General features: G+C 46.0%; 12 protein-coding genes and 6 pseudogenes across 25 annotated transcripts; 9 read left to right on the top strand and 9 right to left on the bottom strand.

The window, feature by feature from the left end:
- Positions 1–28280: 28280 nt before the first annotated feature.
- On the top strand, positions 28281–30603 carry LOC136508036 (cell division cycle protein 48 homolog pseudogene; annotated as a pseudogene).
- A 3789-nt stretch (positions 30604–34392) lies between these two features.
- Positions 34393–35295, top strand: LOC136469519 (carboxylesterase 15-like). Its single transcript, XM_066467685.1, has 3 exons — positions 34393–34436; positions 34592–34790; positions 34888–35295. Exons 1-3 carry the CDS (start codon positions 34393–34395, stop codon positions 35293–35295), a joined length of 651 nt encoding a protein of 216 aa, XP_066323782.1.
- A 1626-nt stretch (positions 35296–36921) lies between these two features.
- LOC136508027 (subtilisin-like protease SBT1.2) lies at positions 36922–39747 on the top strand. The gene has a single exon (XM_066502634.1). The coding sequence runs from the start codon at positions 36935–36937 to the stop codon at positions 39593–39595; it is 2661 nt and encodes an 886-aa protein (XP_066358731.1). The 5' UTR covers positions 36922–36934; the 3' UTR covers positions 39596–39747.
- Positions 39748–111198: 71451 nt separating this feature from the next.
- Positions 111199–112639, bottom strand: LOC136508019 (protein synthesis inhibitor II-like). The gene has a single exon (XM_066502625.1). It carries the CDS (start codon positions 112177–112179, stop codon positions 111361–111363), a length of 819 nt encoding a protein of 272 aa, XP_066358722.1. The 5' UTR covers positions 112180–112639; the 3' UTR covers positions 111199–111360.
- An 826-nt stretch (positions 112640–113465) lies between these two features.
- Positions 113466–117441, bottom strand: LOC136508014 (cysteine--tRNA ligase CPS1, chloroplastic/mitochondrial-like). Its single transcript, XM_066502611.1, has 9 exons — positions 117124–117441; positions 116578–116641; positions 116016–116177; positions 115542–115712; positions 115014–115295; positions 114793–114918; positions 114471–114683; positions 114176–114352; positions 113466–114078 (listed from the first exon to the last, which is right to left on the bottom strand). Exons 1-9 carry the CDS (start codon positions 117315–117317, stop codon positions 113800–113802), a joined length of 1668 nt encoding a protein of 555 aa, XP_066358708.1. The 5' UTR covers positions 117318–117441; the 3' UTR covers positions 113466–113799.
- A 1824-nt stretch (positions 117442–119265) lies between these two features.
- Positions 119266–135391, bottom strand: LOC136469508 (uncharacterized; annotated as a pseudogene).
- A 21808-nt stretch (positions 135392–157199) lies between these two features.
- On the bottom strand, positions 157200–183898 carry LOC136469500 (chaperonin CPN60-1, mitochondrial-like; annotated as a pseudogene).
- A 1918-nt stretch (positions 183899–185816) lies between these two features.
- Positions 185817–186776, bottom strand: LOC136508005 (L10-interacting MYB domain-containing protein-like; annotated as a pseudogene).
- A 1008-nt stretch (positions 186777–187784) lies between these two features.
- LOC136507999 (PHD finger protein ING1-like) lies at positions 187785–191471 on the top strand. Its single transcript, XM_066502590.1, has 7 exons — positions 187785–187994; positions 189041–189112; positions 189684–189871; positions 190375–190435; positions 190577–190718; positions 190803–190932; positions 191038–191471. The coding sequence occupies exons 1-7, from the start codon at positions 187967–187969 to the stop codon at positions 191146–191148; spliced, it is 732 nt and encodes a 243-aa protein (XP_066358687.1). The 5' UTR covers positions 187785–187966; the 3' UTR covers positions 191149–191471.
- Positions 191472–194795: 3324 nt separating this feature from the next.
- LOC136553246 (uncharacterized) lies at positions 194796–198975 on the top strand. 2 transcript variants are annotated; one of them, XM_066544635.1, is made up of 6 exons: positions 194796–194951; positions 195452–195584; positions 195725–195780; positions 195896–197641; positions 197729–197879; positions 198076–198975. In XM_066544635.1, exons 2-6 carry the CDS (start codon positions 195527–195529, stop codon positions 198729–198731), a joined length of 2667 nt encoding a protein of 888 aa, XP_066400732.1. In that variant the 5' UTR covers positions 194796–194951; positions 195452–195526; the 3' UTR covers positions 198732–198975. The 2 variants fall into 2 exon arrangements, with proteins under 2 accessions (XP_066400732.1, XP_066400726.1); XM_066544629.1 differs by having other exon boundaries at positions 195878–197641.
- A 3890-nt stretch (positions 198976–202865) lies between these two features.
- On the bottom strand, positions 202866–215019 carry LOC136469489 (probable inactive linolenate hydroperoxide lyase; annotated as a pseudogene).
- On the top strand, positions 214815–221822 carry LOC136553149 (uncharacterized). 13 transcript variants are annotated; one of them, XM_066544592.1, is made up of 11 exons: positions 214815–215324; positions 215436–215484; positions 216644–216657; positions 216761–216823; positions 216903–217013; positions 217095–217331; positions 217416–217511; positions 217592–217663; positions 217790–219175; positions 219321–221365; positions 221449–221822. In XM_066544592.1, exons 10-11 carry the CDS (start codon positions 220211–220213, stop codon positions 221533–221535), a joined length of 1242 nt encoding a protein of 413 aa, XP_066400689.1. In that variant the 5' UTR covers positions 214815–215324; positions 215436–215484; positions 216644–216657; positions 216761–216823; positions 216903–217013; positions 217095–217331; positions 217416–217511; positions 217592–217663; positions 217790–219175; positions 219321–220210; the 3' UTR covers positions 221536–221822. The 13 variants fall into 13 exon arrangements, with proteins under 13 accessions (XP_066400689.1, XP_066400686.1, XP_066400685.1 ...); XM_066544589.1 differs by having other exon boundaries at positions 216609–216657; XM_066544588.1 differs by having other exon boundaries at positions 215809–216657.
- Positions 221823–245118: 23296 nt separating this feature from the next.
- LOC136553133 (protein PIR) lies at positions 245119–266746 on the top strand. The gene is made up of 30 exons (XM_066544584.1): positions 245119–245284; positions 246033–246105; positions 246333–246397; positions 247318–247395; positions 247807–247926; positions 248050–248120; positions 248435–248527; positions 249592–249661; positions 250485–250549; positions 251076–251271; positions 251404–251555; positions 251780–251873; positions 252175–252375; positions 253430–253641; positions 253867–254014; positions 254622–254790; positions 255009–255085; positions 255234–255404; positions 255790–255866; positions 256012–256114; positions 257161–257280; positions 257373–257516; positions 258631–258780; positions 258997–259140; positions 259311–259398; positions 259955–260082; positions 264233–264437; positions 264813–264985; positions 265412–265633; positions 266359–266746. The coding sequence occupies exons 1-30, from the start codon at positions 245231–245233 to the stop codon at positions 266551–266553; spliced, it is 3858 nt and encodes a 1285-aa protein (XP_066400681.1). The 5' UTR covers positions 245119–245230; the 3' UTR covers positions 266554–266746.
- Positions 266747–266967: 221 nt separating this feature from the next.
- LOC136553117 (dirigent protein 16-like) lies at positions 266968–268686 on the top strand. The gene has a single exon (XM_066544583.1). It carries the CDS (start codon positions 267769–267771, stop codon positions 268603–268605), a length of 837 nt encoding a protein of 278 aa, XP_066400680.1. The 5' UTR covers positions 266968–267768; the 3' UTR covers positions 268606–268686.
- Positions 268687–270123: 1437 nt separating this feature from the next.
- LOC136469480 (uncharacterized) lies at positions 270124–272975 on the bottom strand (annotated as a pseudogene).
- Positions 272976–273027: 52 nt separating this feature from the next.
- Positions 273028–275420, bottom strand: LOC136507991 (uncharacterized). The gene is made up of 5 exons (XM_066502582.1): positions 274851–275420; positions 274679–274766; positions 274065–274266; positions 273660–273722; positions 273028–273547 (listed from the first exon to the last, which is right to left on the bottom strand). Exons 1-5 carry the CDS (start codon positions 275297–275299, stop codon positions 273348–273350), a joined length of 1002 nt encoding a protein of 333 aa, XP_066358679.1. The 5' UTR covers positions 275300–275420; the 3' UTR covers positions 273028–273347.
- Positions 275421–276443: 1023 nt separating this feature from the next.
- LOC136469472 (xyloglucan galactosyltransferase KATAMARI1 homolog) lies at positions 276444–277790 on the top strand. The gene is made up of 2 exons (XM_066467659.1): positions 276444–276500; positions 276588–277790. Exons 1-2 carry the CDS (start codon positions 276444–276446, stop codon positions 277506–277508), a joined length of 978 nt encoding a protein of 325 aa, XP_066323756.1. The 3' UTR covers positions 277509–277790.
- A 2872-nt stretch (positions 277791–280662) lies between these two features.
- LOC136469463 (xyloglucan galactosyltransferase MUR3-like) lies at positions 280663–281187 on the bottom strand. Its single transcript, XM_066467652.1, has one exon. It carries the CDS (start codon positions 281185–281187, stop codon positions 280663–280665), a length of 525 nt encoding a protein of 174 aa, XP_066323749.1.
- Between the last annotated feature and the right edge of the window lie 7171 nt (positions 281188–288358).

Raw genomic sequence — 288358 nt, 5'->3', positions numbered from 1 at the left:
GAGGTGTTACACACCCCCATTCCCACCATTGCCTTCGGGGCCTCCACGGGCGAGACCCGCGACGGCCTATGCCATAATCTCCAAAGCACGAGCAGTCTCCTATCGAGCAGTGGCTGACTCATGACGAGCAGCCAACAACTCCACCATGACCTCCGCGGCGGACAGCGGCGGAGGAGGTGGTGGCGGTGGGACAGGATGAGGAACCAAAGGTGGAACCTCCCGAGCTCCCTCGTTGCCATGCTCAAAGGCCCAAGCACTATCACCATGGCCCTCATTGGCCGCTCCCAAACTGGTGCTCCCATGTTCGGACCTCAGATTCATCTATAAGAGAGATGAACCATCCATTAGGACACCCTTCCGATTAGAATCTAGGGATTAGAGAGATGGCAGCACATTTTATTAAAGTATTCATTAAGTTAGTCCAACCCATTTACTACTTTCATTATACGTGAAGGGGAATTCCTAGTGCAAGTAAGATGCTATTATATGATGCATGCTTCGACCTATATGTTCACTCAAGCCGGAATATAGCGGCGTTCGTAACATGTTCGGCACATCGCACACTCACTTTCCGTCTACTAAGCGATTTCTTACGCAACGTAAGTCAGTGTACCTGCAGAAAACTGATTAGGTAAAACCAGTGCCGCTATCCTAGATACACCATATAGCTAGGGCTTATACTTATATAACTTAACTTAATCGCATCCTACTTTTCGCAAAACTTTTGTTGGTCAAACTTTTAGTTTTGTAAAAGAGGAACTCGTGACCATTATTGGCTCTGGTACCAACTGTGGCAGAACCACCTGAAATAGCGTACTTACGGAGGTGCTCGTCTTCCACCAGACACTAAGCACCCTAAAAGCCACTACCGCGAGCGGTATCCGTCGGACACACCTCGAGGGAGAGCCCGAAAGATCCACATTTTTCCCCAAGGATCCAATAATGAAAACGAGTTACAACACAAGTCCATCTCATACATTAGAGTTTCTGAAAAGTACAGTATTATAATACCAAATACAGAGTTCGGAATGACAAACAGCGGAATATTAAAAGATAACATCTAGCGATAAGATAACGAGGATTTTGTCTGAGCCCACCAGAAGAATCCTCCACACAAGGTACTCCTCAAGCATCACCTGCAACAGGGGTAAATAACCCTGAGTACACAATGTACTCGCAAGACTTATTCGATAGTGGGAATACTCTCTCGACTCCAAGGAATATGCTAGGCTTTTTGGTTGCTGGTTTTCTTTTAGCCAAAAGCAGTACTAATAGTGAGTCCTTATTGATATATTATTATTATCAGACGTATTAAGTTTTTATCTAGTCAATCTATATAAGCACCTGTGCTACTTTCAAGCAAGAGTTGAGCAATCGATACTGTTTTTTCTCCTTTTCCACTTCCAGTTCTTACTACGGTGCTAAACCACAGACAAGCCGTACCGGGTAACCCGGCGATTCATGAATCAATGTGCCCAGCTGGGTGCCCCGAAGACACACGCCTTGCTTGTACCCTCGGCACAAGCAGGACTAACCCACCACTCTCCTGTCCCGGGTGTCCAGGTCCCCGTCCAAACTTGGACTCCAAGCCCCCGCCTCTAAGTCCCGGACTTAGTGCGGTGCAAGGACCTCCACCACCTCCTCTTCCCATCAGTCGGTCCGGAAAGAGCCGGATCCGCGACAAGAGAGCAGCAAGCCTTCCCTGTGCCCATACCCAAGTATGTGCTCGGGACAATAATCTGTGACTTGCCTAGAGTCATAAGCAACGACCGGTCCTTAATCGACACAGATAGGGAAAAAAGTGTAACCGGGCTATGCCCTGTTGGCCGCAGGACACAGCCCCTCACACCCACCAGTACCAAATCCATATCCCTGTCCAGTCACCATTTTCCTTCCCATTATTTCATCATGATATCATAGTTTAATCACCTATTTGCGAGTAACGACAGGTTACTCACGCTACCGACATCCTGAGCATAGCAGCTACTCGACCTGTACTAGTAGGACTCATGGTGGATATATTTATGCATGTAGCTTCCATAAAATGCCTGTAACGTAAATGCATATCATATAAATATATTCAGTGATCATTTAAAAATAGGGGTTATGCACCGAGGCTTGCCTTGGGCAGGTGCCGAGTCAGCAAAGTCAGTACCAATAGGCTCCTGGTCTCCTTCCTGTGTGAAAAGCTCCTCCTCATACTCCTCGATCACCTCATCGTACTCTGGATCACCGACGGGCACGAAGTCTACCTGTTTGTGATCTACATGAAATGACAATGCAATGATTACACTATGGCAACAGCAATTCTCAATGCAAAAGTACCTCTATTACATTACTAAGTGAGGTCTACCTACTAAAGTCTAAGCCACATACCAGTACTACTAACAAGTATGACCGTGTCCTACATTCTTACAATGACTATGGATATTCATACTCCTAATGTCAGTTTATGATAAAGCAAGGATAACAACTACGTCATCCAACGACTCGTTCTATGATTATCATCAGTACAACAAGTATATAAATGCCTAAGGAACCTACAGTAACGATTTCAAAGCTAAAGTTATCGTCGGTTTACCACAACAAATCTTGCAATTAAAGATCGATATATCGCTAAGCCCTCTACTTCAAGCTTATGGGCCTACCATCCTAACCACTAATGGGGAACCAACTGTACTAACAGGTAGTCGATATTTTTGTGAACCTAACAAACTTTGTTTCACTATTTTTGGACAATCATGCAATTTACTACTAATTATTGAAGTTTAGTTCATAACCTAAATAGATAAACAATTTCTAATACAATGAAATGGAGAAAACGAAACCTCCCTGACCGGCCCACGACGCGTGGCCCGACCCAACTCGCCATCCCGCCCGCGCGCGACAGTAGCCAGGCACGCGGCCCACGTGGAGGCGTGGCCCAGATGGCCAACGGCCTGCGAAGGGGAAAGCCTACGCGTGCGGTAAAAATTGCACGAACACCCCCGACGAACTCAGCATTTACTATGAGCTCTACGGTACTGTTTCTCTACTCTACCGTTTTACACCAGCACCCTCCCACTTCCTCTTCTTCACAGCGAGGAGGTCCCTGGCCCCCCAGGGCGCGCACCAGTGCGAAGGCACGGCACCGGGTGACCACGCCGGCCTCACCTGAACCCCTATAGCCTACCTAAGGGGTCGATAGGTACCTGGATAGCATGTAGAAGCTACTGGAGGCGACACGACGAGCAGAGATGTAGGCACAACCTCCCTCCCCAGCGGTGGCTCCTGACCTGCAAGAGCGAGCGCGTTCCCGTGAGCAACATCAAAGGTGAGGCCAGCGCACGAGCTAGCGAGCACCAGGGAGCACTCACCGACACCCCTGCGTTGACGGTTAGGTTGGAGGCGGTCTGAGCAAGGCTGGCCACGTGAGCTCACGGCGATGCGATGATGACCGACGGGGGCACTACCATGGCGGTGGGGTTGGCCTACTACGATGCTAGGACTGAGGTGCGCGGGGTGCTCAGGAGGACATGGCGAGTCTGTGGGTGCACTGAATCGCCACGAGGTGCACTACGGGACTGGCTCGCCGCTGGAGGGCGTCGGCACGGCCTTATGGACCCGGTGGCGCGGTAGTCCAAAATTGAAGCACAGTGAGTCAAGAATGGCAGCGCGGTGGGGTAGGCTAGATGACCGACTGTCTAACGGAGCTGCAAGCAAAGCCAATTGGAAAGCGGTGCACCCACTATGGTGAATTGGAAGAAAAGGTCGCGACGGCAAGGGGACAACGGAGACAGAGGAGGTCCCGTCGCGGTATGGCTCACCAGCGACGTCAACGCTCGGTACTGACTTGCCTAGCCATGGGGAACCTTAGGGCGTGCTCCTGATAGCCGTTCGCATGGCCGCAGCAGCAAACGACGAAATGAGGCATGGCTCGCCTGCGGGTAGTACCAGCCCACGGACACCGCAACGTGACGTCGAGGAGATGGCGAAGCAGGCCGTAGACCAACACGCAAATAGCCAAGGGAGTCCAGGCGTGGTACCAACGTAGCCACTGGCGACGCGAACGCAAGACCCAGTGGCAACACGGCCACGGTGGCGCAGAGCAAGGCGTGGGCAGAGCACAACCACGGTCCAGGCGCCACGCGTCGGTTGGCGAGGTGAGCAGCAGTGAGGCAGAGCATCAAGACACGTGGGGCGTGCGAGTGAACGGCGTCGTCAGCACAGCCGAGCACGGCAGTGGCTCAGGCCTGTGCGACACAGCGTGCTGGCAAGCCGACCGTGGTGGTGACCACGCCCAGCGCTCAGCCAGGTGGTGTGCATGATTTTTAAAGCAGCTAGAAATTGCGTACGCCATGTCCCAAACGCTAAGCTAATTGCTCGATGCGACAAGGGGTACACCGAGCCATCACCCACAGTTGCGACATTTCGCTACTCCTTAAGACAATTGTTCCACAACTAATGCCAAAGGTGGCTTCGTCGACCACTTCAAAAACCGCCGCGGAGGGCGTCGTTTTGAAAGGTTTCACGTCGAAACTCCAAACCCGACCCCCGGGACGTACGCGCTAGCCATCCATGTCATCGACCGCAACTTTTTATCATCATTCCCAAAACGTTTATAACATTTTGTGTTAACAAAATTTTGATTCAGGTAATAAACGCGTTATGTGACACGAAACATAACCTTTTTCTTTACGTTTCGTAAAAATGTTTCCAAGCCAAACATGGATTATAAAGCCTATCATACACCAATGCACATAAATCAGATGCTTACGAATTATTTCAGCAAAATGTTACAATGTAACACCAGGGTGTTACAACATAGGTAGCACATTCCAAGTGGTGAAGCTAATAAAGATCATGACATGATGATGATGATGCCATGGTGATGATCAAGTGCTTGGACTTGAAAAGAAAGAGAAAAACAAAAGGCTCAAGGCAAAGGTATAAATGGTAGGAGCTATTTTGTTTTGGTGATGAAGACACTTAGAGAGTGTGATCACATTTAGGTTTGATAGCCGTACTATTAAGAGGGGTGAAACTCGTATCAAAATGCGGTTATCAAAGTGCCACTAGATGCTCTAACTCATTGCATATGCATTTAGGATCTAGTGGAGTGCTAACACCCTTGAAAATGTTTGTGAAAATATGCTAACACATGTGCACAAGGTGATACACTTGGTGGTTGGCACATTTGAGTAAGGGTGAAGAAGTTAGAGGTGAAAAGGAGTTAGTCTTGCTGGTCACTAAGTGACCGAACGCTGGTCTCAAAGGGACCGATGCGTCTGGTCAAGTGTGGCAGCAAAGATGCTGGCGTCGGTCATACGACCGAACGCTGGGTCTTGGACTTAACTGGACGCTGAGGTCTAGGGTCTGGTCCTATTGTCGGGCAGCGTAGAGAAATATCACTAAGTGACTGGAAGCTAGAAGGGTCCGGTCAAGCATGACCGGACGCGTCCGATCAAAGAAAGTTGTTTCTAGAACCTTACTAGAAATGACCGAACGCTGGTGGCTTAGCGTACAGTCAGTTATAACGCAGCGTCCGATCAACTCATGTGACCGTTGTGATCGGGACATGTGGCTGTCGTCGGGCGACTGGACGCTGAGGTCCAACGTCCTGTCAACATGACCAGAGCATCTGGTCAGCCCACGTTGTGCCTAGTGAAGGGGTACAACGGCTCTATTTCATGGGGGCTTCTATTTAAGCCCCATGACCGGTTGAAGCTCACACCTTTAGCCATTTGCATTGATATAGCAACCTTGTGAGCTTAGCCAAAGCCCTTCCACTCATCTCCATCATTGATTCATCATCTTTGTGAGATTGGAAGAGAATCCAAGTGCATTGCTTGAGTGATTGCATCTAGAGGCACTTGGTGTTTGTGTTTCGCTGCAGGATTCGCTTGTTACTCTTGGTGGTTGCCGCCACCTAGATGGCTTGGAGTAGCGAGGATCATCGAGTGGAGGTTGGTGATTATCTCCGGCTCCGATCATAGTGATTGTGAGGGGTTCTTGACCTTTCTCCGGTGGAGAGCCAAAAGGTACTCTAGTGGATTGCTCGTGGCTTGTGTGATCCTCATCTTGTGTTGGTTGTGCGGCACCCTATTGAGGGGTTGGCGTGTGAAGCCAATTAGCGCATGAACCTCCAAGTGAGTGAATCACCACAACGAGGACTAGCTTGCTGGCAAGCAAGTGAACCTCGGTAAAAAATTATTGTGTTCATCATTGATTCCGATTGGTCTTCATTGTTATTCATCCTTATGATTGATTGGTTCCTTCATCTACATAGCGGTATAATCTTCTTGATCACTCTCTTTACGTTACCGCAAACTAGTTGACAAGCTCTTTAGTGTAGCTAGTTGTGAGAGCTTGCTTGCTTGGTTGGTGTGGCTCTTTAGTTAGCCTTTGAGAGCACACTAACATAGAGTAGTATCATAGCTATTGTGTGAATAGACACTATCTAAACTAGAATTGTGGTAGGTGGCTTGCATTTTGAGTAGGCTAGCGCAACACTTGCTTTGCCTCATAATTGTCTAACCATTTTGTTAAGTGTTGTTGTAGAAATTTTTATTAGGCTATTCACCCCCCTCTAGCCATTAGGACCTTTTAAGTGGTATCAGAGCCAAGGTCACCGAGATTTGAGGCTAAACAACCTTTGGTGTAAAAATGGCTCAAATCAACAACACAAAGAAGCCACCCCAATTTGATGGCTCCAACTATCCCTATTGGAAGGCTAAGATGACAACTTATATCAAGTCAATCAATAGGAAGGTTTAGAAGGTAGTAGAGACAAAGATTGAGATTGAAGATAATGAGGCTCCCACCACCGCCGAAGAAATACTACTCCAAAATAATGGCATTGCTCTTAGTGCCATTCATAATGCAATTGATGAGAGAACATTTGAGCAAATCAAGAATATTGAGATGGCTCATGAGGCTTGGAAGAAGTTGGAAGAATCATTTGAGGGCACTCAAGCCATGAAGGGTGCAAAGGCATACATCCTCAAAGAGAAGTTTGCAAGCTTCAAGATAAAGGAGGATGAGAGTGTGCTGAAGATGTTCCATAGGCTTCAAGTGTTTGTCAATGATCTAAAAGCACTTGGTGAAGAGGTGAAGGACAAGGACTTCTCACATAAGTTCTTGAGATGTTTGCCTTCAAGATTTGGTACATTGGTCACCATTCTAGTGAGGAGTGGTTTGGACACCATGACACCAAACCATGTGTTGGGAGACATCATGACCAATGATACATATAGAGATGAAGATGAGAAGAAAGAAAAGAAGGAGAAGAAAGATGAGAAGAAGGATGAGAAGAAGAAGAGCGTGGCATTCAAGGCCACATCATCCAAGGGCAAAGCTAAGCTAGAAACATCAAGTGAAGAAGATGAATCATGGAATGATGATGATGATGAGAAGATGGCTCTCTTTGTCAAGAGATTTGGTAAGTTCATGGTGAAGAAAGGCTATCGTGCTAGGAGAAAGAAGTCTTCATCCAAGAACAAAGAAGAGTCAAGAAGATGCTTCAAGTGTGGAAGCAAAGATCATCTTGTTGCTCAATGTCCATATAATAGCGACAATGATAATGACAATAAAAAGAACTAGAAGAAGGACAAGAAGGAAAAGAAAGTGATGGACAAGATGGCCTTTAAGAAGAAGAAGATGGGTGGTTCATATGTAGTCACTTGGGATAGCAATGCTTCATCAAGTGATGATGATGATGATAGTGATGATGTCAAGACCACCAAGAAGAAGGTTCTTGCAAGCATTGCTATCAATGAGAAGCCTTCTCTCTTCGAATCTTCATCATGCTTCATGGCTAAGGCCACTAAGGTACAATCTTGTGATGATAAAAGTGATGAAGAACATAATGATGAAAATGAACATGAAAATGAAAATGATAGTGATAGTGATGATGATGAGCCTACCAAAGATGAATTGTTTGACATGATATAAGATGCTAAAGAACATTTTGACATTAAGAGAAGAGAATGCAAGAGCTTGAATAAGGAGGTAAAAGCCCTTAAGCAAGCACTTGATGAGCTCAAAGCAACTCATGAGAGGCTAGAGGAAGCCCATGAGAAACTAGGCAAGGCTCACAAGAAGCTTGAAAAAGCTCATTCTTCTTTGCTTAATGAGCAAAATAAAAAGAAGCATGTTGAAACTTGCAATATAGGCTTAACTTGTGATATAATTGATGAATCATTATCTATGCCTATCATTGTTGCTCCCACTAACCCTTCTTATAGTACCTCCACCTCCACCTCATCTAGTAGTGACGGTCTCACTTGTGATGCCTCACTAGTGGTTGAGAATGAGAACCTCAAGAAAGAGGTCAACAAGCTCACTCACACCCTAGCTAAGGCATATGGTGGTGAGGACCGCTTGCTTATGTGCTTGGGTAGCCAAAGAGCTTCTCTCTACAAAGAGAGATTGGGCTACACCCCCAAGAAAGACAAGGTGACCCTTGCTCCTCACAAGACTAGTTTTGTGAAGAACAATGGTCGGTTTTGCACAAGTTGCAAGCAAGTGGGTCATGTAGAGCAAAAATGCAACAACAAGAGCAAAAATGCTAATGTATCCTCCATAAAGCTTAATTCATGCTATATACTTACTAAGGGTACAGATGGTGTGAAGGCTAAGTTCATTGGTAAACCATGGATGGGCTCAAAGAAGAAAGTCATTTGGGTACCAAAGAGCTTAGTGACTAACCTTCAAGGACCCAAGCAAGTTTGGGTACCTAAAAAGAATTGATCTTCTTTTGTAGGTAAATTACAAAGCCGGAGGAAGGCATTGGGTTCTTGATAGTGGGTGCACTTAACACATGACCGGTGATGCAAGAATGTTCAACTCAATCAACACCAATGGCAATGATGGTTATGATAGTATCACATTTGGTGACAATGACAAAGGCAAGGTCAAAGGGCTAGGTAAGATTGCAATATCTAATGACATGAGCATATCCAATATATTGCTAGTAGAGAGCTTGAACTTCAACTTGCTATCCGTGGCTTAATTGTGTGATCTTGGATTCAAATGCACATTTAGGATAGATGATGTAGAGATCATAAGTGTAGATGGCTCTAACTTGATCTTCAAAGGTTTTTGATATGAGAATTTATACTTGGTTGATTTCAATGCTAGTGAAGCTAGATTATCTACATGCTTGTTCACTAAGTCTAGCATGGGTTGGTTTTGGCATAGAAGGCTTGGTCATGTTGGAATAAAACAATTGAAAAGATTGGTTAAGCATGACTTAGTTAAAGGCTTGAAAGATATTGTGTTTGAAAAGGATAAGCTTTGTAGCTTTGTCGAGCTGACAAACAAGTTGGAAACACCCATCCTAAGAAAAGTATGATGAGCACTAGTAAAGCATTTGAGTTATTGCATATGGATTTGTTTGGGCCAACACAATACACTAGTATCGGTGGAAACAAATATGGTTTTGTGATAGTGGATGACTACACTAGATACACATGGGTATTCTTTCTAGTGGACAAAAGTGATGTATTTGCAACATTCAAATTATTTGTCAAAGGCATTCACAATGAGTTTAAAACAACCATCAAGAGAGTTAGAAGTGACAATGGTAGTGAGTTCAAGAACACTAGAATTGATGAGTTGTGTGATGAATTTGGAATTAGACATCAATTCTCGGCCAAGTACACTCCACAATCAAATGGCCTTGTTGAGAGGAAGAATAGAACACTCATTGATATGGTAAGGTCTATGCTTAGTGGGTACAATGTGAGTCAATCCTTTTGGGCCAAAGCTATCAACACGGCTTGCTATTGTAGCAAACACCTCTATTGTCACCGATTGAAAGAGAAGACACCATATGAGCTCTTGAATGGTAGAAAGCCTAACATTGCATATTTTTGGGTCTTTGGTTGCAAATGCTATATCTTAAAGAAAGGCACTAGATTGGGCAAGTTTGATAAGAAATGTGATGAAGGATTCTTACTTGGTTATTCCACTACAAGCAAAGCATATAGAGTTTGGAATTTGGATAGTGATACTCTTGAGGAAGTTCATGATGTTGAATTTGATGAAACCAAGGGTTCACAAGTAGAGAATGAGGACTTAGAAGATGTTAGAGGCATTCAACTTTCAAATACTATGAAGAACATGGATATTGGTGAATTGAGGCCTAGGTAAGTGAATGATGATGAAGATGATCAAGTGCAAGTGCTCTCTAACTCAAATGTGCAAGATGATACAAATCAAGCTAGTACAAGTGGCTCTCATGACAATGAACAAGATCAAGTGGCTAGTACATCATCTCAACCCAATGATCAAGCAAGTGCAAGCAATCAAGTTCCAATGCTCCAACCAACAAATATTGAAAGGGATCAACCATTGGACACTATCATTGGTGATATTTCAAGAGGTGTGCAAACTAGATCAAGATTGGCTTCATTTTGTGAGCATTTCTCATTTGTGTCATTCATTGAATGAAAGAAGATAGATGAAGCATTGAAGGATGTTGATTGGGTAAATGCTATGCATGAAGAATTGAATAACTTCACAAGAAGTCAAGTATGGGAGTTGGTAGAAAGACCAAAGGGACACAATGTGATTAGAACCAAATGGGTTTTTAGAAACAAGTAAGATCAAGATGGGATAGTAGTAAGGAACAAAGCAAGATTGGTAGCACAAGGCTATACACAAGTTGAAGGTCTTGACTTTGGAGAAACATATGCCCCGGTTGCAAGATTAGAAGCAATTAGAATCTTGCTAGCCTATGCTTGTGCCCACAACATCAAGCTCTATTAAATGGATGTTAAGAGTGCATTTCTCAATGGCTACATCAATGAAGAAGTATATGTTGAGCAACCTCCTGGTTTTGAAGATGATAAGAAGCCCAACCATGTGTACAAGTTGAAGAAGGCTTTGTATGGATTGAAATAAGCACCTAGAGCATGGTATGAGAGATTAAGGGACTTCCTACTTTCTAAAGGATTCACAATGGGCAAGGTTGACACCACTCTTTTCATCAAGAAGATTGGAAAAGATCTATTTGTATTGCAAATCTATATTGATGATATCATATTTGGATCAACCAATCAAGATTTTTGTGATGAGTTTGAAAAGATGATGGCTAATAAGTTTGAGATGTCCATGATTGGAGAGTTGAGTTACTTCCTTGGTCTTCAAATCAAGCAATTGAAGAATGATACCTTATAAGTCAAGGCAAGTACATCAAGGATATGATCAAGAAGTTTGGAATGATTGATAGTAAAGCCATTAGCACACTAATGGGAACCAATGGCAACTTGGATAGTGATGCAAGTGGAAACATGGTGGATCAAAAGTTGTATCAGTCTATGATTAGAAGCCTACTCTATGTGACCACATCAAAGTTAGATGTCATGTTTAGTGTATACATGTGTGCAAGATTTCAAGCCTCACCAAGAGAAAGTCATTTGAAGGCTACAAAGAGAATATTGAGGTACTTAAAGCATATACCAAATGTTGGTTTGTGGTATCTCAAAGGAGCAAAGTTTGAGCTAGTTGGTTACTCCAACTCGGATTATGTAGGATGCAAGGTTGAAAGGAAGAGCACCTTGGGCACATGTCAATTGTTGGGAAGATCACTTGTTTCATGGTCATCAAAGAAGCAAAATAGTGTTGCATTATCAACCGCCAAAGCCAAATATATATCTGCCGGTAGTTGTTGTGCACAAGTACTTTGGATGAAGGCCACTTTGAGTGATTTTGGAATCAAGTTCAAAAAGGTGCCATTGCTATGTGACAATGAGAGTGCAATCAAGTTGACCAACAATCCGGTTCAACATGCAAGAACAAAGCACATTGATGTCCACCACCATTTCATAAGAGATCGCCAATAAAAAGGGGACATTTGCATTGAGAGTGTAGGCATCGAAGATCAACTTGCTGATATATTCACCAAGCCATTGGATGAGAAAAGGTTTTGCAAGCAAAGGAATGAGTTGAACATATTGGATTTCTCAAATATGTGTTGATGCACCCCACACTCATATGACATGCCTCTCCTTCAAGCAATCCAAGGTAAAAGTTGATTGGCATGACATACGACCTTGCTAAGGAGATGGTTAGTGCATCTAGTCACATTTTCAATTTTTGTTAGGACCTTTCAAGTGATTCCATTTTATTAGGCTCATTCATGAAAATCAAATGATTTTGATGTTTATATGGTATCACTATTGCTTCTATGCTTGACTTTATCTAGTGGTAGCATATGACATGTTTATGGGCTTGTAAACCTAGTGTTTGATCTAGAAAATGAACTCTAAGTATTTAACTCAGCATGGTACAAGATAACCCTTATTTGGAGGTGTGAAGAAACTTGTCCTTGGATCAAACCGAGTTAAATATCTTTGGCAAATGATCTAGATTGGACCAAATTTGGGAATATGATCCTCACCCCATTGATTGACATTGATAATCTCACCTATCTATAATTTAAGTCTTTGTGGTCATTGATGACAAAGGGGGAGAGAAACAAAGATATAGGTAATAGGGGGAGAATTTGATATAGGTGGAGAGATATGACAAAGGAAAGGGATCAATTAAAATTTTAAGCACACAAGTAGGGGGAGCAAGCTCATGAACTTGTATGGTGCATTTGAATGTGTATTTCATATGTTTGCTTGCATGGCACAAGTTTTAAATTTCAATATCCATGCTTGTGTGGTGTATGCTAGTTGTAGGTTTGAATGATAAAATGAAAAACTAGCATGCATAGGATATCTAATGATTTCATTTCCAAGTATTTCCATGTGGTATCAAGCTAACCATGGTGCTAAGGATGGTATAATGGTGCACTCCGATTGGTATCACGCTTCAAAGGTTCATCTTTTATACCTTAGCATCATTTGGTAGACATTGTCTCCTATATTTCCTATCTAAGCATATGTGCAAGCTACAATCCAAATTCTTAGCACATATGTAGGGGGAGCAATTGCTACCATATGGGGTTCATGAAACTTATCCATATCCTTTTACAAATGGTAAAAATGCTTGGGCAAGCAACATGGATTCAATTGAATTTTAATTTATATCTTTGTGTAAGGATTGTCATCAATTACCAAAAAGGGGGAGATTGAAAGCTCTAGTTTGGTTTTGGTGAATTGATGAAACCCTAAATGCTAACCTAGTTTATCAAGTGATCATGACATAGGTAGCACATTCCAAGTGGTGAAGCAAATAAAGATCATGACATGATGATGGTGATGCCATGGTGATGATCAAGTGCTTGGACTTAAAAAAAAGAAAGAGAAAAACAAAAGGCTCAAGGCAAATGTATAAATGGTAGGAGCTATTTTGTTTTGGTGATCAAGACACTTAGAGAGTGTGATCACATTTAGGTTTGATAGCCGTACTATTAAGAGGGGTGAAACTCGTATCGAAATGCGGTTATCAAAGTGCCACTAGATACTCTAACTCATTGCATATGCATTTAGGACCTAGTGGAGTGCTAACACCCTTGAAAATGTTTGTGAAAATATGCTAACACATGTGCACAAGGTGATACACTTGATGGTTGACACATTTGAGCAAGGGTGAAGAAGTTAGAGGTGAAAAGGAGTTAGTCTTGCTGGTCACTAAGTGACCGGACGCTGGTCTCAGAGGGATCGGTGCGTCCAGTCAAGTGTGGTAGCAAAGACGCTGGCATCAGTCATATGACCGGACACTGGGTCTTAGACTGATCGGACGCTGAGGTCCAGGGTCCGGTCCTATTGTCGGGCAGCGTAGAGAAATGTCACTGAGTGACCGGACGCTGGAAGGGTCCGATCAAGCATGACTGGACGCGTCCGGTCAAAGAAAGTCATTTTTGGAACCTTACTAGAAATGACCGAACGCTAGTGGCTCAGCGTCCGGTCGGTTATAACACAGTGTCCGGTCAACTCAAGTGACCGTTGTGATCGGGACACGTGGCTATCATCGGGCGACCGGACGCTGAGGTCCAGCGTCCAGTCAACATGACCGAAGCGTCCGATCAGCCCACGTGGTGCCCAGTGAAGAGGTACAATGGCTCTATTTTGTGGGGGCTTCTATTTAAGCCCCATGGCCGGTTGAAGCTCGCACCTTTGGCCATTTGCATTGACATAGCAACCTTGTGAGCTTAGCCAAAGCCCTCCCACTCATCTCTATCATTGATTCATCATCTTTGTGAGATTGGAAGAGAATCCAAGTGCATTGCTTGAGTGATTACATCTAGAGGCACTTGGTATTTGTGTTTCGCTGTGGGATTCGCTTGTTACTCTTGGTGGTTGCCACCACCTAGATGGCTTGGAGCAGCGAAGATCATCGAGCTGAGGTTGGTGATTGTCTCTGGCTCCGATCGTGGTGATTGTGAGGGGTTCTTGACCTTTCCCGGTGGAGAGCCAAAAGGTACTCTAGTGGATTGCTCATGGCTTGTGTGTTTCTCATCTTGTGTTGGTTGTGCGGCACACTATTGAGGGTTTGGCGTGTGAAGCCAATTAGCGCGTGAACCTCCAAGTGAGTGAATTGCCACAATGAGGACTAGCTTGCCAGCAAGTAAGTGAACCTTAGTAAAAAATCATTGTGTTCATCATTGATTTTGAGGTGATTGGTCTTTATTGTTATTCATCCTTGTGATTAATTGGTTCCTTCATCTACATGGCGGTATAATCTTCTTGATCACTCTCTTTATGTTACCGCAAATTAGTTGACAAGCTCTTTAGTGTAGCTAGTTGTGAGAGCTTGGTTGGTTGGTTGGTGTGGCTCTTTAGTTAGCCTTTGAGAGCACACTAACATAGAGTAGTATCATAGCTATTGTGTGAATAGATACTATCTAAACTAGAATTGTGGTATGTGGCTTGCATTTTGAGTAGGCTAGCGCAACACTTGCTTCGCCTCATAATTGTCTAACCATTTTGTTAAGTGTTGTTGTAGAAATTTTTATTAGGCTATTCACCCATCCTCTAGCCATTAGGACCTTTCAAAGGTGCTAGTTCATTCATGCAGGTCAAGGAATTAATGGAGGAGACCGTAGGTCAAGGATATAATAGAGAATGAGGGAATTCTTGCAGTCTAGCTACCTCAGTCGATTGCAGCTTAGGAAGAGAGATCGACAGAGCATAGCCTTCTCGAGCAAGACAGAGAAACTTGATTTGGGGAGGAAGAAGGTGAGCAGCGAAGCGGAACGGCTCGGCGTGTCCTTTTATAGGCAGGAGAAGCGAAGGCACGACAGCAACATGTCGTAAGGTTAGTGGCTAACTAGCTTGCTTAAAGGTAATAAAGCGTTGCTTGTGCACGACGTGCTGCTCGGATGAACAGTGTTTTTCCATAGTGAACAGTATTTCTGTGGTGAACGATGGAGTTCTGATATGACCATGCAATGCATTGTGCTAGATAGACACAGGAAATCAGATGCTTCTGTTGCACACACCGTACCATTCCCTTTTGGTTTTAGTCAATCGACGATGTCAGTGTCAACAGACAGAACATGAGTTTATCGATTACTTTTGAGGAGAAGGTACTAATTAATTTGTATGTTGTGCGATTAGGACGGTGCCTCGATGGATCTAGTCTGCGGCGGGTCCCATGCATGGTATGGTATATATATACACATCGTACTACGTGGGTCACTACCTCTGCTGCCACGAGTGGTCGGTTGGCGCACGACGAGTGTGTCTGTGTGTGCCGTAGGAGCAGAGTACTCCCGTCCCGTGTGAAGAACCGCGTAGGCGTAGGGAACGGGAGGGCCACGATTTTCATCCATTTTTGTTTTCAAACTAGTACGAGGTCACTATCAAATCTACCAGGTCTACATTATATCTACTAGTGGTCACTGGTCAGTGAAGTGGGGTCTGAAATAGTAATAATGTACTGGTACTGCAGTACTGGTATGGTGTGTCATGGCTGAGCAACGTACGTGCGACTAGCATGCAGATGCAACTGGTTCATGCTCTCCGATGATGCGGTTAGATGAGATGGACCACCGGTCGTAGAGTCCACGAGTCCTCCACGACATAGACAACTAGAGACGAGCTTGAGTCAGGGGTGCTTTCTTCGAGCTATAGTAATTCTAAGTTGCTGCAGTGCTGACACATAGAAAGGTGTCTGAGCTATGTTTACAAAGCAACTGAGCAATGAGCAAGCGGTGTGCGCAGTGGGCAGAGCTTGGGATTGAGATGACTTGCGCAGAGAGGAGCATCATGGTCAGCTAGCACAAGGTAAGAACATGTAGCCCTATAGCAAGGCATTAATGGATGGCACATGAATTTCTACGAGCTGTTGTGGTTGGTCATCTTCGTTTACTGAAGAGCGTGTGCAACATGTTAGAGGCTGCTGCCTAACTCACCATTCATGACACGGTGAAGTAAAAGCACTACGTCTTGCCAAAGAATGTACTGAAGCGTGCTTCACGGGCTTGCGAGTGCTGAATGCGAGCATGGGAAATTAAGGAGGAGGAGAATAATAAGAGCTGGAGTTGGATCAGGATGAATGAAAGTGATTTGGGCTGTGGGAGAATACTTGGACAAGGAATAAATTAGAGCTCAATTTGAGAATTCATGCAACAAAATTTAATTTCTCATTTTACCACATGCAATAATACATAAACATGATGCTCATGACATGATTTTAGCAAAAACTGTACAATGTAATACCGAGGGTGTTACAAATCTACCCCCCTAAAACAAAATTTCAACCCAAGATTTCATGTGCCTAGTGTGAGAAGAAGGTATGAAATATATTTCGACGCAGCAACTAACTATCAGAACCAGAGAAGAGGTGGGGGTAATGCTTCAATAGGTAACTCTCTTGTTCCCATGTGGCCTCATCCTCTAAGTGGTTTTGCCATTGCACTTTGTAGAACTTTGCCACACTATTCCTCGTCACTCTTTCTTTCTCGTCCAGGATTTTGACTGGATGTTCAACATAAGACAAATCAGGTTGGAGTGGAAGCCCTTCAATTTCTATGGCTTCTTCAAGAACCCATAGACATTTCTTCAATTATGAGACATGAAACACATTATGTACTGTAGATAAAATATCAGGCAGCTGGAGACGATAAGCAACCAGACCACACTGCTCCAGAACCTTGTACGGACCCACATATCGAGGGGCTAGCTTGCCATGGATACCAAACCAATGCACCCCTCTCATAGGAGATACTTTAAGATACACATAATCTCCAACTGCAAATTCCAAAGGCCTTCTTTGCTTGTCTATATAAGCCTTTTGTCGGCTCTGAGCTGCCTTTAAGTGGCTTCAAATAATGCTTACTTTCTCTTGAGCCTCTTTTATGAATTAAGGCCCAAAGTACCCACGGTCTCCCACTTCAACCCAGTTTAGTGACGTTCTACACTTCTGCCCGTATAGAGCTTCAAATGGTGCCATGTGGACGCTCTCTTGGTAACTGTTATTATATGAAAATTTAGCTAACTTCGAGCACTTATAACCTAGGGCATTTCATTTCACCGGTCATAGGTGTAAAGAGAAGTTTATGACTAGGTTTAGAATAGATGGTCGTACTATCAAGAGGGGCAAACTTGTTTGCATATTGGTCATCTAGTGCCACTCGAGTGATCTAACTTTGCATCATTGCTTGGATTGAGTGGCGTGGCAAGTTGAGTGGCTAATCCTTTGAAAAATAATTATGAAAATGCTAACACACATACACATAGTGGTGTACACTTGGTGGTGTTGGCACATTTATAAAGGAGATGAAGTTGGAGTTGATGTGGATCAACTCGGCGATGGAACGAAGGTGAGAAGGGTTTGAAACTCCATCGGTGGAGTGTCCGCCCGTAGAGTGCAGACAGTTCGACGGTGCCACCGGTGCCCTATATAGAAAAGACAGGGTCTCACAGAGTGGACCAAACGCTGGTCACGTGGTGACCGGACGCTGGGGTCCTACGTCCGGTCAGTGGCAGTAGAGAGCGTGCAGGCGTCGGTCTTCGACCGGATGCTGGCGCTAAAAGTGATCGGACGCCAGCGGGGTGCATCCGGTCAGGCTGACGTACGGTGACGTAGGCGACACAAAAAAGTTGGAGAAGGACCGGACGCTGACGCTGTGTCCGATCGTGACTGACCGGATGCATCCGGTCGTGACTGGTACCTTACTGGAAATGGCCGGACGTTGTGGTTGCTGCGTCCGGTCAGTTTGAGCAGCTGTGTCCGATCATCACTTGACCGTTGAGATTAAGTGACTTAGGTTGAACGGAGGCAACACGTGGCGAGCATCCATTGACCGGACGCTGAGGTCCAGCGTCCGGTCGATATGACCGGCGCGTCCGGTCAATCCGAAAAACGCCTAGTGAAGGGGTAACGACTGGTTTGGCCTATAGGGCTATAAATAGAAGAGGGTCTCAGCCATGGCTAGGGCTGAGCACCTTGGGGGACTTTGTGTCCATGCTTGAGAGTGCTTGAGAGCCCTCCATCTCACATATGCTTGATAGTGATCATCCAATTATGTGAGAGAGCGATTCTAGTACGATTGCATCGTGTGGTTGCATCGAGTGGCACTAGGTGATCGAGTTGTAAGCCAGTGATGTTTGTTACTCTTGGAGGTTGCTACCTCCTAGATGGCTTGGTGGTGGTCTCCGTCAAAGCCCGCAAGAAGCTTGTGCAGTGCTACAGAGAAGAGCTTTGTGAGGGGCATTGTGCTCGCCCCACGAGAGCCGCGAAGAGCAACTCTAGTTGAGCGTGTCATTGAGCTACCCTCACTTTTGAGGTAGGTTCTTGCGGTGCCCGATGTGTAGGCTTGGCGGGTGATGCCAATTAGCCACCAAACCACCAAGTGAGCGGTCGACACAACGGAGACTAGCGTGTTGGCGAGCACATGAACCTCGGGAGAAAAATCACCATGTCAACCTTGTTATTCCTGTTGTTTTGGAATGCCTTTACACAAGCTTGTGATTACTTTTATATACATTGTGCTTGTGTAGTTGCTCTTGTAATTAGTTAGCTTATGTAGCTCATTAGTTACCTTCTTGCTTGTGTAGCATAGAAATAGCTCCCTTGCGTCGCTAAATTGGTTTGTGTAACCTTGTTAGTCACATTGCTTAGTTTGTGTAGCTAAGTATTTGCACTCTCTAATTTGGCTTTGGTTGCCTTGTTATTGAGCATTGCTAGTGAGCTTAGTTGGCTTTGTGCTTTTGCTTACTAGCATGTGTAGGAGCTCCCTTGTTGCTTAAAGTACTAGTAGCATAGGTTTGTGTGACCTTGCTTCTAGAATTGGTTAGATGAGCTCTAGCTAGTCTAGCACCTTTGTTGCTTAATTAGTATCTTTGAAAGGTGCTAGAGAACATAAATAGAAGGGTGTAGTCTTGGCTAGACCGATAGTTTTAATTCCGCACTTATTTTGGTTAGCCGACGTGATTAATTTTAGAAATGACTATTCACCCTCCCTCTAGTCCGCCATCTCGACCTCACAAATCTACATGACCCTATCATACTAGTACGACTCATAGGATTATATATATATATATATATATATATATATATATATATATATATATATATATATATATATATATATATATATGCAAGTGGGTCTCATTCACCTTCTTAAAACTTAATGCACAAATATAATTTAAACTGTAAAAAAGTAGGGGTTATGCACTGGGGCTTGCCTGGGTAAGATATATATTAAAAAGTTAGTATCTGCATCTTCGGATCATCCACATCATCTGAATAGAAAGCCTGTCGCATCATCTCCTAGAGAGAATACCATCACACCATCTACAGATTCCCACTCATCCTTCACTTGATCTGTTGATCCATCATCGTACCTATATGATATGCAATGTGATGTAATGCAAAGACGTAATTAATCGACTATAATCGTGACTCGTAAAATACGATTTACGCCTCTCAAGTTAATAGGCTAGTTCTAACGACGACCGTACTTAGGCTACATATACACGTTGTCGGATAAGGCATTATTTCCCAACAACCATTTTAGTTATATAAACCAAGGTTGTTTCTTTATTCTATTCTATCAATTTAATCTTTAATCGCAATGGGACATCATTATCTATTTAGCAAACTAAGTATTCCGGAGCTACAAAAATTACGATGAGTACCTAATATTGCTAGGAGCCTACTGTAAAAATTTTAGATGCAACACTATTATTAATTTATCACAATAATTCCTACAAATTTGTATTTTAACAATATTAAACACTTTAAAATAATTAGAGCAACCCTAAAAACATACCGAACCTATACGAACAAAATACACTATTAGATATATCATGATTTTAAAAACTTAACAAAACTGGTTTGGCATTTTTATGATTTTTCTATGATTTACTATGAATTTTACAAGTCTATTTCCGAGACAAAATTAACAAATACTTTAGAAAACTAAAAGGGCCAGCAACTTGGTTCGGCCCGTAGACACACGCGTGGCCCAGGCGAGACTGGCACTCGGCTGGCCTAGGCGTGGCGTGCGGTCAGCGGCCCAACCGAGCGGCACAAACTGGCCCAGCAGGGCACGCGGCAACGGCGCGGGCGACCCAGGCGCGCAACCAGCGGTAGGCCGGCCCAGACAGGTGAGCATCGCCCAAGCGGCGCGATGGCCCAGGCGCGGCACGGTCGGGCAAGGTGCGTAGACCATGGCCCAATAGCCAGCCCACGTGGCCAGGATCCCGAGAGGACACGTAAATATGCAAAAAGGACCCTGCGCTTTCTCAAAACTAACCATCAACCCAGCGTATACTATTTGTATGAGTCACGTATTTGACAATCAGAACCCTGTATAAAATTTTACTTGGACTCTTACCCTTCTCCTGCCAAGGGAGAAGAGGGGAGCAGAGGAGACACGGAATGGGCGGACGACAGCGGGGATGGCCACGGGGTGGTGTGGCATGCTCACGCGTGGTGGTCGGGCGACGACCGAAGGCGCAGCAACGTCGGATGTGGAGCGGCGTGGGTCCATGTCGCCCGAGCACAAGACGCAGAGGGGGCGCTGCGGTGCGCGGCGATGGAGGTGAAGCAGCACGGAACTCGGGCGCTCTCGGCGGCAGGCGATGGGGCGGGTCATGGAGGTGGAGCTCGGCGTGAGGCAAGCGCGAGCCTAGGCGCATGGCGTGGCCGGGGCGCGGGAAATAGGCCAAGGTGGCGCAGACACCAGCAGCAGGGCGGCCTCGGCCGCGGTGATGGCTGTGGAGCAGCGCTGGCCTGGGCAACCGGCGGTTCGACGCAGGGCAAGCAGAGGGAGGGGCAGCGCTGAGAGCTTGCGCGCGCTCGCGCGAGGTGGGGGAGAAACCGACTATGGGCGGGCGGTGGCACGGCGCTGCGTCGGTGGCTTGACGTAGTAGGCAGATAGAGCGAGAGGGACCGAGAGAGTGAGCGGGGAGGGCGAGCTGAGCTGGGCTCCTCGGCTACAGAAAAAGAAAGGAAGAGTACATGACAACAGCGGCAGCTTGACCTCGGCACAGAGACAGACAACAGCGACAGGCAGCAAGGACAAGCAGAGGCAGATGGCAGCGCGGTCTCGGCGTGCACAAGAAGGAGCGATGGAAGAGGAAAAAAGGATGCAGACACACGCAAAGGCGGACAGAGGCATTCCTAGCTACAGAGGTGATACGACGAAGCGGGCAGCGACCACTAGCACGTGGCCCGGTTGGGGAACCGAAAAAGACTTGGCGCAAGGCATTCAATCGTAGCGGCATGTTCGAGCGGGGTCGCGCCACCGTCGTCAAGCGGTCAGGACGGCAGCTGTCACGGGTACGTTACTAATTTATTCTAGGGACTAAAACGAATCTATACATAAACGTAAATGTCACTAGACCAAAGCTATATATTTATCGTTCTATTTATTAATTGATTTTATTTTATTTAGAAAAGTTGCTTTTCTCGCTTAATCTAATAGAATAAATCGTTCGATATTTATTTGCTAGAATCGTTATCGGACATTCCTAAATATTTTTACGTACTGAGCAATTTAACTTGACGTTGATCCGAGTCCACAAAACTAAGTCACACATGATTCTCTTACCACGGTAAGTACGTTTTAAATCAAAAAAAAAATCCGAGAAACTCGTTTCGGGAATTTTTCTTAGGTCTAATCACGATGCTAAACAAGATCGTAACACCAGGGCTCTTACACACAGCTAGTCACATCGCCCCACTCACCTCATGTCATCCTCATCCATTCCTCCAATGGCAGTAGAACTGTAGCACTTTCGTTTGTATTTGGTAATTAGTGTCTAATTATGGACTAATTATGTTCAAAAGTTTCGTCTCGCGATTTCTCACCCAACTGTGCAATTAGTTTTGTTTTTAGTCTACATTTAGTACTCCATACATGTGACACAAGATTCGATGTGACACTTTGGTACGAAAATTTTTAGGAACTAAACAGGGTCTTAATGTTTTTTTTTTTGGCCTCGCCTTAACGTTCTCTGTTGGTAGATGTAGGGACATACAGGCCACTGTGCTCCTTCCCGGGTACTTGCTCCCTATCTTAAAACGACTCTCTCGACGGGACAGAGGGAGTACTGGCTACCATCTACTGCCGCGTGTCCACAAAAAAGGGTACCGATGTCTCTCCTCAACTCCTCATCCGATCGGTCAACAAAAAAAGAAACTCCTCCATCCGCGGCTCGCCCGTGCAGTGTTTCGGTTCGGCTCCCATGCGGTGAACGCTTGCCGTTAGATTCAGATGGTGCCCACGTGGCAGCCATCAGGCGTATGTACGCACGACTATGTTGATTCAATAGTGTTCTGTCTCCACCAAATTTTTTTCACAGACAGCGGACGTGGCTGGCGCCGACTTCCGACGTGTGTCTGACGTGGATGCGTGCTTATATACGAACAAAGGAAACCGTAGTACTCCGTATGTGTCAGCGTGGGACCGTAATCATGCGCTAATAATTTCGTTGGTGACGTGACTTTTTCGTCAGTACTCTGGTGAGACGCTCGTCCTGGAACCCAGAAAATGTGTGCGTGGGGTTCGGATGCTTGACCCAAATAAACCGTACTTCCTCGATTCCTCCTTTTATTTGGGCCTTGTTTAGATACCTTCGAAATTCCAAGTTTTTTCACTCTCTCTCCATCACATCAATTTTTAGCCGTTTGCATGGAGCATTAAATGTAGGTAAAAAAAATAACTAATTGCACAGTTTAGTTGGAAATCACGAGATGAATCTTTTGAGCTTAGTTGGTCCATAATTGGACAATATTTACCAAATAAGATAAAAGTGTTACTATTTATCGGGTTGAAATTTTTTTCAATCTAAACAAGGCCTTGGTTGCTGAAATGGGCAGCGAAATTGGATTTGCTTTAAATTTGCGCAGCACGACCAGTTCGTAAGTAAAAGTTTTACTGCGCATGAATCGATGCAAAATGTTATATGAGTACTGCTGTACGAGTACGAAGCAGACGGTTTCCCTTTTTACCCGCAAAAAAAAAAAAAAAAAAAAAAAAGAAACTCCCGGCAACGACAGTTCACGCTTTTATAATCCGGTGAACACGGGTCACTAACCACGTCGCAATTCACAAGTAGGAGTTCTCTACTCTGTATCGTTTGACATACAACGCACCGTACTCCGATGTCTCTCTGTATCCTATCCCATCCTAGGATTTGATTTGTTAGTAGCTCTATATCTAGCTGGACCTCCTGGGCGCTTGCGTTGCGTAATAAGAGTTCGTGTGCAAATTCGGCTTTGTTTTTGACCGTGTGACGATGATCGACTGACGATGATCGACCCATGAGAATTTTGTCACCACCCCCAGCGGCGGAGCTAGGATTTGAGCATAGGGGGCCGTGCAAACCGGCAACAACCATGCATGTCAAAATGTATACACACGACAAAGATGTATATAACACACAAATAATCGTTTATATTGCGATACAAAAGAAAGCAGAAAAAACTAAAAAATGAAGAGAGTTTAATTAGCCTTAGGCCTCTAACTTTTACCCGATCAATCTAATTCTTTGACCGAAAAAAGAATTACGGTAATAACAAGTAATTAAATAGGGCCAAAACTAATTAGCACTAGATCCTAAATGTTAAATGGCAAACAATCAATCACTTGTCGTTTAGCCTCGGACAAAACGGTCACTTAAACGGTAGACCATTAAACGGAAACATCATACCACTATGTAGCATTTAAATTTTAAATATTGACCAAACTTGCTAATGCCAATTGAAGATCAATTTTGAAGGATTAAACAAGAAAAGGCACTGATTTCAATTAACTAGCTAATTAGAGTGTGTGGTATATGGACAAATTAATGTTTGATAAGCAATAACGAAAACAAAAAAGATATGAAGAAAATATTAGAAAGACCTATTTTTATTTATCTAAAATACTATTAGATATTAATATGGAGTAAGAACAAAAAAACTATAGTACTAATAGTATCATTAACTAGCTAATTAGATAATTAAGTACCTAATTTTAGGGGTGTATTATGGGAGTTATGGGAAGGTTTGGGGGTGCCAGGCCCCCCTCAGCCCCCTCTTCCCTCCGCCACTAACCACCCCACGGCCCCTGCACTGCCCATCTCCGTCAACGCTCGTCATTCCGCCAAGACGTACACCCATTATTGGCTCTGTTTGGATCCATGAGTTAGAGCTAGTTTGGGTTAGTTGGAGCTCAACTAGCCCTAAAATAGCCAAATAGGAGGGCTAGAGTGGGTTATTTGCAACTAGCCCACCCTAAAAAACTATCCCCCTAAAGAGGTGATTATTTGGGCTAGTTGGGGCTATTTGAGGTGGGGTCCACTGTTTTCTCTCTACTTTCACCCGCACCAATGATTTGGAAAGCACATTTATTATCATTTTAACTCTTGTATCCAAACATCTCTTAGGCTAGAGTTAGTTCAGGGCTAGTCCTGAGCTAGAAACTAACTCTAACCTCTAGCTATGCTAGAGTATCCAAACAGGGCCATTATCGTGACGACGTCAGTACGTAGCAGCCAAACTTGGTCTACCGTTTTCAACGATTTCTTACGCTGCTTACCCTTCAGTTCTCATCAGCACTTTTGATTTTTAGCACCTTTTTATTTCCTTTTATTTTACGCACAAGACGGCGGCTGTTTTGATCTGGTCATCTTGCATGCCGTAAGCAGCAGGTACGCATGCATGCTGTTGGACCCGTGCGCCCGGTGCGTTCTGTTATTTTACTGTTATATATTAGGGGGAATTGGCCGTTGGACATGCAAAGTGACGATCCTTTGCTGGCAGACATCTCGTTTTGAACAGTTTGCCAGAAGACACTCTGGTTCGTTGAAATTAGGTCACAGGACACCGCGGACCAGTTGCAGCTGATTGAGGAGTGTCGATGTTTTCGGACCACCGACGAGGAAGATGAGGAAGAAGAAGATGACAAGTGGGGCCCGTGCGTCAATGAGAGGGAGAGGGGTGGACCCAACTGTGGCTCAGGTGTCTAAAATGAAAATTTTTCTCTCCTCAACCGGCTGCAACCGGTCCGCGGTGTCCTGTAGCCTAATTTCAACGAACTAGAATATCTTCTGACAAACTACTCAAAACGAGGTATCCATTAATAAATGGCCATCATTTTACATGTCCAACAGCCAATTCTCCCTATATATTATTACGACGTCTGGATGGACTGCGCCGCCTACTTGGCAGCATGTGGCAGCGACGGTCTCGCTGGCACAGGAGGAGGAGATGCACCGCGCTAGATTCTCTGCCTAACCTACGGCCGAGCGGATGGTGACGCCGTGGCGAAGTAACGAAAATGTCCATCAGGAATGGCCGAATGGGCCTTCGTTTCTCTGAATACACTGACCGACGACGCCCATCCCATGTGCACACGGTGCGCATCATGAGATCTTCAGCTGCCATGCAGCATCTAATGACTGGCTAATAATACTCGTCTTTTAAGCCTGAGACAGCTGAGTGATCGTGATCGGCAGGTGTCTACTCCCAGAGAGAAATTAGGCTCGGTCTCTGTGGAAGCACAGGTAACACAGCATCTAGAACTCGATCAGCTGGATGCCTGGATGCACGCAGCTCCAGAACCCCGACGAGGTGGCCTTGTTCTCTGTTCCTGATCTAGGACAGTTCTGGACCTACGGAGCACTAGATGAGACCAAAGGGAAGATGCCAATGCCACACCCCACAATAATTTAATGAGCAAGTTTAACGCGGGGCTCGATCGATCTGCAGGCAACACCAGTCGTTTTCCTCCTTTCTGAAGCATCATCAATCATCATCATTGCACTTGCACCGAGTCTAGCCTAGCTCCAAATCAAGCCCGTGTTTAGTTGCCTGGTCAAAATCCAAAAAAAATGCTACAGTATCCATCACATCGAATCTTACGATACGTGCATGGAGCATTAAATGTAGGCGAAAAAAAAACTAATTGTACAGTTTTGTTGGAAATCGCAAGACGAACGTTTTGAGCCTAATTAAACCATGATTGAACACTAATTGCCAAATAAAAACGAAAATACTACAATAACCCAAAATCCAAAATTCACCCAACTAAACACCCTCCAAATCGGAAATCTCCCACTCAGCGAGTGGCCCAGCTGGGGGTGCTCTGCTACTTAAGATGCCCAGGCGAAGCGGTGGGAAATGATGGTCGATGGGTGCCCGTGTTCCGGGAAAGCCTAGCATTCTGTGCCCAGCGGCTGCTTCTGTCCGCACTCTGCAATGCAGGGCCCCTTCTTGGTACTCTGCAGTTGGCAGGCGCAACTAGCCAGTCTTGTCATTTGTACGAGGATGCTACTAGCGGCTGTGAGCGTCACATCCCAACCCATGTGTGATGTGTGGTTTCAGTTTCCTGTTTCATTTCACTGTCTGTCGGGTCCCCATCACCATCAGCTGCGAGGGGCAGAGAGAAGAGAATCCAGGGCAATATGCATAGTAGGCCACAGCCCACAAGCCCACAGGGCCTAAAACGAAAGCGGCCCTTTGCGGGGTAAGTGTTCACGAGGGCTTGTCCAAAGTTTCATCTGCCTGAGCGCTTGTGAATGGTTGCATCTTGATCCTGCTGCAGTGTATCTCCGCGTCACATTTGTTGGTTTGCCTCACTCTTATATTTATATTTATATTTAAGTTAATATAATTTATATATTTTTATACAGGATCAACAAAAAACGGTCCACTCTGGTTTGGGAAACCGGCCTAGACCGGTTTACACAGGCCATTTGGATTCCAGGAAGGTTTTGGCACAGCGTTAACATTCGTGCTGTTTTAAATAGCTAATTGGTTTGAGATTTTTTTGTAGAGCCTATTCATCCCCTGTGGGCATCAACTCAGTCCTTTCACAAACTAGCTTGGATGTTGACATAGCATATGCTGCTAAAGTTGTAGTTGTCATTGTAGTTAAGTTCTTTTTATCTGAGATTGTTTAGAGGCCTAAATATTCGTTTGAAGTTGTCATATTTTGAAATTCAAATTTTCAATTTTTTCAAGTAACCTCAGATGTTGATATTATCTATGCGAAAGTTATAAATCTCAAAAACAATCTATAACTTTGTAGTTGATGACATTGGGACTGTTCGGTAGGTATGAAGGAGTGGTTGTGGCTATAGCTTTTGCTATTTTTCTTCTCAGCGAAGCACTGTGCCAACAGCTGCTGTGGCTTAAATCCATATGCAGAAAACATGCCCATTTTTATTTGACACCGTTTAAAGCGAAATATTGATTTTAAGTTGTCATATTATGAAATTAAAAATTTTGAACGGCCTCAGATGGAGACTATACAAAATTTGTGAGCTCGACGAGATCTAAAACATATTAGCTGGTTTTTTCCAGATCGCTTAGGAGTCCAAATATTTTAATAATAGATGATGTGGCAAAAATCAGCGGCAGTAGCATAGTTCTGTAATTTTTATTTAGACAAATATTTTTTGCAAAAAAACGAATTAAAAATGTAATAATATAATAAAAGTAAAAGCTCCAGAAACTCCGGGAGTCCAAATTGGGCTGCCAGTAGGAAGGAGACGGAATCGGACTCCATCGGGCTCAGCTGCAACGCAAGCCCCAGCGAACGTCTCCAGCATCGGACTCGACTACCGTGCGAGGAGGAACCACGCCCGCCCGCTCCCTATATATATCTGGACCGAGCCTGCGGCCTTTCTCCCCCACGATTCCATCGAAACGCAAACGCAAACTGCTTTCCCGCCGCCGCGAGACGCGAGAGGCCAGAGGCGAAGCCGAAGCGAACCAAGACACCACCAGACACACCACACCACCACCCGTTCTCGAGAAAGATTGAACCCGGCACGATGTCGGACGACGGCGCAGCGGGGTGCTGTCCTCCCGCCGCCACGAAGAAGAAGGCGGTGAACAAGCTAGTGGTGGAGGAGCCGACCGACGACGATGTCTCCATCTGCAACCTCCACCCGACGACCATGGAGAAGCTCTCCATCTTCCGCGGCGACGTGGTCCTGCTCAAGGGGAAGCGGCGTCGCGACACGGTCTGCATCGCCATGGCCGACGAGGGGTGCGGGGAGCACGCGCTCGGCATCAACCGGTCCGTCCGCTCCAACCTCCGGGTGCGCCTCGGCGACGTCGTGTCCGTGCACCCGTGCCGCGACGCCGCGTTCGGGCCAAAGTGCACGTCCTGCCCCTCGACGACACCGTGGAGGGCCTCACGGGGGACCTCTTCGAGGCGTACCTGAGGCCGCACTTCCTCAACGCCTACCGCCCCGTCCGCAAGGGCGACCTCTTCCTCGTGCGCGGCGGCATGCGCAGCGTGGAATTCAAGGCGGTGGACATCCACCCGCCCGCCGAGTACTGCATTGTCGCCGACGACACGGAGGTCTTCTGCGACGGCGAGCCCGTGAAGCGGGAAGACGAGGAGAGGCTCGATGGCGTGGGCTACGATGACGTCGGTGGCATGCGGAAGCAGCTCGCTCAGATCAGGGAGCTGGTCGAGCTGCCACTTAGGCACCCGCAGCTGTTCAAGTCGATCGGAGTGAAGCCGCCCAAGGGTATCCTATTGTACGGACCTCCAGGCTCCGGCAAAAACTCTGATCGCGCGGGCGGTGGCAAACGAAACCGGCGCCTTCTTCTTCTGCATAAACGGCCCGAGATTATGTCGAAGCTGGCCGGGGGAGAGCGAGAGCAATCTGCGAAAAGCATTCCAGGAGGCGGAGAAGAACGCGCCGTCCATCGTCTTCATCGATGAGATCGACTCCATTGCGCCCAAGAGGGAAAAGACGCACGGCGAGGTGGAGAGGCGCATCGTGTCCCAGCTGCTCACGCTAATGGACGGGCTGAAAACACGCTCGCACGTCATCGTCATGGGCGCCACCAACCGCCCCAACAGTATCGACCCTGCACTGCGACGGTTTGGTCGGTTCGACCGCGAGATTGATATCGGCGTGCCAGACGAGGTCGGCCGCCTCGAGGTGCTGCGCGTGCACACTAAAAATATGAAGCTCGCCGAGGACGTCGACCTGGAGGCCGTGGCCAAGGATACGCACGGCTACGTCGGCGCCGACCTGGCCGCGCTCTGCACCGAGGCCGCCCTTCAATGTATCAGGGAGAAGATGGACGTTATCGACCTCGAGGACGAGACGATCGACGCGGAGATCCTCAGTTCGATGGCCATCACGAACGACCACCTCAAGACCGCCCTCGCCGGCACCAACCCGTCGGCGTTGCGCGAGACCGTGGTTGAGGTGCCCAACGTCAGCTGGGCGGACATCGGAGGCCTCGAGGGCGTCAAGCGGGAGCTGCAGGAGACCGTGCAGTACCCCGTGGAGCACCCGGACAAGTTCGAGAAGTTCGGCATGTCTCCGTCCAGGGGCGTGCTGTTCTACGGGCCGCCGGGCTGCGGCAAGACGCTGCTCGCCAAGGCGATCGCCAACGAGTGCCAGGCCAACTTCATCAGCGTCAAGGGGCCGGAGCTGCTGACCATGTGGTTCGGCGAGAGCGAGGCCAACGTCCGAGACATATTCGACAAGGCGCGGCAGTCGGCGCCGTGCGTCCTCTTCTTCGACGAGCTGGATTCCATCGCCACGCAGAGGGGCAGCCACGTGGGCGACGCCGGCGGCGCGGTGGACAGGGTCCTCAACCAGCTGCTCACCGAGATGGACGGCATGAGCGCCAAGAAGACGGTGTTCATCATCGGCGCCACCAACCGGCCGGACATCATCGACCCGGCGCTGCTCCGGCCTGGCCGCCTCGACCAGCTCATCTACATTCCCCTGCCAGACGAGCCCTCGCGGCACCAGATCTTCAAGGCCTGCCTCAGGAAGTCCCCCGTGGCCAAGAACGTCGACCTCGGCGTGCTGGCCAGGTTCACGGCGGGGTTCAGCGGCGCGGACATCACGGAGATCTGCCAGAGGGCGTGCAAGTACGCCATCCGGGAGGACATTGAGAAGGACATCGAGCGAGAGAGGAAGGCCAAGGAGAAGCCAGGGGATATGGAGGTGGACTGCGCCGACGAGCCGGCGCAGATCGGGGCCGCGCACTTCGAGGAGTCCATGAGGCACGCGCGGAGGAGCGTCAGCGACGCTGACATCCGAAAGTACCAGGCGTTCGCGCAGACGCTGCAGCAGTCGAGGGGATTCGGCAGCGAGTTCCGCTTCCCCAAGCGGACCCAGCAGGCGGCAGAAGCAGAGGCGGCGGCCAATGCCGACGCCGAGGAGGATGATCTTTACAGCTGATCCTTGTATAGTGGAGGTTCAGCTTAGTATTTTCGTTTTTCTGATCTGACGCTGAAGCTTCAAGGACCCATTTCCGTTGAGTTAATTAACAATATTATAAAATGTAAAACTGCCATGCAGATGTAGGCGAGTTATCAGGATCCCTCGTTATTTTTGAAACGCAGAGAGGTTTCTGTGCAGGCGACGTTTTCTCATTGTAGTAAAAAGAAAGAAAACCACGCGGCAATTAAGGAAGTCATGATTGCAATTAGGCGACGTTTTCTTTTTTTGAGCACTATGTACCGTCTGTATATAAACTCACCCAATACAAGCCGGCCATCACTTAGTGCTAGCTCCCCTTGCAGGTTGACTCTGTACCATTCACGAATGACAGGTGTGGGGGTTCGGGGTGCATGATGATCATCTTGTTCCTCGCTGCATGGCCGACGGTACTGTGTATGTTACATCCGACCATCTCTTATGTTTATCTTTATATAATTGTCTGTGTGTGTATAATACACACTACGTGCTGATGAACAAATCTTCCCGATGCAGCCGGTCGTCCTCACCTGCTCGAGGTCAGAACTGCAACGACAGATGAGAGCAAGGTCACGCTGGTATTTTGTGAAAAGAGGTACCGTTATACGGAGCCACGTGACTGCTTGCGCTGTTCGCTTTGCTGATAAGTCATAGCTGAAAGTACTGTTGGCTGATTTATTGTGAGAGAAAAATATTATTCGTTAGCTGAAGAAAAAGTACGGCTTATAAACCCAGCGAACATGACAGCTACTGTTACCTGCCGAAATGGTTGTGCTACAACACGTGGAGTGAGTGTAGGGCAGCGTGCCCACGTTGCAATCCCAAGTGCCCGGCACAGTCTCCCTCTCCCCTCGAATCAACCATTGCATATGCATCGGTATTGTGATCAAAATGTGAATGATTACAGTAGAATAATAAGCAAGCAAGCTCTGTAATATATGTGCCGCTCGTTCTCCCATCCTTATTTGATTTGTGTTACTTTTGGATTCTCAAGTGTCATGGACTTGTTTAGTTTATATTTCGCAAAGTCTAATAAGCGAGCGTGCGACCCATCTTCATCGCGCTCGCCTCCTCACCGCGCCCTTCTTCTTCCTCCGTCGCACCCTCCCCCACCCTCCACCATCGGGCTGCGCGCCCGAGCCCTCTCTCCCTCTCTTCTTCCCCAACTCTGACGGGCTTAGAAGAGATGGGGCTCGGGGGAGACAGGCCGTTTAGGCAGTGGGGACGGCGAGAGGGTTGCGTTAGGGTTCTTGCGGCGGCGGAAGCAGCTGGGCCAGGCCGGGGAGAGGGCGACGATGGCCATGGTGTGGGCCGCCTGCGGGATGGGAGAGGGGAAGAAAGAGGCCGCCACGAGCGTGGTAGGGTCTTGTTGAAGCTCCGCGACCGCGGACATCCGCAAGTACCAGGCGTTCGCGCAGATGCTGCAGCAATCGAGGGGATTCGACAGCGAATTCCAGTTCCCCAAGCAGCCCTAGCAGGCGGCAGAAGCAGGTGCGGCGCCCAATGCCAACGATGAGGACGATGATCTTTACAGCTCATTTTCTTCTGTTCTTTGTAGTGTTATTTTCTGCTTATTTTTGTTTTTTCTGTAACACATTGATGTTAGCGGTGTCGTTTTTCATTACAATGTGGAGCATTTATTTCATGTAATTAAATAATTTCCATTACGTAAAATTCAGAGTTTGCACGTGTGTTTCTGATCTGACGTTGAAGCTTCAAGAACCCATTTAGTGTGTTTAGAGGACAAGGATGGATGGGATGGGGTCATCCATGGATTTCTGGATATGGTTATCCATACTTGCTGTTTGGTTGAATAGAAGGGACAAGCCATTTTTTGTTTGATTGGATAGATATTTGTCGGATGGGACGAGACGGGATGCGCCATCTTTCTGTTTGGTTGGATAGATGAGGATTGATAAGTTGATGATGTCATGCAGGACCCGCTTTTCATTTATTTAATTTTAACCAAAATATAATCCTGTGAGATCTTGTTTTGTAGATTTAATCGCAACAAATACAACTATGCAATCATATCATAAATCAGATAAATGTTTTAGTAAATAATTTTTTTGAAGGTTGTTTGCATTTGTTAATTACTGTTGCCATGTCAGCAACAGCCACGCGATCCAAGTTGGATGAGCAAATCCGGTTTTGGTGCCTCGTTTGCTCCAGCATCTTATGAGAATATTCTCTCTTTTTTATATCCCTATCCAACTCGGTCCATGCAATCAAACACTGCATATACATTATTCATTACAATGTAGAGCATTTATTTCATTGTAAATAAATCATTTCCGTTACATAAAATTCAGAGCATTTATTTCATTGTAAATAAATTCAGAGCATTTATTTCATTTTAAATAAACAATTTCCGTTTCGTAAAATTCAGAGCTCGAAACGGCAACCCACGTGTACGTGTATAAGCCCACCCAGCGGGCGACGTTTTCATTTGTAAATAAATAATGATTTCCTTGTGTGCGGCCATCTCCTCCCCTTGCAGCCTGACTACGTACGATTCGCAATCCAATATGAACGACAGATGTGGAGGTTTGGGGTGCACGATGATCATCTTGTTCCTCGCTGCATCGTCGACGACGGTACTGTGTAAGTAACATCTAACCATCTCTTATTTTTATATATATTTATAATAATACACTACATGCTGGATGAACAAATCTTGCTGGTGCAGCTGGTCGTCCTCACCTGCTCGAGGTCAAAACTGCAAGGACAAGGAGTGACGCTACAACACTAGATGAGAGCAAGGTGACGCTGGTATTTTGCGAAAAGAGGTACGGCTGTGGTTCGGAGGTCCCTAAATGCTACTGTTGCCTAACGACAAACAAGTGCTACTTGGAGCAGAGTAAGTGCAGGGCGGCGTGCCTTAGATGCAATCCCAAGTGCCCGGCATAGTCTCCCTCTCCCCTCGAATCGACATGCACTGTTGCCGCGTGCAGTTGGTATTGCGATTAACGTGAATGATTACAGTAATAAGCAAGCTCTGTAGTATGTGCCGCCTGTTCTTCCATCTTTATTTACTAGGATCGTACCAGTGCATTGCGACCGGAAAAAATATTTGGAATTTGAATATGTTGTGTACCACCACCAAAAGATAGTTGAAATTTAAATGTGTTGAGTACAACTACCAAAAATGATATTGAGTGACAGATGCTCAACATGTTAAATGGCAATGGGGAAACAGGTCATCGACCCTGTGATAGGCGTCTTTCAAAAAAAGGTGGCGCATCCCACACCATCATCGCCCCGTTCGGCTCGTTGAAACTTGGTTGAAAATAGCTGAAAAACACTGTTCTGGTTGAAATGTTGTGAGAGGAAAACACTGTTTCGACTGAAAAAAAGAAGCCGAACAAGCCGGATATAAGATAAGCCAAACGGGGCCATCATATCAAATCATACATATCTTTAGTTTTTGACACCACTTCTCACTGTTCTACTGTTTCTCACTGTTCAGCACCGCATCACAGCCTTCCGTCCCTTTACTTCGGCCACATCAGCCGTGCACACGTCTTCCTTCCTCCAGAAACCTCTCCTTCACTTTCCCTGCCTCGCATCCTTATCCTCAACCGCCTGCTCATCCGACGCGAGGGTTCGCCCGCTCGCCCCGCCGCCACACCCTCTAGCGGCCCTCTTCTTCTCCTCCATCCCATGGCTTGGCTAGCGCCGCCGAATCGACAACGTCCCTCGTCCTGTCCCCCATTGTGGTTCGCTCCGTGACCGGCTCGGGTGGCAGCCGCCATAGACGCACGCGCGCACACAGGTCAGTACCGGCGGCGACGTGGCTCCCTGGTTGTGGCCACCGGCCACCTCGCACATGGACAGTACGACCAAGGTCGAGTTCATCGTCGTCTTAATAAGGTAAGTAAATGGCCTTATTTCTTTGGTTATTTGAATTCATGCCATTATATTTTTTGATGTTTGGAAAAACGCCATTACTATTCGTTTATTTTAAAGCATGCCATTACAATTCTTCGTTTTCCCATAAAAATGCCACTGAATACGTATGGACACAGCCTAGGCCCAGCTGTAGGCGTATACGAAGACGTATACTTCATCACCCTTGTCACTGACACGCGGGCTCCACATGCCATCTTCTTCTTCCTCCTCTCTCCCCATCCCGACGCGGCCACGGCCACGGCGAGTAGCAGCACGGGGCCGAGCAACAGCAGCAGCACGCCGTGGGCGGGCAAGCAGGCGAGCAGCATCACGTCGGTTAGGCCATGAGCTCCACGCCGGCCGCGTCCTCGGCGGCCAATAATAAGCTGCTGGTGCTCGTCTACTTCCACGACGGTGGCTTCTACTTGTGCAGCTTCGAGCTGCCCCACTTCCATGCCCGCGCACCGCGGCGCACCGCGACGCAGAGGCCGTCTTGTCGTGGCTCCGCGCCCAATACAAGGCTGACCCGTGGCTCGCCGACAGCAGGGTGTTCGTCTGCGGCGACTCGGCCGGCGGCAACATTGTGCACCACGTTGCCGTTCGGTACGGCAGCGGGCAGCTCGCCCTCGACCCCGTCGTCCGGACCGCCGGGTGCGTCCTGCTCTGGCCCTTCTTCGTCGTCGAGGAGAGGACGGCGTCCGAGGCGGCCGGCCTTGTTGACGAACACCAGTTCATTGGCATGGCGCTGTCCGACCAGGCGTGGCGCCTGGCGCTGCCCGTCGGCGCGACCAGGGACCACCCGCAAGCCCGCCGCCGGCAGCGCCCGCCGTGGCCGCGTTAGGATGGAGAGAGAGAACCGGAGAGAGATGAGGAGAGGAAGAAGATGATGACATAGGGGCCCGTGTGTCAGTGACAGGGGAGATGAAGTATATGTCTTCGTATACGCCTGCAGCTGGACCCAGGCTGTGTTCATACGTATTTAGTGATATTTTTGTGGGAAACAAAGAATTATAATGGTATGCTTCAAAATAGGTAAATAGTAATGGCGTTTATTCAAACATCAAAAAAATATAATGTCATGAATCCAAATAACCCTATTTCTTGCCTTAGGGCACAGTCATACACCGCACGACCTTTCCATCCAACGGTTCCGATCGGTACTGTTTTACTGTTCCAGCGCCGCTGCCTTATCCTTCCGCCGGCCGCAGCCTCCTTCCTCGGCTTCCTCTTCCGGGTGCCGCAGCCTCGGCCCCGACGCGAGGCCTCCGCGACGACGCACAAGCCTGCTGCTGCTGGTGGACCGGAAATTGGAGGAGAACGAGAACGGGACATCCAGCCGTCAGGCTAATCGTCAGTGTGATTTTGGCCCAACTGCTAGGCCCCAGGAACCAACGGCGTCAAATTAGATGGGCTAAGAGTAGCTCGTACTCAGGGCCAGTTTGGATGCTAAAATTTTTGACAAAACGCTAATGCAGTGTTTTCGTTGTTATTTAGCAATTAGTGTTCAATCATAGTCTAATTAGGCTTAAAAGATTCGTCTCGTGAATTTCGTCTAAACTGTGTAATTAGTTTTATTTTTTATTTATATTTAATACTTCATGTATACGTTCAAAGATTCGATGTGACGAAAAATCTTAAAAAATTTGATGTTTTGGATGAGAACTAAACAGGCCCTTGTGCCCTCAAAGCTAACAGCCCTAAAAAATTACTACCGTTTTTACGCGAGTCACCTTGTACGACGCCATAGTGGAGTCAGAGAACATCTTCACGAATTGACATACACCACGAGCTCTACAGTCCATGAGGCGCGGAAACACGAACCCATGACCGGCGGACGAGTCGCGCTCGAGCAACTGGAGCTGCACTGCAGTCTGCAGAGCCGCAGCAACGCGAGTACGCGACAAGCGGTCGGCGAGGAGCGCGCGCGCGTCAGGTCAGGTGTTGACTGAATGCAGGGAGCCTGTCGCCGCGGGCCGCCCATGGGATCGGGATGGGAGAGGTGTCGGCTCCCGGCGCTCGCCACCCCTGCCGCGCCCGCGCGCGCGCGCGCCATGGGAGGCATGGGACTGGGAGCCGTGGCCCGTGGCCGTAGGTGTAAATAGTTAGTGGTGTGGCTGTGCCCCGCCGGCGTGCCGCGCCGCGCACGCGCACCATTCATTGAGGCCGTGGGCGTTGCACTTGCACACCGCCCGCCTGCTCGTGCATCCCCGCAGCTGGACTGGCTGCATGCTGGCGCAGTGAGGCGTCTAACCTCCGTCGTAGCAGAAGGAAATTTAAGGAACACGTCATAGATGGCATGATCCGATAGTGCCAGAGACAGGAAGAACGAGACAGAGAAGGATTCGCCGAGTAGCGGATTCAGAACGAGGGAGTCAGTAGCAGTACAGTGTCCATCCGTTTTGCGCGCTGATTCATCCATTACTGTGGTCTGCGGCGGATACGCGCTGCCCCATCCGTCTCTCTCTACCCGTGCCTGCGTAATGGTGGATGGATTGGAACTCAGACGAGGAGGAGATCAGACGGTGGAGGAACGGAGCGCAGTCACCGAGCGCGAGGCCTGCCAATTTACTCCCCTTCACTTCATCTCGTGTGACCGCGAGCCCACCTCGCCTGGTCCTCACGAGACCTCCCTCCCCGTCTCAAATTCTCGCCACGGCTCCCGCGCTCGGCGCTCCCACTGCACGCCGCTTCAAATACGACACCAAACGAACCCAGCTGCCTCGTCTTCGTCTCCCAACCATCGCAAACCAGATCAGTTGGCAGCAGCAATGGATGTCACCAGGGTGTTACTAGTCTGCCACTCGTTGTTCTGGCTGCTGCTCCTTCCGGCGGTCGTCCTCGGTGCCGCCGCGGAGACGATGCAGACCTACATCGTGCAGCTGCACCCGCACGACGAGGGCGACAGCGGCGAAGCCATGCTCTCCGCCTCCAAGTCCAAGGTCGACTGGCACCTCTCCTTCCTCGAGAGGTCCGTGGCGTGGGAGCAGGAGAAGCGCCCCTCCTCGCGCCTCCTCTACTCCTACCACACCGTGTTCGACGGCTTCGCGGCGCAGCTCGCGGACGGCGAGGCCGCGGCGCTGCGTGCGCTCCCGGGCGTCGCGTCGGTGCGCGCCGACCGGCGGGTGGAGCTCCACACCACCTACTCGTACCGCTTCCTGGGGCTCAGCTTCTGCCCCACCGGCGCGTGGGCGCGGTCCGGGTACGGCCGCGGCACCATCATCGGGGTGCTCGACACCGGCGTGTGGCCCGAGAACCCCAGCTTCGACGACCGCGGGATGCCGCCGGCGCCGGTGCGGTGGGCCGGCATGTGCCAGGGCGGGGAGCACTTCAACGCCTCCAACTGCAACCGGAAGCTCATCGGGGCGCGGTTCTACTCCAAGGGCCACCGCGCCAACTACCCGACCAACCCTTCGGAGGCGGCGTCGCTGCTGGAGTACGTGTCGCCGCGGGACGCGCACGGGCACGGCACGCACACGGCGTCCACGGCGGCGGGCGCGGCCGTCGCCGGGGCCAGCGTCCTGGGCGCCGGGCTCGGGGAGGCGCGCGGCGTCGCCCCCGGCGCGCACGTCGCCGCATACAAGGTGTGCTGGTTCAACGGCTGCTACAGCTCCGACATCGTCGCCGGGATGGACGACGCGGTGCGCGACGGCGTCGACGTGCTGTCCCTCTCTCTCGGTGGGTTCCCCATCCCGCTCTTCGAGGACAGCATCGCCATCGGCAGCTTCCGCGCCACGGCGCGCGGCGTCTCCGTCGTGTGCGCCGCCGGGAACAACGGGCCGGCGCGGAGCTCCGTCGCCAACGAGGCGCCGTGGGTGCTGACCGTCGGCGCCGCCACCCTGGACCGCCGGTTCCCGGCGTACGTCCGGCTCGGTGACGGCCGGGTCCTGTACGGCGAGTCCATGTACCCCGGGGATATTGGTTTGAAAAAAGGCGGAAAGGAGCTCGAGCTGGTGTACGCCGTTGGTGGGACCCGGGAATCCGAGTACTGCCTCAAGGGGTCCCTGGATAAAGCCGTCGTCGCCGGAAAGATGGTGGTCTGCGACCGCGGCATCACGGGCCGCGCCGATAAAGGCGAGGCAGTAAAAGAAGCAGGCGGCGCAGCCATGGTGCTCGCCAACTCCGAGATAAACCGGCAGGAGGACTCCATCGACGTCCACGTCCTGCCAGCGACGCTCATCGGGTACTGGGAGGCCGTGGAGCTGAAGAAATACATCAGATCGACGCCGCGGCCAGTGGCGAAGATAGTCTTCGGCGGCACGCGGATCGGGCGCGCGCGCGCTCCGGCGGTGGCCGTGTTCTCCGCGCGTGGGCCGAGCCTGACGAACCCGTCGGTGCTGAAGCCCGACGTGGTCGCCCCCGGGGTGAACATCATCGCGGCGTGGCCCGGGAACCTGGGCCCGTCGGGGCTGGAGAGCGACGCCCGCCGGTCCAACTTCACCGTGCTCTCGGGGACGTCGATGGCGGCGCCTCACGTGAGCGGCATCGCGGCGCTGATCCGGTCCGCGCACCCGTCCTGGAGCCCGGCGATGGTCCGGTCCGCGATCATGACCACGGCCGAGATAACCGACCGGCAGGGGAAGGCGATCATGGACGGTGGAGGCGACGGCGGGCGCGCCGGCGTGTTCGCCATGGGCACGGGGCACGTGAGCCCGGCGCGCGCCGTCGACCCGGGCCTCGTATACGACATCCAGCCCGCCGACTACGTGACGCACCTGTGCACGCTCGGATACACCCACCTGGAGATCTTCGAGATCACCCACACCGGGGTCAACTGCAGCGCGGCGCTCCGCGGGGACAGGAACAGGGGCTTGTTCAGCCTCAACTACCCGTCGATCGCGGTGGCGCTCAGGAACGGCGCCAGGTCGGCGGTGCTGCGTCGGACGGTGACCAACGTCGGCACGCCCAACTCGACGTACGCCGTGCAGGTGTCCTCGCCGCCTGGAGTGAAGGTCACGGTGGCGCCCACGACGCTGTCGTTTGTGGAGTTCGGCGAGCAGCGGAGCTTCCGAGTGACCGTGGACGCGCCGTCGCCGCCCGCGGCGAAGGACAGCGCCGAGGGGTACCTGGTGTGGAAGCAGAGCGGGGGCCAGGGGAGGCACGTCGTGAGGAGCCCCATCGCCGTGACCTGGGTGATGGAGTAGCGGTCGCAGCTGCTCGTCCCTAGCTAGCTGGTGTAGACGTGTAGTGTAGTGCCCTCTGTATCAAGCTTGGTTGGTTCCTGCGGCGAGCGGCAAACCTGACTGTTTTACCGCATCAGAGGCAGCGAGTTTACAGTAGCTGAATTTGCGAGTCGAGGTGTATAAACACAGGATTCCTAGTTCAGTTGGGTGAAAGTGTGATTTCAATGCTCGAAAACGAGATCATTTTAAAATAAAATACGATCTTGATCGGAAGAAATGGAGCATCTCAAACCGAAAGTGTTTGATGGTGGTCAAGTCCACTATCTCAGATGCTATAAGAGGATCAAGTCTAGATTGTGATACCGTCACCGAGTATCTTAAGAAAGTGGAGAGTTAGTTTACTGGCTCTTTAAAGGCTTATGCAAACACCTTGATAAAGAAAATATTCAATAAGAAATACTCTCGTGAAGGTATAAGAGAACACATATTGAAGATGAGCAATACGGCTTCGAAGCTGAAGCCAATGAATTTGGGACTAAAGGATGAGTTCCTGATTCATTTGATTTTTGCTTTCTTGCCAAAAGAATATGAAACTTTTGTTGTTAACTACAACATGCAGCCCGATAAGTGGGACATAGAGAAGCTTATCGCAATGTGTGTTCAAGAAGATGAGAGGCTGAAATCCTTACAGGATGATTCTGCTAACCTTGTGAAGGACAAGAAAAAAAAACTTCAATAAGAATGTCAAACCTCAAGGGAAAGCCCTTCAGACTGAGCATCATCAGAAGAACAACAATGCTCAAGTTGAAAATGATCAGTGCAAATGGTGCAAGAAGCATGGACACTACCAGAGGGACTGTCCAGACTTCCTGAAGAACCTTATTAAGAGATGTGAGGATTTCATTATATTCATAGATGAATCCTTGTATTTAAGTTATGTAAAATCTACTTTGTGGATTGATTTAGGTGTAACTATTCATGTTACAAATTCATTACAGGGATTCCATACAAGGAGGACCCTACAAAGAGAAGAAAGAAGAATTAAAGTAGCAAATAGAGTTGAAACTGAAGTTGAAGCCATTGGAAATCTTTCTCTTGAATTAGTTGATGATTTTCTACTTAAGCTTTCAGATGTTCTATTTGTACCCTCTTTACGAAGAAACTTAATAAGTGTTTCACGTTTAGATGGCGATGGATATGATTGCCATTTTGGTAACGACAAATGTCAGATTGTTTATAATAATAAATGTATTGGTCTTGCCTTCCGATAAGACAAGCTTTATTTATTATCACTTTCTAAGAATGTGAATGATGTAAGTATTAAGAATAAGAATGCTTCCTCGTCTATGAATTCAATAAATAAGCGGAAGAGAGTGCATGATGTATCTTCAAAATTATGACACTATCTGTCGGGTACCGTAGAACGGGATACCCCGAACGAACATCAAAAGGGTCACTTAAGTCCCATAAAAAACAAAGCTAGAAGGTAAGCCGTGGGCCCCTCACTAGCCACGTCCGAGCCCACCAGGCTCTCCGCCTCGCCTCGAGTCTCGCACAGGAGGTCTCGGCGTCCTGACGCAATCTCCGTCTCGCGCGAGGCTTTTCACGGAAGGCCTCGGCAGGGAGTGCAATCTCCGCCTCGCGCGAGGCCTCTCACGGAAGGCCTCGGTAGGGAGTGCAATCTCCGTCTCGCGCGAGGCCTCATTCTCCGTATCACGCGAGACCAGCTTATTCATAGCCTGTCGCCCCCGCCTCGGCCGGTCTTCCCGACAGCACGTCATGTCCCATTAATATATCAACCACTCCCGTAATCTCAGCCGGACGATGGCTCGACACCACAGAATGGCCGATGAGACATGAGGTCGCATCAGCACCATACCGGTTGAGACAGGGCACGGCGGCGATTACCGGTCACTGTATCCTGACGCTGTGCCCACGATCGGCGCCCACACTACACTGTGCCCCGCGATCCCCGCCTCGAAAACAACACGACATGGACGACCTGGCCCGGGTCATCACCGTCTCCAAGCTAGCACACCGGATCAACCGCTCTCTCCGGGCCTCAGCACTATGCACCAGGGTCTCGGCTACCTCAGGATTCGTGTCTGCCGAGACCTCCCACTGTGGTGCAGCCTCGGCACCGACCGAGCCTTGGCCTCGCGCGTCGTCAATCCACAGCGATCCGCACCCTGACCGCCGCACCTGCTCTGAGGCAGCCCAGGAGCTCCCATGACACACAGGGACGGATGTGACCAGCACGTCGCCCCAATGCTCCAAGGACGGACCACTCCGACGACCGCGCCGCCACAGGAACAGGCTACAGGGCCCAGACACGCCGCCTCTATTCACACGACACCGTGTAGTTAGCACATGTACCATCCTTGTCCTCCCTTCAGCCTATAAAAGGAGAGGACTTGGGCCATTTTAGGGGGACGGAGAAGAAGGCCCGGTAACACACATTTCCCAGCCGCCTGAAAGCAGCGTCTCAAGCAACCCACACCTCGCCGAGACCTGGGATTAACTCCCTCTCTCACCTGGCTTGTAACCCCCTACTACAAGCACTTCGGTGCAAGGAATACAAGATCGATCTTTCAGACTGGACGTAGGGCTCGAGTAGCCCGAACCAGTATAAGCCTTGTGTCTCGTTGCATCACCATCTGGAATTGGGAACACGCAGGATAAATTCACTAGTTGGTTGAGGACCCCCGGTCCGAAACACCGATAGTTGGCGCGCCAGGTAGGGGCCTCTGCGTGTCAGTTTCGTCATCCCAGCAAGTTCCGGATGACAGACCCCGTACGACTATTGCGTCTCAGCACGGTGGTTTGGTTTGGGAGCCTAGAGTTCATGTCTCTAGGGCATGAGTACGACATGGTACTCCTCACTCCTCGAGCCCCACCAACTAATGATGAAGTCATGCACCGGTAGCCCAGGCGCAGGCGGCGTCCGGGCGGCCGCTCTCGCCGCGCTCGCCAGGCACGACGCGAGCAAGACCACCCCGACGCTATGCGAATCCAGGGCGGCACATCGCTCCCCGCCGATATCCTATGACCAGCTATTGGCATAGGGTCCCTAGCTGGGGACTTGTCTAGCCTAAGCTTGGACAAAGGAAAATCGCCGATGGCACACGGCGATGCCCAGTCATCAAGCTTCGCTCCACCACTCCCTGAGGAGCCAATTCCGGCGGAGCAAGGTTCGGCGACAGCACCATCCCCATACCCCTTTGGGTTGAGAAATGTCATCGCCTCTTATGCTTACGCTTATGCTGCTGCTCACGCGGATCCCTCGGCACGCCACCAACGCTTCGCCCTCGACTTCGACACCACCGTGTCAACCCACGCCTACGCCAATTCCTTGGAGGAGGACGAGGCATGGGCTGGAGCGGATTTCTCCGGACTCCGTGACCCTGAAACCATGTGCCGCTTCTTGACCGCAAGCGACTACTGCTTCGGCTACTCCGACTCCGACGATGAAGGTGCTTACGACCCCACTCGCGAGTGTTTCCACGTCAGGCTCGGGATGCCGAGGGTGGGCGAGGAGGACGAGGGGGTAGGTAGCCATTCCCTGCTTCGCCTGGGTACAGGCGCCGCCACACCTCCGTGCATTGTCCTACCGGCAGCATGGAACGAGAACCTCGCTCCTACGCGGCCTTAATGCCCGGACCTAGAACAGCTCCGTGAGCTCCAGGCCAAGGTCAAACAAGACCGACTTCTTCTACAGCAGCTTCGAGACTCTCTCGAACAGGAACAGCGAGGTCACAGCAAAGGCGGAGGAGCCCGATGGAGGGCCCGCGACGTGCATCACCGCATCCACGACGACGAAGGGAGTGAGCAACCCCCAGTCTTCAATCGCGCTAGCCAGAACATCATGGCTATGGCAATGCTGGTCCACGCAATGCCCGAGCCTTCTACCACAAAGGGGTGGCGGGTCCATGGCGAGCTTCGAGATCTCCTAGAGACCGTCGTGGTACAGCAGCCCAAAAGTTCTGCCTCCCGATGGCACGGGGGCGCCTCGAACTTGCCCGCGGCACCGCCTCGGCGAGATAGGGAAGCCTCGGTTCGTCCTGAGCCTGCTCGAGCGCCAGTAGCCCATAGGGTGCCCCTGCTGCTTGACCGCCTTGGCAATCGACGCGAGGCGTAGGGAGACCATGAGGTAGTCAGCAGGCAACGACGCCACGACAATGAGGGGCCTGCCCGAGGCTACCACCCACACCAAGGCAGCCGCTATGATAGCGAGGAGGACCGCAGTCCTTCTCCTGAACCGCTAAGCCCTCAGGTCTTCAGCAGGGCCATCCGCGCTACTCTTTTCTCGGCCCGGTTTCGGCAACCAGGTAATCTCGTGAAGTATAGCGGCGAGACCAACCCCGAACTCTGGCTTGCCGATTACCACCTGGCCTACCAGCTAGGTGGCGCGGATGATGACCTGCTCATCATCCGCAACCTCCCCTTGCTCTTGTCAGACTCGACGCGAGCCTGGCTCGAGCACCTTCCTCCCTCACAAATCCACGACTGGCGCGACTTGGTTAGGATCTTTGTCGGGAACTTCTAGGGCTCATATGTGTGCCCTAGGAACTCCTAGGATCTTAAGAGCTATCGCCAAAAACCAGACGAGTCTCTCTAAGACTTCATCCGATGTTTCTCCAAGCAGTGCACCGAGTTGCCCAGCGTCGGTGACTCGGAGATCGTCCAGGCTTTCCTCTCTGGTACCACTTGTTGAGACTTGGTTCGAGAGTTAGGTCGGAACATGCTGTGCTTAGCTGTCGCGCTCCTTGACATCGCCACCAACTTTGCCTCGAGTGAAGAGGCTGTTGGAGCCATCTTCCCCGACAGCGACACCAAGGGTAAGCGGAGGGACGAGGCCCCCGAGGCCTTAGCCTCCCACCTCCCCAAGAGAAAGAAAAGGGACGCCTAGGGAAGCAGGAGGTCCTAGAGGCCGATCTGGTCGTGGCCGTAGAACGCAAGAATCTCCGAGGCTTCAAAGGCCCTAGGCCTTTCGAGACATGCTTAAGAAACCCTGCCCTTACCACCAAGGCCCGGTCAAGCATGCTCTCGAGGATTGCTCCATGCTGCGATGTTACTACGCTAGGCTCGGGCTCCCCGACGACGACGCCAAGCAGAAGGGCGCCAGTGACCAGGACAAGGACAAGGATGACGGGTTTCCCGAGGTACACAACGCCTTCATGATCTTTGGTGGACTCTCGACGTGCCTTACAGCGTGGCAGCGCAAGAGGGAACGCTGAGAGGTCTTCTCGATCAAGGTGGCCACCCCCTAGTACCTCGACTGGTCTCGAGAGGCGATCACCTTTGATCGAGACGACCACCCTGACCATGTTCCGAATCCCGAGCAGTACCCACTGGTTGTCGACCCGATCATCGGCAACACCCGACTCTCCATGGTGTTGATGGACGGAGGCAGCGGCCTCAATATCCTCTATGTCAACACCCTAGAGCTCTTGGAGATCGATCGATCGAGGCTCTGAGGTGACGTCGCACCCTTCCACGGCATTGTGCCAGGGAAGCGCACATGACCCCTCGGGCGCATCGACCTTCCTGTCTGCTTCGGCACCCCCTCCAACTACCGCAAGGAAGTCCTAACCTTCGAGGTAGTCGGGTTCAGGGGGGCCTACCACGCCATCCTAGGGTGACCATGCTACGCCAAGTTCATGGCAGTCCCCAACTATACCTACCTCAAGCTCAAGATGCCAGGCCCCAGCGGTATCATCATGATTGAGTCCACGTACGAACATGCATACGACTGCGACGTCGAGTGCATCGAGTACGCCGAGGCTCTCGTGGAGGCCGAGACCCTCATCGCCCACCTCGACCAACTCAGTGGCGAGGCACTTGACTCCAAGCGTCGCGCAGGGGCGTTCGAGCCCACAGAGGCCATCAAACTTGTTCCGGTCGACCCCGCCTGCCCCAATGACCGAGCGCTGAGGATCAGCGCCACCCTCGATATCAAATAGGAAGCCGTGCTCATCGATTTCCTCCGTGCGAATGTCGACATATTTGCATGGAGTCCCTCGGACATGCCAGGCATACCGAGGGAGGTTGCCGAGCATGCCCTAGACATCTGGGCCGGATCTAGACCGGCGAGGCAATGTCTGCGCCGCTTCGACGAGGAAAAGCGTAGGGCCATCGGTGAGGAGATACAGAAACTCTTGGCGGCCGGGTTCATCAAGGAAGTGTCCCACCTAGAGTGGTTGGCTAACCCCATGTTAGTCAAGAAGAAAAATGGGAAATGGAGAATGTGTGTAGACTACACCGGTTTGAACAAAGCTTGCCCAAAAGTCCCCTTCCCACTACCCTAAATCGATTAGATCGTTGACTCCACTACGGGGTGCGAGACCCTATCTTTCCTTGATGCGTATTCTGGTTACCATCAAATCAAAATGAAAAAGTCCGACCAGCTTGCAACTTCTTTCATCACCCCATTCGGCATGTACTGCTACGTGACTATGCCTTTCGGCCTAAAAATGCAGGGGCCACATACCAGCGGTGCATGACCCAGGTCTTTGGCGACCACATTGGGTGGACCGTCGAGGCCTATGTGGACGACATCGTGGTCAAGACCAGAAAGGCTGGGGATCTCGTCGACGACTTGAGGATTGCCTTCAAATGCCTTAGAGAGAAGGGCATCAATCTCAATCCCGAGAAATGTGTATTCGGGGTCCCCCGAGGCATGCTCTTGGGATTCATAGTCTCAGAACGCGGCATCGAAGCCAACCTAGAGAAGGTCTCGGCCATATCCAGCATGGGACCAATCAGAGACCTCAAGGGAGTACAGAGGGTCATGGGATGCCTTGCGGCCCTGAGCCGCTTCATCTCCCGCCTCGGCGAAAAAGGCTTGCCTCTATACCAACTCCTGAGAAAATCCAAGCGTTTCTCTTGGACCCTCGAGGCCAAAGAAGCCCTCGACAGACTCAAAGCGCTGCTCACGAATCCTCTCGTCCTGGTACCCCTGGCCAAGGATGAAGCCCTCTTACTCTACGTCACTGCAATGACCCAAGTGGTCAGTGCTGCCGTAGTAGTAGAGAGGCGGGAAGAGGGGCATGCTCTGCCCACCCAATGACCTATTTACTTCATCAGCGAGGTGCTCTCCGAGACCAAAACATGCTACCCCCACATCCAAAAGCTGGTCTACGCCGTAGTCCTAGCCTAGTGACTATGGCTGTGGTATCATCTTTCCCCTTGGGGGTGATAGTTCATAACCGGGAGGCCTCAGGCAGGATAGCCAAGTGGGCCGTCGAGCTTATGGGGGAAACCTTGACTTTTGCACCTCGGAAAGCGATCAAGTCTTAGGTCTTGGCTAATTTTGTGGCTGAGTGGACCAACACCCAATTGCCACCTGCTCAAATTCAGATGGAGTGCTGGACCATGTACTTCGATGGATCCCTGATGAAGACCGGGGTAGGCATGGGTCTGCTCTTCATCTCGCCCCTCGGAGTACACATGCGCTACATGGTGCGGCTCCACTTTGCCGCCTCCAACAACGTGGCTGAGTACGAGGCCCTCATCAACGGCTTGCAAGTCGCCATCGAACTTGGGCATGATGTCTTGACGTCTAGGGCGACTCGCAGCTCGTCGTCGATCAAGTCATGAAGGAGTCAAATTGCCTCGACCCCAAAATGGAGGCTTACTGCAAGTTGGTACGTCGCCTAGAAGACAAGTTCGATGGTTTTGAGCTAAACCATGTCGCGTGGAAGTACAACGAGGCCACCGATGAACTGGCAAAGATGGCCTCGGCACGGGCCCTGGTCCCCCCGAACAACTTTGCCAGAGACCTCCACAAACCTTCCATTGACTACACCTTGGTAACAGAGGAGGGCCCACCTATGGAAACCACGGCGAGGCTCGACGCCCCCTCTACTGCCGAGACCCCCTCGACCAAGCCCGAAGTCATGGAAGTCAACACCGAGCCTCCACAGACCGACCAGGACGCAGATTGGCGAATCCTGTTCCTCGATTGGCTTGATCGGGGGGAGCTTCCTAGCGACAGGACCAAAGCCTGATGGCTTGCGCGCTGAGCCAAGACTTACGTCCTCTACAATGATGAATTGTACAGACAAAGTCCCTCAGGTGTCCTCCAACGATGTATCACCGCCGAGGTGGGCCGATCCTTGCTTTGGGACTTGTACGCAGGCGCCTACGGGCACCATGTGGCGCCTCGGACGCTCGTAGGAAATGCTTTCCGCCAAGGGTTTTACTGGCCGATGGCGATCGCCGACGCCACCAAGCTAGTACGCTCCTGCGAAGGATGTTAGTACTATGCTTGACAAACACATCTCCTGACCCTGGCCCTCCAAACCATCCCCATCACGTGGCCGTTTGCCATATGGGGGCTCAACATGGTCAGGCCTCTGCAAAAGGCCCCCAGAGGCTACACCCATCTGCTAGTATCGATCGACAAGTTCTCCAAATGGATCAAGGCTTGTCCGATCAATCGAATCAAATTCGAGCAGGCAGTGCTGTTCTTCACTGACATTATCCACAGGTTTGGGGTTCCCAACACCATCATCACCGACAATGGGACCATGTTCATCGGCAAAAAGTTCCTGACATTTTACGATGACCACCATATCCGTGTGGCCTGGTCAGCCATAGGACACCCAAGGACCAATGGCCAAGTAGAATGTGCCAACAGCATGATCCTACAAGGCCTCAAGCCAAGAATTTACAACCGGTTGAAAAAGTTTGGCAAGAAATGGCTCGCCGAACTCCCATCGGTCGTCTGGAGTCTGAGGAACACTCCAAGCCAAGCCATAGGGTTCACGCCTTTCTTCCTGGTCTATGGGGCTGAGGCCATCCTCCCCACTGACTTAGAATATGGTTCCCCAAGGCTACAGGCCTATAACGAACAAAGTAACCGCACCACCCGAGAAGACACCATCGATCAACTGGAGGAAGCCCGAGACGTCGCGCTACTACACTCAGCCAAGTGCCAGCAGACCCTACGGCGCTATCAGGCCCGACGTGTCCGAGGCCGAGACTTGAAGGTAGACGACCTGGTGTTGAGGCTAGCATAGAGCCACAAGGGCCGCCACAAGCTGACCCCACCATAGGAAGGACCGTACATCATCGCCCAAGTACTGAAGCCCGAGACCTACAAGCTAGCCAACGAGAAGGGCGAAATCTTCACCAACGCTTGGAACATAGAACAGCTACGTCGCTTTTATCCTTAAATTTCCAAGCATTGTATATATTGTTTCTCGGAATACAATTAAAAAAGTATTCTTTAGTTGGTCTAACTTTTCGAGATACCCCCCCCCGAGCCCATCATGGGTCTCGGCAATATGGTAACACGGTAAGGGAGACTCGGCTCTGCCTCGGTAGAACTAAGCCTCCCTCGGGGGCTAGATGGGGAACTCCCCCTAAGTCCCATGCACCATTCTTCAATCATTTTTTTGAAAAAATTCCTATGCCAAGTCTCCAGCACGCTCTGACGAATCGGCTGTAAAAACCCCTCGGATCAAAATCCGTCTCCTAAGCAAGAGGCCGGTAGGGTCACGAGACGGCCTACGCCTCCGGGCTACAGCACTCCCTTACTACCTCTCGCCCAAGGGATGGCTTGGGCTCCAAGGTGGTGTTTTGCAAAAGAAATCTGATCAGAGGCAACAGAGGGCAGAGGCTCGGAAACACGAAAAACAACTAAGAAACACAAATACTTCAAAAAGAAAGGCCTCGATGGCCACAGGCGTTACGATACAAAGATAATTCCTACTCTATTTTACATGGCCCCTTAGGCCCAGGTCAAGGCTCAGGGCCTCCAGCACCGACAGATGGTAGGGGAGGGACCACCTCCTCTTCGAAGAGTGTCGCCAGCGCCGTGCCAGGGCCTTTTGCCACCTCCAACAGCTTCGTGACCGCCGCGTCGGCCTCTTCATCATCATCAGGCAGGACATAGCCATCACTGATGGCCGGGAGGTCGATGCCAAGGTAGTGAGAGGAGATGACGGCCAACACCCGCTTGACACCCATGTGCAGCGCTCCTCGGAGCCGCTCGCGCATCTGGCTGCTTAGTGCAATCAAATGGCTCCCAAGGGAGCTACCTGACTGAACCCCTTTGACCTCCAAGGCCTCGTAGGCAGAAAGGGTGGCATGTTTCAGCACCTCGTGCTCCCTAATCTCGGTCTCGAGCACCGTCTGCACCGCGCTAGAAGCCTTGGCTGCCCGAGTAACCTCCGCCTCTGACTCTGCACCATGGAAAATGGAATGAGGTTGAGCAAGAAAAAAAACAACCTAAGTTAGGGGCAGAAGCCCACGGAACTCACCCTTGGCCTTCTGCTCCCAGCATCGGGTCTTAACCTGACAGGCCTCGGCTTTCTCCTTCCAGTACAGGGCCTCGGCCTAGGAGGCCTCGACCTTCTCCTTCAACCGCTGGGCCTTGACCCGAGATGCCTTGGCCACCCTAGAAGCTTCACTCCCCAGCTCTATGTCACACAAGGAAGTTAGGGAGCGAACATAAAGAAAGCTAAACAAGGGGACCGAAACTCACCCTCGACCGTCCCCCTCCAAACCATAGCCTCGCTTTGCGAGGCCTCAACCACCGCAAGGGCCTCATCCAAGGCACCTTTCGTCAGCTGGTGCGCACTCTCCTCTACCCCCAGCTACCCAGCGAGGGCCTCGCCCGAGGCCATCGCTTCTTTAGCCCGAGACCTGAAGGCATCCCGATCACCGGCGACACGGGTAAGCTCCTCCTCCAACTCCTTGACCCGTGCCGTCAAAGGGGCGACCTGCCCCTAGGACATGACCACCTCGACCCTCGTGTCAGCACAACGAAGCTGAAGGTCCTCCACCTCCGTGCTCCACGCCGCCAGAAGCTCGTTGGCTCTCGCAAGTAGGCCCCTTTGCCGCTCGAGCTAGTCCCAGATGTCCCTCTCCCGCTAGAGAAAGACTGACTTCCCAAGGGAACGGGTCTTGAGCTCCTGGGGAAGCAGAATAGGGGTCATTGATTGCAACAAAACTCAGAAAAGCACAACGTCGCACAAGAAAAGAAAACACTAACCTGGGCAACTCCGGGCAGTTCATCGGCCACCACAGACATCGCCGTCCGAAGCGACCATTCCACCAGCTCACGGTATTGCTCAAAGGTGTCCCAGCGCCCGCCCTCGGCTGCATCCTCGAGAGCAAATAGGGGCTCCCCCTCAGGGTTGTCCTGGCTCCGCCACAGTACACGCGAGTGCTCCCACCCGCGAGGCTCGGGTCGCACCCGCACGAGGGCCGAGCTTCCCTCGCCCAAGGTCGGAGCCGGCTGTTCCACGGCACCAGTCTCCTCAGCGTCAACCACCCCCCGCGCCCAGGAAGTATCGTCGGAGGAGATCGGATAGACCTCCGCCTCCTGAGCGCTCTCTCATAACAGCAGCTGGCCCTGATCCAAGGGTGTCACCAAGGCCTCCGCCGCCTTCATCTCTGCCTCCTGGGCAGACGGCCTCGCCGCCATCACATCGGCCTCGGCAATCATGGGGGCTCCAGCCTCCGTAGTCATGGCCTCGACGGTCTCGGGCGCTCCAGCCTCCACCATCATGGCCTCGGTGGTCGCAGAGACACTGACCCCCGCCGCTGTGGCCTCAGCGGTCTTGGGTGCCCCAGCCTCCTTCGCCTTAGCCTCGGAGACCCCGGGGGCCTTGGCAACCAAGGGCACGCCGGCCCCATCTGACTCATGAGCCTCATCCTCGTGGGACGGAAACACTCCCTCCCCCGTCTGTGTCGGGGTCGCCTCGGTAGCCCCTCCCTAGGCGGTCGGCTCCTTCGGGTCAGCCCTCGCCGATGCCGCGTCGCGTTGTATAGCGGCTTGTGCCTCCGCCACCCAGTGGGCGAAGGAGCCGGGGCCCACCTTGAGTGCCTTAAGGGGCGCCAAGGGAAGCTCGTCCGCAGGCCGCTTCTGACTAAGGAAAAATCACCTACAGGGTCAGTACGAGACCAAAGAGCGAACGAAAGTCACTATGACCCCACAAAAAATACACCTACTTTGAACGTGGCGGCAACCGCTTCGCCACGGCGACCCTTGTCCGCAAAGGCGGCGGCGGCGGCAGAGGCATCGCCTCCGTGTCCATCGGCACCGGCCGGTCCTCAAAGGACCCCGGTGCCCCGTCGGTCCTCTACGGGGGTGGTTGTGTCGCCTCCACTGCCACATGTACCACCACCGCCATCGAGTCCACTAGGCTGACGGCGCATTTGCCCAACGCCCGCGCCCTGGGCGTGTTGGCCTTGGCCCCGGGGTGGGTAAACGCCGACCCTGGGTCCGCTTCTCCTCCTCCTCCTGGGAGTGCCGGGCTGCTTGCCAACGCCCCGGGCACCACCTCCACCACGTCAGGGAGATGGTCTAGGGGACCTCGCCCCACCTCGCCCTCATCATCCCCGTCTGAGGCCTCTGTCGACGGTGACGGCGACAGGGATTCCTCCATCGGAAGACCATCCTTCCTTTGTTGACGGCGGCGCTTATCTAGCTCCTCGCGCGCGAGGATTTGCTTTGTGCGCTTCGCCGCCTTGGCGTCTTTCCATTTTTTCTACACGTCGGCGTGCGCCCGGTTGATCGCCCGCCGCCTCGCGTCCTCAGGAATGGGCGGCGGAGAGGAACACACGTCCCTCATCCCCTGTAGGAACGACAAACGCACATAAGGGAACAAGGGGTAAGGAGAGACTGAGGAGGCTCGGAGGCTCAGCGGCACATGACTTACCAGCAAGAGGAACCCCCGCGACAGTCGCATCGTGATAGGGGTCAAGTTGCCGCCCCTCAGCTTCGCCTCTACCGTCTCCCCCACCCGACGAAGAATTTCCTCGTCGAAAAGGGCAGCGGAGGACATTCGGATGCCCTCAATGGGCTCACTCGACTTCATCTCGAACAGCCGCTGCCGCCGAGCCATCAGCGGCAGCACCCTCCAGCGGTGGAAGGTGGCCACGACCACAGCCATGGTAAGACCATGGCCCCATAGCCTCACCAGCCCCTCTAGAAGCGGCTGTAGCTTGGGTTGGTCGTCCTTCGGGACGCCGTACTTCCATCTCTCCAGGTAGCTCCCCACAATCCACCTAGTGTAGGGGGGAAGTCCTCCCTCATTGTTATGAAGGTAGAACCAACTTGTGTACCACCGGCGATTGGATGACGCGAGTTGGGCTGGGATGTAGAGGTGCAGGTGGTCCTAGCGCACTTGGAGATTGTAGCCGCGGGCCCTCATCGCTTTCCTCGTACCCGACGTGCCCGTCGGCTTGGTGGTGTGCCCCGCCCGGAATAGGTGGAGCCATAACTCCCATTGGGGAGTAATCCCCAAGTACCCCTTGTAGACGGCAATAAAGATAGCCGCCTAAGCGATGGAGTTGGGATTGAAGTAGTGGAGCTCCATGCCATAGTAGTATGGGAGCGCCCGCATGAACTGATCCACCGGGATGCCAAGGCCATGCTCGTGAAAGGAGACGAAGCTCATGATGTAGCCATCGCGAGGCCTCGGCTCTAGCTCACCGTACGGAGCAATCCACTCCGGCCTAGTGGGGTCCATCACTGGGCAAAGGAGTCCACCCTTGACAAGCAACTGAAGCATCTCCTCGGTAACATCCGATAGATCCTAGGGGTCCACCTCGACAACGACGATGTCACCGGCCATGAGAGCAACGGAGGGATCAGATGCGGCTGTGAGTTTTTCTCTCTCTCCCACGCTCTCGCTTTTTCTCGCTCACTCCCTGGCTCGCTCTTCTCCCTTCTTCTTCCCGGCACCTGCTGCTCTAGCGACGGCTCGATGGAGGCGAGGTAAGGTGAGGGGGGCAAGACCCTTTGAGTATTTATGCAGGGGGAAGGCGAAGCGAATGGGCGACAAAATCGGGGAAGTTTCCTCCCGATCCGGCGTGGTTAACCATGAGCCGATTCTACCGCCCACGCGCCCACTTCTTTCTCATTAATTGCGAGAACAGTTACATCCCATCCACCACATCATGCTTGGCCACTACGGCAGCAGGCGTCATTTCGCCTCCCTAGGAAACCACCTCAAAAGGTGTGCCACCCATTGCCGAGCCAATGGGGTATTTATTCCCCCCGGCCTATTCCTTTTAGATGAAGGAACCAGGCTCTGAGCGTATTACGGTCCAGGGGTTCGAAGGCTAGGCCCCAAGGGGTTTCGACAGTCGCCCCAGGGCAATAGAGTCAGGGACGACCATGGGCAAGCCTATATGGGGCTAAGGCCCAAGCAAGCGAAATGCTTGGGATGCCCTAAGTCATGTCCAAGACTAGCAAGGGGTCTCCGAATGGGATCCCACCATAGGGAGGCACCGAGCCACCGAGGCCCAGTGAACGGCCTCGGCACCCACTAGAGAAACCCTCTGGTACTCTTGGAGTGCGTCTCCGGACCGCTAGTCGACCCTTAGCGAATGGGGTTTGGGCCTCCACTCGGACTACCCAATAACAGCTCACCGGAAGTGCCACCGCTCGTGCCCACTGAGGTTAGCGAGGCACATTCCACCCCTCCTTCCGAGTGAAAAGGAAGCATGAGGGTCGTACAAAAAGTCAGGGGAACCCCTGATGGCCTTCTCGCTCTATGCAGAGGCTAAGGGGCTCTTCCTGCAACCTTGCCGAGACCCAGCGACCCCGGCTCGCACTCGAAGGGGCTCGGCAAAACAAACCCTCCTTCTGAGCGAAAAGGAAGCATGAGGGTCCTACAAAAAGATAGGGGAGCTCCTGATGGCCCTCTCGCTCCGTGTAGAGGCTAGGGGGCTCTTCCTGCAGATATGCCGAGACCCTATGACCCGGGCTCGCGCCCAAAGGGGCCTCAGCAAACAAACCCTCACGCGCGAGGGGCATATAAAAAGCCAGGGGAACTCTCGACGGCCCTCTCGCTCCGCGTAGAAGCTAGGGGCTCTTCTTGCAGCCTTGCCGAGACCAGCGGCTCCGGCTCACACCAGAATGGGCTCGGCAAACAAACCCTCCGTCCGAATGAAAAGGATATGTGAGGGTCGTATGAAAAAGCCAGGGGACCCCTGACCGCCCTCTTGCTCCAAGTGGAGGCTCGGGGGCTCCTCCTGCACCCAAGACAAAGACAAACGGTCTAAGTCCATGCTAGAAGTTTTGTTACAAATACGATAAAGGGCACCGAGCCCGTTATGGTCCAGGGGTTCGAAGGCTGGGCTTCCAGAGGTTTTGATAGCTGCCCCAGGGCAATAGAGTCAGGGATGACCTTGGGGCGAGCCTACGAATGGCTGAGGCCTGAGCGAACAATCGCTTAGGGCGCCCTAAGTTGTGTCCGAGACCGGCAGGGAAGTCTCCGAATGGGATCCCACCATAGGGAGGCACTGAGCCACCGAGGCCCAGCGAACGGCCTCAGGACCCACTAGAGAAACCCTCTGGTACTCTTGGAGTATGTCTCTAGACCGCTAGCCGTCCCCTAGCGAATGGGGTACGGGCCTCCACTCGGACTCACCCGATAACAGCTCACCGGAAGTGCCCACGCTCGTGCCCATCGAGGGTAGCATGACACATTCCATCCCTCCTTCTGAGCAAAAAGGAAGCATGAGGGTTGTACCCAAAGCCAGGGGGACCCCTGATGAACCTCTCGTTCCGTGCGGAGGCTAGAGGGCTTTTCCCGCAACCTCGTCGAGACCCCCGCGACTCAAACTTGCACTTGTGGGCTCAGCAAATACGATAAAAACTCCTCACTCAAATGTGAAAACGAAAAAACCCCTGGAGGAGTAACTCCACTCCTCTAGGGCCTCAAGGGCTACACCCAGCGGGTGCGCTCACGCGCACCCACCAAAACCTCAAGAAACAAAACCTAATTCCTACGGGAGCGGCTATAAACCAAGCCTCAGCAAACCCTCAGGGAGAGTGCACGCACTCCCCTAGAGGCTCGGGGGCTACTATCGGGTACCGTAGAACGGGGTACCCCGAGCGAACATCAAAAGGGTCACTTAAGTCCCATAAAAAAATAAAGCTAGAAGGTAAGCCGTGGGCCCCTCACCAGCCACGTCCGAGCCCACCAGGCTCTTCGCCTTGCCTCGAATCTCGCACAGGAGGTCTTGGTGTCCTGACACAATCTCTGCCTTGTGTGAGGCTTTTCACGAAAGGCCTCGGCAGGGAGTGCAATCTCTGCCTCGTGCGAGGCCTCTCACGGAAGGCCTCGGTAGGGAGTGCAATCTCCGTCTCGCACGAGGACTCATTCTCCGTATCGCGTGAGGCCAGCTTATTCATAGCCCATCGTCCTAGCCTCGATCGGTCTTCCCGACAGCATGTCATGTCCCATTAATATATCAACCACTTCCGCAATCTTAGCCGAATGATGGCTCGACACCACAGAATGGCCGATGAGACATGAGGTCGCATCAGCACCATACCGGCTAAGACAGGACACGGTAGGGATTACCGGTCACTGTATCCTGTCGCTGTGCCCACGATCGGCGCCCATACTACACTGTGCCCCGTGATCCCTGCCTCAAAAACAACACGACATGGACGGCCTGGCCCGGGTCATCACCGTCTCCAAGCTAGCACACCGGATCAACCGCTCTCTCCGGGCCTCAGCACTATGCACCAGGGTCTAAGCTACCTCGGGATTTGTGTCTACCGAGACCTCCCACTGTGGTGCAGCCTCAGCCTCACGCGCCGTCAATCCACAGCGATCCACACCCTGACCGCCACACCTGCTCTAAGGCAGCCCAAGAGCTCCCATGATGCACAGGGACGGATGTGACTAGCACGTCACCCTAGCGCTCCAAGGACGGACCACTCCGATGACCGCGTCGCCATAGGAACAGGCTACATGGCCCGAACACACTGCCTCTGTTCACATGACACCGTGTAGTTAGCACATGTACCATCCTTGTCCTCCCTTCAGCCTATAAAAGGAGAGGACTTGGGCCATTTTAGGGGGACGGAGAAGAAGGCCCAGTAACACACATTTCCCAGCCGCCTAAAAGCAGCGTCTCAAGCAACCCACACCTCGTTGAGACCTGGGACTAACTCCCTCTCTCACCTGGCTTGTAACCCCCTACTACAAGCACTTCGATGCAAGGAATACAAGATCAATCTTTCAGACTGAACATAGGGCTCGAGTAGCCTAAACCAGTATAAGCCTTGTGTCTCATTGCATCACCATCTGGAATTGGGAACACGCAGGATAAATTCACTAGTTGGTTGAGGACCCCCTGGTCCAAAACACCGACACTATCGTTTAGGCCATATTTCGAGGGAAAGAATAGAGCGATTGATTAAGAAATCAATTCTTCCACCTTTAGAATTTTTAGATTTAGAGCAATACATAAATTGCATAAAAAGAAAGTACATTAAGAAAATAAAGAAAGATGCTAAACGAAGCACAAGAATTTTAAAAATAGTTCACACAGACATCTGTGGTCCTTTTCCTGTGAAGAGTGTGGATGGTTATAATTCATTCGTAACATTCACAGATTACTATTCTCGTTTTGACTATATTTATCTAAGGGGAAATTGGCTGGCGGACACCGATAGTGGTGGTCGTTTGCTGGCGGACTCCCAAAGTGGAGCTATATGCTAGAAGACACTCTGGTTTATTGTAGTTATGCCAAAGGACGCCGCGGGCTAGTTTCCATCGGTTGAGGAGAGAGAAAAATTCAGTTTGGACATCCGGTGCCCCTGAGCCACGTTTAGTTCTAGTTGGACCAGCTAATAACCGACCCGAGCCTGGTCTGGTTAACCGGCCCGACCCATGCCACCATTGGTCATGTGATGTGGCCGGGCTTATCCCCTCCCCTGCCTCACGGTCATGGCTTATAGTTCCGTCTGCGAGAGAGAGAAAGAGAGAGAGAGAGAGAGTAATAGAACAAGGCGGAGAGAGAGAGAGAGAGCGACTGAGCAGGGGCGCAGGGGGCGACGATGCTCTTGGGCGCCAGCGGCACCGGCGGCGGTGCCAGGCTGGCTGGGCGGCGGAGGCCGGGCAACTTCTTTCCCATACGACACCGAGGGACGTAGTAGAAGAGGGAAAAGAAGAAAGAGCAGAGCAGCGGCCAGCGGCATTGATCTTCGGTGAGAGGGCTCGGGCGGTGGGCCAACTTCAGCAATGGCAACCATAGGCTAGGACGGATCCTGGCGCGGAGACGCCGACATTCGGCGTGGCTGCGGCGACCTAGGGCGTGAGCGTCTGCGGCTGGTGTGGCACATCTTTGTCGGTGCTCAGGGCGGCTTCGATGAGCGCAGCTCCAGCATCCTATGGCACGGTGGTTCTCACCCATGCCGTGCATACGTGAATTCGAGCGGGCGGCGTTCTCCATTCTAATTGAGAGGGAGGAGGTAGAACACTGAAGTAGAGAGGCGACGGGCGACCTGGGTGTCGCAGTGCCGACAACGTGGGCTATAGCGCGGCATGAGGTGACGGCGCTCAGGCAGTCCTGGGGGCGCTCGGCTCCATCATGGCGGTGCTTGCCTTCGGCAGTGACTCAGGCATCATCGACATCTCCATCACGTGCTCGGGCTCGGCTTCGTAGGTGCGGCCTTGGCGAGTGCATCCTCGGCCTTCGACGACGACAGCGGCTTCGGCGACAGAGGCGAGCGCGGCGGCGGTCACGGTGAGCTCCTTGGCTTCCGTTCTTTTGGCACAGCGGCTCAGGGCTGGCCACGGCTATGTCCCAGCGACAGTGCTCGGCCTTGGGCCGAGGTGCAGCGACTCGGCAGAACTCCACGGGGCTGTTCCTGTTTGGGGTCGACCTGAGCGACCGGAGCACGGCTATCAGGCCAGGGGAGTGGCGCGTCAGGTGGATGGCGGTGCGGACGACGGTACGCTGTGGGGGACCAGGAACCCGCACGCGGTGGTCCTGATGATGGACGCCAAGGTGCCGGAGGCAAGGGCGGCGGGCACCATCGCCTTCGATGGTAGAGGTGAGGTGGGGGTCATGGCGAAGACACTGCCACACATCGTCCTCTCTCCTCTCCCTCTCGCCGCTCGCTGACCGCACAGGGAAGGATGAGGAGCCACGGACGCGCTCGCACCACCTCGCTTGGTCCGCGGGTGCCAAGACCGCTGCCGGTGCTGAGGTCTTCACCGACGCCCTATGCCCCTGCCCCGTCCATGTCGCTCTGCTCTGTTTCTTCCCTGTCCCTTGCTTCCCCCTTGCCTGCCATCCACACCGCCACTATCAGAGCTGCCACCACTCTGAGATGACGCCGCGCCACTCCTCCCGCCCTCACCTATCGAGCCGCCGTCGCGCCGAGCCTCACCACCTGCGCAACCCTCCTCTAACCCCATGGCCGCCCGGCTACCCCGGCCGGCCCATGCCAGAGCCGAGCACCACCTGGACCTACCCAAGCCACTAGAGCCGCTCCGCTCCCTCTCTCTCTCCTTCCGTCCGCCCTGTGCCACACGAAAATGGATGAGGGCTGCCGCGGCATCCAAAGCCGTTCACCGGCCACATCGTCCTAGCTAGTGAGCATGAGACACATCGCCGAACGACAGGCTCAGGTCGGTTAGGCTTGGGTCAGTTATTAGCTGGTTCAACCAGACCCAAACGTGGCTCAGGGGCACCGGATGTCCAAACTAAAATTTTCTCTCTCCTCAACGGGTAGAAACTGGCCTACGGTGTTCTCTGGCATAATTATAACAAACCAGAGTGTCTTCTAGCATACAAGTCCACTTTGGGTGTCCGCCAGCAAACGACCACCACTGTGGGTGTCCACCAGCCAATTACCCCTTTATCTAATTAAGGAAAGATCAGAAGCATTGGATAAATTTAAAATATTCAAGGCTAAAGTTGAAAATCAACATAATTTAAAGATTAAGATAGTAAGGTCCGACCATGGGGGAGAGTACTATGACTGACACACCCCATATGGCCAAGTTCCTAGACCCTTTGCAAGGTTCTTACAGGAAAATGGCATAGTAGCCCAGTATTTTACACCAGGCGAGCCTCAGTAGAATGAAGTAGCTGAAAGATACAATCGTACCTTAATCGATATGGTGAGAAGCATGATAAGTTACTCTACCCTACCAATAAGTTTATGGATGGAGGTTTTTAAAACCGCAATTCATATACTTAATCGAGTGCTAAGCAAGTTAGTGCCCAAAACACCGTATGAGTTGTGGACAGTATAAGAAAAATGGACCCTATGCCCATTTACTTTGGATTTTAGTGTTTGATGACCAACACAATCAAATTGGACTAATGAATTTGCAAGTAATTGTTTTGTAGTTCAATAGGGTGCAAGACAAGACTTGGAAGAAGGTGATGTGATGATCCAATGATTAACACCATAAACAAGACCTTAGAAGCACAAGAGAAGACCCAACATATCAAGCAAAGTCCAAGCACGAAGATAGAAACCAATCTGGATGCAAGATCATGAAGAAACATGCTCACAGAGGTGACCCGATGTTGGACCGGACGCTGGCGGAAAGTGACCGGACGCTCCGATGAAGTCACTCGGCTACAACAGGCGTCACATCAGTGACCGGACACTAAATAGTAAAGCAACCAGACACACTGATGGTACTGTTCATCATCACCTGTAACACATCTAGTACTGACCAGACGCTGGCGACAAATCGACCGGACACAGGACTGTAGTGTCCGATTGAGTACAGAGAGGTTTCAGAGCGGTGAAATTGCGACTAGACGCGTCTGGTGGAATGTGACTAGACGCTGGCAATGTCCAATCAGTTGATCGTGGCTCTAACAGTCAGGACTACCGGACGCGTCTGATCAGAACGACCTAAGAGTCCAAACAGTAGCAGAAAAGCGGGATTTCGTTCGCAACGGCTACTTTCTGAGTGGGGCTTATAAATAGACCCCCAACCGGTCATTTGAAAAGAGTGGAGCCAAGGAAACATACCAAGGGTGTTGATACACCATTTTAGTGATCTCTACTTGCATAGTGCTTAGTGTTTTATTAGGTGATTAGCGTAAGTGTTTTGCGAAGTGCTTAAGTTGATTAGACCATCGTTTATGCGCTTGCTCTAGGTTTAGGCCTAGTGTTTAGTGAGGTTTACCACTCGGTGCTTGTGCACACCATTGTTGTACATCGGAGGGGCTTGTAGTCTTGCGAGATCACACCGACCGCGTTTGTGGTGTGGCCACCACCGTGTATCAGAGGGAACAAGGCCCGTGGTGTTTTAGCCGGAAGCTTGATAGTGAAGACGGCGGGGAGCATCTGGTAGAGGCTTGCTAGAAGGCATGTCGAAGACCCACTTGCGTATGGGGAAGGCCTGAGGATATCCACGGGGTTACCCGACTAGGAGCTTGGCCCTTGTGAGGGATTCCTTTTGAGGGACTCCAACGAGGACTAGGGGAAAGCTTGCACGCTTCTCGATATCTTGGTAAAAATATCAAAGTCGTCGGTGAGAGTTTGCATATCTCTACCTGCTTTTTAGCTTTTACATTTACATTATTTATAGTACTCCTTTTGAGGTAGAGATAGCGACATACTAGCAAAACTATAGTTGCACATTTAGATAGTTTATCTTTTGCATACGTTTTGCTAAGGTTACAAAAAGAGGCCATAATTTAGAAGTTGAATTTTAAGTTGCCTAATTCACCCTCCTCTTAGGCGTCATGGTCCTCTTCAGACTAGAAAGGAACCCTCACTTAACTATTTATGTGTGTGGGGTTGTCCAGCTGAGGTAAAAGTTTTTAACCCAAACATAGGGAAGCTAGACTCCAAGATAGTCAGTTGCCATTTCATTGGCTATCTAAAAAAGTCAAAAGGTTATCGCTTCTATTGTCCTGATAGACAAACGGAGTTTGTAGAAACAAGACATGCTATCTTCTTGGAGGATGATATGATCAGGGAGAGCATGGTAGCACAAGAAATTATTTTTGAAGAGAAGCAGGTATACGTGCCCACTCCTATGGTTCAGGAGCCATTCTTCACGCTACCGGTTGTTGCTATACCAATAGTGCAAGACACTATAGTAACAATACCTGTTGTTAGTTCTCATGTGGCAACAATGAATGAACGTGAGGAACCTGTCCTTCAGGATCCCCAAGAACTCATTGTCACACATGAGGGAGAGCAACAACAACCTCATATAGAACAAGCATCATCTAACGAGGCCCCTAGAAGGTCTCAAAGAGTCAGGAGATCACCATTCCTGATAACTACAAAGTTTATGAATATGAGGAATTTCAAATGAAGGGTGATCCCACCTCATTTGAAGAAGCCATGAGAAGCGCTCACTCATCCAAGTGGCTTGAAGCCATGGAAGATGAAATGAAATCAATGAAAACCAACAGTGTTTGCAACTTAGAAACAATTCCTAAAGAAGCCAAGACAGTAGGCTGTAAATGGGTCTACAAAACTAAACATGACTCTAAAGGGAATATAGAAAGGTTTAAAGCATGACTTATGGCGAAACATTTCACACAAAGAGAAGACATAGATTATAATGAGGCATTTTCTCTAGTCTCATGTAAGGATTCTTTTAGATTCATAATGGCGCTTGTAGCATATTATGATTTAGAATTAGATCATATGGATGTAAAGATGACGTTCCTAAATGGGGATCTAGATAAAAAATGTTTATATGGCACAACCAAAAGGTTTTGTTGTGAAAAGAAAAGAACGTATGGGATGTCGCCTGAAGAAATCTATTTATGGATTAAAATAAGCTTCAAAACAGTGGTATTTGAAGTTTGATAGTACAATAAGAAAGTTTGGGTTTCAAGAAAATGTAGAGGACAATTGCATTTATGTAAAGTTCAAGAATAGGAAATACATTTTCCTAGTCTTGTATGTGGATGACATCTTGCTCGCTAGAAGTGATGTTAATCTACTACTAGAAACAAAGAAGTTCTTATCCTCAAAGTTTGATATGAAAGATCTCGGTGAAGCTTCGTTCATCCTAAGAATAGAGATTCACCGAGTCAGTAAAAAGGGTGTTTTAGGATTGTCACAAAAGGCATACTTAGAAAAAGTTCTGAAGAAATACAATATGCAAAATTGTAAGTCTTCACCTGCTCCCATAGTCAAGGGCGACAAATATGGGGAATTTCAATGTCCCAGGAACCAATATGAGATCGATCAAATGAAAGCGGTTCCATATAGTTCAACTGTCAGAAGTTTACAGTATGCTCAAGTGTGTACTCGCCCTGACTTAGCATTTATTACCGGATTGCTTGGCAGATATCAGAGTAATCCAGGAATAGAACACTAGAAATTAGTAAAGAAAGTTTTGCGTTACCTACAAGGTATGAAGGGTCTCATGCTATCGTATAGAAGATCTGATTCCCTGCACATAGTGGGGTATATAGATTCTGATTATATGGGAGATGAAAGAAAGTCTACGTTAGGATACATATCCACTCTCGCAGGAGGAGCTATATCATGGAAAAGCTCAAAGCAAACCATATGTCGGGTTCATAAACCCAAGGTCCCTCATGGACCTACTTCCCAGCAAAAGCTCAGTCCAGCAAATGATGTTGCGAACAACGTGCAACTCTTGGGCCAGCCCAAAAACCTAACGACGGGCTAGAAGGGCGATTCAATCTCCGACCGGAAGGCCCAGCCAACGAGGAACAGCGCTCGCTTCCAACTCTAGCCCGCCTCTCTTACTAGAAGGCCTGGCCAAGGAAAGGACAACGCTCACTTCCGACTTCAGCCCACCTCTCCCACTGGAAGGCCTAGCCAAGGAAAGGACAATGCTCACTTCTGACTCTGGCCTGCCTCTCTAACCAGAAGGCCTGGCCAAGGACGAACGACACTCGCTTCTAACCCCAGCCCACCTCTCTGACCAAAAGGCTTTATGGCAGAATCGCTAGAAATAACATACTTGTGGAGGTGCTCGTCTTCCATCAGACACTAAGCACCCGAAAGCAAGCTATAGAGAGCGGTTCCATCGGGCACACCCCAAGGAAGAGCCTAAAAGATCCACATTTTCCCCAAGGATCCAACAATGAGAACGAGTTACAATACTTAATCCATTTTATACATCTAGAGTACTTAAAAATTATATTATTATATTTCCAAAGTCAAAGTGCGGAATATTAAACAACGGAATAAAAATAAACATCTAGCGATAAAGAACAAGGATCCATCTGTGCCCCCTAGAAGAATCCTTCACACAATGGTACTCCTCAAGCATTACCTGCAACAGGGGTAAATAAACCCTAAGTACATAATGTACTCGCAAGACTTATCTGACTAGTGGGAATAGTTTCTCGACTCCAAGGGATATGAAAAGCTTTAGGGTTGCTAGTTTCCTTTTCATAGAAAGCAATACTAATAGTGAGTCCTTATTTATGTTTTTATTATCAGCCATGATTAATTTATTATCTAGCCATTCTATGTAAGCACATGTTCTACTTTCAAGCAAGAGTTGACCAATTAGTTCTATTTTATCACCTTCCATCTTTTAGTTCTTACTATGATGCTAAACTGTAGACAAGCCATACCGGAACATTGGTGATTCGTGAATCAATGCCCCTAGCTGGGTACCCTGAAAACACATACCCTGCTTGTACCCTAGTGTTGATGCAAAAGTGGATCTGCAAACACAAAGGGCTAATACCCGAATCGATATCCAAAGCGTGCCAGTCGATTTGACCTGCTAATCGACAAGGATGAAGATACGAACACTTTGGTCCTGACAACAGCGATACGCCCGGAAGTCACGGCCAAGAGGTGCTCACGCGAAACTCGAGAATCGCCGAAGGTCGCACTGAAGCGATGCAGCTCGCCGAATCAATGAGAACTCGTAAAAAAAGGAAAAATATGCAAATTGACGAAGTCGCCGAAAAGTAAGTAGATGCAAATAGGAGTAAAAATTGGTTTTGATATTGATTGATATATCTATTACATTGCCCCTTACTCCATATTTATACCCTGATCTAAAGAGACACAACCAAACACAACTAGGACACCAATCCCATATCTAAGGAAACACGTGACTCTTACATGAATCATACCCTAACAAATATAGAAAAGGAAATCAACTCCTATCTATTTCCCTGTCCGCCTCAATTACGATGGAAATCTCACCGTCCTCCTTCCCATCGGCATACTCCCTATTTCATCGGCAGTAGTCTTCAAGTCTTCCTTCATCGGCATACTCCCTGTTTCGTCGGCAGTAGTCTTCAAGCCTCCCTTCATCGGCATACTCCATGTTTCATCGGCAGTAGTCCTCAAGCCTCCCTTCATCGGCATCGACAATAATACCTCCAACCTCATCGGCAACGCCCGAGTCCAAATCAACCTTTCTATCGACCATCACCAGCTATCGGCAACCATCTTTACAAACTGGCTTTCATCAGCTATCAAAGTATTCAATAACTTTCCCCTTGCCGATTAGTCCACTCCGATTATTTTGACACGTGCAAAAAACGGTGTCAACACATGCCCCCCAATTTCGGAGTATAAAACCATTAATGCTCCGAAATTTACTCCAGATAACGCTTGCCTTTGCCCGATTACCGTAACTCATTCTCCAAGCCAAAACTTGATTTGTTATCAAATCCAATCAAATCTAATCTTGATTCACACACTTCAGTAAATATCGCACAATCGCCAACCACTCTTGCCTTGATTATGGTTAAGATACCGAAACAATAACCCATCGGCAAAGATCTTAATATGATAATGCTGCCATTTTCAGAATTAAAATATCATAAATCGATATCCCCTCCAAGTCATGATTACTTGTCATCAACTCATCTATACAATCCCCTGATTATCGCGCGAACAGTTACCATATCCCTCTGAACCGCCTTGACCTATATGCGCGCGACATAGAGATAAGTCCAAAATACCCTTATTCTGGGCGGCTTATAAATAGATTTCTCCGGAACCCTCATTTTCTACCTTCAGCCTCCAATCCTTGGCATTCTCTCTCTCCGACGGCAACTCCGACGAACAACCGCGCGACCTCAACCAACAAGAACCCTTCTCCGGCGCTAACTTCAAGTTTCCGGCTCATACCTCCACCTTCCTCAAGACAATGGCCATCAACTTCGATGTCCCCGCGGTTCGCTCCACTTCCATTACCTTTTACTTTGATCTTTTTGCAAATTCATTCAGTTGGTGATTTTTCCTTTCTTCTGTCTTCTGGATTTCATAACCTTAGGAACTGTGCAACAAATTAGTTATCCCAACCGATCAGCCGCACGTCCAATGCCTTGGACCAATGGGCAACCCAGATCCAACTGATCTGATCAATGCAGAGGTTAACAGAATCCCCTTTAGAGCCCAAAATTTCTCTTTGAATTTGTGGAAAGACACATTCCGATCTTGGCCCAAAACCACCAAAGGGTGGAAAGATTGGTACTTGAGGGTTAATAGATCGATGCAAGTATACTGGGCAGAACGAAGGTTAGACCAATGCATCAGGCTCTCTATTGCCGATATGCAGAAAAATGAATCAATGATAATTGCAGCTGCTTATTTCTGGTCAGACACGACCAATACTTTTATGTTTGGACATGGCCCAGCTACTCCTACCCTTGCCGATGTCCACATGCTTACTGGCTTGGACATCTCAACTGCCGATGAAGGCTCCATCTATGGTAGAAAGTCTGAATATAGGGTGAATACCCGCAACATCGGCGGTTGGACAGGATATATTCAAGAATACTAGAAAACCGGGACACTTAGCCAGAGGGAACATGCCACATTCCTGAATATGTGGTTAGAAAAATTTATCTTCTGTGGTCGATCAGTAGGACCAACCAACGCCTTCCTCCCTGCAGCTGAACTTTTGGCTAATGGCGTAAGGTTTCCTCTTGGCCGATACCTTCTGAGCTCCACTTATCATCTTCTTCATCAAGTGTCTCAGAAACTTTTGCTTGGCGAACCCATCGGCAACCTGGGAGGCCCGTGGTGGTTTATCAACATGTGGCTGAATGCCCATATGCACAAACGTTTGCAATGGGACTTTTTTGCTCAACAATTCCCACGAGAAATTGCTGAAGACTATGTGCTTGGGGATGATGAATCGGCAACACGCTCACCCCTCAATTTTGGTGAAGCCATAATTGTCCTTCCTGGAATAGAAGCCAACGAAGACCAAATCGGTAGATTCTTTCAAAGCTTCTACAATGGTCTTTCTCGTGATCATAGGGCCTGGGTGCCTTATATTGACGAAGAAAACAGATTCCCCCTTCTTTTCAACTTTGCCGATGACACTCTGAATCAAGATAATGAGCTCATGATGGCTATCATCACTCCCAGGGCGATTCTAGTAAACACATTCGGCAGCGGGAAAAACACCAACATTACATATGAATTTTACAACCCATCGGCAGTATCCCGCCAATTGGCTTTTGGGCAACTGCCAATCAAACTCTGCTTTGCCGATGTGATCAAACCCAGGGAAACAATCACCTGCGGAACAGACTGGAACAAGGTAGTACAACTCTCCCCCGATGCCGATACTACAGATGTCGATATATCCACCTGGACACCAATATCTTTCATCACCGAGTCATATAAGCAATGGTGGTGAGAGTGGAAAGAACAACTGTTCGCAACTTCTGTTCACACATATCGGCACATGATCGACCCTAAATATGCCATCCCTGACGACGCGGTAAGTTTCCTTTAACTCCCTTCTGCTTTTCCCTTCATATATCAGTAACTGATTCTCTTGTAACAGGTTAACAACCCAGCACCATCGGTGAGTAAAAGTGGGAAACCCTTCAATCTCCGGCCTGTTTCCCCAACATCGCCGATCGGCTACAACGCTCCCACCTTAGCCGCTTTGACCCACCAGAAGATTCGTACCAAGACCATCACTTCTAAATCCAAATTGGCTACATCCAGGGCTACTCCATCGGCCGCTGCTACAACCTTGGTCAAAGCATTTAAGGTAACAACCTTGTTTATTTTCACTTATGCCGATCACAAACTGTATTAACCTTAATCATCAGGGGGTAAGAGCTGCTACTGGATCGTCATCGGCAATTCCGCCGATATCAAGCACCACTTCTTTCGATGAACCTTCAGAGGTAGCTTCTTGACTTTACATTTTATCTGTTAAATATCATATCTTACACTTGTTTTGCAGCAACAATTGGGTACATCGGCAAACGTACCAGATGTCCAAGCTTCACAACCAACAAATGTCGATGCCCCCCAGCCAATCATTGCCGATGCCCAAGCAAAGCGCAAAGCTTTAACAGATACTGAAGCACAGCCAAAACGACAAAGGTCTATGCCGATCCCTACATCTGCCCCAATGTCATCGGTCATCATACCTCAAGAGCCCACCACCGATGAAGTCACAGAGGATATCCCATCGGCAAGCTCAGCCGATCCCCCACACGACATACTCCAGGTTGCTTCCTCCAGTCAAGCACAGGAAATTGCCTTGAAACAGGTAAACCAATCAACCTATCTGATTTTACAATACTCATACTTACCCCTAACTGATCTCCTTTTCTCTCTCTCAGGAACAAGATTCCCCGAACAGCCTATTTTCCTTTGCCATTGACATTTCTGACGACGATGGAGAGGAGACAAGTTCTTCCCTTGCACTGGGAACAATATCGGCAGAGACTAAATCCAAGTTGGAAACCCTTCTGAACTTGCTACAGCAAGGTACCGCCCAACTGGTAGATGACTCGGACCCCGCAAAGGCAATTTTCAAAACAATTCGTGGCCAGGTCCCTGCCGATGTTGAAGAAATACTCTTCCCAGCAGCTCACTTAGAAAGCCGCCAACTGCAATATCAACGGGCTGCTCAGCGCATTGCCGATAGAGCAGCTCAAGCTCAACTTAAAGAAGAGATGCTACAACTGAAACAAATCGCTGATGAGAAGCACAAGGGCATCGTCAACTTGCAGACTTCGGGTGCTGCACTTAAGCAGAAAATCTTGGATCTATCAGCAAGGAAGGTAGCTCTATTGGCTGAATTGAAAGAAATTGACGCAGCCTTAACTCATGCTCAACAAGAAGAAAGCCAGCTACCCAATGCCGTCAAAGCCCTTCAGCAAGAAAGAGATATCCAAGCTCGCAAAGCTTTAGCCATGAAGAAAAAACTCAAGCCTGTGGAGGGTGCTGCCGATGACGATATCAAAGAAATGGAGGAAGCCGACCAGATTCGCCTGCGTGCGATATTAGCTATCCAATCCTTGTTGAACGTGTAATCTTATTTATTGTATCGGCACTTTATGAGACATTGACACCCTTGTATAATTCTAGCCGATAGTACTGTTATCGGCACTTATACTTTTATGCATCTGTCCAGATACTAGGGTAATATTTCTTTAAATATTTTCCATTTAACGCTCTGGGAAACACAACCCCTTCGAGGGTTTCTAAAATATATGCATTACCAGGAACAGACTGATTTATCCGATATGGACCTTCCCAATTAGGAGACCACTTTCCAAACTTTGAACTTTTAGTCCCAATCGGTAAAATCAATTTCCAGACCAGATCTCCATCGGTAAACTCTTTTACTTTCACCTTCTTGTCATACCATCTAGCTACTCTTTTCTTATTTTCTTTGATACTAACTAAAGCCCTTAACCGATGACCCACCATATCTTCCAACTCATCCTTCATAAGAGTATTATAATCATCGGCTGTCAGCTAATTTTGAGAACGTATTCGTCTAGAGCCAACCTTAATCTCCCAAGGCAATACTGCATCGTGTCCATATACTAACTGATAAGGCATTACTTTGGTTGCACCATGACATGACATCCGATATGACCACAAGGCTTCATTTAATACTGTATGCCACCTCCTAGGATTTTCTTCAATTTTGCGCTTAATGAGTTTGATGATCCCTTTGTTAGAAGCCTCAGCTTGACCATTAGCTTGAGCATAATATGGAGAAGAATTTAAAATTTTAATTCCCATACCTACAGCAAACTCATCAAATTCTCCTGATGTAAACATAGTACCCTGATCGGTAGTGATAGTCTGAGGAATACCAAATCGGTAAACAATATGCTCTTTCACAAAATCAATCATATTGACCGATGTCACCTTTTTTAAAGGAATTGCCTCAACCCACTTTGTGAAATAATCGGTAGCAACCAGAATAAATTTATGTCCTTTACTCGATGGCGGATAAATCTGACCAATGAGATCAATAACCCATCCCCGGAACGGCCATGGTTTGATTATAGGATTCATAGCCGATGCAGGCGCTCTTTGAATATTACCAAACTTTTGACACCCCTGGCATCCCTTAAAATATTTAAAACAATCTTCAAGAATAGTCGGCCAATAGTACCCATTCCTTCTGATCATCCATTTCATCTTGAAAGCCGATTGATGTGCCCCACATACTCCTTCATGAATTTCACCCATCAAGCTTTTCGATTCATCATTGCTAACACATCTGAGTAAAACTCCATCTATAGTTCGATAATATAATTCATCATCGAGGAGCACATATTTGGTAGCTTGGAACCTTATACGTCTCTCAACCTTTCTATATGGATCCTTTAAATAATCGACAATCTCCTTCCTCCAGTCATCGGTATCAACTGCCGATGTTAGCACTTCCTGAATAGGCTGATACCCTGAAGCATGCTGAGCTAGTCGATTAGCTTCCTCATTATGCAATCGAGAGATATGTTCAAGACGAAAATCTCTAAATCCTTTCAATAATTGCAAACACCTTTCATAATATGAAATCAAAGCTTCACTTCGGCATTCATAAATTCCAGCCAATTGATTTATAACTAGCATAGAATCACCAAAGATTTCAACAACATCGGCACGTATCTCCTTCAGCAATTCTAACCCTTTTATCAAGGCTTGGTATTCAGCTTGATTGTTTGTCGCTGTAGCAACAATCGGCAATGAAAACTCATACTTTCTTCCTTGAGGTGAAATTAACACAATGCCGATACCTGCTCCTTCACCACATGTGGACCCATCGAAGAAAAGTGTCCAGGGAGCAATCCCCAGAGAGTCCACTGTATTACAATGCTGAGTGACAAAATCAGCCATCACTTGCCCTTTAACCGCCTTAGTTGATTTGTAGCGTAGTTCAAATTCTGATAATGCTAAAATCCATTTGCTGATTCTACCACTTAATATCGGCATCGACAGCATATACTTGACCACATCGTCTTTGCATATGACCGTACATTCGGCAGATAACAAATAATGCCTTAATTTGACACAAGAAAAGTATAAGCACAGACACAATTTTTCGATAGCCGAATACCTCGTCTCAGCATCCACTAATCTTCTGCTCAAATAATAAATAACACGTTCTTTCCCTTCAAATTCTTGAATAAGAGCTGAACCGATAACTGTATCATCAGCTGACAAATATAACCTAAAAGGCTTCCCATGTTGAGGTGGAACTAGCACTGGAGGATTTGATAAATATTTCTTAATTTCATCAAGGGCTAATTGCTGTTCAACTCCCCATACAAATTCCTGATCAGCTTTCAATTTAAGTAGTGGGCTGAAAGCCTTGATCTTACCCGACAGATTAGATATGAATCTTCTAATGAAATTAATCTTACCGATCAAAGATTGCAATTCAGTCTTATTGGCAGGAGCAATCACCTTGTTAATTGCATCAATAGACTTCCTACTGATTTCAATGCCCCGCTGATGCACCATAAAACCCAAGAATTGTCCTGCCGATACACCGAATGCACATTTATTAGGATTCATCTTCAATCCATGCTTCCTTGTGCACTCCAGTATTTTTCGCAGATCGGCTAAATGTGCTGTGATATCTCCAGACTTAATCACTACATCATCAATGTAGATCTCCACTAATGTGCCGATGTACTCATGAAAAATAAAGTTCATAGCCCTTTGATAAGTAGCACCGGCATTTTTCAAACCAAACGTCATGACTATCCACTCGAACAACCCCACATGTCCTGGACATCTGAAAGCAGTCTTGGGAATATCTTCCTCAGCCATGAATATTTGATTGTAACCTGCATTACCATCCATGAAGCTGATAATTTGATGTCCAGCCGCAGCATCAATCAACAAATCAGCAATCGGCATTGGATAGCCATCCATCGGTGTGGCTTTGTTGAGATTCCTGAAATCAATACAGACACGAAGTTTTCCATTTTTCTTATAAATAGGAACCACATTAGAGATCCACTCTGCGTATCGACATTGCCGAATAAACTTTGCTTCAATTAATTTAGTTATTTCGGCCTTAATGTCAGGAAGTACATTAGGGTTGCATCGGCGCGCTGGCTGCTGATGTGGCCGAAATCCAGATTTGATAGGTAACCGATGTTCAACTATCGATCGGTCTAATCCAGGCATCTCAGTATAATCCCAAGCAAAACAATCTTTATACTCTTTTAACAAATCTGTTATTCGCTGCTTACACTTGGAATCTAACTTAGCACTAATAAAAGTAGGTCTTGACCTATCACCATCACCGATATCTACTTCTACTAAATCATCTGCCGATGTGAACCCTTGACCTAATTTTCCATCATCGGCAAACCTATCCATTAAAACTCCTCTTCAGAACCGACTGCTTGGATTGGTGGAATTTCATAATCAGCAACTCTAAGGAACTCTTTTTCCCAAGCTTCTCCTAATATGCATTTAGTTCGCTCATAAGTATCTGATTCTGCCGATGCGATGATATAAGAAGAATCACCAGGGACGACCTCAATCTTATCCCCAATCCACTGTACGAGGCATTGATGCATTGTAGAAGGAACACAACAATTAGCATGAATCCAATCCCTCCCTAGAAGCAGATTATATGCACCCTTGCCGTTGATAACAAAGAACGTCGTTGGCAAGGTTTTGCTGCCGATGGTCAATTCAACGCACACTGCCCCTTTAGCCGGTGACACATTGCCTTCAAAATCTTTCAACATCATATCGGTTTTGGTCAAGTCTTGATCTCCCTTACCAAGTTTCCGATACATCACGTAAGGCATAATATTAATCGCAGCCCCTCCATCAATAAGTACCTTAGACATAGGCTGCCCATCAACTCTGCCCTTCACAAATAAAGCCTTAAGATGCTGTCTCTCGTCATCGGTAGGTTTCTCAAAAACAGCCATCATTGGATCTAGTGTTAGCTGAGCTACTTGATCAGAGAGAACAACTTCTTCCTCATTATCAGATAGTGCCAGAAACTCCATCGGCAACATGAATACCATATTAACATCTGCCGATGGACCCTTATTTTTGTGTTTTACCTGCCACTGCTGATGACCAGGCCTTTCATTGGAGGAATTTTCCTCTTGGTATAAATCCTCCTGACGCTCACGTTGCATCCTCCTTCTCTGCGTCTTTGTCAGACCCTCTGGGCACCATCGAGGAAACTTGGTTTTCCAAACCGGCTGATAACAAGTCCTAGTTGGTTCTACATGACGTATATTAGGGTCCCTATAGAATATTTCCTCATCGGGAACTCTTGCGTTTGCCATCTCCTCAAGCTCCTCTTGATTCCTTGGAAAATATCCAGCGCGTTTACCAAGCCTCTCATGTACACTAAGTCTGCCCCCCAGCCGATCATGCACTGATGCTCTGCCTCTGATCGGCTCATTAATAGACAAACCCTGATTATCAAGTTGAAACCTCCTTTCTGAACGATTAACTCCGTAATAACCATTACACTCAGGGCAATTTTCAACAGTTGGCAATTTAATACCTTCTTCCCAGCAATGGATGAAAAACGGACATCTCCAATGATCTTTATGTCGATTCCATTCGTCCTGACGTCTCATTTCTTGCTGTTGTCGATATCGGTCATTACGTTGACGCCAACCCTCCTGCTGCCTTCGATGAGTAATCACAATGCCAGGTCGAGGAGGATTTTTGGAACTACTGCTTTCTCCTAGCAAACCCTTACTCTTTGCATCATCGGTAGTTATCCGATGTTGGGGGTCCACTGACGCGTTTTTCTCAGCAGCCTCTGACGTCAATACCTTGGTCTTTCCTTTGGCATCCAACATATTTACTGGAAAAGGGTGTTGATCAATTTTCATCGGCTTCTGGGCCTTGGAAGTACCAAACTTAATTCTCCCAGATTCAATAGCCGATTGTAACTGTTGCCTGAATACCTTGCACTCATTTGTACTGTGTGAAGTTGCATTGTGCCATTTGCAGTACAAAATCTTCTTCAACTCTTCTGCCGATGGGATCACATGATTAGGTGACAGCTTAATTTGGCCCTCTTGAAGCAGAAGATCAAATATTTTATCGGCCTTGGTGATATCAAAGGTAAACTTTTCTGGCTCTTTTTGACCAAAGGGACATGATATCGGCTTTTTATTCTTAACCCACTCAGCTAAGCCGATAACTGGTTCTTCATCAGAGTCAGAATCTCCTACTTCTTCAACAAATGATACCTTTTTACTCCAGTTCTTTTTAGGTTCAAAAACCCTAGTATCTTGATCAGAGATCCTTTGCACAAGATGACTGAGGCTTTCAAACTCCTGAGAAGCATATCTGTCTTTAAGATGTGGCAATAACCCTTGGAAAGCCAGATCGGCAAGCTGCCGATCATCCAGCACCAGGCTGTAGCACTTATTTTTTACATCTCATAGCCTTTGTACAAAGCTCTCTACCGATTCATCATTACGCTGTCTCAATTTTACTAAATCGGTAAGCTTCTTTTCATGGATTCCAGCAAAGAAATACTTATGGAATTGTTTTTCTAGATCAACTCAAGTAATAATAGAATTTGGTGGTAATGAAATGAACCATGTAAATGCTGATCCAAACAAAGATGATGAAAATAATCGAACTCTTAATTCATCTCTGTTAGCTGCCTCTCCACATTGAATAATGAAGCGATTGACATGTTCCATTGTTGATGTATCATCTTGGCCAGAGAATTTAGTGAAATCCGGTACCTTGTACCGATTTGGGAGAGGAATTAAATCGTATGCAGGAGGGTATGGAGTCCGATAAGAATAAGTATTGACCTTGGGCTTTATCCCAAACTGGTCCTTCACAATTTCTGCTATCTTATCGGCCCAAAAAGCATCAGCCTCCTGCTGACGAACTGGTTGAATTTCTACAGGAGGTGCCTGCTGACATCCCTCCACATATCTTTGTAGCCCACGATCTCCAGCAATCGGCATATTTGCCGTTACTTGTGGCCCATTAGCCTGTTGGAAAGGATTCATCGGCTGGGCTGCCGATGCTTGATTCTGGAAACCAGCTTGCATATGACCTTGTTGAATCCCTGCAACCTGCTGATTTCGCTGAACTGTATGTTGAACAGGTAACTGTCCTGACCAATCATTATTAGAACTCATCGGTACAAAACTTACCGATGGCTGGTAATTTGCTGATATTGTTGGATAATTATAACTGGTTTGAGGCATGAACTGAACCCCAGTTTGACTCATAGCAGGGGCTTTCTGCTGCATCGGCAGTAAGCTCGCCGATGGACTTGAATTGAATGTTTGAACCATAGGCATCTGGAAACCTCCTGGAGTTGGTTGCACAGAAGTAGTTGCGGCATATTGAGGCACTTGAGCCATTGGCGAAACGGCCGATGGTATAGGCGCTCTTCCTACTGCATCAAACACTTGAGGTAATCTAGGATTGAAAGCAGATGACTCTGGAGGCATGCCATATCCCCACCAATTAGTAGGAATCTGGCTATTCTGAGACACAGGGCCTGACATAGCTGATGCCGATAGATCTGTATTAAGCTGAACTCGCCCTCCTGATAGTACCTGATCTGATTGTATCGGTGTAGATTGAATATTAGGTGAGCCTGCCAATACTGGAGGGGAAGTAACTTCTGTACCCACAACGGCCGAAGGAGCCGATGGAGTTTTGACAGATGCCGGCTCTGGTTGATGATAGGCAGGCCCAACGTAATGTGGTGCCGCTTGTCCTTCTTTGAGAGTTCGAACCACAGCATTATGAACAGTATTGGACAGCACATTGGAATGATTAATCAAAGCATGATTTACTGCAGAATTAACCATCTCTTGAAGTTTACCAGGATTGGAGTCAAAGGTAACCTGCCGAGGCAATGGCAAATCTTGCTTCTGGATGACTTGTCCACTCTTGTTCAAGCTAAACGATCTCAGACAAAGCTGCTTGTATTCTTCTACAGCCTTTTCCATAGCCTGCCTCTGTTCTTCCTTGAGATCTTCTTCTGATACTGCGATAATGTTCCCTGAATCGATCTCGGGATTGAACATATTGATTGATTGGTCCCACCGGGCGTGCCAAAAGATGTGTTGATGCAAAAATAGATCTGCAAACACAAAGGGCTAATACCCGAATCGATATCCAAAGCGTGCCAGTCGATTTGACCTGCTAATCGACAAGGATGAAGATACGAACACTTTGGTCCTGACAACAGCAATACGCCCGGAAGTCACGGCCAAGAGGTGCTCACGCGGAACTCGAGAATCGCCGAAGGTCGCACTAAAGCGATGCAGCTCGCCGAATCAATGAGAACTCGTAAAAAAAGGAAAAATATGCAAATTGACGAAGTCGCCGAAAAGTAAGTAGATGCAAATAGGAGTAAAAATTGGTTTTGATATTGATTGATATATCTATTACATTGCCCCTTACTCCATATTTATACCCTGATCTAAAGAGACACAACCAAACACAACTAGGACACCAATCCCATATCTAAGGAAACACGTGACTCTTACATGAATCATACCCTAACAAATATAGAAAAGGAAATCAACTCCTATCTATTTCCCTGTCCGCCTCAATTACGATGGAAATCTCACCGTCCTCCTTCCCATCGGCATACTCCCTATTTCATCGGCAGTAGTCTTCAAGTCTTCCTTCATCGGCATACTCCCTGTTTCGTCGGCAGTAGTCTTCAAGCCTCCCTTCATCGGCATACTCCATGTTTCATCGGCAGTAGTCCTCAAGCCTCCCTTCATCGGCATCGACAATAATACCTCCAACCTCATCGGCAACGCCCGAGTCCAAATCAACCTTTCTATCGACCATCACCAGCTATCGGCAACCATCTTTACAAACTGGCTTTCATCAGCTATCAAAGTATTCAATAACTTTCCCCTTGCCGATTAGTCCACTCCGATTATTTTGACACGTGCAAAAAACGGTGTCAACACCTAGACATAAGCAGGACCAACCTATCAGCCTTCTATCGTGGGGTCCAGGTCCCTGTCCAAACTTAGACTCCAAGCCCCCGCTCCTAAGTCTCGGACTTAGTGCGGTGCAAGGACCTCCACCATCCCCGCCTCCAATCAGTCGGTCCGAAAAGAGCCAAAACCCACGATAAGAGAGCAACAAGTCTTCCTTGTGCCCATACCGAAGTATGTGCTCGGGATAATAAATATGTGACTTGCCTAGAGCTCAATGCAATGGCCGGTCCTTAACCGACACAGACAGGGAAAAGGTGTCACCAAGCTATGCCCTATTGGCCGCAGGACACAACATCTTACACCCACCAATACCCAAACCATATCCCTGCTCGGTCATCATTTTCCTTTCCACCATTTTATCATGAGCGATCATAATTATCACCTATTACGAGCAACGGTAGGTTACTCATGCTACCGAAATCCTAAGCATAGTAGCTACTCGGCCTATACTAGTAGGACTCATACGTAGATATATTTATGCATGTAGTTTCCATAAAATGCCTGTAACATAAATACACATCATATATATATTCAGTGATCATTAAAATATAGGTTATGCACCGGGGCTTGCCTTGGGTAGGCGGTGGGTCAACAAAGTTAGCACCAAAAGGCTCCGGGGCTCCCTCCTACATGAGGATCTCCTCCTCATACTCCTCAATGACCTCCTCATAGTCCTGTTTGTCCACGGGCACAAACTCTACCAACTCGTGATCTACATGCATGAAATGATGAAGCAACACTTAGTAATACGGCAACAACAACTCTTAAAATAAAAATACATCTATCAAGCTACTAAGCGAGTTCTACCAACTAAGGTGCTAAGTTACCTACTGGTAACAGTAACAAGTATGCCGCAAGACATATATTATCTTCGCAACTAAAGGTATTCTTACTCTTAATACCTATTTACTCTATATATGATAAAACAAGGAATACTAGCTCCTCTATTGATCCACCTACTCTAGGGCTACAAAAATTACAGTGAGTACATAATAATCTAATGAACCTACTGTAAAATTTTCATGGCTAAAGCTATCATCAATTTGCCACAAAAATTCCTACAAATATTAAGCTACATAATACTAAGCTTTCTAACTTGAATTTATGAACCTATCATTATCATAGCTAACTGTAAACTAACAATACCAACAGATAGATAACATTTTTATGAACTTAACAAATTTTGTTTCACTATTTTTGGATACATACAACATTTACTATCATTTTTCAAAGTTTAGCTCAAAACTAAATTGGATAAATATTTGTCAAGTCACTGGAAAATGAAAAACTGATTTCCTCAGCATGGCCCACGAGTGAGCGGCTTGGCCCACTCCAGTGCCCACACGCACGCATGCGCAGCATACCGGCGGAGCCCATGCGGCTTGGCCCACTCGCGATAGCGGCCCAACACAGGGAGACCCACAGTCCTTACCACTATTTCACTCTCTCTCTGACGCTGCACTTAACCCCCCGGTTCACTATGAATTCTCGTTTCAAGGTCCCTGGCCGAAACTTAACAGAAGCCGCAGCATCTCCAGCCAAACGCCGGCGAGCACGGACCTCCTTGGTAGCAATACTCACCACCGCGACACTCCTCATCACAAGCATGTTCGGTAGAGGTAATAAACACCATGTGCCTCACATAGGTGTGGCCACGCACCACGGTGGGGTTTGGCCACGGTGACGCCAACGCTAATGAATTAACCTAGCCCAATGCCTCTACCACTACTCTAGGAGCGAAGGTGCCTCACTAGATGCGCAAAGGACGACCTAGATGAAGTTGTGGGACTCGATAGAGTGGTTGGCCATGAGTGCGAGGTCATTTTGGTTCACAGCAAGCACGACAACAGCATCCCCGGTGACCTGCTACTCCATCGACAAAACTATTACACGAGCGAGGCAACCAAGTCAACACGACGCAAAGGCACCACTCAATTTAAATAACGAAGCATGAAGCGCCGCACTAGCCGAGCACCTGCCTCGACGGCCATGGCGGACCGTCGCGAGGAGAATGCCCTGCATTACCTCACTGGAGGATGAAAGCTCACCGGGATGACTCCAATTGTCGGCTAACTAACTAGGCTAGTTGGGCGCACGGTTAATTCAAATGCAATTTCCAAGCTATTAAGTAAGCTACCTAGAGAACCCCATTCTCGACCGCAAGTATTTCACCGCCACCTACGAAGCTTACACTACAAACTTTATCAAAGTTTTGTATATGCATTCTCGTTCAATAAAAATTCATTTAGAACCCTAAGTGACATAACATGACATGAAATATAACATTCGTTTCATGTTTCCGAAGAACGCTTTGAGCCACAGAAATTGATTTACACTCTATAATTCATACACTATCATATAAACATGATGCACATGCAGTGTTTTAGCAAATGACTATACAATGTAACACCGAGGGTGTTATAGGCTTGGCCAAGAAAAGGACAACGCTCGCTTCCAACTCTAGCCCACCTCTTTGACCAAAAGGCTCAGCCAATGCCGCTTCCGACTCCGATCGGAAGGCCTGGCCAATGCTGCTTCTGGCTTTGACCCATGTCTCCGACTAGGGATGCACCGAACCTCTGCTTATAGCTCTTCTCTGACTGGTGTAGTCAGAGCTGACTAGGACCAACCAACCGGGGATGCCTGCTCGGTGAGGACCCAGGAAACGAGCAGAGCAAGTAAGGCAGGACGCTCAAGTCAACCGCAATACAAAGGACTGTACCCTATACACCTATAGGACAGTACCAATAGGGCATGTCAGAAGGGTGCCCTGCCACCTTCCAGGCATGTCCAAACCCAAGCAGTGTTGTGGGCGCCGATGTTTTCCCTACAGTGTTGTGGGCACCATCAATTCCCATACTAGGCGAACGCGGTAAAACCCCCCCATATGCCTCTAGGCATCAACAGTGTTGTGGGTGCCATCATTTGCCATACATGGTGAACATGGTAAAACCTCCCACATGCGTCTAACATAAACAATGTTGTGGGCGCCTACAATCATCTTGTACCCGACGATGTGGGCAACAAGTAGTAGCATACATACACTCTCTCTCACCTATAAGGCCATCCCCTTTATCTATAAAAGGGGATGCGCTCTCTCCCAATAAGGATGACTCTCAAACGATGATTCAAACACATAGGATCAATTTGGACAACTAATGATCGATTCACCCTCTACTAGCTTTAGACACTCTAAAGCTACACAGATCACACGCTTGAATACTTGGTGCATGTAGGAGCTCCCATCACTCTCCGCCCTTTAGTCCAGAGTCCTACTGGACCTCTTGCACCCCATCTTACTCCCTTTTGTTTGTAACCCCACAACAAACTTCGAGCACCTAGGCTGAGGAATAAAGTCACCGACCGACTCAAACTAGATGTAGGGCACGTTGCCTAAACCAGTATAAACCCTATGTCATTGAGTGCTAGGCCACATCCGATTACAACGTACATTCACACTTTTTGGTCCTCGGATGGCCCACCTTTCCGCCATCTTCTGCATGGCGGGCTCAAGCGATACGACTCGCTTTGGCTCACTGGAGTTTCCCACACTCCCACCTACTGGGATGTGGGTTCCACTCATCTTCGAGCCATCCTAGACCTTCCTCTTTTGAAGTCTGGACTTTGTCACTGATTGCCTCGGCGTGCTGCACCTCTGTTAGGAGGCACTTGTTTCGACGCCCGTCGAAGGAGGCGCATCCTTCGTCGGCTCTGGGATTCCCGGCGACTTCAATGATGAGGCACCTACGCTTCGCTCCAAGCCCACACTAGGCTCAAACCCAACTATGGGTAATGTATGCTTTGTTATTTACTCGCTATCTACTATTTTCCATTGATTCTCTAGAGGGACCCCATTGTCCCTACCATGATCGCCATGCAACCAGTTCCCCTATGGCCCTCATGCCCCGCATGGATGCACATGCCTAGGGGCTCCAAAGGATGCTGGTGCTGCCCCCTCTCGCATCTGAATTCATGGAGATGGCAAGCTATGCTCCCGCATCTTTTCATGACCTCATGGATGATGATGTTGAGAGCGACGGCTCTAGCATCGGCGATGTTGTGGCTCCTAGCCACCCTCTGTCCTAGGAGTGTGCTATGGTGGACACTCTGGGATAGCCATTGGTGATAGCAGAGTCTCTACAGACCCACACCCCTCTAGACCCTCGTGTAGAGGCCCTTGCATGTGCATAGGAGCACGACAAGGAGCTACGACGAAGGTGACAAAACCAATCGCCACCAGCATCGGTGTGCTCGATGCAGCAAGCTACGCCCCATGCGTGGAACCCAGTGAGCGGCACCCAAGGTCACGCCCGCTAGGTTCAACGCAACATCATCAATGGGGGAATGATCGACCATAGTTTGCTCGAGCTGGCCAGAACATCGCAGCAACAGCGATGCTTCTATGTAGCCTTCTCGAGCCTATCGACCCACAGGAGCAGGCGGTCCATTAGAACCTCTAGGCGCTGATGGAGACCGCTGCTATTCAACTGGCATAGAGCACATCATGACACTAACTCACGACCTCTCTCCCCACTAGGGGGGTGGGGACGCACCAAATGAATCACTCTATTTGCTCACCACTACAGCCACCAGGCGTGGAATAGGAGGGCATAGCTACACCATGGCCTAACCTAGCACCCGCTCTACACCGGCCGCCTGTGCATGAATGCCTCAGGCCAAACCAAGATGCTCATAGCATCATCAGCTATCGACATCGTGCCTAGCATGATGATGATGTCTATTAGGCGGCAGTGAGAGCAGGAGACACGGGCTCTAGCCGGACCATCGAGGGTACCGAGGAAACACACCCTAGGCGTGTTCACTGACCCAACAACTAGAGTCCTAGCCTAGATGGCCTAGGACCATGAGCCTTTGGCGGCCGCATCTAGATTGCGCCGTTCCCATAATGCTTTCAACCACCTATCAACATCACCAAGTATACTGGGGAGACAAACCCTGAAATATGGCTTGAAGACTTTTGGCTCGCCTACCGATCTAGAGGAGTGGATGATGACCACTTCATCATTCAGTACCTCCCCATCTGCATGGGGGAACACATTTGAGCGTGGCTCGAATTCATCCCGCATGATAGCATCCATGACTGGGCGAACCTTAAGAGGACCTTCATCAGGAATTTCTAGGGGGCGTATGTGCACCCTAGGAACTCCTGGGACCTCAAGAGCTGCCAGCAGGAGCCCAATGAGTCCCTATAGGACTACATCCATAGGTTCTTAAAGCGGTGCAACTCCCTTCCTGATGTCGTTGATGTGGACATTATCAGCGCCTTCCTCTTTGAGACAACCCGTGAGTCCCTAATCATAAGCTTGGCTGCCTGAAGCCCCATACCACCTAGGACCTGCTTGACATCGCCATGAACCATGCCTCCAGCGAGGAGGTGGTCGGAGCAGTCTTCAACGGAGGTTGGGACAAAGGCAAGGCCAAGCACGAGGACCAAAATGAGGGCCCCTCCATGTAGAGGGGCAAGAAGAACAATAAGGATCGGCGCTGATTGGCCAACTCCACAAGGGTCGCCCTAGCTAATCACGTGGGCAAGCAGACCCAGTTGGGCCTGCCTGACCACTTTGACAAGCTCATGGATAGCCGATGCACCAACCATGCTTACCCCATCAAACACCTCTACAAGGACTGCAAGCTCCTCAAGCGCTTCCTGCGATAGGCCAGCGGGCCAAAAGAAGGAAAGGGCAAGGAGGCAAAAACCAAGAAAGGAGGCATGGCGGGCAAGGATGCAGATGGCTTTCCCGACCCTAAGGAATGCATCATGATCTTCGGGGGATCTGATGCCATTTACTCCAAGTGCCAGCACAAAGTGCGCTACAGAGAGGCGTGCGTCGCTGAGACAACTATCCCCTCCTTCCTTTGCTGGTCAGAATCTGTGATCACTTTTGATCAGAGACCACCCTTCCCACGTCGCTAGACCAAGTCGCTACCCACTCATCATTGACCCCATTGTCCGCAAGAAGCACCTCACCAAGGTGCTGATGGACGGAGGCAACTACCTCAACATCCTCTACGTCGACACCCTCATTGCTTCTGAATGGGGAGAACCCCTCCTCCTCTACATCGTGGCAAGCAACCATGTGGTAAGTGTCAATCTAGTCGTCGAAAGGGAGGAGATGGGACACCTCCTTAAGGTCCAATGACCCATATACTTCATCAGGGAGGTAGTCATCGACCCCAAGGTCTAGTACCCCTAGGTGCAAAAACTCCTATACACCATGCTGATGGTGACTCGAAAGCTCCTGCACTACTTCACCGACCATGAAGTCACGGTCATCACTTCATACCTGCTCAAAGACATCATCCGCAACCACAACGCCACAAGGTGAATCTCTAAGTGGGCACTCGAACTAATGGGCCATGACATTAGGTACATTCCCCGTACTACCATTAAATCTCAGGCTCTTGTGGACTTTATCACCGAATGGATGAAGGTCTAGCTTCTGACCTCGGACGTCACCCATGAGTACTGGATGATGTACTTCAATGGGTCCGTAATGGCACCCAGCTCAGGGGCTGGAGTGGTTCTAATCTCCCTGAACGGGAGTAGGCTCTGCTATGCAATCTGCCTCCACTTTTTGGCCTCAAACAACATCATGGAATATGAGGCCCTCGTCAACGGACTGCGCATCGCCATCGAGCTCGGCGCTACATGACTCTACGTTCGTGGTGACTCAGAGCTGGTCGTTGACCAGGTCATGAAGGAGTCCTCCTACAAAAGCCCCCTCATGGCAGCATACTGCCAAGAGGTGCGCAAGCTCAAGGACAAATTCTAGGGGATCGAGCTACACCATGTCCACTGAAAGGACAATGATGCTGCCGTTTTCTCACAAAATTGGCTACCAGGTGGGTTCCATCTCTGAATGGGGTCTTCATCAATGACCTTTGGGAACCATCTACCTATATCCTAGAAGGTTCGATCCAGACACACTCCGATGCCAACCCGGTGCTCGGGGGCTCTGACCCTAGTGGTGACGTCGCCCGCCAACATTGCCGTGCTAGCACTTGATCAAGCTAACTAGCAAGCACCACTACTCACCTACCTCCTCGAGGAGGTTCTCCCACCCAAAAGGACCAAAGCGCAATGGATCACTTGACATGCCAAGACATTCGTCGTGATCGGTAACAAACTCTACAAACGATGTTCATCGGGAGTACTCATGAAGGGCGTCCCCGGTGACCATGGGAAATAGCTCCTCCTCGAGGTCCATGCTAGAATCTACGGACATCACACGACCCCAAGGTCGCTGGTCAGAAAAACCTTTTGCCAAGGTTTTTACTAGCCCACCATGCTATGAGATGCAGAGGAGGTCATCCGTAGGTGTGAAGGATGCCAGTTCTATGCTCAGCAAACACATTTGCTAGCATAGGAGCTTCAAACCATCCCCATCACCTAGGCATTCGTGGTCTAGGGCCTCAACATGGTAGGACCCCTCATAAAGGGCCTGAGTAGCTTCACTCACCTACTCATAGCGGTCGACAAATTCACCAGGTGGATAGAGGCGAAGCCCATCACCAACATCCGCTCCGAAGAGGTAGTCAAGTTCTTCCTCGACATCATCTACCGATTCGGCATTCCTAACTGTATCATCACTAACCATGAGACTAACTTCATTGGGAAGAAGTTCCTAGACTTTAGTGATGGATATGGCATCAAGATTGACTGGGCCTCGATCAGACATCCATGTACTAACGGTCAGATCGAACGAGCCAATGGCATGGTTCTCCAAGGTCTCAAGCCATGAATCTTCGACCAACTCAATAAGTACGTCGGGCTATGGGTTGTAGAGGTCCCAACAATCCTCTGGAGCCTGAGAACAACCCTGAACCAATCCATAGGGTTCACACCCTTCTTCCTGGCCTATGGAGCTAAAGTAGTGCTGCCCTTCGACCTTAACCACGGTGCCCCAAGAGTGAAGGCCTTCGACCACGACCGAGCCATGGAGGCATAGCAAGCAAGATGCAGTCAACCTGCTTGAGGAGGCCTACAAGGTGACCGTCATCCGCTCTGCTCGCTATTAGTAGACTCTCCGTAGCTACCATGAGAGGAAAATCAGAGGAAGGATCCTCGAGGTCGGTGATCTTATGCTTCGAAGGACCCAATCAACCAAGGAGAAGCACAAACTCTCTCTGCCTTGGGAAGGACCCTATATGGTGACCAAAGTTATCCGACCGGGCACCTACCGACTGAAGGACGACAATGATAACGTTCTCACCAACACTTGGAACATCGAACAGTTAGGTCGTTTCTTCCCTTAAAAAATTGGTCTGACCATTTTCTTTCATTCAATGTTCGCTCCTACAAAGCACCCTAGCCCAAACACTTTCAGCCTAGGTTCCTCGGGGGCTCCACAAGGGTGTGATACCACCTCTCTTTTTTTACTATCACATGATGAATACATTTTTACCGGAACGAAAGGGTAGTCCATTCCTTTAATTACCTTACTTGACTTTGCTTTAAACATTGTGACCGATCGCACCCCACCACTACCTTCGGTTATGAGTAGCTGAGCCTCGCAGGCCATGCTTGGGCTCTTAAGGTTGTAGCCTATGGGATGAATGGGTAGGTGCAAAAAAGAAAAAAAAATAGATATATGCTAGGGTAAAAACAAGGAATGGATGGGACAAGCTTCCCCAAACGAAGTGATTCATCACAAAAACAAAGTTGTTGTATTCATGGATACACAAAAACATTTACATGGGGACTCCCCCATGAACTTATCCCTTACACAAATTGCTTGTTTCTACTTTTACATGCTATTGTGGCTGCCCAGCAGCATCGGCTGTCGGTGCGACCGACGAAGGTAGGGGCTGCTCATCCTCCGACTGGACAGTGTTTGGCTCGGTCGGAGGTGGGGCAACGTCCACTTTTGAACCAGGCTCCACTCCATCTATAGGTTGGGTGACATCCTCCTATCACACGCCGTCAGCCACGTTCGCACGGTGAGCCTCCATCACCCATTGCATGGAGACTTGCTCTGCCAGCATCTATGTGCATGGTAGCAAGCTCTCCCTGAGCACATGGATGGCATCCAGGCTCCAGCCATCGGTGTACCCACTATAGATGGTGGTGAAGTCTAGGTCCGGGTGGTGCATTGCATCCGAAGTCAACACCCCCGACATCCCATAGAACATCCCATTGGAGATGAGGGCCCAAACCTCATCTAGAACCTCCGCTAGCCAGATGGCAGGCGTGCTGGTACTTGGCGCCAACCCAAAGACCTCCAAGATGATGACCTGGGTGATGTTGCGCATCTGGTTGAGCTCCCCCTCGAGAGTACATCGCTCCTCAAGGGACTTGGCCAGCACCTCCACACTCCGATCGATCGTCGCCTTGGCCATCTCTAGGTCTAGCTCTAGAGAACCAACCTTTCCGCCTAGCTCTAGAAGATGGATGACAAGCTCAGAAGCAGGCTCAAGGAAAGAACCAAGACATCAAAAGCAGAATAGGTACATACCAAGGTGGGTGTTCTCAAGGATGGAGAGTCCCTCCTCCTACGAGTCACCTGCTTGTGTAGCCGAGCGTTGGCCTCCTCCGTCCCCAGCACTCGGCCCTAGAGCACAAGCACTTCTTGGTCGACCTCCGACCGGCCCTTCTGCTTTGACTCCACGGCCTCTAGGAAACTCTAGAGTGCTGCCTTAGTCTCCACCTAGGACTTCTATAGTGCTGCCTCAATCTCCGCCTGGCGGACGTTCGCCACATCAAGCCCCCGCTCAGTAGCGGTTACCCGCTCCACCACGAGTAGTTCCGCTGCTAGCGCCTCTGTCGTCTTCACCGCCCAGTCTTGGGACTCATGGTGGGTGGACTCTAGCTGGCGCTCGAGCTTGACGACCCACCATGACATCGTAACCTCCTGGAAAAAATGGGACTTGTGGCTCGACATCTCCTCCAAGCCCTACAAAGCAAGAGGGAGGCATGCTGAGACAACCGGTGGAAGACCAAGGAGCTAAGGATGATCATAGAAAAAACTTACCTCTATGACCTAGGGTAGGTCAACTGTGACCGCATGTTGGATGACCATGACCTGGTCTAGGGCCTCCTCCAGCTTCACCCTGGTTTGGGTGAGATTGGACTCCATAGCAAGTCCTCTCCCCCAAGCATGTCCCAGAGTTGATCCTCCTGCTCATCTTGAAGGATGAAACAAAGCTTCCTTGGGTCCTCAAGGTAGGGCCACACTAGGTCGGTGGTCACCCCCAGCTTGTTGGAAGGCCCATCTAACGATCGGACCACCACCAGCTCCTACAAAGGCACCGACGGCTCCACCCTGTCACCTGCTTCATCGTTAGAGGAGACCTCCACTATCTTGATTTCATGGCCCATCAGTGGATGTTCTACCTCCGGCCTAGCCATGTCTCCCCCTGACACCTCTAGCTTCGACTAGGAGGGTGAGCCATGCGGCCCTCCAACCAATGAGGCAGAGAGCTTGGTCTCCCTCCCATCTTTCGCCATAGCTAGTGTGGGAGGGATCATGAGGGTCACCTTTGACCCAGCCTCCACCGCTATCGGGATCGCCACCATCACCTCCGTCACTGCCGCCATACTTGCGACCAGCTGGGAAGGCACCACCCTCGGAGGGGAAGGACGTGTCACCATTGACCTGCTCTCCCTGCCACTCACCGTGGCTCGATGCAAGCTGGGTGTCCACTCCACCCACATGGGAGCTAGGGCGATGCTCGGTCCCATCAGCCTTTGGCCACTGTCGAAAAGAATAGGCCAGTCACACTCCAAAAACTCGAACTATGAGATCAAAAAGAAACAAAGAATACATATCAGGACGCAAGTGGTAGGGCTCTGAAGCCCTGACCCACCGGCAAAAGGCCCATCGGATGAGGGCCGCTCATGGGTTGTGACCTGCACCCCCTCACTTTGACCGAGGGGGAAGTCGACCTGGTCGGCTCTCGATCGGCCTGCAAGTCATCGCGACCACCGGCTCGAGGCACGCCGACCAAAGCAGCTGGCGGGGCATCCCCCTATTGTGGGTCACGCGCCGATGGTGGCCCCGATGATGCATGGGTGTGAGCCCGCTCCTCCTAAGGGCATGATGATCATGTCTACTTCACCTCCTGCTCGACGACGGTGTTAGAGCTCGTGACGCGCTTCCTTGGCGTGGGAATGTCGTCATGCCTCTCTGCGTCTCGCCCACTGCTGGTAGACATAGCCATAGGCTCGTAATGCTCCACTAAGGTCATGACAGCATCCCAGCCTCCACCATCCTTAGAAGAGCTTGCACCATCCCCCACCTCCGTGGGCTCCTCCGACTCGGTGGCCCACACGTGCCGAGTGATATCCTACTCGTTCTGGTGCTTCCTCTGAGCCTTCTTACCTCTCTTCTTCTGCTTGGCATCCGTCGCCTCCTTCAGGGTGACTTGCCGAGCCACACCCTCTGGCCCCTTTGAAATATGTGGCCAGAACTTGTATTGTTTGAGTCCCTACAAAATGGACAAACTTGAAATCAAGATTATAGGAGAGCAGGATCAAAAGGGACACGAAATAAGGAGAGGAGAATGTACCAGGTTGGATAGCTTCGAAGCATAAAGAGCTCTAGGCTTTCCATCGAGGGACTCTTTGGGCCTCAGTCACAGCACCCGGTCGAGTCGGCTCCAAACTTTGTCCTTCGCCAACTCCTTCGGCGACACACGGTCAGGGTCTATTGGGCTAGTGTACATCCACATCAGCCGCATCCTTTCCACCAGTGGGGTGACCCAATGGTGGAAGAAGGTGTGGAACACCCGCACCCCAATGATCTCTAGCTTATTCTACTGGCTAGAAGGGCCCCATGGTCAGCTATCCCACCTCTCCGGCCTTCTACGGTGAACGATGGGAATGGCACCTCCACTGGGTTCCTAATGTAGAAGCACTCCCCGTACAACCCCCGGTTGGAGTCGCATGGGGAGTATGCGGGATAGGCGCTCGATGAACTCAGATTCTTCTACAACGCGAAGCCCCCCACCGACATGGTCCTAGGCGGGTGCCCCTCCAACAAGGCTCACCCAAAGAAGAGCCATCAGAAGAAGTCCATGTGTAGCTCCATCCCAAGGAAGGCCTTGTAGACAGTGACAAAGCCGGCGATATGTAGCACCCCAGTTAGATTGAGGTGCTACAGCTCTAGGCCCCACTCATTGAGGAGCCTGCCCAAGAACTAGTGCACAGGGTATCCTAGCCCGTGCTCATGGAAGGTGAGGAAGGAGATGACCTCACCGACCCGAGGTCGTAGAAAAGCCTCCCCCATGGGAGCCCTCTAGTGCGCCACCTCCTTCGGTGGTGGCACCCCCTTCTCGGCAAAGGCGGCCAACCCTGACTTGCTCACACAAGATGACCTCTAGCTCGACATTGTGCTCTAGATTCACAAATGGATCTATGAGTTTCTCCTCTCCCTTGCTCTACCCCTTTTTTCTCCTAGGAACCACCACGACACACGAACGCTCTTGGCGAGAAGGAGGAAGAAGGAGAGGCGGCAGATGGGGAATAGGTGAAGGAATGAGACAAAAGCCCTCTCCCTTCCCCTATTTAAGGAGGAGGCATAGGTGTTGGGGAAAAGTGAGGGATTGGGGCAAAAAAGCCTCTCCCTTCCCCCATTCAATGCGGATGTGATGCGATGGGACGCGTCCTAACCGATGGGATGCACCCTACCTAACAAGATGGTGCCTGGTTAGATGAGATGTGGCCTAGGCATATCCCACCACTACCACACGCCGGGCATGGGAAACAAGGCACAACTACACATAGGCGGCCTTCCTCCTTCCCAGGCAAGACTTAGAAGGGCCCAACAATGGGATCTCCGCCCAGGAGAGACCAATGGGCCTCCTGAGTCAATCAATTGGCTTAGATGAATACTGAGAGATGGGTAAGGAGCAGAGGGATACCCCATGTGGGCCATGATGACTCTATCATGAATGACGAGCATGGATCCCATTCGAACATATCCGATAAAAAAACTCCTCAAGCCTATCAGTCGAGTCGTTAAGGTAACTATACCAATCCCCCTTGCTTTATTTGATTTTCTAAATGCATAAACATTCATTCATCCATTCTCATACATGTATTCACACATTCATCCATGCACGCATTCATTCATCTTATACATCCGAAGCATCACATATGTAGTTAAAAGCATCATAGCGCTCCATGTTACGTCATGAAGCGGCAGTTGCCTCATTCAACATGAGCAATGATCGACTAGGGTTCGAAGGCTGGCCCACAAAGGGCTTGAGGCCACCTCATGTCAAATAGATCCATAGGAGAAAACATAGATGAGCCCCAGTGGCCCTCACCTAGTCTACTCCAAAGCAGACAGGGTCATCTCAACCTTCTCGTTCGATCTTAACCTCGAGCCATGCCCACAGAATCTCCATCGATCGGAGGCTAGCGAGCCACCTAGGTCAGTCTTTGGAATGACCTAGGCATCTGCCGGGTTGTGGGTTAAGGAGCAGTGGAATGCCACATGAGGGCTATGCCAACCCCATCATGAACGACAAACCCAGATTTCACTCGAACGTGCCCGTTAGCGAGCTCACCGAGCACGTCACTCGAGCCATCGAGGCAAGTGACGTTAGCTCAGCCCCTCCGTTTGCAGAAACCATAGATAGGGTAACGCATGAAACTCAACCAACCCCTTCCAAGCCCAACGGGCCTCAGAGGCTTGGGACACCCAACACCTTGGCACGACCTCGGCTACGCCTAGATCCACGACTCTGATTCGCTAGATCCCTCGACATGCCCGACACCTGGATCCATGACTCCAATTCACTCGATCCCTCAGCACGCCCGATGCCTGGATCTATGACTCTGAGTCGCCTAATCCCTTGGTGCACCCGACGCCTGGATCCATGACTCTGACTCTCCCGATCCCTCGGTGCCCTTGATGCTTGGCTCCATGACTCTGACTTGCTCGATCCCTTGGCATGCCTGATACCTAGATCCACAACTCTAACTCGCTCGATCCCTCGGCACGCTAGATAAGACTCCAACTCGCTAGAACCCTCAGCACGCCCGACGCCTTGGTTGATGACTCTGTCTCGCCCAAATCCCTCGGCCACGACCAAACACTTGGGACCGCACTCCTAGAAATGATGGGTTAGAAATAGGAAAGAGGAGGCTACACCCACCAAGGTGCACACACTCACGCCCGCTGACAAAACCCCCTAGGCAATTCTACCTGAATTGCCTAGCGGCTCGGGGCTACACCTGTGGGTGCGCTCGAGCGCACCCACTATCAAAACAAAAATTTCCTCCGCTGGCAACATGAAAAACCATCTAGACAATTCTACCCAAATCGCCTAGGGGCTCAGGGGCTACACCCACGGGTGCGCTCGCGCGCACCCGCTGTCAAGACAAAAATCCCCCGGACGATTCTACCTGAATCGCCTGGGGGCTCATGGGCTCCTATCGAGTTCATAAACCTGGAGTCCCTCATGGACCTGCTTCCCAACAAAAGCTCAGCCCAACAGAGGACATTGCGAATGATGCACAACTCCTGGGCTAGCCCAAAAACCTAACAACAGGCCAGAAGGGCTATTCAATCTTCGACCGGAAGGCTTGGCCAATGAAGAACGTTGCTCGCTTCCGACTCTGGCCCACCTCTCTAACCAAAAGGCCTGGCCAAGGAAAGGACAACGCTTGCTTCTGACTCTGGCCCACCTCTCCGACTGGAAGGCCTGGCCAAGGAAAGGACAACGTTCGCTTCCAAGTTTGGCCCGCCTCTCTGATCGAAAGGCCTATCCAAGGAGGAACGACGCTCGCTTCCAACCCCAAACTCCCTCTTTGACTAGAAGGCCTAGCCAAGAAAAGGACATCGCTCACTTCCGACTCTGGCCCGCCTCTCCGACCAAAAGGCCCACCCAATGCCCCTTCTGACTCTGACCCACGTCTCTGACCGAGGATGCACTGAACCTCTGCTTATAGCTCTTCTCCAACTAGCGCAGTCGGAGCCAACTGAGACCAACCAACTAGGGACGCCCACTCAGTGAGGACCTAGGAAATGAGTAGAGCAAGTAAGGCAGGATGCTCAAGTCAACCACAATACCAAGGACCATACCCTATACACCTGCAGGACAGTACCGATAGGACATGTCAGAAGGGTACCCTGCCACATTCCAGGCATGTCCAAACTCAAGCAGTGTTGTGGGCACCGATGTTTGCCCTATAGTGTTGTGGACGCCATCAATTCCCATACCAGGCGAACGCAATAAAACCCCCACATGCCTCTAGGCATCAACAGTGTTGTGGGTGCCATCATTTGCCATACATGGTGAACACGGTAAAACCTCCCACATGCGTCTAACATAAACAGTATTGTGGGCGTCTACAATCATCTTATACCCAACGGCATGGGCAACAAGACTTAGTAGCATACATACACTCTCTCTCTCACCTATAAGGCCACCCCCTTCATCTATAAAAGGGGATGCGCTCTCTCCCAATAAGGATGACTCTCAGACGATGATTCAAACACACAGGATCAATTTGGACAACCAATGATTGATTCACCCTCTGCTAGCTTTAGACACTCTAAAGCTACATAGAGCACATGCTCGAATACTTGGCACACATAGGAGCTCCTATCACTCTTGGCCCTTCAGTCCAGAGTCTGACCAGACCTCTTGCACCCCCCATCTTACTCTCTTCTATTTGTAACCCCATAGCAAACTTCGAGCACCTAGGCTCAGGAATAAAGTCACCGACTGACTCAAACTAGATGTAGGGCATGTTGCCTGAACTAGTATAAATCCTGTGTCATTGAGTGCTAGGCCACATCTCATCACAATGTACGGCAAAACTATAAATATTTACGTGTTTGTAACTTTCTGCACCGACACCGTCACTACATCATCCACAATGTATGCCCAGTTTGTTGCATGTTTTGAGGCCATAGGGTAGGTGAATTGGCTAAAGAAATTCATGCCTAGGTTGAAAATGGTAGACGACATACATAAGCCACTTAAGTTATACTGCAATAATAATCCAGCAGTATGTTATGCTCACAACAATAAGTTAAGTGGTGCTACCAAACACATTGACATAAAGTATTATGTTGTGAAAGATAAAGTCTGGGATCATATAATTAGTCTTGAGCATATAAGAACAAAAAAGATGCTCACAGATCCGCTTACAAAAGGCTTACCACAAAGTGTGTTTAGAGAACACTTAGCCAGCATGGGTTTATGTGAAAGCCTATGATTCCTAGACAATAAGGGCCTAATTAAGAATCTATTTCAAAACAGAGATGTGCATTGTAGCTATTTAATCTAATAGCAACTAGCCATGACTATGAGGCATGCTCTATGCACTGATCTATGATGGAATAGGAACAAGATAAAGTAAGTAAGTTGAATTGATGTAATAAGGTGAGATCAAGGGAGAGAATGTTAGATGATCTCCACCAATTGGCCCAACGACCAATTGGGCCCTTAGATCCGCGCCCTGATCAGGGGCTCTCAACCCTACATGGTTGGTGGGCCCCCATCACACTGTGCTATAAAAATAGAGGTGGGGGGGCTGGTGGCTCTCTTCATGAGGTTCACCGTGAGCAGCCATAGTCGCCCCACCAACAGACCCTAATCCGATCTAGAGGGTGCATAGCCAGTGATGGCAAGCTCCATTGCCTCGCTGCCACCGGACTTCACTGCTACATCATCACCGCCTTCACCAACTCGAACCACACCACTACCATCGCCATGGATGGCTCCAGCTCCTCCACCAAACCCTCCAACGGTCAATGATGTCACACCTCCCACCCTCTCCTCTCTGTTACTCTATTTCTTCATGTACTAGGATGATCTACATTTTTTTATTATGAATAGAAAGGTTGTACCTACTAGATCTATGCCTAGTTGATCTTACAGTTCTATCAGCACTCTCTACCACTACGGTGCTGTTCCTATTGTCGCCGACTGATGAAAAGCGAGGGAGGTGGTTGTTGTCACTCAACCAATGTTTCTTGTTGGGCTATTGGGGCATGGGCACCTGTAGACTAACGAGGCAAGGTCACCAGGTCATCATGAGTGTGAGGTGAGCTCCTCATGAATCATTTCTACCATCGTTTTTTAGGATCACTACCCTTGTCATTTACAGAAGGTCCATGTCATGATCCTTGATATCAAGAGGGTTTTGCTGGCGTCGCGCACAGCAACAGAGCACGACGATGCTGTCTCAAGCAGAGATGTGAGGAGGAAGACTAGTAGAGATAGGGGATGATTGTTTTATTCATGTTCGATATCCCTGCCAATCAATCCACAAGTGCACATATAGGTTCACTACATGAGCCAAGCCCAATATAAAATAGGCTCACAGACCTTAACACTCACCTACCAACTACTCATATTACTAGCCATGGCCAGGGCCATGACAGTCCAAAGACTTACTGGGCCAAGATGGGGGTGAACGCCTACTAGTTGGGCACTTGGGCTTAAGTGGCTACGAATGGCGAGGCCTCTCTAGCCATGTAAATGTGAGCTTATGTGGGGTCTCTACTCCAATAGTAGCTGAGGCTCCCATGGCGGAGGCCATAGCTGCTCCACCACCACCACCAAGGTATACGACCACACCGGGTGGCACTGATAGCATGCCATAGACCCATCCTCCAATGTCGAACAATGGTGCCCTCGCCGCACTGTAGACCTCATCTGTAGGGCAGGACCTAGCTAGCAGACCTCCATTAATAAGTAGTAACCGAGACAGGCAAAGCAACCACCTCCATAGGTTCAGATTAACCATGACATTTGATTGGAGGCGGTTGCGTTGCCCGCCTCCATTAAACAAAAAGGCCTGCCTCCATTAAAGTTACTGTAGTAGTGAGCAGGGCACACCACCGCGTCATATTGGCTCATTTGTCTAGTGGGATGAGTTATCCTTGTCATCAACGTACAATCCATGTTGTTGCATGTTCTACAAGAGGCGACATTGTAGCTTCAAGGATAAGCGGGGCTATTGTAACACCCTAGGTGTTACGAACTTAATAGAACCTTGACCATGATCATCATCATGCATAAGCATTGTGGCATAAATGCATTCCATGTTTCATTCATAGCATATATATGTTGCATATGTAGTGTTTTATACGTTATATGAAATGTTATCAATGTTAACAATAATCTCAATTAAGGTTCTTTGGGAATTTATATATGTGAATTTGCTTAAACAATTAAAATTTTGCTAAAACAAACTTCATAGTATAAAGTGTGTGCTTTCATGTGGAATGAAAGTTTGATGATGTTTCTAAGTCAAACATGTTGAAGTTGAGTTTCAAAAATAGAATTTAATATTGTCTTGCTCAAATAGCATTTTTGCCAATCCCTGAAATCCAGTTAATAAGATTAATCTTTGGAGAATTGTTAAATAAATTTTCATAGATAAAAGTTGTACAACTTTGGTACCATTTCAAAGCATGATGTTTGTACTTTGAAACTGTGTTATTGGTTGAAGAGTTTAGTTATCATTAATTAACTACCTAAACATGCTTAATCAAAAACTATTTTTAGTTTCTGAACTGAACCTAGGGTTTTTAGTTTGGCTTACATATTTTCAAAATTCAACATCTTTCAAACTAATGATTTCTTGATGTTGGTCCCTTAATAGAAGATGGAGATCACAGTTCATGGAACAACTTTGTTTAAAGGAGTTAATCAAGTTACTATTTATAATCGAGCGATAATGGGGGAAGAAGTTTGGTTGTCAGGCTGCAATAGTGCATCATCGGCAATAGCTACCTGCCTACCCCTCGCTGTCGCCATGAGCCGTTTGGCTGCCTCTATGGTGCTTCTAGCGCTTGACGTGTGGCCGTCCATGTGGCCATGCTCGAGAAGGCGCTGGCGAAGCCATAGTTTGCAACCTCGCCATTAAAAACTGAGCACTGGTGGTTGTCTCACTCTTTTTCCTTTCTATGCTCCATCACCATCCGTCTTGCCACCGGCGAAATTCATCATCGTCGTAAAAGTCCTGCCCAATTCACCTCATAGCCAAGTTCTCTGTCTCCTTGCGCATCCCCCTGTCTTGCTCGCATCACTTGTAGCCACCAGAGTTGCTCTCAGCGTCGGTCACCACTGCCGCCATCCACCGAGCACCGCCGTGGGACGCTCGCCGTGGCCAGCCATCTCCAGCTGCTCTCACGTCCTCTCTTTTATCGTTTTAGCTTTGCCTTAACTCCTTGATGCACATTGGCCTTGTTGTTTTGTCAGAAGCGCACCGAAGTCACCAGAACGCGATCTTGCTATCGGTCTGCGCCACCATCACCGCCGGCAAGCCTATCCACGCCACCTCCGCTTCAAACTTTGGGTCATGCAAGTCGCGGTGAGCTTCTTGGTTGTCCGTAGAGATTTAGCTGAGCTAGACAGGGCCGGTAGCGGTCGGACCACCATCGCGCCATCGTACCGTGTGCCATCGAGCTGCCATCACTGTGGCTACGCACGAGTCGTGCCTTAACGCATTCAACCAATAGCGTAGATGTGTGCGCGAGGTCTTCCCTAGCTCGTCGGTAGTAGTCTTATCGCCGAAGACCTCACCGGTGGTGAGCTACGCGGCTTACCCGTCGACAAGTCATGGTCAAGGCCGGGCAGGGTCGGGTTTGACCCTGGCCCCATGCGTCAGTGGCAGTGGGTAGATGAGGGATGGGTGAGAAAAGAATTTTGGTGCAGAAATTGATTTATCCCTTTTTCAAAAAATGTTTAAATGTGCTGATTCTTGTTAAATTCATAGAAAAATATAGTACTATGATAAAATCATGAAAATATTTGTGTTGCCTCTTAATGATGTGCTCTATCTATGAAAAATATGAAATGGTGAAAATCAATAGTTTTTGCATGCTTTAAAATTACCTCTTTTAATTAAAAAATACACTTTCCTTGATTTTTATAGGCTAAAATAATTAACCTTTAATCATGAAACGTTTTGTGTATGCTTTACATGCTTATACCTATCTTCATCAAAATTATGGTACTATTTTGATAATTTTAATTTATCCACTTAAATACATGCTTTAATTATTAATTAATAATTACTAAAATAATTAGGATAAATCATAAAATGACTTTGGTGTGTTTCATACTTTGATTGTGGACCTTGGAACACCAAAACCCCTGCTATTCCATGGTATCTTAATTATTTCCATGATATGCTCATAATCAACTGGTTTAAATAATAATTAAAATGCCTTATTTGAATGTTTAGTTTTATAAGTTTCTTTATAATGATTATGAGTTAGGCAATATGTTAATCTTTTGTTGATCCATGTTAAGTTATGTCTTTCATGATAAACAACTAATTAACTTGATGATTAAATAACTAAAATGCCTTTTATAATAAATAACCCTAGTTCTTAGTGAAGGAAAGTTGTACTCAAGATAATTAACTTTGATTGACTTCTGTTATGCACTTGTGTGTCTTCCATCATACATCATGGCATGTAGTCTATCATGTTAAAGCAAGCATCATTTGTTATGTGTAGTGTATACGAGAGTGAGAAGACTCATGTTGATCAAGTTTTGGAGGAGGTCCATCCACCCATGGTGTTGGTGCCAATTCTGACTACTGGATCTTTCTGTGGGATCTAACCTTCTCTGCGACGCAGGTAAGCCCTAGTGCATACCACCCTTCTCTAGTATTTACAAATCTTTATTACACTTTAAGTCTTGTGAGATGTGCATTAAGTAATTAGAAATTGGCCGAATACTGTTGCTGCATGATTACCTTGATAATCAGTTATCCTTAGTTATACCCTGCTAGTATGAATAGGTCAGTACCTCTTATGCTTAGTAATGCTTAGACTTCATTAGAAGTCGAATGATGGTTTCATCGTTCAAGAGAAATAGGCTTACCTTGCTCTTCTCAGCTCTGTCAATGGATCATGAGAATACAATGATAATGTTAATGTTTAAATTGAGACCAGGCGGGTAGCTTGCATCGTGAAATGATTCAGTGTAGTCCTCCGCCTATGTCAATTGATGACCGTTCATTGTAGACCTATCGTGTTCAAGACCTTGCAATACTAGCCACATACTCTGGTAAGCCTAAGACCTCTGCTATTCCATTATGTGAAAAGCTAACTGTGCACTAGGAGTGAGAGATGGTGAGAGTAGCGTGTACCCACCTTATGGAAACATCACGGATGATGTAGGACGGTGGAGTACTGTATTCTCGGGCAGTGTAGACTGGTTCATGTTTTGGAGGATCCGAGTGAAGGTTGATATATGTAGGTCTAGGACCTACATATGTCGTGTGGTAAGAAAACCCTAGCTGGGCCAAATCGATTCGAATCGCCGTGCTTCTCGGAGAAGAAGACTCGATCCCCCAATCTACATCGCAGTTAATCAATGAAACATGGTTACTTCGATATGAGAAGAAATGAGTTGAGATGCTTAAAGAAGTGATTGATTTAGATTAGGTGCAAACTGGATACTATGGATACACTTAATACAAAGCTAAATATTGAAAGTAAAGATCCACTGGTGGTAATCTTTTCTGCAAAAGTTACTCCTTGCTTCTATCTTTCCTTTAAGCCAGCATGTCCTTGGAGTTTTTTTCTTTTGGTCAGGTACGACTTGTTGAGTATCCTCAAGTACTTAGGGTTTGTTAACCCTATTGTAGGTTTTGACTAGTGCTACTGATTGAGGTCATGTTGGTGGGCTTGACATGATCTGGTCATCTCTTCTACCCTAGATGCTTCATCTAAGTTGTTTCCATAGTTCCACTCATCTTTTGGAACTTAAGTTAAGTTGTTACTTGAACATGTTTTGTAAAGTAATGTTATAAGTCTTCCACACTCCAATGTAAGATATTTTTTGTAACAAATATTGTAATGTTGTGATAACTCATGTTGATCATGTATGAGTTGTAAAATGTGGATGATTCAGGGTTCCCCGAGGACACCCGACAAACTACCAGAGTTATCTGGCTCTCGTGTGGAGTAGTCAGAGGTCTTTAGGACAATCACAGGTGCATGTGGGCCATATAATTTGGGTGGTTCTACCACAGCTATCGATGATGATGACCGGCACAACTGCCAGGTGAGTGAGATCAGGAGTGAGATGGTAATACAAGCATCAAGACATGAGATTTAGATAGGTTCGGCCGTCAGTATGACGTAATACCTACATCTTGTGTTCTGATGTATTACATTGAGATGTATGGATCATGTCCACTAGGGGACTCCTACCTCTCCTTATATACTCTAGAGGGGTAGGGTTATAAGGAAAGTAGCCTATTTGGTACTATACAATATCCTGTGGTGCACGCCGAGCAGCATCGTGCATGCCTTGATCTTGTGGGCTGGGCCACCTCTGATGGTGCGGCCCATGTCTTGTCTTGTGGATAATGGGGGCCATACCCCCATAGTCGGTGCGGAGCACTTTGGTGTTGGAGCGGAGGGCCCTAGAGGTTGCGTGGAGGGCCCTGTAGTCAGAGCAAAAGGCCCGATCGGAGGCGAACCAGGAGGTGCTTGCACTTCAGGGCTGGGTGATAGGGACAGAGGAGGCGAACGCCCGGCTATGCGCGTAGGTGACTCAATAGGTGGAGGAATTCTCCATCCTTGAGAACTTCCACGTTGGTACGTACCTTTTCTATTTTCCGTCGTGTTGGTTTTTTCCTTTAGCCTGTTTCTGAGCTTGCCGCCCTTCTTTCAGAGCTGGGCAGAAGGGTGAAGACGCTGGAGCAGGACCTAGAGACGATCAAGGCGACCTTCAGCCATAATGCAGAGGAGTTGGCCAAGTCCCATGAAGAGCATCGTGCTCTCAAGGGGGAACTTTACCAGATCCGCAACGTTGCCTAGCTCATCGTCTCGGAAGTCTTCAGGTTGGTGCCAAGCACTAGCGCGCCCACCGTCCAACTGGCGGAGGTCCCGGATGTGGTTCGGGACCTTATCATGAGTGGACTATTCTATGGGGCGTCGAGGGTGCTGACTTCGGTGGCGACGCACCACCTGAACCTAGACTTCACTACTATCTATAGTGGGTATGCTGAAGGCTTGAGCACGGAGGATATCCAATCGATCGGGGAGAGCTTGCTGCCGCATGCAAGGTCAGTGGCAGAGCAAGTCTCTGCTCAATGGGTGATGGATGTCCATTGTGAAGACATGGCCAGAAGCATATGTGGGGAGGACATTGCCCAGCCTACGGATGGCACGGAGCCTAGGTCGGAGGTGGATGTCACCCTGGCTTTGACCGAGCCGAACATTGTGCCACTGAGGAGTGAGCAGCCCACGCCTTCGCCGGTCGCACCGACAGCAGATGCCGTCGAGCTAGTCCAATAACTTGTAAAATATAAGTAGTTTAGTGAATGTAAAAAGTTTTAGTTTATGGGGGAGCCCCCATGTAAATGTTCCTATAAGCTTAATGACTATAGTTGGTTTTGTTTTCTGTGATGGAGTCACTCTGTTCGGGAAAGCTTGTTCCCTTTTGTTCCTTAGTTTTCCCTTATCATCATTTTGGTTTTTATTCTTTCTCTCTCATACCTGCTCGTTTGTCGTGTAGGCTGCAACCTTGGGAGCTCGAGGCGTGGCCCGTGAGGCTCAGCTGCTCGTAACCATAGGGAAAGGCGGGGTGCAATCGGTCGAAATGTTTTAAAGCAAAGCTACGTAAGGGAAATTAAAGGAACGAACTCCCCTTTTGGTTGGGTAGGAAGGAATTTCACCATATGATAGTAAACAAAATAGAGAGGTAGTAGTGCACCCTAATGGAGCCCCCGAGCGCCCCGGGCCAAAAAGTGTTTGGGTCGGGGTGCTTTTCTAGGAGCATACGCTAAGTAAATAATAGTAAGACTGAAACTTAGGGAAAGAAAAACAACATAGCTGTTCCAAGCATTTGGAGAAAATGTCATCGTTGTTGTCCTTCAGTCGGTAGGTGTCCAGTCGGATCACTTCAACCTTCAGTCATCTAGATCCTCGCTCGCTACGCCCCCTTTCTCAGTCGCTGCTTCTTCGCTTTTTTCTTCCTTTGGCCTGCCAGCCTGCCGCAGAAGACACTCGAGGAGCTGGCAGTCCTTGTAGAGGTGTTTGACGGGGTAGTCGTGGTTGGTGCACGGGCTCTCCATGAGCTCATGGAAGTGGCCTGGAGGGTCCTACTGGGGCCGTATGCCCGCGTGATCAGTCGTGGCATCCAACGTGGAGTTGGCCGGTTGGCAGTGATCATTTATGTTCTTTTTCCCCCTCTACGTGGAGGGGCCCTCGTCCTGATCCTGGTGCTTGGCCTTATCTTTCCCCCGGCCTCCATTGGAGCGCGGCGGGAGCGGCGCTTGCTGGAGGTTTTGGACATAGGTTCGTGGTCCCAGGCCATCAGGGCTAGGACTCCGGTTGTTGTTGCGTGTGTCTTGGTTTGGCTCGAGCCGCGCGTAGACAGGCGGTCGATACGGAGCGGTCATCATGTCAAGGCGAGGTGCGAATGCGGCCTCCTATGCCGCGCTCGACGGCCGTCGTGGTGATCGGGTGGAGCGACCCATCCGCTGAGTCCCTATTCCCCTGGTGTGCATTGAGGTCGTGAGTTGGTGTCGTGATACGAAGCTCTCCACCTGTTGCACAGCGATGGTCTCCACTAGTGCTCGAAGGTTCCAGTGGATCGCCTATTCATGAGGGTCGTTTGGCTCGGACAGGCCGCACAGAAGCATTACTGCGGCGGCGATGTTCTGACTGGCCCGAGCGAACTGTGGGGGATCATTCCCCCTATCCATGGTGTTGCGCTGGACCTGACGGGCGCGACCCTGGGCGCCGCTCATCGGTCTATATGCATGGGGCATAGTGTGGTGCGCCGAGCGCGCTAGCGCAGTCGGTGGCTGATGCAACCACTGTTGTCGTATGGCCTCACCGTGCTTCCATGTGAGCTCAGGGGTCTCCGCATGAGAGTCCGGTGAGGTGTGAGTCTATTAGGACTCTGCTTCCACCGTTGGGTGTCTCAGAGCGTCCGCCATAGCGCACTCCCAGGACAGACAGTGGCTAGGCATTTCCATGAATTTGGATGCGAGAGGGGGCGGCGTTGGCATCCTTCGGAGCCCCTGGGCGTATGTGTCCACGGAAGATGTGAGGCCGTAGGGGAACCGGTCGTATGGCGGTCGCGTCGGGGACAACGGGGTTCCTCTAGGTAATTGGCGGAATATAGAGAATAGTAAGTAAATAACAGCATATACGTTACTCACAGCGGGGCTTGAGTAGAGAGTTTGCTCAGAATGAAGTGCAGATGTCGTGTCGTCGAAGTCGTGCGTCGCAGAGTCGATGGAGGGCACCCCTCCAACGGGTGCCGGGACGTGAGCCTCCTCGCGGAGGTGTAGTACGCCGAGCCGGTTGGCGACGAAGTCCAGACTTCCAAAGAGGAAGGCCTAGGATGGCTCGAAGATGGGTGGAACCTTCATCCCAACCGGTGGGGGAGCGGGAAACTTGAGCGAGCCAAAACGAACCATATCGCCTGAGCCCGCCATGGCGAGGGTGGCGTAAAAGTAGGCCATCCGATGACCAAAAAGTGTTGAATGTACAGTGTGTCCCCACGGATGGCACCAACTGTCGGTACAGAAAGTGATCAACAAGTAAATATTTGTAGTTTTATCGCACATTGTGATCGGAGGTGGCCTAGCACTCAATGATATAGGGTTTATACTGGTTTAGACAACATGCCGTACATCCAGTTTGAGTCGGTCGGTGACTTTATTCCTGAGCCTAGGTGCTCGAAGTTTGCAGTGGAGTTACAAACGAGAATGAGAAAGATGGAGTGCGCGAGTGGTCCGGTCGGATCCGGTCGGAATGGTCGAGAGCGACAGGAGCCCCTCTATGAGCAAAGTGTTCAAGCGTGTGCTTGAGGTCCAAACCTGGCGGTTCTATGGTTGTGAGCTATTGAAGTTGATTGATCTGGATTAGCTTGTATGAACTTGAATCAACTGAGTCTCTTGGGAGAGAGCGCATCCCCTTTTATAGATGAAGGGGATGGCCTTACAAGTGAGAGGGAGAGAGTTCGTATGCTTCTAAGTCTTGTTGCCCACGCCGACGGGTACAGGAGGATGGTAGGCGTCCACAACACTGTTGGATGTTGGTTGTTGTGGGAGGTTATGTCGTCTTGTTTTGGGTATGACAGATGTCGGCACCTGCATATACTGTTGATGCCTAGAGGCATGTGAGGCGTTTCACCATGTTCACTCAATGTGGTAAATCCCAGCGCCCACAACACTGTCCATGCCTAGAGGCATGTGGGGGGCCTTACCGTATGGGAGTTAACGGCGCCCACAATACTATAGAGGAAAATGTTGGCGCCTACAATACTGTTTGTGTTAGGGTGATTGCATAGTACTATTCGTGTAGGTGATAGGGTACGGTCCCTGGTATCATGGTTTGACTTGAGTGCCTTGCCTTGCTTTCTCTGTTCGTTCCCTGGTCCTTTCCGGGCAGGCATCCCCGGTCGGTTGGTCCCAGTCGGCTCTGGTTGCGCCAGTCGGAGAAGAGCAGTGAGCAGGGTCTTTGCATACCCCGGTCGGAGACGTGGGGTCGGAGTCAGAGGTAGTGCTTTGCCAGGCCTTTCGGTCAGAGAGACCATCCGGAGGCGGCTGGAGACCGAAGTGAGCACTCTGGTCGGAGAGGTGGGTCGGAGTCGACAAGCGGGCGCTGTTCCTCCTCGGCCAGACCTTCCGATCGGTGACTGGACCGCCCTTCTAGCCTGTTATTTTAGACTCTTGGGCCGGTCCATGAGTTGCGCGCTGTCTGCTTGGGCTGAGCCTTTGCGGGAAAGCCGGTCTATGAGGGACCTCGGGTTTATAAACCCAACACCAGCCATCACTGGTTCATTTTGCAATATTTCCTCAGTCGCCATGAAATTAACCTGTCCAGATCGGCTGACTAGCACCTTCTTCTTGATAACGGTCCGCTTGATTAGCCTGGAGTTAGCTGATGGCTGAGAAGACTGGGCTGGCTGGTTTTGTGGACACTCTCGGGCATAGTGACCTTCCTTGCCACACTTGAAACAAGCACCAGGCTTGTTCCTCTGTCCTAGATGAGGTGGGACCTACTGTCCCTAGGGCTGCTGGTGTTGCACCTGCTGGGTAGGTGCACGATACTGAGTGGAAGGAGCCTGAAAGGTCTGCTGAGGCTGTCGAAATGAATGCCCACCCGAGGACTGGTAGGGCACCCGCCTGACAACCTATACCTTCTATGCCTGGGGATGACTAGAAGACCCAGTAGCCACCCGCTTGTGAAATCTCCTGGCCTTTAAATGTTGCAAAGCTGTGCAAATTTCTAACCGATGCTTAAAGTATTTATTCAATTACACTTGACTGCTGAGCTCAAATTCACATGTTTTTTCCTAAACGAATTGCTCTAAACACATTGCTCGCATGCGTCTGGGTCCTTTGCCTATAGCCATTCCCTTATATTTTGTTATTCTTTTCTCAGTGTACTTTCAGAAATTTATAGAGCCAGAACAAAGATTTTTTTTTGTAAGGGTAATTTATTGAAGCACTTAGCCTGCAGGATGTAACCTCCAATTTAAATTGTCATGCCAGTTTGTAAAGGGGATACTTCTATCTTGTAGCGTTGCTGCTCTCAAGAGCTGATTAAAGGTGAAATCGATTTAGTTTGACTCCCAACACTTTGATTTAGCAATTGGTCTCAGCCACTCTGCACATCTGCTAACTTTGATTCAACTATTTTCTTGCCATCATATATGAGAGCACTATCCTCCATTTGTTTATTGTTGTGACTGTGCTTTGTTATAACTATAATTCAAAAGGAGAACTCTTTCGTACATATGTCTGCTGGTTACTCAGTAGCCGTCCAGTGGTGCACAAGTGCTGCTTCTGGCAAAGGAAAATTGTGATTCAAAAAATGGTTTGGTTTTGTAAGGTCAATTCTTACTCTTTATTATCACTGTACATTTTGATAGATTCACTAGACTGCTCATCAGCTATGCCCACCTCCACTACATCAATTCTTACATTTTCACTATTTTGCTCAAGTCCTATGGAATCTGTTCGTTTTGCCTGTTAGCTCAGTTTACTTCTTTTCTTTTATAGTTCAGTTCACCAGGTAGCAGGTAGGAACATTTGTTTTCTTTGCATTCTGCTTACAAAGTATCACTCCTTCAGAGATTGTGCAATGGATAGAAGGTAAAAGTAGTGGTAATTTCCTTCTATTTGCACGTGTTAGCATCAATTTTATACTAGATAGATTCCTCCAAGTACTTGTTATTTACTGCACCTGAAAAAATGGCAATCGGTCTTTTCTATCCACGTCCATATTTCCAGTTGTTCTCAAAATAGGAGGAACTCCTAATGTAATACAGAAATTAGGCAAGCTGAATAAAAGCTACAGGCTATATTGATTTCTAAATGCAAAACTGAAATGTAGGCATCAAAGTTCCTGCATTTCATTGTTTTCAACCTGTAAGTCTATTTAGTTTGCTGCTGTGTGTGTGTGTTCTTGTAAATGTTTTTGTGTCCTTCGCCAATAGCCATTCCCTTATAGTCTATTATCCTTTTCTCAGTTTACTTTCAGAAATTTGCAGAGCTAGAACAAAAAAAACTTTTTTGTAACTATGATGCAAATGCACCATCCAATTTCTAACTATCCAAGCATTGTGGTTGTGTGATAATCCAATGATACTCCATATGCATGCAGCTTGTGGCATGGTTTGACGAAATTAATAATTAGCTGAGCCAGAACAAATAAAGTAACTTTTTGATTAACTGATGCAAAAATTCAGTCCAAATTCCATCTTACCCAACATTGTGGTTTTGTGATAATCCAATGATACTACAGATGCTGGTGATACTCTGATGGAATATTGCCTAGATATTGGAATCCTATGTTTTTCTATTATCTTTGATAGTGCTGGGTTTTTTTTTTTTTTTTTGAAAAAAGTGTTGTTCAGAGAAACTGAAGTGTTTTTATTAATCCTATGTCTGATGAAATATTTACTAGAAATTGGTATCTGGTTAGATTTGTTTGACCTATTGGTGTTCATATAACAGGTTTGTGATGTAAAATGATGCTGCTACTACCCCTGGGATGCCTTTCGTCCATTTAGATCAAGCTCATTTCCAAGTTCATTCATTGAAATGGTTTCACGAGCAGTGCATTGATGTACATATCAAAGCCATCAGTAGATCTGTATATATGTTTCTCAGATTTGGTATGACCACCTAGCAGTGGTACTAGCTCTCGGAGATGCAACTCTAGATAACCAGTTCAGGACACGTTGTTTGCCAATTTATGGCAGGTAACTTCCTGTTATTCTTTGGGTGCACAAATTTTAGTTGCCTCAAGTATTAAACTAAGGTAAACAGAAGTTTATGAACCATTATTATTATTTTCATTCTCTGCAGCAAGTTGACACCACAGTACTAGGCTTATCAAAGGACCAAGCAGAAAAGAAACCTCACATAGCTTCAATGGGGGTCTATATTTTTAAGAAAGACATAAACCTAAACCTTTTAAGGCATGTCAATTCAACTCACTGGAGCTCACAGAGTTTCATTAATTTATTTATCTGATTATCGGACAAAGGGGATTTGGGATCCTCCTTTTTATGTTCAAATATTATGTTCAGTTAATTGCTTAATTGCTCGTCGATCTTAAGATAAACTGTATCATCGTTAGGTCAGATGGCGTTTTCCCACTTCTTTTTATGTTCGAATATTCTATTCAGATAACAATATAGAAAACATAATGAAAGAACTTAGTTGACCAATCACTCTGACATGTCTTCCATTGCTTGGTTCTCAACTTTCATGTGCTGATTTTCTTTATTTTTCGTGTTGTGAAGTTTTTTTTTTTTTTTCCTTTTCTAGGCAGAGAGGACAGTGAGGAAATGTTCTTCGACCGTCCGTTTCCGTAACATCTCTGGCCCCTTACTTCAAGCAGATCCTGGTATCAGTCTCTTGCTTTTTTTTTCTCTTCATGTTCGGGTTGTTGAAAATATCACAAATGCATGCAAAGGTACACATACCCTGCATTCCTTGATTCGATGGCATACTTGTGGAGGAGATAGTCCCTGATGTGCATGGAATGTTAATTTGATCTCCATTCAGATTAGCAAGGAACCATCATATTTTTCTCTTGCACTCAATTCCATTGTCAAACACACCCTTCTTACAGAGGAGGTGAACTACAGTCCCTGAAAAGTAGTAACCATCTTGTTTGTTATCGCAAAATTAGATTTGATAGCTAGGTTTATATATCGCTCATGACGGCGACTTCCAGCTGATGAAAATAAAGCTGCCCACATTCTCTTCTCTGATCCCTTGTGGCTTCAGAGTGCAATCTTTATCATTTTCTTTTCATTTACATGGGGATTGTTTTTTCCATGGGATTTCAGAGTGCAACCTTTATCAGTTTCGTATGGGGTTTCAGAGTGCAGTCTCTATACAGTACCTATCTCTGATGCAACAGAAGAGCTTGGAGAATACTCCTATCCTATGTGACATGCATATACCAAGCCAAAGCGGTCAACATCCACTCTCGTTTCTGTGAAGTAGAAGAAGCCAACCAGGGTTCAGAAGAAGCTGGCTCTTGGTGCAGCCAAAGGCAAAAGGAGAGCAGGGAGCGGTCTGAACTTTCAAGCCCATAAAACGCGGGGCACTTTGCCTTGACGATCCTTGCTTGTCCCAGTGATCCAAAGTGGCCATGCTTTAGCCCTCGTTGTTTTGTGCACTAAACAAAAGCCAGCTCCTTGAAGATGAAAAGGTTACACTCACACATGGCATTGTTTTCCTTCAGCTGGCGCCACATTGTTCAGAGAGACAGAGATGACCCACATAGAATCCGAAGGAAATCAGCAACTGACCCTACTTTGGCTAAGCTATGTGATTAGCAGCATGGATTGTTCAGTTTGTTCTTGCCTGATGCAGTAACCCAGCAGCTTTCGTCGCACCTGGTATCTCTACAGAATTACAAACTTTTTTGGCTTTAATATTTCTGATATGAAGTGGGAATGAAATGATAACCTACATATGCTGAAGGGCAGAAGGGTATCGAGTTCTCTGTTTTTGTTGCTGATAAATTCAACCCAAGATTCTAGGTTCTCTCTGCGAGTACGGGATCCCTTGCCATTTCAGCCATTCTTTTTGTGAACGCTTATGCCTTCCCAAAGGCTATGGAATCCTTTTTCAGTGACTAATGCTCAGCATTAGGCCACTATGCCCACCATGTTTATTAAATTTACATCATGTGAAAAACCATGCTACAATATGATGAGGTTTCATGCGAAAAGACCGTGCCAAATGCCCTAAAAACCATGCCAAAAGTAACAAGTCCCTTTAAACCATGATTCTGCGGTGCCGTCATGCAAGTAGAGCCAAATAAAGGCCATCCTTTGTCTAGAATCTTCCTAAGAGTTGTGTCGACCTGATGCTAATATAACCGTTTTTTCATTTCTTTTTGAAACTAATTTGCAGATGCAAGGCTGCCCCCACAAGCAACTCTCATGAGAGCCATTTCTTCTTTTGCCATATTGAAAACCTGCATCGACGAGTTTAGTTTGCCTTAGAAGATTCTTCTGTTTCTCTTCTTTCCGGATGTTCCAAGCTGTATACGGTATATATGAGCAGCGCTACAATTGTTTACTTTTGTCTTGTGTTATGGCCTTGCAAAGAAGACGACCACCAGTCTTCTATTGTTGCACCGGGGCTGAGGCAGTCGAATCTCCTGAGATGCATCCAAACCTCCATCGTGGAAAGGGTACTGAATGCAAAGGTGCATCCGTATTTTCATTCTTGAGTCTCAAATACTATGCCAATGCTGTGGCCACGGTAGGCTGCCGGGCGGCCGTGGAGGCTGAGAGGTGACCGAAACTTATCCAACAACGGGCCCAGAAGCATGCGGCCACCGAGCGAGGCGTCCGGGCAGGCAGCAAACAGCATCCAGCCGAAGTTGGCCACGGTAGGCTGCCGGCCGGCCATGGAGGCCGTGAGGGTCGCCGAGGACTGGTGGAGCAGTCCCGGTGGAAATGCTCGAAAAACCAGTGGTTTCACACTAGTTTACCCAAGTCTCGCGCGAGAAGAGGTGCTGCTGTGCAAGAAGAGACAGGAGAGAGAGAGAGAGAGAGAGAGAGGAATACAAGCTTTCTTTTTTAAGTCATGTACGGAATTCTATCTAGTCCTGTATGCAATTTTGGTTTGAACAATCTGTCCCAAGGATTTAGTCCCAAAGTTATTTGGTCAGGCCCTGTTTGGTTCCATGGGAGGGACTACTTTTTAGTCCCTTTTAGTCCATTTGAACCAAATAGGAGGGATTACAGAGACTTTTAGTCTCTAGTCCACTAATCCCTTAGGAGAGGTTTATTGGGACTAATGGACCAACTTTACAGTCCATACCCCTCCCTCTCTCTCTCTCTCTCCTCTCACGCCACGCCCCGCCCCGACGGATCCGCCCGCCTCAGGCTCGCCCGGCAATGGCGGCCCTCCCCTCCCCTCTCCGATGGTTGCGGCGACGGGCTCCCCTCCCCCTCCGATGGCTGCCCGGTGGCGGCAGCCCTCCCCTCCCCTCCCCTCTCCAATGGCTGCGGTGAAGGGCAGCAGAGAAGCTAAAGTCAGGGGTGTTTTGGTCTTTGTTCAGCCTTTTAGTCTCCAGAACCAAACAGGTTATTTAGTCTCTCTTTTAGTCTCTAGTCCCTGGAACCAAACAGACCCTTATTATTGTCTTTCTCCTATAACATGTTTTTTTCTTCATCATTTGCAAATAAACTTCATCAACTTGGTTATTATTGACAGACGAAATAAACTTCATCAAGTATAGGGTTGAGTTGAAGAGCAGTTGCTTTGGCAACTCCGAAAGCATGAGCTAGTGGCGAAGTTTAGTGCTAAACAAGATTATTGCACGCATGTTGTTTATGTGCTCAATACCTTTTTTTTAGGGGATGATGTGCTCAATACCTGAATACCTGATTCAGGTACAATAGATGATGTGATGTGTCGCCGGCCCTTAAATTGAGCTAGTGATGTGTAACCTTCACTTGCTCCCACTCCCTCCTCTGGTTTTTGCCTCTGAACCAATGATGAGAAGTGGATGCCGCCATCACCTCTGACTTCTGGGAGAGGACAAACTTGAAGAGATCAAGAAAGAGGTCACCTCCTCCTGGTCTCTACCATGCTGTCTGCCTGTCTCTGAAGACTCCATCCATCCGAATCAATGGCATCGGTTGTGGCAGCTCCAGCGTCGTTGGCTAGGCGCCAAGATCATCCCTGCCGCCGAGTGTGTCAGCTTGAATGGAGCTGGAGGCTGCCGCTGCAGAATCAGAGGATGGTGCAGCGAGTAACAAGAAAGTAGGAGCTAGCTGATGTATTATTGGCTGTTGGAGGAGCTGTAGGCAAGTTAATTCTTGGCTATCCCGAAAAGTTCTCTGTAACGCTTTCGAACGAAACTCTGTCTTCCTAGCTCTCTTCTTGTCACGAGTTTATCGATCTGTGATTGGTGTAAGATCGAATTGTGATTGGTGCAAGAGCTCTGTGACTGCATGTGTGTGTAAAGGTTGCACCACCGATCGAGCGTGATTGGTGAGTTGACGAGCAAGAGCGTCGACGTGCTCGAGTTGTTTAGCAGCGGCGACGACCTTTCCGCTACAAGCAAGCAGGCCAGCACACCTTCCGCACAACGAAGATTCAGCCTATGGGCGAGAGCCGAGAGGCAGGCAACGAGGAGAGGGCGATGGTTGATGGCTTGATGCTATGGTCGTTTCCATCCCACCAAGATTTTTGTTTCCCTCCGGAGCCTAAGTCCATTGGCGACGACGAGGCGGCTGTCGGCTTGTCGCCGTCGCCGGAGGGCAGGAAGGCCATGATTGATAGGGGCAGAAAGCAGGGAGAAATTTCTATATCTGACACTTAGGCCTTGATCCCGTTCACCCTGGAGCCGGCCGCCAACAACTTCAGCAAATGGTGCGGCCTGTTCCTCGTGGTGCTCGGCAAAAGTACGCCCTGACTCCCCATGTTCTATCCGATGAAGCTCTGTCGGACCGTCGTGTCTGGGTCCATATGGACTGCACGGTGTTGACGTGGTGGATCTACGACACCGTCTCCAACGACCTGCTCCAATCCTTGATGCTGCCTTAGTTCAACGCTCGTGGAGTCGTGGCTCCTGGAGGTTCCTTGAGGACGAGTTCCTCAACCACAGCGAGTCCCGTGCGCTGCTGCGTAAGGCTCTTTACTGATGATGGTACGTGTAGGACAAGTGTTCATCACCAAGGTGTTTGCTCCACTCTCGGTATGCACATATACACCACTTCTTTTTTCATCGATCCTACCAGCTTAGCTTAGTGTTGCTCCAATGTTTTCTGAACTAATTTTTGACATTCTAGTCTTGTTTAGAAAACGTGGAAGGTTTACAAATATGCTAGTCCATGGTAGTACTCCATTTACTGCATGGCCTTTTATACCGAGCTTTGTTATTGTTACTACGAAGCTAGTGTGTTTGGTTTGTAAAGTCACTTCGTACTTCATAGCTTAGTGTTGCTTCAATTTTTTCTGTCCTAATTTTTGACATTCTAGTCTTGTATAGAAAGCGTGGAAGGTTTACAAATATACTAGTCCACGGTAGTACTCCATTTACTGCATGGCCTTTTACGCCGAGCTTTGTTACTGTTATTACTGAGCGAGTGTGCTTGGCTGGTGGACCTGCTTTATGAGATGATGCATCATGAATCCATTCTATAAATTTTAGTGGAATCGATGAATCAACTTATTCTATTTCATAAATTAAATAAAAAAATGAGGAGTGAGAAGAAAATAAATCATCTCATTTTTCAAACCAAACGTACCCTTACCAACTTATTTTTAGGATAAGTTTACTACAAGCTGGACAGGAGTAGATTTTTATAAAAAATAAAGTCAAAATAGGAAGTTTTTTTTTTAAAAAAAAAACGAAGATCTGGAGTTGCTCTTAGTTCCCACGGAACAACCGCAATGCCGTCTCCGCCGTCATCCCGCCGCGCACCTCAACGAACAGCAGTATCCCCACCGTCGCGGCGGCCTCCTCCACCGTCCTTACACCCATGCATTGGAACGGCGTGAACTGCCCCGGTGTCACCGCGTCCGCCCGCAGCAGCGCGGTGGACAGGTCCTGCCACCCGTTCACCTGCGCCTTCATCTCCATGGTGATGGTGCCGTTCTTCATCGCCGCCCTGGGGTGCATCAGGCCGGCCACGAGCCCCGACACGGTCGCGAACCGCGTGGCCTCGTGCACCATGAGCAGCAGCACCGGCAGCGCGTCCCTCGCCCGCTGCTGCGCCGCGCCGGAGGCGAGGTCGGCCGGGACGCGCGCGGCGAGCGCGTTGACGGCCTCCGTCATCTGCTGCGGGCCGAGGGCGACGCTGGCGAGGCGGTCCGAGTCGCCGAGCAGGTCGCGGTAGGAGCCGCCGAAGCCCAGGTAGGTGGCGCCCGGGATGAGGCCGCGGGTGAGCCCCCACCACGTGCCGTCGCGGCTCCGGAAGCCCTCCAGGTAGAGGTTGTCGGCGCGCGTGGCCAGCGTGAGCGCGCCGGCCTGGGTCATGAGCACGACGTGGAACCAGCGGCGTGGCGGGTGCTGGCCAGCCTCCACCGGCGGGAGGACGGGGCGGTTGCGGGAGAAGTGCCTCGGGTTGCCTAGCCTGTGCCGCAGGCCGGCGATGAAGTCGCCGTAGTTGTCGTTGTTCGTCACGTCGAATATGACGGTGAAGAGCGGGTTCGTCGCCGATTGTGTTTCGTTCGCGTTGGTAGCCATGGAGGAAACAATGAGATTATCAGGACGCTAGGAGAGAAAGAGAGAGACAAATCGAAGTGTAGAAGTGTAGATTATGAAGCTTCGAACTATAGTTTATACTTGCATTTTGGCGTGATTCATACGCTAACATAAAAGTCTACTTTGCCCCAGACATTATTGAGGAAAGCGAACTTTGCTAAGCCAACAGATCAGAGGCGGCTTTGTGCAATGTTTTTTTTTAACCTGGGTATGCTCAATTCACATTTGCTGACAAATCGTCAGCAATGTTCTCCGACACGTCGCACGTAATGTGCTCTTCTCCCTCAACACAACACAAACCCAGAACGACCAGCTCATGAGCGGCTCGATTGCAATTACGCGATTTATGAAAGCTCAACAAGTTTGAGTCCACTAGTGACTTCACTTCTAGCAGCCCTGCGGAAGCCGGGTGAGAAAATTGGTCCGTCACAATTACTTGTTGCAATGTTTTGATTAAGCTGACAGAACCAATAGTACAGAGGCGGCTTTGTGCAATGTTTTGATTAAGCTGACAGAACATGGTAGATAAAAGACCCAGTCCCAGTTCCCTCAAAAAAAAAAAAAAGACCCAGTCCCAGTTGACTTGATCAGCCAATAAATATCTCACGCACAATCTAGAATGGATAATGGTCGCAGCTCCCAACAATGACTCCAAAAAAAAAAGACACTGACAAAAAGAAATTGAGCCCCATGCATTATTACAAGAGAAACTCATTGCCGACAGATTTGAGTCGGATAAGGATAGAAGCAGGCCTATCCGTAAACACGCAATTGTCATTTTCAGGGGGTGTTTGTTTCTTTAGTCGCTCCTAAAATTTATGTCACATCGAATGTTGAGATACTAATAAAAAGCATTAAATATAGATTAATTACAAAACCAATTACATAAATGGAGGCTAATTTGCGAGACGATTTTTAAGCCTAATTAATCTATCATTAGCACATGTTTACTGTAGCAACACGTTGCCAAATCATAGACTAATTAGGCTTAAAAGATTCGTCTCGCAAATTATTCACAAGTTATGTAATTAGTTTCATAGTCTATATTTAATACTCCATGTCTAAATATTCGACGCCCCTGTAGAAATCAAACAGGGCCTTAAGCTGGTTGCATGTTTGGACCTTCAAACACCAAATCCTCGCCGACAAATTTGAGCGCACAATTGCGTATTCAAGAAAGAAAAAATTTGAGCGCACAAGCTGTGCTGTCGCATCTGTTGCGGCCGGATGGCCAGCTGCTTGATCAGCACAGAATCACCATTCCATACTGGAGCATCAACAAACATATCCATTAGACACTTATCAACAGTATCAGGACAACCAGAGAAGATCACAAGGGCCAAGTACAACTAATCCCTCTGTTGGCACAAATGGTTTTTACCGGATTTTTATATCTATAAATGGAGAACACAACTTGTCCAAATGTGTCCTGTATACGGGGAGCCCTTCTTACACAACCCTAAACACAGGTTTTAACAGGTCAGTGAACCTCTACAGAATATCACATCAAAATGTGACACGCTAAGCTGATCAGCCTAAGGTGGCACCTGAGCATCGGCTAATGTTTCAGTTACCGCGTCAGTAGTTATAGATCCTGACTCTTCAGGCCGGGTCTGAGCTTTTGTTAATTTTTCCAGGAACACGATCACTAGTTACAGATCCTGACTCTTCAGGCCGCTCTGGTTCGCATGGTCTCCATGATGTACAAGTGGGTTCATCCATAAGGGAAATGCCTAGAGTAGCAAGATGTTTCCTGATTCCGTCAGACACCTCAAACTGCTTGTTCTTCCTCGCAACAGTTCTCTGCTGAATCTGCTCTTGCAATTGCTCTTCAGTCAAATTTGCTCGCTTTAATGCTTTGTCCTTCAATTGATTCAGTACCTGTTGGATCAAAGTTTGATCATGAAACATGTAGTAATCATAATTGGACAGCATAGTTGGATTATATTTAGTTATAGACAGACAGTGGCTTTAGTACCTCTGACAAAGATGAAGGTGGCATCAGACCAAGTACTGATAGTTTATCTTTAATTTCTGTCTCCAGAGCAATAAGACCTTGAATGTAATCTTCAGGTTGTTTCTGTGTTTGCTGTTGCTTCTGTTGTTGCTTTTTCTGATGCTTCTTCTGCTCTTGCTCTAGTTTTTGTTGCAGCTTCTGAAAGTAGAAAAGGTGTCATATCAACCACGAAATCCAAAGAAAAAGGGTAATGCCACATACAATTCCTAAAAATTCAAACCTTGGAACATGGTAGCAAGAAACAGTACCAACATACCTTCAAATCATTCATATTGCTGTTAATGGCCTTCAGCAGATCCGTGAGGCCATCCTCACCATCCAGAACATCTGTGGTTTTAAGATCATCCGACATATTGTCCAAGAAAGCTTTATGGTGTCTGTTGACCAGATTTTGCTCCTCGGCTGGGACTGGAACAGAGATGGCCTCTTCACGATATTTAGATAACATTTCATCACAGTCATACAACGTCTACATGGAATTCACATTGAGCAAATTTAGACAAAAAAGATGATTAATTCCCATATCCAACAAATTGGTTGGATACTGACAAACCAATATTTGAACTTTACTTAAGCACCTTATAAATGTAGTATACACGATCTGATGCATTCTCAATTGCTTTATCAGAATGATTCACGTCAGATCTATAATGTGTCCGTATCAGGAAATAGCGTAAGGCCATCGGGTGGTATAGAGAAATAATCTGAAAGAAAATAACTGTTAGAGGTCTGAAGAGTAACCAAACAGTAAAACTCAGCCAGAGAAAATGCTAAAAATAGCCATGTGTTCACCCCATACATCTCTGATAGTGAAGAAGTTATTCTCTGATTTTGACATTTTCTGGTCATCCTTGTTCACAAAGCCATTATGCATCCAGCATATCACCTCACTCTCTGGATAAGCCGCTCGGCTCTGTGCAAGTTCATTTTCATGGTGAGGAAAAATCAAATCTCTCCCTCCACCATGAATATCAAACACATGTCCTAAATAGTGAGCACTCATTGCACTGCATTCAATATGCCATCCTGGTCTTCCATGCCCCCAAGGACTTTCCCAGGAGGGCTCACCCTCCTTGGCAGACTGCACACAGTGATCCACTAAGAATGAGAAGAAAGTGGACAGACACAAAAGCTAAAGTGTAAATTTCATCCATGCCACCGTTTCAGTGCACCTTTCACTATACCACCAGGCCATGTAACAATAACATGTGGCCTAAGGTCCTACATGTCATTGTCACATACTGTTAGTATAGATGGAAGGTGCACTTCAAATGGTGGTTTCTATGAAATCATTCCTAAGATAGAAATACCATTGCATCAAAATTACCTTCCACAGGGCAAAATCTGCAGGATTACGCTTTCTTGTATCGACAGCGACACGTTCACCAGCACGATTTTGATCCAACTTTCTTCCAGATAGAAGGAGATATTCAGGGAAACCATCAACAGAAAAGTAAACATCCCCTTCTATAGCATAGCCATGCCCATTCTGCATTATCTGTTCAGAAACAGATACAGAGCAGAAATAATTGTAATTGCTGAGTAAATAATTTCTTACGATACAAGAGATAAAAGGGATCACAATTCACAGTGCAATTTTGTAGGACCAGTGTAATATAGAGCAAGTTAAGCATAACTTTTCACTATGCTGGAAGCAGAGGATATGGTTTTAGTTCTGCACTAAATTTTAAGGCGATGAGTTAGTGTAATCATCAGTGTTTCTTCTGTTCACAACAGATGCACAGTAGCACAAACATTTAGACTACCGATTGGTACTGTTTACCGCAATACTTGAACATACCTTGGTTATCAACTCTATAATATGCTCAATGTGTTCTGTTACACGTGGCTCACGTGTAGGAGGCAAGCACTGGAGCGCAGCCATATCAAGAAGGAATTCATTGATAAACCGGCTACTCAAACTTGTATGCGTTTCACCAGCTTCATTGGCACGCCTAATAATCTGCACAATGAAAACAAGATCTGGAGTCACTATATAGCATTAAAATATATGACAATATACAGCAAATATACACACACTAGAGAGCATCTGAATAGAAAGGGTAAATTTATAGCGCAATGCAATTCCTACACACTACTTCTTAGCTTGGAGAAAGATAAAAACCACACCATAATAAACCTAAGGTTCCTCTTTGAAAGATGCACACATGCAGAGGGCAACTTTGACACGGGTGATAATAGTCAATTTATTTTTTATCTTTTCGTTGCAAAAAATAGGTAATGCCCTCCTTTGTTAAAAGGGAAGCTGTTGAACACAAAACAAATAAGTATAAAACGAAAATTTCTCCTTTTGTTTATCAATTATTAAAGAGTACTACTAAAATGATCTGGGCATTTATTACCTTATCATCGATGTCCGTAAAATTACGCACATATTCAACTTCATACCCCAAGAATTTAAGATACCTGCATAGAATATACAACCAATTATTTTATCAAAGCATAAGAAGAAAAATTAGAAGCACTAAAAGCTTCATAACACAATTTCAATTCAAACTTAATACATGAAAAATTATCTGGTGCATTGAAACAGTTTGATTTGAACAATAATAGAACTGCTGTATCACTACCATGCCATTAGCTGATCTCAACATGTTCCGAGTTAGGCAGATCGCGTATTGAATACATTGGAGTAATTTATGCTGATGACAAAAACGAAAATTCACTGGATAATTTCGCCAGAGCATACAGAACAATTCCACGTACAAGCAGCGAGAGCAGTAGAAGTCGACTCAATCACTAAACTAGAGGTACTCACAACTTAAAGCACCGGTTTCGGCATGCTTTAGCTGAATTACACCAAGTAAAAGCGTCCCGTTACATAAACCGATCCCACCAATTGCGCATCTAGGAAGCCAGAGGGGCGCCAGATCCAAGGGGTCTGGTACCTGTACAGCACGTCGAAGGCGACGTAGGCGCGGGCGTGGCCGACGTGGCTGAAGTCGTAGGGCGTAACGCCGCAGACGTACATGCCGACCTTGCCCTCCACCCGCGGCTGGAAGGGCTCCTTCGCCTTAGTCATCGAGTTGAATAGCTTCAATTGCGGCTGCGATGGAGGCGGCGGAGGCGGTGGCTCCGCCATGGGTGGGACCGTGGTTGCCTGGAGAAAGGTGGAGGCGCAAAGCCAAGTGTATTCGCGGCGACGGTCGACGGGGCTGGAGGGGAGGAGAAAGGATTTTGCGGCCGGGCCCCTGTCTTTTTGGTTGTGCCTGGTGCCCGTTGAGCAGAGTGGGCTATGGCCCTAGCTATGGCGCTAGCGCTATGCTGCGAATCTTGCAAATACGACCCCGTTTTCGTTTTGGTAAATATTAAAAGATTCCTTCTAAACCTTCTAGCGTCTTAAATTGTAGTAACTGAAGTTTTACTTTGCTTTCACAATACATCTTCAATACCATCCAAATTTCCCTTCTTTAGGTTTTTTATCCCAGCCATTACAATTCTTCTACTTTAAAGTTCTACCATTACAATTCACTTATTCTGAAACTTACCATTACCAGAAGTGCTCATCACATCTCAAAATAAATTTAGACCCAAGTTTATAACAAAGCTACAAGTTGCATGATTTTAGCGAGTAAATTTAAAATCAAACTTTTAATAGATTCGGTGGTAAAATATGATGTACATTTTTTCTGTGTTTCACTTGTTCCTTTTTTTAAACTTATTTCACTTGTTCCCTGCACTACTATAGATTTGAACATCACTACCGGCTTCATCACTGCTGGATTTGTGAGAACCGGCAGTAAAATGAGAAAATGATCAGAGTTGGGCTAAAACTGACAGTGAAGGACCACATCACTGTCGGTTGTGGCTTACACCGGCAGTGAGTTGGCGGCCACTTATCACTGCTGATTCTAACCAAGAACCGACAGTGATTTGGTGCTATCACTGTCGGTTCGAGTCAAGAACCGACAGTGATAAAATAGCAGTACAAAAAGCCGACGTCGTCCTTTCCTTCCTTCTCTCTTCCATCCCGAGCACAGAGGCGCGCGTTTGGGCCACTCCCTCCATTATTGCGGCTGCTCTTCACCGTAAATCTAGCTCTTGGATTTGGAAGAATGGATTGATCTTTTTTGCTTTAAGGTTAGTAACGAGCATCCACTCCTTTGATTTTATAGCTTAATTAGCGTTATTTTGATGGCTACATTGTTTGATTCTCATTCTAGTAGAGAGCACTTTTTCAATTGGACTTTGTGCAAGGCTTCCAAGTAAATTATGGTGAATCCATCATCCAAAAGGTTGGTGTCTTTGAACACATTTAAAATCCTAGCTAATTACATGGTGGTTAAGATCATTGTTAGCATGTGATGATATAATTAGTTCTTGATAAGAGTAGAGTAGATTCTTTTATAATTTTGGTGAGTAAATTGATTCATGTGTCACCTACCAACACATTGTTCGGAGCTACATTGTTGTTCATGGTCATGTCTCCAATTTTAGTCTTTTTTAAAAACTAGGTAGCGTGCCCGTGTTTTGCTACGGGATAGCTAACATTTTGTACTAAAAACACACAGATCACACGATAAAATAACAATACTGTAAAAATTAAATACCAACGTTAAAAGTGACATTTAATCTAAAAAGCAAAGTTTATAAATTTAACACAGTCACGGAGAGCGCGACGTCGTAGGCTCTACTCTATAGATCTTTCTGTGGTACGGCTAAGATAATGTTTTATATCGGCAGGAATAAATATCTGATATTCATTTTTTTTTGTGCGCTAATAAATCCATGAATAAGTTCCGCCGCATCTCCATACCATCCTGTACATAGGTTCGAGTATATATGTAAATATAGGTAAATGCTCGTGCATTGCAACGAGAAAAAACAATGTTACGATAACATATGTATGAACATGTGTTATACTATTACCTATAAGTATGATGTACGAAACACCAATATTACATAAGTCTTCATGTTGTATAGACCATTATAAAGTTCAAGAAATAATTAGTATTTTACCTTCTAACTTGACTATAAACCATCAGTTTAAGGGCCCTAGCATGTATGAAAAAAGACAAAGGTAATATCTTTCAGAACAAGATAATTAGATTTGGACAGGTAAGTATAAACATATCAGACAACCATCTAGACCAATTCCCAACCTACAAAAGTATATATCATGTGTTAACAATTAATAGTGCAAGGAAGGTGTCATGCATAGTCCCTATTCTAGGTTGTTTGTTTGTTCATCATGCAATTGCAAGTATTTCATAATTTAAGCACATACATAGTTCTTAAGCTGTGTGTTTGATCCAAAGCTTAAGTCGCCAGCTAGAATCGGTAGAACTCTTGAGTCCATAATTGGGTCAGATATAGTATTCATGGGTATCTCATTCTCTGATTCACGAAGGATGGCATTAAACATAGCAATATCTAAATGAGCTACACAATGCTCCATCACCTAATAGAAACATAAAAAATTTTATGACTTCACATAAAAGATACCATTACCAAAGAAACAAAAATCAGCATCTAAAAGCATACCAATTTTGCCAACACTGGTAAACATCCACACTCATGTCCACCAGCACCGAGAGGACAACTTCTGCTGAATGCATCATCAAATGTAGTTTTTCAGAGATCAATAGAAAAACTCCTATGTTGCTGATCACCTAGAAAGCCCTAACAACCTCCCAATCTTTAGAGTTGACAAATCTTCTACAGGGGTTTGCATGTGGGGTGTCATTGCATGTGAAATGAAAATCCTTCAAAAAACTAAAAAAAATGAATTAGTTTGCAGTAAGTTTTACTCATCACTATTTTACAGGAGTCATACTTGGCTTTTTGGAAAGTGCCAAGACAGTAATAGGGTTAACCTTTATATGCCACCACATCTTCTCCAATGCATCTACAATGTGCTAGTTTCGCGCCAATCATCTAACAGCTTCATGATATTGGGTATACTTGCCATTGTAGTTACTTTTCCATCATGTTGTAGCGAAACTCCTGATGATGTTTTACCACCGATAGCCTGCCATGGGGGTACCCGGGACAGTTGTTCGGGCTTCGGCGAATAGCAGAATTCGGCGGTTACGCAAAGAGACTCACGATTTATACTGGTTCAGGCCCTCGACTTGGTTGAGTAATAACCTTACGTCCAGTTTTGGCGTTAGCCTGTTTGCATTGTATTGCTTTGAGTATCGGGTATGCGTTCTCCTCTTACAATGGGTACCCTCACCAGCCCTTTATAGTCCAGGCGCTGAGAGGCGTTGTTTGTGTCCTATTCGGATACAAGGTCAGAGTCCTAAGCTATGCTTCGGGCGCCTTTCCTTATATAGTTTGAGTTGGAGTTTCGGTTTTGCACGTTGCTTTGCTCCGCGTTCTTCTTGGCGATTGGGCTGTAGGCCTTGTTACCAAGGCCTACCTCCTTGCAGTATGGTCTATGGGGGCCCGTTGGGTTCCCCATCGATAAGCCCCCGAGCATTTCATGATTGAGCTTCAAGGGCCGAGTTGTTGTAGTCTTGATCCGGGTTCTTCTTGAAGTGAAATCTTGAGATGGTCTTCTTTGATTCTTCTTTTGGCTGATGTGCACTTTTGCTTGATGTCCTTCGGGTTCTTTTCCTTTGAGTGCAGCGAGTGCAGTTTTTCAAAAATTGCACTCATTGAGTGTAGCCCCCGAGCCTTCTATTTTTTGGTACAAAAAGCTAGAGGGTCAAAAAATTTGAAAATATGTTTTTTGGTAGTAGGTACTTGCAGCCCCCGAGCCTTCTTCGGGTTCTTTTCTGTTGAAAAGAAGCCGAAAGAAGGGTCTTGATTTGTACTCCTTTGATCTTTGTCTTTTGCTGGTCACAGATGGGTCTTGTATAGCCATGAGTGAGCGTCTTCTTTTACTTTTTGTCAGGAATCTTGCTTTTGGGTACTATTTGCCTTTGTTGCTTTGCTCTTTTGTTCTTTTCCTCTCTCTTTCTTATGATCTTTAGCCTTGTTTACCTCTAGTTTGCTATAAATACCTTCTTTGTTGGTTGTGGTTCTACCTTGAGTAGGAAAATTCTTCTTCAATTCTTTCTTCATTCGTAGATATGCTGGTGTGTGAGGTTGAGCAGCCCCTGGGCTTATACTTGGTTGGTAATGATCATGCTGCTCTATCTGTTCTTCTACGTCCGAGCTGCCGCTGCTACCCGCCACTAGGTTCCTTGTTGCAATATTTAAGAATCTTGTCTCTATCTTATGTCTGAGTTTATCCGGTCCTGTTTGGCCGTCTGTAACCTTTGTATTTATCTTCGATCAATGAGATTTATAATTTTTCTCTGTCCGAGTTCTTTTTCAACTGTAATCCTTTGACACTGTAATTTTGTATGTGATCCTTCACACATCTTCGAGTTGTTTGTTCGGCTGCTTATTGCTGCTGTCATTCTGGTTGTTGGAGAATTCAATGTGTCTTCATGGGTTGTATTGTTGCTGTGGAATATTCTTTTGGATATGCTTTATTTTGTACTGTGGTTGTTCTGGGTATGTACTATTCTTTTGTGATGGTCTAGTCACATTTGATTTTTTACTAAAGTCCTAGCTCTGTAGTGGTTCACATGGTTGTCCTTTTGGAGTTCTTTTTCTTCCATGAGTCTAGCATATGTGCATCTGAGTTGTGCTATAAATATGGCCTATTGCTGATACCCTGCTGTGCAGTTTCTTCTTCTTCTTTTTGTAGTCATGGATATTATAGTTTGGGAGCTCGATGAGCCCCTGGGCCTGTTCTCTTTCTTCTGTTTTCTTCTGCTAGTAAATGGTGTAGGTCTTGTGATAGAGACTAGTAGCAGGCTAGTCTCGAGGTGGTATTTAGCTGTAAGGGATATTGAGGCAAATGGTGTAGGACTTGTGATGTGAGTGATGCATGTTGCGTTTTCTCATCTTCCAGTGCCTGCCCTTTCTTTTTTGTTCTTCTTACGTGATGATTGGCGCATGTTTTGGCTTGTTCTTCGATAGTCCATTGTAGATCAGCTATTATTCAGTCTTCTGCTGTGCCATTTAGGTTCAGTCCAATATAGATCAGCACGTGTTGAGAGATGGTGCCAGGTTCTTCCATATTGACGTGGTTGTCGTTGTCAATCTTGGATGACTTGTGGGTGCCTTCTCTGTCACCTATAGCAATCTTGGATGTGCGCCCTTCCTTTGGAGAAAAGTACGTTCGAGTTGTTTTATCCTGCCTAGTAATATCGAATCTTGGTTTGAGGGTTGCAACCTCGTGCTGAATGATTTCCTTTGCTTTCTTCATTGAATTCATCAGATCTTGTATTCTGTTGTAATCTCAATGTACCTTTGATGAAATGAAAAAAAAATATTCCTTTCTGCTCTGTGACCGAGTTGTTTATTGATGTGGCCGAGCTCTTTTGTATGTTTGTACTATGGTGTATTGTCATGACTGACTTGTTGCATCCTTCTTTCCTGGTTGCCTCCTTATGAATGTGTTAATTCGTCATGTATCCGTTATAGTCTGAATGGACCGTTGCCTTTTCATTTTGTGTGCACGGTAATTGTGGAACAGTAACTTTAAAGGGCCTCTTTGGGCAATCCGTGTGATTTTGGGCCTCGTGGGCCGCATATTTTTCTTGTATAAAGATAACTGCTCTGTTACTGTTGGCTTAACTTGCCTTTGTAGTAAAAAATTCCCCAATCTTAGCCAAAACCCTAGCCCTGTTGTGCCTTCGATCTCCTACTATTTCTGTCCAAATCTTGTCTTTGTTTTTCTGAGATGGTGGCGAAGAACAAGAGCAAGAATAAGGGCAAATCTATCGACGAGGAGGCGTCGCTCAAGGTGATCGAGAACACCGAATTTGTTGCGATGCAGAAAATACAGAGGCAACTCCCCAAACCGTCGACTTCGGAGGCGGAGTTGGATCTGCTTGTTGCTCATGGCCTTCTTCAGGAGAAATGTCTCTCTAATTTCTCTAGTCCTGGTGAGCATGATGTCCCTTCCCCCACTCTGAATCAATCTGTTCTTTTTGTTCCTTTTGTGCGGGCAGGGCTCTGTTATCCCCCGTCCAATTTCTTGCTTGAGTTTCTTGGATCCTATGAGATTCAAATCCATCATCTTACCCCTAATAGGGTTCTTTTTCTTTCTACCTTCGTGCATTTTGCGAAGTTTTTGTTGGAATTCCTCCAAATCTTCTTCTTTTTCGTCATTTTTTCCATGTGCATTTGTCAGACAGAAATAATACTCATTTTCTTGGTTGCTGCCTTATCCAATCTTGTTAGGGAGTTTCTTTCCCTTCTCTTACCCTTTCTGATTCTATTAAGAATTGGGCAAAGAAGTGGTTTTATATTTCAAAACCTGCTCTTTCCTTTTCTCATGATCTTTCTGTTCTTCCTGTTTCCCTCTCTATTTGGAAAGATAAAATCTCTTCTGCTGAGCGTGCTGCTCTAAAGCCTGTACTCGCTCGAGTCGCAGTGCTTAAATAGGCAAGCTTAAGTGGCAATTGTATAGTTGCCAGTTTCTTGCGTCGCCGGGTGTAACCTCTTATGCAGAGGGTGCATTATGGCTTTGAATATATTGGGCCCTCAGATCCTTCCTGACTTGTTCCTGATGTCGAGTTGCCAGAGGAGGTCATTCTTGAATGCCTGGGGCGTATTCTGGGTGGGGTCTCTGTGATGCCTGCTCATGTTGAAGAGTATGATGCTGCTCATCCTCCTCCTGAGGTAAGTGGTAATCTCCTCTGAGTTCTTTTGGGTTTTTGTAATTCGTATTCTATTTTTGACTTCTTTCTTCTTCTCTTGCAGGGTTTTGGTCGGGCTTTTAAGCTTGAGATAGCTATTGCTGGTGGTGGCGGGGCTGTTGTTGAAGAGCCTGCCGAAGAAGGAGATGAAGATGATGATGTTGTTGCCGGTCCTATGGTAGTTGCTGCTACCGGGCTAGGTTCTTCTTCTGCTAGGTTGATTACTGGCTTGTTTGAAGGTCACCACTCCTACGTTGAGTATGTTCTTGATCCTCGAATTGCTCAATATATCTTGTCATCCAGGAAGCGGAAGTCAGAGGTTGCTGCTAAGCATATTTTACCCAAGAGGCAACGTTCAATTCGTCAGATTGCCTCAATAGGTAATGTTCTCGTAGGTGAGCTTGTGCTTTCTCCTGTGTTGTTTTTGCCTCTATCTTTTGGTTTGCTTTGTTTTACTTATCCTAGCTTTTGTTGTCTTGATAGAAGGTCGGTCTGTTGTCTTGAGCGAGGTGGAGACTGAGGATGAGGTCCCCTTGATCACTCGACCGTAAGTTTTCCGCTGTAAATTTTCTTGTGCTTGTCTTTTTGCTCTTTTCCTAAATAACTGAATTGCTTTTTTCATTATAGTCGGAAATCAGCACCTTGTGCCCCTTCTATGACAGTTGTATCTGCTTCTGTCCTGGAGGCCCTCCTAATCCCCTCCTTTGAGGTGGTTGAGGATGATTTGTTTGATGTGCCTCTCCCGAATCTTGGCTTCTCAGGGGTGGCTGGAAACTTTAAGAAGGTTATCAAGTAAGTATATTTATCTTGTCTTCTGATTTGTCATTTTTGCTTTTGTCTCTAACTGGCCCGAGCTCTCTTTTCGAATGTAGGCCTTCGGAGGATACTTCTTCTTCCCTGACTCTTGATGCTGGTGGACCTCTACAAGATTTTACTGCTGGTAAGTTATTTTCCCGTTTATGCTTGCTTTCTTGGTTTTTCTTTTCTATGTGACAGGTTGTTTTCTTTGTAGCTTCTCTTCCACGTATTGCCTCTCCTGCTCCACGTGTTGAGGAGGAGGCTATTGGAACTCTGGTGTTTCCTCCAATGGAGCACCGAGTTGAAGTGAACTTAGGCAACCCTTTTGCTGCTCCTATTCTGCCGACTGGGTTGTCCCTATTGGACAACCTCGAAGCAGCTGCTCAGGAGGATGCAGTGAATGGGGAGCTGGCTGATAATAATCCTTCGTCTGTTGCTGCTGTGGATGTTGCTGGTACTTCTAGTGTTGGCCAGCCTTTGACTTCTACTCCAAGTACTCTGCTGTTAACTTAGGGTGGGGAGGAGTTGGTCCAACTCGGTCGTGTTGAGCGGCTGTCTGAGTTGGTTTCTTTGTGGGAGAATTTCTTAGGCGCGTATGGCGCCAAACTCAAGGTATTCGAGTTCTTTTTAACTTTTGATATTGGTTTTTTTTACTGATGTCTCACATATTTTTGCTTTGTAGTCTTTATTTCATGATTAGGATGTCTTGTTCGGTCCTCATGTGGCACAATTTACTGCCATTGCTGAAGCCAATTTGAAAAGAAAGGAAGATGAGCTATCTCGGACTGAAGTTGTCCTGACTTATGAGAAGGCACAGCATGCTCTGATGGAGTCTGCCCTCAATGCTAAGGTGCTTGAGGCTGAGAAGGTGCGTGACTCATCTTTGCAGGCTATTACTGCTGCTCAGAATGAGGTCTCCGCATTGAAGAAAGAAAAAACTAGTGGGTTCTCCTTTCTTTGCATACTTGCTTTTTCTTTCTTTTTTTTTTGAGTTCTTTGTCTGCTTCCTTTTTAGCTCTTATTAAGGATAAGGAGAGTTGGCAGAAAGAACAAGAGGAGATGGTCAATACCCTCCGTACTTCTCAAAATCAAGCTGAGTCTGTAAGTTCTTCTTCTGATATCAAATTGAAAGAGGCTCAAGATTTATTTGCTCAGGCCAAGCTGATTAGATCTAGAGCTGACCGTGACCTCGTTCAGGCTTTGAAGTTAGTGCAAGATTTGCAGGAGAAGTTAGCAGCTGCCCATGATCAATTCTGGGCTCTCCAAACTAAGCTGACAGGTGCCCAAGATCAATTCTAGGCTCTTTATGAAGCTGTGAAGCCTATTATTGCTGCTGCTTGTCGCCAGGAGGACTTTGCTCAAGGGTTGAGAGGCATTATCCCGGTGTTGTCAACTCAATTTTTTGAGTTTGTCAAGGGTGGTTTTTACCGTTGTGTAAACAATGTTATATGCTTCATCCGGGTTGCCACTCCTGATGCTCCGCTTTAGTAGATTGTAGATCCTTCCGTGACTATAGAGTTTGCACAGTGATGGGATGAGGCGAAGGTGGAGCTTGGTGGTCTTATAGACCAAATCTTGGAACAAATGGATGTGCTTCCTGCTGTGCCTCCAGCTCCTTAGATGTTTTGTGTAATGAACTTGTGGTTTCTTGTAATATATACTTGTCTCTGAAAATATGATCAGACTTTGCCCTACTTTTGAATTTGTCTTTGACTGAAATGAGCAGGCTTTGACCTGTCTTTCTTTTTCTTCTGAGATGTCTTTGAATAATATGGAAAAGTTTCGCCCTGTCTTTCCTTGTGGCTTTTTCTGCTTTGCCATAGCTTGTTTCTTCTTGTGATGTAGTAGAGTTGATGGAGTTGATTATACTTTTCTTGGGGTAATCAACCGATTTGTACTGTAGATCGCTCCTTGGGCAAAGTAGTTGATCATACCACTCTTTGGGTCAGCGACCGAGTTGTTTGGAGTGTTTGTGCTGCTCTTTGGGTGAAGTAGTCGATTGTACCACTCTTGGGGTAGACGATCGAGTTGTTGGAGTGTTTGTGCCCCTCCTTGGGCAACGTAGTCGATCGTGCCACTCTTGGGGTAGGCGACCGAGTTGTTGGAGTGCTTGTGTCCCTCTCTAGGTGAAGTAGTTGATCGTACCACTCTTGTGGTAGGCGACCGAGCTGTTGGAGTGCTTGTGCCGCTTTTTGGGTGAAGTAGTTGATCGTACCACTCTTGGGGTAGGCGACCGAGTTGTTGGAGTGCTTGTGCCGCTTTTTGGGTGAAGTAGCCGATCATACCACTCTTGGGGTAGGCGATCGAGCTGTTGGAGTGCTTGTGCCACTTCTTGGGTGAAGTAGTCGATCGTACCACTCTTGGGGTAGGCGATTGAGTTGTTGGAGTGCTTGTGCCACTTCTTGGGTGAAGTAGTCGATCCTACCACTCTTGGGGTAGGCGACCGAGCTATTGGAGTGCTTATGCTGCTTCTTGGGCGAAGTAGTCGATCGTACCACTCTTGGGGTAGGCGACCAAGTTATTGGAGTGTTTGTGCCGCTTCTTGGGCGAAGTAGTCGATCGTACCACTCTTGGGGTAGGCAACCGAGTTGTTGGAGTGCTTATGCCACTTCTTGGGCGAAGTATTCGATCGTACCACTCTTAGGGTAGGCGACCGGACCCATATAGCACAACTGTTTCTGGGTTGGCTGTTTGCAGGGTAAATAAGCAATCGTACCAGCTCTTGGGGTAAGCGATTGCCCCCGTATAGCAACAACCATTTCTAGGTTGAGCTGTTTGTAGGGCTGCCCCTTTTCCCCCAACCTAATTACGGGTTGGTTCTGTTCATTGGACAGGGCTGTCAGTCGTACCATCTCTTTATGGTAGAGTGACAAATGCTAGCTTGGGTCTCCTTACCCAAGAAGCTATTTGGCCGTTGGCCGTCAGTCAGCCATATGGTTGAGTGACAAGATTGCCCATGTAGCGCAACCGTTTCCGGGTTGGCTGTTAATAGGGAAGCCCCTTTTTCCCCAACCTGATTATGGGTTGGTTCTATCCGTTGGACAGGGCTCATATTTGAAGCTGTTCTTCTTGAATAATCTCTATTTTATTTCTCTTGAAACTTGAGTACAATCTGTTGTACTTAATTGTAGAATCTTTTGAGCTGGTTGATATGCCAAGTGTTCTTTACAGGTATTTCATCTAGAGTCATCAACTCGTATGTGCCAGGTCCTGTTACTGTCTTCACGATGAAGGGTCCTTCCCATGGACTGAGTAGTTTGTGTCATCCATCTTTCTTCTGGATTAGTCATAGTACTAAGTCCCCTGGCTTTAGTGATCGGTGTTGAGTACTTTTGTCATAATGTCTTCGTAACCCTTGCTAATATCTTGCATTATGTATGATTACACTGTCTCTTATTTCTTCTATTGAATCAATTTCTAACCGCCTTGTTTCTTCTGCTTCGCCTTCTTCATATTGTTCTATTCTTGGAGATAGCCATATTAAGTCGGCTGTTAGTACTACCTCTGATCTATAGACCAGAAAGAACGGTGAGTATCCAGTTGCTCTGATGATCTGAGTTCTTAGACCCCATACTACTTTTGGTAATTCGTCGATCCATTTTCCACCATAATCTTTCAAATCTTCATATAATCTTGGTTTTAAACCTTGTAATATGAGTCCATTTGCTCTTTCACCTTGTCCATTGGCCTGCGGGTGTGCTACTGATGCAAAGTTGATTTCTATCCCACAATCTCTTGCCCAGTATTGGAATTCTCTTGCTGTAAATGGTGAACCAAGATCTATGATTATTCTGCTGGGCATGCCGAACCTATGCATGATGTCTTGTATGAACTCCACTACCTTTTCTACACTGTATTTGACCAAAGGTTTGTATTCAATCCACTTTGCAAATTTGTCGATTGCCACAAATATGTATTCGAAGCCTCCTTTTGCTTTTTTGAGTGGTCCGACTTGATCCAGCCCCCAGCATGAGAACAGCCAAGTTGGCGGTATGCATATTAAGTTGTGAGCCAGCACATGTGATTGCCTAGCAAACATTTGGCAATTCTTGCATGTTCTAACGAGCTCTTCTGCATCTTTGAGTGCTGTTGGCCAATAGAAACCGGTTCTGAATGCTTTGCCGACTAGTGTCCTAGAGGCTGCATGATTTCCACAGCATCCTAAGTGGATTTCGTCCAAGATTTCCTTTCCTTTATCTGTCAGAACACATTTAAGCAGTACTCCTGATGATGCTGCTCTTTTGTATAGTTTATCCCCCACCAGAACGTAGTTTTTGCTTCTTCGTACAACCCGAGTTGCTTCTGCTTTGTCTTCGGGTAGTTTCTTCTCTTTGATAAAATTAATGTATGTTTGTCTCCAATCACTTTGTATGACCATGATTTGTCTTGACTGGTCTGGTTCTTCTGCTTGATCTATTTCATTAGATCTGTTGTCTCCTTCTCTTTTTCTGTGTTTCCAAGTTGTTTGATGGATGGGGCTGTGAGTTCTTTCACAACTATACCGGGTGGTGCTTTTGCTCTATCTGATCCTAATTTGGCTAGCACATCTGCTGCAACTTTGGAATCTCTTAGTACATGATGGATTTCGAGCCCTTGGAAATTTTTCTCCAATTTTCTGACTTCTGCATAGTATGCATCCATATTATCTTTTGTACAATCCTAATCCTTGTTGACTTGATTGATTACTACAGCTGAATCATCGTAGATAAGTAGACTTTTGATCCCAAGCGAGCTTGCAACTCTTAGACCGTGTATTAATGCTTCGTATTCTGCCTCATTGTTAGTTGCCTGCTAAAGTATTTATAGCACATATTTTAATTGTCTCTCTTCTGGTGATATGAATAGTACTCCTGCTCCAGCTCCTCCTAACTTTTGGGAACCATCAAAATACATTTTCTAATGATCAAGTATTGGTTCGGGTTCTTTTTGACTAATTTCTGTCCATTCAACAATGAAGTCGGATAATGCTTGAGATTTGATTATTGTTCTTGGTTTGAAGTCTAGGTTGAGAGCACCGAGTTCTACTGCCCATTTTGATATCGACCTATTGCATCTTTGTTGTGTAGAATGTCTTGAAGTGGAAAATTAGTTACCACTGTAATCTTGTGTTCATGGAAATAATGTCTCAGCTTTCTTGATGATATCAACACTGCATAAAGTAGTTTTTGCATGTGTGGGTATCTCACTTTTGATTCTGTTAGTACTTCACTTATGTAATAGACTGGTCTTTGCATTTTGTATGCGTGTCCGGGTTCTTCTCTCTCAACCACAATTGATGTGCTGACAACATTCTTGGTTGCTGTAATGTATAGCATCATGTCCTCTTTGTCTTTTGGTGGTGTCATTACTAGTGATGATGCCAAGTATTCTTTTAACTTTTGGAATGCTTCTTCTGCCTCTTGTCTATTCAAAATTTCCTGCCTTTTTTAATAATTTGAAGAAAGGTAGTCCTTTTTCTCCTAGTTGGGAGATGAATCTATTGAGTGCTGCCATGCATCCTATAAGCTTCTGTATGCTTTAACTTTCTTTGGAGGTTTCATATCCATGATGGCTTTAACCTGCTTTGTACTTGCTTCAATTCCTCGGTTACTGACTAGAAACCCGAGTAGTTGTCCTGATGGTACCCCAAAAACACACTTTGTGGGGTTTAGCTTCCATACCATGCTTTTAGATTCTTGAAAGTCTCCTCGAGGTCTTCTATCAATGATCTAGGTTCTTTTGTCTTGATTACTACATCATCAATGTATGCTTCTGCATTTCTTCCGACTTGACTCCCCAAGCAAGTTTGAATTGCTCTTTGATATGTTGCCCCTCATTTTTAGCCCAAAATGCATTGATTTATAGCAATATGCCCCAAAGGGTGTAATGAACGAAGTCTTGCTTTGGTCTTCTTCTCTTAAGGATATTTGATGATAGCCTGAATAGCAATCTAGAAAGGATAACAGAGCTGATCCTGCTGTCGAGTCGATGATTTGATCAATCCTTGGTGGGACATATGGATCTTTTGGGCAATGTTTATTGAGGTCTGTGTAGTCGATGCACATGCGCCATTCTTTTGAATTCTTCTTCTCTACTAGGACCAGGTTGGCAAGCCAATCCGGGTTGATTATTTCTCTAATGAATCCTACTGCCATGAGCTTGGTGATCTCTTTTTTTATTGTTGCTTTTCTATCTGGAGCGAATCTTCATAACTTCTGCTTAACGGGTTTTGACCCTTTGTTTACATCAATTATGTGCTCAGCCAACTCCCTTGGGACCCCTAGCATGTCTGCTGGCTTCCAAGTGAAAATATCTTTGTTGTCCCGAAGAAAGTTGGTGAGTGCAAGTTCCTATTTGGGGTGGAGATTTGCACTGATGATTGCCGTCTTCTCCAGATCACCAGTCAATAGGTCAATAGTCTTGGTAGCGGCTTCTTTTGGTGGTGCAAAGTTGCTTGGCTTCTTAGCTGGTATCTTAATCTCATCTGGGTTCATTTCATTAGCCAGCATTGCAATCTCCTTTCCTTCCTTTATATCTTGTAATCTTTCGGATATTTATACTGCTTGTATGTCGTAATCATGTGCTTTCTTTAGATCTCCTTTCAATGATAATATGCCCTTTGTTGTTGGCATCTTGAGTAGTAGGTATGGATAATGTGGTACTGCCATATATTTTGTTAAAGCTGGTCTCCCAAGTATTATGTGGTAGCATGATTCAAAGTCTGTAACTTCGAATTTGATGAATTCCATCCAGTATTTGTCTGGTGTGCCAAAGGTGACAGGTAGGGTTATCTGTTCGAGGGGCATAGCTGCTCTGCCGGGTACTATTCTGTAGAATGGTGTGCTTGTGGGTGTTATTAGACCTTCACAATCCAGATTCATCCTTTTGAGAGTATCTGTGAAAATTATGTTAAGCCCGGCTCCTCCATCGATGAGTACTTTAGTTACTGCTACTCCTATGATAGTCGGACCTAGTACCAGCAAGTAGCATCATGCGTTTGCTGCACTGGTCCATTGGTCTTCTCTTGTGAAGTGGATGGGGTACTCTGACCAATCTAGATATCTTAGGGTGGCTGATTCAGCTACCATGATGGCTCTGTGAGCTAGTTTCTCTTGTCTTTTGCTTCGTGTGTTAGGAACACCTAAAAATATCACCGCTAATTGGTGTTGGGGTTCTTGATAATCTCCTTCAGCTCTCTTTTCCTTCTTCTTGGATTCTTCTTGCTTTGGCTCTGAGTTGTTTTAATTCCTATTTTCTCTCTTCATGAATTGCCGCTGAAAAGTGCTGCATTCAACTAACTTGTGTCTGGCCCCTAGGTGTATGTGACATGGCATGTTTTCTATGTTTTCCAGTGCTCTTCCTCGGTAGTTGTTACTCTGATAGTTGCTATTACTGTTGTAACCGTTGTTGTTATGGTTGTTGCTATTGTTGTAGTTGCCATTGTGATTGCTACCATTGCTATCATTGCCATTGCCATTGTATCTTCTTTTGTTGTCTGTGGTTGCCACCATATTGTCCTACCTTGGTCTTTTATCTTGCTATCTATAATCAGGTCTTCTATTCTCGGGGTTGTCCCTAGTAAATCTGTGCCGAGTTCTTTCTTCTAACGAAATTAGCTTCTCAACAACCCTCTTGAAGTCTTCATTTGTTCTTGGGTTCTCATTGAAATAGTCCTTGTATTGCCAGTTTGCCCAGATTCCTTCTACAAAGGCCTCTATCACCTCCCTATCAGTAATGTCGTAGACTTGAGCCCTAAATTCTCCAAATCTTCTATAGCATTCCCTTAGACTTTCTCCTCTCCTTTGCTTTACTCCTTTCAATTTGGCTGCAGTCATTGGATGGGTAATAATGCCTGTGAAGTTGTTGCAGAAAGCTTCTTGCAAGTCTTCCCAATACCAGATTGATCTTGGCCTCAATTTGTCAAACCATTGTAGCGACATTGCTTCGAGGGCCATTGGGAAGAATAGAGCCTTGATGTCATCGTCTCCTCCAGCTAATTCAATAGATTGGGAGTAAACCCTTAGCCATTGTCTTGGTCCAACTTTGCCATCATACTTGGAATGATTTGCTGGTTTAAACTTGTGCGGTAGCTTTAAAGTTTGTAGTCTTCCTACGAAACAAGGGAATCTGTCGTATGGTTCCGTTCTTCCATAATCTGGCGATCTTGCCCTTCTATAATAAGACCTGTCTTCTTTTAACTCAAACTCTCCGTAGTCATCTTCTTTATCAAATCTTCTTGATATTTCTTGGTAGCGTTGGCTCAATTCTGGTTTGTCTCTTTCTTGTTGCTTTGAGTAGCGTTCCTTCCTTCCATTGATATCAACACTTTCTACTGGTCCTATCCTTTGAAAATTCGATTTTTGGGTGGCTGCTCCATTTGTGGCTCCTGTGGAACTTCTTCGTCGGGTTGTTTTTCTAATCCCCCGACTTCTTTCTTCTGGTCTTCCTTTGCTTTTGCGTTATTCGTGAGGGTGTACAACTCCTTTGTTAATTCTTCAATTCTTTCCCTTTTTGTATTTTTTGTGGCTTCTTTTTCCGCCTTCTTTCTATTGTATTCCATTAGCTCCACTTTGTATTTATTCTTGGCTTGCTTCCTTTGTTTAACCCGGTTCCTCCTTCCAGCTTTCAATTTGTTCTTCTTTAGCCTTGCTAGTCTTTACTCATCATTTTCATTGATGTCGCTTTTCTCATCTAGTGAGATGTTGCCTTCTGATTCGTCTGAAGATTTTATATCCGGTATCTGTGGTGGTTCCAAAGGTTATTCTAACTGCTCTGCCATGTATACAGTATACCTCTTCTGAGCTCTTCTTGTATGATATTCCATCCTTCGTTTAGTTGAGCTGTCTGTAGCTTCTGAGCTGGATCCGAGTTCTTTTCCTTCTTGATAAGGTAGTTCTTCAACGCACGTGCTAGTCTAGACTTTGCTTGAGGTGAAAGAACCTCGCCAATGCACCACACAATCTTGCGGGGTCACTGTCATGATCATCCCTTCTTGTGCTCCCTCCAGGAGTATTCTTCTTGCTGAGTTCATCTTGTTTTGGGTAAAGTGTTGATAGACTGATGCCACGTTGCGCAGTCCGTAAGTTCCCAAGTTCTTCTTTGAGTTGTACGGGTCATATCCCTTCGCGATCGTCGTTGTGTCTCTGAGTCCAATTAGGCTTGGCTCTTGTGCTGTGAAGATTGTCTTGGAATCAGGTTGTATCTCTTTTTTAGAGTCAGTTTCGTGTTCGCTTTCTTCCTTATTCCGAGTTGTATCCAAAGTTGAGAGTTTCATCATCTTCTCGGTGAGTTTGTATTGAACTTCGTCATCGAATTCTTTTTCTTCTTAGAGACGGGTATGAAGCTTGCCGTCGCCGTCAGCCTTGTAGATCCAGGATCTAAAGACAAAGGTTGTTCCCACCGAAAAGGTCATCTTGAGGTTGAGGTCCGCCGAACTCTTGAGAAAAAATTCGTCGAAAGCCCCTACCTGGCGCGCTAGCTATCGATGTTTTACCACCGATAGCCTACCACGGGGGTACCCGAGACAGTTGTTCGGGCTTCAGTGAATAGCAGAATTCGGCGGTTACGCAAAGAGACTCATGATTTATACTAGTTCAGGCCCTCGACTTGGTCGAGTAATAACCTTACATCCAGTTTTGGCGGTAGCCTATTTGCGTTGTATTGCTTTGAGTATCGAGTATGCGTTCTCCTCTTACAATGGGTACCCTCACCAGCCCTTTATAGTCTAGGCGCTGAGAGGCGTTGTTTGTGTCCTATTCGGATACAAGGTCAGAGTCCTAAGCTATGCTTCGGACGCCTTTCCTTGTATAGTTTGAGTTGGAGTTTTGGTTTTGCACATTGCTTTACTCCGTGTTCTTCTTGGCAATTGGGCTATAGGCCTTGTTACCAAGGCCTATCTCCCTGTAGTATGGTCTATGGGGGGCCCGTAGGGTTCCCCATCGATAACTCCTCTCAGGCTTCTTTGCACCATTTGTGCTGAAAACCTTAAATGGACTTGAGTGCCATGAAGTACCAAATGTTTGTGCAATGATCTCTCAGGACAAATGTGTTCGATTGCCAAAATGTCAGCCTACATCAAAATTAGGTTCTTACTTCTTAAATTTTGATCTGAAACAATTGATGCTAACAACAATAAGGGAAACAAGCGGTAGAGCGTAATCATAATTTACCTTGAAACATCATTGCCACGAGATTTTAAAACAAGCAGAAGCCTAGAAACTGAATTTTTTGCAACTGAAGCTTTCCTATCTGAGGACCAAAATTTTGATGCATGAATGTAAATCCTAGATAAATGGGGAACTAGCGTATGAAACTTATGTGATGAACAATCATGCTCTAGCACCATAGAGTAGAGAGAAACCTCAAGAGCAACCTCATTATTTTCATACAAAACTTAGTTGCCATTATCAGCTAGGTTTTCTTCAGTATTAGCAATTCCATAGTCAGTGCCCCAAATCTGATCACATTTCGGAGTTTCATCCAAATATTGATCTCCTTTGCCTCTTTAGTGGCTTTACCTTCAATCTCTTTGTCCTCAATGGCATTACCATTAGTTACTTTGCTCTGAATAGGTTTATCATTAGTGACTTGACATTCAATGGCCTTATCATCCTTTATTCCATCCTCAATGTCCTCATCAATCTTTGCTCTGTCTCATAGCTTTGTCATTGGTGGCTCTACCTTCAATAGTGCTATCATCCTTGATTCTGCCCTCAACTGCTTTATCATCTGTGGGTTATTAGTAAAAAAGAAAAAATTCATCTCAAAGAAAAAAGGAACAAAACTTACACCATTTAAACATAAAAAGATCAGACAAATATTAAAGCAATGGATATTAGTATGATTGTTATTTTACATCTACAGGCAACAAATCACGAATGAATCATTGATGTCTAATGGAATGCATAAATAACCATCGCCATAGTCATAAATTAAGTCTATTGAGCTAAAGAAAACAGGGAGACAAAAACAACCATTTCCCTTGTTTATCTAAACAATCCAACAGTTGCTACTGCTTTCACTTCACCAACAGAAGATAAATATCAAGTCACTGCTAGTTTCTTCCAAACTGTCATGCCTACTTGTTCACAGACGTGGGAACATCATCACAAGATTATGTAAATTCGATTATCATTCTATCTCTTTCTAGCAAGAAGCCAATTATGGCTACCGGCTCAAGATTATGATTTAGTTGTACATACTACCACCTTATTAATTCTAGAGCTCAGAGAAATGATGTGGTAAGATATTTCACTACCTTAAACAGTCCCTGTTTGTATTATTACCAGCAATAATCTTAGTATTTTTTTATGAAACTATCTGAAGGTACAAAATTACACGTGACAATCGAGTCATGCAAAGATTAGATAGAAAATATCAATGGTGTATGAACCCCATCATCTTCTTCCTCACCATCGTCCCTAGCATCATTCTGCTCAATGGCTCACCATGGTACAGCGGCAGATTAAGCACCATACAAAAATAGGAAAAAAGATTATCAAGGTTGACTGAATTTTGACACTAGTCTGTACACTCACAATCACCGATTTCAATGAGCGCCATCAGCCTATCGACAACGTCGAGCTCCTCGGTGTCCTACAGGGGGCACGCAAAGGCCTTGAGATCACGTACTCGCCATCGACAGCATCATGTATGCCCGTTCCTACAAAAAGCAGGAGGAATCAGTAGCAATCAGTGAAGTGCCCGGCCTGGGTGTAATCGACCCCACGAGATTGGCCTCTTGCTAGCTCCTAGACGACATGGGCGAGGGTGAGATTGTCCTCTTTCTAGCTATGGCCAGTGAACGGCCACCTCCCATCAGCCGGCGGCGTGACCACCACCGTAGGGATCGACCGCCACCGCAACGTGGTAGATAATCATGTTTGGTTGTTCTGCATGAAGGAAAATCATAACCTCTTGACGAGAATAGTTACTTATTTGATTTGATTTGATTTGATTGATTGATAGTAGTTTCCTTTTGCATGTAAGAAAGTTATATCACAATAGGCATGATGGTCGTGCAAGGGAGCACTTCCTTTTTCATGGAAAGAAACTGCCATGATTGCCACCGCACGTGGGTCTCATGCAAGGAAAATCAACAACTGTTGTGAATGTCGCACGGAGGTGGGATCGATCGCATGTGGTGGTAGACGGACGAACCAAGGCAATTGTCGCACCAAAACGATGTCCACACTTTGTTCTTTTTAGTTGTAGGAGATTAGTCTCTCCATTTTTATGTGGCATCGAGTAGAATAATTGTTGTTCATTATTGTGCAATAATTATTTTTTATGGGGCTATGATCTTTAATTTATATGGTCGGGGCTACCAATTTTAATTTTCCAATAATTAATGTACAATAATATTTTCCAAAAATGGGGTGACTAAATTAAATAAGTGTAGAATAAATGATAGTTTCAAGCTATAATTGTTGTTCATGAAGCTCGACTTCTTATTAATTTCTCTATAATTACTGTCTAAATATTTTTTTGTACAGAGATGGATCGAGAGTAGATGTATCTATCCCGAATGGACAAGCGGTACATGCATAGCATCAGCCAGTTTATCACCAATGCCAAAGCCCAAGCTAGGAATGAGAACCATGTCTTCTGCCCATGCAAAGATTGCATGAATAAAAGAAAATGGGCTCAAATTGAGTCTGTATGAATATACTTGATTACCAGGGGCTTCATGTCAAACTATACGATATGGACTATGTATGGCAAGGTTGGTGTGAATGTTCTATAGGAAAACAATGATGATGTGGCCATGCCTGACGTAGTCATCCACGATGTTGATGAGGAACCTGGTGTCAACACGAAACCTATGGCCATAGTTAATGATATGTTTAAGAACATGCTAGCTGATGACACCAAGGATATCGATGGCATTTCTCAGCTGTTACGTAATGTAGAGACCAGATATCTTAGTAAAAGACAGCTGAGAAAGCTAGAGAAAATGAGGCAAGATGGCAAAACACCATTGTATAAGAATTGTCTAATGAGCAAATTGGAAGCCAACATCATGTTGTTAGAGTTCAAATCAACAAACGGATTGAGCGATAAAGACTTTGATAAGTTGTTAGGTATAATAAGGAAAATGCTCCTAGAAAAAAACAAGTTACCAGAAAAGACATACCTAGCCAAGCAAATGATCTGCCCCATCGACCTTGAGGTTGAAAAAATCCATGCATGTTCCAATGATTGCATATTGTACCATGGAGATGAATACAAAGACTTGGATGCATGCCCCAAGTGTGAAGCTCCACGGTACAAGGAAGGGTCATTAGATAAGGGTACCAAGACCAGAAGAGGTCCCGTGAAGGTCATTTGGTATTTCCCTATAGCTCCCTGGGTGCATAGGATGTTTGCATGTGCAAAGTCAGCCAAACTATTGCGCTGGCATGACAAAGAGCGTAAGAAAGATACAATGATGAGGCACCCCACCGATGGGAAGGACTGGAGGACAGTCAATACTATATTCTATAAGAACATCAGTGGAGAGGTAAGACACCTTTGGTTTGGTTTGAGCACAGATGGGATGAATCCTTTCCACCAGGTTAGAAGCAATCATAGCACGTGTACAATCTTCCACCTTGACTCTGTATGAAGCGGTCATACCTCTAGATGCCACTACTGATCCAAGGGCCAAGACAACCTTGGAATGACATCGATGTGTTTCTGGAACTAGTGATCGATAAACTAGCGGAGATGTTTAAAAAAGGTGTGGAGGATGTTTGGGACGAGTACAAAAAGGAATAGGTCATGATGAAGGTAGTACTTATCGCTACAATCACCGACCTGCCAGGTCGAGGTTGCTTGTCAGGAGAGAAGACAAAAGGCTATACTGGATGTGTCGAGTGCTTGGACGACACCGATGTGGTACATCTACCATAGAACTCAAAGATAGTTTATATAGGACAACATAGGTTCCTACCTAAGGATCATGCTTACCATAGGAATAGAAAAGATTTTAACAGGACTATTGAGAAACACATACCTCCAAAATATCGAGATAGGCCTATGATACTTCGAGAAGTCAACAAACTAGAGGTTGTCCTTAGGAATGGGACAATGCAGTAGCAGTACCTGATGGGAGCGTCTAGAAGAAAAAATTAGTTTTCTAGAAACTACCTTACTGGTCAGTGTTGAGTGTACGCCACTGTCTTGATCCTATGCACATTACTAAAAACGTTTGCGGTAACACACTTAACACCTTGATGGACACCGGGGGAACATCTAAAGATTCACTAGCCACATGCCTAGACATTCAACACTTGGGAATCAGGAAGGAGCTGCATCCCGTGGCGCTAGAGGATGACCAGTTCAAACTTCTGGTTGCGTCGTGCACCTTGAAGAAGGAAGAAAAGCGTATGCTTATTTTTTTTTCTTCAATGAACTCAAAGTCCCGACGGGGTACTATATGAACCTGAAGAGGCTAGTGAACATGAGAGAACTCAAGTTCAACTATGGTTGTATGAAGGCCCATGATTGTCATGTCATTATGACTCAGTTGCTCCCTGTTGTACTGCATGGTATCCACCCCCCAAAGGTCGATGCCCCAATCATAAAGTTGTGCTCGTTCTTCAATGTGATCTTAAAAAAGGTCATTGATGTGTCCACGCTGGATCAGCTATAGCAGGACATAGCCAAAACTCTTGTTATGCTTGAGATGCATTTCCCGCCGACTTACTTTGATATCACAGTGCATCTGCTCGTTCATCTTGTTGACCAAATTAGAGACCTTGGTCCAATATACCTGCATCAGATATTCCCTTTCAAAAGGTTGATGAAAGTTTTCATGAGGTATGTTAGGAATAGATTTTGGTTAGAAAGGGGCATGGTTGAAGGATGGTCAACAGAGGAGGTCATTGAGTTCTGCGCATATTATCTGGACATCAATAGGGTCGGAGTTCTAGAATCTCATCATGAGGGAAGATTAGGTGGCAAAGGAACGATAGGGGAGAAATCTATCATAGTAGATGACCCTATTTCTTTTAGATAGGCACAGTTTGCTATTCTCTAACAAGAAAAGATGTGATGACATACATTGTCGAGCATAGGCAATCGCTGCAAACTTTATATCCGAGCAGGTCACGGGCTTGGCTTGATAAAAAAACATAAGGAGGAATTTGTCAGCTGGTTGCGCTATCGCTTGATTAGAACAACATTGGGTAATCAGCTGGATATCTTAGCCAAGGGACCTTCTAGTACATTGCTTAAGTGCCAAGGGTATGAGATCAATGGATTTACATTTTACACAAAAACAAGATGGAAAGAGCACATACCAAAATAGTGGTGTTCGTTTCAATGCTCATGACAAAAATGGCAACGTGCAGACGGCGTACGATGGTTTCATAGAGGAGATATGGGAGCTAGACTATGGTTGGTTAAAGGCAGCTCTTTTTCGCTACCAATGGGTCCGGTTTGAGGAAATTACCACTGACAGAGAAGGGTTCACTATCGTTGATCTCACCAACACCGTATACAGAGATGACCCCTTCATTCTTGCAAAAGACGTTATGTAAATCTTCTATGCAGGAGACAACAAGACAAAAGGAAAGCTAAAAGTAGCCCTCAAAGGAAAAAGGAAGATTTTTGGTGTCGATAGAGTGACGAACGAAGAAGACTACAGGGGTTATCAGGAAATGCCTACATTCGAGGCAAATGTACCCCTACCTATCCTTGAAGAGGGTGACGAACCTGCTTACATCCGGCATGATCATGCTGAGGCCCTCATTGTTGGACCCGATGAAGATAGTTAGATTATTATTAACTATGTAATCATTATTCAAACGTTGTATCAGTAATTCACAATGAATATCTAATTTATATTTTATTCGTATCTCTATAATTAAATTATTAACTATGTAATCAAATTTTAAGATGATATTCACAAATACTATTATTTAATAATTATAGAGTATTAGTTAATTATCATAGAATTAAATAATCAAGACACGGATTTTTGTCTAATTTTAGAATATAAACTAACTGTATTATTTCTATTAATAAATAAAAAAAGAAAAGCAAACTAACCGAACTCCCTATCCTAGCTCAGTGGTTAAGGCCACACAGACTGTACTCCAAGACCCGCACTCGAATCCCACGTGGGTCAAACTTTTTTGATTTTTCATTTATTATTTAGTAGTGTGTTATGACGGGATAAAAGAAAAAATAAAACCAATCTAACCGAACTCCGTATCCTTGCTCAGTTGTTAAGGCCGCGTATTCTCGACCCCACGATCCACGCTCGAATCCCAGGCGGGCCAAACTTTTTTGATTGTTCATTTATTATGTAGTAGTCGTGCTTTACTAGGGGATAAAAGAAAACGTACAACTAATTCTAACGTAATCTCTATTCTAGCGCAGTGGTTAAGGCTCCAAACTAAGAGCCTCGAGACCTGGGTTCGAATCCTAGGGGCAGGATTTTTTTATATATTTTTTATAAAAGGCTATGATGGTAGGCAGCCCAGCTGCTGGGTGTTAGCATGGCAGGGTCCATCACTGTCGGTTCCCAGAACCGACACAGAAGGCCACCTTCAATGTTGGTTTTTAAACCAAAATCTACAGGGTTGCGAAGGTGGAGAAGTGCAAAGGAACAGGAGCGATTGCAAGTATAAATGTTTTCGAGGCCGGAGCCCTCGGCTAGTATTTGAAGCCACGGAGCGAAGAGATGGACGCCTCAAGGAAGTACAAAAGGCAACCGCAATTAATAGAAAGCAAAGCACCGCCTCGCTAAATACCGAGAAAAATGCGGCGTCAGGTGACTGAAGACAGAAAGTCGAGAGGTTCTCTCAATAAAAGCTATGTTTTCAGATTCAATTAGGGTCAAGATCGTAAATCTAGGATCGACTATTTTCAAATTGGCTCCTCGGCCGAAGAAAGAAATACAACAAGACAGACATAGTTATCATACACAAGATATATGTGTCAACCTATGGATTACACGTTCAGAATATCCTGAATGATTTTCAGTATTGCAAGCTAGACAACATTAGCCTCTATGATCTTGCGCTCGCGTTCTTCAGCTGTTCTAGGGGCGTTCTCAAGGCTGCTACGGATAGTTCTACTTTCTTTTACTTTGGCCAATAGTTCCTATTTTTTCTATTTGATGGCATTAGGTATTTGAGCCAGAGTAGACTTGCGATGATCAATGGCGGCCTTCATGTTTTCCAGCTCCCTCACAAGCTCTACACATTTGGCTTCCATTTGAGACAACTCTGGATCGATCCCGAGAGAAGAATTCTTCAGAGCATCAATCGACTATGTTAGTTCTTTGACCTCTTGCCTGTTGGAATCCCTTTTGGCCAGCAAGGCTTCACGGTTGGACAAGTTCCTCTAGATTGTTTTCACCTTCAAGGCCTGATCTTCAAAAATAGGCAAATATGATAGGACCTTGGAAAGAGCTGGGGATGGATCACCCTGAATAGCCAAGAAGACTCGCTGCATTGATTTAGTATCCTAGACCAAATCGACTATGCTCTTCTCAAATATAGGCAGTATATCTTTTAGCCAATTTCTGGTCTCCTCTGGCAAGGATTCAGTAGAAGAGGCGGCTGATGATCTGATTTCACCTTCATCAAAATACTCCTCAAGATTAAAAGAACAACTCTATGCTAGAGGATCGAGTGCATGTATATAGGGGAAATCTTGATTAAGAGGTTTGAATCAGTTTGTCGCAAAAATAGATGGTGAAAAGATGTAGTACCTACTCTGTAGTAGCCTTTATCAGAAGAGGGGGAACAGCTGGTAATGCACCAATAGCATATGGTTGAATCGGCTCTAGATTCCCGGCGCTGATATCTGCAATGGTAAGAGGATATTTTTATTCATGTTTATTACAGAGGAATAGGCCAAGCATATGATTTTCTTACTGTCAGATGTGTGCCGAGTTAGGGAATCGGTAGTATGAGTATCAATAATGAGACTGTTCAAAGCATCAATGGGATCATTGTCAATAGGTGAACTGCCAGGCCCCTGCTCTTGCATGGGTGTTTCCTCAAAAGATGTCTAGTGTGGCAAGTGATTAAATAAAGGTTGGAAAGCCGAGCAAATCAAGAAATTAAAAGGAAAGTACTCCAACGAATATCAAGAACAAAACTCACATTTTTTGCCATCGTGAAAGCATCGGTTGCCTCTACTAAAATTGGCTTCTCCTAAGATGAAGGTTCGGTTGGTGATGGATTAGGTGCCTGAGATAGTTGTCCCACGCCCAAAGTAGACTAAGACGTGATGCTCGTTAACTGTGAGGAAAAAATGGGATAAAAAATTGAGCGTCAGTTTGAAGAAAGTGTGAATCGTTCACCTGAGCAGCTGATGGTCTTGTCCTACGAAACCTTTTTCTAGTAGTGGCTTTCTGAGTTGCTCGTAGAACCACTTTGCGCTTAGGAGATGGACATGTCATGATCATGGGAGCAGCATGGGTTCTCATCAACTTCTTCAAAGAAGGTGCGGTTGATCCCATCCTTGAAATTGGGCATGACGGCTGGTAATCTATCAGACGCCCTCTCCTATCCTAGCTTGGAGGATCGAATTCAATATCCTAAAAGGATCAGTTAGGATAGTTGGCAAGAAGATTCACCAAGTAATTTCTCTAAAAAGAGAATGAAGGGATTACCTCACTATCAGAAGCAAATTCCCTATCTAGAGCTATGCACAGAGGATAGAGCAGCCCACAGAAGAGATGGGAATGTCATTCTTGCCACCAGGAGTCAAAGAGATTGAAAGAAAAGCTGGCCCTGACCCAATCGTGCAAGGAAAAAGAAGGGAGGTCTGATCCCAATTGGAAGACTCTAGAAGTTTCTAGCATGTCACTGATATCTTCCCTCAGCTTTAGGATGTTCTTAAAGAACAGACAAGGGGGGAGTTGACTGAAGCCAAACTAATGGGCTACAAATGAAGGATTGTAAAACTCATAGGTTAGAGGATTGCTTGAGGTGGAGGAGCCTTTAATCATTTTATCACGACCATGACAAAATTCGGCTGAAAGGACACAGGGCTTAATAAAAGATTTGAAGTTGTAGCTGCTGTTTCGTCCGAACAACCAGATTCAAATCAGAATCTGAAAGGAAAAATTAGTTCAACCTCCTCATTATAGGGTAGCCAGGTGAGGACAGCTGCATCAAACCCTCTGTAAAATGTTTTGAAGAGGTGGCCAGCATCAGAGTTGATTATTATAGCCGATATAGCCTCGCCATAGTTCGTACACCATCGAGTTCTTCCTTCTTTGCCTCTATATTCCTCACCAAAATTAGAGGAGGAAAAGCTCAAGTCTCTGAGGTTAGGCTTTATAGTCTTGTGCATGTACAAGTTGAGCCATAATTGTATCAGCCACCAAGGACCGCTGATAGTCTGTATTGGCTCATTCTTCAGTAATTGGGCAGCCACCTGGTACATCAGATGATAAGCAGCTCCTAGCAGATATTTTCTGAGAGGGATATTCTTTCCTAATGCTAGGTGCTCCGCCATGAGTTTGTGATTATAGATTGGACCACAAGATGACCCGCAGAAAATAAATCTTTCCAACCACATGTTCAAAAAGGCCACATATTCCCTTTCACTGACAGTTGGTCCATCTTCAATATGATTCAGAATGTAACTTGCCCATCCGGTATAGTCTGCACTTTTGGCCAATCTCTTGGGATCGGCACTCAAATACTCATAAGGTTGTACCAATCCAATAATCCTAAGGCTGATCAGCATGTATACATTAGCCAGAGTGATGGTCATTGGGCCATGATAAAAAAATGAAAGCAATCAGAGTATTAGACCAAAAATAAGAAGTAGAGATCAAAGGTGAATCGTTCCTCTCCATTTTGGACAATGAAAGTGTTAAGCATTGATTCTGATCATAAAGCTCCCAGTCTCTGCCTTTTTTCACAGATACCCTACAAAACCAATCTCTCCATCCCTTAGGTGCGTTAGGCTAGTTTCTAAAGGAAGTTTTGTTCTAGGAAGATGAATCCACTATAGACTATTTAAAAGGGATCTGGTTCGTCTCTTGGCGGATAAAATCGGATGGATCAGAATCGCCCATAGGCCTGAGAAAGAAAGTGTTAGGGATGGCAGCTGATGGAATCAAGATCTCGTTCCTCATTTCCTAGAAATCAGATAAAATAAATTCAAGAAGAAAGAAGATATGGGGTGGCGGCCGATACTCAAAAAATGGAGAACTAGGGGACATACCTCGGGGACATGGTCGATGGTCGCCATCGTAGTCGAAAACTAGTTTGGATCTGGCAAAGATCGCTTGGACGGTGACTCATTGGAACAGATGATCTGCTAGGGTTTGAGGCCTCGACGATGATGGCGTCGGCTGTTGAAGTTGGCTTAAGAAGAAGGGAGAAGGTGAACAGGCCAAGTAAGTTACAAAATATACTGCTAGGATATTATATAGAACTTGGGCCAAGGAGTCAGGAGTCGCACATATATTTTGGATGGTACAGTTGTAGCGTGGTAAACCAGTAAACTAGAATTTCAGGATAAAATCATTTTATCCCAAAATTGGGGGCATGTGTTTACACCAAAATTTGGGAGAAGAGCGTGGGAACTCGTAGGCTTCTAGAATTATGCCAATCAAGGAGTCGATAGAGTAAAAATTAATATCTGCTAGATCGAATGCAACACTGGATCCATTCTCTTCAGATGATATCAGCAGATAACGATAATAGGATATGATTGGCACCAAAAAGATACATATTGGACTCTACAAAAGGGGAAAGATTAGTGTCGGTACAGAAAGTGACCAACTTGTAAATATTTGTAGTTTTGCTATACGTTGTGATCGGAGGTGGCCTAGCACTCAATGACACAAGATTTATATTGGTTCAGGCAACGTGCCCTATGTCCGTCGGGGCAGGTCGGTGACTTTATTCCTGAGCCCAGGTGCTCGAAGTCTGTAGTGGGGTTACAAACAAGAAGGAGAAAGGAGGGGGTATACAAGAGGTTCGGATGGCTCCGACCAGAAGGGTTGCGGTCGGAACTTGGTGGTCCTGCGGTTGTAAGGGGTTGATGTCGATCTAGTGAGTCTGAGCTTTGTGCAGTCGATCTCCCCATGTTGGAGGGAGCGCATTCCCTTTTATAGATGAAGGGGATGGCTTTTATAGGTGAGAGGGAGAGAGTACAGATATTTCTAAGCCTTGCTGCCTACGGTGATGAAAACTAGATAATGGTTGAAGCCCCCTAATACTGTCGATGTTGCTGTAGGATGTCAGATGTGCACGGGGGGTCGAGCTATCTTCTTCAGGAAGGATGGACGCCGGTACCTACAAATACTTCTAGATGCCTAGTGGCACATGAGGAGCCGCGCTATGTTCACCCGGTATGGCAAATCCTAGAGCCCATACCACGATCGATGTCTAGAGACACGTGGGGGGGGGCTTTACTATATGGGAGTTTCTAGCAGCCCCTACAATACTTTGTGTTAGGGTGGCTGTAGAGCACTGTTTTGTGTAGGGTATGGTCCCTGGTATAGTGGTTTTGACTTGTGAGCCATGCCTTGCCTTTCTCCGTACGTCTTTTGGTTCCTTCTGAATGGGGAGCCCCCAGTCGGATGACTCTAGTCGGCTCTCAGTGCGTCGGTCAAAGAAGAGCGGTGAGCAAGCTTCCTATGAGCCCCGATCATGAGGTCGGAGTCATGGGGTCAGAGTAGGAAGCAGTGTTTTGGGCCAAGCCTTCCGATTAGAGAGACTGCTTGGAGACGGCTAGTGCCTGAAGCGAGTGCTCTGGTCGGAGAGGTGGGCCGATAAAGTTGACGAGCGGGCACCTATTTTTAAGGGTAGACCTTCCGGTCAACGACCGAACTTCCCTTCTGGCCCGCTGTGTTTTAGTTTTTTGGGCCGACCCATGAAATATATGTTGTTTTCCTGGGCCGAGCCCGGGCATGGAAGACGGTCCTCGAGGGACCCCGGGTTTATGAACCCGACAATTAGAGTCCAAGTTATCTTAAATTAGGAATATTTTCATTATATCAAAGATTGTATTGAGTCGTACTTGAGTAAGGTTTATGTTTAGACTCTGAGTATAAATACCAAACCCCGGCTATTGTAAAGATCATCAATCAATCAAATACAAAGTCAATTACTTTTTTCGGCTCCGGCCACCCCTTAGGAGTAGGAGTAGAGTAGATCTCAGTGAGTTCTTAAGCGAGTACGGCTGCATCGATCCAGTCGACCTCCACTGCTTGTCTATAAGTACTGTCATGGTTTATACCTCTATTCATATGGCTGCATCGATCCAGTCGACCCCCACTACGACTCTGGTATAGGCTAGTTATTGATTCTTGTCTAATTCAAGTATGGCATGTGTGATTTTGCCTCACACCCCACTGCTTAAATTAGATCAAGGTCAAGTTATCGGCTCTACCTTGGTATGGCGGTCTTTGGTTGATTCATTAAGTTACCGATATTGCTTATTACTTTCATTGTTTATCTAATTACAACAATATCACTTTGTCCGATTGAGATTGATCTGAATCGGCCTTATATCTTATTTAACTCACCGTTTGTTAATCTAAAACTAATCTAATCTACATCTTAAGCGATGAGTTATGTTTTTCATCGACTGTTTTATGTCAATCTTAATCGTGCATAGCGTGCGGTTAAGGCATGTCCAATCTATTAGTTAATGAAAATCTATTAGTTAATGAAAATCGTTCCATGGCCCGTCATCACGGCCTATGGGATTCTGCCTCTCACCCCACTATTGACACCGTGGAGTGGGGATCGTTAGTTAGTAGACCCGCTCCTAAGAAGGCATGACCTTAACTGTGCGCTATGTCTGAATCGGCTATTTAGTCAATATCAAATGCTTTCACGAATAGTTCACATTACGAGATCATTGAAGTAGAGATAAGTTGAAAGATGTGTTAGCCCCATGATCTTGTTATGGTATTACGGTCTGCATGATTCTGCCTCATGCTCCACTGATATTAGTAATGAGTTAGGGTCGTCGAGTCTATTGTTGTTTCTATGGCCTGCATGATTCTGCCTCATGCCCCACTGGTCATGGCGATAGATGAGATCTAACATGTTCATTAGATTTAACTTTATTAAATGATTAAGAGGTGTTGAGTTGTTTCTTTAAATAAAAGGAGTTCGGTTACTTGTACTCATTAGCTCAGTATAAACCAATCATCATTGATATCTTATTGCCATTGATTAATATTTGCTTAAATAACATTTATTCTGAATGATAATCAATCCTTCTTATACAACCCCATGAGCTTTAATCGATTCATTTTTGTGAATATGCTGGGATCGGCTATTTAGTCGATTTCCTCTCATATCGGCTCTTAGAGCCGCACATTCGGGACTATCTGGCAACACCGGCATGTTCCACCCTTAATTACTGATAAGCTTTTCTCTCCTTGTCAATTGCAGGGTCAAATTGACTGGCACATCTCGGGAGGATTGCGCAGGATCGACCACCCATGCGCTGAAGCCAAGCAGATCTGCTCCATTGAGCAGACCCTTCCGGCTTGTTGTGTGTGTCCTCGGCACGAAGACAAAAATTCTGTGTCGGCCGATATTCATCGCAAATCGAAGGAACTTCTTCCAAGTGAACTACGTGCCGTTGTCCGTGATGATGGAGTTCGAGACTCCGAAGCGATGAACAATGTGAAGGAAGAACAGCACAACCTACTCAGATTTGATCACAAAGATCAGCCGAGCTTCTATCCACTTTGTGAACTTGTCTATGGTGACAAGCAAGTGGGTGTAGCCCTCAGGCACTTCTTTGAGGGGTCCAACTAGATCGAGCCCCCAGACCATGAATGGCCAAGTGATGGGGATCATCTAGAGCACTTGGGTCGGTAGGTGAGTCTACCAAGCATAGTACTGGCACCCTTCGCAGGTGCGTACGATCTGCTCAGCGTCGGCTACCACGGTAGGCCAGTAGAAGCCCTATCGGAACGCGTTTCCAATCAGGGTTCTAGGCATGGCATGGTGACCGCATACCCCACCATGGATATCACTCAATAAACACTTCCCCCATTCGATACAGATACAGTGCTGTAGGATTCCAGTGTGACTTCGCTTGTAGAGTTCGCCCTCCACAAGAACAAAGGACTTGGCACGATGTGCGAGCCGTCGGGCCTCCATCTTGTTCGTCGGTAGTGTATCACGGGGAGGTAGTCAAGGTAGGGCATCCTCTAGTCGACTAGAGGGTTGGGCTCAGTCGCTGGGTCCTCTTCAAGCTCCATGACTTCAGGGCCAGATGGAGCCGATGGTTGGTCAGCCCCTAAGCCTAGAATGGGTGGATTGTCACCGGCTTATTCTGACCCCTCGTAGCAAACCAAGGGCTTGTGTTGGTCGCTGATAAAGACACCCGTTGGCACCAGCTCTTGACTGGATGCTGCTTTTGCCAGCGCATTGACCACCTCATTGAGATGTCTTGGGATATGGTTGAGCTCGAGGCCATTGAACTTGTCCTCTAGCTGGTGGACTTCTAATCAGTATGCAGCCATCTTGGCATCGTGGCAGCTTGACTCCTTCATGACTTGGTCAACGACCAGCTAGGAGTGCCCCCGAACATCGAGGCGTTAGATGCCCAACTTGATGGCGATGCGCAAGCCATTGATGAGCACTTCATATTCAGCCACATTGTTGGAGGAGGGAAAATGGAGGCAAACCATGTACCTCAGGTGTAACCTGAGGGGTGACACGAAGACAAGCCCCACGTCGGTGCCCTTCTTCATTAGTGATCCATCAAAGTATATCATTCAGTACTCTTGGTCGACAACCGCTGGCAGCATTTGGACCTTGGTCCACTCTGCCACAAAATCAGCCAATACCTAAGATTTGATGGTCGTCTAGGAGGCATACGTAATGCCCTAACCCATCAACTCGAGTGCCCACTTCATGATTCTTCCTATGGCATCTTGGCTTTGGATGACCTCGTCGAGGGAGAAGAACATCACGACTGTCACCAGATGTGACTCGAAGTAGTGGCATAGCTTCCTCTTGGTGATGAGGACGGCGTACAAGAGCTTCTGAATTTGGGGATAGCGGGTCATAGAGTCAGATAGGACCTCGCTGATGAAGTACAAAGGGCGTTGTACTTTGAGGGCATCCCCTCTTCCTCTTGCTCTACTACTAGGGCGGCGCTGACCACCTGTGTGGTGGCCATGACATAGAGCAGATGGGGTTCTCCATTGATAGGAGGAACTAGGATTGGAGCCTTTGTCAAAAGCTGCTTGAGCGTGTCAAGTGCCTCCTGGGCCTCGGACATCCATTTGAAATGGTCGGCCTTCTTTAGAACTTGATAAACGGGGAGACCTCATTCACCGAGGCGTGAGATGAAGCGACTGAGTGCGGCAAGGCACCCTATAACCCGTTGTACCCCCTTCATATTCAAAATTAGGCCCATCCTTATAATGGCTAAGATCTTCTCTGGGTTGGCTTCGATGCTACGCTCGGAGATGATGAAACCAAGCAGCATGTCCATCGGGACCCCAAAAACGCACTTCTCGGGATTTAGTTTGATGCCATTTGCTCAGAGTTTTGCAAAGGTCTGCTCAAGATTGGCTATAAGGTGGTTAGCCCATTTGGACTTGACCATGATGTCATCAATGTAGGCCTCAACGGTTCACCCAATGAGGTCCCCAAAACACTTGAGCATACAACACTGGTATGTAGCCCCAGTGTTCTTCAGACCGAACGGCATTATGATGTAGCAAAATGATCCAAAGGGGGTGATGAAAGATGTCACGAGCTAATTGGACTCTTTCATCATGATTTAATGGTACCCGGAGTACGCATCAAGGAAGTAGAGGGTTTCACACCCTGAGGTAGAGTCGACTATTTGGTCTATGCGTGGCAAAGGAAACAGATCCTTTGGGCACGCCTTGTTGAGACCCGTGTAATCAACACACAACCTCCATTTCCCACTTTTCTTTCATATAAGAACGAGATTGGCCAACCACTCTGGGTGGTACACTTCCTTGATAAATTCGGCCACCAAAAGGTTTGCGATCTCCTCACCGATGGGCCTGCATTTCCCCTCGTCGAAGCGATGCAGGCGCTGTTTCACCAGCTTGGAGCCTAGGTGGATCTTCAAGGTGTGCTCGGCGACTTTCCTCAGAATATCTGGCATGTCCGAGAGTTTCCACACAAAGATGTCTTTGTTGGCGCAGAGGAAGTCGATGAGCGCACTTTCCTATTTAGAGTAAAGTGTGGTGCCAATGCGCACCACCTTGCCCTCAGGGCTGCCGGGATCTATGAGGATCTCTTTGGAGCCCTTCATTGGCTTGAAAGACCCAGTCGACTTCTTGGGGTCGGGTGCTTCTTTGGTGACCTCTTTCCTAATGGCCACGAGCTCTGCGGAGACGATGATTGCCACGATGTGATCGCAACACTCGACCTCACACTCATAGGTGCGCTAGAAGGAGGTGCCGATGGTGATGACCCCACCAGGGCCCGGCATCTTAAGCTCGAGGTAGGTGTAGTTGGGAATGGCCATGAACTTCGTGTAGAATGGCCATCCTAGGATGGCGTGGTAAGTTTTGTGGAACCCCACCACTTCAAAGGTGAGGGTCTCCATCCTGTAGTTGGATGGACCCCCGAAGGTGATGGGCAGATCGATCTACCCAAGCGGCATGGCCTGCTTTCCTGTCATGATGCCATGGAAAGGCGCTCTAGTTGGTCGGATGCGTGCTCGGTCGATGCCATAGCATCGAGCGTCTCGGCATATATGATGTTGAGGCCGCTGCCTCCATCCATTAGTACCTTGGTGAGCCACTTCGTGCCGATGATTGGGTCGACCACAAGTGGGTATCTCCTTGGCTATGGGACGCTCTTCAGGTGGTCAGTCCGATCGAAGGTTATAGCGGACTTTGACCACCAGAGGAAGGTAGGTGTGGCCGGTTTGGTCGTATAGACCTCACGGCACATGACCTTCTAGTGATGCTTGGAGTCATAGGCTGCCGATCCTCCAAAGATCATGAGGTAGCCATCCGGCATTGGGAAGCCATCGTCCTTCCCTTCGACGTCATCCATGGTAGGGTTGGGGTCCTTCCCGTGCTCCCCTTTGTTGGAGCCTTTGGACAAGAACTACTTCATGAGGCCATAGTCCTTGTATAGGGTTTGATGGGGAAGGCATGGTTTAGGCATGGCCCCTCGAGTAGTTTTTTGAAGTGGTTCGGAGTGCCCTCCGTAGGCTTCCAACCACCCCTATGATCTACGGCGGCCATGAGCGAGCCCTCGTGCCATTGCTTTTTCTTCTTCTTGGTGGGATGATTAGAGGCGCCTTCGCTGGCATCCTCGTCCTGCCCCACCTTGCCTTTAAGGCGGTCGAAGATCGCTCTAACCACTTCTTCGCTCGAGGCATGGCTGGTGGCGATGTCAAGGAGTTCCTTAGTGGTTCATAGGCCCTTGCATCCTAGTTTGTGAACTAGGGACTCGCAGGTGGTCCTAAACAGAAAAGCTCCAATAACATCGGCGTCAGCAACGTTAGGTAGCTCGTTGCATTGCTAGGAGAAGCGTTGGATGTACCCACAGAGGGTCTCTTTGGCCTTCTGTCGGCAGTTCTTGAGGTCCCACGGGTTCCCAAGGCACTTGTATGTGCTCTAGAAGTTTCCCACAAAGATCTCCTTTAGGTCCATCCAACTTTAGATTCTATTGGACAGAAGGTGTTCCAACCATGCTCGTGCCGAATCGGCCAAGAACAATGGAAGGTTGCAGACAATGAAATTATCATTATCCACACCAATAGCTTGGCAGGCAAGATGATAATCCTCAAGCCATAGTTTAGGGTTTGTTTCCCTAGAGTACTTCGGGATGTTGGTTGGTGGTCGGTACCTTGGCGGGAAGGCAGTGTTGAGGATGTGTCGATCGAAGGCCTGAGGCCCTAGTAGGCCAAGGCTTAGGCTTCGGTCCTCGCCGCTATCATAGCGTCCGCCACGATGAGGATGATAGCCGTGGCTAGCTCCCTCTCTTGAGTCATTGTAAGTATGTCTGAGGGCGTCAAGGGTGTTACGGGCGTCATGGTTGTGGCCGAGACGCTGACGCACCGAGACCGTGGTGCGCTGCCTACCTCCTTGTGGCTCCTGGTGGACCGACGCATCCTTGTAGGGGTGCTTCGAGGGCATGCGCTGGCTGGCATCGAGCTCGCGTCGACGAGACAATGAGCTCTCGGCTTGCTTGCGCTGCCGCACGCTTAAGCAGCGTGCGAATCTCGTGGTGGGTCTGATGATCCTCGGGCGTCGTGGCTTCTAGAAGGCCACGGAGCAAGGCTGCCATAGCGGCGATGTTCTAGCTCGCCCGAGCGAAGCGAGGGAGGGCTTCCTCATTGGCGATGATCCTCCAGTTCACATCACGGGCGATGGCGCGTGCACGCCCACTGTCTCCGTAGCGCTCAATCTCCCGATCAAGCTCCATGCATTCCTGCTTGAGCTGGAGTCACGCTTCCTCTATTTCTTGATGTCGGGCTTTTAGCTGCTCCACCCGCATGCGAGGTGGGGCCGCTGTCTCTCCCTCAGCCTCATTGTTGAGGTTGTTCGTTGGGGTAGGCTCCTCCTCATGGATACTTTTGACGTGTCCCTCGAGGGTACTTGTCATGAAGCATTCACGAAAGGGGTGATGGCTTCCACTGCTGGAGTCAGAGCCAGAGGGAGACTCCGGCTCCTCTGCGAGGAGGTCATGGAAAGACTCCACGACATGCTCGATCACTCCCACGAACTCATTGTTCATGGGGGTCAGGACCATACGTTGCGCCATAAGGTGGCCAACGGTCTCTGCGGTGTTGCAGAGACCGAACGGGAGTACTGTCGGGGCGCTCTAGATGAGGTATTCTGGGGAGAACGGCTCTCCCCCAGTAAGTTATGCCATGACATTGGCGCATAAGAAGGTGAGGTGGTGCAGGTCCTCCCAGGACAGTTGGGGTCCTAGGAAGACACCGAGATGATGTTCCAACCTTCCGTAGTCGAAGTCGAGGAGCCACCCGCTTCTGAGAGCGCGGGCCTCTAGCACATGCAGCCACAACTCCTTGAGCATCTCGGTGATCGCATCGAGGCCAGCAGAGTGGAAGGTTTGAACGATGACGGGCGCCCACGCCAGCCCTTCCTCCGCCGTGACGATGAAGTTCAGGTCCCCAAAGCACACGTGTGCACCCGGGGCTCAGCTGATGCCGTGGCTAGCCATCCTTAGCCTGATGTTAATGTTGGGTCGCGCAAAGCCCCTAGCGCGCCAACTGTTGGTGTTTCGAGTAAATACCAACGAGTAAATTTGTGTTATCGCGTGTCTGGTCTGATGGTGTGCTAAAAAGACACAAGGTTTATACTGGTTCGGACAGAATGTCCCTACATCCAGTTCATGGCTGCTGCTCGTGTTATTAGCACTGAAAAGTTCATAGTAGGGGTTATAAACGGGCGAGAGAGGGATAGGTCCCAAGTCTCTGATGGAAAAATTGAATAGATGCCGAGAGTTAGGTCGCTGCTCAGCTATGTGTTCGAGGTTCGATGCTAGTGGTTCTACTGTGATGTGTTCAATCGATCCTCTTAGTGGGGTGCCCTGCTTTCTCTTTTATAGGCCAAGGGATAGTAGGGATTACAGATGGGAGAAAAGAGGAAAACCAGAGACAAAGGAAGTCCTTCAAGGGCACCGGGTCTTCCTTTTCCTCTATGCGGGCCCCGCTGACATGGTAGGCGGTGACAGGGATAGCTCCACATCGGGCGCAGGTTCGCTGACCCTAATAGGGCTGCACTGGGTGTCTGCTCGTTGACGATGCCATGTCCTGGCATTGTCAGCGAGTTGTCACGTCCCATCCCGCCCCGGCGAGCAGCGCGACGGACCAGGCCCTCAGACGTTACTGTGGATGATGCGAGTTTCCTTCTGGACCGTAGTGATTGTCATGAGCTTCCGTGAGGATCCGCGCCCACAACACTGTAAGGCAAATGTCGGCGCCTACAACATTGTTTGGGTTCTGACATGCCTGGAAGGTCTCAAAGCACCCTTTCTGGCATGGCCTGACGGTATTTTCCTGCAGGCATGCAGGGTACGGTCCTCGGTATTGCGGTTGACTTGAGCGTCTTGCCTTATCTGCGCACGCCGTTATAAAGGAGTCGCGCGCAGACGTCGGACGAGGTGGAGCCAGCCCTCAGTCGTCGGGCGAGGCGGAGCCAGCCCTCGAGGGTCGGGCGAGACGGAGCCAGCCCTCGGGAGTCAGCCGAGGCAGAGTCAACCCTCGGGGGTCGAGCGAGACGGAGCACGCGGGCGCAGCGCCCACCGAGGCGGAGCCGACCCTCAGGGGTCAGACAAGGCAGGGCCCACCGCCTCGGTGGCCGGACGATGCGAGACCCGGCAAGCGGTGTAGTCGCGCTCTTGATCGTGCGGATGAATCAACGTTGATGGTCATTAGCTACTCCTCTTCAAGTACCCTAGTATTGATCCCGACACAAGTAAATATACATATTTATTGGTGGATTCAGTGAAATCAAACTGATGTCATATGTTAGTGTATTTTTCTATAAACCCAATGAAAGTTTCTCATGTTATGCCTTCAAAAAAGTTTGAGAACTTTGGTTAGCAAAACTAAAATCGCATTTCGGGGGTGTGCGTGGGGCGGGTGAGTGTTTGGTTTGTGGTAATAATAATTGTAATTATGCTTATTTTCCCGTCTTAAGTTCTCGAACAATCATTAGTTAAGCAAATCGAAATTCCGATCCAAAGGTGATCTGCACCACAGCACCCAACTGAAACAGAACGTGGCTTTTTCTCCAGTCATAAAATTAACTCGACCGATTAAACGCATAGCTTAACAGCAAGCAATTCCACCAGTGGAGTCATGAGGATCGCCGGATGGAGCCGAGAGCTACCTGTAGAGCACGTCGAAGACGACATAGACGCGGGCGTTGCCGATGTGGCAGAAATCGTAGGGCGTGACGCCGCAGACGTACATGCTGTTGGAATTGGAATTGGATCATGATCAAACCAGGGGATCATCTGTCATTTCGCCCGGCGTACGAGTTGAGCGGATTTCAGTTGGTTCATGAACACGTGATGCCAATCATACGTCAGGCATGACAATTTGGTGTCAACTCCCAATGATTGATACCCTAGCTCCCCACCCCATTTCCCACCTTCACCACAGGCCAGGCCAGCCGGGCGGTAGCTGCTAGCTGCCTCTCCTGCTGTACGTGCGTACGTACGACGTATCGCCGCCGCAGATACCATATTATATACAGTAGTATATATACGGTCAACAGAACCGAACATAACGATGGAGGAGCGAGGATATGTGATCCAGTGATCGACAGCTCTGTCCGGCTGTGCCCGGTTTGGTAGAAACGACGACGACGACGAAATTGGTGGTGCATGCAATGCAAATGCATCGTGCGCGCCGTTTATGTGTCTGCTTGTGGCTCTGTCACTGACGACGTATGCTTGCATACATGCGTCATGTTTATGTACCGAGCGATGGATGTAGATAAAGATAGGCTTCTCTTATAATCTATATTTTTTAGTTTATTTTTTTAATCGAAACAAGATCTTTCTCTCACAGCAAATCAGCTGGAATAGTATTTCGACTGATTTTTTTAGCGAAGTGAATGTGCTATGCATTATAATATATAATATACACAGAGAGAGACATGTCCGGCCCAATTGAAGCAGCCATCGACGGCCGGCTGGAAGGGCTCCTTCCTCCTCGTCATCGAGTTGAAGAGCTTGAGCTGCGGGGGCGTCCCCTTCTCCGCCATGGCAAGTCGCTGACCTTGCAAATCCCAGCTACAGCAGCGGGTAAAAGGACAGGTCACAGGTGGCGTTTTCTAGACCCTCGAAACTTGCAAAGTGAACCCTGAGATTTAGACCCTCTGGCCCGTTCGCTGGTCTGAAACTTGGCTGAAACTGACTGAAAAACACTGTTCCGGCTGAATTGTTGTAAAAGAAAAACACTATTCCAGCTGAAAAAAGAAGTCGAACAAGCCATTTTTAAGACAAGCAAACGGGCCTTTCTCATCTCACCTCATTGATAGAATTCCTGTATTTGGAAATTGGAAGGAGCCAAAGAGCGTTTGCTCTCCGAATTCCTGGGTTTCTTTATTCAAAATCAAGGCCTCAGACACAAATCCATCCTACGTTAAGTGTTGAAAGTGGGACTTGCACTACGAATTCTTGAGATATGCCGCAACACAGTTTCCAGGAGAAAACTCTAATTCACACGCATAGCAAGACTGAACTAATTCATTGCATATACATTACTCAAGTCAGATCTCACTGAATCAAATCCACATGTAATATTCAATATTTCAACCGGTGCCGCATCTGAAATTCTAACCCAATTGAAGTAATTGCCGTGCCAGGAAAACAAGCAACAGGTGTAAACGAGATATCAGTTGCGGAACAGCTGCAATTTCAGCCCCCAAAAAAACTTCCAGTGCTTGTATAAAAAGGGTTTCGTTCACATCCCGATTTCCAGCGCTACCTCTATTTCTAGTTAGCAATCCTCCCGCAGCAGAACCAAAATATGGACAACTTCCTCATTAGATAGATAATCTAAACTAATGTTTCATATAATCACATTGCTTTGGCATGAGCTGAGAAAGCTCGTCAGTATTCCATCCCATTCATGCTGCCCATTGCTGATGCACTACTCTCTTCCTTGGGGATCTCAACAATGACAGATTCTGTGGTAGTCAAAAGAGATGATACACTGCAATATGAAAACAGAAGGGGAAAATGAGTCATGGTCCCATGGACATAACAGGAGGAAAATATATATAAATAGACTAAGCTCAAGATTCTAGGAGCTGCTTGAATGTGCATGCAACAATCAAAAAATTGCAGCAAATTCTCAACAGTCAAAGATACAAGAGCTGAGTATAAGAAGCTCAAGCTAGCTACTTCAATGCAGCTTGACTATCTTGCTGAACTAAAAACATTCAAGTATTGTCACGCCTCGTTGCCGCCGGCCAGCGCCGTCGACGGGAGGAGTTTCAGAGAGCACGTGAGAGACGAGGAACGGGAAGAGGAACCTTCCTCTTTCACCGAGTTCAGTTTCAGAAATGCAATGGTTCTCAATCCGATACAACGCACGCTTAAAACACCCCCCTTGGCCTATGGCCCACATGTCATACTATATCTATTACATAATTGCTTTAATACGTCTTCTGGCTTCCTTAGCGTACTTCTCTTGGTTTACGTCTCCTTCAGCTCGTAGGTGTACCAGATCTGACATCTCCCGCCGAAGAGGATGCTTGACCCCAAGTAGGTGCCTGCGGGAACCGCTGACAAATGACATTGTAATCTTCCCAGATTGTTGAAGTTGGTGGCAGACCTGTCCACTGAATGAGCACTTGTGGAATAGCGGCATTACCACACTTGAACAGTCGGCGCTCAAGCACCTTCTCAAGCAGTGTCGTTGTGGCCTCAATATCAGTGGTGAATGGAAGCTCAGAAAAAAAAACTGGTGTATAAGCTGCAACAAAAGGTTTAAGTTGTGAAACATGAAACACATCATGAATCTTACTGTCTGCTGGGAGCTTCAGGCGATATGCCACCCGCCCAATGCGTTCAATAACGAGATAGGGCCCGAAATACTTGTATGACAGTTTAGGAAATGGTCGATTCGCCACGGAACTTTGGGTGTACGGTTGCAACTTCAACAGAACTTGGTCACCCACTTGGAACTCAATGTCAGTACGATGTTTATCAGCCAGCACTTTGATTCTGTTCTGTGCCTTGGCCAAATTCTCCTTGAGGGCCTGCAAATACAGTTCTCTGTTCTCTACTAGTTCAGCCACAGTGACTGGTGTTGTGTGTTGTATAGTAGGAGGTGGTTCGGCTAGGGGAAGGTTGGGTGGAGATAAGGTGTCATGGGTGGGTTTGACAATAACAAAAGCCCAACTATTATTGCCTTTGGTGTCTTTATATAATTTAGTGGCAGAAATGGGTTTGGCTTGCAAAGGAGGGGAGATAATGCCCTGGAGTTTAACTGATTTGTTTCTTATGTGGAACTGTAGGGTTTTCTTGGACCAATCCACTTCCATAGGGCCCTGTTGCTTAAGCCAGTCATAGCCTAAGATGGCATCATAGGTAGTCATGTCCAATACTATCATGTCACTGCATAGAGTATGCCCCTGAATATACCACTGTAAGTTATGTACTTTGGCTATAGTGGTCAACATGTCTCCATTAGCCAACCTCACTGTCCTTGTTGGGATTGGTACAGTAGCTAACTTGGCCAGTTTCACAAAGTTGGAACTGATGAAACTATGTGAACTGCTTGAATCCAGTAAGGTAAGCATAACTTTATCCTGCACGAGGGCCATGAGCTTCATAGAATTGTTAGTATCCATACTAGAGAGTGCATTGAGAGATAAGTGACCGAAATCTTGAGCAAGAGTATCTTCAATAGCTAGCTGATTCAGAATATCTTCCGTAATCTCCTCTTTGTTGGTGTCTAGATCATTGATAACCAATGCATGAACTTGAGCCTTGTGACGTTTGGGGCAATTCTCTTGGCGGCCAGGTTCAAATTTATCACCACAAGCAAAACACATGTTGTTAGCATGCCTATAATCCCTCAACTACCTGATTCTTTGCAGATTGGCATTGTTTGTCTGAGGGTTAGGAGCTTCCTGCTTCTGAAACTGTGGCTTGGGAGCAGCATTGTTTCTGTTATACTTGGCTTTGGTTCTTTCTTGGGTTCTTTGTTGGATCTTGGCAATTAGAGTTGCCTTGTCAACTGTGAGTGGAACATGGGGCTCAATAGCTGCTCGGATGTCATCCTTGAGACTAGCTACATAAGCTGAAGCAAAGAAAACCTCATCATAATGACTGTTGTGCATGGTAATGTTATACTGCAGCGCCTGAAAAGCCAAAGTATAGTCTTCCACTGTACCACTTTGCTTAAGGGATAGCAGATCACTGATGGCTGTACAAAAATCATTTATACCAAACTTTGATAGAACTACTGAGCAAAAGGCAGTCCCGGAGGGCCAAGTGCGACCCTGTTTGTAGGCTTGCCACCATTTGGCGGTATTTTCCTATAAGTGCATTGTAGCATAGGTGACCTTCATCTCATCTTCGGTCTTGTAGATTTTGAAGTAGTTATCATAGTTGTCTAGCCATATCTTGGGATGGTTGCCATCAAAAGTGGGGAATTGCATCTTAGGAAGTGCATGGTGAGGCGTGGAATCCTTGTGATGATGATGCTGCCTGTTGGAGGGCTCAGTTTTCACTACATAGTCTTTGCTAGCAAATATGTTGTCAAAATGTGCCTCTTCCGTAGAGCTCAGAGAAACATTCTTTGAGTGTTGCATTGCAACCTCATTCTCCATCTGACGTAGTGTCAGAGAAGCCACTGCTTGTCCATTGGCATGTACCTGCTTGGATATGATTTTCTGTTTTGCCTTTGTTTCATCCACACTTTGCTTCAATTGTTGTTGGATTAGACTGATATCATTCATTTGTTTGAACATGAGGTCAAAATTCTCCATGACCTGTTCCCAACGACTCTTTTCGTCATCCGTGTTGGTCGACATGGCATCTAGGATGAACTTGGTCTAAACTGAAGGCTTAGGAGGAGACATTGTGAAGAAGCTGAGATACAATTGACTGGCGGGTGTAGTAACAGGTTTGGCCACTGCCTCCCCAACAATCTACTACACCAAACTGCAGACTACGCCTGGACGCACGACACCACCAAATGATTTTACGCGAGAACCTGTCCCGCAACCCGAGTGTGTTAACGCATCCCCGCCAACGCCACCGCAACCCAATTGAGTAAGAATGCTATGGAATTTTACACAGGAATTTGTCCCGCAACCCTCGCAGTCCTCGATATAGTGCCAAATGAACTCGTATCCGACGCCGATCCAAAGTCGATGCCGAAACCCCAGCTGAGAAAAGATGTCATAGAATTAGGTGGAGTGGTGGGTGGGAATTGGTTGGTTTGTGGATGGGTGGAGGTGGAAATTGCAGAGCTCAAGTGAAGTAGTGCCACTGCCGGAGCTGTAGGATCGAGATGGCGGACTAGAGGGGGGTGAATAATCCTTTCTAAAATTAATTGCGTCAGCTAACCAAAACAAGTGCGGAATTATAACTATCGGTCTAGCCAAGACTACACCCCTTTATCTATGTTCTCTAGCACCTTCCAAAGATACTAATTAAGCAACAAAGATGCTGGGCTAGCTAGAGCTCGCCTTACCAATTCTAGAAGCAAGGTCACACAAACATATGCCACTAGTACTTTAAGCAACAAGGAAGCTCCTATACAAACTAGTAAGCAAAAGCACAAAGCTATCTAAGCTTACTAGCAATGCTCAATAACAAGGCAACCAATGCCAAATTAGGGAGCGCAATTACTTAGCTACATAAACTAAGCAATGTGACTAATAAGGTTACACAAACCAAATTAGCCACGCAAGGGAGCTACTTCTATGCTACACAAGCAAGAAGGTAACTAGTAAGCTACACAAGCTAACTAATTACAAGAGCAACTACACAAGCATAATGTATATAAAAGTAATTACAAGCTTGTATAACGAGGATGCAAACCAATGGGAAGAACAAGGTTGACACGGTGATTTTTTTCCTAAGGTTCACGTGTTTGCCAACACGCTAGTCACCGTTGTGTCGACCGCTCACTTGGTGAAAGGTCCTAGTATGGCTAGAGGGGGATGAATAGCCTATTTAAAAATCTACAAATCAACTAGAGCAATTTAATTAGTATGACAAATAGCGAAATGCAAACTTGCTCTAGCTCTATAAGGGTTGCAAGCCACCTATCCAACAATTCTAGTTGCAATGATTACTAGGCACACCACTTGCAAAGTTACTACTCACTAAGATCTCTCAAACTTGCTACTCTAAAGAGTTTCACTAGATGAACTTAAAAACAGCAAAGCAAGCTCTCAATTCTAATTACACTAAAGAGCTTGTCACAACTAGTTTGTAAGAATATAAATGATGAGTAGGGTGATTATACCGCCGTGTAGAGGAATGAACCAATCACAAGATGAAGATTATGCCAATCACCGGGAGAATGCAAATGACAAGAGACAACCAATTTTCTCCCGAGGTTCACGTGCTTGCCAACACGCTATGTCCCCGTTGTGTCGACCAACACTTGGTGGTTCGGTGACTAAGAGGTGTTTCACAAACCTTGTCCACACAATTGGACACCGCAAGAACTAACTCACAAGTGAGGTAACTCAATGACATGAGCAATTCACTAGAGTTACCTTTCGGCACTCCGCCGGGGAAGGTACAACTCCCCTCACAATCACCGAAGGCGGCCATGAACAATCACCAACTCGTGTCAATCCTCCACCGCTGCACCAGGCCATCTAGGTGGTGGCAATCACCAAGAGTAACAAGCGAAATCTGTAGTGCAACACGAATACCAAGTGCCTCTAAATGCAATCACTCAAGCAATGCACTTGGATTCTCTCCCAATCTCACAAAGATGATGGATCAATGATGAAGATGAGTGGGAGTGCTTTGGCTAAGCTCACAAGGTTGCTATATCAATGAAAATGTGCAAGAGAGTGAGCTAGAGCCGGCCATAGGGCTTAAATAGAAGCCCCCACAAAATACAGTTGTTGTACCCCTTCACTGGGTACTGATCGGGGTGACCGAACGCTCTGGTCCTACTGACCGGACGTAAGGCTCAGCGCCCGGTCGCCCAATGGCGGCCACGTGTCGTCCTGCATTCAACAGGAGTCATCTCATCTCAACGGTTGATAGTTGACCAGATGCTCTAGCACAGGTGACCGGATGCTGAACCTCCAGCGTCCGGTCGTTTATAGTAAGGTTCCAAAACTAGTTTTCTTCGACCGGACTTGTCCGGTGGTACTTGACCGGACACATCCAGCGTCCGGTCAGTCACCCTGATCACTGTGCAGCTACGTCACCTCTAACTGGACACTGCCTTCTAGCGTCTAGTCAGTCAGAGGCCTAGCGTCCAGTCACATGACCGACGCCAGGGTATCACTGCCATGCCTGACCGGACGCGCCGGTCTCCCTGAGACCAGCGTCCGGTCAGTTGTAAAACAACAAGACTGACCCTCTATCATCTCTATCTCCTTCACCCTTACTCAAATGTGCCAACCACCAAGTGTATCACCTTGTGCACATGTGTTAGCATATTTTCACAAATATTTTCAAGGGTGTTAGCACTTTACTAGATCCTAAATGCATATGCAATGAATTAGAGCATCTAGTGGCACTTTGATAATCGCATTTCGATACAAGTTTCACTCCTCTTAATAGTACGGCTATCTATCCTAAATGTGATCACACTCACTAAGTGTCTTGATCACTAAAACAAAATGGCTCCTTCATTTTATACCTTTGCCTTGAGCCTTTTGTTTTTCTCTTTCTTCTTTTCCAAGTTCAAGCCTTTGATCATAACCATGCCACCACCATTGTCATGATCTTCATCATTGCTTCATCACTTGTAATAGTGCTACCTATCTCATGATCACTTTGATAAACTAGGTTAGCACTTAGGGTTTCATCAATTAACCAAAACCAAACTAGAGCTTTCAATCTCCCCCTTTTTGGTAATTGATGGCAACCCTTACACAAAGATATGAAATAAGATTCAATTGAATTCATGTTGCTTGCCCAAGCATATTTACCAAGTGTAAAGGATATGGACAAGTTTCATGAACTCCATATGGTAGCAATTGCTCCCCCTACATATGTGCTAAGAGTTTAGATTGTAGCTTTGCACATATGCTTAGATAGGAAATATAGGAGACAATTTCTACCAAATGATGCTAAGGTATAAGAAATAGACCTTTAAAGTGTGATACCAATTGGAGTGCACCATTATACCATCCTTTGCACCATTGTAACTAGACATACATAAAAAAAACTAGAACACCCCATGAGATCAAAATTACAAGTAAGGGTCTAGTTTTCATATGATGAACATAAGTCTAGTTACTTTAGCTAGATACTACTTGATAGCTAGACACCACTTGTAAATTTATGGGAATGAAATCATTAGATGACCTATGCATACTAGATTTTCATTTCATCATGTAAATTTACAATTAGCATACACCACCCAAGCATGGATGTTGAAATTTAGAACTTGTGCCATGCAAGCAAACACATGAAATGCACATTCAAATGCACCATACAAGTTCATAAGCTTGCTCCCCCTACTTGTGTGCTCAAAATTTTAATTGATCCCCTTCCTTTGTCATATCTTATCTCTCTACACTATTTCTCCCCTTATCACTTATCTTTGTTTCTCTCCCCCTTTGTCATCAATGACCACAAAGGCTTAAAGTATAGATAGGTTCAAATTATAGATAGGTTGGGGTGAAACCATGTGAAATGAGGAACATTTTTCAATTTGGTTCAATCTAGATTACTTGCAAAAGATATTTAACTCAGTTTGATCCAAGGACAAGCTTCTTCACACCTCCAAATAAGGGTTATCTTGTACCATGTTGAGTTAAACACTTATAGCTCATTTTATAGATCAAACACTAGGTTTACAAGCCCACAAACATGTCATGTGCTACCACTAGATCATTTCATGTATACAAGCAATAGTGGTACCATACAAGCATTAAATTCATTTGATTTTCATGAATGAGCCTATTCAAATGTGGAATATGTCTAGATGCACTAATCATGCCCTTAGCAAGGATGTATGTCATGCCAATCAATTTATACCTTGTATTACTCGAAGGAGAGGCATGTCATATAATAGGGGTGCATCAACACATATTGGTGAAGTCAAGTATATTCAATTTATTCCTTAGCTTGCAAAACTTCTTCTCATCAAGTGGCTTGGTGAATATGTCGGCAAGTTGATCTTCGGTGGCCACACTCTCTATGTAAATATCCCCTTTTTGTTGGTGATCTCTTATGAAGTGATGACGGACATCTATATGCTTTGTTCTTGAGTGTTGAACCAGGTTGTTTGTGAGTTTAATGGCACTCTCATTATCACATAACAATGGCACTTGCTTGATCCTAATTCCAAAATCACTCAAAGTAGCCTTTATCCAAAGTAATTGAGCACAACAACTACCGGCCGAAATGTACTCCGCTTCGGCGGTTGAAAGTGCTACACTATTTTGCTTCTTTGATGGCCAAGATACAAGTGATCTTCCCAATAGTTGACATATGCCCAATGTGCTCTTTCTCTCAACTTTGTATCCCGCATAATCGGAGTCCAAATATCCAATCAACTTAAACCTTGCTCCTTTGGGATACCACAACCCAACATTTTGTGTATGCTTCAAGTACCTCAATATACTTTTAGTAGCCTTCAAATGACTTTCTCTTGGTGAGGCTTGAAATCTAGCACACATGCATACACTAAACATCACATCCAGTCTTGATGCGGTCACATAGAGTAGACTTCCAATCATAGACCGATACATCTTTTGATCCACCATGTTGCCACTAGCATCACTATCCAAGCTTCCACTTGTCCCCATTGGTGCACTAATAGCTTTACTATCATCCATTCCAAACTTCTTGAGCATGTCCTTGATATACTTGCCTTGTCTCACAAATGTGCTATTCTTCATTTGCTTGATTTGAAGTCCAAGGAAGTAACTAAGTTCTCCAATCATGGACATCTCAAACTCACTTGCCATCATCTTGCCAAACTCCTCACAAAAATCTTGATTTGTTGACCCAAAAATAATATCATCAACATAGATTTGCATTACAAACAAGTCATTTCCAAGCTTCTTGATGAAAAGAGTGGTGTCAACCTTTCCCATTTGAATCCCTTAGAGAGTAGGAAATCCCTCAACCTCTCATACTATGCTCTTGGTGCTTGTTTCAATCCATATAAAGCCTTTCTTAACTTGTATACATGGTTGAGTTTCTTTTCATCTTTAAAACCAGGAGGTTGCTCAACATACACAAGCTTATTGATGTACCCATTGAGAAATGCAGTCTTCACATCCATTTGGTACAACTTGATGTTGTGGGCACAAGCATAGGCTAACAAGATCCTAATTGCTTCCAATCTTGTAACTGGGGTATATGTTTCTCCAAAGTCAAGACCTTCAACTTGAATGTAACCTTGAGCCACTAATCTTGCTTTGTTCCTTATTACTATCCCATCTTGATCTTGCTTATTCCGAAAGACCCATTTGGTTCCAATCACATTATGATTCTTAGGCCTCTCTACTAAATCCCATACTTGGTTTCTTATGAAGTTGTTTAGCTCTTCATGCATAGCATTGACCCAATCAACATCCTTCAAGGCTTTATCTATCTTCTTAGGTTCAATGGATGACACAAATGAGAAATGCTCATAAAATAAAGCCAATTTTGATCTAGTTTGCACATCTCTTGAAATGTCATCAATGATAGTGTCCAATGGATGATCTCTTGCAACATTGATTGGTTGAAGCACTTGCACTTGATTGCTAGCATTTGATTGATCACTTGGTTGAGATGATGAACTAGCCACTTGTTGATCTTGCACATTGCCATCAATGGTGCTTACTTGGATTTGATCATGAGAACCACTAGCTTGCACATTTGAATTAGAGAGCACTTGATTCTTGTTATCTTCAACATCAATCACCTCTCTAGGCCTTAACTCACCAATGTCCATTTTTCTTATTGCCTTGACCAATTGAGTTTCTTTCACATCATCTATATTTTCATCTTTCTTTAGGGAACCATTTATTTCATCAAACTCCACATCATGAGCCTCCTCAAGAGTACCACTAGCCAAATTCTAAACTCTATAAGCCTTGCTAGTAGTGGAGTAACCAAGCAAGAAACCTTCATCACATTTCTTTTCAAACTTGCTCAATCTAGTGCCTTTCTTCAATATGTAGCATTTACAACCAAATACCCGAAAGTATGCTATGTTTGGCTTTCTTCCATTCAATAGCTCATAAGGTGTCTTCTCCATCATGGGGTGACAATAGAGTTGGTTGCTATAGTAGCAAGCCATGTTGATTGCTTCAGCCCAAAATGAATGAATCACATTGTACTCACTCAACATTGATCTTGCCATGTCAATCAAGATTCTATTTTTTCTCTCAACTAGCCCATTTGATTGAGGAGTATACTTGGCCGAGAATTGATGTCTAATTCTAAATTCATCACACATCTCATCAATTCTAGTATTCTTGAATTCACTACCATTGCCACTTCTAACTTTTTTATGGTTGTTTCAAACTCATTGTGAATGCCTTTGACAAAAGATTTGAATATTGCAAACACATCACTCTTGTCAACAAGAAAGAAGACCCATGTATATCTAGTGAAATCATCCACAATCACAAATCCATATTTGTTTCCACCAATGCTAGTGTATGTGGTTGGTCCAAACAAGTCCATGTGCATTAACTCAAATGCCTTAGATGTGTTCATCATGCTCTTCTTAGGATGTGTGTTACCAACTTGTTTTTCAACTTGACATGCACTACATAGCTTATCTTTCTCAAAAGTGACATCTTTCAAGCCTCTAACTAAGTCATGTTTGATTAACTTGTTCAATTGTTTCATTCCAACATGACCAAGCCTTCTATGCCATAACCAACCCATGCTAGACTTAGTGATCAAACACGTTGTCAATTGAGCTTCTCTAGCATTGAAATCAACTAAGTATAGATTCTCATATCTAAATCCTTTGAATATCAAGTTAGAGCCATCTACACTTATGATCTCTACATCATCCACACCAAATATGCACTTGAAACCAAGATCACACAATTGAGCTACCGACAAAAGGTTGAAGTTCAAGCTCTCTACTAGTAGCACATTGGAAATGCTCAAGTCATTGGATATTGCAATCTTACCAAGCCCTTTGACCTTGTCTTTTCCATTGTCACCAAATGTGATACTATCAAACCCATTGCTCTTGTTTTCATTTATTGAAGTGAACATTCTTGGATCACCGGTCATGTGTTGTGTGCACCCACTATCAAGCACCCAATGCCTTCCTCTGGCTTTATAATTGACCTACAAAAGAAGATCAATTCCTTTTAGGTACCCAAACTTACTTGGGTCTTTGTAGGTTGGTCACCAAGGTCTTTGGTACCCAAATAGCCTTCTTCTTTGGTCTCACAATTGGTGTACCAATGAACTTAGCATTCATACCGTTGCCACCCTTATAAAGCATGTAACAAGAATCAAATTTGATTGATGATACATTAGGTAGCTTATTCTTGTTAGTCTTGTCATTTTGCTCTATATGCCCAACTTGCTTGCATCTATTGCAAAACTGACCATTGCCCTTCACAAAGCTAGCTTTGGGAGTGACAAAGGCCGCCTTGCCTTTCTGGGGGTTATAGCCTAATCCCTCTTTATTGAGAGAAAACCTTTGGCTACCTAAGCACTTTAGCAAGCGGGCTTCTCCACCATAGGCATTGCCTAAGGCACGAGTAAGCTCATTTACCTCCTTTTTGAGGGTCTTATTTTCCACCATTAGTGAGGTTTCACAAGTGAGACCATCACTCAAAGGTGAAGTAGAAGTGATATTGCTACAAGAAGTATTAGTGGGAGCAACAAAAATAGATTCATTAATAAGATCACATGTTAGTCCCACATCACATGATATGATCATTTGCTCCTTCTTGGCTTCCTCCACTTTGACTTGCTCAATGAGAGAGGAGTGAGCCTTTTCAAGCTTAGAGTGAGCTTTGCCAAGCTTCTCATGGGCTTCCATTAGCCTCTCATGAGTAGTATTGAGCTCATCAAAGGATTGCTCAAGAATTTTTACTTTCTTGCGCAATTCTTTGCACTCCTTTCTCTTCATCTCATTGCAAGCGTGCACTTGCTCACACATGTCCAAGAGCTCCTCCTTAGTGTACTCCTCATCCTCATCATCATTATCATTCCTACAAGAGTCACTTTCACATTCATCATCATCACTCTCATCATATTTTACCTTAGTAGGCTTTGCCATGAGGCATGTTGATGGAGTGTCGAAGATGGAGAGCTTCTTGTTGATGGCAATGCTTGCTAGAGCTCTCTTGATAGATTTCTTGTCATCATCACTAGAGCTATCACCATCCGAGGAACCATCACTATCCCAAGTGACTACATAGCCTCCACCCTTCTTCTTCTTTTGGAAGATCATTCTCTTCTTCTTCTTCTCTTTCTTTTCATTTTTATCTTTCTTGTGCTTCTTCTCATCTTCATCATTATCACTATTGTAGGGACAATTTGCTACAACATGATTAGGGCTCTTGCAATTGTAGCATCTTCTCACATACTCTTTGCTCTTGGTGTGATCTCTTCTCTTTCTTATACCATAGCCCTTCTTCTTTATGAATTTGCCCATCTTGCGCACAAATAGAGCCATGGCTTCATCATCAATGTCACTAAGATCATCATTATCACGTCATTATTTCTTGGACTTGCCCTTGTTCTTGGATGATGATGAGCTAGCCTTAAATGCTACACTCTTCTTCTTCTTGTCCTCTTCTTCCTTCTTGTCCTCCTTGTCACCCCCCTCCCTTTCCACACGGTATGTCTCTTGTGTCATGACATCACCTAGTACTTGGTTGGGGGTAATGTCCTTCAATCCTCCTCTTATGATGAGCAATCTCAACATCTCAAATCATGGAGGTAAGCACATCAAGAATCGATGAGAGACATCATCATCCTTGATCTTCTCTCCCAATACCTTCAAGTCGTTGACAATGACTTGCAATCGATGGAACATCTCCAGAATACTCTCATCATCCTTCATCTTGAAACTTATCAACTTGTCCTTAAGGATGTACAACTTGGCACTCTTAACCGCCGGTGTGCCCTCATATGTTTCCTCTAATCTCCTCCACACCTCATTTGCTCTTTCACAATCTTTGATTTGCTCAAACACCTTGGAATCAATAGCATTGTATATGGTGTTGAGAGCCATTGTGTTACATTGCTTGTTGATCTTATCTTGGTTGGTGGGATCATAGGGATCAATGATAGCATAATCATTCTCGGTCACATCCCATACTTGATCATTTATTAAACTAAGATACATTCTCATCTTTCTCTTCCAATAACCAAAGGATGTGCCATCAAAGAATGGTGGTTTGCCCCCCACATGGTTAAACACAACTTAAGCCATAATTTGACACCGATGTTGTTAAGCCTTTAATCAAATAGTGACCATGGCTCTGATACCACTTGAAAGGTCCCAGTATGGCTAGAGGGGGGTGAATAGCCTATTTAAAAATCTATAAATCAACTAGAGCAATTTGATTAGTATGACAAATAGCAAAATACAAACTTGCTCTAGCTCTATAAGGGTTGCAAGCCACCTATCCAACAATTCTAGTTGCAATAATTACTAGGCACATCACTTGCAAAGTTACTACTCACTAAGATCTCTCAAACTTGCTACTCTAAAGAGTTTCACTAGATGAACTTAAAAACAACAAAGCAAGCTCTCAATTCTAATTACACTAAAGAGCTTATCACAACTAGTTTGCAAGAATATAAATGAGTGAGTAGGGTGATTATACCGCCGTGTAGAGGAATAAACCAATCATAAGATGAAGATTACGCCAATCACCGGAAGAATGCAAATGACAAGAGACAACCAATTTTCTCTCGAGGTTCACGTGCTTGCCAACACGCTACGTCCCCATTGTGTCGACCAACACTTGGTGGTTCGGCGACTAAGAGGTGTTTCACAAACCTCGTCCACGCAATTGGACACCGCAAGAACCTACTCACAAGTGAGGTAACTCAATGACACGAGTAATTCACTAGAGTTACCTTTCGGCACTCCGCCGGGGAAGGTACAACTCCCCTCACAATCACCGAAGGCAGCCACGAATAATCACTAACTCGTGCTGATCCTCCACCACTGCACCTTGCTGTCTAGGTGGTGGCAACCACCAAGAGTAACAAGCGAAATCCGTAGCGCAACATGAATACCAAGTGCCTCTAAATGCAATCACTCAAGCAATGCACTTGGATTCTCTCCCAATCTCACAAAGATGATGTATTAATGATGGAGATGAGTGGGAGTGCTTTGGCTAAGCTCACAAGGCTGCTATATCAATGAAAATGTGCAAGAGAGTGAACTAGAGCCGGCCATGGGGCTTAAATAGAAGCCCCCACGAAATAGAGCCGTTGTACCCCTTCACTGGGTACTGATTAGGGTGACCGGACGCTCCGATCCTACTAACCAAACACAGGGCTCAGCGTCTGGTCGCCCGATGGCGGCCACATGTCGTCCTACGTTCAACAGGAGTCGTTTGATCTCAATGGTTGATAGTTGACCGGACGCGCCAGCACAGGTGACCGGACGCTGAACTTCCAGTGTCCAGTCGTTTAAAGTTAGGTTCCAAAACCAGTTTTCTTCTACCGAACTCGTCCAGTGGTACTTGACCGGACACATCCAGCATCCGATCAGTCACCCTGATCACTGTGCAGCTACGTCACCTCTGACTAGACACTTCCTTTCAGCGTCCGATCAGTCAGAGGCCTAGCGTCCAGTCACATGACCGACACTAGGGTATCACTGCCACGCCTGACTGGACACACCGGTCTCCCTGAGACCAGCGTCTGGTCAGTTGTAAAATAGCAAGACTAACCCTCTATCATCTCTATCTCCTTCACCCTTGCTCAAATGTGCCAACCACCAAGTGTATCATCTTGTGCACATGTGTTAGCATATTTTCACAAATATTTTCAAGGGTGTTAGCACTTCACTAGATCCTAAATGCATATGCAATGAATTAGAGCATCTAGTGGCACTTTGATAACCGCATTTCGATATAAGTTTCACTCCTCTTAATAGTACAGCTATCCATCCTGAATGTGATCACACTCACTAAGTGTCTTGATCACTAAAACAAAATAGCTCCTTCATTTTATACCTTTGCCTTGAGCATTTTGTTTTTCTCTTTCTTCTTTTCCAAGTTCAAGCCTTTGATTATAACCATGCCACCACCATTGTCATGATCTTCATCATTGCTTCATCACTTGAAATAGTGCTACCTATCTCATGATCACTTTGATAAACTAGGTTAGCACTTAGAGTTTCATCAATTAACCAAAACTAAACTAGAGCTTTCACTTGGTGGTTCGGCAGCTAATTGGCATCACCCGTCAAGCCCGCACATTGGGCACCGCAAGAAGCTACCCCAAAGTGAGGGTAGCTCAATGACACGCTCAACTAGAGTTGCTCTTCGTGGCTCCCGTGGGGCGAGCACATTGCCCCTCACAAAGCTCTTCTCTGGAGCACCGCACAGCTTCCATTAGCCTCTCATGAGTAGTATTGAGCTCATCAAAGGATTGCTCAAGAATTTTTACTTTCTTGCGCAATTCTTTGCACTCCTTTCTCTTCATCTCATTGCAAGCGTGCACTTGCTCACACATGTCCAAGAGCTCCTCCTTAGTGTACTCCTCATCCTCATCATCATTATCATTCCTACAAGAGTCACTTTCACATTCATCATCATCACTCTCATCATATTTTACCTTAGTAGGCTTTGCCATGAGGCATGTTGATGGAGTGTCGAAGATGGAGAGCTTCTTGTTGATGGCAATGCTTGCTAGAGCTCTCTTGATAGATTTCTTGTCATCATCACTAGAGCTATCACCATCCGAGGAACCATCACTATCCCAAGTGACTACATAGCCTCCACCCTTCTTCTTCTTTTGGAAGATCATTCTCTTCTTCTTCTTCTCTTTCTTTTCATTTTTATCTTTCTTGTGCTTCTTCTCATCTTCATCATTATCACTATTGTAGGGACAATTTGCTACAACATGATTAGGGCTCTTGCAATTGTAGCATCTTCTCACATACTCTTTGCTCTTGGTGTGATCTCTTCTCTTTCTTATACCATAGCCCTTCTTCTTTATGAATTTGCCCATCTTGCGCACAAATAGAGCCATGGCTTCATCATCAATGTCACTAAGATCATCATTATCACGTCATTATTTCTTGGACTTGCCCTTGTTCTTGGATGATGATGAGCTAGCCTTAAATGCTACACTCTTCTTCTTCTTGTCCTCTTCTTCCTTCTTGTCCTCCTTGTCACCCCCCTCCCTTTCCACACGGTATGTCTCTTGTGTCATGACATCACCTAGTACTTGGTTGGGGGTAATGTCCTTCAATCCTCCTCTTATGATGAGCAATCTCAACATCTCAAATCATGGAGGTAAGCACATCAAGAATCGATGAGAGACATCATCATCCTTGATCTTCTCTCCCAATACCTTCAAGTCGTTGACAATGACTTGCAATCGATGGAACATCTCCAGAATACTCTCATCATCCTTCATCTTGAAACTTATCAACTTGTCCTTAAGGATGTACAACTTGGCACTCTTAACCGCCGGTGTGCCCTCATATGTTTCCTCTAATCTCCTCCACACCTCATTTGCTCTTTCACAATCTTTGATTTGCTCAAACACCTTGGAATCAATAGCATTGTATATGGTGTTGAGAGCCATTGTGTTACATTGCTTGTTGATCTTATCTTGGTTGGTGGGATCATAGGGATCAATGATAGCATAATCATTCTCGGTCACATCCCATACTTGATCATTTATTAAACTAAGATACATTCTCATCTTTCTCTTCCAATAACCAAAGGATGTGCCATCAAAGAATGGTGGTTTGCCCCCCACATGGTTAAACACAACTTAAGCCATAATTTGACACCGATGTTGTTAAGCCTTTAATCAAATAGTGACCATGGCTCTGATACCACTTGAAAGGTCCCAGTATGGCTAGAGGGGGGTGAATAGCCTATTTAAAAATCTATAAATCAACTAGAGCAATTTGATTAGTATGACAAATAGCAAAATACAAACTTGCTCTAGCTCTATAAGGGTTGCAAGCCACCTATCCAACAATTCTAGTTGCAATAATTACTAGGCACATCACTTGCAAAGTTACTACTCACTAAGATCTCTCAAACTTGCTACTCTAAAGAGTTTCACTAGATGAACTTAAAAACAACAAAGCAAGCTCTCAATTCTAATTACACTAAAGAGCTTATCACAACTAGTTTGCAAGAATATAAATGAGTGAGTAGGGTGATTATACCGCCGTGTAGAGGAATAAACCAATCATAAGATGAAGATTACGCCAATCACCGGAAGAATGCAAATGACAAGAGACAACCAATTTTCTCTCGAGGTTCACGTGCTTGCCAACACGCTACGTCCCCATTGTGTCGACCAACACTTGGTGGTTCGGCGACTAAGAGGTGTTTCACAAACCTCGTCCACGCAATTGGACACCGCAAGAACCTACTCACAAGTGAGGTAACTCAATGACACGAGTAATTCACTAGAGTTACCTTTCGGCACTCCGCCGGGGAAGGTACAACTCCCCTCACAATCACCGAAGGCAGCCACGAATAATCACTAACTCGTGCTGATCCTCCACCACTGCACCTTGCTGTCTAGGTGGTGGCAACCACCAAGAGTAACAAGCGAAATCCGTAGCGCAACATGAATACCAAGTGCCTCTAAATGCAATCACTCAAGCAATGCACTTGGATTCTCTCCCAATCTCACAAAGATGATGTATTAATGATGGAGATGAGTGGGAGTGCTTTGGCTAAGCTCACAAGGCTGCTATATCAATGAAAATGTGCAAGAGAGTGAACTAGAGCCGGCCATGGGGCTTAAATAGAAGCCCCCACGAAATAGAGCCGTTGTACCCCTTCACTGGGTACTGATTAGGGTGACCGGACGCTCCGATCCTACTAACCAAACACAGGGCTCAGCGTCTGGTCGCCCGATGGCGGCCACATGTCGTCCTACGTTCAACAGGAGTCGTTTGATCTCAATGGTTGATAGTTGACCGGACGCGCCAGCACAGGTGACCGGACGCTGAACTTCCAGTGTCCAGTCGTTTAAAGTTAGGTTCCAAAACCAGTTTTCTTCTACCGAACTCGTCCAGTGGTACTTGACCGGACACATCCAGCATCCGATCAGTCACCCTGATCACTGTGCAGCTACGTCACCTCTGACTAGACACTTCCTTTCAGCGTCCGATCAGTCAGAGGCCTAGCGTCCAGTCACATGACCGACACTAGGGTATCACTGCCACGCCTGACTGGACACACCGGTCTCCCTGAGACCAGCGTCTGGTCAGTTGTAAAATAGCAAGACTAACCCTCTATCATCTCTATCTCCTTCACCCTTGCTCAAATGTGCCAACCACCAAGTGTATCATCTTGTGCACATGTGTTAGCATATTTTCACAAATATTTTCAAGGGTGTTAGCACTTCACTAGATCCTAAATGCATATGCAATGAATTAGAGCATCTAGTGGCACTTTGATAACCGCATTTCGATATAAGTTTCACTCCTCTTAATAGTACAGCTATCCATCCTGAATGTGATCACACTCACTAAGTGTCTTGATCACTAAAACAAAATAGCTCCTTCATTTTATACCTTTGCCTTGAGCATTTTGTTTTTCTCTTTCTTCTTTTCCAAGTTCAAGCCTTTGATTATAACCATGCCACCACCATTGTCATGATCTTCATCATTGCTTCATCACTTGAAATAGTGCTACCTATCTCATGATCACTTTGATAAACTAGGTTAGCACTTAGAGTTTCATCAATTAACCAAAACTAAACTAGAGCTTTCACTTGGTGGTTCGGCAGCTAATTGGCATCACCCGTCAAGCCCGCACATTGGGCACCGCAAGAAGCTACCCCAAAGTGAGGGTAGCTCAATGACACGCTCAACTAGAGTTGCTCTTCGTGGCTCCCGTGGGGCGAGCACATTGCCCCTCACAAAGCTCTTCTCTGGAGCACCGCACAAGCTTCTTGCGGGCTTCAATGGAGACCACCACCTAGCCATCTAGGAGGTGGCAACCTCCAAGAGTAACACGCACCACTAGCTTGCAACTCGATCACCTAGTGCCACTCGATGTAACCTCACGATGCAATTGCACTAGAATCGCTCTCTAACACAATCGGATGGTCACTATCAAGCATATGTGAGATGGAGGGCTCCCAAGCACTCTCAAGCATGGGCACAAAGTCCCCTGTGGTGCTCAGCACTAGCCATGGCCGAGACCCCCTTCTATTTATAGCCCCACAGGCTAAACTAGCCATTACCCCTTCACTGGGCATTTTTTGGGTTGACCAGACGCGCCGGTCATATCGACCGGATGCAGGACCTCAACGTCCGGTCAACGGATGCTTGCCATGTGTCGCCTTTGTTCAACCTCAGTCACTTGATCTCAATGGTCAAGTGATGACCGGACGCAGCTACTCAAATTGACCGAACGCAGCAACCCCAGCGTCTGGTCATTTCTAGTAAGGTACCAGTCGCGACCGGACGCGTCCGGTCAGTCACGATCGGACGCAGCATCGGCATCCGGTCCTTCTCCAACTTTTTTGTGTTACCTACGCCACCGTATGTCAGTCTGACTAGATGCACCCTATCAATGTCTGGTCACTTGTAGCACCAGCGTTCGGTCAAAGACCGACGCCTGCACGCTCACTGCTGCCACTAAACAGATGCAGGACCCCAGCATGCGGTCACCATGTGACCAGCGTCTGGTCTACTCTGTGTGACCCTATCTTTTCTATATATGGCACTGGTGGCACCGTTGGACTGTCTATACTCTACGGGTGAACACTCCATCGGTGGAGTTCGAACCCTTGCCTCCGTTCCTTCGTCAAGTTGATCCACATCAACACCAACTTCATCTCCTTTGTAAATGTGCCAACACCACTAAGTGTACACCACCATGTGTATGTGTGTTAGCATTTTCACAAACCTTTTCCAAAGGATTAGCCACTTAACTTGCCACGCCACTCAATCCTAGCAATGATGCAAAGTTAGATCACTCAAGTGGCACTTAGATGACCGATATGCAAACAAGTTTGCCCCTCTTGATAGTACGGCCATCTATCCTAAACCCGGTCATCAACTTCTCTACACACCTATGACCGATGAAATGAAATGCCCTAGGTTATGCCTTTGCCTTATGCATTCCATTCCATCTCCTCCAATGTCGATGCAACACATGCACCAACATGATCAACAATGATATGATCCACTTTATATCATCACATGATCATATTGGTTCATTGATCTTGACTTCACTTGCTTTTCACCGTTCCCTTCATCCATCGGTGCCAAGTCTTGCTCAAGCTTTATCGCCATGCGGTCCATCACTCCAAAGCCTCCGACTTGCCCTTCACGCTTGCAACCGGTCCATCAAGCCAAGTCTTGTCTTGATCTTCTCCACCTTGATCACATGACTCAATGTCATGTCTCATGTGCAATGAGCTCCTTCATCATCACATGTGTGAGCTTTACAACATCTTCGTGCCATTTTCACCTTCATGGCATATGTTGCTCACACACATGTATCTATGGACTAATCATCTGTATATCTCACATAAATACAATTAGTCAACCTAGGTTGTCACTCAATTACCAAAACCACACAAGGACCTTTTAGGAGCTGACCCAGTTCAACCCAAAGGAGGGAGCTCTGGTTCCTTCTGTCGAACACCTCGAGGGCATTAACGGAGATCCCCTGCCCACCGGAATTATGAACTGTAGATCAAGGCACCCGGTCATGGAACATACCAACATGGACTGAGCAACTACGACGAGGTGGGTGGAGTGGAGTTAAGGTGGTTGGTTACCAAATTGTAGGGGTGGCGGCGCCACTGCGAGATGGTCGTCGTCGGGTAACTAGCACGGAGAAGAGCTACAGTCGCCCATCACCCCCCATGCCGAGGATACACCATCTTTGATACCAACTATCATGCCCCATTGCTGTCGGCTAGCGCCGTTGACATGAGGAGTTTTAGAGAGCACGTGAGAGACGAGGAACAGGAAGAGGAACCTTCCTCTTTCACTGAGTTCAGTTTCAGAAATGCAATGGTTCTCAATCCGATACAACGCACGCTTAAAACACCCTCCCTTGGCCTATGGCCCACATGTCATACTATATCTATTACATAATTGCTCAAATACGTCTTTTGGCTTCTTTAGCATACTTCTCTTGATTTATGTCTCCTTTAGCTTATAGGTATACGAGGTCTGACAAGTATACAAATGAAAAGTAGAGAGAGGACCTTGTAGCATCCAATAGGGTTGTTCTAATCACTTTAAGCGGGACGATGATACCAGCCTTGGTTTACATCTCTTGGTTTATTGATATCTGCGTCGTTCCTCATTGGCGCTGCTTGATGACTCTCTCCCATAACTTCAGTGTGGCTCATCAACATAATTCCCCGATAATTAGTACAACTTTGGATATCTCCCTTGTTCTTGGACATTGGTACCAATATGCTTCTTCTCCACTCCTCAGGCATCTTGTTCGATCGAAAGATATTGTTGAACATCTTGGTTAGCCATACTATAGCTACATCCCCGAGACATCTCCACACCTTAATTGGGATACCATCAGGGCCCATCGCTTTGCCCCCTTTCATCCTTTTTAAGGCTTCTCTAACCTTTGATTCTTGAATCCTCCACACAAAGCGCTTGTTAGTGTCATCAAATGAGTTGTCCAGCTAAACAGTGGTGTTCTCATTCTCACCATTGAACAATTTATCAAAATACTATTGTCATCTATGTCTGATCTCATCCTCCTTCACCAAGAGTTGCTCCCTCTCATCCTTTATGCACTTGACTTGGTTGAAGTCCCTTGTCTTCCTATCACGAACCTTAACCATCCTATAAAATGTCCTTCTTTCCTTCCTTCGTACTCAAACGTCGGTAAAGGTCCTCATAGGCCCGCCCCTTTGCCTCACTCATCGCTTGTTTTACAGTCTTCTTTGCCACCTTGTACTTCTCTATGTTGTTTGCACACCTGTCATGATACAAGCGCTTATAGCACTCCTTTTTCCTTAATAGCCTTCTGCACATCTTTATTCCACCACCAAGTGTCTTTCGAGTCGCATCCACTCCCTTTGTCACTCCAAGCACCTCTGAAGCAACCTTCTGAATGCATGTTGCCATCTTCTCCCACATGTTGTTTGCATTGCCTTCATCATTCCAAGGGCCCTCTTCAATGACCTTTTTCTTAAAGACCTTTGATGCCTCCCCTTCTAATTTCCACCACTTCGTTCTAGCAACCCTAGCTTGTTTGTTCCCACGAGCTTGCACCAGAAAGCAAAAGTCAGTCAGCACCAGCTTATGTTGAGCGACCACACATTCTCCATGTATCACCTTACAGTCCACGCATGTTCGTTTATCCCTCCTTGTAAGGACAAAGTCGATTTAACTAGAGTACTGGCCGCTACTAAAGGTCACTAAATGGGACTATCTCTTACGGAAGAAAGTGTTAGCTATCATTAGATCAAAAGCTATAGCGAAGTCTAAGACTTCATCTCCCTCCTGGTTCCTACTACAATATCTAAAACCCCCCATGAATCGCCTCGAAACCTGCACTTGATGTACCTACATGGCCATTAAGATCACCTCATATAAAGAGCTTCTCGCTACTAGGGACAGGGACAGCTCTAACCAAGCGATCTAAGTCTTCCTAGAAAGCCGCTTAGCACTCTCATCATGACCTACTTAGGGGGCATACACACTAATTATGTTTAAGACCATATCACTAATGACAAGTTTAACTAAGATGATCCTATCCCCTTGTCTTCTCATCTCCACCACACCATCCTTTAGGCACTTATCAATCAAAACTCCTACTACATTTTTATTTGAAGTTATCCCTGTGTACTAGAGCTTGAAGCCGGTATTGTCCACCTCCTTCGCCTTCTGCCCCTTCCATTTAGTCTCTTGAACGCATAAGATATTTACACGCCTCCTAACCGTTGTGTCCACTAACTCTCTTAACTTACCTATAAGGGACCCTACATTCCAGCTACCTAAACGGATCCTAGTTGGCTCAACTAGCTTCCTTACCCTTCGCACCCGCCGAGGTAGGTGTGAAGACCCTTGCTCATTTTGCACCACACCCGGACACCGATGTGGCGCGTCACTAAGGATGCGATGACCCGATCCTTGCTCACTTGACACCATATCTAGATCACGACACGACGCGTCATGGGGGTGACGACCCGGCCCTTGCTCATTTAACACCATACCCGGGTTTCGACATGGCGCATCGCTAAGAGGGTTACGCCCTAATACCAAACTAAAATATCTACTAGATAATACATACATCCCTGGCAATTTAGACAATATACTCCCTATGAACCCAAGGTTATAAATTGATCATTTTAATATTGACATCAACATTATGGATGTACATAATTTAACATCAATAATAGTTTTCACCTTTAGAACAGCAACACCACCAGAAAGCTTTGCCAATCGCTCTTGAAGCTTTTCCTTGTCATAGTCAGAAGTGCTTTGCTCAATCGTAGATCTCAACTGTAAAAAAAAGGTTATGGCTAAAAGTCACATGATGCCCAAATTGCCTCATGGAAACTAAGCAGATAAAACGAACATGCTCAGCTCTCTCTTCAATTGCCTTCTTATCCCCAGCTCCATCTTAGAAATTGTAACCTACATTTCAAAAACTTCACTTAATAAAAAAAAGAAATAGTTCTAAGTCTCTAAGACATGAACAAAACCACACAAGTCTTCTGGAGGTATCAAAAGCTCATGGCTATAGTTTAATCATGTAATCAACCTAACTAGATCATAAACAGGTATTTATTTTATACTATCAATAGTTCAGCTTATAGGAGCTGAGAAAAAGTGTATAGCCATCAAATGACACAACCTTTACCTTCTTGCAAGTGCCAAATATCTGAGGCTCAAAGTTCTCAAGGTTCATCCCAAGCTCTTCAGTTATAACCTGGTTCAATGTGCAAAAAAACAGAAAAGTGAACAAAGATTTGAATATATGATAACTATGACATGGGCAAAGAAATAGAGTTGTGACAGTGACATACTTCTCCCCCAGTAAGGATAGCAAGGTCCTGCAAGTTGGTTTTCCTGCTCCCCCCAAAACCAGGAGCTTTGACCGCACAGACCTGTGGTTCATGTAATTAAATAATAAAGCTGAACAAAGTACTAGCAAGAAAGCATAAAAAGAGCTAAAGCCAACCTTAACACCTCCACGAAGCTTGTTAAGAATCAGGGTACCCAATGCTTCACCTTTTACATCTTCTGCGATAATAAGTAGAGGTTTTTGCTTCTAATGAAGTAGAAAATAGACCATTATGTGTTAGATTGCAATAGACGTCACAACAAACCAACATCAGCCATAAGCGTGCAAGAATAAACAATCAAACAAACACCTTCATAGCTAACTCCATCACTTTGGCCATGGAGTGCGCATTTGATACTCTTTTGTCGTGTATCAATATCAAGGGATCATTTAGTTCCTACAACCGATAGGATTAGTCAATCAAATAAAAAATAAATAAAAGACAAAACAATTAGAGCAACAAGAACGCAAAGGAAATACTTACACATTTCTAGTTCTTCTGGTCGGTAATAAAGTACGGAGAGATGTAACCTTTGTCTAACTTCATGCCTTCCACAACTTCACGCTCGTTGTAGAGAGTGTTGCCATCCTATCAAGTAATTCATGGATCATAAACAAATATAGGACACTAAAACAAATTCCCAGATGAGAAAAAATGACACATAATGCTTCTCCCAGCATAGCTAGTTTCAAAAACAAATTTCTTAATGATAAAAATCCAAGTGTACAGAAAATGCAAAATATGTCCAAATTAAACACATTAATAACAACCTAAGTTGGGTATGGGACTGCAAGCAATGGGAGTGTGTAAAATCAAATTTGGAACACAAAAAAATGTAGTAGACTAACAGTAAGGGGAACACATCCAAAATTGTGGTGGTCTTAAGCTTCGCCCAACACTTTTTAAGTGTGATTATTAAAAAAATATAAATAGAGGTTGGTATGATGCATTAGACATGGTAAGTTCTTTAGAGTACTTACCGCAATAGTGATGGCTCCCTCTTTACCAACCTTCTCCATAGCTTTGCAATTAGCTCACCAATTTCCCATTCCCCATTAGCTGATATGGTACCCACCTTTGAGTAATAATAACAAATAAATTAGCACAAATGTCTTAGGGAAAGCAGAACAAACATATAAAAAAGCTCTCTAGTTCCTTGACTTGTTGCAATCCAACAATTACCTGTGCTATTTCCTCTGATGTACTGATCATTTTTAACTCCGCCTATGGTGGGGCGCCTTTGGTGTCCCAGCATAGCAGGTCCTAAGCCCTAGTAAAGAAGGAGGGTTGTGTTAGGCGCGGTGAGCCAATGTAAAAACTTAGCCACTTTAATGGAGATGAAACCCAAAAGAATCCTATTGGGGCGTAACCCTCTTAGCGACGCGCCATGTCGGAAGAAAAGCTTGTCCAACATCGGTTGAGGTGGTTTGGCCATGCCCAAAGGAGACCTCCAATGGCACCAATGCATTATGGAGTCCTAAGCCAAGCTAATAATATAAGGAGAGGTAGAGGAAGATTGAAATTAACATTGGGGGAGGAAATGAAAAGAGATTTGAAAGCTTGGGATATACCTAGAGATCTATGTTTGAATAGGAGTACTTGAAAAGTAGCTATTGAAGTGTCTGAACCGTGACTTGGGACTTTTGGTGGGTTTTAACTCTAGCCTACCCCAACTTGCTTGGGACTGAAAGGCTATGTTGTTGTTGTTGTACTAATCATTTTTGCCATGTTTTTAGGTTCGTGACAACAGAATCAACAGCCATTGAGATACCATGTCTCAGATCCATGGCATTCATTCCAGCGGCTAAGGACTTGCAACCCTCAGTGAATATAGCCTTTGTCAGAACAGTGGCACATGTAGTACCTGAAAGTGTTTGCATTAAGCGAACTTGAAATGAAACCCATTAAAGATATTATACTTCACCCTCAGTCAATGGTCTTCATAGAATGTATCTGAATGGAGGAAACCATATAACAAGACAACAAGACTTTTCCATAACAATGCAGTAGCCCAAAATCAAGACTGATGCAATATGCAAACTTAAAATGAATCTATCAATAACTGAGTCTAACAAATACATCAAAATACATAGGCAGCAAGCAGAACTTGAATTGAAAGAGCTTTGACATATTAGTGCATATATATTGCAAGTTCAAACATTACTATAGTATATAGTATGTTGCAGTGCTGAGAAGACAGGTCAATAGAAAATCCTAATCAATGTAAATGTGACAGGCATATGAATAGAACTATGCCATACCATCCCCAGCTGTATCATTGGTAGCATTAGCGACCTACTTCACAAGGCTTGCACCAACGTTCTTTACTCTGTCACTAAATTCAATGCTCTTGGCAACGGTCACTCCATCCTTTGTAACTTTAGGTGCACCAAAGCTTTGCTCAATAATAACAGTTCTTCCCTATAGCAAAAATAAATTGGGCTCAATAATGTCAATTCAACAACCCTAACACTGTCCCGTAAAAAAGTTAGTTTTGTGGACCGGTACTATGAAAAATACAGTGAAGCCCTACCATGGGAAAGTAAAAGATCTAAATGTAAAGATAAGATCATCCCGGTAAGCTAACTACTTGTGATATCATCGTAGCTATTATGCTGACATATTTACATGTAAAGATCATAACTAGTAATAATATGATATAGAATGACATGAACTCGATAAGATCATAGATCTCGGTAATTCACATATGTAAAGTAGTACATGAACAAAATACATACAGCCACATTAGCTAGTATAACATCATCAGGCATAGAAAAGAGTCCAACAAAACTAGGAGTAGTGATTTGTGCATCAATAAGCGGTGATATGATACAGAATGACAAAACTCAGACAGAATATACATTTACAAGTCTTAAGTACTTACGCAAAAAGGGTATAGACCTTAGGGCCCATTGTCACTTTGACAGCGTCAGCCAATTTTTCAACACCCCTCAGCACCAAGGCCCGGGCTTGGACACCAAACTTGATGTCCTTAGCAGTATAGTTCCTGCTCTAGGCCAAGCTACTCGCCACCTGCTCAGCATCACACCAATGGAGCACATTAGCACAAATAAGTCATAAATCAAATCAAATCAAACGACGAAAATCCCTTGACGCCCAATATAGCAGGTTAATATTTCTGATCAGTGATCTGCTCAGGACTAGGATGCTCCAAAGCACATGATCGGGCCAACCAAAAACAACACTAAAAATATCACTACTGCCTGCCACCGAATTCCTCACCTGGCAAGCGCTGCTCTCGGCATGCCTACACCAAAAAAGCAAACCACATAGTTTAGCGACACGACACGATTGATTACTCCAAAACCCCAGTACGGCACGAGAGAAAGCTCACGTAGAACAAAGCAAGGCACGAATCGGCTATCTCACTTGGCCTTGGAGGCAAGGCTGGCGGCCGCGTGGTACATGGCGACGGACGAGGGTTTTGCTTCAAGTTCAGTCCTTGCTCTGGTTCTGGGGTCGAGGAGGGACGGCAAGGCGGAAGAGAAGGGAGGCCGATTGGCAATTTGGCAGAGCTACTTGGGGAGGAGGAAAGAATAGGGGGAGGGACCGAGGGAGGGAGGGAGGAGGAAAGAATGGGGGAGGGATTTGCTGTGTGGGGTTTAGTAGGGTCTAGGCCCTGTTTGGCATGACTCCAACTCTGGGTAGAGCTGCTCCACTCCAGAACTTCAGTGGAGCCAGCTCTGGATGGAGTTAGAGCTGTCTGATGAGGGTGTTTGGCTAGAAGGGTGTCCCCAGCTCTAGAAAAGATGAGTTTGAGGGTAGATTGCCATTCTTGCCCCTGGTTCGACTTGAACTACTTCTCACAAATATGAAATAAAAGTACATGTAGTGGAGTCCAAAATAATAATAAATTACATGCCATTTGCCTAGAACCAAAATTATGAAATAAGTTCATAGTTCCAAAATAAGGTCGTTACAATAATCATTGCACTAATTCCATGCTAGGGCGATGGATGTAGCTATATTATCATGAAGGCGTCCATAGTCACAAAGCTTGATTCTGAAGTTGATCCATCAGAGGCATGTTGAGACACGGCATACTTGTTGTACCTTTTCAGAATAGTAGGCATGTAAGTAGGATCTCTATCAAAATTAGCAAAGTCCACATCAACACTAGCATGTTCACATATGAAAATTGTGTAGGACCATGGTAGCAGCAACAAATCTTCTTTTATGTGACCATTGAATAACCAGGCATCTTGTAAAGGATTTGCCATTTCATTTTTAATACTCCAAATGAGCGCTCAATAACATTATGAACAGATGAGTGTATACGTTTGAACTTCTCTTTTAGAGTATTTGGTTCCATACCTCGATGCCACTTAGGTAAGTGGTATCTTTCACCCTTGTATGGAGCTAGGTACCCTGGACGATTAGGATAGCCCACATCTACAACATAGACTTGCCTACACATATGTAAAACAAGATAAGTTTGTGCATACAAATATGAAAAAGAACGTAAGCAAAAATATTTATCTTGAGGAGGATGTGGGAAGACATCTACATCTGCTTCCAATGCATGGTACAATACACTAGTGTCTGCAAAGAACCCGGTTGACCCGCAACCACATACGTGAAGCGCATATCAAAATCACAAATGGCAAGCACATTTTGAGTTGCAATTCCAGTCTTACCAATATATCTCACTTGTTCTTCAGGTGATAAAGACACATGAATATGGGTTCCATCAAGTGCACCAATGCAATCCTTAAAATGTGGATATGCTCTCATGTCATTCCTAATCCTCTTATGCACATTGTGAAAATTAGGATCTGTTGGTCTCAAGAAATCTTATGCCATGGCAACCACACAATCTAGAACTTCATGAAATTTTCTACTAATGGTTTCACCTGAGTGTTTGAACTTATTTTGTCCTCTTCTATTTGACTCACACCCACCACATGTGAATAGGAAAATAGCCAACATTTCATATGTATTCATGTGTTTCGATGGTTTTAATCCGTACCTCTCAACCAACACACCATGACGATCATGAAAAATAACCTCATTCATCCGAAGCATTCGATGACACTCCCCTAGAGTGTTTATCGTCTCCATCAGCCATCCCATTCCACTTTGTTGTGAAAACATGAACCTCGGTGGTGCCTTGTCCATATACAAGTCATGATAACTTTGTGCTAGTTTTGCACTGCTCTCAACCATTTTTTAAAAAAATTCCCCATCACTAGAATCATCAGACTCACTTGAAGACATCTGTGAACATTGATATAAATGAAATGTAAGATACAAATGCCATACATAAATGAACTACAAGAAAATAAAATGTAGCATACATAAATGACATCACTCTCACTACCATTTCTATTTTTCATATTTATCATTGTACTTCCTCCTAAGCCAATTGAACCTAATCTCATTAGTAGGCAAGGTTATGAACATCTCCCTTTGCTCCTTCTTCACAAACAGTTCAGATGCAATGTAATGTTCATTGCTATCATAGTTGGCTCCACAACAATCACAACCTCCATCACTTCATCAATAGAGTATTTTCCATGTCTCTTCGAAACATATTCATTGGCTGAACTTGCCATACTTGTTACTGCTTCTTGAATTAGGAGTGCATTTCCAGACTTCACCTTCTTGCCACTTCTTTTAACAAGCCTAGCCAATCTCTTGCCACTTGTAGGTGGAGGAGAAATACCAATATCCTCCTCTTGTGTTCCAGGAATGGAATCATCATCTTGTGGCTCAAAATTGGTTGCCTCATCTTGTGTCTCATCAACATTTTTGGTTGCTTCAACATTCACAACATGAGGAGACCAATGATCAATATCAATAGTAGTGATGTCAGCAAAACACTTGGCTAAGTCATATTCATTCTCAAAGCCCTTCTTTTTGAACTTTCCACAACCCGGAATGACCTAAAATAAGCAGAACAACACATATTATTATAAGTATTACCAACAGATTTGTCATATGGAAAACAAATATAGCAAAAATTTTGAACCAACTTACAACTCTAGCTTTTTTCCACCATTCATCATCCATAGCAATAGTCTTCTTTATAGGATCCCAACTAGTCCATGTTTGCCTCAGCATTAGTTTCTTCCATGCCTTGAAATCTTCCTTCAACTTGTCCCATTTGTTCTTGATCTGAACCTTGGTAGCCATAATTCTAGTCTTTTCTTTGAACCCTTTCTCAACCTCAGTATAACCAAGTGCATTCAAGTGCGTGTTTGGTCAATTTCCTTTTCCAACTTGTTCGGCAAACAACACACACAACACTCGAGTGTTCTCTGAGTTCCAATCAATTTCAAGCATCTGTCGAACTCACAAATTTCATATTAGAAGGCAAGTTACCTAATTTCTGTTACCAAGACTCTAATCTATCCAACAGGCTAATTTCAGCAAATAAGACTCTAATATTACAGAAGCTAGTGCACATTTCAGTTGCTACAATAATGCATCGATCTATAACAGAGCATGCAGCCCAATTCCAGCAGCATTGAACGGCAGCCAAAAGGCACCATACATGTAATTGCAGAGCATGTAACGGCGCCCGATAGAAAAAACAAAGCAGGCACCATACCTTGTGAATGGCGGCGGGGGATCTCTGGACGACTGTTGGCGGGCCTCTATGGCCGTCGGTGGGGAGCTGCGGCCAGCAGGGGGTCTCCGACGACGGGAGGCTGCGGCCGGCGTCGGGGCTTCTGCGGTAGGTGGCGGGCCTCGTGCAGACGTGGCGGGAGGCGGAGCTAGGCACCCGGGCGGGGCTAGGAGACCAGCGGCGGGGCTCGGTCGGCCGACAGCGAGGGTGGACGGCAGCCACCGGTCTGGCGACGACGGAAACCCTAACTGCGGCTGTCTCGCGAGAAGGGTCAGGACGAAGAGAGGCGCGGGACTAGGAAAATGGGATGCGCGGGGGAGACTCGGAGAATAGAAGCAAAACGTTTTTTTCATGTAACCAGTGACATTGATGGGTAATTACCCACCAACTCCACGATGAGATTCAAAAGAGAGGGTTCTGGAGCAGCAAAAGAGGTGCTCTAAAACTCCACCTCTATTTGCACTATAGCTCCATGGAGTTGGCAGCTTCATGGAGTTTTGGAGTTGGGGTGTTTGGTTGGATTTTTTGATGGAGTTGCTGAGTGGAGCCATGCCAAAGAGACCCTTAATAATGCCCGTCGGGCGTCGCAGGTTGGTCTCCTGGGCCGCAAAGCTGTCGAAATGGGCCGAAAGAATGGGCCATGTGGCATGTCGATCCATGTCTGAGAAAGATGCCGCCACGCGGAAACAGAAATCACCTTTTCACGTGGGGGGGCTTATCTGCAAAAAGGGGATCTCCGATTCGCACCTCCACCACCTGCCGCGCCGGCCGGCGAGCCTCTTCCCCTTCCTCCGGTCACTCCCCTTCCCCTCGCATCTTGATTTCGATTCTCTGGTGACTGGGAGAGGCTACGAGAGGGTGACAACCGGAAAGATCTGGTACACGGCAACCGAGCTCCGGCGCCATGGGGTTCCTCGAGGACTTCCAAGCCAGTGAGTGCTCTTCTTCTCGCTAGGACACGCACGACACGCCCGCCTGTCTAGGTCACAGGCTTCCTCAGCCACACCGGATTAAAATTTTCTTGTATTTTTAATCGGGGTTTGGTCTAGAAATTCCGGATGCTTGCTGATTGGACATGCACGGCTGATTTTAGGGTTTCATGATTAAATGATATTGAAATGACAATATGCTTGAAGACATGCTAAATGAGTGCTAAGAGCAACTCCAACAGTTTCCCATCCCTCCTCCCCATCCTTCATTTTTTGGCAAATTGAGAAAAAACAACCTCCAACAGTTTCCCATCCCTCCTCCCCATCTTTGGCAAGTTCAGAAAAACGCCTCCTCAGCGCGCATATATGCGCGCGGGATACGACTTCGCATGCGGGGCTCTTCTTTTCTTAGCGGGGCTCTTCGTTCGCTTAGCGGGGCTCTTCGTTTTGTTAATGGGTTTTTTTATTTTGCCAAGTCAAAAATGCCAAACTCTTGAAGATGGATTGTTTTTTTACTTGGCATATAATTTTGGGAGCTGGTAAATCACAAGATTTGCCAAGTAAAATTTGACAAACTCTTGGAGATGCTCTAAGACTAGGCTTCGTGCCTAACTGCATCATAGTTACTATGCAATTTCTCTTGTTGGAATTACCAGAGGTGTCTATTTTTTAGTTGGCAACTTGTACACCCATTAGCTTTCCTTGATGAGAATTGCTGCGAACAAACATTTCATTGTTAAACGTGAACTTGTTAGTTTTGATTAACTATTGCAACCATGTGACCCTTTTACTTATATTCAATTCTGTTTTGTTTGGACATTACTTCCATGTTTCCTTGCACCTATTGATAAATTGCAATGCGGAAAGGTTGGTACGTTGGTAGCAGGTAGTATTATTTTGCAAGCGAACATAAGAATGGCCTTATTGCAAATCTTAGTATTTTGTTTTCTTGATTTGACTTATCCTGTCAGACGGTAACATTACCAATAGGTGCAAATTTATTCATTGATATCATATATACACACATTATTTCATTTGACTACTCTCAGGTGTTGAAGCATTGCCATCTATGCTGCATCGGAACTATTCATTAATGCGAGAGTTAGATAAAAGTTTGCAAGGTATGGCAGTTTTGACTTGTGAATCCTATTTTATTCTATTGAATCTCTTCTTCTCGTAAAATATATATGGCAAACTAAACCTGAGAACAATAATGGTTGAGTGTCCCATTGCATTAAGAGGGTGTGTCTTGTACTTATTATGCATGCAAATGGATTTCAGTTATAAATTCCCATTTGCTATACTGCTTTCTTTCTGATTACATGTGCAATATTTCCTTTCAACACATAGAGCCACAAATATTCGGTAGGATTGCAGCAATTACATATCATGTTAAATGACTGCTTCTTTTGTTTCATCTCCCAAAATTTGATGAATGTCAGTGTTTATATGGGCTGTCGCAACATATGTCAACCTACAAATCGTGGCAAATGAACTTTTCTATGGGATACCTTAAGAAATTAATACACATAGCATTGTCCAGACAAACGCACTGAATTGATAGTTATTAATGTTGTGGTTACTTAAATATCTACTGATTTTATTTCTCTGAACAGGAAGTCCAATCTTTGTTTGACTTAAGCTTTTCAGCTTTTCAGCCTGAAAATAACCCCCTTCTGTGCTTCTCATTAGGTGTGCAACTAGAAAATGAGCAGCGCTGTCAGCAAGAAATAGAGGACATTAAACATGGACTTGAATCTGGAAGTATTACATATGACCCAGCAAAATTGAAATTTTCTGAAGAAGCAATCGAGGAGCAGAAACACTGTGTTCGAATTGCTGACGAGAAGGTGGCTTTAGCCACTCAGACTTATGACCTGGTAAGTGTCTGTTAATTATAACTCATTCACGTGCAGTAAAATCCACTGCACCAGGAGCATCTAATTCTTGCTCTATGTTTTGTTGGAGGAATGGGAGAGAACACAGATAAACTTAATTCTCTCCTTGTTTAGTTCTTTGTAGAAGAAATGGAAACTAGTACAGTATCGATATGAATTGTCATTTCAATTCTTTCTCTTTTTCATCATTTATGGATTGTTAAATATCAGTTTGTGCTAGTGGTTTATTTTTTATCTCTACCCAAATGGAAAGATTGGTTGCCAAGTTTGTTGTTTATCTATATTTCATTTATGCCATCTTACCTGCAATAGTTCTCGAGGTTCCATGTAACAGTACACTACACACCATTTTGGTTAGATTTTTCAATAACTTTACATTACGAGTTTATGGTTTGCTAGGTTCTGCTGCATAATCATGCCTCATGACACCTCTGCGCTGTTGCTAAATTGTGAATGTGCGGGATTTTGATTATGCTGATCTATAGGTTGATGCTCATATCCAACAGCTAGATCAATTTATGAGGAAGCTTGAAGAAATTCGGCAAGGTATGGAACTACCCTTTGCATAAAACATTGGTTGTTTCCGAATAGTGTACTTTCTGTCCTCCTTTTGAGTTACATGCCTACTGATTGCTCTTTTGGAAAGAAATTACTGATTACCTGTATACCATGCGTTGTGATTACCAGAAAAAGAGGCAGCTGCAGCTGTTACTCCAGGGACTGCTGTTGCTACTACTGCCACTCCAACTGTGAATGTCGGAGTGACAACTTCTGATGCTACTCCGAAGAGTGGACGATCTGGCGAAAGAGGCAGAGGGGGTCGGAAGAAGTATGTTTTGCATCTGCCATCTGGATAAGTTCAGTCCAGCAGTGTTTTTCTTAGTCTAACAAACCAACGCAACTCCTGTTTCAGGTTTAAGGTACCCACAGAGCAGCCAGTGCCACCTATTGATTTAGAATTGCCTGTGGATCCTAACGAACCTACATACTGCCTCTGCAACCAAGTCAGTTATGGTGAGATGGTGGCATGCGACAATCCTAATGTATGTGACACTCCTTTGTTTCACTGCTGTATTCCAGTTTGACGAGTTCCATTTTCATGCCCATGCTTGGTTTATTTTATTATCACTTTCATATCCATTTGGCAGTGCAAAATCGAGTGGTATCACTATGGCTGTGTGGGCGTCAAGGAGCAGCCCAAGGGAAAGTGGTATTGCCCAAATTGCATTGGATTCCAGAAGAAGCGAAAAGGCAAGTGATATGCCGTCCACATGCTGCTGTGCTAGTGTCCTTGCTTGTTAAATGTTGTTGATGTTGGGTAACAAATCTAGTAGTTCTTTGTGATAGTGCATACCGTTGTAGATCCAGTGTTCTGTACATGTTACTCCTTTGATGCTGAGGAAGTAAGGACTGCTCAAGACCTCTTAGAGTTTAGGACCATCGACCATGCAATGCAGCCGGTGTGTAACTTCATTGCCTTCTTGGCGGGGTTTTCATTCTGTCCCTTGTATGGCTTTCACAATATCATGTCTCTTTTCTGGTATCTTTTGTGGAGTATGCTTTTCTTTGTGGTGGCTCTTTCCGTTGAATTTTCGCGAGCTTTTGTGGAGTTCTTGTCGAAGGTCTACTTCAGCCTAGACATGAGCATGGGTTGGAAGAAAGAAACGCCTGGTATCTTTTGGGCCAAAATCACCTAGCTAGGCCTGGCACTGGGTTGTTCTAAAGGAAATAGTGCATTGACCTTTTATCTACTCTTTAACTCCACAAAAAAAAAAAAAAAAAATCTACTCTTTAACTTTTGGAATTTGCTCCTTTGACGGTTTTTAGAGTAGGTATAGGCGCCACATCATCCACAAAGAAGGTAAATCGTACAGAGTTACTAGTTTGGGGAGGTCGATTAGACTTCGTAAAAAAAAAATTCAGTTATCTAAATATGTAATTTAAAAATATGTAATTAAAAATCCTAAATCTGATTTAATCTTAGAATTTTTGTTTACCTTAGAGAAATCATGTTTTATATATTATGGTGCATAGTTTGGAATTATTTGAATATTATATGGTCTTCTTTTGGTGTTTATCTATTACTCCCTCTGTCCTCGAAAGAATACAATTCTGGAATAGTGTCATGTTTTAGTATATCAAGTTTGATCAATTATAAAAAAAATATAAATATTTATAATATAAAACAAATATCATTAAATTAATTACGAAATGTATTTTTATAATAAATTAATTTGGAGTCATAAATGTGAATACTATTTACTAGAAACTTGGTCAAACGTGAAGTACTGTAACTGGCACGCAACCTATAGTTGCATCCTTTTAGGGACAGAGGTAGTAGTATATGTTCAGCCAGTTCGCTTGTTGGTTTCAGCCAGGGCTTATCAGCCAGCCAACAGTGTTTTTCTCTCGCAACAAACCAGCACCAGTCGGGCTTATCAGTCCCGAAACCAACCAGCGAACTGGCCCGTTCTCATTATCTATTATAATTAGTTTGTGTTGATGACCTAGATCACCTTGTTTGGATGTTCATGTTTTTATCTTAATCCATATGTGTTGAAATGGATTGAAGTGGAATTAAACTAAATTCTATTCTATTCCACTCCAACACATATGGATTGGAGTGGATACACGTGCATCTGAACAAGCCCGTAGAAAAGCATCTGACTCTAGTGACAACACATATGCCATGGAACCGTCTCATACTCTATCCTAGTATTTAATATGAGCACGTGTCACTTGTCATACTTACGATATGAGCGCATGCATACACACTCATAATCTCAACGCTGATAGATCGCGATATTTTGTTTACTTATTTTCACATCGTTTTTTTGTTGCATTGTATCAATTTTGTGTTAGCAATTCAAATGTCACCGAACATTAGCTAAAATAATATTCAAAATCATTCGTGGAGATGGAGCAAATTCGGACTGTCTTAAAAATTAGACTAACGCGGCGTCACATCAGCTCGAACTATTTTAAAAATCGTTGGTGAGCAAATCCGGACGGGCTTAAAAGTCAGAGGATGTTATGAAACTGATTTTATATTTGAAGAAGACAAATAACGATCGCTGCCATGAGAAAACGTACTACTATAACAAAAGGGCGGGGGGTGAAATAGAGGAGCTCGTGCGTTCTTTTTTTCCCCACCCGTCCCTGTCATATCGGGAGGGGTGGGCCCAAAAAGTGAGCTCTCGGAGCTGGGGCACTCTGCAAAAAGGTTGCTCTGGCCTCTGGCGTCCGGGTCTGCGGCGCAGCGATGCTGTGTCGCTGGCTCGCTGCAAGCCTGCAACGACGGAACGGAGGCACGGCGAGAGGCCCAGCCCGGCAGCCCCAGCGCCCCAGCGGTAGGAGTAGTCGACACAGCCACACAGGCGAAAAGGCACCGACCGGGCATGCCAACACACACTCCTGAGCAGCAGCAGCCGCCGCGAATTTGAACGCGTCGGTTCCTGCGCTCACCACACCAGCTCGCGTGCAGCAATGCGGCAACAGTAGCGCCGCAGCAAAACTGTGCTGTGCATGCGCAATGCAATGTTGCGGCACTGCCTCCCCCGCTCTCTTCACGGAGCTGTTCGCCACTTCGCCTCCCGTGCACACAGTGTGCTCGAACTTTTTCAATTGCAGTGAGGACCGAGGAGATTGATTGATTGTGTAGATCTTCAAGGAGCGCATGCAGCGTTCGGTCACCGTTAGGATATTCCACTATCCACTACCGAGCCTGCCATGCTCATGCTCGTCATAGTGGCGTAGTGCGCTCCGCTCATGCGCTGCGTGTCGTCGTGTGTTCCGTTCATTGTCCATTGCCCGTTTGCCCCCTTGTCTCTCACGTAGGAGTAGGAGTACAGGGACGGAGAAAGACGCTTTTGTTTTGTTTTTGCGACGGTGGCATCATGCTACTACTAGAGTACTAGTAGTAGTAGATGCGAGCGGCCAGCGATTAGCCAACAACCATGATGGGGCTTGCTTACATTAGATGGACTACTACTACTAACAGACGACGCGCAACACGTCGGTTGCATTGCATTTCGTATATGGCATCGTACTCGTTCGTATGTGACGGAGACAGGGTGATCCGGATCGCTAACCTGCCAGCCAAGCGACTCCTGGAGGCAGATCCTTACAAATCTGGACCACCTACAGTGCGGATCTAGAAAATACATTTAGGGGGTCAGAAACTCACCTTCAACTCAAAACTCATCTTTATTCTCCGTCGGGAGCACTGCAGCACATTCTTCTCTGTTATTAATGGCTGAAAAATTCATGGGGGGGGGGCTAAGGGGTCTCCAATGACGTGGCCAGGATAGGGGGCTTGAGCCCCGGCAACCCCCCGGTAGATCCGCCCCTGACCGCCGTGTGTGGGGCCTGCTCGCTGATTGATTTCTGGGTTGATAAGCTCAACTGGTGCTGGTTTGTTGTGAGAGGAAAATACAGTTGACTGGCTGATAAGCCCTGGCTGAAATCAACGAGCGAACACACTGAATGAGATTTCGTCACACCACTCTCCTCCTTTCGGTAATTTTTTTTCTTCCATTCCAAATTGAACTAATAGGAATAGGAATAGGATCTGCCTCCGTCGACGGTCACCGTCACACGTGTTCGAATTTTACACGTTGCTTGACCGTTCCCGTCCGTCCACGCTACAGCGACGTCATCTAACACCACACCACTCTTGTAGTAGTAGTACGCTTCAGAATTACACTACCCCATCCAACGGCCACCTGCAATCCTGCATGCGCGCGCACCGCATCAGACACGGACGGTAACTAATTAAACTCATTTTATTTTAAGTTTTTAACCCCTCCTCCGCGCCGTTAATAATCGTGCAATCAAGTCGCGCTGCCTCCTTCCTCCCTCCCATCCCATCCCATCCTTCCGCTACGATACAAAAGCTCAAGAACCCACGCACGCGCGCACCCCCACCCACCCCACGTCTCGCTTCGCTTCTCCCCACCCCCGCCCCCGCCCCGCTACAGCGCCGGTGGGGGGCCCCGCGGCTGCCGGCGACCGGACGCCGTCGCCGCCGCCGTCCTCGCCGACCCGACATTCTCCAGCTGTGGTGCGGCCCTCGCCTCTCGTCCAGTCCTCGGCCTTTTGTTTCCTTTTTTCCCCCTGGCTCTCGTACGTGCTGCTCCTCGTCCTTCTAGAAAGCTTGATCCGGTTTCCTTGCGCGCTGCTCGCCGAGGCGTGCCGTTCTCGTTCGTTCATGGCTTCTGGCCTGGGGTTCCTCCACGTGGAATTGGGGCGAATTGGCGCGAGAGCGCATGGGATCTTGCCGTCCTGTCATGGCCCTGCGTTTTGGCACTCTTTTTTGTGGTGGTGAAAAATGCCGCCTTTTGTTCGGGACGCTTCACGGGCTTCTCTGCATTTTTAAATTCTCTTCATTCCACCTACACTCTTTTTCCTCAGCTCGATTTGCACCCTCGTTTGTTCACGCCCATTTCAATTGCCCCTTCCATTTCCCAGCCGCTTTGTTCTTGCTTTCTTGGGATCCTTTGATTTAAGTGCTAGTTCTTTATCCCTCTTAACTCGTTTATCGTTCTCCCTTTTTTTTCTCAGGCATTAGCCATGGTTTAGCGGAGGCGATTCTCATTGCAGCTGTTTCCGGGGTGGTGGATTTTGAAGGAATAAAGAATGATCAACCTCTTTGAATTGAGCGTTGGAGCCAGCGCCAAGGTCTCCTCAAGAGATGGTATTATTACGCAACTGCCGAACCAAGTGACAATGATTTTGCTTCCAGCAGTTGCCCACATGATTAGCTATGCGATCATTCTTCAGTTAGGAAGGTACATGGGATGGCCTAATTATGGATCTTTTATCTTCTCCTCGCAGGCTCTCCAGTGAGAGGAACTCAATCTGAACGGAAGGAATACGCCGGATCAAAGGCAGTAAGTGCCCCAATTTTTTTTTTTACTGCTTCTGATTTTTACCAGCCATGTGCATGTCAGTGCTTCCTGCCAAATCTTTACTGCCTGCTGATCACAGCATGATCTATGTCGGCAGTTGACTGGGAGCGCAAGGAGGAGCTCGTCGGATAGATCGGGTGGTACGCCAATGAAAATGCTGATAGCTCAGGAAATGGCGAAGGAGGGGGACGCAAATCAGAAGACCACTAATGTTGTTGCAAGGCTGATGGGGCTTGACGATAATGTGGATCTTCCTAAGCATGCCGTGCCTTCAAACAGGAGGAGCTTCCCGGATGGCCATTTATCTGCTACATTGGCAAGAGTTAACAACCAAATTTCATTTGAGAAGCACACAAGTTCCGCCGAAGATGTGGAGTATAAGGATGTCTACGAAGTTGGGTACCAGCCACCAAGAGGTGATGAATATCCAAGAAGGAGGAGGCCGAATGAAGATCATGACAAGAGAAGGATGGATCTTGTCCGCCAGAAGTTTGTTGAAGCAAAGCGGCTTGCATCACATGATAATATCCTCCAGTCGAAGGAATTCCACGATGCTCTTGAAGTTCTGAATTCAAACAAAGACTTGTTTCTCAAATTTCTTGAAGAGCCTAACTCTCTCTTTGCAAAGCAATCTGGAGGGCACAATTCTGCACCAACATCACCTCAGAGAAAGCGCATTACTGTGTTGAAGCCCTCAAAATCAGTGGAGATGAAGTGTGACAAAGCAATTAAAAGGCTGAAAAACCATGCAGTCGATGGAAACAGAATAGAAAGGAGCAACGCGCACAAGTCTGATGCTGCTCATGTGAAAGAAGATAGGCTTCCTAAACACACCAGGATAGTGGTCTTGAAACCTACCTCAGTAATTACTTCCATGGAGCAATCTGAGCAAAATTATCATGCTGATCTGGATGATTCTGAAGCACCTAGTCTATCAAGGCATTTGAGTGATGAGATAGATTGGTCAGTGCATGGAATTTGTCGACACCACACTGAATCTTTGCAGGGTTGCATACAGTCAAATATGTTCAGCGCAGATAGACCATACCATCGGTATGCTGAAGAAGAGGGCAATAGCTTGAGTGACTCAGATATTGGAACCCCAACATCACATCATTCTTGGGAGTACATCTACCGGTTTAGCAATCCTTACTTTGGCTCTTTGAGCCATGCTTCTTGCTCCCCTGAGTCACATGTAACTAGGGAGGCTAAGAAACATGCTTCTGACAGATGGGCAATTGTTCCATCCAGTGAGATAACCCAGGAAAAGGTACCAGTGCGAAGAAGTTTGAGCACACTTGGTGAAATGCTTGCCATGCCTGATATGAAGAAAGAAGAGGTTGCTGATCAAGCATCTCCTGATGCTACTACCCACCAGTTGTGTGAACCAACAGTTGGTGTATCATCTAATTGTGCTGTTGACGAAGGTGAGGGAGAAAGCTCCCTCAGGAAAATCTCGAGGTCAAGATCTGTTCCGGTCTCTTCAACAGCTTTTGATAGCCTGCGGTTAGATGGTGGACGTTTCGATGCTCACCAAAAAGAACCTACAGTGCCAAAGGAGGTCAAACCTAAGAACGGGAAATCATCTTTGAAGGGAAAAATCACGAGTTTCTTCTCAAAACGTAAGAAAACAGAAAAAGAGAAGGCTAACCCATCTCCCTTGGGAACCCTGAACAGTCGAGTTTCGTCAGCCAATGCTGTAGCAGTTGCTAAATCAAATGTTCCACAGCATGTTTGTACTAGTTTTCAAGATGCTGCTGCTTTTGAAAGTTTAGAAGAACAGTTTAATCATGGACCAATTGGAGTTCCGGTTGATGAACCCGAAGCACCCTCTGTGTCTAAGGTACATTTGCTTATCTGGATGCAAGTTTAGCTTTCTTCAGACTGGAATATGACTAACATTTGTTAATTTGGATGGTTCTGTTTGCAGTCTCCAGCTTCCCTTGAGAAGGCACTATCATTTGAGATTCGAAGTTCCCACTTCGATCAGCCCAGCCCTACATCGGTTCTTGATTTACAATTTGAGGATATCAGTGAGAAATCCCCCATTTCATCAGAAAGTGCCATTACTGCTAAACAAGGTAAAGCATCATGACAGCTCTTATGTGATAAATTTCCTCCAATTCATCTGTAGCATGTTTGCTGTTGAACATCATGATTAACCCTATTGGTATGGCCATGAGTTGTTTTATATGTACATGAAGTAGGCTGTAGTATCAATGATATGTGCGTAATCATTATTGGCTAGGTCAATAAGTGCAATTATCTTGCTTGCAGAACCTCTATCTAGGTCTCTTCCAATTGGATCAATTGCAAGGACCTTATCGTGGGATGATGCTTCCCAAGAGGCTCCATTGTGTTCTACGAAAGGAGATAACCATGAGCAAGAGCAGTATGAGTTCGTTGAGAAGACTCTGACATCTGCTGGCTTCTGTAATGAGAAGATCCAGGACATCTTTGTCCGGTGGCATTCACTTGACTGCCCTTTGGACCCAGCCGTGCTTGACCAGCTGCTGGAACGCAAGGTGGAGGATGCCAAGTGCAGAGAGAGACGGTCAAATCAAAGGCTTCTCATTGATTCTGTCAATGCCGCCCTACTAGACATTGGCCAAAGTAAACTTTGGGGCGCATACCCTTGCACTGCACGGCATTCTAATGCACTTGGAGTTGCTACATGTGATGTGCTAGTAACCGACGAAGCATGGAGGTTAGTAAAGAGTTGGCTCTTCGATGATGAGAATGATATTGCTGGTTTGGGAGACACTCCAGGCCTTGCAGCGGATTGGGTTGTCAGTAAGGAGATTCACGGCAAAGGGTGGCCCGAAATGCTGCGTTTGGAGGTGGATGAAATCAGCAAGGAGATATGCGAGGAAGTCCTGGGCGAGTTGGTTGGGGAGGCATTTCCAGAGCTTGCTGATGCTGGGTGCCATTGAAGCTGCTTTATTTTCCCTGCTTGTGGCGTCCACCTGTTGCTTTTATTTCCAATCTGGTGGAGTCCGGTCCTGGGGCTGATCTTCACCCTCCAGAGCTGTTCTTGTGTGTATATTACCCTCATAACTGTTCTGTATGCTGCTAAAAAATGTTCCCCGCTGCCTCTCTATCTGTTACATCTCTTGAGCATTGATACATTCACAGTAATAACATTTATGAATACAGCTGCTGCATTTCAAATTCTTTTTTGGCCACATGTTCCTTTCCCTGCTATGAGGTGACAAAAGATAGATGTGTGTAAAGCTGGAGGCCTCATGCGCTGTGCAGCCTTAGTGCTAATTTCAGGCTCCTGCCCTGGAAGATAATTACCTGCGTCTATCACTTCCAAGCAAGTATGATTAGGAGAGAGGCCATGTGCCTCCTTCCTTGAAAGCTTACAACAGTCCAACCAAAGGCACCACCTTTCACTTCCAGTGCATTTCTTTAGTGATCCTCCTGTCCTCCTCTGCCTTAACCTTTGTTCAACTTGCTGCAAGCTTACAAAGCTCTGCAGTGTGGAGGTGAATTAAAAATGGGGGCTGCAGCTGCAGGTAGCACCGTAGCAAGCTCCATTGACATTCTAGGGAATAACAGACTTTCTGTTGGTGTGAGGAGAATCCTTGCATTCTTTTATGGATCCAATGGCTAGCCTCCCAGATGTGCTTTACAAATGCTTTTTTGCCTACATGCGGTAGCATCTTTCAGGCTATAGTGTTTGTTTTGCCTTCTCCCAAGTGCTGTCACTCGCGTGACAGCTCGGCGCCATTGCTTGCCGCAGCGTGGTCCCGCGATGTACAAGTGCTGTGATCTGTCGAGCGCTGGTCGCCGGGACGCTGCACTGCAGTACTGCACCCGGCCGGGCGCGGTCCATGAAAGATGCAGAACTTGCCCAGTTCCCTGCTGCGCTACTAGTCAACTTTTCTGAATCTTTTGGCTGCTGCAACTAACTAACAATGCCGTGCTATGACAGCGCTAGGCGCTGGGTAAGTTCGTTGTCCCTTCCGAGCAGAATAATTGCAGCGAAGACGGTGGTTAACTGGCTTCCGGATAGCTTAAACTTTCACCTGCCCGTTTGGAGGCTTATATTACCTGCAATGTTGGTTTCGATGAGACAAAAATAACAGCAGTTCTTTTCTTGTGCGTCTACTTTATGTAGTCCAGAATCTAGACGATGAAAAGAGACCTAATATTCGTCTCCGGCTTGGCATAGTTTTGTTACTTACTCTCTCTCTGTCTCAGGTTATGGGCTGTTTCGCTGCTGATATGACTAGCAAATAATGAGCTACTGTATCCTGTTCAAAAGCTTTTTGCAAGTACAGAACTGTGGGTGGTGGTTGCGCTTGCACTTGCAATCGACCCATGCTACTGGCGTGAAGCAATTTATGAATCACTCAATGCATGTTTCGTGGAAGCATCCTGCATGCAAAGCAAGAATGACGCCTACGTCAAGTGATTAGCTTACCGTGTTACTCCAGATGATTTCAGTTTCAGTACTTCAGTATATGACGAGCTGCAATCACCAAGGGATGGCTTCGTCCCTTGAACTCTCAGAAAAAAAAATAGATGGAGACGTCGTGTGAGCTGAGAACCTGCCGTGGATTCGTGGTATTCGTACATACGCAAAACATCACCGGTCCCTCCCGTTGCATGTCCTTCTCCGGGCTCCCGATTACAACGGCTCATTCCGCTCTGTCTCGTCCTTTGTCGGCATTGCCGTTGAAGATTCCACGTCCTGTCTGTGGTCTGTCGATGTGCAGGCGCGCCTTCGTCAGATCAGGGCGCGCTCGCTGCACCTGCACAGACACAGTTGTGGCATTGTCCTCAGGTGGGGGGCCGCTGTGGCTCTCTCCACGACCCCATCCAACTGCCGTGCGTGCCTTTCTTTCTGATCTGTGAAACCGAGTGGAGAGTTGTGTTAGATTGATCTTCTAATTGGCCCAAGGGTCTTTGGATCCACGGTTATGATCGGGGATATCCAACCACTCCATGGTTTGGTAGATCCTCATCGCATAGCATCATAAAAAAAAAAGAGGTGGGGCCCGGGACACAAGACACGAGAATCACCTGAGCCGCCAGACGTCCCACCTATAGTCTCTAAACCCTAAACCGATCTAGTGAGGGGGCGTTGCCAGCGACGGGAAGACTGCCACTGGCCACCGCCGCCACTGTGTCCGCGACTTCACCGCCGGACCTCACCGCGTCACCGACAAGGACACCATGGCAAGCTCGTCTTCTACGAAGGCAGCTGATGGTTTGCACCTCCGCAACCCCTCTCTCTTTCATTCTATCTATAAACCCCGTACTAGTTCATATTGTAGAACTTGCTATTTATCCCAAATGTCAGTACCCATGCTAGATCTATGGCTAGATGATCCTGTAAATTCTATCAATGGTATCGGTAGCCTAACTAGGTGTAGATCTAGCTTATCAGGGTAGAAAATCGAGTACAAGAATGAAGGAGGGGTTTCGACTTGTGAATCGGATTGAACCCCAACCCGAAACCCTAACCCAAACCCTAACCCTAGAAGAATGGACGGAGAGGGGAAGAGACCTACCCGGTTTTTCTCGCCGCCGTCACCACCGCCGTCGCGAGGGAAGAAGCTCCGCCGCCGCCTCGCCGGCACGCAGAGAGATAGCCGAGCCACGCTCGTCACCGTGCACGTGAGCCTCGACCGAGGGCACCATCACAGGACCGCTCGATGGCGCCGCACTCACCCACTAGGGAGCGCGTGCTCCGACGAGGGGACCTATGGCGGCACCAGCCAGATCTAGGGTTTAGGGAGAGTCTCCACCGTAGCGCGTGTGGGGGTGCAAAGAGCACCACCGCGGCGCCGCTCGACGGCGCCGCGCGCTGATCCAGCCACACGCGTGCACCGGCGAAGGGCGCCACGGCGACGCTACCACACCTCTCTCTCTCGGGCCGTCGTGGTTCGGAGTGAGAGTGGGAGAGAGAGCCGACGTCGTGGCGAAGAGAGAGGAGTGAGCTAGGGTTCGGGGAGCGTCGCCAACGCCGGGTTTTTTATCCGGCGAGATCAACGCGCTGCCGTCGATCTCCATCCAACGGCTCAGAGCAATCGGACCTGATTTGGCCTAGGCGGGAATGCAAATTCCTGGCCCAGACCCAGGTTGCGGCCTGGGCGAGGAGGAGCGGGCGCGCACGCGCTGTGTTGGGCCGATGATGAGCCACGAGCGCGGGCATGCGGGCAATTTTTCGCCGCTGGGCCGAGCACTGTTTCAACGAGCTGGGCCAAATGAACGGTAGAAACTCAGTTACTGTTTTACTCATTTTCAGAAGCAAATTTTGATGATTTTAGTCCAGTTTCAATCTCTGTCAAAATTTGAACCAACAAGATAATTTTTTCCATAGAGTAGATTAATACAATTAAATGCTTCTGAAAAGTAGATAAATAATGAGTTAAATACACTGGCGGCCCTTAAACTTATAGCTCTGTGCCACTTAGGTCCATGAACTCTTAAACTCAAAATCCAGCTCCCTGAACTTGTTAAGTCGTGCATCGCAGGTCCATGTCCCTTCATGTAGCTGCTGACTAGGACAAATTTTATAAAAAAACACCTCCCTCTTCTTCCCCTTCCGGAAGCGCATCAAGCACTGCTCCGGTGGTTGGCTCCACCACTCCTCCGCGCGCAAGCAGAAGCACCAGCAGCTCAACTTGGAGGTGCTTAGGCCACTAGAGATGTGCCAAAGCAGCTCGGCCAAGGCGCTCCATGAGTGACGCCATGAGCACGTGCAACAGAGGGAGCAACATCCTCGGCACTCGCCTTGTGCAGTCACACGGACTAGAGCGGGCGGTGGCGGTGCTGGCGGAGGGTGCGGCGAGCGCCTGGTGCTGCGCATGCACCGCCACGACCACCCCGCGTGCTGCGGCCTTACCTATAGCACATGGAGTCTGTGGGCGACGAGATGGAGCAGCACCGCCGCGAGCTACGGTGGTTCGCCAGCGTCGACGTGGACGCGGCCACAGGCAGTACCGCCGGAACAGCTCGGCCAGTAGCATGCACGTCGTGTCCACCACCACCCCCTAGGAGGCGCACTGTTTGTTCCCGGGCACCGGTTGCGCCGTCTCCGGCCCATTGGACTAGAGGTGCAGCAGCAGCTTGGCGTCGACGTCATCGAGGAATCGCTCCGGCACGAACTCCTCGGGGCGGTCGAACACCTCGGGGTCTCACATCGCCAGCGGCTGGTACCTACATAGCACCTCATCCTTGGACACCTGGTACGTGGCGCCACCATGGGATTGCAGCATGAAGTCCCTACGCGCGTGGCCGAACTACAGCGGGACCGACGGCTGCATCCGGAGCATCTCGTACACCGTGGACCGCACCTGAGGCATGGACTCTCGGACGACGTCGAACCCAAACCCGGTGTTGGTGTCTTTGTCCATGGCGCGCCGCACCTCGTCCCGTAGGCGCGGGCACAGCCCCATGGCATCGGCAGCGTCGCCGACCTTAGTGACGAGGAAGGGCAGGAAGACAGAGAAGCCACTGAAGGCATTGAAGTTGAGCACGAAGAGGATGTTGTTGATGGCGTCCTTCTTACCGATGTCATGCTGCGTCTTGGCATAGGCGATGGCCTCGACATCGTGTTTCTCGACGAAGCGGTAGAGCAAGTAGTAGCCCAGCCAGATGAGGAAGGACGGTAGTGGGAAGGAGTGGATGAGAAGCTCCTCCAGTGGCTGGATGAGGCTGACCTTCTAGGTGGGTAGGATCTGTAGCGCTAGCCACAGTGTCGAGCATGGCGCCGACACCGACGTGGAAATCGACGGGCCAGCTGCGGGCGCTGTGGTGGAGGAGGTCCATGGCGAAGGTCTTGATGCGCGCGTGCTCGGCCTCCTCGGTGTCGAGGTAGACGCCAACGCGGGTGTCCGCCGGTGAAGCCGGTGCCCGGGTTGTAGGGCCCGATGAGGATGTCGCGCTTGTCGACGAGGTCAGGGTCGAAGAGCATGGTGAAGGCGGTGGCGTCGACGATGGCGACCACGCGCGGGTCGATGCTGACGAAGAAAGGGAAGGTGGGTGGGATGTTGGTGCAGAACACGGTGCTATGGTGCGCCGCCGCACGCTTCTAGAAGGGGAAGAAGAGGGAGGTGTTTTTTTATAAAATTTATTCTAGTCAGCAACTACATGAAGGGGGCATGGACCTACGATGCACGACTTAACAAGTTTAGGGAGCTAGATTTCGAGTTTAAGAGTTCGTGGACCTAAGTGGCACAGAGCTATAAGTTTATGGGCCGCCAGTGTATTTAACTCATAAATAATTTTTTCATGTTTCCACTGCAATGTTAAAGTTTCTTATCTTCTAATTAATTTTGAACCAACAGGAGAATTTAATTTGAAAAGTAGTCTTTTTTTTTGTCAGTAAATTATAATATTGTTATTTTTCTGATCAACATTGATAATAGCAATATTATAATGTTTATTCATAAGTTTTACATGCATTAATTCTATTTCTGCCCAACGGTGATGTAGAATTAGTGTATAAGAATGTTGTATGTTTTAATTTTGACCAACGTTAAATTAAAGCATGCAATAATGATATCATATTTTTTTACTATCTCTGACGGTGTTTTTCAGGACTCAGTCCAATGGCTTTTATCTCGCACATACCGCCTCTTGAAGGGGACAACTACAGGGTATGGCGAGAGAAGTATGAACTAGCACTTGCGCTATCTGAAAATGACCTAGCGCTTACCTCCCTGTGTCAGACTGAGCTAGTGGAAACAGTGAGGGAAGATAATGAGACTGATGCTGATTTCACTGCTCTGCAGCGAGATCATGCAGAAGTGCAGATGAAATATGATCTCAAACGTAAGAAATGAGATATTTCAAACCGCAAGTGCTTGATGGTGGCTAAGTCCATTATTTCAAATGCAATAAGAGGGTCTATCCTAGATTGTGATACCGCCACAGAGTATCTTAAGAAAGTGGAGAGTCTGTTTACTAGCCCTTCAAAGGCTTATGCCAGTACTTTGATTAAGAAATTGTTTAATGAGAAATACAGTGGTGGCGGTATTAGAGAGCACATACTGAAGATGAGCAACACGGCTTTGAAGCTGAAGCCAATGGATTTGGGGCTCAAGGATGAGTTCCTTATTCATTTGGTTTTTGCTTCCTTACCTAAGGAATATGAAACTTTTGTTATAAATTACAACATGCAGCCCGATAAGTGGGATATAGAGAAGCTCATCGTAATGTGTGTTCAAGAAGAGGAGAGGCTTAAAAGCTCACAGGATGACTCTGCTAACCTTGTGAAGGACAACAAAAAAATAATTTCAATAAGAATGCCAAACCTCAAGAGAAAGTCCCTCAGAATGTCCACCATCAGAAGAACAACAATGCTTAAGTTGAGAAGGATCAGTGTAAATAGTGCAAGAAGCATGGACATTACTAGAGGGACTGTCTAGACTTCCTAAAGAGCCTTGTGAAGAGAGATGAGGATATCATTACATTCATAGATGAATCCTTGTATTTAAGTTATGCAAAATCTACTTGGTGGATTGATTCAGGTGCAACTGTTTATGTTGTAAATTCATTACAGGGATTCCATACGAGGAGGACCCTACAAAGAGGAGAAAGAAGAATTAAAGTTGCAAATGGAGTTTGAAGCTAAAGTTGAAGCCATTAGAGATCTCTCTCTAGAATTAGATAATGGTTTTAGACTACAGCTTTCAGATATTCTTTATGTACCCTCTTTGTGTAGAAACTTGATAAGTGTCTCATGACTAGATGATGATGGATATAATTATCATTTTGGTAGTGGCAAATATTGGATTGTGATTAAAAATAAGTGTGTTGGTCTTGCCTTTCAACAAGACAAGCTTTATTTATTATCACTTTCTGAGAGTGTGAGTGATGTGAGCACTGAGATTGAGAATGCTTTCTCGTCTATGAATGCAACAAATAAGCGGAAGAGAGTGCATGATGTATCTTCAAAATTATTGCACTGTCGTTTAGACCATATTTTAAGGGGGAGAATAGAGAGATTGATTAAGAAATCAATTCTTCCGCCTTTAGAATTTTTAGATTTAGAACAATGTATAGATTGCATAAAAGAAAAGTACGTTAAGAAAATAAAGAAAGATGCCAAACGAAGCGTAGGAATTTTAGAAATAGTTCACACAGACATCTGTGGTCCTTTTTTCTATGAAGAGTGTGGATGGTTATGATTCTTTTATAACATTCATAGATGATTATTCTCATTTTGGCTATATTTATCCAATTAAGGAAAGATCTGAAGCATTGGATAAATTTAAGATATTTAAGGCTAAAGTAGAAAATCAGCATAACTTAAAGATTAAGGTAGTAAGATCCGACCGTGGGGGAGAGTACTATGGTCGACATACCCCATATGACCAAGTTGCTAGACCTTTTACAAGGTTCTTACAGAAAAATGGCATAGTAGCTCAGTATTCTACACCGGGCGAGCCTCAGTAGAATGGAGTAGCTAAAAGACGCAACCGTACCTTAATGGATATGGTAAAAAGTATGATAAGTTACTCTTCTTTACCGATAAGTTTATGGATAGAGACGTTGAAAACCACCATTCATATTCTTAATCGAGTGCCAAGTAAGTCAGTGCCCAAAACACCATATGAGTTGTGGACAGGAAAGGAACCCTCACTTAACTATTTACGTGTGTGGGGTTGTCTAGTCGAGGCAAAAGTTTTTAACCCAAACATAGAAAAGCTAGACTCCAAGACAATCGGCTGCCATTTCATTGGCTATCCAAAAAAGTCAAAAAGTTATCGCTTCTATTGTCCTGATAGACAAACGAAGTTTGTAGAAACAAGACATGTTGTCTTATTGGAGGATGATATGATCAGGGGGAGCATGGTAGCGCGAGAAATTAGCTTTGAAGAGAAGCGGGTATACGTGCCCACTTTTATGGTTTAGGAGCATTCTTCATGCTACCTGTTGTTGCTGTACCAATAGTGCAAGACACTGCAGTAACAGCACTGTTGTTAGTTCTCCTATGGCAACAATGAATGAACATGAGGAGCCTATACTTCAGGATCCCCTAGAACCCGTTGTCACATATGAGGGAGAGCAACAACGGCATCATATAGAACAAGCGTCATCTAATGAGGCCCCTAGAAGGTCTCAAAGAGTCAGGAGATCAACCATTCCTGATGATTATGAAGTTTATGAATGTGAGTAATTTCAAATTGAGGGTGATCCCACCTCATTTGAAGAAGACACGAGAAGCGCTCATTCATCCAAGTAGCTTGAAGCCATGGAAGATGAAATGAAATCGATGAAAACCAACGGTATTTGAAACTTAGAAATAATTCCTAAAGGAGCCAAGACAGTAGGCTATAAATGGGTCTACAAAATAAAAACATGACTCCAAAGGGAATATAGAAAGATTTAAAAGCGCGACTTGTGGCGAAAGGTTTCACGCAAAGAGAAGGTGTCGGTGCAGAAAGTGACCAACACGTAAATATTTGTAGTTTTGCTGTACGTTGTGATCGGAGGTGGCCTAGCACTCAATGACACAGGGTTTATACTGGTTCAGGCAACGTGCCCTACGTCTAGTTTGAGTCGGTCGGTGACTTTATTCCTGAGCCCAAGTACTCGAAGTTTGCTGTAGGGTTATAAACGGAAGGGAGAAAGATGGGGGTACAAGAGGTTCGATCAGACTCTGGTCCAAAGGGCCGAGAGTGACAGGAGCCTCGCTATATGCTAAGTGTTCGAGCATGTGCTTGTGGTTTGAACCTGGTGGTTCCGTTGTTGTGTACTAGTAAACTTGATCGATCTTTTTGTTGGGAGGGAGCACATCTCCTTTTATAGACGAAGGGGATGGCTTTACAAGTGAGAGAGAGAGAGAGTATGTATGCTACTAAGTCTTGTTGCCCATGTCGATGGGTACAAGATGATGGTAGGCATCCACAATACTGTTTAATGTCAGATGCACATAGAAAGTTGTGTCGTCTTCTTCTGGTATGGCAGACGTCGGTGCCCGCCATACTGTTGATGCCAAGAGGTATGCAGGGGATTTTACCATGTTCGCCTGGTACGGTAAATGTCGGCACCCACAACACTGTTGATGCCCAGAGGCATGTGGGGGGAGCCTTACCGTGTTTGTCTGGTATGGGAGTTGATGACGCCCACAACACTGTAGAGAAAATGTCGGCGCCTATAACACTGCTTGTGTTCTGTTATGCTAGGGAGGTCACAGGATACTGCCCTGCAGGTGCACATGGTACATTACTCGGTATTGCGATTGACTTGGGTGCCCTGCTTTACTTTTTCCGTCCGTTCCCTGGTCCTTACCGAGCGGGCGTCCCCGGTCAATTGGTCCCAGTCGGCTCTGATTGCGCCAGTCGAAGAAAAGCTATAAGCAGGGGTTCGGCGCATCCCTGGTTGGAGACGCGGGTCGGAGTCAAAAAGTGGTGTTTGGCCAGACCCTCCAGTCGGAGAGGCCGTCTGGCGGTGGGCTGGTGTTGAAAGCGGGTGTTGTTCCTTCTTCATGAGGCCTTCCGGTCGGAGAGGCGGGCCGGAGTCGGAAGCGGACGCCATTCCTCCTCGGTCAAGCCTTCCGGTCGGAGATTGGATTGTCTTTCTGGCCTGTCATTTTTATGGGTTTTGGGCCGGCCCATGAGTTACGCGTCGTTTGCAACGTTGTCTGCTGGACCGAGCCTTTTTGGAAAGCCGGTCCATAAGGGACTCTGGATTTATGAACCCAACAGAAGGTATAGATTATAATGAGATATTTTCTCCAGTCTCATGTAAGGATTCCTTTAGAATCATAATGGCGCTTGTAGCACATTACGATTTAGAATTACATCAGATTAATGTAAAGACGACGTTCCTAAACGGGGATCTAGAGGAAAATATTTACATGGCACAACCGAAAGGTTTCGTTGTGGAAGGAAAAGAACATATGGAATACCGCCTGAAGAAATCCATTTACAGATTAAAACAAGCTTCAAGACACTGGTATTTGAAGTTTGATAGTACAATAAAAAAATTTAGGTTTCAAGAAAATGTAGAGGATAATTACGTTTATGCAAAGTTCAAGAATGGAGAATATATTTTTCTAGTCTTGTATGTGGATGACATCTTGCTCGGTAGCAGTGATGTTAATCTACTACTAGAAACAAAGAAGTTATTGTCCTCAAAGTTTGATATGAAGGATCTCGGTGAAGCTTCGTTCGTCCTAGGAATAGAGATTCACCGAGATAGAGAAAATGAGGTTTTAGAATTATCACAAAAGGCATATTTAGAAAAAATTTCTAAAGAAATACAGTATGCAAAATTATAAGTCTTCACTGCTCCTATAGTCAAGAGCGATAGATATGAGGAATTTCAATGTCTCGAGAACCAATATGAGATCGATCATCGAGATATAGAGAATTGCTCTGTTGATAATCTGCTGCACTGGAGGAAAGGACCTGCTGGCAAGGTCCATATCCTACATCATCCTGACAGAAGAAAAGAAGAAATGTGTTCTTCTCAAGTTCATATTAGACGAGTACTTGCCTTGAATTTATTAGCAATGAAGTGGAATCATGGCTCGACAGTATTATTGTGGACAACTGCACTGTATGAAATCTATAAAACTTAGGTCCCGTTCGGTGACTAAAAAATATTGTTCTAATTAAATTATTGGTAGAGAAAAATACTGTTCTGATTGAAAAAAATACGTTGCAACAGGACCGCCACCCGGCGGCCCCGGGGGACCGTGGGCGCTAGCTCCAGGCCCGCGTTGAATGCCCTGACCGTGCATGCGGGCGGCCACAGCCGACAGCGGCCATCGAGCAACAAATCTGCAGCCTGTTCGGTTGGCTGCGGTTTGTCGTAAATTATAGTAAATTTTTAGTCAGAATAGTATTTTTCTCTCACATAAATCAGTTATTTGTATTTTTTTTATAAACCAGCAACAATATGAACCAGTCAACCGAACAGGCTGATGGTGGCCCGGTCCGGACAGAGCCGGAGCAGGCTTGAATCCGCTCACAGGTACAGGTCTTTTTTTTTTTGGGTAGGGAGTGGTTTTTTTTTCTCTTAATTCCATTAATCAACCACGTCGGCTAAATCGCCTGACACTAAGAACATGATATATTCCGGCACTCCGGCGAACACTGAGGTCTGAGCCTCTTCACTCTTGCTACCTAAAGCAGCTAATTCATGAGCAACGCGGTTACATTCACGCGCCAATTCCTTCACTTCGTGCACGAGCCCTCCGACCAGAGAGTCTGAACTCATTCCCTTTTAACTGCTTCAACAACTTGCACCATATTCGTTTGATCGTATCAGCCATGATACAGTGTTTTTCTCTTATAACAAAACAGCATCAGCCGGCTTATAAACCACAGAAACGATCAAACGACCAGGGTGTTGTTTTGCATCTGTCTCCAGCTCCAGAATTTGAATGCCAAGATGTATCGCTGCGCCTAGTCCTTGGAGACACGCCAGCAACTCCATGTGCAGGGGACTGCAGGCTAAATCTTTACGGCCCCAACCTGATTGGATAACAGCCCCAGATTCATCCCTAATTACGTAACCCCAACCACCACTCGCCTCTTGAATTTTGAAGGAGCCGTCGACATTCAACTTCAGCACGCCCTGTTGGGGGCGTTGCCATCTTCGCCTCCCATGTCTACAGACTAGCCCCGGCGCAGGTGACTCCATCTTCGCCAGCTCCAAGGTCCCTTTTGCTGCCGCCCATCAGCAGCCTCGCCCTCGCGAAAGCTTGGATACTAGTGATTTGCGCGCACCCATGCGCGCGAGTGATGGCCGTGGTTGTACTTCTTAAATTGAATAACTTGACAAAGGAATAACATGGTAGGCTGAAACAACCGTGGGAACGTTCAAACACTACACATATATTACACGAGACATAGAAGGTGGCCAAATACTACTTAGATCTTACAGGAAACAGTTGCACACCGGGATGCTAGCTGTCCAAATTACACAAAGGAGCCATTTTGAGGTTAGCAAAAGTCACAGTAGCACATGCGCGCGTGATAACATTTCAATTTAGTTCAGTGTTCAATATAATAAGTATATAAGTAGCAAAAGTATGCATGCATTGCTCAGCATCAAGGTCAAGGAGGCAGAGGGATATTATAAAAGCAGTCTTGTTCGAAACTAATATACATAGATAGCTAGGTCTAACATAGCTGATATCATGATACAGCAGGTATGGTCACGGTCTGACATTTTTCTACTTTACATAAGGCACCGCTCAAAACCTGAAGCATCATTCTCCTACTCTGATAGGGAAGCCACCGCTCATCAATTCAAAGCTCCAACCATCAGTGTGGTCCTTCACCTCTATCCAAAACCATCTCAACATCTTCATGTCTGTATGACAGCATTTCTGAAACATAGCATAGTTAGAGTAGTCAATAGTGATTGCGTTATGAATCCACTCGTTCCAAAGTCTGAAACATAAAGAAACAATGCAAGGGTAGCCAATAGTGATTGAGTTATGAATCCACTCGTTCCAAAGTCTGAAACATAAAGAAACAATGCAAGGGTAATAGCTTGCTCTTTCCAGCTATTCAATGATGGAATAGGCGCAATTCATAATGAATCACATCTCCACCAATTTGAGTTGAACTCCTCGAGGTTGACATTGTTTCTTAATAAAAAGAACTTTTCAGAGACACGGGTGAGCTCACAAAATAAGAAACAATGCCATCTAAGTTCTATATGTGACCCCGGAGGCCATCAACATAAGATCTGCTCATTGAATGCCAACACAGAAGAAGCCACTTAGCTTGCACCTGCATTGGAAAATTAGCATAGAGATTTACACCACTACAGATGCAACCTTCAGTATGGCCAGCTATTCACCGTAGATTGGCAATCGAATGGCTTAGAGAATTTTTGCTATCGTGGCCATGCTGAGGCCGCGCCGTGGCCACACCAAATCATATCTTTAGATAGGGCAACCATGCATGCGGCGGCGACTGCGGGCAGGCACACGCATCAATTGTCTGCAGGCCAGTGACGCAACGACAACGGGTCAGGCGGGCCGCGGGCAGGCAATGTGGCCCAGCGCCCAGGGCGCCGCTTCCGTGCAACTGTTAACGCCTTAACGGCAGGTAAAGTGGACCAGGAGAATTATACGGCCTTGTTACCCATATATGTTAGGGTAGGTTCAAATAAAACTTTGAACTAAATTTCACCTTAATCCATCCAACACACGTAGATTGAGGTGAATCTGATAACATCAAATAAAGCCTACAGTGGACATGGATATCTCTGGATGTATAAATATAGAAAATCATCCAAAAAATGTGTACTTCGATTTGCTAGAAAAAAAGAGATAAAACTTGGCACAGCCACAGTATATTTATAGATGTACTTTTCCTTGCGAAAATTTTATAGATGTACTTTGTCGTAAAGTTAAGATAGAAAATTGTTCTGTGAAAGTTTCACTGAAAATAACAAAATTCACGTACATGTACTGTATAGACTAAAAAATGTCTTTTAAGTGCAGTGCACCTGAAAAATATCATTGTTATATGTGCCACGCTTTTAATCAAGTTTTTCTTTTCATGCGTACGCAACCGTGCTTTTTATGAACTTCCACTGTATATCTTCCGTCGATCGTATCCAAGTGGAGATGTGATAAACACGAGATGGCACCGCAACCGCAACCGCAACCGCAACCGCTTTAGCCGAATTCTATGAGTGATGGCTACATCAAGGGCACTGAAGCATGCCTTGGGTCGTCAATAACTCAAATTTGTGTGGAAGCAAGTGCAATTGTAGGGTCTATTTAGTTGGGTAGAATGATGTGGTCTTTGATAAAAATATATAGTATACTAGGTAGCGTGTCCGTGTATTGCTACGGGACAGCTAAACTTTTATACTAAAAACACATAGATCGCACGATAAGATAATAATACTGTGAAATTAAATATCGACGTTAAAGTAACATTTAAGTTAAAAACCAAAGTTCGTGAAATTAACACAGTCACGGAGAGCGCGGCGTCACAAGCTCACAAACTCTACTGTATAGACCTTTTCGTGCTAAGGCTACATGATATTTCATAATAATGCAAATCAAACAAGCAAAAGACAATGCATATCTTGGTATTAAAGCATAGAATGAGATATAAGGTTCTTGGAGAGAGAGAGGGGGAGAAAGGGGAGGGAGTTAGGGAGGGAGAGGGAGAGAGATATTATTTTAATTTGTCACTTAGCCATACAATGAAGCCTAAAGCACAAAGCCAAAAATCACACAAACTAAGTGGAGGTGCAAAATTGTAACATTTGAACTTGAGTCTTACCAAAAGCTAACAGCAATAACTTGCAAGATTACTATATTCTCAATGCAATGAGTTCAGCTAGCCATCAATTTAACACTTTCAGAGATGAATTTTTTTTTACAAAACTGCATCCCATTCAAAAGAAACGCTATAATTATGGTAACTCAATCTAATATCATAAATGATGATTCCCCTAAACAACATATAGGCCTTAAAGAGGAGTTATATCCTTCAATCTGAGAATACTCATTTTGTATCAATTAACTCCATACTTTAAATTTACCAAAATATTTGATAATTCAGCAATAAATCATCGTAAGCACCTAACCTTTTTGCACATTCATTCAAACGCCCTCAGATCCACACCATGCCACACAAAAACTTTATCCGATTCACTCTGATTTTTGGCTAAACGTCTTGCATCTTGATTGACAGAGGAACAGCGAACGCACACGACGGGCAAGGTCAAATTGGGAGAGGATGCTGTCAACAGCCTTGATGGTCATGTCAATGTTCTCGTGTGCCATCCGGATTGCGTGCGTCCTCACCTGCAACCCCACCAAGCAGAGAACGTGTAGATCTATTTCAGAAAAGTTTATGAAACAAATAAAATCTAAATCTCTATCCTCTCTGGCCGAATGTCTTCACAATGTGTCGAAGCAGGCTCCCCAATGAACTCACAGTCTTGTCCAGTGTGAGAAGCAACAACAGACAACCTACCACGAGGGTCGGTTTAAGTTATAGTTCATTATTTGTCACTAGATAGCTCAAAGATCTGAAATGCAATGGATCACTAAAAAGAAATGATACAACAGTATTACGTGTGAGTTGTAATGTTATCTTGAATCAAGTCAATTTGAATGGATGATTTAGAGATGCGTCACTTCTTGGGAGCAGTTTCTTATCATTCATGTCTTAAATCAATTAGACTGCTTGGTTGTAAAGCTAGATATAATTCATGAAAAGACATTAAACTGGAAGCAGCAGAACAAGGTTGTAAAGAACAAATGCTCCATACCTGTGGGCATAACATGCACTGAAAATTTTGAAGTCTCCACTGCTTGGGATTAACATCTTCCTTTTTCAACTTCTGAATGAGCTGCGGCCCAAGTCTCTCCTCAGAAACATCTGTGTAGTTATTTGCCGAATGAAATGTAACATGAAAACAAAGCACACCGATTAAAGGGCAGTTCTACATCTAATTGTTATAAGCAGAATGAAAATAATGAAATTGTAAAAAAAAAAGTAGCAGCCTATGTGCTCGAGAGCACTGAAACTGTAGAAAAGTGATTTTTTTAGGCGTAGTCGGTGCATATCACCAATTAAAAAAAATTAGAACAGTGTTTTTAGAACTGTTTCAAAAAATAATAACCACTAAATGGGACCATGCATTTTATAGAACATTTTGTTCTTCCAGTGATAAGATGAAACGTCACAAGGCATATAGAGAAATGGGAAAGTAAAGCAACAACGAATGAGAGAAGCCGTGTAAAAATCGGCGGATAGTACGTGGACTGTGAACTTTTGGCAAGTTCATTTAAAAGCCAAAAAGATGGCCAGCTCCTCCGCCTGCGCCTCTATACACGTCGGCTTACATGTTTTACACCGCACGATCTGTTGGTTGACGGCCACCGTGCCTCTTGTTATGTTGGTAGGTGGGTGCCTGATTCTCTAACTGTTCTCTCCTCTTACCTTTGAGCTTCTCGGTTTGGCTTCTGTCCGAATCCACTTCTGCCTTCGTTTCTGTGACCTTGCCTTCCGATTCGGCCATCAATAATTGCGTCCTCGGCTTCTCCCCAATCGGCCTGCTATCATTTTCTCTTCCCTTCTCTCGGCCTGTTGCTCCGCTGCTCGCCCGCTCTCCTCTCCTTCCGCCTCCTTCGCCGCCGGCGCTTCTTTGTACGCTACCGCTGCTGCCCCTCCTCGGCGGCCTCGCGCCGCCGCAGGGCCTGGGGTGCGGGCTCGGCTCCGCCTCCTTGGGGCTGTCTAGCATTCTACTGGGAGCCATCATCGGGGCCTGCGGACGGCCGTCGCGGTTCCGCCATCCAGGGAAGCGGCTGTTCCCACGGAGAGCCTCGCTGTCATACTGTTGCCTCTCTTCTATCTTATCCACCCTTCTGCGCTACATGTGGTCCGGTTCGCTCTTCGGTGTGCCAATGTCTGATTTGGTTGCTTCGTTGCCCCTGTAGGTTCCCCTCATCGTTGCTGCTGCGTTCATTGTCGACACATGCCTCTGAGTTGTGGCCAGGGGTCGCTGCTCTGCCATTCCGCCATGCGTCTGTGCCACTGGAGAATCTCGCCATCGTCTAGTTGGTGCGCGCTGATTTTATTCACCTGCTTCCGTCTCATTGTGTATTATAGATGCATTTCGGTTCTCTGTTTCCTGTGCCCTTGCCTGATTCGACCGCTCCGTTCCCCCTGCAGGTTCCAGTCGGCGCCATTGTTGTCCCTGTTGGTTGCCTGTTCTTTCCAGGTCCGTCCTTCAGCCTGCCTGCCTTGTGCGTCTCCTTTTCTTATGTTCATCTAAGATATTATACATCCTCACTGATGCAGCGTTTTGGGTTTCTTATCTTGCACGAACGTCGTGTTTGTGTAGGCTTGCGTGAGTTTGGAATTTTAAAAAAGGGGGTTCTGTGTGTTTTGGACAAAACATCAAAAACAAGGGAAAATGTTCTGTTTCCGCATGTCCTACTTAGCTGTTTTACAGGCTGTGGCGCAGCATTGCTGCCTTTCTTATGTCTCCGTTATACGGCAGACAGTAGAGGATGGGACTAATTTGTATGGTGTTGAGTTGCAGCTGCCCCAGCACGCTGCTCAAGGCCCATCTGGCACCACACTTTTCTTCTAGGCTCCCCCGGGTTTACCAGCTTCTTCTGCTTATGAGACTGCATCTTTGCAAGCCCTGGTACACTTACAGACCACGATTGGTTTCATTATAGCTGATTACAGTATTCACGGTTTAGTGTTGTATAGGAATTTAGCTCGCCATCTTTTCCCAATTGCAAATAGAGGTATCCACCTAGCTAGGCTGGTTATTGCTACTTCCAGTGATGCTGGCGCACCCTGTCCGCTGCTCCTGGCGGTTGCGCAGCAGCTAATTGATCAAGTAGGTTCCGTTCCAGACGGAATGGTGTTTTAGCGTCTGATGGTGCTCTCCAAATTTTTGTTACCTGTTTTCCTAACCTTTGTTTCGTGGTTCATGCTTCCCGCTTGTCTTCACAGCATGTTACACCTTGTTCTTTCCTGTATGTTGACTAGGTTTCCCATGGTTCCTCTCAGTTTGCTTCAATGTTTCATAGTCGTCAGTTTAGTTCCCACAGCAGTGTGCCTTTCTCATTTGTGCCTAATTTACTAACCCTCGATAAGTTCATGATTCCTCATTCCTGGCTAATTGACTCATCCACACTGACTGCATGCTTTGTTTTAGTTTCTTTGCATATGTGTTTTTTCTGTTCTTACGTGCTTCGACCACCCTTTGTCTATAACAACCTGCCTGGGTCTATCAACTGCTGCCTCACCGTGTCGGTTCTTTGGTTCTCAAAAAAAACAAGCAAACAATATTTTCTGGTTCTTTGTTTGCTATGATTATCTGCACAGTGCTCGCCGTGAATGGAGTCGTCTGTTCCATGTAGTGGCGACCTGCACAGTATGTTCTTTTTATTCTATTTTACCTGCTTCCTATATGCTGTTTGCTCCGGTTGTTGCACACGTTCCTATTTGTTGCACTAACTTACCGGTTGCCCTGCCAGTGGATGGCTTGGTGCGCCTGCATGCCTCTGCTGCCACCTCCTCGGCTCCCCGCACTAGGCAACGTATGTACCTAGCACTATTGCGCATCTCCTCTTCCTTCTACTACATTATTAATAGGTTGTGTGATGTTTCTCAACTCAGGTCGTGCTTCATCCCATCCTGCTGATACGTCTGGTCTGTTCTCGCTGCGCCGCGATTCCTTACAGCTAGATTCCTCGCTTCCATTACTGCTGGCCCATCGCGCGCCGCAGCGTATGTGCTACCTTCCTTCTTGTTGCTTATCTTAGTGGGCATGCGCTACCGGACTTTGTTAATATCTGTCCTTTCTATTAGGTACTGCACCCTCTGATGAGCCAGGCGGCTCTTGTCCTCCTGTTCAGCCGGACCGTTTGTTACGGTTAGGCCCTTCTACTGCAGCTCCACCAAGATCTCGTGCGTGGCGCCGCCTTTTCCACCAGCAGCCCGCCTCGCCGACGCATGTCCAGTCGTCGGACCCTTCTTCTCGTGTGGGCGGTTCATTGCGGTCAGGGTCTTCGCCTCAGCAAAATGCAGCAAGTCGCGTCAGACGCCGTGCGTTCTGCTTGCCATTCCATGGTTTGTGGTCCTCTTGTCAGATTATGAGTGCTATCTCTAAAATTCCGAGCTCCTACGTAGGTACCAGCACATCCTATGTTATTCGAAGTTCTGATCCCACAGCTTCTAGGCAAAAGAGGAGGCGCCTTCTATAGCAGCACCAGCTGGTTTGGGGAGGTAACAGCCACGCTTGCCTTCTATATATTATCCGCATCTTACTCGCCGAGCCATCCCTTCATGGTTTCTTTCCTCTTCAGGAGCTGCTGCTGTTCGTAGTGCAGACCCTGTCTGTGGCCAGTTTGATCCGGAGTTTGTTAATGCGCTCAAAGGTACAGACTCAGCCTATGCTCCGCGGCCTATGCCATCCTTTGCCTTCATATAGCAACGTGTTGCTTCTGTCATTCCATCTATCGTGCCACTATTGTTCATCCCTTTTCTCCTCCTTTGTTCTACAGTATCCTATCGTGAACGGTCTTACTATGGAGGACCTTCGCATGAATGTTCTAGCTGCCAGGCTATTTTTTGGCATGCTGAAAGAGTTGCAAAAGAGTCACGCCAGGGTTCACAGGATATCATCTATAACAAATGCTGTAGAGGAGGCAAGGTTATCATACCTCCGTTCCCACCTCGGCCAGAACCTTTGGCTTCGCTTGCCAGGTTCAATGGTGGCACTGCTTCTAACAAGTTTATGCGGACCATCAGGCAGTACAATTGCATTTTTGCTTTCATGTCTATGGGTGCAAACATAGACCGATCCATCAACAATGGTGGAGGCCCTCCTGTCTTCAAAATCTACGGTCAGATTCATCACTGCATAGGTTCCTTGCTGCCCCCAGAAGACACTCCTCCCAAGTTTATCCAACTCTATGTTTATGACACATCAAACGAGGTTCGCAACAGAATAAGTGTGCTCAGCCATGATGACAGGCGAGGCACGGATTTCGATCCCACTATTGTTTAGGCTCTGGCTGATATGCTTGATGAGCACAACCCTTTAGTGCAGCAATTCAGGATGGCCAGAGATAGGCTGTCTGAGGAAGACACTGAGGAGTTTGTCATTCAGATTGTGGGGCCTCGTGATGGAGACCCACCGCAATACAGCCTACCAGCCACTGAAGAGCTTGCCATGCTTGTTGTGGCAGACTTTGGTCCTAAGGCGTTCGAACGAGATATTGTTGTACAGACATGGGCAGGTGAATTGAAGCAGATTTTAGCTGTTCATCTAGCCTTCATGGCAATGCAGTCCTTTGCTCTTCCCATATGCTGAGCGTGGGTTCCAGATTGGAGTTCTATATGCTGGTTTTACGGCAACAGAAGAGAATACGTACAACAAAGTCACAATGCAGGATTATTTCTGCTACATGTTTCATTATAGAAGGAACCAGCCGAATCCGTACCTTTGTTTCGGTGCATTAGCTAGCCAAGCTAAAGTTGATGCAAGAGCTTGTGTTGATGAAAATACGCTTAGTTACTTAATCAAGAACCAAGCAGATATTCACATGAAAAGTATCCAAGGCATCTGTGATGCTATTAGTAAAGGGTCTACGCACGGTGATGAAATGGGTAAAATGACAGTGTTACCAGCTTCGTTCACTGGTGGCAGGCGCTATATGATTCAAAATTACCATGATGGAATAGCTATCTACCGAGAGTACGCCCCCTAGATTTCTTTGTTACTTTTACATGCAATCCTAAATGGTTGGAGGTCGCAGAGGGTATATTTGATCCTGGTCAAAAACCGACCGATAGATCCGATATCATCGTAAGAGTGTTCAATATGAAACTGGAGGAGCTTCTACATGATATTAGACCTGGGACTATTTTTGGAGTATGCACTGCAGGTAATGTGTTTCTACGTTGCCTGCTCATAGTCCCTAGCGTTCCTACTAGGTGCATGCTTCCACTAAAGTTTCCATCTTGCCTTTCGCTCTACCTCATGTGCCTGTGTTTCTAGATTCTAAACATCATGTCTGCTTCTCCATGCAGTCCTACACACCGTCGAGTTTCAGAAACGTGGTCTCCTGCATGTGCATATTATCTTGTGGACCGCATCAGACACATCAAATCCCACTCCTGGGATGATCGATACTTACAGATCTGCTGAGATACCGGATCCGAGCATTGATCCGTTAGGGTATGCTCTTGTTGCCGAACACATGATCCATGGGCCGTGTGGTGCTGACAATCCCAGGTGCCCCTGCATGAAGGATGACAAGTGCTCCAAGCGTTTCCCCAAGCCGTATCAGCCAGAGACCTCTATCAGTTCTAATGGATTTGCTGTGCACAGAAGAGGGCAGAATGATTTTTTTGTCGAGAAGAGTGGTTTCAAAATGGATAATAGATGGGTCGTTCCACACAACATGTCTTTGCTAAAAAGATATCAGGCTCATATTAATGTTGAGTGGTGCAATAAAACCACTTTCAGTAAGTACCTATTCAAGTATGTGACAAAGGGTGCTGATTGCAGCAAAGTTTATTTAGAAAGAGTCAGGCGTGCTGTTGCTGTGCCATACGACAGGCAGACAGAGACAGTTAATGAGATAAAGGAGTATTTGGACTGCCGATACATTTGCGACCAAGATGCGTGCTGGCGGATGTTTGGCTACGACATCCATAGACACCATCCAGCTGTTGAAAGAATGCCTATGCACCTTCCTAATGAAAATTTTGTCACTTTTAGTGCAAGACAGAGGATGGACAGGCTGTTGTCTGTAGAATTCCTCAAAAAAAACAATGCTAACAGAATGGTTCATGTGCAACGAGTTCAATCCTAACGCTAGAACCTTGACGTACCCTCAGTTTCCTTCTGAGTGGAGGTGGGAGCACAAGGAAAGAAAGTGGAAAAAAGGAAAACTCACCAAGGTAAGATAGGCCGTATGCACTATGTTCATCCTTCAGTGGGTGAAAGATATTATCTATGGCTCTTATTACTGACAGCTAAAGGATGTACAAGTTTTGAGGATGTGAGGTTCCATAACCGGTTATACCACAGAACGTTCAAGGAAGCATGTAGATCGAGAGGCCTACTCGGCGATGATCAAGAATGGTACGATGCCTTTGACGAGGCTGCTGCCTGGGCCACCTCTAGCCAATTGCGCATCCTTTTTGTAACAATGGTGCTTTTTTGTGAGGTTGGAGACGAAAACACTTTCTTTGAAAAGGTTTGGAGACATTTATGCGACGATATCCAATATCAGTATAGAGAGACTATTGGTGATCCCAACTACCGGTTGCCTGATGACATTACTAAACACTACCTGCTAGATGAACTAGCAAGATTGTTTGCACAAGGTGGCAGGGACATAAGGAAGTTCAATCTCCCTTCTAAAAATCATGCTGCGTATCCTGAATCTTATAACCGTCTCATTGAAGAGGAACTTTCCCATCCTATTGACCCTCTCCTCGACATGGACAATCCCACAGCCTCTCTGAACGCTGACCAGACACATGCATTCACTACAATTGTGCAGAGGGTATTAGATGAAGAACCTGGACTCTTCTTTGTATCAGGATATGGAGGAACTGGGAAGACCTTCCTGTGGAATCGCATTGTTTCTTATGTAAGAGCTAAGCAAAGAATAGTGTTAACTGTCACTTCGTCTGGTGTAGCCGCGCTGCTTCTTCCAGGAGGGCGGACAGCTCATTCAAGATTTAAAATACCATGTGATCTAGACGATGACACAATATGTGACATCAGTAGAGGCAATATGTTGGTTGAGCTTATTGAGATGGCAAGCTTGGTTATTTGGGACGAAGCTTTTATGACAAATGGAAGAGCGTTTGAGGCTCTTGATCGAACCTTTAGAGACATTGATCGAATTGTGCATAGGGTTTTTTCTGTTTCAGGCATCAAAACTAATGCCGACCTCACACACCAGTTAATCTCATCTCTTCCAACCGAGTTTAGACAGGCAGCAGCTGATATACCACAGTCACAGGAACTATGCGATCCACTGGACGAACTAACGCTTACCATAGACTACTACCACAAAAACGTGCAAAAGCTGCATGGATACTACGAAACCAACAAGGTACGCTTCTAACATCCAGCTAAGTGTCTCATCTACTACCGCTACCTCACATATTCAGAAACAATGGATGCCTATGCTTTCAGCAAAAATACATCTCAACCAGACTGCAGACAGAAACGCCGAGCCTAGCAGGCAACCGCTGGGATTGGATGAATGCAACAGAAGAATGATGTACATCAGCATCATCATGCATCGCCTATCACCAGACCTTCACCAGCACCACCACACATCGGCAGTGCTACTACCACCGAAGACAACTATTTGTGTACGCCGGCTTAGAGATCGGCTACCGTGTATAGCTTTTCCACTATAAAATACTTATCCCTGTAATATATTTCAATAGACCTGTATAACCTCTGAACGTGCTACCATGCGAGCGCGCGGAATCGCGCGCCAATCGACTAGTTAACTACAATTTTGTTGGCTCCAGGCAGCCTCCGGAACTCTCTAGATCATAGTTGTGATCATGGACTTTTTAAAAATTAGCATTAAGTGCCTATAGTAAAATATTATTACATACATATTCGTTAATACAACAGCCGCATGAAGTGTATGATCTGTAAACCCTGGATTATTTAGAAACGAAGCTAATGAGTTTGGCAAACAATATGAGGTCATGTAGATTATACAGTAAAATAAATAGATCCAGGGTAGCACTGGCATGAGTATAACTGAATACCTTGAAACAACCGAGATGTTGTGGCAACAAAGAGGAAGTTGACAGGATACTTGGTTGCCATATCCATGTACCACCCTGTCTGAAAAGGCCTCTGCTTGATCATCCCACAAAACAACAGCTGCATCTTGTCTGTATTTATAGAAAGGAAATGGATGCATAAGTGTAATAAGCAAGTAAAATGATGGATAACCGGTGTATCGAAACATAGCATATGCCATTGCCACATAGTCTCCGTCAATAATAGTGTATATACTCTGAAGTGGTTTTATACACTTTATTCGGCATGCTGACATGAGGCATCTCTTGAGCACTCAATCAATATCTGGTTAGTGGAATCAGAGGCACAACTCAGGAGCAGCAGATGAAGATTCCTAGCAGTTAGCACATCGATCTGTTGTCCGCGATCAAAGGCCTAAAATATTTCCACCAAATAAATTCCTCATTCAGAAGTAGTATTTCAAAGTAAGCTTTAAATGGTGGTAAGCAATTCTGCACTGAAACTTGCAGTCATACGATACAACTCTGCTTTGTTTCACTTGGCCACTCAGTCACTCGACACTCAGTCAACCATTCCGAGCCACTCGGTCACTTGATCACTCAATTTGTCATATCTCGATTACTGGGTTACTCGGCCACTCAGCAACTGAACCCAATCACTCGGCCACTCAGAAACTGAACCCACTCACTCGGCAACTCAAGGACTCGGCCACTCAATCACATGGTCACTCAGTCACTTAGCCGCCTAGTAACTGAAAGGATCAAGATGCCCAAGAGAGGAGGAGAATAAATTGGGCTAATTCTAAATTTCTTTATAATAATTAAACCATACGGTTAACCCAACTTCACCTCTTATGCCTAGAAAGTGTTTTTAATGTTCTACCGCATAAAAAGTCTTACAACCTAAGTTCCAATCCTACTCTAGCATGACAATTCTATGAATGTAAAGACAAGAATTGAATTGATCAAAGTAAATGCTCAAAGTAAAGAGAGAAGGAGGAACATGGTGATGTTTTACCGAGGTATCGGAGAGTCACCACTCCCCACTAGTCCTCATTGGAGCACCCGCGCAAGGGTGTATCTCCCTCTTGATCCGCGCAAGGATCAAGTGCTCTCTACGGGTTGATTCTTTGACATTCCGTCGCGGTGAATCACCCACGACCGCTCACAACTTGAGTTGGGTCATCCATAAGCTCCGTCAGATGATCACCAAGCTCCCAATCACCACCAAACCGTCTAGGTGATGACGATCACCAAGAGTAACAAGCACGAACTCTCACTTAATCACGACAAGCCTAATGAGAAGGGTGGATGCACACTTTGCTACTCATGCTTTTACTAATGAGGGCTCTCTTTTGTATTCTCAAATCTCAATCACATCACTAGGACATTGCTCTTCTTGGCACTCTCAAGGGTGTTTCTCAGCTGTTGGAATAAGCAAAAGTACCCCCTCACACGAATGGAGGAAGTATTTATACACTCGTGTTTAAAACGAACCGTTATATGCCTCTAGGGTGACCGGACGCTCCAGTCAAGTTGACTGGACGCTCCGGTCAGTTCTCTCCGAAACCCAGTGTTTAAATTATGATCGGACGCTGGACAGCGTCCGGTCAGCACTAACCGGACGCGTCCAGTCATGATTTTTCCTCTCTGGAACCTTACTGGAGTCGACCGGACGCTGGCACCCAGCGTTCGGTCACTCACCTCTCAGTGTCCGGTCACGCCAGACGAATTCACCTCGATCAAATGAACTGATCGAACTCTGCGCCAGCGTCCGGTCACACCGAAACCAGTGTCCGGTCAGCATTTGACCCTACATTCACTTCCAACTCTCAATCATACGTGAATGAAGTTTGCTCCAATTGATCTAAGGGCTTTTTAGCAGCTACCTAGTGCTAGATTTGATAAGTGTGCACCACCCCTAACCCACTAAACTCACCTAGGTCAAGATATCCGTCCATACCCCCTTAATAGTATAACCAAAGGAAAAATAAAGTCCTAAACTACTCTAAGTGTCTCTCCAACTCCAAACGACACTTAGAACTAGTCTATCCTTAACCTTGTCGTCCATCCTTTGAAAACCGAAATGATTTCCATCGTAGGGGCATGAATTTTTGGAGTTATACAGTGGCCTACAAAAATTATGAAAATTACATTTATCAATTAATTGACTGAATTTTTTAACATTAAAAATTTATTCAAATTTCAAGTTTCATATTTTTAAACCATAATAGAACATGTACAGAAGCTACACACAAATTTTCAGAATTTTTGGAGCTGTAATTATTTTCCTATGAATTTCCAAAATTACTGCACTATTCAAAATCCAGAAAATACAAAATCTCTCTGTTCTCTCACTAACAGCCAGGGCCCGCTTGTCAGCGACACAAAACAGGACACATGGCGACGCTGCTGGCTCTGGCCGACCAAACTCACCGGCGGCGAGGTCTCCTGCGACTCGGTTGGCACCTACGCGCTCTACTCGACCCCGCGCATACTCTGGGGTACCCGATGGAAGTTGAGATGACCGACGGCGAGCACGGCGACGGTGGCAGCGGCACGGTGGGGCTCCGGTGAAATGAAGGCGGCGAACGGGAGCTTCTCCGACCACGGTGAAGGCATCTTCGGCTTCCCCTCACTCAGGAGAACATGACACTACAGCTAATCGAACAAAGCAAGGCTCCTAACGTGCATGGCCACGCACACGGCGGCAAACCGAGCAGAGTTCGCCGGCGAGCACGCGGATCGACGTCAATGGCATGGTAGCGACTAAACAGGTAGCATAGTCATGATCAGTGACTCACCACGATGCTCGGACGCTATCTGGTTGAAGGAGAAACCGACCGGAGAGCTCTGGCCACGGCGCGACCGAGCTCGGCAGCGCACTGACCGAGCGCGAGGAAGACGACGTTGCACGGCCCACTCCGGTGCAACGAGGTGTTGTGGTTGGCTCCAATAGGTGCACAAGGGAAAGGCGGGACTTGCGACGTGGCCAATTTTGGCAGGGGGCGCTTGGCTAAAGCAGCGGCCAGTGGTGGGGCCCGACGGTGAGCATACGAGAGGAAAAAGAAAACGACGGCGGCGGGTGCTCCTCTTTAAAGAAGGGGAGGGTGCGTCCAGCTTCGCCAGCTCCCGAACGAGGTCACCATGGAGACAGCTACGTGTCACCATGTGAAGAAGCAATGAAGACGGTCGGCGGCAAGCAGTTCGGTGGCGAGCAGGAGGTGGCGCCCTGCTCTATTTTGATTTTTGAAATATTTACAGAATTGCCATTGAGTCCATTTTACAAATTACTCACAAATTTTCTAAAGAAGTTGAAAATCTCCAAAAATAAAAGTTGCTCAACTTTTCAAGTTCTACAACTTTGCTTTAATAAATATTTTCAAATTCTACCTCCATTTTGAAATTTGAATTTGGGGTGCATTTAAGCATTTGAATCATTTCAAAATTACTCTAAATTTCATATGTAAACTTTAAAAACTTTGAATACCAAAGTTGATCCTTATAAAATAAGATTCAACTTTGCTTTTTGTCACATCCCCAAATTTCAAATGGATTTTGAAATAGATAAAAGGGGCAAAAAGGGATTTTTATGATTTGAATTTGAATTCAAATTTGATTTGTTTACCTTTTTACTTAACTATGATTTTTGACCATTTGCATGGCCCATTAGGGTTATTTGAGTCAATTGACACATGGTCTCACATGATCACATGAAATTTGACCCTTGTGGTCATGATCTTCATTTAGAGTTTTGGATCACATTACATCACATAAAATAACAACTTATGAAATAAAGCTTATTTAGTGAATGCATTCAAAATCTTTTACTTTATGAATGCTTTGCAATGCATATGATGATATGTCAAGTTTTAGTTCTAGGTCAAAACACCAGAGGTGTTACATGCACCAAGGTCCTGCTGCACTGGGGCCTCCTTAAAATATTGCCCATATGGGTACCTGTAGTACTGACTGAATGGCTCATATGAGTGCCCATGCTGCTGATCATCTGGCTATTCATCATGGTGCTCATCTGCCTGATCTTGCTCCTCATTAGAAGAAGAAAGGCGAGGCAAGTTAGGAAACTGAGGTGGTGGCTGCACTGGTGGAAGTGGTGGCAGCCCTGCCATCTCCTTAGCATGCCTCACTACTTCTCTGTTCTCCATTCTATTCTCATAAGCAGTCTGAGAAGCATATGCACAATGAGTAAAGATAGCCTTTATCCATGCACTCATCTTTCTCCACTTAGACTTCTTCTTTTGTTCCCTAGCCCTGGACGGCTTAGGAATATCTCTGTGTTCAGCTCCAGAAGAGTGAAAGCCTGCTGCCCCACTATCTCTAAGTCCTCCAGAACTAGTGTGCTGAGTAGCTGAGCCAAGTCCCCCTAAACCACCATGGGTCTTTTTGATCTTGTAAATAGTGTGCTCACAATCCTTAAGGAACCACATGATAGTCACTCTCTCAATCATAAACATGAGGTAAGGAGCATAGGGCAAAGATCTCCTCCCATCATCTATGGCATATGCTAGCTCAACCCAAATGAATCTTGGAACATTAAACTTTTCACCGCTGGGAAATCTAGACAACACATTAGTGATACAGCCATTCAAATCTGTTGCATTGTCTTTAGGGTTGAGAGTGATCCTGAAGAGATTGTTAATGATGTAATAGAAGCTCTTGAGCTTTGTTCTTGACCAATCAGGAACTGCAAGATTTTGATCCTCCCACATAAAGCTTACTTCCATTGGCTCAAAATGACGCTCATTATGTATCCTCTCATATCCCCTGTGGATGTGTCCAAAACCAAGAATACGACAGAAGGTGACAAAATCAATGCGATAATGTCACCCATCAGTCATCCAATGAAGCTCATCCACTTCCCTGTTCCAATAGTAAGTAGCATGAAACTGAGTAAGAATCTCCTTGTTCCAATCATACCTGAAACTCATGATGTCTGTCATCTCAAAGCGATCACAGGTCTTGATTGCTATAGCAAATTAATGATCATCCCTGCTCTCTAAGTCACCAAAGTCAATGTACTACATCTTGCTAATCTTTCCCTTTGACTTGGATAGGATGGTTGTGGCATAAAAATCAGATTGAAAAGCATTCCAAAATCTATAATCAACGCCATTTGATTTATCAGAGGAGTATGGATCAATCTCTCTGGCTTCACTAGTCTTCTTCCAACTCATGGAATAATCAACAACTCTATGATCATCACTGTTTTGAGGAGGAATGAGATCGAACCTATCTATGTTATCTCTCATGTAGCTGTTATCAAACTCTGAAATGTGCAAAGGAGAATTAGGCCACACACGAATGGTTCTTCCCATCCTCTGAATATTTTCCTCTTCAGCAAGGTCTTCATCAACATTTCTGTCTCTAGGGTTATAGCTCACCTGTCCCCTGCCTCTCTTGATCTTTTGCTTGGTTGTCAACACCTTCCTTTTACCTCGGTCCATCTATGCAATATAGATGAAACTTGATAAGAAACTGTATAAGATAATGAGTTAGACACAGCTGCAAGCAGGTTTTAACAAGAAAAAGAACTTTGAAGATGATACAAGAAGCAGTGCTGGATTTGAAATCAGCATGGTAAGACGGCACTACCGCCCCCTGAGGCTGGCACTGCCGCCCTCAGTTGCTTCACTATTTCATCTTCAACTTTCTTGTTCTGGTTAAATTCTATTTCCAATAGTGTCTATTCATCATCACAATTTCAGAATCACAGTCTAAGCAAAGAATACATGAAACCCTAGCCATGAATTTAAAAGATTGAGTATGAAAAACTTTAGAAACATTTTTTGATAAATGAATCCAATCCATTCTGAACTTCATCGGATTTATGAACTTGAGAATAGCAATTTGAATCTGCTAGGGTTGCCATTAATGGCCCCAAGGGCGGCATTGCCGCTCTCCCCAAAATTATCCAACCAGTGAAATCCAAAATCAACTCGATTCAATCATCAAAAACCTTTCTAAACCCTTCATACTCCCCCTAAAAACTAAAATCCATGACTAAAAGCTCCACATTGCATAGATCGAAAGGGGTTAGAGTTTCACCTTGCTTCCAAACCGTTGGAGTGGAGGGAGAAGAGAAGAAATGGCTTGGCCAAGAGCCTTCTACAGTGACCAGCAAAGAAGAGTCTTGGCCGGCTGCAGGGGTGGCACTACCGGGGTGGCAGTCCACAAAGAACAGCTGCGGCGCGTGCTTGAGAGAGAGAGAGGAAGAGAGAAGCACGGCGTCGGCGTCGGCTGGGGAAGAAGGAGAGAGTTGGGTCGAGGGCTAGAGAAGGAATAAGTAGAAGAAAATGGGCCCCGCGACCTAGCCAAAATTGACTGAAAACGGCCTAGTTTTTAGAGAGCGGCACTACCGGCCAAGATGGGTGGCACTACCGCCCTACCAATTTTGTAGGGTTTACGCTGAAACTTTATGACCTCCTTCACCTCAGATATGGATATATATTCTCTAAATATCATGACCAGTAAGCAATCAACAATACAAACAATGGTCATGACACTTAGTTTGCCTTCTGAAATGGTTTTGAAACACAATATAATACCCTTTTAAATCATTTTCCTATATTGCTAAGTAGTCAAACAGAGGTGTGCTATATTTCAAACCATGTTACGAGAATAAAGTATATTTAGCTCACTACGCAAAGCACAAAACCTTGACTCATCGAGAGGCTTAGTGAAGATATCGGCTAGTTGTTTTTTGGTGCTCACATGACGAATTTCGATATCTCCTTTGGTTTCGTGGTCTCTCAAGAAATGATGTTGGATGTCTATATGTTTAGTTCTTGAATGGCTTACGGGATTGTTTGCTAGTTTTATGGCACTTTCATTGTCACACAAGAGTAGGATTTTGGTGAATTGACATCCAAAATCACGAAGGGTTTGCCTCATCCAAAGTAATTGAGCACAACATGCACCGGCTGCAACATACTCGGCCTCGGCGGTGGAAAGGGCTACACAATTTTGCTTCTTAGAACTCCAAGACACTAGGGACTGTCCAAGAAATTGACATGTCCCTGAAGTGCTTTTTCTATCTACCTTGTAATCGGCATAATCAGAATCCAAATAGCCAAGTAGATTGAACTTGGAGCCCTTGGGATACCATAAGCCAAGGTTAGGAGTGTGTACTAAATATCTCAAGATTCTCTTAACAGCCACTAAATGGCACTCTTTCGGGTTAGCTTGAAATCTAGCACACATGCACACACTAAGCATTATGTCTAGCCTAGATGCACATAAGTAAAGTAAAGAGCTGATCATGGAATGATATACCTTGATGTCTATGGCTTTCCCTTCTTCATTTAGATCAAGATGACCATTAGTTGGCATGGGAGTTTTGATAGGCTTGGCATTCACCATGTCGAACTTGTTAAGCATATCATGGGTGTACTTGGTTTGGCTAATGAACGTCCCTTCCTTCACTTACTTGATTTGAAATCCGAGGAAGAATTTCAGCTCACCCATCATGGACATCCCAAATCTCTTAGTCATAATCCTACTAAACCCATCACAATACACATGGTTAGTACTACCAAATATTATGTCATCGACATATATTTGGCACACAAATATATCATTTCCAACTTTGTGTGTAAAGAGTGTAGGGTCGGCTTTGCCTATTTCAAAGCCTTGTTTGAGCAAAAATTCCTTAAGGCATTCATACCATGCTCTTGGTGCTTGTTTAAGCCCATAGAGCGCCTTTTGGAGTTTATGGACATGGTTGGGGAACTTAGGATCTTCAAACCCCGGTGGCTGCTCCACATACACCAACTCTTGTATTGGGCCATTAAGGAATGCACTCTTGACATCCATTTGGTACAGCTTGAAGTCATGATGGGCGGCAAAGGCTAGAAGCATTCGGATTGCTTCAAGTCTTGCCACCGGTGCATATGTTTCTTCAAAGTCCAAGCCCTCTACTTGAGTGAAGCCTTGGGCCACCAATCTTGCCTTGTTCCTTGTCACCACGCTATTTTCATCTTGCTTATTGCGGAAGACCCATTTAGTACCAATGACATTGGTATTGGGCCTTTCAACCAATTTCCATACTTGATTTCTTTCAAAGTTATTGAGCTCTTCTTGCATGGCCATGACCCAATCCGGATCTCCAAGTGCTTGTTCTACCTTGAGAGGTTCCAAAGAGGAAACAAACGAGTAATATTGACAAAAATTTACTAAATGTGAACGAGTTGTTACCCCCTTTCGAATGCTTCCAAGGATGTTGTCAATGGGGTGATCCTGTTGTATAGTTTGACATAGCCTTGGATGCTCAACACCTCCTTATTCTTCTTCTAGACCTTCAGCCTCTTCTTGTTCAAAGATAGGCTCCAGGTTGAGCCCTTGAGGTGGTGGAGTAGGAGTTGAAGGAGCTGCTGCTGAGGTGGATGGGGTGGCACTGCCGCCCTCATGAGCAGCATTGCCGCCCTACTGATGTTCAGCAGGTGAGTGCTGCCCTCGTCGATGGAGTACGTCAGTAGAAATTTGTGCAGCAACAACCTGTGGATCCTCATCATCAATGGCTTGATCTTCTTGTGGCCTGATGTCGCCTATAGCCATTTGCTTGATTGCCTCACATGGTGGATCCTCCTTCCCTACAACACTTGAATTAACTTGCTCCACTTGAGAGCCATTAGATTTATCAAATGTCACATCTACCGTGACTTCAACTCTACCCATGGTTTTGTTGAAGACACGATAGGCATGCTCATTAGATCCATAACCAAGAAGAATGCCTTCATCAACTTTAGGTACAAATTTAGAGGTTTTAGGTCTTTTGTTAAGTATAAAACACTTGTACTCAAATACTCTAAAGTATGACACCTTTGGTTGGTTACTAGTTAGAAGCTCATATGAAGTCTTCTTGAGTTTCTTGTGTAAGTAGAGGTGGTTGATTGCATGGCAATCGGTGTTGACGGCATCACTCCAAAAGAGATCCGATGTCTTGTATTCATCTAGCATTGTCCTTGCCATATCAAGAAGTGTATGGTTCTTCCTCTCTACTATACTATTTTGTTGAGGGGTGTAAGGAGTTGAAAACTCATGCTTGATGCCCTCATCATCAAGAAATTCTTCAACTAGAGTGTTCTTGAATTCGGTCCTATTGTCACTTCTTATCTTCTTGATAGGAAGACCGAACTCTCTTTGTGCCCTTCTCACAAATATCTTGACTTTCTCTTGCACCTGAGACTTATCATAAACAAAGAACACCCAAGTGAAATGGGAATAATCATCAACAATAACTAGACCATATTTGTTACCCCAATGCTTATGTAGGTGACCGGTCCAAAGAGATCCATGTGAATCAACTCCAACGGTTGTGTGGTGGTCATGATGCTCTTTGGTGGGTGAGGTACACCTACTTGCTTTTTGGCTTAGCAAGCACTACAAATCTTATCTTTCTCAAATTGAACATTGGTTAGTCCAAGGATGTGGTTGTCTTTTAGGAGTTTGGCCAAGTTCCTCATCCCAACATGAGCTAGTCAGTGATGCCATAGCCAACCCATGATAGATTTTGCCACTAAACAGGTCTTAAGCTTAGCTTTCCCTTTGCTGAAATCAACTAGGTAAAGCTTGTTCTTGAGGTGACCCATAAAGACAATAGAGGAATCCTCCCTCTTATAGACTTCTACACCCTTATCCATGAAGAGTCAATTGTAACCCATCTCATACAATTGAAAGATGGACAACAGATTGTACTTCAAGGAATCAACATGTAAGACATTTATAACTGAATTATAAGTGTAATAGCTACTTTACCAAGTCCAATCACACCCCCTTTTGAATTGTCACCAAATATGATATTCTCATCTGAATTTGTAGTTGGGGAGTATGATGAGAACATACTCCTTTCTCTGGTCATATGATTTGTATAGCTGCTGTCAAGTACTCAACTTGACCCACCGGAGGAGTATGCCTACAACACAAGTTTAGTTCCTAGCCTTAGGTCCCCAAATATTCTTGGGGCCTTGTATGTTAGTCACAAGAACTTTAGGAACCCAAATGAAAGTATTATGATAAACATTTCGACCATTTCCAACAAACTTGGCAAACACCCCCCCCCCCTTGTTGCTATGCTACAAAACAAAGTTAGAATCCAAACATTGAGGAGGTGTTTTTACCTTTGGTTGATAAACATATCTATTTAGAGTGACCCAGATAGATTTCTTTGGTTTCTAAATAACCTACTCTAGAAGTGACACTTTCTTCTTGGGCTTGACATGAGCAGAGGAGTAGGAGGTGGTCTTCCCTTTTCTGTGGGGGGTGGCACTACCGCCCTTCACAGTAGCACTGCCACCCATAGGCCGTGGTGCTGCTCTGGGCTAGTCTTGTGCCACCTTCTATGCAGACCTATCTATACCTTCCTGCCCTTTGCTCACGAACTAAACACACTCATATCTATTTATTACTTTTCTCCCATTGGTTTTACCTCCATGAGTGTGCCAAAGCCCATCTTTGATACGTGGATTCCTTCTATCTTTGTATTGTGGCCTCTTTGGTTTTTCACCTTTGCCACCAGCAGGTTTCTTATCTTCCATGCCCCTTTTTCCTAACATAGCATTGGGCCTAGCAATCTCCTTTTTCATGACCTCCAAGTTTGCAAGGTTAGTGGAATAAACATTTAAGTCAAGATTATAGTATTTTTCACATCCTTGACTAGTGGAGGGAATAGAAATGTCATTTATGTTGGAGGGAAGTGGGGTGCTCTCGCATAGAAGGTTATATTACTTCTCAAGTTTGTTGTGCTTTTCAACTAAGACACAATACTTGTCATTGAGTGCAATATTTGCCTTCTTTGTGAGAGCATGTTCTCTTTGTTCTTCGGCTAAGGCCTTGTTCAAAGAGTCCACCTCACTTCTCTCTAACTCAAGAGCTTCCTTGCAGCCAATATACATCTTTTTGATTTTGTCAAGATAATCATCTCTATTGGCTAGCTCAACTTTGACACTTTCTAGTTCCTCCATTAGATTCATGATGAAGAGCTTGGTTTTAGAATCCAACTTTTTAGTCAATTTAGTATATTTCTCAACATCACTAGTATCATCATCACTAGAATCACTAAGTTCACTACTAGAGATGTCACTAGGAGGTGGAAGAGATTTAGCTCTTCATTTTACCTTCTCACCCTTTGCCATAAGACAAATGTGAGTCGAGCGGTGGTCATCACCATCGGACATGTTGTTGAAGAGCCTTGATGTAGAGGATGGCTTTTGAATGGCTACGGTTGCAATCTTCACATCCTCTTCACTTGACTCTTTAGTTGAGTCCCACTCATGCCCAATGTGTGCCTCTCCCATTTGCTTATATCTCTTTTTGTGTTCATGCTTGCCTTCATTGTTGTCCCTCTTGTATTTGTTTTCTTTCTTGTCATAGGCACACTTAGCAATAAAGTGCTCCGTGCTGCCACAATTGTAGCAAGTCCTCTTCTTCTTGTTTGGGAACCTTCTTTGCACTATTTTATACCCATTCTTTTTCAACCCCTTGTGATAGCTCTTCATAAACAAAGCCATGTCATCGATCTTCATGTAATCAGCCCCATCATCTTCATCTTCACTTGAGGATGAACTTGGATCATCATTTTGTGGAGTTGACTTGATTTCTTTAGGTTGACTTGTTGATGCTTGCTTGCTGCCCTTTGCCTTATTGGAGGTGCCTTGATTGCTTGACCGGACACAGCCAGAGTCCGGTCCAACTTGTCTTCTTCGCTCGACCAGACACAGGAATGCCTTATGACCGGACGTTGGACAGCAGAGTCCGGTCACTCCTTCATAGTAAAGTTCACCTCCTGTGAACTGACTGGACGCTAGACTTCAGAGTCCAATGCAGCGTCCGATCACTCTTTTCCAGCAAATCTTCAAAGTCCTTCGTGCTGCCTGTTCCCAATCAAGTTCCAACTTCAATAAGACCCAAATAAACACTAATTAGGACTGATGTGAGTGACCTCCCTTAAACCCTCAAAATTTTTAAAAATATTTTGCCTTAGGCTATAATTATTTTAAAGAAAATAGGCAATAAGAGGACAATTGAAGAGAAACAACAAAACAACATATATGCATATGCAATGCAATACTTGAAAGTAATTCTAGTTGCTTGTCAAGTTTGATCCAAGGCTAAGCTTCTTCACACGCTTTCCAGCGGTTATCTTAACCTTGTTAGATAAGTCCTAAGTGCATTACCATAAAGTAAGCATGTTGTATATTATAATGCAATCCAAGGGACAATGCAAGCTTATTTTTTAGTGAAGTTATTAAAATCAAGCACATTGAGCTCATTTTGCAGTCGACAAAAAGTCACCCCATCTAGCAGTTTAGTGAAGATGTCCGCCAATTAATCCTTGGTCCTTGCACCTTCTAATGAAATATCATTTTTTGCAACATGATCTCTAAGAAAGTGATAGCGGATATCTATGTGCTTGGTGCGAGAGTGTTGAATTAGATTATTTGTAAGTTTTACCGCACTTTTATTGTCGCACAAAAGAGGTACTTTTTCTAGAACTACAATATAGTCTAGCAAAGTTTGTTTCATATAAAGAATTTATGCACAACAAGCATCCACGGCAATGTATTCTGCTTCAGCGGTGGACAAAGCCACACTATTTTGTTTCATGGAGGACCAAGACACAAGTGATCTACCAAGCAAATGGCACCCTCCGGATATGCTTTTTTTATCAACTTTGCAACCGGCATAATCCAAATCGGAATAGCCAACTAATTCAAATATAGCTCCTTTGGGATACCAAAGGTCAATGCTTGATATGTGCTTAAGATACCTAAGGATTCTTTTAATGGCAATCAAATAAGTTTCCTTAGGATTAGCTTGAAATCTAGCACATATACACACTAAATATGATGTTAGGCCTAGATGCAGTTAAATATAATAAGCTACCAATCATAGAGCGGTAGAGAGTTTGATCAATCATGTTACCTCCCTCATCTAGGTCGAGATGTCTATTTGTTAGCATTGATGTCTTGATTGGCTTACATTCATCTATCTTGATTCTCTTGAGAAGATCATTTGTATATTTCTTTTGAGAGATGAAAATCCCTTCTCTCATTTGCTTAACTTGAAAACCAAGAAAGAATGTAAGCTCTCCGATCATTGACATCTCGAACTCCTTCAACATCAATTCACTAAACTCTTTACAAGAATCTTTATTTGATGACCCAAAGATGATATCATCAATATACACTTGACAAATGAAGATATGTCCATCAAGCTTCTTAGTGAATAGTGTGGTATCGACCTTCCCAATGGTGAAGCCCTTCTCAATGAGGAAGTCTTGAAGGCGCTCATACCAAGCTCTTGGGGCTTGCTTAAGCCCATATAACGCCTTAGACAACCTATAAACATGATTAGGATATCTAGGATCTTTAAACCTAGGAGGTTGATCAATATAGACTAGTTCATTAATAAAGCCATTTAAAATACACTTTTCACATCCATTTGATATAGTTTCATTTCATGATGTGATGCATATGCAAGGAGAATATGGATGGCTTCTAGTCTTGCAACCGGTGCAAAGATCTCTCTAAAATCTAAACCTTCAACTTGAGAGAACCCCTTTGCAACTAGTCTTGTCTTGTTCCTCACAACAACGCCTTGATCATCTTGCTTGTTGTAAAACACCCACTTTGTTCCAATGACCCTTGCACCTTGTGGTCGCTCTTCAAGAGTCCATAATTCATTGCGAGTGAAGTTATTCAACTCTTCATGCATGGTGTTTATCCAATCCAGATCTTGAAGAGCTTCTTCTACCTTTGTAGACTTAAAATAAGAGACAAAAGAGTGATGTTCAATAAATGAAGCAAGCTTTTGAGAGTGAGTTATTACTCCCTTTGATGGACTCCCTATGATAAGATCTTGTGGATAAGCTTGTAGTAGAGGTGAATTTCTTCTATGAACCACTTGAGGGGAAGGTTGTGGAGCATCAACATCATGTGCTTATGTCACCATTTGCTCATGGGAGACATAAATATCTTTATTTTCTACTCTTTCATCTTTATCACTATCTTGTGGCACATTTGATGAAGAAGGTAGATTGATCACTTGTACATTATCTTCATCATCATTAGGCTTGATGTTTTCAACCGGAATGTTCTTCATAGCATCCCTCAATGGTTCATCACCTACATCATCAAGATTCTCATATGCTCCTTGGGAGCCGTTAGATTCATCAAATTTCACATCATATGTTTCTTCAATCAAGCCGGTGGTATGATTTAATACTCTATATGCTTTGGACTTTGATGAGTAACCAACAAGAAAACCAATATCACAATGTCTTTGAAACTTTCCTAGGTGTTGCCGCTTCTTATAGATGTAGCATTTGCAACCAAACACCCTAAAGAAGGAGACGTCCGGCTTCTTCCCATTGAGCAACTCATAAAGTGTCTTAACAAGAAACTTTTGAAGGAATAGGCGGTTGGATACATAGCGAGCGGTGTTGATAGCTTTCGCCCATAGAGCTTCGGAAGTGTTGTACTCATCAAGCATTGTTCTTGCAAGAGTGATCAATGTCCGGTTCTTTCTCTCAACTACACCATTTTGTTGAGGAGTATATGTTGCGGAGACCTCATGCTTGATTCTAACTTCATCACAATAGGCTTCTATATTTGTGTTGTCAAATTCTTTATCGTTGTTACTTCTAATCTTCTTGAGCTTCACTTCAAACTCATTTTGTGCTCTCTTAGCAAACTTCTTAAAGCATGATGTAACTTTAGATTTGTCATGAAGGAAGAACACCCATGTGTATCTTGAGTAGTCATCAACAATCACAAGACAATAAAGATTTTCTCCCAAATTTTTATATATTGTTGGTCCAAATAAATCTATGTGAAGGAGTTCTAGCACTCTTATGGTTGACATGAAAGTTTTTGTTGGATGAGTATTTGCAACTTGCTTGCTGGCTTGACATGCACTATAAAGCTTGTTCTTCTCAAACTTCACATCCTTCAACCCTCTCACCAAATCATTCTTTATTAGTTTCTTGAGTGAGCTCATCCTAGTATAAGCAAGTCTTCTATGCCATAGCCACCTAAGTGTTATTTTGGTGAATAGGCAAGTCTTCAAATTAGCATCTTCAAAGATGAAGTCCACTTGATATAGGTTGTTGTATCTAAATCTCTTGAATATCACTTGATCATCATCTTTCTTGGATATAACCACTTTCTTCTCGGTAAATAGGCATTGAGAGCTAAGATCACACAATTATCCAATAGATAGTAAGTTGAAGCTCAATGAAACAACATATAACACATTTTAGATAGAATGATTATTTGATATTGCCACTTTGCCTAATCCTTTAACCTTGCCCTTTGAATTATCTCTAAATGTGATTCTTTCTTGTCCATCTACTTTTTTATCTAGTGAGGTGAACATACAAGGATCACTGGTCATATGTTGTGTGCAACCACTATCAATTACCTAATGACTTCCATCGGTCTTGTAGTTCACCTACATATAAGAGATGAAGCTTTAGGAACCTAAACTTGTTGAGGGCCCTTCACCTTGCTACCCAAATTTTCTTAGACCTATTCTTGTTGGGAGGTCCTAAGAACATGATTTTCATCTTTCCACTAGAATCCTTTCTAAGCATGTAATGAGCATTGAAAGCAAAAGGTCTAGCATGCTTGGGCAAGGGTTGTGGTGGTAGAGTTTAGCACTTATGGGCAAAGTGGCCTTCTTGTCCACACTTAAAATACTTCTTTGGCTTTGGCTTTTGTTATTGTTGTTGAGCTTGAGCCTTCTTCTCTTTATTTATCATGTACCCAATGCTACTTCTATTCATCTTTATGACGGTGTTCATTAGTAGCTCACTTTGAAGATGCTTGCCTCTTGTGAACTTGCTCAATCCAATCTTGAGATGTTCTTTCTCCAACTTGAGCTTCTTGTTCTCTTCCTTGAGTGCATCATTATTTTTCTCTTTCTTGATCTTCTTGTTCTCTTCTTTGAGCTTCTCATTCTTTAGAATCAAATCACCATCATGATCAATAGTTTCTAGCACTATAGTATTGGTGGTTTTGAGTTCTTCAAGATCTTTCTTGAGCTTTTCATTGTCATTCTTGAGCTTGACAAACTCATCATAATTATCGGTCTCAACCACTTACTTGCCCTTACTATTAAAACTTTGCTCAATGCTCTCGATAATCAAATCATCACATAATATAGTTATATCAATCTTAACAACATCGTTAGTAGCATCATATGGCTCATTGGATAAAAATTCTTGAGCAATGACAAGATTATTATGATTAATATTAAGAGTGGTATATTCTTCTTTAAGCATATTATGGCTAGTGATGAGCTCATTATGTATTCTCTCAAGTTTATCATGTTTATTTTTAAGCTTTTTCTTAGAAGATTTGAGCTCCTTGAGTTTGGATGTCATAGCATTATTTGCTTCTCTAAGCTCAACACTAGCCTTTTCGGCTACATCACATTTGGCTAAAAGAGAGTTATTCTTAGCTCTAGTCTTTCTAATGATCTTAGTATATTGATTTAGCAATTTAACAAGATCATCATAAAAAGGTGATTCATATTCATCATCATCACTATCACTATCATCATTGTTAGCATGATCATCACCACTACTATCATCATCATTTGATACCTTGCGTTCACCTTTGGCCATAAGGCATAGGTGTGTAGAGAATGATGGCGGTGGTGTTGGTGAAGATCATGAAGAGTCAATCACAATGGCGGCCACCTTCTCATTATCACTATCATCATCGGATGAGCAACTTGATGAATCAATGTCCGTAAGCCAATCACCGATGATGTATGCATTGCCATTCTTCTTTTTCTTGTGGAAGTCCTTCTTCTTGCCATCCTTCTTTTTATATGGCTTGTTTTTCTTCTTCTTATCTTCTTCTTTATTACTTGAGTCATCTTTCTTACCCTTATACTTGTTCTTGTACTTGTCTTTTTTGGGCTTTGTGTATTGGTATGCTAGATGACCAAGTTCTCTACAATTGTAGCAATCCACCTTAGAGATTGGCTTTCTTCTAGAGCTAGTGAAGAACTTCTTTTTCTTTCTATCAAACTTGATGCCACTCTTATTAAGCTTCTTTAGCATCTTGGCGGTTCTTCTCACCATGAGAGCAAGACTTGTATCATCAATTTCATCATCACTTGAGCTCTCATACTCAAGTCTTGCTTTACCCTTCTCTTGGCTAGCTTTAAATGCTAAGTATTTTTCTTTCTTCTTAGTAGAGGATGAGCCATCTTATGGTGTGATGTGTATGTACATCTCATGAGCATTGATCTTTCCCAAGATTTATGTTGGTGTAGCGATAGAAAGATCACCTTGATGAAGCACGATCACAATATGCCCATATTTGTCAATGGGGAGGATACTCAAGATTTTTCTTACAATGTCAGATGGTTGCATTTAGGTAAGTCCAATCCCATTAACTTTCTCTACAAGAACATTCAAGCGTGAGTATATTTCATTAGCACTCTCTTTAGGAAGTATCTCAAATGAATTTAGCTTTTTTATGACAAGATGATAGTGTTCCTCACACTCACTCTTTATTCCCTCATGGAGCGCACAAATATCCGACTATAGTGCATGGGCGTCTTTGTGGTTCCTCACCCGATTAAACACATCTTTACAAAGACCTCTAAAGATGGTGTTTCTAGCCTTTGCATTCTATTTTTCGTAATTAACCTTATCGCCTTGTAGGTGCATGGGATCCTGAGGTTTTGGGAATCCTTGTGAGGCGTCTCTAAGTATAACAACATATAGAGCTTCTAAATACGCCTCCATATGGATTTTCCAATAAGGAAAATTATCCCCCTCAAAAATAGGAGGAGGTCCATCCCCGTAAGACATCTTTCTCTAGACGGTTAAGTCTAAATTCATGAGTATGAGGCTCTGATACCAATTAAAAGGATCAAGATGCCCAAGAGAGGGGGAGGGTGAATTGGGCTAATTCTAAATTTCTTTGCAATAATTAAACCCTATGGTTAGCCCAACTTCACCCCTTGTGCCTAGAAAGTGTTTCTAATGTTCTACCATACAAAAAATCTTGCAACCTAAGTTCCAATTCTACTCTAGCATGGCAATTCTATAAATGTAAAGACAAGAATTGAATTGCTCAAAGTAAATGCTTAAAGTAAAGAGAGAATGAGGAACACGACTAGGGATGAAAACGGTCGGGAACGGTCGAGAAAATATCTTAACCATTCCCGCTCCTGTATTTTTTGGCCAGGAACGGAAACGGGAACGAAAAGGCCAGACGGGAAAACGAATCCGGTATTACGGGATATCGGAAACGGAATATTTCGAACGGGAACGTGTCGATTACGATCGGGAAGCGGTAACACAAAACAGAAACATCGATATATGTAACTACTTGAAACAGCGAGCTCGATGCAACAATAGCAACCATGCATAATCCATATGCAAACAATAGCAAACAGTTAGCTCATCAGAATATTTATGCAAAGAAAACTACAGAACTACTAAAAAAAGAAAATGGAAAAGAAAAATGAACAAAGGCCAAACCTTGCTGCTCCTATGCTCCATGCGTGAATTCCTGGGCCAAGCAACGATGGGCAGCATGCATGACTCGTCAGCTCACTGTTCCCGATGGTATCACTGGGCCAAGCATGGAACGATGGAACGTTGGGCTGTTTGCAAGCCTTAAAAACGGGAATTTCCTGCGGGAATTTTCCTGAGCAAATACGGGATCCGCTAATTCGGTTAGGAAATCACTCTAACCGATTTTGATCCCAGATTCGCTGAATTTTCCCGGATTTCTTCCCGAACCCGTTTTATCCCGAGAAAATGATATCCGGTCGGGAATTTCGGTATTCGGTGTCGGTCAGTACGGGAATTTCCCGTTCCCGCTTTCATCCCTGAACACGACGATGTTTTGCTGAGGTATTGGAGAGTCGCCACTCCCCACTAGTCCTCATTGGAGCACCCGCGCAAGGGTGTATCTCCCCCTTGATCTGCGCAAGGATCAAGTGCTCTCTATGGGTTAATTCTTTGACACTCCGTCATGGTGAATCATCCACAACCGCTCACAACTTGAGTTAGGTCATCCATAAACTCCACCGGATGATCACCAAGCTTCCAATCACCTCCAAGCCATCTAGGTGATGGTGATCGCCAAGAGTAACAAGCATGAACACTCACTTGACCACGACAAGTCTAATGAGAAGGGTGGATGCACACTTTGCTACTCTTGCTTTTACTGATGAGGGCTCTCTTTTGGATTCTCAAATCTCAATCACCTCACTAGGACCTTGCTCTTCTTGGCACTCTCAAGGGTGTTTCTCAGCTGCTGAAATGAGTAAAAGTATCCCCTCACATGAATGGAGGAAGTATTTATACACCCGTATTCAAAATGAACCGTTATATGCCTCTACGGGGTGACCGGACGCTCTGATTAGTTCTCCCCGAAACCCAGTATTTAAGTTGTGATCGGATGCTGAACAGCGTCCGATCAGCACTGACCGGACGCGTCCGGTCATGATTTCCCCTCTTTAGAACCTTACTAGCACCCAGCGTCCGGTCAGTGTCCGACCACTCACCTCTCAGCGTCCAGTCGCGCCAAACAACTTCATCTTGATCAAATGAACTGACCGAACTCTGCGCCAGCGTCTGGTCACACTGGAACCAGCGTCCGATCAGCATTTGATTATCCATTCACTTCTAACTCTCAATCATACGTGAATGAAGCTTGCTCCAATTAATTTAAGAGCTTTTTAGGAGCTACCTAGTGCTAGATTTGACAAGTGTGCACCACCCCTAACTCACTAGACTCACCTAGGTCGAGCTACCCATCCATACCCCCTTAATAGTATGGCTAAAGAAAAAATAAAGTCCTAAACTACTCTAAGTGTTTCTCCAACTTCAAACGACACTTAGAACTAGTCCATTTTTAACCTTGTCGTCTATCATTTGAAAACCGAAACGATTTTCATCATAGAGGCATGACAACTATGATTGCCCAATCAATCTCCATTACCATGACCTAACTTAATTGCCTCTGCAAAACACACGTTAGTCATAGTAATTACGTATTGTCATTAATCACTAAAACTCAACTAGGGGCCTAGATGCTTTTAGTAACCTAGTAGGTTGTAGTTCTGAATAAAAGCAATGTGTTTTTGTACTTCTGAAGGAATGGACAGCTTAATTTTTATAGAAGTTCGAAATCATAAAATAACTGTGCACCTTCTATAATCCCGAAACAGTAGTGTTCATGACAATCGGTAGCATGTCACTTGTAGTCAGAAAATCATGAGATGTAACAAGTTACATCAATTTGCTACGAAACCATCACTTCTCAGTGGATAGTACCTATTACACTTGAATTGTGCATCTTTCCATTGATACTTGAGAAGGGCAGCTCCTCTACCATCTGGGAAAATGGCAGTAACTTTCTGCAAATAGCGAGTCGAAACAGAAACTGACAAATACCTATCGTAAATCATAGTAGGTCAAGAGCCACAAATTTGCAAAGTAGTAATCTGTAGTCTCAAATATCAGTAAGGGCTTGGTAGGAGCTAGAGTGGTGCAATCCTAAGCTAGAGAGAGTAATAGCCATGTCCAATGCTAAAACGATTGTATTCAAACCTGTCCTGTTAGGTGTGTCCACGAAAATCTGTGACACCACCTAGAGCTCAGCGTGTGCTCCTTCCTCATTGAGGAATTCCAACTGAGGGATCAGTAGCTCTGCCTATAATAATGACATCACCAATTGTAAATCCTCAAGAATCGTATGGTAAATTTGCATATTCAGAAGCTTAGTAAAAAGTGAATACTTTTATACAACATTATAGCAGATACGATTGAACCGAATTACAGAAGCAACAATACGTATATGCACAATGAGAATTATAATATACTATAGCTCGTAGCCCCTGGAGTTGACCAAATTGGCACTCGCACCCCCTGACTGCCGAATCATCTTTGCCACAGTTGTGGCATGCTCCTTGGTAGCCGCCTGGAAGCTTTGTTGTACCTCGATGATCTGCCGGTGTGCAATGGCCTACGCGCGCAGCTCAATCTCGATCTCCTACAGCTCCCCCGCTGCTGCACGATGCTCTCCAGGCGCTGCTGCAGGATGTCATCGCTGAGCTTAGTGATGGCGTAGAAGTCATCGAGTCCACCCGCCCCTTCCCGTGCCCACAACACCCAAAGCGGTCATCCCCAACGTTCCCATGGGCGGAAACCAACGCGCGAGCAAGAAGGCAAGGGACGCGAGCAAGAACAGGGAGTGATTTGGGATGGTGGTGGGAGGAGTAAGGCTTTTGTGCTGTCGGGGGATCGGAGCGGCGACGCGGGCCTACCTCAGCACCATTGGAGTGGAGCGAGGAGTCGGGGACGGCGCGCCACTCCTTGCGCACCCCCCCGCGAGCTCCATCTGCTGCGGGGCGGCCCTCCCTCTCCCGCTTCCCTGTGGAATCGGGATTTGGAGGCGGCGGCTAGGGTTTACAGGCGGCGATCGAGGAGGCGGGAATTTCTGCGGGAGTGGCGTGCGATTGGGGGGGGGAAGGAGAAGGTCTTTCCTTTTAAATATCGCAAGGGACGGCCACGCGTGGGAGCGAGTCTGCGGAACGCAGCAGGCAGGACGATGGACCCACGTTGGAATGTCGTACCAAAAAGTATCCACACTTTGTTCTTTTTAGTTGTAGAAGATTCTATTTTATGTTGTTTTCAAGACTACGTATTGTACTCCCTCCGTCCTAAAAAATAAAAAGTCAAATACTTTTAACTTTGACCGAATATATTAAAAAATATTAAAATTTATAGTCCATAATTAATATAATTAGATAGATCGTTGAATTTATATTCATGATAAACTTTTTAAAGATATAGACTTAATCCATGTTAAAAAGGTTTAACTAGCACGAATACCGTAGCGACACTTATGTTGGGACGAAGGAAATACGTGCTTCTAAACCATACTCCAAAAGAAAAGCGGCATAAAGTTCGAAGTGGGCATACCGTATAGTAGAGACGACGGCTTTGTATATCTTCCTAAAGCATGGATGGTCGTCGTCTAACAGATTTGTTGTCTAGACTAGTCTTATTTGTTAGTGTTGCATTATGAGAGCATGCTTTTTATAGCCAGAGGCTAAAACTGTAATAAAGATCAGTTTGTGCATAACTCGTGCAGAGACGAAAATAAAATTCCATTTTTCTTAAAAAAACAAACACACTCTAAATTACGCTCTCCATTAAGCATTATAAGACATTTTAACTTTTCTAGATACACAACTTTTACTATACACCTAGATGTACACTATATCTATATACATAATAAAAATAATATATTTAAAAAATCAAAATATTTTATAATTTAGAATAGAATGAGTAGATCCGTAACATCAATTAGCTACCTGTCGGGTTTAATTTAATTATAAGTCATACTACTAGTTAATATGGGAATTGTCTATACGAATCATTAATCTTCACATGTTTACCGTTTCCTTAATAATTTTTTCGGATTTGGACACAAGCAATCTCGGGAATGTTCTTTAGGATATACTCCATCCAAAAAAACAAAAATGAGCCCGAATCTGATTTGGTTCTTGTCTGGCCCAGAATTCTGGTCCCCCCTAGTGATAAGGTCCACTTTGGGCCTACAGTCTCACACGGCTCTAAGAGCAAGTATAATAGCAGGCTGTAAGCCGACTAAATATTGAGGTGGAGGAGAGAGGAGAGAAAAGAGAGGAGAAACGGGCTGTAAGCTTACAGGCGGCTTGGGCATAAAAACCAAAAAAGTCTGTGAGAGAGATAAGTGAGTCATATATTAACTGTAAAGAGCTAACTACTATATGAGTAGGCTAAAAAAAAGCTACAAAGAACTTTACAACCAATAAACCGACTATATTATTAGCCTTGCTCTGGCTAAAATAGATCCACTGCACGATGTAGTGCACCGGAATTCCGAAAGCCGCAATTAACTTTTCCTTTCCCCTTTCACTTCGAGTACACTTCACGTCCGTCATCTTCACCTCCCCACTCTGGCCCACCGTTGCCACAGCTCACACCTCACGGTCACGGGACAGTACGAGCTGGTGGTGCATCTCCTTGTCTCTCCTTGACGCCTGCTTCCCCCCAGCACAACCTCGCTCCCACTCCCAACCACTCCGCCACTACCGCCTCGCCTGCGCCCGCGCCTCCTCCCTGCGGCCTCGGCCGCGCCAGCGACATGGCCATCCCCGTCGAAGAGGCCATCGCCGCCCTCTCCACCTTCTCGCTCGAGGTACGCACGCACTGCCGCTCCTCGTGGTCCCCGTTCCGGCCCCCCGCCTCAATTTCGCACCTGATCTGCTCGTCCTCGTAACCCATAGGCGAAATGCAGCGCTTGCGCGTTTTGGTCCGGGTAGCTTACGAGTTCATTTGCTTGCTCGTGCTCAAAGCTGGGGATGCTCGGTGATGTGGGAATTTAGGGATTTTGGTATAAAAAAATAGGCTTAGCGCAAAATCCGACTGGAACGATGAGGAGTGTCTGGTGGTTGTTCACGTGATTATGCGGGATAATTCATAATTGGACCAACGCGGCACTCCTTTTACCGATATATGCCCAGTTTTAACCCCCCAGGAGGAGTGTTTTGCGCTGCTGCCCTTTCTTATATTTGTTGTGACGGGAGAATAAAAGAGAGGGCATCCACTTTTGCTAATACCCATCCATACTCAAAATGCTAGGCATCGACAGTGTACTTTAAGTGCACTGATAGGTGAAATGTAGAAGGATGTCGTAGAGATTTGCAATACCTGCCAACTCTAGTGTATTAGGTGTACTACACTGGTATGAATCGTGTTATAGAGAAGTTTTGATTTGATGGTTCTCTGAACTGATTGAGAGGTGTTGACATTCCCACTTGTAGTCTGTGTTTGGTTCTGTGATTGGTCCCTTGGTGTGTGCCATTCATTCTTCTTTGTATCAGAATGAATGTTTTGTGTTTGCTGGACTCACTTTTCAAATTATTTTGCTACATTTCAAATTTCAGGATGAGCAACCGGATGTGCAGGGGTTAGCTGTGCTCCTGTCGAGTGAAAGATATGCGACTAACAGTCCTATTGGTATGTGACAAACATAACATTGCCTTTTGTACTGTTAGTTTTAAGTACATTAGTGATTATTCTACATGGCTGTCATGGTGATGCTATAGGCTGATGTCTAGATAGCACTTTATATTTCTTCCTTGTTATACTATCCAAGCAAAACTTCGGTACTTGAATTAATATTAAGTGTTGCCACAGTTTCTTAATGCTCTATTATCGTCTGAAATTTGTAATTTCATGTTCAGAATACAGCGATGTTGCTGCTTATCGTCTATCACTAGGAGAAGATACAAAAGCAATCAACCAGCTGGTATGTAGTTCCTCGTTTTCCTTGTGATTGGTTGATTGAATTGCACATCCTATTTGCTTCAATACCCATAAACGTTTCAACCCTGTTTGGAAACCGATGTCTTTAAGAGATGTCCTTGCGAACTGATAACTCAGCTGCTAGTGGTCTAGATGAAATATAGAGTTTTAATCAAGGAGGAAATCTCAGCCATTGATTCATTGTAGTGATGTAGTCTATGCTCCTGCTGCCTACCCAAGGCACCTCGAGGATGCCACTCCCTGATAAAACCACTTCTGTTTCCATTTTGGGTTGCCTCCTTCCCCTGCCAGAGCACGTAACAGAGACAAATTAATTAAATTGCACCCAAGCACACGGACACAAACTTCCTTCCATGGTAATCAATTCTTTGCGTATATGGGCTCATGTGTGTTACCTAAGATCCTCCCTTGGTTTATTGACACTTGTGAACCCTGGCTGTACCTTTTTTTGTCTTTTATGATAAGGAATTTGAAGTTCATCTGGGTCTCAAAGCTAGCCTTAATTGCTGCAAATATGCTGTAAATATGGTTAGCAAGTGCCTTACCGCCTTTCATGAAATATAGAATGTGGGAGTTATTTCACGTTCCTATGGGAACGTAACTCTCCTTTGGAAGTTTTGAGTTCCATATGGTCCCTATTTTGTCAGAAAAAACTTTGTGGGGACCATTTGAAGGAACAGAGGTAAGCCTGGAGAGGATTTGTATGTTTTGATCTGTCGCCACCCAGTGCTTTACTGATTTACTCATTTCATGATCTTATTTTTAAGGTATATGCATGTCTCTTTTTCTCTCTTTAAATCATTGTCTTGTCTGCTTTATGTAATCACACTATTTCATGCGGCACCAAATGAGATATGATTACCTTTTTTTTCCCACTGTCTCGTGGATGGAAAAAAATTGCAGAATACGCTGATCCAAGAAGGAAAAGAAATGGCATCTTTGCTATATACATACCGTAGCTGTGTAAAAGCTCTACCTCAGGTTAGCCTTAGTTAACTTTCTCTGTCCACTGCTTGTTGCATTATGCCATTTATACTGTTATGCAAAGAAACTTCTTGCCATGCCTATTTTCCTTCCAATCCCACAACATACCAATATGTGTATACATGCATGTCAGTATTTCTTGTAATGAGTGTAATTAAGTAAACAATGTTTTCTACCTTTTTTTTTTGTTGCTGCTAGTCTATTATACCTTATCCCAATGCCAGTTTTCTGTCATCAGATATGTGAAGTTATTCTACTTGCATACAATTACTCTCTTTTCGCACCTTCCATGCCAATCAATCAAAATCTGGGTGACCGTTGATCAATTTAAATTTGTTGATTGAATCACATTCTCCAAAGGTGCTTGGTATGTTCGTGAAATAATATATTATAGAACCTTGAATGCAGCTTCCTGATTCAATGAAGCATAACCAAGCGGACTTGTATCTGGAAACCTATCAAGTTCTTGACTTGGAAATGAGTCGTTTACGTGAAATTCAGAGATGGCAAGCTTCTGCTGCTTCTAAGGTAGTAGCTACAGCGTGTTTGATTTCTTCGAGATACTTATCTCTTCTATAGGGTATTTCCTTCAAAAGGCACTTGTTGCAGCACCTCTTGTTGAGTTTCACACCATTGTATCATCTGTTGCAGTTGGCGGCTGACATGCAGAGATTCTCTAGGCCAGAGAGACTGGTTAATGGACCCACGATCACTCATTTTTGGTTTGTTCTTTCTCCTGGTCACTATTGCTTAGCATTTTTTTGAGACATCCTCTCAGATTGCATAGGAACATAGCTTCAAAGCTAACCTAATTCCTCCATGTTCTAACTCAGTAACTGTTTGTTCTTTTCTTTTCAAGTTGAGAATGATATGTATGATTTTATCTTGATATCACTCATGTGATTCATTTCCATAAAAGATACCTCATTTTTGCTTTTTGCGTTCTCGGGGTGGGGTTGCTGCTCGTGTTGGGTTTCCTCTCTAACTTCCTTGGGAATAAAAGCTTTTCTTTTTCTTTGTTGTGTCGCTCATGCAGGTCTATGCTGAAGTTGCTTGATGTCCTACTGCAGCTTGATCATCTCAAGAATGCAAAAGCAAGCATACCTAATGATTTTTCATGGTACAAGAGGTACATTGTCATGTCTTGTCTTTTAGAGCACCTATGGCAGTGACAGAAATGAGTGTAGAACTGTAGAAATTTTCTGACTGCCAGTTGATCACCTTGTTATTTGATATGCTATTTCTTTTCCTTGGTGGGATTTATTTTTAGATATACGTGAGAGATTAGGGGTAGCGCCAATTGAAGAAAAGCTTGTCCAACACCGGTTGAGATGGTTTGGACATGTGCAACGGAGACCTCCAGATGCACCGGTGCGTAGTGGAATCCTAAGTCAGGATAGTAACGTGAAGAGAGGCAGAGGAAGACCGAAGTTGACTTGGGTAGAGGCAATAAAAGGAGACTTGAAAGGATGGAATATACCCAAAGACTTAGCCTTAGATAGGAGTGCTTGGAAGACAGCTATTCACGTGCCTGAACCTTGATTGCTTCTGTTGGGTTTCAACTCTAGCCTACCCCAACTTGTTTGGGACTTAAAAGCTTTGTTGTTGTTGTTGTTGGTGGTGGTGGTGGTGGGATTTATTTTTAGTGTCAATTAGTACAACTGGAGTTCACATACCCTTTAGTGTGTTTCATAAACTACCATAAAAATGGCATGCTCTTATATCTGTGTTTTTATGCCCATAGTGTCATCTGATGTTTGTATGCAGCTGTATTGAATGTACTGCCTCAAGTTGCTCTGACAATAGTCTTTGCATGTGTAAAAAATATTTGCTCTCTGAATAACTAGTTTAAGTGGTGGAGAGCAACATTTGCAACTTTGAATGGACTAATTTTTTATAGATACTATAAAGTTACGAATTCACTTGCAATATAATTTGGATACTCTGTACTTTCCAGTAAAGCCTAAGATGGTAAGCATGTAGTAATGCATGTCATGTCACTTTTACCACTTAATAAATATTACAACTTTGCAACTTACTTATTAGTCCAGGATCATATATCAACATCCAGATACTTTTTATAGTAAATTTTATTTTCTTTTGATTTATGGATTCTAGGGTATTCCCATGTTTGATTGCTAGTACATGTCCTCTTAGATGCAGCGATTGATTTTTGTTTATATTTTCATGCAGAACGTTCACTCAAGTAAGCACCCAGTGGCAGGATACCGACACCATGAGAGAAGAGCTGGATGATCTTCAGGTTGCTGCTTTGTCATTGCTCTTCATTACAGCTTCTTGTTATGTTCCAGTCTTAAATCCTTTCTGGTTATTTGTGCACCATTTATTCCTTTTAATACCAATTTCCCCACTCTGACACCACTATACCAATCGAATATGATATATTTTTTCCGAACGACGAAGGAGAGATGTGTGTCATTTCATTAAAGAGAGAGTACTAAATGAGTAATGTACGATGCCACACACTCAAGACCCAAATACTGTAGAATAACTGAAACATGTGCACCATGCTTGAACAAAGGATATGGCCAAAGTGCAAGAACACCGACCCAGGGCAGAAGCCCTGGCTGTACACCATAGCCCCTCCCTCCCTCCCTCCTCCTCCTCCTCCTCCTCTAGCGTCCACACTACCAAGTCAATTATGATAACAGGACACAAGAGCCTTGTGCGCTATTTTCCTTGCCATTTTACTTTTATAGAGTTGGGTTCCATTGTGTTAAGCTCAGCAATTACTCCATGTTTAAAATAATATACAAATTAGTAGAATTTATAAGAACTTGATCTACAGACATAAGTTACAGGAATTGCAGGGTAATGTTTTTGACAGTGTAGTTGATACTATTACCAGCATCTAATGGATTGCATGCTTGTGAAGTATCTTGATTCTTGAGTAGAATAAACACTTGTAAAATAGTTTAAAATAAGAACACTTCCAAAATTCTGATTTTCAAAGGGATGGAAGTGGACTAAATAAATTCCTCACTGAATTGTTTGACACATGTAAGTATTATCACGATAGCTAATATATATGCATTTTTAACTTGATTTCTCGCTTGCATTTGCAGATTTTTCTGAGCACCAGATGGGCCATCTTGTTAAATTTGCATGCTGAGATGTTTCGGACAAATACGTATCCCACTTTCTGTGTATGAACATCACAATTGTTTGCTTTTATAAGCATTCTATATGAGTTCTTTCAGATGATTTTGTTTCAAGTAGTAGGAAAAATATGCAATTTCATAATTGATAAGTTTTGATACATTTACAACAAAGATAATGTCTCTTGTAAGTTTTCTTGCTGTAGGTGAGAGGTTAAGTAACTTTGTATGATTGACTGAATGTATTTTTTAATTTTTTTAGAGCATGTTGAGAATTTAGCAACACAACCCTGCACTTGAATTTTTTTAGTGAAAACTCACTTATTGGAACACCTTTTAGATGTCCATAATACAAATCTGCACACCAGTATCATAGATTCTGTGCTTGTAGCTGAGCTGTCTAAGTAGCTGATTGTTAGTTTATGTAAGATTTCATATGGCTATAAATTCTGCTTGTTGCTATGCACCTGTTACGCTAGAACAGATTAATTTTCATGCCTGTGGTTGCTTCATTTTATGTGTCTATCTGTTGTTGATTTTCTTAACTTAAAACAACAGCGTTGAGGATATTCTACAGGTTCTTATAGTATTTTGTGTGGAGTCATTGGAATTGGACTTTGCTCTTCTTTTTCCTGAGCGCCATACCCTACTCCGTGTCCTCCCAGTTTTGGTTGTCCTAGCAACCTCATCAGAGAAGGAGAGTGAGTCGCTTTATAAGAGGGTGAAGATAAATCGTCTTCTCAATGTTTTTAAGGTTTGATCATCTCCTTGTAGATATCCACTTAAGTCTACTTATAATTAGAATTTTTGGAGGAGTTGATGTTTATCTGATTATGCTACTTCATATTTTTAAACTTGCTGTTGCTCTTACCTTTTTTTTTTACAGAATGACCCAGTGATCCCGGCATTTCCAGATCTGCATCTCTCTCCTGCTGCAATTTTGAAGGAATTGTCATCATATTTTCAAAAAATTTCGAGTCAAACTCGTCTCCTTGCTCTTCAAGCACCTCATGAAATTCAGGGTCGAGAGCTACAAGAATATCCTTTCTGCTGAGTTTTCTAAACATTTTTTCACAAATGGGTTCAAACAAATGCTGGTTTCTTACCTGGACAGAGTCCCTATTATGTACAAAAAACAGATCCCCATGATTTATTCCACATAAAGGCAAATGGAATTTTGTCAGAGCCGGAAGCGCAACCAGAACGAACTAAATTTGCATATGGTAGGTCATAGTATGCTTGAAATTCCTTAACTAAACCACTTATCAGAGGCATTACTTGATTTTGAATCACATGGGAACTATGAGAGCTGAGCATGACGACTTCTCTATACGTTTTGCCTCTGCTATGGATCAGGTAAAACATATAAAATTTTTCATTGCATCACTCTATTAATATTTTTTCTAAAATGACTGTAAAATTGATATTGCACGACTGCACGAGTCATGAGCCATTACTATTGCTGTCCTTATGGATGATAATCACTGTCTGAACATTGTTTCCACCATTGCTCCCAACTGAATTCTCTATCTTTAGTTTGATGAAACATATATTTGCACTATAAACTTAAAAAAGTATTTCATTTAACACTGAGATAGTAACACTTATTTGTCTTTGGTGTGCTCTTTCATGCACTGATATTGATCTGTTCTTTCAGATGATAAGATTGAAGTCATCGGATGGCGTGGATAATGACTGGTCCCGAGATATCAAAGGGAACATGTATGATATTGTTGTTGAAGGCTTCCAGCTTCTTAGTCGTTGGACTGGCAGGATTTGGGAACAATGTGCCTGGAAATTCTCTCGCCCTATTCCAGATTCGCAACAAAACCCCACGACATGTTTTGACTATGAAAAGGTCTTATCCACTTCACTGCAATCAGTTCTCACTTTTCTACAACAAGTTCTGATTGCTTCTTGACTATTGAAGCTATTATAAGTTACATAATTCCATTTCCTTATGCTGCTGCTTGTTTAAGTGCTGATCTTTTGTAAAGAAAATAACGGTGTACTACTGTACTGTATCAGTATAGCCATTCCCTTTCCTTTGTAGTCAATGCTGTTGTGAATTAGATTATGGCACCCTACTGTTCATTTTGGACCGACCAGGCAGTGCTAATTGGGAACTAGATTTATAGTGATTAGTTTCCTAATTTGTCGGGTTTGTTCCGTTGTAAATATATTCCATGTATTTTAGGTAAATTTCCTAAGTTTAGGTCTATGAATGGGTCACATTCCATTGGAACTAAGAAAGAATTCCTTTTCTTTTATTTGTTATCTTTCAATCTCTTAGTTCTTTTATCCGATTATACTCCTTCCGGTTTCCTAAAGGATGTCGTTTTGAGGTTGTCTTAAGTCAAACATTTTAAACTTTAACTATAAATAATTTCTTTTGGATTGAGTTTGAAAATATGAAAGTGGTGTAAGTAGATTCATCTCGAAATGTAGTTTCATAAAAGTATATATTGACTATATTTTATAGCAAAAATTAACGGTCAAAGTTGTTTTTTGGAGACCGTGTCGCTGTCCAAAACGACATCCTTTAGGAAACCGGAGGGAGTATGTGCCTCTTGAGGCCTCGGAAAATTTTAATATTTTATGAACCTTGGGGGTTATGTACATGAATGATTTTGTCTTCAGTAAATGGTCCCCCTCATAACATTTTAAATGTTCTGTCACTCTGCTGCTTATAGTTTTCTTCATTACAATGTAGGCTTTGTTATTTAAACATGCATTGTGGTGGAAAAGTTATGTTAGTAATCCATTAGCGTTGCAAAATTCTCTTTTGTTTTCCTTGATTTGTTTTTGGTGTTGCGATAAAGTATTTATAACTTCGGAACTCATAACTACAATATGAATTTTCACCTTTTTTGTGTTCATGACTTGATGTTTATTGCTTATTTGCAATGCAGGTAGTACGCTATAACTATACTGCTGAAGAACGAAGGGCTCTGCTTGAATTAATTGGTTACATAAAGAGTGTTGGATTGATGATGCAGCATTGTGATACTTTAGTGTCTGAAGCTTTGTGGGAAACAATACACATGGAGGTCCAAGATTTTGTACAGGATAAACTTGATACTATGCTTCGTACAACATTTAGAAAGAAGAAGGACCTTTCTCGGTAAATAATTCTGTCTCTTGCAACCATCCTGTTGTTTACTTTACAGTGGACATTGTATATATGCTATCCAAAGTTCCAATGGGTTCAGACATTTCTGATTCTCTGTTTTATTGATTTTGTGATTGACAGTCTTTGAACTGGATCTTGTGTGACAATGCACTCCTATTTTGAGAATGGATTTGAAAAACTAAAAAGTTTTACTCATTTTCCTTTGTATTCTTTCAGGATTCTCTCTGATATGCGAACCCTCTCAGCAGATTGGATGGCCAACACTAGTAAGGCAGACCCAGAGCAGCACTCACTACACCAAGAAACTGAGGAAATGAGACAAAACACATTTTACCCAAGACCAGTTGCACCAACAGCTGCACAGGTTTCATTCATGTTTTTTAGTATGCAATGATCTATCAATTTAAGTTCTTAGCCTCTGCATTGCCTGACAAAGTTCGTGTTCGAACATTCCCCCAGTGCTCATGCAATACTCTTCAAGATTGTAGGAGGCTAGGTGACAATGTTTTAGGACAAACTGCATTGTTACTTTTTATTGATTTCAGTAGTATAAAATGGGAAAACTACAGTAGGAAATCATCTAGACTTGGCTCATCTTTTCTGATTATTGACTTTAGTTTTGGAAAACTCTCTTAACTGTCGTATTCAATCAATGCACATCCTTATTGCGCTCACTTGAAAAGTAAATAAAAAGGTTTGTCTACAACTTTTATTCTTTGGAACATTTATATTTTTGGCAGGGTGGGTTTTGGGAGGTTGGGGGGGGGGGGGGGGGGGGGGGGGTTAATGTCAGAAAGTAGCTCATTTTAACAATTAACTGGTCATAACAAACTGTAAAGTTGTCACTTCATTTCTTTTATTTATTTATGCTGGAACATTTGTTGTATTTTTGTATTCTACTTAGAATATCTTTTGTTTACTGCACTGCTGACGTAACTATTATTGTTGTACTTTTACCAATACTTTTACAGATTCATTGTTTGCAATTTCTTATATGTGAGCTTGTATCTGGTGGTAATCTGAGAAAACCTGGAGGACTATTTGGGAATAGTGGCTCTGGCATACCTGTGGAAGATCTTAAACAACTAGAGACATTTTTCTACAAGCTTAGTTTTTTCTTGCATATTTTGGATTATACAGGTGCGTACTTGATCTGAGTCAATCTTAAAGATAGCAATTCACATGCACTTAAGAGTTCTGTGGTAACATTTCATATGTTTCATATTTTAATCAAGGGGAAATATTCAACTAACCTTCATTTCACTACTCTGAATTTCAGAAATTCATATTTACTGTTTGTTTATCCTGTTGCTTTGGAGTGTACAATTAACTGCTACCCTTTTTTGGTATATATGCAGCGACTATTGGTACTCTAACTGATCTTGGGTTTCTTTGGTTCAGAGAATTTTACCTTGAATCTTCTCGTGTCATTCAGGTGGAGCATTTTTTGTTTTCCTCTTTGAAGTATAATGAAATTGTAGATGGGAGGAACTATTATTGAGAATTCAGATGTAGATTTTTTTAAGCAGCTTGTTGTAAATACTAATAGTGCAGACTAATACTAATTTATGTCTTGGTGACAGTTTCCAATTGAATGCTCGCTCCCGTGGATGCTGGTGGACCATGTCATTGAATCACAAGATGCTGGTCTTCTCGAAAGCATTTTGATTCCATTTGACCTTTACAATGACTCTGCTCAACATGCACTAACTTCTCTCAAGCAGAGATTTCTTTATGATGAAATTGAAGCTGAGGTAGGCAGTTACTATTGTGTCTTGACTATCCATTCATGCACTTCCATATTTTGGTAGGTGCCAGACATGTTCTCCCTCTTAACTGTGTTTTTGTTATTGTAGCTTTCTTGCTGAATATATTCAACCAAATTAAAAGAATTCAACGATATTAACTTTCTCAGCTATGTAGCATCAAAATTCATTTTGGTTCATATTTAGGCTGGCAGTGGTGTTTTAAGTCCTGCATGGTTAGTCTAGTTGCATTGCATATGATTATATGAATCACCATCTAGGAAGAAAGCAAGGTGGTGGTGTGGCTTGGGATTACTCATGGTCATAGAGTCAAAATTCTATCATCATGCATTTGCAAACTTCTTACCTGTATTACTTGTGCACTGCCCTGTAGGTTGATCTTTGCTTCGATCTTCTTGCTCAGAAGCTTAATGAGATCATCTTTACATATTACAAGAGCTGTGCAGCAAGGTATCAACCTTTTCGTCTGTTTCATCCATTTGTATATGCAGAAAGGAGTTGTACTACAACATTATAAAAAATGTGCCAATAATTTTGAATAAAATATCTATTGATTCTAAATGTCTCTTGTACTGATCTTTGCCTTCATATGCAGTACTCTTCTTGATAGTTCATTTACATATGCATGCGATGATGGTGAGAAGTACTTTGTCAAACCTTTGCGATTTGACGCGATTTTCAAGTTAAGGAGAGTAATGGTAAGGACTCAGCTCATATGATTTGGTTCAGGGTATAGTTTTGCTTTTGCTATTAAACCAACCCTTAGTTTTGTTTGATTCATTTTTATCATCTGTCATTTTTTGCTTTGTCTCATTAGATGCTTGTTTGCTCTTTTTTTGTCATCGTTGTCAGTTGGACTGTTAACGATCCATTTTTGACTGAATGCCATCATTATCAGTTGGACTCAGCTGGCAGAAGATCAGTCTAAGATTATATCATTGCTGTTCACACCCATTTGACTTGTATTCTGTAAGTCGAAACTGCCCTAAACAGTGTTGGGCCAAAAAATGCCAAAAGTTGGCACAAGCAAATAAACACATGGGAAGTGAGTGGAAAAAGTGAAGTTGATAAAAATTGATGGCAGAAGAAAAATCAGGGGTCCCCTTAGTTCCAAAAACAAAATTATCCTGATATTGACGTTGATGCCTTTTCAGTATTTTTTTAATGAAGAACAAATTTGTTCTTTCATTTGAAAGAATAATATGTAGTTTTCCCAATAGTTCACTAATCTTTAAACTAACTGGTTGATATGCTTCTCAATATATATGAAACTGCGTAGTTACATTACTCTTCTATATTTTTTTTCTTGAACATACTCTTCTATAATTTGAGTGCAACAATAACACTCGGCTTCCAAATGTGTGTTCCAGAATTGGCAATCCATGAGATTGATACCACATCTACCATAACAACACTAGCACTGAGGGTATTCTTGTTGGATTTCATAATTTGATTTCTTGTATCATGATTATGTTGTGCATTCTTGAATTTGGACCATTGCATCCAGCTTCAGCCTAAGTTTGGCCTTTTATTTACTCTTGTACCTTTGCTGCAGCCTCTGAAATCTGAACCAGTAGCGAGCATTTCGTCCCTTTGTTTATTCTTTGAATCAAGGAAATACATTTGTCTGATTATAAACTCAGTTTTTTCCTTCTTATTTTATGAAATTAACCTTCTAGGAAGATTTATAACATGTCATCTAGTTTATTGCATTATTACTGAAGGATTTCATTTTGCATCTCAGGTTTTAGGGAGGACAATTGACCTAAGAAGCATAATTACTCAGAGAATGAACAAAATATTCAGGGAAAATATTGACTTTTTGCTTGAGCGCTTTGAAAATGGAGATCTATGTGGTGTTGTGGTAAGAATGTTTTACTTTTGTTTATACAATCTAATTGCTGCTGCTGGTAAATTATTGTTTTGGAACCACTTTTTTTTGTCTTCTCAAATTAGGAACTGCAACAACTATTGGATATTTTGGAGCTTACACATCAATCAATATCAAGATTTCTTGAATTGGATTCTTATTCTCTTATGCTTAGCGAGATGCAAGAGAATCTTTCGTTGGTTTCTTATTCAAGTCGCATCTCTTCTCAGGTTTGGGACCTTACCATGTTACACTCATGAGTTCGATTAATGCACAATACATGTAATAATGATTTAATCTTACAACTTCTGGTGATCATGGTCTATAATATGCCTGTATCAGCTTGTACTTAATTTTTTTTTTCTTGAACGACGCAGGAGAGTAGAGTGTCATTTCATTAAGAAGAGAGTGTGCTAAATATACAACGCACACACAATACACAATAGGGTTAGTATTGTTGAAAATACAGTCGTTTTGGTCATTCGGTGTTTCCAAATATCCCAAGCTCTAGTATGATCAAAGTATTGAGGCCTTTTCTGTGCTCCTTGTACAATCTGTTGATTGTCCTGTTCCACTAGCTGGAGAAGGAAAACAACATCTGTGGTTGTGGAGATAGGGCTTGCAGTTGAAATTTCTGAAAAACAGTGTACCACACTTCCCTCGTGACTACTTTGGTTGGCAGGTTCTGAAAAACAGTGTTCTTTTTTGGTTGGCAGGAAAAAATAACAATCATTGTTTTTTTTAAAAATGCAGGAGAGCTGCAATTCATTGCATTAATAGAAGGAAAGTTTGTTAGGTTACGGGCCCTAGCTGCCTATACAACTTACAGCAGATGTGCCACTGTCATGAAAAAGATGACCCAGATAAACTACCACACCTGCCTACCACTCAACTCGTGCGTGCATGCACCAAAAAAAGAAAAAGAACACTACAGGGAGTAGGCCCTGGAAGTCCCTGTCTCCTACAGTACACACAAAGAACCTTCACTAATCATTACCAGTCATTGATGGTTTTTCAAATTCTGGATTGTGCAACCAGTGAATGATGTATTGTTTGTTGGGAATTACTTGAGAAAGAGAAACAATTTGGTAGCAAAATCTTGCTTAAAATCACATTAAGGGCTTGTTTGGTTTGGTGGGGATTGGAGGGGGATTGAAAGGAATTGAGGGGATTAAATCCCTTACAAGTCAAAATCGCCCTCATCTCCTCCAATCCCCTTGGGAGGGGATTAACCGAACAAGCCCTAAAGGGTGCATTGCATTATGAAATGCATTTTTATGCTTATCCCTGCAAAATTTGCTGTTTCATCTAATCAAAATGATGCTATTTTTCTGGTCGATCCAGATATGGAGTGAGATGCAGACAGATTTCTTGCCGAATTTCATCTTATGTAATACCACACAGCGGTTTGTCCGATCCATAAAAGGAACTCACCACTCTTTGCATAGATCAAGTGCTTCTACTGGGAAGCCCTACTTCTATTGTGGATCACATGTAAGCATTAAATATTGTTATGGACTAATGATCAGAGACATCTCTACTCTAATTTGGAAACTGATAAGTTTTACTTATGGCGATTCACAAGATATTATAATATGCATCTTGGACTAAACTATGTCTTCCATTTTTACCGCAGTGTTTTACAATTTGTACCTACCAACAAAGCTATACTTCAATTTGTGCTATTCCATGCTCTTGTTTTCTTTGTAGGATTTGACCATGGCATACCAGGGTCTTGCTGGGCTGTACCGTGACTTTTTTGGAGTCCCTCATATGTTTGCAGTTGTTAAACTTCTTGGTTCCAGATCATTGCCTGCAATCATCCGTGCTTTACTGGATCATATATCAAGTAAGGTGAGTAGTAAGGAGCATTGTATTGTGTTATACACCAGAAGGCACAAAATTCAAACAACACACTTCAATGGATGAACAAGCTTGACATCTTTTCATCTGACAGCAAAATAGGAGACACCTAGAAAACAATCAAATGTACTATGAAGCTAATGTTTTTTCTTCCTTTTTAGATTACAGGTTTGGTACCGAAAATAAATGCACTGCAAGAAGCATTACCAAAATCTATTGGGCTTCTTTCATTTGATGGTGGTATAGCAGGTAACATGTTAGCTGGTGGCAATCATGGTTCTAAATTCCATTGTGAATGAGTTGTTTCTTTCTGGCTCCCCCAAATGTGGGACTAATACCCCATTACTACTGCACCATCCCTTGTTGCCCTGTTTATTGTGCAATCAACCCTATCTACTTCTGTTCACTGTACTACAAGGGGAAAATATATGTTTACAGAAGTTCCATTTTGAACATGTATTAGGCATGATCATCTCTCCAGAACAGAGCTATCTTTGCAACGTATTATCTTTTATATTGGTGGCAATTTGGTGCACATTTTTTAGGCTATTAGCTACGGTGTTAGGTTCTAATTTAAACTTTGGTGTAAATCTGGTAAATTCATTTTAGAGTATGGACTAGCTGCAATTTCTAGTTTTGGTAAGTCACTTAGCCATCCTATATAGCATGGGCTTAGTCAGCACTGTTGTGTAGTCAAATATCTTTAAATTTCCTTTGTATTTAGTACATACACCAGAATGCAATAGTTCCATGCCAAAAGACATCTCTAAGTTCTAAGAACAGTGGAATCCTGCCTTTATTGTAGGTTGTCAGAAGATAGTTCATGAAATATTGACGTGGGAAGCGAAATCAGAAGTTAAAACTGAAGTTCTTCATGACCTTAAGGAAATTGGAAGTGCTTTGTATTGGATGAGCATTCTGGACATTGTTTTGGTAAGCATATGAACTTTGTTAGTTTCTCAAATTGTTCTGATACTCTGTTTTTCTGTCTTTGGAGTTTTTTTTGGTACCTCAGTAAAATAGTTGAACGTATCATTGTAGATAAGTGGCACAATTTTGCAGTAACCCTACTGAGAGCGCTCAAAAGTTCCCTTGATCTGTGCACTTGAGGATGTCAAGTACTAAAGTCCGATCCACTGAAGTGGGTAGTTTTAACCTCATTGTGCCCGTAGGACAGTTGAACCAAATACTTGTTTCTGACCTAGCCATGGAGATGTGGGCAGTCTGCTTTTTTCTGTTTCATGATTTTCTTTTATTTCTTAATAATATATCCTATATTTATATTTCACTTTTATCTGGTTTGAGTTAAGAGGTTCATTATCCTTTGGATAAGAAAAAGGAGAGCTGCGTATCATTGTATTAAGAAGAAGAAACGGGGGTTTAGAAACCCTATACAAAACACCACTCCTATGAGAACTCAAAACAGACACGCAGAACAGACTGACTTGACAAAAAAACTAAGCTCCTGAGGGCGCAAGGGCGAGGAGATAAGAAACACCTCGAGCCCCAGCCAAACTCCAAAATCTCATGTCTTCTAAAGCAAGAGATGCTACATTGAGAAAAAGGTAGAAAGGTCAATATTACTTAGTTTTATTTTATATATTTTTTTTGGAGGGGGTTGGCTTGCTCCATGATAAGGAGAATAAACATTTCTCAGGGACAAGTTCATGTGTCTCCCTCCAGTGCTCGAACTGTTGCACATGCTGATGCTCTTTCTCCATTCTGCACTTTTATGATGTTCTGTGTAATAACATAGGAAAAATCAAAATTACCCCCCCCCCCCCCCCCCCCCCCCAAGTTTGGATAACTCCCTAATTAACATTTGGTTCGATTTACTCCCCTCAACTATTTTAGTCGATCCAATTTACCTAAATTAACATTTGGTTCGATTTACTCCCCTAAATTAACACGAACAAGTTTGAGTTTTAATTTCAAATTTTGTAGACATCATAACTCATTATTTTAAAAAAAATACATTATGCGTTTTTCGTCAGTATGTTTCATACAATTTTGTATTTCTAGTGTTAATTTATTATTAGATGGCCTAACCTATCAAAATAATGATAGAAATGTAGGAGTATGATGCATTTTTTAACATAATTTATGGTGTCAGCTATAACCTCATAAATTTGAATTCAAAATCAACTTGGACGTGGAGAAACAAAAAATATCTTGTGTAAATTGGACCAACTGAAATAGTTTAGGGGGGCAAACCAAACCAAATGTTACTACGTTAGTTTAGGGGGTTATCTGGACATAGGCCAAACTTAGGGGTAGTAACTTGGACCAGGCCAATAACATATGTGTCGGTGCAGAAAATGACCAACTAGTGAATATTTATAGTTTTGCTGTACGTTGTGATCGGAGGTGGCCTAGCACTCAATGACACAGGATTTATATTGGTTCGGGCAACGTGCCCTACGTCCAGTCGGGGTCGGTCGGTGACTTTATTCCTGAGCCTAGGTGCTCGAAGTTTGCAGTGGGGTTACAAACGAGAAGGAGAAAGATGGGGTGTGCAAGAGGTCCGGTCGGAAGGGCCGAGAGTGACAGGAACTTCGCATGAGCTAAGTGTTCAAGCGGGTGCTTGAGGTCCGAACCTGGCGGTTCTGTGGTTGTGAGCTATCGATCTAAGGAACTCTGATCAACTGGGATCGGTCTCTTTGTTGGAGGAAGCGCACCCCCTTTTATAGATGAAGGGGATGGCTTTACAAGTGAGATGGTGAGGGTACGTATGCTGCCGAGCCTTGTTGCCCACACCGGCGGGTACAAGATAGTGGTAGGCGCCTACAACATTGTTGATGTTACTGTAGAATGTCAGATGCATGTGGGAGGTCATGCTGCCTTCTTCAGGGACGGTGGACGTCGGTACCTGCAAAATGCTGCTGGATGCCTAGAGGCATGAGAGGAGTCTTACCACGTTTACCGGGTATGGTGAATCCCGACGCCTACAACATTATTGATGCCCAGAGGCATGTGAGGGGCTTTTTGCCATACGGGAGTCCAGCGGCGCCTACAATACTTATCGGTGTTTCGGACGGGGGGGTCCTCAACCGACTAGTAAATTTGAGCTGCGTGCCCCTAATCCCGGATGGTGATGCAAAGAGACACAAGGTGTATACTGGTTCAGGCAATCGGTGTCCTACGTCCAGTCTGAGAGATCGATCTTGTATTCCTTGCACCGGAGTGCTTGTAGTAGGGGGTTACAAGCTAGGTGAGAGAGGGAGCTAGTCCCAGGTCTCGGCGAGGCGTCGCGGGGGCCGCTTGAGACGTTGCTCTCAGGCGGCTGGGATGTGTGCGTGTGTGTGTTACAAGGTGTTCTTCTCCGTTCGTCCCCCTCTAAGTGGCCCAAGTTCTCTCCTTTTATAGTTGAAGGGAGGACAAGGACAGTACATGTGCTAACTATACGGCGTCGTGCCAACAGGGGCGGCATGTCCGAGCCCTGTGGCCTGTTCCTGTGGCGGCGTGGTCGTCGGAGTGGTCCGTCCTTGGAGCACTGGGGCGACATGCTGGTCCCATCCGATCCTGTGCGTCGTGGGAGCCCCGGGACTGCCTCGGAGGGGGTGCAGCGGTGAACGTACGAGCCGCTGTGGACTGACTGTGCGCGAGACCGAGGCTCGGTCGGTGCCGAGGCTGCACCGCAGTAAGGGGGTCTCGGTGGACACGAACCCCGAGATAGCCGAGACCTTGGTGCACAGTGCCTAGGCCTCGAGAGGGCGGCTGATCTGATGCGCTGGCTTGGAGGCGGTGATGACCCGGGCCAATTTGTCCGTGCAATGTTGTTTTCGAGGCGGGGATCGCGGGGCACAGTGTAGTGTGGGCGCCGATCGTGGGCACAGCGTCAGAACACAGTTGCCGGTAATCCCCGCCTTGCCCTGTCCCAGCCGGCATGGCGCTGATGCGACCTCAGGTCCCGTCGGCCATCCTGCGGTGTAGAGCCATCGTTCGGCTGAGATTGCGGGAGTGGTTGACGTATTAATGGGACATGACGTGCTGTCGGGAGGGTCGGTCGAGGCGGGGGGTGACGGGCTATGGACGAACCGGCCTCGAGCGATACGGAGAATGAGGCCCCGCGCGAGACGGAGATCGGACTCCTTGCCGAGGCCTTCCGCGAGAGGCCTCGCGCGAGGCGGAGATCGGACTCCCTGCTGAGGCCTTCCGCGAGAGGCCTCGCGCGAGGCGGAGATTGCACTCCCTGCCGAGGCCTTCCGTGAAAGGCCTCGCGCGAGGCGGAGATTGCGTCAGGACGCCGAGGCCTCCTGTGCGAGGCTCGAGGCGGGGCGGAGAGCCTGGTAGGCTCGGGCGTGGCCGGTGAGGAGCCTACGGCTTAGCTTCTAGCTTTGCTTTCTGATGGGTTTTAAGTGACCCTTTTGATGTTTGCTCGAGGTACCCGGTTCTATGGTACCCGACAATACTGTAGAGATAAATGTCGGCGCCTACAATATTGTTTGTGTCAGGTGGCTGCAGAGTACTGTTCCGTGCAGGGTATGGTCCCTGGACAGTGGTTTTGACTTGTGAGCTTTGCCTTGCCTTTCTCCGCACGTCTTCTGGTTCCTACCGAGCGGGCGTCCCCGGTCGGATGGCCCCAGTCGGCTTTGGTTGCGCCGGTCGGAGAAGAGCGGTGAGCAGGGTCCTTACGTACCCCGGTCGGAGAGACGCGGGGTCGGAAGTAAGGCTCGGAGCAGGCCTTCTGATCGGAGAGGCCGTCCGGAGATGGCTGGAGCCCGAATCGAGCACTCCGGTCGGATAGGTGGGCCGAAGTAGCCGACGAGCGGGCGTTGCTCTTCTTGGGCCTGGCCTTCCGGTCGGTTGCTGGACCGCCCCTTTGCCCTGTTGTTTTTAGACTCGGGCCGAGCCTTGGCGCAGAAGCCGGTCCCCGAGGGACCCCGGGTTTATGAACCCGACAATATGTATTGTTGACCTTGGTTTGTATACTTCATGTATACTTGAGCTTCATACTTTCTGTCATGGATTTTCCCCTCTTGACTCTCACATTTTTCTGCCTTTCTCATATTGTACTATTATAATCTATTATGATGTAGGATCTTTATTTATCTTATTGTCATGTATGGTTTTTCTCCAACAGAGACAAATCGACACTACACAGTTCATGCAGTCAGCTCCGTGGCTAGGACTGGTTCCAGGAAATGATGGGCAAGTGAAACATGCCTACTCAGATAATACTCCATTTACCACACTTTTAAGTGCTGCCACCAATGCTGTGACATCAAGCCCTGCATGCCCAAATCCATCTACGTTTCTTGTCATGTCAAAGCAAGCTGAAGCTGCCAGTAAGTCCATATAAAACTTACTGTGCCATGTTGTCTAGTGATATTTGTGATATTTGCACCAGATCGATTTTCTCAAGAAAAAAATGATAATTATTTGTGGGCTCTTGCCTTCCAGATCATAGATTGGCCACTGGGCATGGAATCACTGCCTGTAATGTGGGGGAAAATGGTGTTACCTTTGATGAAACCAATTATGCTTAGGGCTTGGGCCTTACCTGGAAATAGATAGATCCCAGCCTAACCTTGTGATAAAACTAAAATCCAAATCACTGGATTGGAACCCCACCATCTTGGCCCATCCAAGAGGACTTGTGATTCCTTTTCTACTTTTTATTTACACTATTATCAGTTTGCATAACACTAATTTTTTGACAGGTCTGCTGTACAAATCAAACCTCAATTCTGGTAGTGTGCTGGAGTATGCTCTTGCATTCACAAGTGCTGCTCTGGATAGACACTATAGCAAATGGAGCGCAACTCCAAAAACAGGTTTTATTGACATTACTACTTCAAAGGATTTCTATCGCATTTTTAGCGGTCTTCAGTATGTAAGTAAACTCCATAGATTTTATCTATTATGTGTTTTCAGCTACTTACTGTGTGTCCCATTAAAAACCTATTGTTAGAATTTCACATTCATTGTTATTCATTTGAATATAAATTGATTGACTTGATGAAAACATGCTATTTTAGTTGTTTTCTCTCACATCAAGGATTGACCAATACTTTCTAACTGAACACCAAACAGTTAGGGAGCTGGCTGCTGGTGGGTGTTTGGACAAGAAATTTTTAGGAAACTGAATATTTTTTATTTAGACACTTTGTCTTCTTCCATTTTGTGTTTTTTCCCCAGCATATGATGTAGCTTGAGCGCTATTTGTGCTTTATATTTTCCAGCTAGTGAGTGAATGTTAGACTTTTACTACTTCTTCCTTGTCTTCGAATTAACAGATCTCTCTTTCTCTCCCCTCCAGAGTTACTTAGAAGATAGCATTAACAATCCTTCAAAGAAACAGGAAATGCTGGGTGATTCTGTAGCATGGGCTGGCTGTACGATCATGTACTTACTGGGACAGCAGCAGCACTTCGAGCTTTTTGATTTCTCCTATCAATTTCTCAACGTGGCAGAAGTAGAAAGTGCGACAGTTTCAAACTATCAATCTTCAGAGAGGACTAAAAGTTCAAATTTCTTGCAAGTAAGATAATTTTTCATTGTACTTATTTTGGGAGCTTCTGTTTTGTTATTACTTATGGTTTAGACCTGCTACTTTTCTGTAGCTTTTAAATTTCATTTTTAACGTTTTTGTTCTTTCATGAGATCATGATATAGAATCAGGGACACATCGTTTGGCAAAACTAGGTGTAGTCCTAAAAGTTTCTCAAAAAAAAAAAACTTGATGTAGGGAGAACATGTAAGTGGATTCATCTCTTTTTGTAAGGTATTGAAAAGACAAATTAATTTTGTATTTGTCTTTTTTCATAACTTCCTAATGCTGTTGTGTTTCACTTGAAAATTTTGAATGGGTGTGGAACATGCTTTTTTATGCATGGCAGTTACTCCCTACGTTGCAAATTATAGTTCACTTTGGGTTTGTCCTAAGTCAAAACTTCTCTTACTTTGACCAAGTTTATAGAAAAATACACCAACATCAAATTAATTTCATTGAATTATCACATGAAATATATTTTGACAGGAGAAATATATATTGAATAAATAAATGGTTAAACTGTAACTCGAGAGACCGTGCCATGTCAAATTTCCACTTGTAAACTGGACCGGTGGGAGTAGGTAACAAGTCGTCTTATCACATTACTACTTTATCTTCCAGGTTTTTATGCCTGGTCTGAAATAGTAATTTTATTAGATGCTTCATTTTTTTATTTGGAAATTCATTGCCCCATGTATGACGTCTTTGGAAAGGGCTACGAGGGCATCCTTGAAGCGATGAGGAAGGCTAGGAGGCTCAATAACCATGTTTTCTCGATGTTGAGGGCACGATGCCCCCTTGAGGACAAGGTTGCATGTGCGATCAAGCCAAGTGGGGCACCGGTTCACCGGATGAAGTTTATGAACACCGTTTCTGCATTCGAGACATTGCCACAAAGAGACACCTAACCAGCTTCCAGGCAGATGTGCAGAATGTACTCTTGTATGTGGGATTATATGTTATGTTGTAAGGTACATGTATATTATGTAGTTGCAATCACCAACGGTGAATCCTGGACTTGAATAACAGAATGTGCTTGCTTGCTGTATATGAAAGGTCTGTTGATCTCAAGAAAAGTTGACCCTGAGTTCTCAAGTTTAACTATCAATTTTGAGACTTTACCTCACCGGACTAAAAATGTACACAGTTGGAGAGTTGAGCCAAAAGACTCATGCATGCTAGTTAACTGTTATTGTCATATGTGGATTTCTCAATCTGCTCTGAAAGTATATTTAATGTATGACATATCAGATTAGCTTAACAAATTGTGTTATCTGAGAGCTCACTTCGACGTGCAGTCTTTATTAACCACTCGCCTCTCTTGCTCAGTATCTCGTCGCAACATGCTTTACAAAATCAGTTGATCAAGCACATGCTGCCTCTTTGCTCAAAAATTTAGCAGAGTAACGCCAATATCTTTGCAAACACGGGCACACGGCAGATAGGGGTGGCTCACTGCCCTATTGCGTGCTTTGACGATCATGCATCCTCATCTGGATTGACAGCCATCAGTCACAACGGCCTTTGCGCGATTGGTGTGGATTCTCCAGATTGTTTCTAGAAACATGAGAATCTCTGTACTAAGCAAATGGGCTAAGAAGCAGAAATGTATTCCGGATACATCCCTAATCTGCAGAAATGTATTCCGGATATACATCCCTAATCTCACCATCCATTCCAGTTTGAGACTTGGGAAATCGTCCTGGGAACGGTCATCGGCATGTATGCTCTGGGTCAAGTCAAGCTTTAGCATTCAGCGTTAAAACCAAGATATCGGGATCAGCATGTGGTTCGCAGCTAGTATTGTTTTGAAGTGTTCTTTTTTTGAGATGAGGGCAGCTAATATTTCACATTTCAGGCTCGTTGGTTCAGGTAGACCCACCTCAGTTCCTCACAGCTCAACTGCTTCACTCTTCCTCCAGACGTCCTTGGTCAGAACACACATGACAACTACTTCGCTCATTCATTCATGCCTTGAGATGCATACTTGAATGCAAACATTCTTCAATGTACTATATAAAACCCTTGTCTCGTCAATCGTTTAACCACCCAGGAAAACAAAGAAAATATACACAGCTGATCGGGCTGCAGAAACGAGCACATCGAACCAACCAAAACCCAAGATGTCGAGCTTCTTCCAATTTCCAGCCGCTCCTCTCGCCGTTCTTCTCATCGTCACGCTCCACGCCTCCACCATCCATGCGCAGATACCTGCCTCGGCAACGACCGGCGCCGCGGTGGCCGCGACAAACCCGCAGCCAGGAGGCAGTAGCGGCGGCGTAGTAGGCGCGGGCGGGCCGGACGCGCCTCTAGAGCTCTACATGCACGACATCCTGGGCGGGTCGAGCCCGACGGCGCGGCCCATCACCGGCTTGCTGGGCAACATCTACAACGGGCAGGTCCCGTTCGCGCGCCCCATCGGCTTCAGCGCGCCCAGGAACGGCGTGCCGATCCCCAACGCCAACGGGCAGGTGCCCACGTACAACGGCAACACCGGCATCCCGCTGGACACCGGCCTGTCCGGCGCCGGGTTCCTGCAGCCAGGGAACGGCGCCGGAGGCGCGGCGGCGGCACCGGTGCAGGTGCAGCTGGGCCCCGACGGCCTCAGCCTCGGGTTCGGCACCATCACAGTCATCGACGACGTGCTGACGGGCGGGACCGACCTCGGCGCGCAGCCGCTCGGGCGCGCGCAGGGCGTGTACGTGGCCAGCTCCGCCGACGGGTCGTCGCAGATGATGGCGTTCACGGCCATGATGGAGGGCGGCGAGTACGGCGACACGATCAACTTCTTCGGGGTGTACAAGGTGGGCACGCCGCTGTGCCGGTTGTCCATCACCGGTGGCACCGGCAAGTTCAAGGGCGCCTGCGGGTTCGCCGAGGTGCGCTCGCTCATCGCCTCCGGCCAGCACGTCACCGACGGCGCAGAGACGCTGCTGAGGATCACCGTCCACCTCGCTTAAGTAGTAACTCATCTAAAGTAGGCCAGCGCTTGTCGGCTGTCGACTGTCATGGCTGCACTGCAGTCGGACCTGCGCTGGTTGTTTCGGACGTGTTGAGGTCTTCGCCTCGTCGGTGCGTGCATGCATGTAGTGTTTGCGTCGGGTGGACGATGCTGTAACTGCAAAAGTTGTATTCGCCTCGTCCGCAGGGTGTACCACCAATTGTTAAATTAAAGCAGTAAGATGTTGTGTGGTTTATACAAAAAAAAAGATATATATATATATATATATATATATATATATATATATATATATATATATATATATATATATATATATATATATATATATATATATATATATATATATATAGGGAGAGGCTATTCAGTAGCCAGCTACAGAATAAGTTATTCTGTAGCCACCTCCATTTACCATAATTTTATATACTAATTTACGATAATGTCAATATATATTTACTATAGTTGGGTTACTATAACACATAGGGATATTTACCATAACGTTATAGTAAACCACTTAGTAAGGAGTTACTATAATCTCATAAATTAACATAGTAATTATAGTAACTCAAGGTGGCTACAGAATAAGTTATTTTGTAGCCAGCTATAGAGTAGTTGTTCTATATATATATATATATATATATATATATATATATATATATATATATATATATATATATATATATATATATATATATATACACGCGCGCGCGCACGGACGTTATATATATATATATATATATATATACACGCGCGCGCACGGACGTCCGCGCTGGAGTGAACGAGCGCCTAGCGCGTCGGGCTCGCGAGAGAGCGCGCCAGTAGTGGTTCCGCGCCGCCCCGGACGTCGTCTGCGCCGCCGGCCGCTTCCCACGCGCATCCCATGTGCCACACCCGATCTACCTTTGAAACATCCAGATGCAACAGTTGCAATATACAAAAGAAGACAGATGAAACACTTGAAACAAGCGTCTGAAACACTTGCGAAAACACGTTTGAAAAACATTTGAAAACCAAGCATATGCAACATCCAGATAAAACACATGCAAAACACTTGAAACATATGCTTGCAACATGTATGTATATGCAACATCTAGACAAAACGCTTGCAACATTCGTCTAGAAAAGATGAAATATTTGGAACATACACTTAAAATATAAGTATATAGCCACTACAACATGTGCAACATCGATATACAACACTTGCAACAAACCTTGAAAACATCTGAAATACTTGAAACATACTATTGCAACATGCGCTTTCAGCGTAGCATCTAATTGCTGCTTGGACAGACTCGTCGACGCGGAGCTCGAAGCCGCGGAGTGTCACTGAGGTCACCGGTGTAGAGCTCGTCGGTGGCATGGACCTCGGCAGGGACAGGCGGATGGAGCACGGCTGCGACAGGAAGCGCGAGTCTAAGAGCGAGCACCTAGTGCGTCAGGCTTGTCATGCGCGGCGCGAACGAGGACGGGTCCGTCCCGCGAGCAGGCGACGCGGGCGGGGGCAGCATGGGCGAGTGCAGGATCTGTCCAGATGGATAGACGCCCTATAAAGAGCGTTATATATCGTGGACTTGCTAGGGAGTTGGGCTCGCGAGGGAGCGAGTAGTGATCCCGCGATGCCCTATAAGGAGCGTTGTATATCACGAAAACCAGTGAACGTTTGGATTCTCACATCCATTTTCTTGCATTTTTGCCCCCACAAGCCAACAAGCCACAAGGCCACCGCCCGGGCGGCCACAAGTCCTCAGGCCGACGTTGCGCTGAGCCTCTCGCCACGCAAGCGCCGGCGCGGAGATGACCTGAGAACCTGTACTGTTTCTCACAATCTGATGACTCTGGAGTTTACCATGTGAGAAAGCAGCTGTGTTATGATCCTGAACTGTACTAGAATAAACGCTCTTTTGCAGTTTGGTCTAGATGCTCTGATGCTTGCTGCATTTGTGTAATCAATCATACGGGAGGCCAAAGGAAAACTGACCCCCGATTCCTGAACAGTTAAATAAAGGGGCAGTACACCATCTGAGGGTTCACTTTTACAGCGCGGCTACGAATGCCATCTGAGGCCTGCACGCTTACCGTACACCATATCAGATTTCATCGGATAAGCGAGCAAATTGGGAAACTGCATCCTCGAGGCGAGACAAGTGTGCAGCAAACCTATGCTTCAGCTCAGCAAAGTCCGCTTCATCAAAGGCGCCTCGCATTACCTTGAGACCGTTCTGCAGCATCGCCATCCCTTCACAGATACCATCTGGCATCTTCCTCTTCTTCGTGCTGGCATCCTTTGCGATGGGCGCCTTCTCAGGCTCAGAGACAACTGGAATTTCACAATAAGCCTCAACCAGCTTCTTCAGCGCTCTCCCCTCTGAAACCAGGAGCCGAATTTGCTCTTCAGACCATTTATCAGTGTGCAAGGCAACCTCTTTCTGAAGATAAGCTCTCAACCCCAGCATGAATCCGTTTTCATCTATGCTCGTCCCTGTGCTTGCATTGTACGAAAGGGCGGCATCTCCAGGAACAGATCTCCAGAGCTGTGTAAAGGATGTGCGGGCAGCAAAGTACCCAAAGGAATCCATTGAGAGGTGCATGAGTGCCCAATGCCGTTCCTTCAGCAGGAGATGATACAGATCACATATTGCAGAACAAAGTTCGTTAGCATCATCTTCGGTAATGTTCAAGTGACCGAGAGTTGACATAAAGGAAGTCATCGACGGTTTGCACTGAGACAGCACTGCATTTGATTTATCAGAAGTGGACAAGAACAGAGTGCGCAACTGCAGAGTCAACTGCTCCATCTCACTGAATGCGCAAAGATGCCTTGTGTTTGAGATAATAACCAACATGGAACTAATGTGCTTGGCGAGGTTATCCGTACTGCTATCTGGTGCAGTTCTATACATCTTTTATGAGAGAGATGGTGAACTTAAACATAGCAGTGATGCTCTTCTCATCTACAATACTATCATCCTTTCTTACGCTGCCAAAAAAAAGTAAGGAGTGTGTAAGACAGCCATCATCATCAGAGTGAATAATACTGGTAGTTAGAGAATAGACTCACCAATGCTGCAATGTAGAGGCTAGAGCATGCACAGGAAGTCCTATCACACCCAAGCTAGAAGTTGGCACATTGATTACTCGATGGTTCTTGGAGTAGCTCTCCAGATAGCCAGCAAAAGAGGTAAACATTTTCTTCACAGCAAGTTGCTTTGTACCATCAGACAATGAACCCAAAGGAAATCCTTCCATCAGCAATGCTAAGTGTAAGATTGAAGACTTGGAAGAGTTTTCACCATTCAGCACACTAGTATATATTTGATCAACAGTTGCAGAAGATGCATAGCTCAAGATGATGCACAATGAACGTGCAACTTTCCGCAAAGCACTGAGAGGTGCAAGAACATCCTCTGGTGATGCAACAGTCTTTAATAGAAGGAAGACTTGATTAAGTAAATTAATTGAAGTCTCAGTTTCAGCATAACGCATGAAGAAACACCATAGCTCTGTAATAATTTCCAAGCAAAGGAAATGGGGATGGAAAATGTTTTCAAGTAAGAAAGCCTCCAACTCATTCCAAGCAGCACTTGAAGCAACAGTAGAAATCATAAAAGTCTTCAATGCTTTTATTCTAGGTTAAAAGCTATCCTAAGGCCTATATACACCGCACGGTTAAGATCCTCGATCCCTCATCCACACGAGGCCAAGAAGACCCCTGGAGGTGAGGGAATCGAGGAGCTCACCGGCGGGAAGAACTGGAATCGGCGACGATCTCCTTTTTGCCCGGTCTCTACTGTAGCGAAGAAGATCAAGGCCAATTGGGCCGTGGGCCTCTGTCCTGCTCGTAGTATATACATAGTAAACCGTAGAAGTCTTCGATCGATTACACAAGAGTATTGTGAAAACATAATGCGAGAGCACCATGTGCACTGTACGAATGCAGCACATAGCATCATCTCCTATGCAGCTTGCTCTAAAAAAACGTACATCGTCTCCTAGGCCAAAATAAACTGTCCGTCAACGATCTCCTAAGGTAAAACTAGCAAAACGGAGCAGAAAATAAACATCAAGTTTCTGCTGTTTATTACGTATACATACGTCGCCACGTCGGCCAGTTCATCAGTTCGTCGGAAATACAGTGCAACTGTGCAAGCACTCCACAGACCACAGGCCGTACACTTGTGTGTGCCTCTAGAAGGGTGGCAGCTGACGCTAGATGTTGTTGGATCCAAGAAGAGCTTGGCTGGCGATATCTATGCTGACGCATCGACTATATCACCATATGCATCATTCAGACCAAAAAGGGCAAGAACAGAAAGGAATAAGGATGGCTACAACTTACAAGAAACTAGGGATCTGATCACACTGTATACACATCACAGGAGGAGTGCAAACGTAGTGACTGTAACAGTTCTGCAATAATTTCAAAACAAACAGCATTCTATTTTCTTCAATTAGCTGAGAGCTGCAGCGACAATCTCCTCCCCACAGGTGTAAAAGGTTAACGTCTTTCCACGTCTCCAGCAGAAGCATACAAACGGTTTTCCAAGTTACATAGAAACTTGGCAAATTTATATAGCTTTGAAGTAACTCAGTATATGGAAAGCGGCCATCACAATAAGTTCCTTGAACACACAGTCATTCCAACCAGCAACCCAAATATACAAGAGAATACCGACAAGTCCATCTTAAGTACCAAATAAGTAGCAAGCTAAGAAGCCAGTTCCCCATCCACTGCGATCGGTAATATCAGTGCTTATTAGGGTAGGGGTGGTAAGGATGGTGATAGCCAAACGCAAATTCTCCAGGGTCCGGATGCAGCGCATGGGAGCGACAATAGCACATTTCACAGATTTCTGCCATATTGTTATGTCCACAAGCAAATATCTTCTGTACGCCAGGACGTGGAATACCAAATCGACAGTAGCATGTCTTGCAAAAGGAATCCACTGCAAGAAAACACAGGAAGGCAAGCAATATCTAAAAATGAGTATAGTGAACGATCCTGAGGTCTCTGGTGTGTGAGAGGATGGGGAGGGGAGGGAGGGGCGGGGTTCATACATTTGCCACTAGTACGTGTAGCCCACCAAAGAGGGTAACCCAAGACACTGTAGGCTGGTTCCTCTGAAAACAGAAGGATCAGCAAAAATTAATTTATACAGAAAGCATTAGAATGTCACTAATGAGGTTTATATATACCAAATAAATACACCATACAGACTATAACTGTCAAATGCATCATCATATTCATTCATGACCTATGATAGCACGGGTCCTAAAATATGCACAAAGGTGGAACCGGGGCATTCAGCGGTAGCCTTTTTCTGCAAACGCGGGAGGGTGCTATGGTATTTCCCAGTTTTTACCTACACTTGGCACTAGCAAACGAGATGCATGATCTTCCAGCGAATACATACGAGAAACTAGAAGAGAAGATGCATCGAGCTATAGAGAAGTAGACCATACCTACGGGGGTGCATGTAACAACTCCACGGAAACCATTCATGTAAGCAAGCTCGTAGAAGAAGACAGACCGTGGAGCAGCAAGGAACGAGAAGACACCAGAGCCCTTCTTCCGAGCCACGAAGTTCCCATGGGTCCAGCAAATGCCATTGTGCAAATGGGAATTCCGGGACACGTTGCCAAGAACAGGCTCATAGTCATTGCCCTGACTCAAAACCAATCCAATCATTCACGGAGTAAGGAGCAAGTGTATATACCAAGATAAAAGGGGAAAAAACGCAAGTATACAGATAGGAAGTAAATTCCCTCGAAGATCCACTAACTGGTTTCCGTGTGTCAAACTGAAACAATTACTATGGTACTCCCTCTCTCCTTTCAAAATTATAAGATAAGATGTTTTGGCTTTTCTAGATACATTGTTTTTGCTATGTATCAAGATATAGTGTATATCCAAGTACATAACAAAGTTTTATGTGTCCAGAAAAGCCAAAATGCCTTATAATTTGGAATGGAGGGAGTATAAACCAAATTCAGAGCGGCAGTTTATCGTACATTGACACATTTAATGATCCGTGCACGCGATGCATATGCAGAGTAGGGTTAGGCAAGGCACGAACCGGATGCTCACGGTTGTAGTGGTCCAGGCAATCCTTGACAAGCTGGCGATCCATAGCTAATTTCTCGAAGCAGCCCGGCAATCCTCGTCTTCAATAGAAGAGAACGACATTGAAGAACACAAGCGAAATCGAAAACAGGATTCAGATGGAGGGCGGTGGAACGAGGGGTTACCGTTGAAGAATGTCGATATCTTCGAAATCCATCGGCTGATTGGGGCGGATGCGGATGAAGTTGGGATTTATTCGAACCAAGAATAGGCGCCACAGCCGCGCGAGGCGCGAGAACCACCCAGCGAGGCCCGGGAACCACCGCTTGGGTGGTGGCCGCGAGGGTATCAATCCAAGGCTGGTCATCTTCTCGGTGTAGTCGAGCATGTTGCGGCGGAACTCCTCCATCTTCACGGACGCCGCGGCGAGGGCGGCGGCGTGCGGGTCCATGGCATCCGGCGCTGGCACGACTGAAGACGCCGCGGCGACGGCGACGGCGGCGGCGCGGGGGCCAATGGCATCCGGCGCTGGCACGACTACGAAGAGGGGAGTAATCTCCGTCTCCGTGAACGTGGCCATGGCTGCTCCGATCCGATCGGCTGTGGCTAGGGTTAGGGCTAGGCCGGTGCGCATCCGCTGCTCCTAGCTATACCCCGGTGGATCTCGCCGCTGCGTGACTCCTGTGCGAACTGCCAAGCGTGGCGGCTTCCTTGTCCGTCTCGATTAACGGAACACGACACGACAGCAATAGATTGTTCCTTTTTGTCCCAAGCGGAGAACTGGAGGTTACTACTGGGCCGCGTTAGTTGCTGTTAGTAGAGTACAAGTAATAATACAGTAACGTAATTACGTTCGTTGTCAAATGCTCTTGCAATTTTTGGGAAGGGGTGAAGGGATCACCACACACTGAAACGTGCCAAGGCGTTGCCCACTAGCAGAAACTAAGCAGTAATTTTTTCTGCTTTACTGATTTGAGTAGCAATCATATTCACAGGTGCTACCAATTTTTTCTGTGCACTCGCTATTGATCAAAGCCTGAAATACGGCACTAAGCAGTAAGCACTCACATTACCGGCAGGCGGCTCACGAGAAAAATGAAAGTGACTATTTTGGAATGCTTCTCACAATGGATTAGATATTTCCTGTGATTTCCAAAAGCAATCATTGTGGAAAACACGAGAGTGCATGCTTGATGTCTTTTTTTAGCCGTGGTAAAAACTTCGAAACGCTTTTGTAGTTGATAATGTGCAAACCTCCTATATCTTCACTCTGCATAGAGGCTTATCATCTAAGGTTTTATAATTATTGTTTCTAACAGCTTTTAACCTTCCCCTAACTTTTAGTCTACCTTTTATTAAGATAATAGGTTGGCTTCCTTCTGTCCCAACTTTTTTTTTTCGAAAGGCGGGAAAAAACTTTTGCCGGATTTTTATTAGACGATAGAAAGAAAAAAAAAAGAGGTGTTACAACTTTTTTACGAGCCCAGACTCAACTCTACTAGACCCAACCACCGTATAGAGAAGTAAAAACAAAACGAAGCTGAGTAAGAGGAGAAGGAAAAAACGAAATAAAAATAAGGCACTACTGTTGATCTTCCGTCCCAACTTTTTTATCCTGTCAATTCAAGCCGTCCACATGCCGTACACTTGTGTGCGCCTCTGAAAGGACTTATTAGCCTTCATCTCCCTCACCACCGACAAATCACTCTGTCCGTTGCACTGTTAGCGTAGCTCCAGTGTTGGGCCAGAAGCGAACCAAGGGCAGCTGAAACCGAACCATGCACATTGGAGCATCAGATTCAAAAGCGAACTCCAAACACGGTTCGGCTGCTACGGCATAGAATATTGGGTGAGATCTCAACAGACATGTAGATGGTGGACCTCACACCTAAAAAGCACTAGCCGACCTACTTCCACCCCAGGTCGCCGGCCGAACAGGGTGGGACTTCCGGAGGAGCGGCGGCGGCGGCGGCGACGCGAACCCTGACCGGGGCAACGGCCTCCTCCTCAAGCCGGCCGGCCGAAACATGTCTCTGCTCGTGCTGGAGTCCACGCTGGAACACGGCAGCGACTTCTCGGTGCCGTACCCGACCTACTTCCACCCCAGGTCGGACGCCGACGTGCTCCGGTGGCAGGACAGGGTGCGCGGCCAGCACCGGACGTGGCTCATGGCGTTCGTGGGCGCGCCGCGCCCGGACGTTCCGCCGAGGATCCAGGTCCGGGAACGCGTGATCGCGCAGTGCAAGGCGTCCAGCGCCTGCGCCATGCCGGGGTGCGCGCGCAGCTCCGGCAGTGCCCAGTGCCACAGCACCGCCGACATTATGCGTCTATTCCAGAAGGCCACCTTCTACCTGCAACCACCTGGCGGCGACGACTACTACTCCCACACGCGACGGTCGGTATTCGACTCGATGGTGGCCGGCTGCATCCCGGTGTTCTTCCACGCGGCGTCGGCGTACAAGCAGTACCCGTGGCACCTCCCCAAGGACGACCACCTCAAGTACTCGGTGTTCATCCCGGACGCCGACGTGAGGCGGCGCAACGTGAGCATCGAGGCCGTGCTCCGGGCGATCCCTCCGGCCACGGTGGAGCGGATGCGGGAGGAGGTGATCATGCTCATCCCGACTTTGTTGTACGCCGACTCCAGGTCCAAGCTGGAGACGATCAAGGACGCGGTCGACGTCGCCATTGACGGGATCCTAGACACGGTGGCGCGGATCAAGAACGGCGAGCAAGTCAATTGTGGCGGGCCGGTGGACACGGATCCACCGAACCTTTTCGCCGCGACAGCATCAAGGATCGCGCCGAATGGATCGGTGCGAGCAGTTGACCAGCATCGGTAATTTTGAACCGGCGAAGGGATCTGTGTTTTTACAGTAGTATATATCTTCGTGTGGTAGCAGTGATCCGCTTTGGCACAGCTTTTAGTTGTTTCATCTAGAAAAACAGGTGCAGCCCTAGTGATAGCCGGAGCAACTCCATGAGTTTTCTAAATCCATCAGACCATCTGTTCGTTAAACCAAGGGGATTGGGAGGGATGGCGGGGTATTAAATCCCCTAGAAGTCAAAATCCTTCTCAACCCCCTCCAATCCTTCAATCCGTTTGATTTTGACAACCACCGAACAAGGCATCAGATGGATTATACAATGAAATCATTTCTGCAAGTTGAAGATTGCAAGAATTTGTAAAGAACACAGCTATATCTCATATTGATATGGCCCTGTTAGTTTCGCTGAAATTTGGCTGCTGTTGATGCTGATTTGTCGTGAGAGAAAAATACTGTTCCTTCACTTAAAAGTACTGCTGAAGCAGTACTGAAAAACAGGGTGGATCATCAGTATGCCGATACGATAGATTTCCACTTGCGGCAAAAAAGAAAGAAAGATAGATTTCCAATATTTTGTGTAACGTTCCATTTGGAATTGCTAAAAGATTTGTAAAGTAATCTGAACATGGGCATTATATGAAAGGTGAAAATTTTAACTTGATAAGCAGCACGTCAATTACTTGAACTTTTAACATTTAAACTACTTCCAAGAAAGAAGAGAATTGCTATGACTATGAAAAATGGAAGACATACCTAATTGGGCTGTCCACGCACTTGCAGGGCTATTGCACAGAACGCACTAAAAGGACACCACTCACGGCGCAATATTACAAAGGAGTTGCTATTGTTCCATCAAGTAGCCTTTGCTCCATTTTCCTACACACAACACGTGCATGGAGCATGGAAGCTTGAAACATCAAATTAAACCAGCACCGGTTCCTTTTTTTTAAAAGCTGAAGTGTATAAACATAGTCTTCCTCATCTTTGAGTGGGTCCCACTAAATATTGAAAGCATTCATTCCCTCTGCTGTCTCTTCTTGTCTATTGTCACAAATTTTTAACTCAGCCAAACATCTGCTAGAAGAGTAGAAGCCTCCATACCTGATTTTTTTGAAGTGTTGCAATGGTAAACCTCGAGTCTTGGGAAGAAAGATGATACGGATATTCTTTTGTTTTTTAAAAAAGTTGAATATTCTTCGAGGCATCGGTGAAAATCAACGCTGTGGGTAGTCTAAGGACATGTTGACGTACAATCTAAAGTGATGTGCAGTGAATCCAGTGATGGAATGGGAGATAGGTATTGATAGCACATTTGGCTCTCCCATCCCCTCATGTTGAGGGGCCGTTTGGTATGGCTCCTCGACCAGCTCCGGGAGCACTTCCGCAGCTTCACCAACCAAACGCTAGAAAATGGATCCGCTCCGCGTCGGGAGCCGCGGGAAACCCGCTAAGAGGAGAGGAGAGAGAGAACAGGAGCCGGAAAAACGAGCTTCGCCCGGCTCCGCCCCTGTTGCCGTGGGCCCAACACGGGGCATGGGCGGATTTGCCCCCACCGAGCCGTGCGGGCGCGCGCGGGCACGCGCGGCCGCCGCCGCCACCGCACGGGCGCGAAGTTGCCGGAGCTCTGCGCGCGAGGCCGTCGGGGCGGGCAGCGCGGGTCCGTCAGAGTGGCTGGGAGGCAGGTTGCCAGGCTGACGCAGGGCTGCCGGGCTGCCGGGCGTGCAAGCGACGGAGTGGCTGGGAGGGCGGGGTGGAAGTGCGGCACCGATGGCGTAGTGGCGAACTTGCGAGGCGTCCACAGAGGCACAGACCGGAGGTTGAAGGAGATGGGGTGCGTACGCGGCCACGTGAGTAGATAAGGTTGGGAAAGAAAAAAAAAAGAAAAGAAAAGAAGAGAAAAGAGAATAGAAAAATAGAAAAAAAAGAAAAAAAAGGTAATAGAGACATTTCATCTTTGTGCGGCTCTGCGTGCATCAGTGATACAGGGAGAGAAAGAATAAAAGAAATAAAAAGAAATAAAAGGAGAGAAAAAAGAAAAAAGGTATTTTGGACCTTTCATCTCATTCCATCAGAAAGAGAAGTTGTTTTGCCAAATGGTAAAAAAACAGATTCGACTTCCAAAGTGAATCTGCTCCTCAGATGAAGTCACAGCTAGAGCAGTTTTCGCTGGAGCCGGAGCTCTACCAAACAGACCCTAAATAGTACGGATCGCAACCCTATGTGTGGGACGGATTGACGCATAGTGGGAGGTGTTTTCGTACTGTATCTAGTGATACTAATTTGGTGTCATAAATATCTAGTGACGATATTTTCTATGAAGTTAGTCAAATTTAAAATAGTTTGACTTAGTTTTGATTTAAGATGGATGAAATATGAATCTAGCATGTGGACCCCTCATGATAGGTCTACATCAACACACGGTGGCATGCCACGTTAAAGCAGGAAGCAGGTCATGACCCATTTAGACCATAGTTATTAGGACCGGACCGGCGGTTGGACCGCTAAAAGATCGAACTAGAGCCTAAACCGGTTCGGTTCATTTAAAAGACCGTTCGTGTAATCAAACCGATAAAAACCGGTTGAATTGGCCATTTTTTTATGGAACCGGTGAACCGGCCGGTTGCATTCAAACCGCCCCGGTTCCATTCACCATTGCAAACCGGCCATTGTCGGCCGGTTCAACGGTTCCACAAATAACTGGCTGGTTCAACCGGTTTGTACCGGCTCGATTGCACAGACGGTCTTTTGAGTGAACCGGACCGTTCAGGCTTTGGTTCAGTCTTTTAGCGGTCCGATCGCCGGTCCAGTCCGGTCCTAATAACTATGCTCCGATGACACCAGCAGCCAAGTCTAGGGACCTAATGATAATACTTTTAAAGTTGTTGACCTAAATGACACTTGGTCTAAATTTAGAAATCCTACAAAATAATAATTTCTAAGCTAGAGGACTGAAATGACACTCTTTACCAAGTTCAATGACCGCTCCCTAATTTTTTTAGAAAGACGGCAAGAGCTTTGCGATTTTTATTAGACGAATAAAAACAAAAAAACAAAAATTACAACCACTAACACAGCAGCGACGTCTGTGCTACTTTTCCGCAATTCGAATATTGATTGCCCGCCCCTAGCGCTACGCTCCCCATGCATAAGGCGCCCGCATATGATCAGCTTACTCAGATGCGTGACTGCCAGAATGAAACAGAGCTAGCTTGCCATATCCCTCCGGAAAGAACCTTGATGCCGTCGAGGCGAAAAGGTTCGGCGGATCCTTGTCCACTGGCCCGCCACAGTTGACATCCTCGCCGTTCTTGATCCGCGCCACCGTGTCGAGGATCCCATTGACGGCGACGTCGACCGCATCCTTGAGAGTCTCCAGCTTTGACCTAGGGTCGGCGTACAACAAACTCGGGATGAGCCTGATCACCTCCTTCCGCATCCGAGCCACCGTGGCCGGAGGGATCGCGAGCACGGCCTCGATGCTCACGTTGCGCCGCCTCACGTCCGCGGTCGGGATGAACACCGAAAACTTGAGGTGGTCATCCTTGGGGAGGTGCCACGGATACTGCTTGTACGCCGACCCCGTGTGGAAGAACACCGGGATGCACCCGGCCACCATCGAGTCGAACATCGACCGTCGCGTGGGGGAATCGCCCGGCGGTTGCAGGCAGAAGGTGGCCTTCTGGAACAGCCGCATGATGTTGGCGGGGGTGTGGCACTGCGTACTGTTAAACTCTCTAGATCGTCCAGCAGTAGATCTTAGGGTTTGTTCCTTTTGAATACGGGATGAACAGAGGGGGAGATAGGAGAGAGGTGTTGGTGCTGAACCTGAGCCCTCGGAGGGAGTCGCGGATGAACTGGAGCCGGCCATCTCAGGTTCGGTGATGAAGGTCTGCGCACGGGCAGCGACGGGTGGAGTAGAGGTGGCACAAACGTCGATGCAGTGCAGACGGACGGTGTGGCAGTGACGACGGCGAAGTCAGTGGAGCTTGCCATCGCTGGCTACGCGCCCTCTCAGATCGGTCTAGGGTTTGTCAGTGGGGTTTACGACTCACGGTGAACCTCGTACCTCGAGCCGCCGGCCCCCACCACTTTATATAGCGCAGTGCGACGGGGCCCACCAACCATGTAGGGTTGGGCGCCCCCCATCAGGGCGCGTGACCAAGGCCCAATAGTCTGTTGGGCTTATTGGCTGAGAGATCAATCTAACAGAAGCTGGAGACTGTGAAGGACGCGGTGGACGTCGCCGTCGAGGGGGTCCTCGACACGGTGGCGCGGACCAAGAATCCACCGCCGAGCCTTTTCGCCGCCATTGTATCAAGGTTCCTTCCGAAGGGATCTTGGAAAGCAGCTCGCTAGCTCTGTTTCATTCCACGCAGCTGGTTGGGTAACAAAATGTGAGCGCCTCATCCAAGGCCGCAGGGACCGTGGCGCTGATGGCTGCTGCGGCAGCTCGGAGAGGGGCGATCGGTATTTGAAACACCGACAACCTGGGCCGGGGTGGCCACAGCGAACAGGTGTTCCGCCGAGCGCGGGGGCAGAGAAGACGTGCAACGTAACTTGATCATTGGGAACGCGATGCCGCTGGCAGCATGCTGTGGGTGAGGCTCGAGGAGCACGCGGTGATCTCTGCGCTTGTGCCTGCCGCTGCAAGATTGACCTGCAACGCTGCGTGAGCTCCAATGCTCCATCCACCTACTCCAAGAAGGCCTTCGGTGCCTGTTGCTTGCCTTGCCCTGCACAAGTGTTGAGTGAGCTTGCTCTCGCTGGTGCTATATAGAAAAAAATCAAAATAACTTATAATTTAGAACGAAGGGAGTACTACAGATGACTTCATAACCATCTAGTAAAATAATTGAAGTGGCTCCAATAATCTAACAAGCGCCTCGTTTGCTGCTTTCATTTACTGAATAAAATGCTCGAGGATGTGACCATTATTCATTAGTGTCCACCTGATCATGTTCTTCTATATAGCCATCACCTCTGACAGATATACACCATGTTCGTTTGATCGTATCAGCCATGTTTATCAGCCATGATATAATGTTTTTCTCTCACAACAAAACAGCATCAGTCGGCTTATAAGCCACAGAAACGATCAAGCGAACAGGCTGTGACCCATTTGTCGGATATCTATACCCAGGTATCCGAGCCAAAAGATTAATGAGCGTTACGTCGCCTCATCCGATGGTTAAGGACGCAACTGCGGCCTCGTCCGACCTCAGGGGCCGGGCCATGCCTCGTCCAAATCTGAGGACGAGGTTTCCGCCTCGTCCGACCCCAAGGCGTGGGCTCCAACTCTAAGGACGAGGTTTCCGCCTCGTCCGACCCCCAAGGGTCGGGCCACGCCTCGTCCAACTCCGAGGATGAGGTTTCTGCATCGTCTGCCCCAAGGGCCGGGCCACGCCTCGTCCAACTCCGAGGACGAGGTTTCCGCCTCGTCCGACCCCAAGGCGTGGGTTCCGACTCGTCCGGTCCCACAGGAAGGGCTTCGCCTCATCTGACCCCCAAGGGTCGGATGCCGTCTCGCCCGGCCCACAGGGCGAGATTTCCGCCTTGCCCGTTCCCTAGGAATCGGATTTGCTGTCGGACAAAAGCAGTGGCCCCAGGGTAGAACCCGAACCGCTTCAACCACTACGGCATGGAGGTGCATGCCCGGGAGCGCGTCTCGAACGTGACCTGATGCGACCGACGGTCGCATTAGGCCATGTTGGGAGACTCACGTCACCCACCCCGTCAACAGGCCAACACTGTGCTGTCAACTCCTTGCCTGACCACCGTCCAACGTCAATCAACCAGCGTTAGTTGACTGACACTGTACCGCTAGCCCCCCCGTATGGCCTCTGTCAGGGGCCCCTTTGACCATTCTGTCCGCTCGGATGGGATGGAAGACAAGAACGATGCATGACGCTCGCACGTATGCTGCAGCGGCCAACAGGACCCTAGTACAACGCTGTTGCTACCACGATCTACAGGGTCAGCAGGACCCACACGAAGAGGAGGACGACATACCTCCAGAAGCCTTAATTCTCTTTCTTTTTCCTCTTCCCTTCGGTTGTAACCCTTGCCTTCCCTTGGCCTATAAAAGGGAAAGCAGGGCGTCCCACTAAGGGGGTTCGATTCATCAAACAGGTGCATCACGCAGCATCGGTTCACCGCACCTCATCACGAACAACACATCACTAGAGACTTGGGACCAGTTCCACTCTCGCCAATTTGTAACCCCTACTACGAACTTTCAGTGCTAAGTAATACAAGCAGCAGCCAAGAACTGGACGTAGGGATATTCTGCCCGAACCAGTATAAACCTTGTGTCTTCTCCAGACCAGACGCACAATATACAAATTTACTCGTTGGTGTTTACTTAAAACACCGATAGTTAGCGCACCAGGTAGGGGCTTTTACGTGTCTCGACATCAACACCAAGCCTCGAATGGGTAGTCACGACATCAGCTGGGTCCCGAGCGCACATGTGCGCTTTGAGGACCTAGACTTCATCGTCATGGTGGAGGGAGAGCTGGCGTGGGTGCCCATCGTTGTTCAGCCTCTCCACTCCCCTGGTCTTGATGCGATCGTCGAGGTGCTCGAGGAGCTGCGGCTGCATGCGCCGAAGGATCGTGCCCTCAGGAGCAGCTAGCTCCTCGACTTTGACTACGGGAGGTTGGAGCGTCAGTTCAGCGTCTTCCTGGGACCCAACCATCCTGGGATGACTTGCGTCACCTCACCTTCTCATTCGCCAACGTCATGACGCAACTTGCCGGGGGAGAGCCACTCTCCTTAGAATACCTCATCCGGAGCGCCCCGACAGTGCTCCCGTTCGGTCTCCGCAACGCCGCAAAGACCATTGGCCACCTTATGGCACAACGTTTGATTCCATCCTCCGTGAACGACGAGTTCGTGGGGGTGATCGAACACGTCACAGATTCTTTCCATGACCTCCTTATAGAGGAGTCAAAGTCGCTCTCTGGCTCTAACTCCAGTAGGGGGAGCCATCATCCCTCTCGTGAATGCTTCATGATAGGTACCCCAAGGGACACGTCGAAAGCATCCACGAGGAGGAGGCTACCCCAATGAACAACCTCAATGACAAGGTCGAGGTGGATGCAGGATCCCCACCCCCGCCTATGGGTGGAGCAGCTGAAGGCCTAATACCTAGAGCTTGAGGAAGCGCAACTCTAGCTCGAGCAGGAACGTGTAGAGCTGGAACTAAGGGTCGATCAGGAGTACTGGACGATGTACTTCGATGGATTGCTGATGAAGAAGGGCACTAGGGTCAGGCTAGTTTTTGTTTCCCCCCTCGGGGTGCGCATGAGGTACGCAATTTGCATCCACTTCCTAGTTTCAAATAATGTGGTTGAGTACGAGGCACTCATCAATGGCCTGCACGTCACCATTGAGTTGGGCATCCAATGGCTTGACATCTGAGGTGACTCACAATTGGTCATCGACCAGGTTATGAAGGAGTCAAGCTGCCACAACGCCAAGACGGCTTCGTATTGTCATGTGGTCCGACAGTTGGAGGACAAGTTCAATGGTCTCAAGCTCAGCCATATCCCGAGGTGGCTCAACGAAGCAGCTGACACATTAGCGAAAATGGCATCGAGCCAAGAGCCGGTCCCTACCGGCATCTTCGCTAGCGACCTGCACAAGCCCTCAATCTGATATGAGGAACCAGAATAGGCCAGCAATGAGCTGTCAGTTCTTGGCTCAGGGGCTGACCAACCCTTAGTTCCATCCAACCCTGAGGTCATGGAACTCTTCAAAGATCCAGTGGTGGAGCCTAACCCTCCGACCGACTGGAGAACACCTTATCTCGATTGCCTCCTCCACGAGGTGCTCCCTGCCAACAAGATAGAGGCCTGATGACTCGCGCGTCATGGCAAGTCCTTCGTCGTCATCAAAGGGGAGCTCCACAAGCGCAACCACATCAAAATCCTACATCATTGCTTCCCCACTGAGCAGGGGAAGGACCTACTAGAAGACATCCATGGAGGGGTCTACGGACATCACGCCGTACCTAGAACCTTGGTCAAAAACGTATTTCAGCGAGGTTTTTACAGGCCAACCGTGGTGACCAACACCGAGCAGGTCGTACGCACCTGCAAAGGATGCCAGTACTACGCTCGACAAACTCACCTACGTGGTCTGGGGGCTCGACCTAGTAGGGGGCCCTCTAGAGGGTGCCTAGGGGCTTTACACACTTACTTGTCGCCATGGACAAGTTTACGAAGTGGATAGAGGCTCGGCCAATCACTATGATCAAATCCGAGTAGGCCGTGTTGTTCTTCATGGACATTGTCCATCGATTTAGAGTCCCGAACTCCATCATCATGGATAACAGCACACAGTTTACTAGGAAGAAGTTTCTCCAATTCTGCGATGAATATCACATCCGTGTCGACTGGGCCGTCGTGGTGCACCCCCGTATGAATGGACAAGTCGAGCATGCAAACAACATGGTCCTACAGGGCCTCAAGCCTAGGATCTTCAACCAGTTGAACAAGTTTGGTGGACGATGGGTCATCGAGCTTCCCACGGTACTCTAGAGCCTAAGGACGTCTAGTAGCTAGGCAACCGGTTACACGCCGTTTTTCATGGTCTACGGCTCCGAAGCCATCCTCCCGACCGACCTCGACTACGGAGTGCTAAGGGTCAAGGCCTACAACGAGCAGGGAAACACGTCATCTTTGGAAGATGCCTCGGACCTGCTTGACAAAGCACGCGACATTGCCCTGCTCCTTTCGGCCAAATACCAGCAGGTGCTATGACGATACCATAGCCGACGCGTGCGGGGTTGCGTCTTTGGCGTAGGCGATTTAGTCCTTCGTCGTATCCAGAGCAACAAAAATTGCCACAAGCTTTCGGCGCCGTGGGAAGGACCGTACATCATCATAGAAGTACTCCGACCTGGCACCTACAAGCTCAAGACCGATGATGGCAAAGCCATCGCTAATGCCTGGAACATTGAACAACTACATTGCTTTTACCCTTAGTTTTCCCGTTCCAAAGATTTCAATATGCTTATCAAACTAAGTAATGTTTCTGCAAAAATTGAAAAATGTTACCTCCTATCGGGGTCGCTTCTGATCTGATTGGTCTTTAGTAACATACGACCCTAGCTATTTCCTAAGGTTGGGTTTTACTCGAGGGCTGATAGGAGTACATTTACTCAGGAACATTTTCCCCATCCGACCCTTCTATTTTTCATGACAAGACTTAGAAATAAGAGTTGCCAAAAACTAATGATAAGTAAAATTGGTCAGAATGCAAAAAATCTATGCCTCGATGGCTACGGCATAGCTTGCTCACCAGTGTGATCATTACTTAGTTGCTCGTAACTTAAGTTTCTAAATGCCTTAGCATAAAACAAGGGTCGGATCACAACGAACTTTATATATATATATATATATATATATATATATATATATATATATATATAGAAGGGCCAAATAACATTTCTGGTTTATAATAAAAGTCTTTACAAAAAAACCGATGTTGGACTCAGCTATCTAACTAAACACTCTTGGGCAGGATGTCTTCTCCGATCTTCCCTGCTAGATCCTACATCGGGGAGCCGCTTCCTTCTCAATTTTGTCTAGCTCGGCGTCAGTGTAGCTAGGCGTGAAGCCCTCACTAATCACCGGTAGGTTGATGTTAGCGTAGTGGGAGCGAGCGATGGTGAACGCACAATGCACGCTGGTGTACAGGGCCTCCCTTGCATGTGCGCACACCTGGTTCGACATCTGGGTAACCCGGACTGCAAGTGAGCTCATCCCCATGGCTGAGGAGACCTCGAGGTCATCAAAGACCAACCCAATGGCAGCGTGCAAGGCATCGTGATTGTCACTCTTAGACTAGAATTGACCCTGCACCTTGGAGAGTTGTCTCTGTAGGGTTGCCCAAGCCGAACATCAAAGAGCGTCAGAAAACCAACTACAAATGTCAAGCAAAAAAGGTAAACAGAGCCTCACCTTTCCTTGCTCCTCGAGGATCGTATTCTCCCTCTGGAGCACATCAACATCCCTGGCCAAGGCGGTGGCCAGGCCCTCGTCTTCTTCCTTTGACTTTTGCTCGCTTTTGAGCGTGCGCCGAGCAAGGTCGAGGGCCGAGCGGAGTCGTCCAAGCTCCGCGGCATCTTCTCTAGCCTTGGTGACCACAACCTTGAGCATGTCCTCAGCCTTGTCGGCGTTTTGATGGGCTTCTTGTTCCTTGGTTTGGAGGCTCGCCACTTCCTCCTGTAGCCGTGGCACTTCGGCAGCAAGCCCCTAGACCTCCCTCTCACGATGGAGGAATAAGGACTTCTCCCAGTTGCGCATCGCAAGGGACTATGAAAAAAATCATGTTAGAATTATATAAATAGGGCTCAAAAGTAGAAAATGTGAAAACACGACAAACTTGGCCGGCCGGGGCGTGTCATCCTTCAACACCCCAACGCGTCGGTCAAAGAGTGGACTACGGACTCAAGTCCTGAGCGCACGCTCGTCCAGTCCTTCTCCTCTGTCGGGTCATCGAGGGTGAACACCGAGTTGCTCGGGTCCAGCCGCCTGGCCTAGTGGAGTCGGCTTCCTCCCCACGCGAGCGGATCGTCGCCCGGTCAGACAAGGAACCAGGAGGGCCCAACCCCAACCGAGGGGCCAGCCGTTGTGACCATCAGCATCAGCCCAACGGGGGACGATGGTACCCCCTCCGTCACCGGTGCTCCATCGGGAGCGGATCCTTTGATGGTAGAGGAGGCTGGTAGCTTAGGCTCCAAAGTCCAAGCCGTCGCTGCATTTATAAGGGATGCCTTGGTCGCACCTCCTCCTGCCTACCCCACTTTGGGCACACGACCGGTGCAATTGGCATCTCTACCTCCCTCGCGTCCTCAG

This window comes from Miscanthus floridulus, chromosome 1 (genome assembly GCF_019320115.1).
Source record: "Miscanthus floridulus cultivar M001 chromosome 1, ASM1932011v1, whole genome shotgun sequence".
NCBI lineage: Eukaryota > Viridiplantae > Streptophyta > Magnoliopsida > Poales > Poaceae > Miscanthus > Miscanthus floridulus.
Note: the sequence above shows the minus strand (reverse complement) of the source record. Positions and strands in the feature narration are given on the sequence as shown.

Bases quoted from the DNA above. Each gene is read 5' to 3' on its own strand.
- LOC136508014 (XM_066502611.1), bottom strand. From the start codon at position 117,317: ATGGCGGAGCCACCGCCTCCGCCGCCTCCATCGCAGCCGCAATTGAAG. The intron at 115,713-116,015 runs GTATGTTCAAGT...GTTTCTGAACAG, and splicing joins TTATAGAGTTGATAACCAAG to ATAATGCAGAATGGGCATGG. The intron at 114,079-114,175 runs GTACTAAAGCCA...TTGATCCAACAG, and splicing joins CACCTTCATCTTTGTCAGAG to GTACTGAATCAATTGAAGGA.
- LOC136507999 (XM_066502590.1), top strand. From the start codon at position 187,967: ATGGGGTTCCTCGAGGACTTCCAAGCCA. The intron at 189,113-189,683 runs GTATGGCAGTTT...GCTTCTCATTAG, and splicing joins GTTAGATAAAAGTTTGCAAG to GTGTGCAACTAGAAAATGAG. The intron at 189,872-190,374 runs GTAAGTGTCTGT...GCTGATCTATAG, and splicing joins CCACTCAGACTTATGACCTG to GTTGATGCTCATATCCAACA.
- LOC136553246 (XM_066544629.1), top strand. From the start codon at position 195,527: ATGATCAACCTCTTTGAATTGAGCGTTGGAGCCAGCGCCAAGGTCTCC. The intron at 195,585-195,724 runs GTATTATTACGC...TTCTCCTCGCAG, and splicing joins CAAGGTCTCCTCAAGAGATG to GCTCTCCAGTGAGAGGAACT. The intron at 195,781-195,877 runs GTAAGTGCCCCA...TGCTGATCACAG, and splicing joins AATACGCCGGATCAAAGGCA to CATGATCTATGTCGGCAGTT.
- LOC136508027 (XM_066502634.1), top strand. From the start codon at position 36,935: ATGGTGGATGGATTGGAACTCAGACGAGGAGGAGATCAGACGGTGGAG.
- LOC136553117 (XM_066544583.1), top strand. From the start codon at position 267,769: ATGTCGAGCTTCTTCCAATTTCCAGCCGCTCCTCTCGCCGTTCTTCTC.
- LOC136469472 (XM_066467659.1), top strand. From the start codon at position 276,444: ATGCACATTGGAGCATCAGATTCAAAAGCGAACTCCAAACACGGTTCG. The intron at 276,501-276,587 runs GCATAGAATATT...CTTCCACCCCAG, and splicing joins AACACGGTTCGGCTGCTACG to GTCGCCGGCCGAACAGGGTG.
- LOC136507991 (XM_066502582.1), bottom strand. From the start codon at position 275,299: ATGCGCACCGGCCTAGCCCTAACCCTAGCCACAGCCGATCGGATCGGA. The intron at 274,267-274,678 runs GTTCGTGCCTTG...GTTTTGAGTCAG, and splicing joins ACTACAACCGTGAGCATCCG to GGCAATGACTATGAGCCTGT. The intron at 273,723-274,064 runs GTATGGTCTACT...TTCTGTTTTCAG, and splicing joins TGTTACATGCACCCCCGTAG to AGGAACCAGCCTACAGTGTC.
- LOC136553133 (XM_066544584.1), top strand. From the start codon at position 245,231: ATGGCCATCCCCGTCGAAGAGGCCATCGCCGCCCTCTCCACCTTCTCG. The intron at 250,550-251,075 runs GTATCCCACTTT...TTAAAACAACAG, and splicing joins GAGATGTTTCGGACAAATAC to CGTTGAGGATATTCTACAGG. The intron at 257,281-257,372 runs GTAAGAATGTTT...TTCTCAAATTAG, and splicing joins GAGATCTATGTGGTGTTGTG to GAACTGCAACAACTATTGGA.
- LOC136469519 (XM_066467685.1), top strand. From the start codon at position 34,393: ATGGACAGTACGACCAAGGTCGAGTTCATCGTCGTCTTAATAAG. The intron at 34,437-34,591 runs GTAAGTAAATGG...GTATGGACACAG, and splicing joins TTCATCGTCGTCTTAATAAG to CCTAGGCCCAGCTGTAGGCG. The intron at 34,791-34,887 runs GTTAGGCCATGA...CTACTTGTGCAG, and splicing joins AGGCGAGCAGCATCACGTCG to CTTCGAGCTGCCCCACTTCC.
- LOC136553149 (XM_066544593.1), top strand. From the start codon at position 220,211: ATGCACTATGTTCATCCTTCAGTGGGTGAAAGATATTATCTATGGCTC. The intron at 221,366-221,448 runs GTACGCTTCTAA...CTATGCTTTCAG, and splicing joins GATACTACGAAACCAACAAG to CAAAAATACATCTCAACCAG.
- LOC136469463 (XM_066467652.1), bottom strand. From the start codon at position 281,187: ATGCGGCTGTTCCAGAAGGCCACCTTCTGCCTGCAACCGCCGGGCGAT.
- LOC136508019 (XM_066502625.1), bottom strand. From the start codon at position 112,179: ATGGCTACCAACGCGAACGAAACACAATCGGCGACGAACCCGCTCTTC.